The 288,358-nt window shown below is 40.0% G+C and overlaps 3 protein-coding genes across 3 annotated transcripts; 1 reads left to right on the forward strand and 2 right to left on the reverse strand.

The window, feature by feature from the left end:
- The first annotated feature begins 16,766 nt into the window (after positions 1–16,766).
- PPP1R17 (protein phosphatase 1 regulatory subunit 17) lies at positions 16,767–36,330 on the forward strand. The gene is made up of 5 exons (XM_021540508.2): positions 16,767–17,210; positions 24,315–24,427; positions 28,299–28,451; positions 29,814–29,975; positions 34,939–36,330. Exons 2-5 carry the CDS (start codon positions 24,346–24,348, stop codon positions 35,013–35,015), a joined length of 474 nt encoding a protein of 157 aa, XP_021396183.2. The 5' UTR covers positions 16,767–17,210; positions 24,315–24,345; the 3' UTR covers positions 35,016–36,330.
- A 24,729-nt stretch (positions 36,331–61,059) lies between these two features.
- PDE1C (phosphodiesterase 1C) lies at positions 61,060–236,165 on the reverse strand. Its single transcript, XM_021540500.3, has 16 exons — positions 236,065–236,165; positions 215,814–215,840; positions 114,533–114,646; positions 113,494–113,676; positions 112,000–112,066; positions 108,744–108,860; positions 106,327–106,467; positions 102,188–102,288; positions 100,392–100,520; positions 81,103–81,204; positions 79,857–79,977; positions 75,267–75,348; positions 69,240–69,360; positions 67,819–67,994; positions 64,284–64,580; positions 61,060–61,103 (listed from the first exon to the last, which is right to left on the reverse strand). Exons 1-16 carry the CDS (start codon positions 236,163–236,165, stop codon positions 61,060–61,062), a joined length of 1,923 nt encoding a protein of 640 aa, XP_021396175.2.
- A 30,708-nt stretch (positions 236,166–266,873) lies between these two features.
- Positions 266,874–270,081, reverse strand: LRRC14B (leucine rich repeat containing 14B). Its single transcript, XM_021540507.2, has 2 exons — positions 269,112–270,081; positions 266,874–267,617 (listed from the first exon to the last, which is right to left on the reverse strand). The coding sequence occupies exons 1-2, from the start codon at positions 270,014–270,016 to the stop codon at positions 266,972–266,974; spliced, it is 1,551 nt and encodes a 516-aa protein (XP_021396182.2). The 5' UTR covers positions 270,017–270,081; the 3' UTR covers positions 266,874–266,971.
- Between the last annotated feature and the right edge of the window lie 18,277 nt (positions 270,082–288,358).

Here is a 288,358-nt window from a genome sequence, read left to right on the forward strand (position 1 = left end):
GATACCAGTTGTCCTGAGGACAATCTGTCTATATGTTGAAAATTGAGGCAGAGAAGGTGTTCAGTGCCTCTGCCTTTTCCTTACCGTTAGTTACTAAATTCCCTCCCGCATCTAATAGAGAATGGAGGTTGTCCTTGCCCTTCCTTTTGCCATTAATATATTTATAAAATATCTTGTATTGTCCTTTACAGAAGTGGCCAGATGTAGGACTCCTTAAAATCAGAAGGTTTTGGACAAGTTGCAAAAGGCAGGCCTCAGAGACAGCAGAACTGAGATTAGAGCTAAGCAGTAGCCATAAGATTTGTCAGCAGAAAAAAAAAGGAAGGACAGTTAGAACAATGGTCTGTGTATTAACACTTGGCTAGAATAACTCCCTAAATTACAGAAAAGTATATCTAGCAAGATATTAGGAAGTTCTAAGCTTAATAATGGAGCTCTGTGCATTGTAACTTAAGGCTTACAAGCAGGTATTTTATTTGAAATAAGCAAGCATTGTTTTAACAAAAGGTAAATGTGTTTATAGTAGTCAGAACTACTGTCAATATGCTTTTGCTTTGTGTGATTGGTCAAAAAGCTTTTAAAGTAAGTTGTAACATTAGGTTGTATTTTCCTGATTTCTTTCTCTCCCCACTCCTTAAAATACAAAAGTCTATACAGACAGTCACAGAAATAGTGAGAAGCAAAGATCAAAAGTTGGAAGCTAAGTTGTCCGTTCTATCCCCCCACCCCTTATCCTAAGGGAGTGTGAGGGCTTTCTGGTACCTGAAGATTTGCCACAGATTTCTCTTGCATGTCACTGTTAATCTCTTGTCACCTGCAAAAGTCTTCTGCAAATACAGACAGATAAAACATTCCAGTTCCTCTGTATTCTTTGATAACCCAGCTGCCTCCAGGAATGACTGCAGTCTGTATTTATTAAGGGATTTTAGATAATGCAAGAATCTGTCAAGGGCGACAGGCTGCTAGAAATCATGAAAAGAAGCAGAACGATAGTCCCAGGTGGTGAAGAATCTTTGATGCTCATGCCAATGTTAATGGTACACTACCATTTTCATTACTCTGTACACATTTTTGGGAAATTACTTTAGGTCAGTTCCCAGTCTGTGAAGGTACAGTAATGTGTACCTTCCCCAATAAGTACAGTTTCTCTTATAACAGACAAGTCAGGCTATTGTAAACCTATGGTGAAACAAGGGCTGTGGGGGTGTGTGTGTCAGGGGCAGGGCGGGAGGGGACTGGGTCGTTTGAAAGTCTGTAATCAAGTATTGTCTTCCTAGTAAATTAGCTTTTTAAGTGTTACCTGGACTTTACAGAGCTTTTTCTAAGATAGTGGAAGAGAAAGAAATTAGGGAGAGTAGTAAATAGTTATAATCACTTGGGGGAAAAAAATGAAAAACCTAATTACTTGAAAGCTAGAGTCAATTGTATTAGTGACACCTTGGTAATGTCCTGCATAAGGGCTTCACTGTCCTTAATTTTTCATCTATAAGGAATAGCTATAATGATCTTGTTACCTCAGGAGAGCTATTCCAGATCTAGGGTTTCTCTAACCGGAGCAAAGTATGTTGGAAGCACAGTAGCCTCATATCCTTGTCCCATTTAACAAACAGAGAAGTGAAAGCAAGGGCAACTAAGTCATCCCAAAGCAGGCCAGACAAATGAGACAAACACTCTTCTGAGAACTGTGTTTCGGGCTGAGCTAATCCACAGAGGTGTGTGTGTGTGTGTTTCTGTGTCTGTGTCTGTGTCTGTGTGTGTGTGTGTGTCTGTGTCTGTGTCTGTGTGTCTGTGTAGCAGGGGGTGGAGGATAGCTGGAGTGAGACATCTGGGGAAACTTGGAGCAGCTAGTGCCAAAGAAATCTCATTCTGGGAGCTGATAGCCTTTTGATGCCATAAGGTGGTGTCCAGGGAAATCTGTGCCTGGTAAGCCCATCCTGGAACTGGTTACAAATTGCTGCCAAAGCATGCAGCAGCTGGGCTGACTACCATCCAGACATAAGAAAAGGACTTGTGAGCAGCATAGCGGAAATGTTGTAGCTGTGGATGGAACAGAAGAATCTGAAAACAAGGGGTAGACATGGGAATAAAAGCAGAAAGAGAACAACACTTGAGCGGGTGTAATGGACATAAGAGTCCAGAAACTCGACAAAAGTTCATCTTTTATGTATAGATTAATCAGATTGAAGGTAGCCTAAAGATATTCATGCATAGAGTTCCTTCAATGAAATACATACCCTGTGAATGTATGCTTGCTCAGAAATACAGTTAAACAAATTCACTTGTTTATCTTACCAAGGGCATTTATGAGCATGTCAGGATCACAGATGAGCAAAGGGATTGAGGCCACAGGCACATTAAGTGAAAGCTCAAAAGAACAGTCAGTTAAAGGTTATCCTAAACCTTGATATAGCATCCAGTAATTAAAACCGAAATAAAGGGGTTACAGGGCCAGCCCACCTGTGACAGGATAATGAGAAATCAGGAGATATTTGTGTCTGACAAGAGAAACTAGTAAATGTGGTGGGTTTTTTGGTGGGAGAGCCTGATGTCCTAGGCTATAATATTGGGGTGTATTCCATTACCACCTCGAGCTGCAATTCTTTTTTTTTTTTTTCCTTATCTCATGACTCAGAGATAAGTCCCTCCAGGAGGACCTGTTCTTTTAGCCACATGACTGATAAGATCACAGCATTCTATTGTGAGATGCTCCGCCCAGAGGGAGGAGCCAAATGATGCCATCAAAGATATAAGTGGGGTTGTGCAGAAGCAAGTAGATCCCCTCTTCCAAGAGGAACAGCTGAGACCTTCTCTACACTGGACCTCCAGAAGAAAACTACATCAGTCTACAGGACCACTGCTAACACTGCCCTAGCCAGCAAGTGTCAGGTTGTATCTCTAACTCTGTCAGTAGTTCTTCTTTTGTGCTATTGTATGTATTTGGTTCTTTGTTCCCTTTTCCTAATAAATTATATTTCTGACTTAAAGCTTCTCACTCATTTTACTTTTCAAACCAGGACACCTGATTAGTTTTTTGCTGTCCTCATGTTGTTCCCAGCAGATACAATGGTGGAATAAAGAAAATTTGAGTGTATGTTTCTACCTGTCTCATTTAGTATCTCTTATTTTTACAGTATCGCAGGAAGACAAGTTGAGTAGGAAATCTTGAGTCAGTTGGTGAAGTGAGCTTCAGCAGCAGCAGTGGCTACAGTAAACCCTGGGGGCTGAGCACTAAAATGGGCCGAGTAGGGGGCTCCCAGAGTCAGAGAAACATGAACAAAACCTAAGGTACCCACAGGAACCCACAGTACCCAAGAGCAAGGCTTGAGCCTTGGGTGGGGGTTGCCAGGAAAACTGTGACAGATCTAAGCATCCTGGGTGCATGAGTGAGAAGAGTGTGTTGGTGTGGTAGTTTGTGAGGAATGGTTCCTCTCCTTAAGAAGGTCAACATCATTGCAGAACCAGAGAGCAATGTATAAAAGCCACAGCTGATACTGAGGGGAATAAGTACTTTGAGCTCCAAATGTTGTGGTTATGACATGCCCTAGAGCTTGTTCCTCAGTGGCTGTTGATGTTGGAGGCTTACCCCTAAACAGTAGATGTAGTTTTGCAGCTCTCTGGTTGTAAAGTGTCTGGTGCTTGTCTGGGAAGCTGGGACCAACAGTCTTCTGCTCTGCAAAAAGCGGGTTTATGTTGAGGAGCTATATCACCAGATCAAGAAGTTACATGAAGAAGTTGGTACGTTGTGCATCTTTCATGAAGATGAGAGACAGATAGTATATTTTCAGAGACCCTACAGACTCAGGAGCCTAAACCATTCTTTACATTGGAGATATAGGTGGGTTCTGCGCTATGTCTCAAGAAGTGAATAGGAGGGAAGGCTGGCTAGAATGCTGCCATTCTCCAATCTCACTGTGTACAATATCTTCTGGGAGATTTGTGGGAGAGGTGTGCCACAGACCAGAGTAGCTGAAGGCAGATAGTGGCTGGGACCAGAACCCTGGCTTTGCCTGAGTTCTGAATGGTATGTTTGGCACCAACAACAGCTCAAAACACAGAATGGGAGAGGTTGGAAGAGACCACCAGAGAAGTCATCAGGTCCAACCTCCCTCCCATCCTAGAGCACACTGGCAGAATTGCATCCAGACATTTCTTGAGTATCTTCAGAGTGGGAAACTCCACATCCTCTCTTGGCAATCTGTTTCAGTGTATGGTCATCTGCACAGTAAAAAAAGTTCTTCCCATATTCAGGTGGAACTTCTTGTGCATCAGTTTTTGACTGTTGCCTCTGGTCTTTTGTTTGGCACCACTGAGAAGAGCCTGGCTCCCTCCTCCTGACACCCTCCCTTCCAATACTTATATACATTGATGAAGCCCCTTTTCAGCCATCTTCTCATGGTGGAAGAGTCCCAACCCTTTGCTGCCCTCCATTGAACCTGCCCCAGGAGCTCCATGGCACTCTTGTCCTGAGGAACCCAGAACTGGACACAGCACTCAAGATGTGGTCTCATGAGGGCAGAGTAGAGGGTCAGGATCACCTCCCTCCACCTGCTGGCAAAATTTTTCCTAATGCACCTGAGGATACCTTCTTAGCCACTGGTATGGGCTCACTGCTAGCTCATGGACAGCTTGCTGTTCAACAGGACCTACAGGACCTTCTCTGCAGAGCTGCTTTTCAGCAGTTTGGCCTCCACCCTCTACTGGTGCAGGACTCTGCATTTGTCTTTGTTGAACTTCATGTAGATTTTCTCTGCCCTTCTCTCCAACCTGTTAAGATCCTTCTGAATGTCAGCACAACACTCTTGGGTATTGACCATTCCTCCCAGCTTTAAATAATGAGTGAACTTCCTGAGAAGGCATCTGCTCCTCCCCCCAAGTTATTGATGAACAAATTAAACAATACTGGACCCAATACTGACCCTTGGCAGACACCACTAGTGACAAGCCTCCAGCTAGACCTTCTTCTATTGATTTCGTCCCTCTGTTAGTGTTCAGGAACACACATAATCATGGGATATGATGATATGCAGGTGCTTTTATTGAGAGCTCTGGGAGTCAGGGGTACAGACCCAAATCTGACTCTGACATGGCTTTTGAGCTGAACGTATTTTATATTCTATCATTATATAACTTACATATTAATTATTAAACATATATTGTTCTATTGTATACATTGACATGAGTTTCTTGTGATCTTTCTTAGGCCCCTGACCTAAGAATTTAAGAATTTAAGTTTCTCATGATTATTCTTATGATTAAACAGTAATTATATTTAATTACTAAACAATAATTACATCTAACAATTATATTATTTATCATGTACTAGCTACACAGGTGCAGTTCTCGCAGGGTACAAGACCTTCATGTACCTAGGGTATTTATTTTTTCCAGGGCCTACTAAGCTCAATTTTCCTTTTAATCCTAAATCCCCATGATTTTAAAACCCTTTTACTATCACCTTTGTCATGTGTCATTCAGCCAGTTCTCAATCCACCTTGCTGCCCACTTATCCAGTCCACTCTTCCTAAGTTTACTTATAAGGACATTGTGTGAGGCAGTGTCAGAAGTCTTGTTGAAGTTGAGGTAGACAATACACACTGCTCTCCCCTCATCCATATGGGTAGTTGTCTCATCACAGGAGGCCATCAGGTTGGTCAAGCATGATTTACGTTTAGTGAATCCATGCTGACTACTCCTGATCCCCTTCTTGTCCTCCACGTGGATAGAGATGGCCTTCAGAATGAGGCACTCCACCACCTTTCCAACGATTGAGTTAGGCTGACTGGCTGGTATTTCCTTGGGTCCTCCTTGCCCCTTTTGAATATTGAGGTGACATTTACTCTCTTCCAGTGCTTGGGTACTTCTCCTGATCTCCGCAACATTTCAAAGATGACCATTAAAAGCTGTGCTGTGGTGTCCACCAACTCTCTTAGCACTCGTGGGTGCATCCCATCAGGAACCATGGACCTGCAGGCATAAAAGCTGCCTATGTGTTCTCTAAACCAATCCTCCCTGAATGAGGGAAACTCTTCCTTTCAATGTTCCTTTACCCTCGTCCTGTGAATCAAAGATTCCTGAAGGCTGGTCATCTCAGTGAAGATTGATGCAATGAAAGCATTCAGTTATTCTGCCTTCTCTGCATCCTTTTTTTTTACCAGGGTTCCCTCTCCCACATTTTCCCTGGTTTTCCTTTTGTTATTGACAAAACCCTTCTTGTTGTCCATGACATCCTTGGCCATATTTAGTCGCAGGTGGGCCTTGACCTTTCTTGTCTCATTTCTAGTTACTCTGACAACCTCTTTATGTTCATTCCATGTGGCTTGTACATGTTCACACCTCCTGTGTATTTCCTCTTTGATGAATGATGATAGTTCTTTATTCATTCACACAGACTGCTTGTTCCCTTTGCTGGTACATAAGGATGCATCATTCTTGAACCTGGAGGATACAATCCTTGAATATCAACCAACTCTCTTACATCCCTTTTCCCTGCAGAGCCTGTTCCCATGGGATTCTTCTCAGGAGATCCCTGAAGAGTTTGAAGTTAATGTATGAACATGTCTTGAAGTCCATGTTCATAATTTTGCTTGCTGACCTTTCTTCCTTGCCTGTACTGAACTCCATAGTCTCATGGTCACTACAGCCAAGGCTGCCCCCAGCCTTCACATCTGATAGAATCAATTAGGTTGGAAAAGACCTCTGAAATTATTGAGTCCAACCTATGACTGAACACCACCATGTCAACTAGATCATGTCTTTCCTTAAACACCTCTATCATCTTCCTAAGCAATTCATACCAATATTTCATCCCCCTTTCTGTAAAAAAAATTCTTCCTAATATTCAATCTAAACCTCCCCTTGCACAGCATAAAACTATGTTCTCTTGTCCTATTGCTAGTTGCCTGATAGAAGAGGCCGACCCCCAAATGCCTAGAACTTCCAACAGTGCTTTCCCTGTTTGTTAGTATAAGGTCTAGCAGCAAATCATTCCTTCTGTGGTTCTTCATTACTTCTGTCAGGAAGTTGTCATCAGTGGCAACTAATGGAACAGGATTGTCCCAGACTGTTTGTGCTTCTCTGTGTTTCTTCTCCAGCAGATGTCAGGTCAGTTAAAGTTCCCCCAAAGATAATTAAATGGAAAAAAATGTTTATACCTTAGAACACCAATAGATGCATAGCCTTCTTTTGAACAGTATAGGCAGATTTGAACAGGCAGATGCACAGAAACATCTGTGAGGCGGGAGGGAGGAGGTAGAGAATGTATGTCTGGTGGTTTTTTAATTGCCTTATGGTTTTAAGCCTTGTTCAAGATTTTCCCAAGAAGCAGAAAATCTAAGAAATTGCTTAGTAGTGTCACTCGGTATCTTACTAGGAATATAAATGGCATACAGGTCTATATATTCTTGGGCATGAGGTCCATCAATGATGAGCCTCTCTCTTCTTGTGATAGCTTACAAAATACCTGTTTGAGGTCCTCTGAAGTTGTTTTTTCCTGGTACTCATTAAGAGAGCATCAATTTTCAGAGAAAGAAAAGGTTTTCCTGCAATATTCTATGAAATGTTCTAGACATCTTGTTTCTGTGCATCTGCCTGTTCAAATCTGCCTGTACTGTTCAAAAGAAAGTTATGCATCTATTGGAGTTCTAAAGTATAAACTTGATAGCTGATTAATTTTATATGGGCTCTTAATAATACCATTCCAAAGAAACATTTCAAGGATAAATATTAATTACTTTCAATGTTACTTCATACTTGATATGCTGCAGGTAGTGCTTGTTTTAAATAAGTGGAAACAGATGTGCAACAATTGATTTAATTAAATTAAACAAGCAAATAGGGAATGAAATACACATGGCTATTTTCAAGGAGAAGACCATAAACACTAATTATACAACTGGAATTCAATAACTAACAAAGCCATTTCTTCTTCCTAATTTTACAAGATGGAAGCCTGATGTTCTCAATCATGACATTGTTATTTATACCTTGTGAAGGTATAAAGAAGAGGTGCCCATAACCAGGCCAGCCATAACATAAATGCAGCCAGCTGAGTTTTCATATCTGGGCCATTATGAATCCAGTAGATATCCAAGAAAAATGATGCAGCATTGCTTTCACACTGCCTGTTAGGCTCAAAAGAGTCAGTGATTGTCTAAGTGAATGATTTTCAGAACTAATTAGCAAAACTAATCCTCCATTCCCCTTCTGGCTAAAATTAAGTCCTTTTACGTAAATTAAGTGACACCATTGAGGCAGGATGGTATGAAAGAACTCCAATTTAGAAGGCTTGAGAGCAGAACTCTGATTTATTTCAAATACATTGCTCTTTTATAGAGAGCATTGTCCAGACCAATTCTATTGGTCCCAGAGTAAAAACACTTCATCCATTGGTGTGCAGTGAATGATGCTCAGTGGTAGAACTTATCTATAAACAATGTGAACAACAAGAGAGATTGAGAATTATTTACATTCTTTCCCAACTGTTTCCCAGGCTTCTACCTGGTTAGAAACTCTCCGTTTTCTCTCTGACTGAACTGAGAATATCCACAATTAAAGTATGGCTAGTATCTTTATAGTGATGATGCACCACGTAAGACTACTGTAAATTTTGTGTGTAATGAATAAAAAATACTTAGAAAGGAGAGAAATGGATTTGCAAATTTTTACAAATATCTGAGTATTTATTTCTGGTCTTAGAGGGTCCTCATTAGCATTTATCTTAATCAATACATATGCTCCCTGCAAAAGTACAGGCAAACTCAGTTTTACAACTGAAGTAATTTTAATGGCTTTTTCTACTATTGCTGGCAGAAGTCAACCCAGCTAAGTTAGAGCAAGAAGCTACTTTCCAGTCTGTTTTGTGCATTGCTATGTGCAGGTCATAGCAACTACTCATTTGTTATTCCACAAGAGGCAATAAATGACTCAAGTTAGATGCACAGAGTCAAATTCACCGCAGACAACTTACCTCATGGAGTTGATTTCCCGGATCTCCCCATGCTGATTAAGGAAAGGGATTGCCTGTACCAAATGGAGCAATGCCTGTGCTGGCTGAGAAAGGGGAACGTCTTGCTGTTCAGCAAATGCTGGTCAATCCTGCCTACTTAGCATTTCACAAAGCCTGGCACTGAAGTAGATTGTAGACTGTTGGAAATAATAATTAAAAACAAAAAACAAAAAGATGTGTGAAATGGATAGAGACATTCTTCTTTTTTGGCTCTTAGGGGCCCCAGGAAATGAAGTTCTATCTCCATTCTACGCATACCATCTCTAGCAAATCCCAAACCAAGTTGGTATATATTTTACAGACCGGATTGTGGAGTATCACAGGGTCTGGATGAATGCTGTCTAAATGGATGGAGCTGTTTCACTCTAAATAAATAATTGAATATTAAATGGAACACACACTGGCATATGTCCACCCTTCTCCCCTGCATCTTTCTGACACCATCATCTCCTCTTCCTGCTTCTGTAATGGGGAAGCTGTAAAAATGCTATTCCAGAGGAGGGCAACAGAGGGAGTGAGGAAGACAGTAAGCTCTTCTTCTCCCTCCTGGCTTTACAGAAATGCACCTGAGCATTTATTTGGCATTTTTAAGTGCATCCAAATGTTTAACTGAAAGGCTGGATTTACTTTCACTGAAGTACCTTCAGCAGGGACTCACATTGCTGCTTACACAGTATCTTTGGTCCTCCTTCCGCATATATAAGAGCATTTGTGACAGTGGCTGTAGAAAGTGGACACCCTGCTGTTACTCTTCTGCAAGATCCTCATTGAGATTTGCTTGTGGCTGGAAAATCCCAGGGTTTGGTTTTAACAGGCATCATACCTTTGATGAATAAGACTTGTTGTAGTAAAAAGAGGGTTTAGTTTGACTTGTTTCCAGATGATAAATGGCCTACACCTGGTCAGCTAACACAATGCTTGTTCTCCAAAACTACTGGCCCATGGAAACTGTACAATGCCCATTGAAGAAGAACTGGAAGTTCACCAGCCTCAGTGTCCTGCCAACTCAGCCAGGTGATCTGGAACATTGGGGTCTACAACCACCAGGGACCACCACCAGGGAGACCCCCAGAATAGAAGAATGCATGCATAAAGGGGAGGGAAAATATGTTAATGATTTCAGAAAAAAATGATTATCATATGTATATTTAGTCCAGGACAATCAATGAATATGCATGCAAAATACAACATAGAAACAGAAACGTTCCTGTACCCAGTATTGGTGGGCTTTTGGGAGGAGCTATCCTCCTGTGGATCTGGCTGAATAAAGAATGCCTGCTTCTTAATGGTGTTAAGGAGCTATTTATTTTACCAAATTTTCGGTAACAAGCTTGCTTTCAAAGCAACTTGTTGAAAGGTCTGTCTGCCTTTTTTTCATGTTTGATATTAATAGTTTTCTGGCCTTGGCAAAGAAAAATAAGTCCTTTGTGATGTCACTGGACATTAAAAAAGAGAGGCAGCTCTCACCCGTCTCTTCAAAATTTCGTGGTATCAGCAGATATTATTCTGCTGTTTCATCACTGATTAGTTATTCAAATAACCTAACCAAAGAACAAGCATTTAATTAAACAATAAGCAAAAAGGTACTTTATGGTTGGGCACTGCTTGAGTTGAAGTCTTTATTAATGTAACAGAAATAGATACCTACAGCTGCATAGCAGCTTCACAAATGTTCCTCTCTATGACATTACTCTGGCATTGTTCTCTATACATAACCCAAATGGTCACTTTTCACTATGTTACTACTGCAGGAAAGATATTTCCTCCATGTCTTGTGGGTCAGAATAGTACTGCTGAAGTTGAAAATATCTATGACTGCCTTTAGAGAAAGAAAAGCTATCCAGTTTATCCTGGTGATCTCCAAACTCTATGTGCACAACAAAAAAAGGATCACATTAGCTGTTTCATCAAGCACATTTTATGTGTATCATGGCAATATTTTTTATTCTAATGACTGTGTCATTAGGAACATCTTTCTGATAAGGCACAAAATTTGCCTTTCTGAGCCAACTGTGAATGTAATTTCCTGAGGTCCAGACTCCATTGAACAGTGTTCAGGTTTTATGCTGTCTTAGAGAATTAACTTTGTGACATCTTGTCCTTATTAAACCAGAAGTTTTGTCTTAAACTGCAGTAGATTTACTATGTTGTGCACTCTATAATAATTGAAATGGAAACTATAGGAGCATGATTTTCTGTCTACACAAATCCCACATGACACAGAACTTGTACATCTCAAATGAGTGAAATGTATTGTACTCATGCTGGTCTCAACAGCTTGCTCAAGTGGGCTCAATTCTATTGAAACTGTAGAAAAAAACTGTGAAATGCTAAAGACTAACACAGCTTTTAGCTATTACAATTGCAAGCCCTAAATGCAGGCAGTAAAATTAGGGGCATTTGAGACTTGCTTTCGATTTCTACCCAATGGAAGGGTTAATGGAAGGGTTCTTTTCTCCCTTAGAAATACTTTGCATTACCACTTTGTACCGTCTCCTCTAATGGAAGAGATGTTCTCAGACAGAGGACACCATCCTGCTCTGAATAGCAGGCAATAATCTGCTTAGCAATAGGAACAAAGAAAGGGCCACTAGCACACTTCCTTCCTCCTTCCCTCAATTTTGCTGTATGGGCTGGAACATCAGTCTGAAAATCTAGGGATGTAGGATGAAGACAATGGACAAAAGTCCTGCATGACTGCCACCACTGCTGCATCACCAGTGTTGTCCTCTGGACCAGCTAATATTTCTCAGGATCCAGCACAGGTTCCAATGTCCTCTTGTTTCCCCTCAGCTCTTTGGACAGCTTTCAGAAGAACTACGCTCCTCAGAAATCAGGACTACATGATGTCTGTCATGGCTCTGATTGGCCAGCCAGTTGACCAGGTGAGGACTTAGAGTAATCCCTGATGATACCCAGAATGAAGTAACAAGGCCATGACAGGTCCCTTGAAATCTCATCCTCTATATTCTTTAGCCAGCAACAATTAAACTATTACAGTTTTTCATCTACTGATTTTTTCAGACTGTAAGTCTTTTTCTCAATCTGTAAGGAAAAAAACAAATACCTCAGGGAATGGAAAGGTATGCTTTTGTCTCTTCCTACAGAGGGGAAGAGCTAAAAAATGCATAGATGCTTACACCTTACCACTGACTGAGCAATGCTGAACAAGTCAGCCATATAGCCTTCTCAATACCTGAGTCACCTCCAAACTGGAAGTTTGTCAGCACAGCAATGCAGTCTCTCAATGCATGACAGGGCAGTAACTACCAAAATGTTTGTGGTGCTGCTGTAATGTTAAGAACAGAGAGTGAGTAAGGATTTTTCAAGATGCTTGCAGTAAACTGGAAACTCAGGGAGGTTTGAGAGGAGGAAGTATTCACCTTCCCTGAGTTTCTTTGAGGACCCTCTTATGTGGATCACTCTGCTCCTTGCTTCTTTGTTTCATGTCCTGTGTTGATAGAGTTTTGGTGTGGTTTCAATCATGTCTAGTGTATTCCTCTTTCAATAAACTGTTTATTGGATAACACATGCAGAAATATTCTTTGCCAGGGAAGTTCAGAGACAGTGTCAGACATCTAGAACTCTTGCCATCCTGCTGCAAGGAACAAAAAGCCTGAGGGACAGCCCAAGTTCACTAATGAGTTTCTGTCTCTAGTCTGAGAGATAGGCGTATGCTGTAGATGCTGATGTTTCTCACCTTCACATGTGCTATTTCCAGACAGAGAAGTTGTTTTCTTTCCAGGTTCTCAGTCTAATAAAATAACGCAGACCATGTGGAGGGTGTTAAAAAGGAGAGTGAACAGTGGTGTTTTTGAAGCTGTCTAATATTTTAAGCTCTAAGTGCAGGAGGACGGTGATGCTATTTAAAAAGATCCTTGGATGTAGAGTTGGAAATTATGTAATCTTGACAAGCTAACAGTGTTTTAGCAGACAAACCCATTTGTATCCATGCACAGGAAGACACTGTTTCAGCACATAATTAACTGGAGCAAGAACTAAGAGTAAGAAACAGCAACTCCAGGAAAATGAGCAATTCTACAGCTCTAATGCCTTGGAAAGGGAGGGAGAAAGACTTCTCTAGGAGGTAAAGGCCAGCTTTAACCTCATCTCAGCTCTCACCCTGCTCCATGCTGCATAAGACTGATGGGTATATGGAGAAGCACAAATTACATGGGTCAGAGGTCATCTGCTACTGCTTTGTTCTAAGTCTCCCTGGAATACAATTTTTCACTACCATCTGGCATTTGCTGGATTTTACACCTGTATTTCCCTAAAATTAACTCTCCCAAAGCCCTCTGACATAAAGGTTAATGAAAATTGTGCATTGGAATATTTACAAGCACCAAACTTGAAAATATTTTTCCCTTATGAAAAGCCACATCTTTTTCTTTCCATGTTTTCTCCTGGGTTGCTTCTCCTGAAATAAGAAGGAAGACTTTGTTGTAAACTAGATACATCAGAAAGTGTTAATTTTTAGTCCAAATGTGAAGCACAGGTTAAACCATAATAATTTTCTTGTCAGCTTAGTGTGATAGCTTTTTTGCCTTGGCTTTGCACAGGGAATCTGGGCATAACCCTCATACTTGACATAGAAATTTCCTTTGCCTCTCTAAATGGGGCTACAGTCTTCCAGACTTTTAGGTTTCCTTTGTAATGCCCCCAACCTTTCTAGTGACAGCAGGAAAGACATTTCCATGAGAGTCATCTGTCAGGGTAGATACAAACCCGAGACTCCTCTGAGCCTTAGTGTTACAGCCTTGAAGGCTTTACTCAGCAGTAAAATAAACACAAATTATTTCCCTCTTGGACCTGGGACAAAAATGCTGTTTTTCAGGATGTGGCAATAACTTTCATCAAGCCTTCTTTTTTCAAAAATATGACATATCTTTATGCTTGTGTCTGTGATAAATGCAACCTGTGTCCCTGTATGGATATACAATTACATATAGGGGGAAATGTAAAAGTTTATAATAGCAAGTCTGAAAAGTGAGGTGCACTGAGTGCAGGTTTTGATCTTCTGCACTTTTAACCTCCACTTAAAGGGAAACTGCCAAAGATAAGTGTTGACTGTGCAGTAGACAATCTGTTTGATTAAAAATCCAGCACAGCCCACTGACCTATTGATCAAATTGTTGCGGCTGCAAAGTAAATGATGTAATCCACTGTAGTCTGTTATATACATATGGCAACATTTATAAAGGGACTAAATTAATAAATTGTTATTTACAAGGTACAATTCTCTAATTTTCCACATATACATTTACTTTGGGTGTGAACATGCATGCAGCAGCTTATGAGTTAACATAAATCTGGAACAAACTTTATGCACAGTAAACTTTCAACACAGTCAGAGCACAGGCTGAAGGTGGGTTTAAGCACTTCAGGAGAGTGTGAGCCCTGAGTTTTCTTACCTGGAGTAAGTATTATATTGGATGTAACCACATGCTACTGCATAGAGAAGTGCTTGAGGCTGAATCATCAACACTTTTTGGATAAAATAAAATAGCACTTCATTTTCACCTTATCAGCATCTCTTGCTTAATCTGAAAGTAGTGCCAGGGTTGATAGTAAAATCTTACCTTAATGTAAACGTAATGTAACAAACCCCCACAGAGCCACAGTGGTACATGTGTCTTGGATCATACACAAGGTTAGTAGTATACTATTTTGTAAGATTTTCATAGCCATCTGCAGTAGATATGGAACATACAGAGGTGACAACTATATAATCTTTAAGGCAACAGGCCTTCCTGGTACTGATAATAATGCTCACCTTTAACTCTTTAGAGACAAAATTTTTGTATGGGAAGGTACTGTGATGTCACTTACCTGGTGATCTCTAATGTTCTTGGTTCTCTCCTTTCCAGCAAACTCATTCTACCCTCTTTAAGTAGCATCAGATGCTCTGTTCCACATCTATGACCAATAACAAATGCACAGTAAGGTTCTAATTATATATACATACGTGCATGTATATATGTACATATAGGCATATGTGTGCATATATATGTGTGTGTGTATGTGTATTGTATTTACCTGAATTTTTTGTTAGATCTTTTCCTCCTTTCCTTTTGCATTGCTTGTCTTCTAAAGCAGTAGCCTGGAAACTTTCAGACATGTTATTAGCTTTAATTACATGAGTAGTTCTCCAATAACTACCTTTCCCAAGACTGGGAGTGCCTGTGTACATGTGAAGAGGATTAAAATGAAGATTTATTCCAAACTCAGACTATTTTCCAGGTTGTGTTTGTGAAATAACTGAATAGAGAAGATTAGAAATACAGCAGGAGTCCCAACCCTCCTACAAGCAGGACAGCAACTGTAAAGATTTAAAAGACCACATCTGACAGTAAATCCTCCATCACACTGATAAAGCAAGAGATATTCTGTAGAGACTGGGATAAATCTGCTGCTGCAGTTAAATGCTTAGCATTATGGTAGCTAATAAACATAAAAGGTGACCAGGGTTGGATGTGTGATCTTGCTGAGATAGCTGATAGGCTCCTTTCCTTTTGAACAAACCTAAATTGTAACATTCCCAAAGCAACCCTGGGATCTGGTGCCTAGAACAGGAAATTATTTTCTTGTCCTCAGGGGATTCTTTAGTGCTATAAATGACTGGCTGACTTTTTCAATCAGGACAATAAAAAGGCAATCTTCAGCTGAGTTTCAAAAAGTATTTCTGATTTGACCACTTTGTTTCATTCACCTCATTCTGATTTTCTGACTTCATAGAAAATATATGAAATAATTGTGTTTAAGTAAAATATATTTCAGTGAAAATTAGAGAGTTTTTAATTTAAAATTCACTGAAACAGAGAGTTCTGGACAATGGTGGAGCTGGACAACTCATAAAAAGCAAGGTTGGGCTTTGTGTGATTTGAGGAGTTTGGTGGTTTGGGATCTTTAGTTAATTTTTTTTAAATTTAGAGATATTAATCTTCACCAAAAAAATCTTAGGAATCTCTGCTCCATTTCTTCAGGAATAATTTAAGCATTTATGAACTTGCTTTTAAAGGTGCACCACTGAGACATATAAGCACACTTTGCAAGCAAATGAATGTACTTGTCTCTCCCAGGCATTGATGAAGAAAGCTCACAGTTCTTTTAGGTAGCTCCTTTAGAGCATTTAACATGCTTGGCATTTTGTAGAACCACATATGATACCCAAAGGACCCACGGGTTTGCAGGGCTGGCAATTAGCACTTTACCTGTTTGGGTTTTCTGTAGTGTTTATGAAAGAAAGTATGCCGTGCATACTGGCACTTTTGAATTACAGTCACTGAGTGGGGGGAAAAGAAGAGAAGATAAAGACAACTGAGAGCTGTCACAGTTTTTACAGACAAAGGCTTTTTTGTTGCAGCTTAATACTGAGAGAGGGGCAGTTCACAGTCCCACCACAGACTATAGTATTTCTTCCAGAGTTTTTCCAATGTCAGGCATGTTTTTATCTCTTTCCTTCAACTGAAATAACAGTTCCATCCAAAGACATGGGCTAAAATAGGAGAGACTAGTCTCTGCTGGCAAACAACTGGCAGCCATGGATGACTCCCTGCTTGGCCCCATAAACACCATGCTTGTATAACCAGTTGTGGATCTATATATACACACAAAAAAAAATGCAGTCATCACTGAATCTCAGTGCTGGAGACAGTGTCCATCAGTTTCTATGTTTATGGTAATTCTCCAGGTGTGTGCCCTGCCTTCTTGCTCTACTTTTATTCTCAGCTTTCTCCTGGGACCCTGACAGCATCAGCCCTACTCCCTCCCCTTGTGATTTTCTTTGCAGCTCTAGACACCTAGCTCTAGTAGCAGCTGCAGCTCACCTTTTGGCTCTCTGTGCTGAAGATTTCACATCCTCTATTGCTTCTTTGAGAGCACCAGCATCTGTGGATCTTGGTCATCTGGCAGGAATGATGCCTCAGCCTTGAGGCACTGCTGGTCTCCCACGCATCTTGTTGCCTCTCCTTTGGCCCCTGCAACTTCTGGAAGAGAAAGGAAACAGGATTAGAAGCTGCTGGTGGGGCAGAGAGTGGTGGTGCTGTTCCTTAACCTCCAGGAGGATGCCTGAGTGTGGCCTTGCCACAGCGACAGCTTCCACTTATTCTAGATAAGACGGGCAAGAGCATCAGCTGCAGCCCCAGTACAGAAAGATCCTCCAGTAAGCCCTGACAACAAACAGCACCTTCCCTTCAACCACTCAGTAAGTACTTCTGAAATGTGTTTTCCTCCTGAATGGCTGGCTTCTTGATTTCCTTTTTTTTGAGGGCGTGTGTGGATTTGTTTATTTGTTTTGGGTTTTTTTAGCAGCCACCACCAGCAAGTTGCCTTATCACCTCTGGGGATGAGCAGGAAAACACCAGAAATTCCCCACTGCATATGGAATGGGCTGGGGATGGTCCTGTGTGGGGAAAGTTGAGGTATGACCTAGCTGAGTATGGGATTTGTGGATAGGGAAATGGGGATGAGAGCATTTTAGAGCAAAATAAAGCACTAACTGCTAGGACAGTTCAATACCAAATTTGTAAGTCAGCAAAGTGGGAGCTGGTATAAGGACTTCTTATCTCACTACTAAGTCTGCCATGTGCAAGGGGTTAATTTGTACCTCAAGGAAAAAGTTAGGGAGGATGATCTCCAAAGACTTTGTAACCAGAACTTGTGCAAATGTATATTGCATTTTTTTAAAATCAACCAAATAAATGTTTTTATTTTACAAGTTTATTTTACAAGCTAGTAGTGGGAATTTGTCTACCACCAGCCACAATTTTTTGAAATAGCATCCAGAAGCACACTAACTATGAGAAGAAACTGCTCCAAGACAATTCTGTGGTATTTCTGCATCCATGCTATTATTAGTAGCAAAAGTTTTGTGTAGAGGGAGGCAGTCATATCAGGCTTTCAAATATCTAAGTGTTTGCTAAGAAGATTTAAATATGCTTTATAAAAGTGAACATCAGAGTAATCTGACAGTATACCTGTGGAGAGCAGCCTAGTGCCTAAGTAACTGAAGAAGAAAGTTTGTCCATTAACATGAAGCTGTCTCCTGTACCCCAGAATGTTTCACTCCAATAGAATAATGTTAAATATATAGTAAAATTTGTAATTAAATGTTTGGAGTGCAGAGCAGCAACACTGAGAATTTCTTCTTGTAGGACATCTATTTTCTACTCTGACTTGTAATCTTGCTTTATTCAGATGATTTTCCAGGAAGCAGTTGTAATGGGGCTGAGATAGGATGGGGTATGGGTGAAGGTGCCTATTTTCTGATAAAGGTACTAAGGCTGCTTGCTGAGTGCAGATGGAAGAAGCCAAATTCAGCCAGATGTTGTACCATTCCCCTTGACTCCTGACCTGTTTCACATGATTTCTGCATAGGCCAGATTTGTGCAAGATGGCTTCATCCAATCTTATTCCTTCTTTCTGCATTTGTAAATTACTTCAAGCAAATAAGGGGCCTATTCACACTATAGAGCCCTCCACAGGGAGCATGCTACAGAAGGAAGGACAGATCTTGCCCTTTGCCTCCCACATATTCGCAGGGCTAAAGGAGCAGGTGAGGACACTGGGAGCCTTCTGTCCCTCCTTGCTTATGTGCTCATTGTAACCAGACAGAAAGGGGAAAACAAATATAAAATAATTTAATAATCAAACCCCCAGGAAACTGTAAGTGCATGCTTAGTGGGGAGAAGAGGCACCAGTCTTAAAGAGTAAACCTCCATGCCAAAGCAGCTCTTTGGGCAGGGCAGCAAAATGCTACTTTTTGTCCAGACTGGACTGTAACTAATGAAGTCCAGCCTCTGCTTCATGTCTGCATTTGGCAGCAGCCTGTGACATACTCCCTATTTACTTCCATTCCCAGCTATTGAGTACACCACCAGCAGCAAGGTCAGGCTCTACCTATGAGAATGAGGACAAAGAAGTGTGCACACTGTACCACCCTAGGACCTTAGTTGCCTCTGTTTCTGCCTCTTCTTCCCTCTATTCTTCTTGGGAGTTGCTCTGGCTTCAGAAGATAAGTACACAGGGCCAAACAGGCTTCTGTGGCAACATAATTACCAGCTATCAAAATGAAGTTATTAAATTCAGATTGACTGCTGTCACCCAATAAGGATGCTTTCAAAAGTACTTTATCTAGCATCCTTGTCAACATGCCAGTGATTTGTTTAATAATTATGCATGCACTGGGAATAAGCACATTTTTCTTCAGGATTTTGTCAATTGTAGAAACAAAACACTCTCCTGAACAAGAAAAAAAAGTACAAAACCTCATACACCACATGGTCTAATAAAATCTTCAGAGGCACAGGTTGTGGATACTTTATAAAGGGCCAGTTCAGAAATTCTAAGTATTCAATATACAAAGAAATCACAAGCCTTAATGTACAATGATGAGGAGTATTGACACTGATGCCCACAAATAACCCCTGCAAACTTTTATAAGAATTGCACATCAAAACTTCATTTCTCCATCTTGTAGGTAAGAATGATCACCTATGGCTGATTCATTTGAGAACTGTATTGTCCCTTCAGATTACATACAACTACCTGTAGTAGCTAATATTCATGTAGTTGCATAGCCCCTACAACCCTTCAAACCCTAAGAGAAATGGAGTTTTTCTTTCCCCCAAGCCATTTCCATGCCTAATTCAAGATCAAATGAAAAATAAGTCCAGCCCTTTAGTTTTGTTCTCAAAGTTTTTATTTTCTATCTTACACAGTAAGTTTTTTCTCATGAGATTTCATTTTAAGTCAGTTTAAATGTCACATTATCAGATTGCCTTGAAAGATTTGCATAACCTCACACACGTCTACATTAAACTAATTGTGCACTAAAAGAGTAAACTAAAACAGGCTTCTTTATCTGTCTCTAGCAAAGTATTTTTACCTAACTGAAGCCTGGGACTGGTTTCATTAGTGAATTTTGTTACGGAAACCAAAAATTTAAGCAAAGAAAGTAATCATATACTTGCAAGTATTTGTGTGTTTTAGAAGTATGCTAGTGAGTCATAGCTTTAGCTTTATTTGGGCACTTTATTCAAGTGGGTACAACAACTGAGAATTTTGAAAAAAAAATTAATATGTGCTTTAACCTATCTAAAAATCCAAAGCTGATATCCAGAAAGTGAAAAGTTCAGATAGTTTTCATCTGAATCACCATATCTTACAAGGGTGTATGCCCAAAGGAGTCATGCTGTTATATGACAGTGATTCAGCATGAGATTTCATTCACATGAGGCTGAAGCAGCTTTTAGTAATACTTGCACTTTTCAGTCTGCCTTACTGTTTGTTGCCCTCCTCTGTCTGTAAGTAGAGCCAATCCAATTTCATGCCAAAAGTTTTAATAAGGAGCAATGCAAAACTATGTAGGCAAAACTAGAACTTGCCTCAACCTTAAGAAAGCATTTCAGCTGTCTTTATCAGCTCTCTCTTTTCCAAGAAACAAGAGACTTCAGGTGACCCATTTAGGCACATATCTCTGAAGAAGGTGGTACAGCCTAAATGCACTGTACAAAAGTCTCTGGCTAAATGACAATTGAATCCTAAATCATATAGGAAAATCTGTAGCATCTCAGGAAGTATTTTCTATTGTGTGTGGACTAGGCCTCCAATGTAACAATTAGAAATGCATAAAGGATGAATGTGGATCATTACATCAAGAGACATAACAGAGTGCAAGAAGAAACAACTTAATGACATGAATAGCAAGCATTTGCTACCAAGGTGACTGATGCAAGCAGAGAGTGCAAACTGTGCTAATGTGAAGGCTGCTAGGAAAAGTGTTGCTCTTAATGTCTGAAAATCTGAGAACATGCTTCAATTTTTAAAGCCATATTAATGCTTCATACAGTCCCCATAGCAGGCTACCTTCCAGGGGAATGTAGCTAGGGAATCTGTTACCTTAGTGGCAGGAACTGATTTCAGTGGTTTGGGAAAACCACCATTACAATGGTCACATACAGCAACTTTCCTTTGAAGGCGAGCTCTGTGTGTAATCTATGGTGACAGGACGTAACAGCACTCAAAGGTTCACACATCATACACAATGTACATAAACCCAAGATACCAAAATCCATTATATATTTTGGTAAATTTTATCTTTTTATTCTTTTGTCATACAGACTGTCACGAAGTGCAGTGTTTGAGTAAGCAAGGCAATGCTGACTTCAGGGCACACTTGGAAAAGAAATGGAAGGAGAGTGTCAGAAGTTAGCCCGTAAACCAGAATTTTAAAGCACTGAAGGATGCCAATGGCTTAGCATGTGTGACAATGAAAATATGAACACAGACCTAAGAGATGTATTTTAGAATAGTATTTTCCAAAGTACCACAATAAGAAAAAATAATGAAGCAATCCTCTTTACAAAGCTTAATTTTTATTGGGTGAAATAATTCAATGAAACAACTTATTGGACTCTAACCAATTTTAACTATATTTTATAAATTATTTCCAGCAAATATAATTTACTACCAATTTTACATTTAAATTTTTCTATCTATACCCAGCCTTTTTTTGCCTCAAGACATGTTAAAACCAAAAATGTCCAGAGTATCTGAATAATATCCCTGATTTCACTGAAAACCTTGTAAACAGAGTATTCTTCAGAAATGAACATTTTATCTACAGTCATAATATTTAGCCAGCATGTCCTAATCAAATCCAATAAAATCAAATGGCATTGAAAGAATTAAACTCTCTTAAGTCACAAAATGCAGTGCAAGCCTTCATATGGACAGATAATAAATTTTGTATTAAACAAAATTATGTCTGCTTTATTTTAAACCACAGCTATAGCTTACTTATATAGCAAATAAAAAGAGCAACCATGTTAAGGTGCCTTCAAAGATTGCTTTCTGTAGTCTTCCTAAGTGAAGGGTTTTTGTTGTAGTGAAGGCAAATGAGCCTTCAGGCAGTATAACACTTTAGTGCAGATGTGAGGCTGGACTGGGACATTTCTATAGTAAACATTTGGAGGTGAGATTCCTCATCAAGACCTGATTCAGTAAGATCTTAATAATTTGTAGAATATTACATTTTTTTGTAAATTTTAAGTAGTGAAACATAAGGGAATTTAATCCCCTATGTACAATATCAGTCAACATCAACTTTTGATGTTGACATCAGTTGAGTCAAATTTGATTCTGCCAAGCAGTTGTGAAAGGATAGCTATCCCACCCTCCTCTCTACCACTGACAGTTGGTCCATAAAGAGATAACCTAGGGGCTGAAAGGCCCAGCAAGAACTCATCCCTGGTCCAAAAGTGGTCAGACCTCAGCTAAGAATCAGCATCTTAGTCTGGAGAGCAGATGTGGGAAGAGATAAAGGAAATATTCTAGACTGAGAGACACTGTTTTACAAACTATAAAAAATGTATGAGTTATCACAGAGGTAGAAGCCTTCTACACATACACCCTGAAAGTGTGGAAGATTTCTCCCTGGACTTTGGATGTAAATCCATGTTTACTTCCCTGGGGATTAAGGGAAAGGATCTTGATATGTGCCCCACCATCAACTGGACTGTAAGATACATTGAATCCTAAGTTATATTATTTCTTTGCTAGCTGTAACATTAATAGGTACCTTTAACCTCACTCTGTATGTCTGCTAGTAGTCTTTTTTATTTTTGTCTTTATTTCTGCATAGTATTAATTTGTTTAAAATCTTATGTCTCCTAGTTTTATGTCTATTAAATAAATAATTAATTCTATAATAGAACAAATCAGCCTATATTAAAAAACTTGTGAAGGAGAGTGAGCTTCGGGGTTCTGGCTGCCTCAATAAAGCTACTGCCTGCTGCCAGAGGCCTGGGCAAAAGGCAAGGGCTTGTCTAAACCACCACATACAATCATAACAGCAGTGTTACTCCATTTATTTATAAGTCACTGGCATTTAAGACATGTGTTTCCATCCACTGAAGAACTACATCAGTGCAACCTTTCCTACCTTCTTTCGCAAATATTTCTGTGAATGGATTTTGTTCAAGGGTTAATTGTTCTTTACATAGATGCAAGTTTAGTCATGGAAATGAGATTGACTCCCCTACTGTTCTGTTTCTTGACATCAAACAACCATTGTAATTTACAGAGAAATAATAAAGTAATTTCTTTTCCTCCAGCAAGATAAAACCAAATTCCCACAGTTTAGTCTCCTGTTTTCCCATCCTCCTTTCCACTGTTATTCTGCAGCTGCCTCTTTTCTTACTTTTCTCTTTTATTTGCCTTTCCCTCTCTACCTCCCCTTCCTCTTTTTTTTTTATTTTCAATTACTTCTTTCACCTTCTATTCATAATGTCTCCAGTTTTTTCTTTTCCTCATTCCCTTTCATCTCCTTACAAGGAAGTCATAGTATGCTCTTATGTCCTGAAAATGGAGAACAGAGGCTGTGAATAAAAGACTGCCACAGCTGTTGCTGGATCAAAGAAGATACCAAGATCACTTGGACTGCACCCTCAGGTTGAAGGTTGTTTCCCTTTAACATTGCTTTTGTCATTCTGATGAGTTTCTGCTAAGCAACGATATAAATGATCAGCAGTGAAAAATGGTCTAAGTTTCTTCTTTCTGTAGTGGCATCTGTGGCAGCCCTGGGATCAAGTCTCAGCTTGCAAGGTGCTGGGGAAGCTCAGGTAGGAGGATGGGTGAGGATGGACTTCTACACCCACTGCAGCTATAAGTAAAGGGGGACAAAATAGCCCAAACAGCAATCCAGTGAGACTTACGGAGCATGGACACTTAAATAGCTGTGTGAAATGTGTTCTGATGGTCTTACCAAAGTGATGAGTAAGTTCACTTCATGATGGCTTTGGGATCTGTAGGTATTGGCAATCTTTCTGAGGCAACACTTTGCACCTGGATTTTCTGGGGTATGTAAGGTCTCTTAGTGGAGCTGGACTTAAAAGACTAAGTCAACGGAATTCATGATCAAAGTTGGTTCATATAATAAATATCAAATATAATCCTTAGTTTACTGTTGAGAAAAAATGGAGAAGAAAAAGCCAAAACAAAACATCCTATTCCTTAGCATTTACTTTGTGTATGAGATAGTACTTTCTGTATGCTCAAAAAAAAAGCTTTTCTGTAGAGACAATCTATGCTAGTGTGGGTTGCTTAAGCAAGGTAGGTGGAAAAACAGGTTACCGTGTGTGTAACCAAGGCAGTGAATGAATGCATTGCAGCATGTGTGAGTAAACCATCAGGTCAGCAGCCTGCTGGAAGCCAAGAACTCCTCATCAGTTGTTAGGTAACACCAATATGCCTGTTTTATGTCATGCTGCTGAATTTCTTTTAAATTTTTTTTCTTAATATGGTATAGTATCTTCATAGGAGGAGAAAAGCCTGCTTCAATGATGTCAACAGAATGTGTTCAGCCACTTGATATTCCAGATGACAGACTGGACAAGCAAGATTCACAGTGTAACCATTTAGGTAAGTGTTTGATGATGTCATTGCTCTAATGATTGGAGTTGTCTTCATATAATAAAGTCCCGTCCAGTGCCTATTTTTTCCCCTCCAGCGATACAACTGAAAACTGATAGATTACACCTTCTGCTGACACGTCTAGTGCCAGATGGAAAGACAAAGAGCATTCTTCCTTCATATAAATATCATCTTAAGCTCTAGAGTGAGGTTAATTAAAGAGGAGAAAGGAAAAAGAGTCATTTTTTTTTCCTTGGTAGAGCAGTTTCTTCATTTATACTTCATTTATACTTATAAATTGTAAGCTAGGATATAGATGAGCTTTCCCTGAATATATCTTCCATATGCAATTTGAGTAAAAGATTTCAAGCATTCCATTTGCCATCACTGAGACAGCTTCTAAAAATGTTTCCTGTGTTGGGAATTTTTTTTCTTTTCATGAATGGAACAGGACTGCTGGGAGACGTTCCTTGAGCTTTTATTACAGCATCAGCCTCATTACATGGTTGAGACAATAGAAAGATGGCAACAGCTCATGTACTGCCAGCAACAGCCAAAGACCTCTTTGTTATAAAGCATTTAAAATACTTCCTAGGCAACAGTGTATTGCTAAAGCTTACAGACAATTGTTTTAGCCAATTACTAAAACTACACATACACCTCCTTCACGCAATGCTTGCTTGTCTGCTTTTCTATTAACAACACACAGTACTTCATTATTAAGCTTAAAACCTTCTACTATCTTGCCAAGTATATTTTCCTGCAATCTTAAGGTCTAAAACTCCAGCTATTGTTTCATGTCCTTGCTTACTATACTATTGTAGCTTTTCCTACCTTCAGACTTTGCAGCTGTAGCTAGTTCTAAGTTTTTCTGCTCTTTCTAAGGCTTGCTTTTACTGCTTTCTGGAAATCTTCTTACCTTTACTATTTCCCACAGTTTTCTTCTTCATCATCACTTTCCTTTCCTGAAGCTCTTAGCATTCAGGTGCACACATAATCACTGAATATGATTATATGCAGGTGCTTTTATTGAAGAGCTCTGGGAATCATGGGTACAGACCGAAATCTGACTCCGACATGGTTTTGGGCTGAACGTATTTTATATTCTATCATTATATAACTTACATATTAATTATTAAACTTATATTGTTCTATTGTATACACTGACCTTATTCAAGCAAGAGTTTCTTGTGATCTTTCTCAAGCCCCTGACCACAGCTTGATTATCCTTACAATTAAACAATAATTATATTTAATTACTAAACAATTACTGCATCTTACAATTATATAATTTATCATATACTAGCTACACAGGTACAGTTCTAGCAAGTACAAGACCAATACATTCCCAGGGTATTTTCCCAGGGCCTACTAAGCCTAACTTTCCTACTAACTCCCCAAATCCCCATGATTTTAAAACCCTTTTACAATCAAAGCTACTTCACATAGCTTTTACAATGAGCATACCAGGGTTGTCTTTGTTCTGTCATACTCCTGAATACCAGATTTCATGTTTGATAGATAAGCTTTTTGCATATTCATGGTCTTTGCCTCTGCTTCTAGTGCTACGACTTCACTCTTACAAAATTGTCCTGAAGATTTAGCAACCCAGAAAGAAAAATTGGTTTCCTTGTTGTTACCTTTGTGACAACAATAATGAAAGACAAATGCAATTTCACTTCCTTGTAAAAAAAAGTGTTTCACCACAGGTTTTATAAATTTTGTTTATTAGTACTATAAGGAAGTTCTGTCTCTGCTGCATGGCATTTCTGGCCACAGACACTGTTTTTACAACTGCTGGTATACCATAGTTGGTCCATAAAATTGCTGATTTAAATACATATAGAATGAGTTTCATTATACTGTTGGAAAACTGAGGCAGTGGGGTGGTAAATGAGCTCATTAGGACTATGAAGAAAGTTAAGAAGGCCAGAAAAAAATTCCACATCTCCAGGGACTTAACCCAGAGGCCATCCTTCCCACATCTACTTGCAGGCTCACAGACATAACAGCTGCCTTAAATAGTGTGAAAGAGCCTGGACTGAAGTTGTGATTGCATCCAAGTCTGCAGTCAGGGGTTGGGTAACGATGTGGGGAGCCCAGCTGAAGGCAAACAAGCAGCTTTTAAGAATTCAAAATATCGGTTTCTGTGATGATACTAATGAGAGGTTCACAAATGAGTGTTTAAAATGCTTAAAGAATCATTGTCAAGGTTATTGGCAAAAAGCAGGGTTTAATATGAATTCATAAGAATGCAGCTTTAACAGACTTAAGTCACAAGGCTTGTTCTATTACTTACTATGTAGACAATGCATACATAAATAAATTGGATTAGAAGCAACTTGGAATTATTTACATGAAGACTGGAGATGCAAGAGGAGAAGGGTGCAGAGAATATGGATATAAGAAAAGGATGCAAAAGCACTTAATCATTGACTAATTTAATATTTTAAAAAATAATTCAATAGGATTTGCTACAGTATAACAGTGAGTTAATTATATACTCAAAATAACAGCATTCATACCACAATCCATTCACTTGCATGAGCACATCAGAAAAGATGTATACATCTATATCAACTAGTGTAAAGATACCTATCAAAAATTCCTGTCAGGCACAGTGCAGTACTCATATCAAATCCCCTAGCATTTCTCAACCAGCATGGGCTGCACCTCAAGGACTATGTATGTGTGGGGATGGTATCTGCCTAGACCTTGTTGTCAGCAACAGTCTTTCAAGTATTGCAGACTTGAGGGTTTGCAAGCTCCAAGAGGCATCCTACTCAGAGGCCCACTGTTTTCAAGGAGAGCTCAAACAGCTCTCCTTGCTGCTACATTGCTGTTTGCAGCATCACAATTCATCACTTTTTCCCCAAAAGTCTAGTAAAAATAATACTATTACACTCAGGCTACAATTCATTTTTTCAAAAATGAAAATGTCTCATAACAATGGTACCATGTCTCCTAACAATGGTACCATTTCAGTTGGGTAAATGACTTACCAAGGCTAATAAGAATGACTGCTTATCCTTTGTTCCTTACCTTGGTCAGATTGCTGATGTTTCTGGTATGGTCATAATAGCTCCTAGCTTTACCATACAAGAGCACCCTGTATGCTCATGGATGCTTCACTGCCCAACTGGCACAGTTAAGGGGCACTTTATCACTCACCTGATTCAACTAAGGATTATCAGGAACTGCTGAGGTTGTAGATCAGGCCTAAAGAGGAGTTGAGGGAGAGGGATGTACTACCAAAAGTGATCTTCAGTATTTTCAGCTTGCATAAGCACCCAGAAATACAGACCCTTGCAGAAAAAGTCCTGCTGACTCTCTGAGTGATCTGAGTAAAGGATTGTTTTAAAGGAAAACCAAAAATCCAGTGTTATGTTATGTAAAATAAAAAGCAAATACCAATTGCTTATTAGCTCTAGAAATCAAGTTAACTCTTGATGGTAACAATATACTGTCTGGCTCATTTTACAAATAGCTCAGACTGACCCTATATATGTAAAACTTTCCTTCACAAAACTGGCCTTGTAACCCTTAAAGATACAATCCACAGTTACCACTGGATGAATCAGGGGTGGCTATAGAACCTCTGCACACGATGCAGCCTTCCCTCTGACATGTAAAAACACAAGCTGCCCACAACTCTCTCTCTCTGTTTTATGTCTACTGCCAGCAACAAAGCAGGACTACCTAAGTCACATGACTCTCATGCACTATGGCACAGAGCCCTCTTTTGTTGCCTTTCTAAATGTTTAAGAGATTTTTCTTCCTGGACTCTTGGATTAAAGCACTATTATCAAAGTGATTCTTTTCACCATCTGTTTTTTTACCTCCCCTAAATTATAATTTCTATTGTATTTTTTCTCTGCAGAAGATCTTTCAGAGCAGCTGATTAAGAGCTGTGACCTCAAAAATAAATCAAGAAAAGGTAAAACTCTCACAGCCTCCCAGAAGACTGAACAGGAGCAAAAGAAGCCAAAGAGGAAAGATACACCGGCTTTGCACTCTCCACCACCTCTAACAGGTGAGCAGTAAATCTCTCGACTTTGAAATCCCAATTAATCTCTGGGGATTGGAGCAGGGTGAAAGTCCGTGTTCAATCAGTTATGTCCCCTCAAATGCAGACAGGAACACAGCTTTCTGCATGTTCACCTGGGAAGGCAGGTGAACAGAAAGTCTGACTTTCTCAAAGACATTCTATGTTAGTTGATGGGTTTGGTCTCACTTCTGAGAATACCAAAGTGGATAGGTTTATGCTCTGAAAAACATGCTTCTGTGGATCTTGTAGTCTTGCTGATAAATAATGTTACATTTATGTGTGAAATGATGTGTATTTATTGGCAGCTGCTGAGCCATACTAGATGTCACAGTTGGATATGGTCTAAAATTTAAAAGGATCAAGTCTAGCCCCTGCACTTTCTTGTGAAAGTTGTATCCAGTGCACCGCGGGAGGCTGGGGCTGGGATTAGACCAATCAAGCACACAAGCCACCTGCGGGATTGTCCTCCTGGAAATCACAGGGATCATGTGTTTATAGGGACTCTGGAAAAGGGTACGTGTTTCAGGAAAACATCACAGCAATGAAAGGGCTTCTTGTGGAATGCTCCTTACTGTAGCACAAATACAGATGTTTGAGACCCAAAAGCCACCAACCTGGAGAAGGGAAGAATAAGCAGGAGACTGCTACTGAGACCAAATGATCCAAGAACAGCAGTGGGAATAAAGTTTGTCACTGTCAGCTAACAAGAACTCTGTGTTATAAATTCCAGCAAGAGAGCTGTGCTCTTATATTATTTAGTTCTTCCCATGATGCACATACATGGAGGAATTAGCCAGTAACTACTTGTATGCTCCTCTGTATATCTGCAACAATTCACCAAGTCAAAAACAAGTACCTGAGATATTGATATTGAATTTGATTCTGTTCAGTTTTCACATCTACCTTCCATCAGCAATTCTCTCTTAGGAAGAACAGCTCAGAGGCTGGAGAGCTGTGTTTTCTTCCTGCAGTTGTCATATCATAAAGAAAACATTATTTCACTAGCTAAAACAGCCATTTCTATGTGGTCGCATTGCTCCCAACTAACCTCCTGAGTGTCTGTGTGATTAGGTTACTGTGTAGATGTCTAAAGTTCTGGAATAGGAGATTACACTCATCTGTCTCATGATTTTTAATGCGTTATGTACAATCAGAAGTGAGCTGGCCTGATAGCATAATTTTCTAGAGTCTGTGGGAAATAATTAACTTGAAAGAGATGTAGGGTAGGCACATCATGCAGCAGATCGTGCAGTGTACTTCAGAGTAGTCTTTGGGAGAGCTACGCAGGTGGAAGTTTCTTTTATGTAAACAGGCTAAAGTAGCATTTTGTTTATTTCTTGCTTACAGGCATAGTGTCAGACTCGTCTGAAAATCTGCTGAAAAGGTATGGTATCGCAGAGAAATCACAGAGAGAGAGAGTGACTCCAGTCTCTCATATCACTGAACTGGAGCAGAAAAAGCCCAGAAGAAAAGATACACCTGCAATACACATCCCACCTTTGATAATAGGTAAGAAACTTTGGTAACGATTCTCCTAAGTGGGAGCAAAATGTCACTAGTGTCAGAGATATACTTAGAAGGCTGAAAGGAGGTTGCTCTCTTCTCAATATACTTAGCAGTTCTTGAACTGGACCTATTTGGTCATAGTGGGAGTTCATTAAAAGTCTAATCCCATGTTCAAGCTCCAAGGAAAAAGAATGGGGAGAAAGAAAAGTCCACTTGATTATCTCTTGCAAACTGCAATCCTACTTTTCTGAAAAGCCAACTACTGCCCTGCTTTTCAAAACTAAGCACATAGAAATTTTTAGGTCACCAGCACTAAAATGCCTCCAACAACCTGGAGCAAAGCTGTACTGATCAATCCCCTCTTCATTTAGTGGTTCCTGATATGCACTGAGGAAGCCAAGTGGTGATGAACTTCTCATTAGCAGCCCCTTAAAGATAATTCTGTGCTTCTGGCATGACATGCAATAGACACTGCGTAACATGCCAAGGGAAGGGAAGGGAAGGGAAGGGAAGGGAAGGGAAGGGAAGGGAAGGGAAGGGAAGGGAAGGGAAGGGAAGGGAAGGGAAGGGAAGGGAAGGGAAGGGAAGGGAAGGGAAGGGAAGGGAACCTTACTGTCGATCATTCAAATAGAGCTAACCTGCTTTTTGGGTAAAATCAGGAGTAAGAGTTCAGGAATGTATGCTATTTAGCTGCACTGTGCTTTATGAACATATTCCCTCTCTTATTTAAATTAAACAGTGATGAAGGAAAAGTATATTTATGTAATTCTGATTACCTAGTTACAGCACAAAAACCAGCCTTTTTAGAGCAGATACTACAGACAACTGAAATGTCAGATCCAAACAGAGGTCCCCAGCCCTCAGGTGGACCCATATTGGTAATGTGTCAGATGCTTACCACAATCAATAGCAAGATCATTACCAATGAATCACTTTGCTAACTGATGAACTCCAGAGGTTCCCAGTAGTGTTCAGGACTCAAAGCTCAGAGGAATGCAGCCCAGAGATGCATGTTATAAACTTTCCATGGACCACCAGCAATTTCAAGGACAAATCAGCATTTTAATGCAGAACAATGGAAAGGGAATACAGATGTGAAGTCAAAATGGCAGTGATTTGTATAACACTGGGAAAATATGTTTTTTTTTGATATGATACCTCTGATCACTTGTGAGGAAAATGTGCAGTTTGGAAGTTCTGGGTTTCAAGGAGTGAGAAGAGAAGCATGTTTGATTTGGGAAACATTTGTAAATTAGTCTTTCTCTGTTTGCTGTTTTAAAAAGTCACTAAGCTTCCCTACCTCTGTTTTCCTAGCTGTGTGTATTATGAAATGTAACTCATCCTGCAGATCAATTTTAAGGATTGTTAGGTTGTTCTGTTAATATCTGCCGAGGGATCTGGCTAAAGAAAACAGAGGGTAAATATACAATGTAACCATAATTTCCAACAGAACTTGCAAGTACTTGGCTCACAGAAACATGCATGTTTCTGTTACAAAGCTAAAAAATAGGCAGAAAACATTGTCTTAAATCATCGATTTGTCAGGTGCCACCTAGATCTAAGCCATACCTCTTGGGTTACAAATCAGAAAAACAACAAGACAGCACATGCCTACAGACTGCCTAGGGACAACTCGTGCAGCTAAGTTGGGAGAGAGAAGAGGTGAATGGTTAAACTTCCATTCTTCTCACCAAAAGGTTTTCAATAGGGGTGTGGTATTTTTCTAAAGGAGCTGCCTTAAGTGGTTTTCTAGACTATGAGAGAGAATGAGGATTTGAAACTGATTTTGCAAGTTATCTCTCATTTGATTAGGAAACATCAGTCACATTTCAGGAACAGTGTTCCCATATTTATACATGTATTTAAATTCTAGCTCAAACCCACAGGCCTGAAGACCATTAATCTAGTTAATGGACTATATAATGCTAAGTGGGAATGGCAACAGAGTGTTCCAGAGCTGACTACAGGCTTGGATCAGATTCAAGCCATTTACCATCATGTGATATGGAAAAAATGGCCGTTAGAAATCTGATTATATTTTGCTTTCTGGTCTAATCCCTTCAGAAAGACAAGGTGTTGGCTGACTGAAAGAGAGCTTGCTACTTAAGGAGACATCTGCTCATGATGCATTTGTATGGACATGACATAACATTAACTGTGCCACTTCAGTAGAAGTTTGAAGGCTGAATACATTTAGAAGCCTGACCCTTGTAGAGGAGATTTCAGATAACTAACTTAGTAGCCCCCTTTCTTGAACTGCATTTCCCAATTGGATTGGGTGCTCCCAAGGTGTAAAACTGATTCTGCTTCTCACTTGGACCACATGCCATCCAGTAGTTACAATTATTTTCTTCATTTTACATGGTACATTTAACTTGCTTTTATTTGTGACAGAAAATCACTCAGATCACCCAAAAGGGAGAGGGACTGTCCTAGGAGTGCTGGCCAAAACAAAGAGGGATAACACATCTGCCATTTTAGCTGCATTTACAATGAAGTATTTGTGTGGACAACTGTTCAAGAGAATACTCGTATTAAATAAGATCTTTTACTAGAATTAAGTGGAGTTTCTTGAATTGGTATATAGAAGTGGTTTGCAGGGGATCTGAAGGGGAAATATTGGAAATGGTGGCAATCTTCATTAGCAGGTCACAAAAAGATACTGATGCCTTAAGATTTTAGCTTTTATATTTTTCAAATCCTACACTGCATTAGTGCATAGCTCTGAATTCCATAGGAAGTGTAGTTAACTGTTAACATTTTAGTTAGACAAAAGAAACCCTCTGGGCATGTAATCCAAGGACACACCACAGCCTCAGGCCCTGAAAAGTATAAACAAAAGTGAACTGGGGAGGAGCGAGTTGAGGAAATATGGCTTGATTACCTGAAGCTGTAATTGGATAATTAACCCCTGATATGCAAACAGACAAAACTTATACTTGCCTGAAAAACCTGTGACTGCTGTCCATCTTGGGTGTAGCCTCTGTGAGGCTTTTACACTGCTCAAGGTGTAGCTATTGAAGGCCTTTAATAAATACCCACTTTATTCTCTTAACTCAGTCTAGCCTCTGTTCTAGGTAGCCACTCCAGGGCATCAATACCATGTAGCAATGAGTGCTGCTTACTTCAGCAAGACTAATAACAAGGAGACAGGACAGAGAGGTTTGTCTATAATTTACTTAGCTCACATAGTTATGCTGCGTCTTCCCAGGTCTCCAAGTCTGTAATTTGGGTTCTGTTTTGCACAGCAGTTCCACAAAAGCTTAGCTTCTTTGTGTGTGCCACCAGATGGAATAAATCTGAAATTAAATAAGTAGCAAATATTGGGCCAGTCTTCAACCAAAGGCTTTTCATAGCAAATCATGGAGCCATCACTGGTGAATTTCAACCGGCAGAGTGATGTACATTGGGTGTATCTTGACAATTAAATATACATCCTTAGAATAGGAAGGGAATGGAATTCAGGCATGTAAATACATAGGTTATTTTGCCTTATACAGGCACAAGTCTTCCACAGGCAGTTAATCACTGGAAAACAGATTCAGAATACAGGTTCTGAAAAGCTTTATACAGAGAGACAGCATCTTAGCAGGCTGTTTTGATTCCATGCCAAGTATTCAAAGGTGGCTTCAACAGTAGGCAACAAAGTGTCATTGGAGGTATAACTGAAAACAACTGAAAATTGCATTAATTTCTGTCATTCTCTCAATAGCAAATGTACATAGATTGAATTTCATCACACATTTAAAAGTACATTTGAAGCACATACTAGTTATGTTTTCCCTGTCCCTCAAATGGCCCAGGATATAAAAACCAACAAAAAATAACCCCCACTCCCCTTTGGAACACACACAACCCAAACCCCAAAGACATCAGGAAAACAAAAAACTTGTCTATATTTTCCTAGGTTGCCTATAGGGATAGAAGTCTGTGTTGGTAGTATTTGCATCCATCTCCATAAAATGGCATAATTCTTTGCAGTTAACAACAAGAGTTACTTAATTACTGCTTGAACAAATGAAGTCCTTTGTGTTTCAAATTAACTGAAAGGCATAAATTAATGTTATTAATTTATGCCTTTCAGTTTATCTCATGGTGCTTCTGAAACCAGCTAGTTCACAAGAACTGCATATAAATGAAGCAGAAGCTAACTGAGATGAAGGGCAGTATAGGTAAACATTTTGTACCTAATGCATTGTTCTCACATCACTCTTACTTATTTTTTAATGATGAAAGCAATTACAATATTTGTTATACCTTGGTATTATACAAAAGCCTCCAGATCCTCAAAGGACAGACTTACTGGTTTAACAGAGAAAAAGAGAAAGAGAGACACAGAGAAAGGAGAAGTGACAGATTTGTGGGAGGTATAGTCTACAATCCAAGTCTATTCTCACACTGTTCTTAGTTCAGTAGCTTTTGCAATTTATTGATACTATATCATTCCAATGGAGATGGCACTTGTCATGTGGATATTTTAACATGTCTCTTGTGCCACCTGCACTTGAAAAATCTAAGTAATATGACTATATACATGGAGAAAACATACATGTCCATAAAAACTGTTTCTGTTACAAAGATTAATTACAGTGCTTGCTTCATCATGCAAGTTCTTTGTCTTATTTAGCTACCCAAACCTTTCTAACAAACAGGTTCCCAAATGAAACTTCAGTCTCCTTTTACAGGCAGCAAAAATATACTGGATTTAACAATGCTTAATAATTTTAGCTAAAAATGCAGTGATTCAGCTCTAGCTCAGTAAGTATTAAGAGACTGAAATGCCAAGAAGAAATGAGGAGTAACTCATATGAGGTTGGAAAATGACATTAAAATCAAGAAATAGGAGAGAACTGAAAAATTCTCTTTTGCCTGATATTTTCTAGAAAGCAGTATATTAAATAAACTCACCTTTTCACTTTTTTTTTTGTTTGTTGTTTGTTTGTTTTTGTGTTCTTCTCCTTTTAAGGCACTAAGCTGTTTACAGAAGAACAAACAATGATTATGGAAGATGAAGAAAAGGATGGAGATACAATCCACAGTTAGATTACAGTGATATTTCAATAATACAGTGTAAATAATCACGGGTCATTCAAAGTGGCAGCACATTAAAAAAGATCTTTCACCTTTATAAATAATTTTCTCAGTTGTACACTTGAATTTAAACTACCATCAAGTGCTTATCTGCTTATTTGCATCTCATAATTCCAAACAAGCATATTGGACATGAATGGCAGACATTTCAGTTACCCAGGGTTTGAAAAATTCTGTCAGGTTACTACAAATGGCTTCCTAGCATTTTTGTCAATGAGGAATCCACCTCAGATCAAATCTAGTTTTATGCAAGTACTCATACAGTACCTGGCACTAGAAGTAGTAATGCAGAGTAGTAAAACATCAGCTAGTGTTTCAAATTGCTTTTTCCCCCTGACACTTGACCTCATTTGTCCAGCTTTCCTTTCCTGAATAGCAGTGACCACAATGAAAATTCTTGGGTGCAGAGCTGATGGGGTAGATGGAGAAGGTGAGAGGGCCAGGATTCAATTCTAGAGTCACTGAAATGCATAGCAAAAATTTCCTCTGCCTGTATCTGCTCATGCCTTGTGTCTGTAAGGAGGAAAAGATAAATTTACTGTAGAATTAAAATTACACCTAAGGGCTCTCAGCATTGACAGATGCCTCAAATAGGATGGAGGGCAGAGATCTCAGAGAAGTGCAGTGCCTGCCTGTTACACCAGTGTAGGTAATTGTCTCCACTGGCTTGGTGAAAGATAAAATTGTTGGATAGATGATCCTTTTGCTCCAAATAATTTATTTTCACATCCTAGGTAATAAGTTAGAAGAGGTTGTAAAGACTCTAAATCACAGCAGGAAGGTAAAAACTGAGGAATAATGTTACTCAATGGCATATGCTTACTGCAAGGTAGAAGAGCATCATGTCACTTTTAAAATCGTTTACCTCAATGATTCAAACAAGAATTGTTTTCACAGCCAGGTACAACCTTCAGTATTTGTAGAGAGATGGGTATTGGTAGAATATTTTACCCAAAAAAAGACAGAACTGGACACTGTGTGCTTCCTTAATAACTCTAGAATAGATTGAGTAGCACTGCCAGCTGCACCCTTAGGGAACTAAGCAGAGAGGTTGAAGACTATCTAGCTTGGCAGACTGAATTTAGTCATATTTTTAAGTCACTTATACAGACAGCTGAAGACCATACTAGTTTGGATGCCATTTGCCACTGTGACTGACCCAACATATTTCATGAGAATGCAGCCCATTCTCAAATACATGTGAATGTATACTCTCAAGATGTAATCAATGAGCTTAAAATAAATAACTGCATATTAAATTGCACAAGAGGTCCACTATATGATTAACGGCATACCTCTTACTTAGAAGTGTACTTGTTTTTGTCCTATTAATCTATCAGTGAGATAATACTTAAAATATAAACAATCAACAGCTCAAGTAACAACATTAATATAAGATCCACAGTAAAGTACAAGTACATGACAAGAAATATGTATGACTCAGGTCTACCTTTATCAATGAAGTCAGTGAATATTTTCAGTGCATGTGTAGTGAATTGACCATAGCTAGATGCCAGGTGCCCATCAGGCTGCTCTATCACTCCCCTTTACAGCAGGACAGTGGAGAGAAAATAAGATGCAAAACAACTTGTAGGTTGAGATAAGGCAGTTTACAAAAGCAAAGAGAAAAAAAAAAAAAAAAAAAAAAAAAGGCAAAAAGTTTTGCATGCATAAGCAAATGGGAAAACAATATCTACTTCCATCAGCAAGCAATATTCAGCCACTTCCCAGGAAGAACACATTTCTGGAATGGTTGCTCCAGAAGGCAAAAATGTTAACATAACAAATGTCCCCCATTCCTCCTCTCTCCCATGGCTTTTGTATTGGAGCTGATGTCATAAGGTATGGAATATCCCTTTGGTTTATTTGGGTCAGCTATTTTGGCCTAGTTGTGTCCCTTATCAGGATCTTGCCCACTTCCACTCCCTCGATAGGAGCCATGGGAGAGAATGTTAGAGATAGTGCCTGTAGATTTCTCTTGGGGTTCCTAAGGGTCAGGGTGACCCTGAGAGATGGTAAAGAGTCTTTTCTTCCCTAGCCCGACGCAACCAAAGAAGGAGTCTGGAATGCTTCTGATTGCGTTTTCAAGGTTGTTTATTTTTTCTTATCTAAACGTTCTTTCTCTGACCTGCCGAGCTCTGGCTAGCAAGGAGGCTGTAGCATTCTGACCTCGAGCCTTGGGTGGCTTCCACCTTATATACTCAAAACTACGTGTGTATATTTACAATTTCTTTGCCAATTCCCATCACCTATGTTAGACAGTGAATCTCTACCTTAAACCAATAGAAGAGTGCCACCATCACACCAAGACATGGAGGACAAGACAAAGGAGAAGAAGGCCAGGACACGCCCAAATTTCTCCATCTTGTACCCCCTTGAACCCCATTCTAAAAATCCCCAAATTCTACTTTTCTACCCTGTGTTAGTTCAAATATCACACTACTAAAACCCTTGTGGCTTGTAATTCCTCATACAAAATTGACAGCTTTTTCCACAGGCTAAAATTGAAGCCACAGATGTTTTTGACTTCATGCCAGGGTCCCTGAGACCCATGCCAGGGTCTTGAGACAGCCAGAGCAGCCAAAGGAATGCCCTGGACTCTGACAAGTGCCGATGCTGCTGTTTGGCAGTAGTAAAACCACTGGTGTGTTATTAGTACATTCCTGGCTGCCAATGCAAAGCACAGCACTGTGAGGGCTGCTAAGGGAAAATGAACTCTATTTCTGTTAGCCCAAATACAATCTCCACCCCTTATTCCATACTATTTGTGTCCTACTCAGATCCCACATAATTTATATATTTTCCATTATATTTCTCATTACTGGAATCCATTTTACCCACACTTACAACTTAAACTACATCCTTAAACCATCTCTATACCAAATATACACTTTCATTAACTAGTACGTCCATCCTTTCACAGATTCATGTTACTTTCCTTTTTCATGGACTTCCTCCATCTCTCCAGATGCATGACTTGGGCTCCATTCAATCAGGATGGGTAGTCAAGACAGGAGAAGAAGCACACTTGATCATTGGGCACCAACACAGGCCTGGCTTGAGTCATCATTGCATCCTCCTTGCCCTTCACAAAATTAATTCTTCATAAGTTCAAATAATTTCTGCTACTTTACTTCTTGCAACATATAATTTATGCCACAGATCATTTTTCCTCCAAAGTTAAATCTCCTTGAGTCACATAGCAGGTCTCCCAGCTCTTCCACACTACCACCAAATACACCCTGGTCCTTGGGCAAAGACAATCCCACAAATGGGTTTGCCTTTTCCCATGGAAGGAGAAATCCACACCAAATTCCCCAGCCACTACTCCATGTGTAGTGAGGTGACTTTATCTCCTCCCACAGTACGGGAGGGTTTTGTTTGGGCAGGAGCGGGTGGTCAGCAGACCCACTGTCGTTAACCAGCTTAGGCTTCCGCTAATTTGTATCCTAATGTTTCCATGCCCTGTTGCCTTAACACCATTAACATAGTCTTCAGCAGTCCATTATAACTCTCAGTCTTTCCAGAGGCTTGTGGGTGATAAAGGATGTGATATATCCTCTCAATGCCACGTTCTTTGCTCAAGAGTTTACAAGGTTATTTTGAAAATGAGTCCCATTGTCTGATTTTATTGTCTCTGAGGTACCATGTCACCACAAAATGTGTTTCTCAAGGCCTAAGATAGTGTTTTGAGCAGTGACATGATTTATAGTTTATGTTTCCAGCTAGCCAGATGTGGCGTCTACCATGGTGGGTACATATCTCTTGCCTTGGCATGTTTGTGGCAGTGGTCCAGTGTAGTCAATTTGCCAAGCTTCACCATATTGAAAACCCAGCTACCACCCTCAATTCCAAGGAGATTTTACTTGTGTGTGGCTTGCTTGATTGCAGCACATATTTCACATTTGTGAATAACCTATGTGATAGCCTAAGTTATCAGGCTATCACATAGACGTAGTCAGGACCATCCCTCGATCACAAGCTCACCTATATATTGCATCTCTTCCTAGATATCCTGATGTTTTATGGGCCCATTAGGCTATAAATAGCTCAGTCTATCTCTCGCAGTCTAGGTCCAACTGAGCTATTCCAATTTTGGCAGCCTTGCTGAACCTTGGTGGGTTCAGTGCTGGCCAAATGTCCATGTACCCTCTAGAATGATTTACTAATTTCCTGCTGTGAGATAGAATTAGGAAGAAGGCAAAGCAGGCTCAAAACTTCAAAAGGGTATAAAGAAAACTTTATTAAGAGTAGCTAAAAGAAAGAATAATAAGAATCACAATAAAACTTTTAGAACACTTCTCCTCCCTCTACAACCTTTTCTTTGCCACTAACAATATAAAGAAACAATTCAGTCAGTTTATCACCTCTGATCATCAGTTCACTTAGGGAGAGGAGTCTCTCTTGCCATGCTTATGGAGATTTCTCTACAAGAAAACGGTTCACTCATGGCTTTTCATTTTCACAAATAGCAGCCACCCAGGAATCTGCAATTGTGAAGTCCCTCCCATCTCTTGCAGCCTTCCCACAGCTGTGCTCATGGACCATGTCAGCTTACAGGGTCCTATTCTAAGGATGAGCTATTCATGAGCAAAGGTCCTCTTTATCTCTGAGATCATCTTCATCTCTTGGAACAGAGGTCTTCTTTCCTTGGGGCAAAGGGTCCTCATCACTCTTCTCTCTCTCTGTTCAAACTTCTCATGGGATCACAGCTACTTCAACATCTACTTGCTTTAGCACAGACACCTTGCTCATATCTACAATTTGAACATTTCATCCTCTGTACTTTTCAATAAGTTACAGGAAAAAAGAGTCTGATGTATCAATTATATCTACTCCATCGCCCTACAAGAGGATTTCAGCCCAGGACTGAGGCATCTTCTCAATCTCTCCCATCTGAGACCTGACTTCTTCTTACTGACCTTCATGTCTCATGTTGTTCCCTCTGTATCTTTACTCTTTCCTTATCTTTCACTCTAGAGAGAGATTTGATGTTTGTAGGTTTCATCTTGCACTAAAAGAGTTAATATCTCACCTGTGGCTTGCAGATAGCCACATGACTCAGGTCTGGTGGCAGCCGAAGTAGTTGTGATGATGGATCTTCAGGCTGCACTGGGGGGCCTGTGTCAGGATTTCAGGGGGCTGACCAGAATGGCAGCAGCTGCTCTGGCCACAGAGCTAGTCTCCGGCCCCTGCTTTGTTAAATTTCAACTGCAGGCTGATGACTTCCCCTCCCCCTTCCCAGTGGTTGTGGATGAACCTCAATGGTGGCAGAATCTTGGCTGAGCTAGCCTGGCCTTGGGCTGCTCCGAGGGCTCTGTCACAGCAGCAAAGCTGGCCCAACCCAGCAACTGTGGGTGGGGCTCAGCAATGGCCGGTGCCATGGCTTGGCCTGGGCATCCCTTTCCTCACTGCTCATCCCAGTGGTCAGGCTGTGTGGCCCAGCACGGGATGGCCCTACCAGGAAGGGGAAGAAAATGCAAGAAAGCAGAAGTAAAGAGAGCTTCCTCGGGTTTTGTTTCTCTTAAAATGTGAATGTCACAGAGGTATATCTAGCTTTTAATTGGCTTATTAACATGTCTGTTCTCAAAGCTAGCCACAAAATGGTTTTGCTGGGCACAGAGGAAGCTCTTAGCAGCTCCTCTCAGAAAAATTCACTATCATAGGTGGCTCAAATGCAAAAACCAGCACACTTAATTAATTATTTTCATGTTCTTCAGTGGTACAACTTTTGGGCATGTGAGTGTCTACATGACATTCTTTCAGAGTCATGTTTTCTACCCATGCAGCAATGTCCTGCCTCAATGCACCAGCCCAGATGACTTTACTTCTTCATCACCAATTGGTCTTCCACTGCTGCAGCTACCCGTATAGGGCATTAGCCACCATCCAGGAGTCAGTAAAGAGATAGAGTACAGGCCACTTTTCTTGTTCATCAATCTCAAGGGCTAGTAGGATGGCTTTCTCTTCTCCAAATTGGCTCAATTTACTTTCCCCTGCAGCAGCATCAATGACTCCTTGTGTGGGACTCTGGACAAGAGGTTTCCACCTCTGATGATTTCCTATCACACAGCAGGATCTATCAGTAAACAGGGCATAGACTCTTTCATTTTCGCATAGCTTGTTTTATGGTGGTGCTTCTTGGGTACAAGTCACCACTCAGGCAATGCTCAAAAATCTCTGCCTTCTGGCCAGTCCATAATCTCTTCCAGTGTTCCTGGGAAACTGGCTTTTCCCATTCAGGCTTGTTGTACAATGTGATACCCACTGACTCAATTTATCTTGAAGGGGTATTTTCTTTGAACATCCAACATAGCATGGGCAATCACAGTGCCAAAAGGAGACATATTTATGTTCCAAAAACTTCTGAGGTGGTTCAAACCTCCTCAGAGGCTGCTAATATCTCTTTTTCCATTGGAGTATAGTGGGCTTCTGATTGTCTATAACCTTGGCTCTAAAACCCTGACCCTGGGTTTCTCCTGATGCTCTTTGGCAGAGGCTCCAGGTGAGACCATACTTCCTAGCTGCAGTGTAGAGTGCATTTCATATGGCTGTTCCTGTCCAGACAGGCCCAAGAGCTACCACACAAGCTATTTCCTGTCTAATCTGCTCAAAAGCCTGTTGATGCTCAAAGACCCATTTGACTTGGTTCTTCTTCCAGGTCACTTGAGAGAGGGGGCTAACAAATTGACTATAACCAGGAATGTGCATTTTCCATAACCTCACAAGGCCTTGAAAAACTTGTATGTTCTCCTGGCGGAGATATAGTTGCTATATTGTTAACCACATACAAAGGCACATGATGGCATCCATCCTGCCATTTTATTCTCAAGTGCTGGATCTCCTGTGCAGTTCCCTTTACTTTGTTTTATGGCAAGACCAGCTTTCAAAATGATTTTTTCAAAAACTTCTGCTGTATTGCTCCACACAATGATATCATCAAGTCATTGCAGGTGTTCTGGAACTCCACCCTGTTCCAGTGCAATCTGGATCAATCTATGGCAAACAGCTGGGTTTATTTCTACCCCTGAGGCAGTTGATTCCAGGTATACTGGCCACCCCTTCAAGTGAAAGGAAACTGTGGTCTGCATTCTGCTGCCAGAGAGATTGAGGAAAATGCATTAGTGATATCAATTGTGGCATACCATTTGGCTTTCTTTGACTCCAGGTCATATTGAAGTTCCAATATGTCCAGTACGACAGCACTCAGGCAGCATGGCTTCATTCAGGCCATGATAGTCTACTATCAGCCTCCATTCCAAATTAGACTTTTGCACTGGTCATATGTTAAAGGATGAGTGTGTCCTGCTGATCACTCCTTGGTTCTCCAGTAAACAAATTAGTTAATGGATGTGAGTTATAGAATTTCTGTTGGTGCAATATTGCCACTGGTGCATTGTCTTGGTAGCAATCGAAGCTTGCTGGTCTTCAACTTTAAACAATCCAACAATGAAGGGATCTTATATGAGGTCAGGCATTGTGGATAACTGATCTTCTCTGCATTCACAGTAGCTACACCAAAAGGCCATCAATACTCTTTGGGATCCTTGAAGTACCCTCTACTCAGACAGTTGATGCCAAGGATACAAGGGGACTCTGGGCCAGCACAATGGATCGCTTTTCTCACTTGTTGCTTGTTAAACTTACCTCGGCCTCAAATACAGACAGCTCCTGGCATTCCCCTGTCACTCCAAAGATCCATATGGGTTCTGTGCACTCCTACGCCTTGATGGCAGCAGTGTGTACTTCAGTTTTATACTTCTGTGCATCTGATGTGCCAGGCCATTGAATCCACATAGTCTGGCCATCCCTTTCCTCTTCCTGGGCAAAGGCAGGGACCTTCTATTTCTGTTCCTGGTCAGAGTATTTACTGTCTGGCCTTTGCAATGCCAGATAAAAAGATCCCTCTTCAGGGTTAAAGGAAATTATTTTAGTTCTTTTCTGTCTGGGAGATTGCTGATTACCTTATTGTCTCTCTGCAGCAACTGACAGTCTTCTTAGGTGACTTAACAACTCTCTTCCCTCTGAATTCATGGACACAAGCTTCTAGCTTAAAGGTAGATTCACCATCCCTCTTCCTCATGTCCTCCCCCAGTCTTGAAGAAAGAACCAGAGTTAGCCATCTGGCCTCCCCCTGGGGTTTTCCTTCTCTCTGATTGAGGCAGGACAGAAGTGATCTCTTGGGCTGTCCCTAAAAGCTGGGCTGCTGGCTCATAGGTATGTGAAAGTATGCAGAATTTCTGCTGCATTTCAGACCAGGAGGATTCAATTTCTACGGCTGATGTATCCATTTGCAGGTAATACCATGATATGAAGCTGCTGGAATATGATGCAGGGGCTCTTTGAACCACCTTCCTCCATAGGGCCATTGTGCAAGGGACAACCTCTGGATCTTTAGGGACCTTATTCTTTTTTCGATTTCTATAGATGACTTCTAACACTGCTAATTTTCTCAGATACTGGATAACTTCAACTGTGGTGGTCACTTTCCTGGGGAGTTTATTCCCAAGACCTGGATCACCTGGGCAGTTCCTTTCACTTTGTTTTATGGCAAGACCAGCTTTCATAAGGATTTGGACTTTTTATTCTTTCCTTTTTCAAAAACTTATTTTTCTGTATTGCTCCACACAATGATATCATCAAGACATTGCAGGTGTTCTGGAGCTCTAACATGTTCTATAGCAAATAGTGGGGCTTCCATAAATGATCTTAAAAGATCTTCCTTAAATTAACATCTTGCCCTCATGCTTGATAGGAGCTGTCTACAGAGGCTGCAAATTACTCCTTCTTTTCCAATTCAACTTCCCAACCCCTAGCAAAGGGTCCCAACTGCTGGACTTCATTACCTTCTAACCGCTGACTGTTGGCTCCATTATCCCAGTGTCGAAGAAATCCACTCATCTGGATGGTGGCTGTAGTCTTTTCACAAGTCTTAAAGTTCTGATGAAGTCAGAGTAACTTGGATTTCCTGTTTGATTTACCTCACTCCTTTAAATTTGTGTGTTGAAGGACCTCCTGTTGCAGGACCTGATTATTCCATCTAATCCCATTCCTCCTCCTTGTCCTCCTCTTCCTCTTCCTCTTCCTCTTCCTCTTCCTCTTCCTCTTCCTCTTCCTCTTCCTCTTCCTCTTCCTCTTCCTCTTCCTCTTCCTCTTCCTCTTCCTCTCTCTTCCTCTCTCTTCCTCTTCCTCTCTCTTCCTCTTCCTCTTCCTCTTCCTCTTCCTCTTCCTCTTCCTCTTCCTCTTCCTCTTCCTCTTCCTCTTCCTCTTCCTCTTCCTCTTCCTCTTCCTCTTCCTCTTCCTCTTCCTCTTCCTCTTCCTCTTCCTCTTCCTCTTCCTCTTCCTCTTCCCCTTCCCCTTCCCCTTCCCCTTCCTCCCTTACTAATCGATGGTATGGGCCTGTTACTCACTGTGGTTTGAGTCCCTGTCTCAGTTATAATGTCCTCAAATGCAGTTTGGGTTCCTGCCACAACTACAGTCCTCTGAGAGTATGGAACTGTGGTTCAGCAGGCACAGGCCAGGCCCCAGTACAGGGTGAGAAGCTGCTGATGTTCATTGGGGTAGGCAAGACACCTTTCTATCAGCTGATAGGCCACCTTGCCAGGGTTGATCATCTGTTCAGGTGTAAAGCCCCAGGTAATGGGAGCTTTTCCATCAGTACCTGTATGTCCATCAAACCCCAACCCATCCCCCTGTTTCGTCCCAGGTGATGTGTCCATCACCTGGTGACCCTTCCCCTTTGTCCAGATCCTTCTCCCAGGGTCACCAGGTAGCTGGACCCTGGCTGGGACTCCTCCCCGACCCCCTCCTCTGGTCACTCTGAGGCTTTGCCCCCAGAGAGCCACTCCCATGTCCTTCTCCCATTGCCTGCTCGGGTTTCCCGCCCCCCTATATCTGGCTGCTCTGGGCAGCGACTTCTCTCTCTTGCTCTGGAGGTGCTTCAAAGTCAGATGTGGTCTGGGATCTCTCCAGGCCCTCATTAAACTTTGGAACTTATCCTGAGGGAGAGCGCCTCTTTCCTTTGCTTGTGGGACCAGCTCGTCTTTGGACTCACGTGGGAGCTTCTCCAAGCCCCCCGGGATCCAAGGAGAAGTTCCTTCCCTCTGCCTGCCTCGTCCCACTGCCCAGCTGGCCAGGCTCCACAGGGGTTCTATCCCCGTGGATTCGAGGGGGAGACGTAGCAAATCTGGGTTAGGAAACTGAAAGCTGGGGTAACACAGTGACCGCAACAGAGTCCAAGCACTATCTCACCGTGAATCCAAGGTCTGCTAATTCCCTGAACACCAATCCCAGATAAAGAACAAAACCCTGATACTTGCATCCTCTCTGTTTTAGGAGGGGAAAGTGCCTGGATTCTCCCTCTCAAACTATATATCAGTTTCTGGGAAGCAGAAGACATGTGCTTTCTGGGAGCACCAGCAGCCACTGTGCAGAGGTGGAAGAATGTAATTTTTAACACACAACTTCCTAGCTTGTGCTGCCCTCTGCAAAATGCACTCTGGCTCCTTTGTGCCTTCAGATAGGTGCTTCCATATAATTTTTTAAAATTTCAGCATGAGGCAGATGGTATGGACACAATATTTAAAGAATTTTTGACTTATTCATTGCTTGTGCGGTCTTACGGATCCTCTTACGGATGGGAAAGAAAGTCATCTGAAAACATAATTTCTATACACCTGGAAAATTTAGGTAAAGATGAAAAACCAGAAATCCTTTCTCACATTACAAACATAGGCCATTAGCTGATGAACACCTAATCCTTTTTCAGTTTCTGACTGATTCCTTTGTGGAATAAAATAAGAGAATGAAGCTATGTAATTTTTGATCATTATGTTTTATTATTATTTTACACATTTGCGCAGTGTCTGATCTCTAGTTTAACTGGGAGGTGTCCAAACATACCCATACGTTGGCTCATGATGCACAAGGCTGCAGAATGTTTCAGGAAGGTGAGGGGAAAAAGTAAGGAGGCAACCCCACAAGAGATGCTTTCACCTGGCCCAGTCTCTTTGTAGGGTTTTGATTTCTAGATTTCACTTTCACTTTATATTTTTCCCAGCTAATATATTTCACTTATTTCTTAAAATGACAACAAAAATAAACTAAGAAATGTTTATAATTCACTGTAGCTTACACAAATAAGTTAAAAGAAGTAGACTGTTAGGCCTATCTCTGACTGTCTGTGTATTAAAAAACATTTTGCAGTACACCTGTGTGCTGATATCAGTAACTTTCCCTATAGCATTGCTTCTTGAATGGCAAGTCTGATTTGCAGCCCCCAAGAGATATCAAAGCTACAACTTCCTTTACTAGCTCCTGCCAATAGTTAATAACCCTAATAATCAAGGAAAAAAATGTTTCCCATCCTGATTTCACACCTTTGTGATATTGCATGATAAACAAGGACTGACCAGCTATGAGGAGAAAGAGGAAGGGAGGAAGGAAGGAAGGGAGAAAGGGAGGAAGGGAGGAAGGGAGGAAGGGATGAAGGGAGGGAGGGAGGAAGGAAGGAAGGAAGGAAGGAAGGAAGGAAGGAAGGAGAAAGTATATATCAGAAACAGGTGAAGAAAAGTATATAGTTTTTTTAAAAAAAATATTTTTCTAGTGTGCATAATCTAAGGCGTCTTTAGCCCCTGTAAAAAGGGAAGAGTAACACAAAATACTGACTAAATAATTTTGCACCTCTGAACAAACACTGTGTTAGGGTATATTTTCCCTGACTCCACAGAGAAGTCTAACTAGGCACAGACTGTCACTCTGTGGTATTTAGTTCAGCATTATTGTTTTTGATCAGTGTGCCTTCAAAGAACCTGCTCAGGGCTGGAATTAATATTCTACTACTCTCATTGGGGCTGAATGCTGATGGAGGAGGAAAAAGAGGAGTCAAAAAAATGCTAAGAGGTGACAGCCTGCCACAACATGGAATGTGCTCAGTGTGGATGATGGAGCCACTGCCCTCCGAGCCCTTCACTTTCCCCAAAAATTTACACCAGAGCTACTATTGAACCACAAACTCACAAATAGAAACTTCTGTTTCATTTAAATGAGCTGGTTCAGTGAAGCCAATTGAGAGTTCAAAAAATGTCAAGAATTCTTTTTGCACTTCTTTCTGGAAACATGTGATTGAAGTGCAGCCTATTCACAGCATGAACATAATGAAAAATCTCTGGCTTTGAACAAATTTGAACTGGAGTAGAAATAAACCCTTAAAATATCTCTAGACTCAATAATGAAAATCAAAAATACTAAACACTCTTAAGTAAGAATGTTTTCTTCTTAAGAAAGAAGAATGATTCTTCTTACTAATCAATTTTAAAAGTTTGCTTTTAAAATTTATTTAATCTAAGCTTACTGCTCTAATTTTTCCTAGTGTCACAGGACACACCTCCCTATATATACACAGTTTGAGAAGGAACAGAGACCCAGATTTTGATTGCAAAGTTCTGGGCTTTTGAACATGAAAAGGATATACTAAGATTTACCTTCCTAAGTCAACATTTTGCATGTTCTCTACATGGAAAAGTTCCATGACAGGAGTATGATTCCTTAAAAAATACATATATGAGTAATACAGCAAGATCTCATCCTGAACAGCAAGCTGTTCAGCAAAAATAGTTGTATGTATTGTATATGTAAATTGTATGTATGTGTATGTCTTGACTTCCACACAAACAGGCAAAATTTCTTGCAATTAGGTGGATTCCTATTAAGATCCCAAGCCAGAAACACAAATGTGCTTGATGTTCCTCATACATTCTTATTTTAGTTTTTTTTCTGCTCATCCTTATCCAACAATGCTTTTTCTTTTCATTGGACTGTCCATTTAGTCGGTGATGAAAGACCAAACTGAGATGAAAGTAAGAATTGATCCATGTGATTCTCTGATGCTCCTCTCCTCCAAGATCTTCAGGTCAGACAAACAGTGGGTCATGAAAAAATTTGAGAAACAGATAATTTTCTGCAATATCAAGTTATACAAGCACACCACACAGTATATTAATACATGTGTTCAGAGTTTGATAAACAAAATTTGCCCCAAAAGCATATTGCTTTTATTGGTTATTCCTTTCCTAACTTAAAAAATAAAAACCAAAATCAAGGGTTGAAGGAGTCTGACTGCTGTTTAGAAAGAAAAATATTTTTCTATCATTGTATTAAGTGTGAAAGATATAAATTCTCAAGAAATAGTCAAATGGCTCTATGAAATCACTGTTCTTATCAATAAAATCTTCTACAGGGGTAAAACTGATGTCAAATTCTGTCTGCTAGCAATTGGAAAAGGCTTTCAGTGAAAAGAAAGAGAAAAAGTGAATTATTAGCAAGGAATTTTTGATTTTTTTTTTTTTTCTTTTATATTCTTTTGCATCATCCTAGTGTTGGTTTCAGAAGCTGATGCATAGCAAAGGGCAAAACCAGCTTTTGAAGGATGCTTTTTTCTATTTCCTTGGCCTGTCCAGAAAAATGGAACGATTTGCATCATGAAATCAAAATTGGACCTTTTAACAAGAAACCTTCCAGAAAAAACAACAATAAAAACATATATACATGAACAAACAAACAAAATTAACTAAAAAAACAAGGCCCCCATCTTTGAACCAAAATCATTAGCTGTGAAGTAGCTAGTGAGAGGAGGAGTGTTTCCAGTGTTTCTGCCTTTCCCAGAATCTGGTCTTTGCAGGAGTAGGAGAACAGGAATGAAGAATGTCAGATAAAATGATGAAAGAGATTTGCAATCTCTATTTAAATGTATTTTTACTCTTCTGTATCTGGAAAAAGAAGAGAAAAAAAAGAAATAAAAAAGTGTCAAATGCTGCCTTTCTCCACTTTGTCCAAGGGGTAGATAATCTGGGAAAGTAAAACAAGGGTATCAGTTTAGATATCCTCATTTTCTGCAAGCAGTGAAGTTTACTTAACTGTTGAATGGGTACAAGGTGAGGCATGCCAATACCTCTTATAGGCACAACTGGAAATACCATTTGGTCCTAATAAATTGAAATCTATTATAATCAGATTAATCCAACTAGAATTCAAACTTCGTAATCAAAAAGATCACATAACAGAGTCCAGCATGCTTAGATCAAGAGATTTTAATAGGTTTCTTTGCTGTAAACGCTCTGATCATCTTTGATCAACATCTTTTCCAGTACCTTTTTGCTTATGAAGGCAAGAATGTTGTACATGTGGTTTGAAATGAAGAAAAGAAAATGCTGCAAACACAAAAGAACACTACATTTTAAAAGCTGTTTGGTCTCATTGGGCTTTCAGCAAAAAACACACCCTTAAGTATGGAGAGGCGCCAAAGATATAACAAAATATGTACATTTTACAATCTGCTTGACTCCTCTGTCAAATATTTATAATCCCTTGGCCTCATAATTAGGCTATGTTTGACTAATATTATCCTGAATATACAAACATAACTGTTTTCTGTGTAGTTATACTACAAGTGCATCTTTACAATAAACAGATCTCCTTGAGAAAGAAGTACAGACAATAATTTTTTTTGTTATTTCTAGTGAAAATGAACAATTTCTAATTAAACAGGACAGTCTATCCAATTAGTCTCATAACCATCTCTAGAAATCCTCTGAAAAGGCTTCAAACAGGAACATTAATATTTTACTCTATACTGGCTGTTCTAACTGGCTCCCTGACTACACCTGGTACCTGCTGCAATTCTAGCGATGCTTATATTACCGAGTTTGAAAGCGCATTTGAATGAGTCTCTCAACCAAGCACATTCAGCCCAAGGAGAAATGAATTTACCTGTAGGGCTGGGGATGCCTTGGAAGACATTATTGCATCAAAATATATTTTGGTTCCTTTCAGGAAACCAATTTCTTTTGCACTCAAAAATCTACTGTCTTTTTTTTTTTTAATTTTTTTTAATTATATTTGGGCAAAGGAGAAAAGTTACTGTCAAAACCTTTGCTGCTGGACTACATTGTCTGTGTTGAATGTATACAGCGCCTGCACAAATGTACTAGTGAGTTGGTATCTTCTACCACACAGATAGCAGGCAAAGCTTTCCTTTCAGGAGAGTCCCCTGTAAATTGCTACTACAAAATCTTGCTCACTGATGTAATTCTAAGACACCGTTTGAAAGAATTAGGCTTTCCGCATTTTATTTGATTCATTTAGACTGAGTTGTCGCATTTCCAGCATAATGTACAATAGGCAATAGTAACAGCCTAATAATAATTAAATAATATTATTAAATAACAATAATTTCTATTATGTTTCCCAACTAAAACATTCAGCCTGATCTACTGTCATTAACAGGATCATAACAATCCCATGACACTTAAAATTAGCCACATTTTAAAGAAAAAAGACTGACCCAGAAGGAAGGGTAATTATTTGGGGCAGGTGGACTAAATGACATATTTGAGCAGTATGTATTTCTGAACTTCTTAAAGGATTTGCTGAATCACACCAGGAATCTGAAACAGAGCTCGAAATATCACCCAACACATGCTTCTCTTCCTATGTCATCCACACTTACAAGAATTTTAAACCCTCCCATCCCTGTTAATGAAGCAAGGCAAAATGCAGTTTTCTCCATTCTCTGGAAGTTCCCTGCCTGTGGAGTCAATGCAGAAAGGCTGTGGATGTCCCAGCCCTGGCAGTGTTCAAAGCCAGATAGACTAAGGCCTTGAGCAACCTGGTCTAGTGGTAGGTGCCCCTGTCCATGCAAGGAAGGCTAGGACTAGATGACCTTTAAGGTCCATTTCAACCCCTTAACTTCCTATGATTCTGTGATAGCTTTTTATTTCTGTTAGCTGCATCATCAGCTCCAGTAAGAACATAGCAGCACAGATCTTGCTTTGAATTGTTTTTCTGCTTGGTGGGGTGTTCTTTTTTGAAAGCAAAACCAGTGAATGACTCCCAAGTCAGAAATATAGTTTATTAGGAAAAGGGAAAAGAAAGAAAATACATGCAATAATACAAAAGAAAAACCACTGACAGAGTCAGAATACAACCTGACACCCCTTTGGCCAGCATGTTGATAGCAGTCCAAACTGGAGTGGCTACAGTCCTCCTGGAGTGGCAGATGTGGTTATGTTGGAACAGAACCTGTAGAAGGGTATAGTCTCCCTCTGAAGGTCCAGTGGAAAGCCCCAGCTGTTCCTTTTGGAAACCTGTGGGAAGGCTGGCTGCTCTGTCCCAAACCCCAGAATATATCTAGGTAGGGATGCTTAGCTCCTCCCCCCTGGGTGGAGCCTCTTACAATGGGCTGATGTCATTTTGAGTCATGCAGTGGGTCCTTGATTACCCTTAAACAGAAATGGCTCCTAGAGGGAGTTATCTCTGAGTCACATGGCAAAACATTGATGGGCCCATTAACAGGAGATAAGGAAAACTGCCCACTTAACACAGATAGCAATAGAAAACATCTTGCTTCTCAATTTGGGACATTATCTGTATCATGATGAAACCTTACGCACAGTTCTCACTTAAGACCAGGTTTCCCTGTGGTACACAACGGGTTTCCCCATCCTTCTGCATTACCCAACAAGTGTAACCGGGTCCTTGAGCAAAAACAATCCCATGGATGGGTTTGTCTTTGCCTGAGGTGGGATTAATCCAAACAGTCTTTCCTAAAATACCTTTCATATGTACCACAGGGACTTTATCTCCATCCACTGTCTGCAAGGGTTCAGATTGGGCAGGGCCAGCTCGATTGATGGACCCTCAGGTGTTGACCATCAGATGGCTTTTGCTAAGTTTGATTCCCAGTTCCTGAAGGTTCCCCCACCAAGTGCCTTGAGGGTAGTCTTAAGTAGTCCATTGCCTCGTTGAACTTTCCCAGTAGCTGGTGCATGATAGGGGATATGATTTGTCACATAACACCTAAGAAAATTTTGAATTGTGTTGCCTCAGTGCCCAGTACACAAAAGTACCAGGGCTCCAAAGATAATCAGACAATAGAAGATAAATCCATCAAAATTTATCCAAGTCAGAGATTTGACCTCTGCCTTGGGCCTCCAGAACACAGAAAACTGTAGTGGGATACACCCATTGCTCTAATTTTGATTTTTGTTCATTAAGATGTCTGCTATGAAATGTTGTCATGCAGGTGATGGAGAGCTAAAGGGACTTTTGGTCTAACCCAGTAAGGTTGTTCAAGTGTTCATAGCAAACTGACATGGTTCTTGACAGTAGCTTCTATCCCTACTAATTAAAAGCAGAGTTTTTTCAAAATGAGATTATTTATTGCAAGCCCTGCTCCCTCCAGAACCCAGCTCCATCCAAGCACTGAGTGAAATGACAAAAGAAATTGCAATTTCTTGTATGGTCTTGGATATCATAAAACAATTACTACTGATACAGTGCACAATGAGGTAAAATAGTCTGAGTAACTGCATTCACATAATCTATAATCCAATCTTTCCTACCACAAATGACAGAAGTATTTACAGTAGCTGAGACACATCACCAAATCTGCCACTTTTAATTCCTTTTTAATTCCTTTGTGGACTGACTCAGCATCTTACAGGATGTAAAGAATGAATTTTCTTTTTTGTAAGCTTTTCCCCCCAAACCTGGGTATTTCTTGTCTCCCTGAGTTCTATAGTGGGCTTAGTCACTATCTGCAGCTTTTTTACCTGCAAAGAACTGTTGAAGCTATTTCTAAGTGCTCAAAATAAAATGAAGATGTTGAAATCATAAGTACTCGGTTCTCAGCACTGGAGGATCCTGTCTCTCACTAAAGCCATTTGAAAGCCTTTTCAAAGATAATTATGACCATGAAGAAATAAATTCTGTATAGTATGGTGTTTTTTTTCTTCCATTGCATAAGAGATGTATGAGGCCTAAGAAGCAAAGTTCAGAAGATCAATGAAATAAAGAAGAAATATGCATCATAATTAATCTTTGTTATCGGTATGTATAATGAATGAGAAATTTTGGAGTGATTTTTTTTTCAAAGAAAACAAAATGCTATTTGAAAGTACTTGTGTTCCCTTGAAACCAAGGGAAAACAAGAATAAATGCTCTTGGAAAAAGGTTTTGAATATTTGCTTAGTGAATGAATTTAAATAACATCACTCCAATTTAGCACATGACTCAAGTGCATAACATTAATTTTTCTATGATGAGAAATAGCATTAGCATAGAAGGTACCCTGATTTTGGAGCTTTGGCACATAATTGTGCCTAGATCATTCATGAAGTCAAACAATTTCTAGTATTTTTCATACTAATGTTGAGTTTTATGTTTGCTTGACAGTTTGCATTCCACTTGACCTAGGATAACATCAGTGATGAAAGAGATCAGTTTTGTTTTAATATATGTTATTTGACTGCCTGTATATTATGGAAATATATAAAAACAGATAAAAATATTTTGAATACACTGGCAAAGGCTTGGTTACACCAAGTAATTATTGAGTTTCCTGAAATAAATTAGATACTTACTAGTTAAAGTGTCCTGGTTTAGGGCAAATTTGGGAGAAAACTTCCAGAAGGAGCCCTCAGAAAGCAAACTCCCATGCCCCCTCTCCCCACTATTCCCCCCCCCCCCCCCCGCCCCCCTCCACCCCCCTCCCCCAGTTTGGGAAGAATTTTCTTGGAGAGAAGTGGAAAAAAAACATGTTTATTTAATAGGCAAAGCACTCCTCAGCACAAAAAACGAACATCACCAGATGACAGAACTCTTTCACCGCTCTGAAGAGATGACAAATTCATAAAGTCTCTCCTGGCAGTAGTTGCTCTGTTATAGGTCCCTCTGGCACTGGGAATGGCTGCTGCAGGGCACAAAGTGCAAACTCTCGGTGTTTTCCAGGTCAGTCCAGAGCAGGTTCGAATGGTTCCAAGAAAAGGGAAAGAAAGACAGTCCAGGGAAAAATTCAGACTGCCCAGATAAACTAACTAACAAGCAAAAAAAGCAAAAGTAAGCAGAAGCAGGAGCAAGAGCAAAGAGCAAGAGCAAAGGTGAAAGCAAAAAGCAAAAGCAGCACTGTGTACCACCGCCTGTGTCCAGCAGACTGTGGGGGAGTGAGCAGGCTGATAACAAAACAGAACTTGGCTTTTCGGAGCCAGTCTTGAAGGCACAGAACATAATATCCAGCATAAACAGGACAGATGACTGGGGATACAAGCATCACAATGTCACCCTAGGACAGTAAAGCGACCTACAAACTTAGGTGCAAAACCTTACTCTATATTTGATAATCAAATATAATTCAAACCTCTGCTTATGTTTGGGGTAAAAACTTGATAATTGTTTTCATAAAGAGATGTTCCATTATGGCTTGAAACTAGAGCCCCAGTTCTTTTCAAGGGGCAAGGAGAATGAGTTGTGTGGTGGGTTGACCTTGGCTAGACACAAGGTGCTGCTCTATCACTCCTCTCCTAAGCTGGACTTGGGGAGAGAATATATAAGAAAAGGATCATGTTTTGAGATAAGAGCAGGGAAAGATCATTAACCAGTTACTGTCACAGGTAAAACATACTTGACTTGGGAAAATTTATTTAATTTATTAATAAAATCACAGTCGGATAATGTGAAGTAAAACCACATCTTATAACACCTTTCTCCCACCTCTCCCTCCTTCCTGGGCTTAACTTTATTCTTGATTCTCTACCTATTCCTCCACAGGGCACAGGAGGACAGAGAATGGGGGTTACAGTAAGTTCTTCAAAGATTGTCTCTGCTGCTCTTTCCTCCTCATGGGAGGATTTCTCATACACTACTGATAGGCTTATTCATGGTGGGTGGATCCATCTTGGAGCTGGCTAGGAGTGCCTCTGTCAGACATGAGGGAAGCTTCTAGCGGGTTCTCAGAAAAGCCACCCCTCCAGCCCTTCCCACTACCAAAACCCTACCATACAAATCAAATAGAACCTTCCACAGGAAGAAGGACAATCAAAGCCAGCAAAGTTTCCAGCTACATATGTGAATTAGAATTTTGTAATAAGCACTGGGCTTCTCTGTCTGAGTAACTAAAACAAAAAATTAGGATAATGCCTAGCTCTGAGTTGGATACAAGGAATTGCATGGCAAAATGTCTGTTGGAGATTGGAGGTTGGGTAGGGCAGTGGGGTGGATAGATAGAAAATAAAAGATCAAGCTAAGCTTTTCATCTAACTAAAACAAAACATATTTGTTTACAATTTACTTAATGCTGGATAAAAATGTGAAACACCATTTCAAAGCAAAAATTCTCATTTGGATTTTTTCAATATTTGACAATCACAGTTGCGAAGAGTTAATTTTATTGTTGACTGTTCAGCTGTATGTTCTGATTTAATAACATTTTTTTCTGTTACCCCCCCCCCCCCACCATGCTATCACAGTTGGTTTCTCCTCAAATTGGACCCTTCTATCCAGTTGTCCCTCAAGTAATCTCCTCCTTTCCTTCCAGACCCTTCCCTGCCTATCAAGACAACTTGCCCCTTCTGTCCTATCCATCAGTGTAAACCCTACCTTTTGTTCTGGAATGTTCCCTGCTAGTTACACCCAGGGCAGGGAACAGTAACTAATCAGGATGAGGGGAGGAGACAGGGTTCAGACATAGTTTCTGGAAAAACTCTCTCTCCTCCCCTCATTCTGATTAGTTACTGTTCTTAAAACCACACCCTGAGTGTTCCCCCATTGGTTGTCTTGTTGTGCCCACCCCCTGTCTTATGAAAGCTTAAAAACCCGTGCACAGAAGTGCTTGGGGCTCTTTTTTGCCCGTGACCCCTTCAACTCCACTCCTTCCTGTACCTGCCAATAAACGAGTTGGATTCTCACCATGAAAGAACCTCTCCTGACTTATTTGCTTGATCCCTGCTGTACTGCTGTGGAGTTTCTAGTGTAGGGCACTTGGCTCTAAGGTTCTGGCTCTGGCAACATCCCAATCGAGTCAGTTCCCTACACTTGCTATTGCCTCCAGAATATCACTGAGCTAGCCTGGGCTCTGGCAGCCAGTGGCCAATCACTTCTTTTGAATTAAACTCCTAAACACTTTAGCCTGAGTAAAAAAAACCACTTTTAAGCTAATAGGACTTGTTGAATTTCTTCTATATTTGTAATTGCCTGTAAGTATCAGGTTTTGAAGTTAAGAAAAGGAAAAGAGTGGTTTAGAAAGAGAGAAAATAATGAATAGCCTAGTGATCAATTAATGATTATAAGTAATAAAGATTACACTTTTCAGTCATGAGTATCTGGGTACTTGCATGTTGCTTTTTTGGGATGGGACGCCACACCTTTTAAGAGTCCTTCTATCTGGTTCCTGTAGCTGGTATGCTCAAATTGGAAGTTAGCTGTTCTGTGAGTTGTTAAAGATGCAATCTAAACGTCACCAATGTCTTTCGAGGAGCCATTTCATATTCTTCCTCCTCATGAGTAGACATTATTTTTTTTTCTCTTTCAGGACTAAGTGTTGCATCAGGAAAAAGAAGCCTGATTGTCACTGTAGCGAACATAATTCTTGCATCTGGGAGCAAAGGAGGACTTTCCTTTTGCTGAAGTGGAAAATTTATATGCATCATTGCACAGGCAAATTTTCCTAAATGGGATAAGGACTATAATAGAAGCAACATCACAGCTGTATTCCCTGACTAGTGCAATAAATGAATTGATGGTGCAAAATCAAGGAACAGTTTCTGCAATGCACTGTATAAGTTACACATTGGACCATGTCTCTAGGACCATGAATGTTATCCTGAGGAGCAATGCAACCATATGCCATTGCTGTGCAGAAATATATCTAACGGACCAGACGTAACACAGAAAAATGTTCCCCATACAGGTAACTACTCAAAAAACCCTAGTTAAGTTGCCTTCAGTGATGATTTTTTTTTTTTCACCATGAACCTGAGTATTCCAAATATTCACCTAAATTAAGACAAATGGAATTCCCAATTTTTCGGCTTGTCATGTAAAGTAGAATCAAAAAGCAATCCATCATCCTAAAGACTGTGTATCTAGGCTCCTATGAATAATAAAAAGCAGGCTAAACAAGAGACATGTGAAAATCTCAAAGGAAAACCAGATGCTTTCTGTAAGACAAATACACACAAAACTGACATGTTGCAAAACCATCTGACCATCTGCATAATTATAAAAAATACCTTTCTACATATTCCCTATATTCTCACCATGCATGCCATGGTGATGTACTGTTTGCCCTGTCTAGATACTAACAATGTATTTTGCACTTAGCATCAAAAATCATATTTATCTGCTATTAAAACAGCATAAAACCTTCTTCAGAATGCATTCTTATATGCAAATTCCAGCTTGCTTCAGGTGCCACTTGCTAAATTAGAAAAATGGTTTATTTCAAAAAAGCACAAAAAGGATTTTAAAAAGCACAGAAGCTATTCCACCCCCCACCCCCAGCCCCTTGTTATCCTATACTGCAATACTATGGAACAATTGTTCAGCAGAGATAGATTACAGTGAACTATGTCTTTTGGGAAGGCAAAATGCCTTCATGTTTCAAACAAGTTCTTCCAGAAGCTAACAAGTCTTTCTGATTTGTAATTTGAGGCCATAGCTATTAATGTAATTCAAGTAACAGGCCATAAAAAAGTAGACTTAGACTACAGTCATTCAAATTTGCCTGTCCTGCTGGATTATGACACATAACATGCAGAGCATATCAAGCAGCAAGGACAAATACAATGTGTTTGCCTTACAAACTAAAATGGATTTTTTGCTTCTGACAATCATGGAAAGATCAGTTTATCTTTCAAAGCAGAATTAGAAACGGCAGCATTATTTACATGACTTGTAATTTCCCTTGTTACCTCTCTCAAAGAGACATAGACAAATGCTCTTTATTTATTTGTTTGAGTAACCTGTTTTAAAACAACATCATCATAAGCAGGATTTCATCAGAAGTCTACTTATTCATTGCTATGGAGTGGTCTTGGCTAGATTGACAGATACAAAAATTGTATCTTGCAGAAGACTGCAAAGACAGGCAATATTAAATGGTTGAGAAGTTTTGATGAATTAAGCTGGGAAGATTCCTGTTAATTCAACTCTCTCTGAAAAATTGTAGAGCCCTTATCATGGTGTCTTCTCACCACCATGCTCCTATACCAAAGGCATATTCAGATAACATTCTGTTCCAGCTACTTTGCCACTTGATTTTTGGGACAAGTAGAACAGAAAGAAATTAAGATTTTAAATTAATAATCAGGGAAATTTTCACTTCCTGATCAAGAAATCATTATCAAGAAAAATTAAGACTGAAAGGTAGCTCTACGTGTCGGCATGGACAATGTATAGAACTCAAAAGAAAAGCTTTTAACTCCTGATAAGCAACATTTTATCTTAAAAATATCAAAATAAAGCTAAAACCTCCATCTCTGAAATATAGTCCATATATTAAAAAGTCTACACAAAGTATTATATTACATTACATTATAGTGACTATAGTCTATTCTGGTGTGTTGCACTGCATAGAAGAATTCAGTAATGAAGCAGATCTGTCAAAACACATGTTTTGAATTGACCATGAGGTAGCAGTACTGCTCATTAGATAGAGCACATTAGGCTTTCACTGTATGCACTAGCTGTTAAAAACAGAAATATCCTGTATGCTAAAACATGCACATTGCCACTAGAGTAGTAAGGTCCTAGGGCAAACACACAAAAAGGGAACTTTTTATTTATCTACACGTGGTAGCTGAGAGAGTAATATTTGATTGAATCGACTGTGTTTTCACCAAAACAAGAAGTTACACTGAACATTTTGCATTAACATTGCAGGATCTTTTCCCAGTAAGAAAAAAAAACATGAGGATGTGGTAAAAGTAACCTGTGAAAGTATTAGTCATAAGATCATACAATCAGAATAGTTTGGGTTGAAAAGAGACCTTTAAAGGCCATATAGCCCAATGCCAGAATGATAAGCAGGGACATCTACAACTAGATCAGGTTTCTCAGAGCCCTGTTCAACCTGACCTTGAATGTTTCCAGGAAAGAGGATTCTACCACCTCAATGGCCATAATGTTCCAGTGGTTTGCCACCATTACTGCAAAAAATTTCTTCCTTATATCATCTGTAATGGGGAAGAATAATATTTTCATTTGCTGTTAGTTTTATTATAAAAAAATACTATTTAAAAAAAAGAAAGGTTGGAATGTAAAGAAAAATTATGTCCATGGGCTGCTTATAATTTTCAGTTCAAAGACTTGCCAAGCAATGAATTCACATGAGAAAATTCAGTTTTCCAAAATGGTTTAACAATGTTCGATCCCACAGGAAACACTTGTGCTGATGATGTCTTTGACAGGTATCTTTATTTGTGAAATGGCATCGCCATATTTATTTTCTTGAAACTGAGAAAAAGGGCAGTAGTGAGTAACAAGCAGTATCTCCCACAGAAACAAAAAAAGCAAAAACCAAACAACAACAATAATATGAAAATCAGATTAACATGAGAAGAAGACTAGTCTATATTCAAGAGACTTGCACAGGATTTTGAAGCAGTTAAGTCTGAAATCCAAGATATAGCTATCTTCTACAGGCCAATAGACAGCAAATATGAATAACTCCAAAGATAAGCAACTTGCAAAGAATCAAATTCACATCCTCAGTCTTCAATCTTCAAGTTACTATGAACATTCATTTCTTGGTCCTCAAGACCAAATAAATATATGGCCCTAATCTTTCTAAGACCTTGAGAGTGAAGGCCTTCAAATGTTAGAGAGTCATGGGTCTACTCTCTTGGATGAGCTGATGCTCTTGAGTACCTCCTAAAAAAGTCCTAGTGTTTCTGCGTTCACTTGGCCCTGCAAGGAAGCAGCCTTCCAGCACAACTGTTGCTCAGCCACCACCCATCAGAGTTGGGAGAGCAGTCATTCTGCCCCTTCATCTTTCTGGAGTCTTGATAATTGCCTATGGAACTGCACATACTCGTGAAAGTCTGAAGAGTCACAAGTTATTTCAGTGTTTAAGCTTAGTTTCTGCAGTAAGAGCTGTGATTGGTACTTGTTTAAGGCAGTTTTTCCTGACAGATATTTGACTCAAGTATATAGGTAACATGACCTCTTAAAAGAACTGACTTTTTCTAAACAATTATTACTAAGGGGCCTCTAAAGAAAAAGTATGTAAATATGTGTCTGAAATTCATACATGCTCCTAGATGAAATTTTCTAGGTGTTTAGTTGAGGTATTATATTTTCTTCATGCTTACCACTTTGCTAGAGCAGTAGGAATTTAAATAAATTTGATGGTTTTGACCATCAAAACAAACACTGTATTATTTATATTTAGGAATAGTTACATTTCAGCGAATTTCACTGATGCACAAAGAAGATGACAGAAAATATGTTTGCATTTATTTTGCTGCCTAGTAATTCAGCAATTGTCTATGAAGTAATGTGGGTTCAGATACCATCTCATAGGCCTGTGGTACACAGGTGAGGAAGTGCAAAAGTGTAAAACACACTGCAGAACTTAGAGATGTTTTCCAAACTGCTGAGGCTGCTAAAATGTCTGTGGACGTCTACACTAGGCTCAGACTCACTTGAAATTATTCCCAGATGCCCATGAAACCATCCTACGGCTTGGGATTGCTACAGTTTAAAAATGTTTCAGCATCCTTAATAGAACCTCTTGTGCAGCATTCTTTTTCAGTCTGTTTTCTTCATGTCCAATGTGTCCTGTTCTTACAGACCGAAGAATACAGCCAGAAGAAAGTCAGAAGGATAGAATCTCACAAATCTGCATTTCCTAATAAGCAATTCCAATAATCCAGGATTTTTGTTTCAAGCTCAGCACAAAATTTGATGGATAAGGCTTACCAGTGGAACTAAGTGGTACTGGGCATTATATGAAAGGAATGATTTTCCCTCAGAATGCTTCAATGGCTTTTGTCAAATCTAATGACTGTTTCTGTTAAGTTTGTTCCTGGTTACCATACAATTTTTTTTGTTTTAGAATTACCTGGAGATGTTTAGGAAACAATAGATTGCATATAAAAATGTGTGTCAAAAATGCAATAAAATGTTGTCCTTACCATCTGTTTTCTTTGATTCCTCTCCCGCACTACACTTCTTTTCTGTCCAGTTTGTTGTCTTCCTTTAATTCACCTAGAAAGAAGCAATGAGAAACAATAATAAACACTATAAGCATTTTAATGCATGCAGAGTGCATTTTAACACTTGTAACTCAATGAAATTGCAACACCCAAAAGAGATGTTGTTCTTTAGGAGGAAAAGTCTGAGTTAAAAAAGAACTTAATGAACACATTTCCACAGAACAAAGCACCAGAAAAAAAATTCCAACTCCTACAGATAAGCAAGTTTTAAAATCTAGTTATGAATTTATTCTAATTATCAAAATGTTTTAAAGTTATATGCAAACTCACAATACCTCTGATTGTATGTTGACCATTAAAAACTTGATCATAAGATTCATGTCAGAGTCTGAAACATTAATGCTTTCCAAAGAATTAAGATCCTGCAAGGCTTCATCATAAATGTCTGTTTTAAAGAACCGTCCTTGATACCCTAAACATGCCTATGTAATTTTGCCTTGTTTTCTCTTACCAGATTCCTTTAACAGATTTGTTTGTGTTGGTATCAAGGAACAGTCATCCTAGGATTGATCATTGCCTTTAGAGTCTATGTAGCAAACAAAAAAATCCAGGCCTTTGGCAGAGCAATGGTTCATGCAAAATGAAAATAGCAACTTAAGATAGGGTATATTTTATGAACCCAGGAATGTCAACCAAGAGTGTTTTTTCAGTCCTCTATTAGCCATACAGCAAAGCACATCAGACCTTACCAGACCATCCCTTCACTGAATGAGAATGCTGAATGCTAGATCAAATAAAAACTTAAATGGAAAATTGTAGCAGAACAGATCTATTTCAGCTGCAGTATCCAAACAGAAAGAAAGATCCTTTTCCTTTTATGATGTGCACCTCAACACAAAAAGCTGTAAAAGTCTGACTTCAGAATTTTGCAAATGTGAGGCTGTATTCCAGTGATGCTTATTCTCTTTGTATTTCTAATTTTGGTACTATAACTACTTCCCAGCCTTTGGTTCAAGATTAAAGGTATTAAGCTTTAAAAAGGATATGATCTGCCTTCCAAATACTCATGGGGGCAGTGGATATTTATTTTTGGAACAGCTCAAAAAAGAAAAATTGTAGAGAAATAGGGTCTCCCTCTTCCACAATGTGCCTTAGTCATTAGCATATTCATTATTCTTGGACAGTAGTGGATCAATCTCTCTATCTAATTAGGTTTCATCATAATATAAAAGAGGAATGGTTTTCAAACCCTAAAATATTTAACAAGATGGAACCAAAGCATGTTCTGTTCAGTTTTTATTTGAAATTTTTCATGTTTATCTTCCTAAGCTCACTCTGTGGATTAAAAAAAAAAATGAATGCAAGATGATACAGGACAAACAGCACCCTCCTCAGCAGATCACACTGCCACTGACTTGGGGTCTTTGTACAGAGAGGTTATGAGCAGATCCAGCAGGGTTTAGGTGTCTGTTTGATTAAGGTGGTCTTAAAAACAAAGGTAAGTGTGTGCAGGAAAAAATGCTGAACATCTACACATGCACTGTCCCAGAGTTTGATCTCTCAGAGAAAGCACAGGGTAGTGTATGACAGAGAGACTTTAAACTCACCCGATAACACAATTTCTGAACTTTCAGTGAATATTATGAAAAGGGGACTTTTAAGTAATATAATATCTATGTTGTCATACTGCCAGCAGCAGAGCAGAATAATGATTGTAATATTTTTGAAAGGGATTACAGAGGCAGAGAAATAATAAGACAAATATATTAGATGAGATTTCAACATATAGGCATAAAGGAAGCTTTGGTAAATCTAGAGATATGAATGTTAAGATTTCATCAGTCCCCAGAGACACTGCAGTGATTGTTCCTCATAAAGGCCTTATCCCATAAATAAAGGAGCAGAATTTCTTTTCCTGAGGAAGACACTAATTTTCAGGAATCATTATAATTCCTTTCAGAACACTTTTGACACCTGCAGCAGAGACACACTGCCAATAAAAGTACTAGAAAAATCACTAGAGCACACTTAGTTCCCATATTCTTAGAAGCATGCAAAACAAGTGTATGCAGAAGAAAAGTCTGGTGCAGTCTAATTTGCATTTCATATGTCCCTGACCTTTTTGTCTTCCTGAGGGGCCCATTCATGTTCACACATGTAACACTGTCTGAAGAAAAATCCCATACATGAGAGAGAATGACAGCTTTGATTCCCACAACCCTTCCATTCTTAAGAAAAACCTGATTACAAAGGAATTACTGGGGAAGGCCAGCAACCCTAAGAATGATATCAGGAATGTTTTAAACAAAATTTCTGCATCTTCTGCCATGTAAACTCACTGCTTGAACCTGAACTTTCAAAGCCAAAATGCCCATTCAGTATTTTTCTAAGAGCAGGCTTCTAAGTGGTTTTTTCACTACTTTTGGACTGCATGATACTAGCCAAGTTTGTGACAAGACACATGTGGCTGTAGTGCCATTTTTTGATATTGTCTCCAGGGAGCAGGAGCTGTGCAGGAAAGAACAGTGTAATGGCTAAGAGACAAGTGATCTCTTCTGTTTGGTTTAATAAGTTTTTTTAATGTTTAATGGAATTTTCAAACATTTTTTTCCACCTTTTTTTTGGGTGCAGAATGGGATTCTTAATTTAACTCAGTCCCACAGCAAGTTAAAAAAGTGAAATAAAGTTTCTGTAAAAAAAGTCCTCAAAAAATAAAGGCTAGTGATTGTCCTTATAAAAAAAAATAAACTGAACAAAGGAAGGATAAATAAAATAAATCCTTAAAAAAGAGTGGAGAAAATTTCTCTGTTCCAAAACATATTTTGATCTGAGGCTCAAATCAAAGATGCATTTAATTTGCTTTAAAATGAGTTTAGAAGTCAACTTTGTCTTTTCCTGTCAGTTACTCAAGCAATGACAATATTCATTGAAGCAGGTTATTGGTTTCAGCTTTCCATGATCTGTATCATAAGAGGCTATTTCAGTTCCATGAAAAAACTAATTTTTCCTTGTTTCCAAGCAGGAATAGTGAACCCCTTCTACAGAAAAACACTACTTGGAATTTAATTCAGTTTCTGATTCCCATATGTAGGAATAACATATGTCTATGTTATGTTCAGGAAGAGACTCTGGGCCCAGGAATGCCTTTTCAGGACATGAGGCTCCCCCATCACTAAGGTGAGTTACTGGCTTTAGGGGTGGATTTATGTTTCAGTAGAAGACAATAACTCACCATTCTGGACATGCTGTTTCTCTTCTCCCAGAGTATGATGGTGATCCATTTTCTTATTTGTCCTAGTTGCATTTTCCCCTTGATAGGCTTCATGTTTGCTCATACCTCTTTGCCAAGTGCCATTTCCAAGATTCTTACTGGAATCTGTCCTTTTGCTTTCCCCAGGATTTGATTCTTTGCTTTTTTCTGTCTTTCTTTCTGTGACATCTTCACCTGGCTTCCCATCCTGTTCATCTCTTTCCTTTTCATCTGTTCCCTGATAAGCATTTCCCTCTGCTTCTTTCTTGGCCTTTTCTTCTGCATCCTCAGCAAAGAGAGAAGCCAAGCAAGGAAAGATATCACAACTATCAGTCAATTTGACAAGAACAACTCATGTTTTTAAATCTACTTCAGCTTTTCACATGCAAAAAAAAATTTACTTAAACATAGGAACTGACAACGGAAAAAGAACATGAGAGGACATTTAACAAAATATTCTGAAAACAACCAGTGGTTGTACTAAATGTATTTTATGTGTATGTCATTTTCTTACCATTTAAAGTTCACCTTGAAAAGGTAAACTCGAAATTCTTGAATGGCAAAAAGAGATACTAGCTACTGAAGGCTGTAGGGATGTCTCACAGATTTCACAAAATATTCTGGGTTGGAACGGATCCATAGAATGCAATTCTTAAGTGAATGAGCCATACAGAGGTCAAGCCCATGCTCTAAACAACTGAGCTAATTTCAGGGTCTCCATAGCATACAGAATTCCTCTTGTTTGGGCATCTGAAAAAAAAAGCTTTATTCTGCACCTGAACCACAGGAAAGAACTTTGTCTCAGGAGAATTGGGCTTGCTACAACACCATTGGATAAGTATCTCTTGTCAAAAGTAGTGTCAGAAAATACTTTATCTAAATGGTGCTTTGTACATTAGACTGTTTGTTTTATCAGTTCTTTTTGTTTGTTGCTCTTTAATTATGACCATTTAGGCAAAAAAAAAAAAAAAATCCAATCAGTAATGATCTCACTTTTCTCACACAGTATGAGAAATTCTTTATAAATGTCATATTCAGGGTAAAAACAGCTCACTGAGGCTTCTAGGGACAATGCAATTCCCAAAGGGAATACAGTATTTTACGAATAATTTATTATAGTATTAGCAACAAAAATAGCACTAATAGGTTCCTTCCTTTCTGATCCCAAATTTCTATTTGCTGTCAACAAACAGTAAATGTTTCTGTATTCTCTTAATAATAATTGTTTTTATTGGCAATGCATCTTGACTGCAAGACACCAGTTTGTCAAGGGTCAGCAGTTTATGCCCCTGCTGTATAGTAGGCCTTGCTACAAGACAGGCAAGGATGGTGATGCAGAAACTTGCTGCAAGTTGAGAGAAAATAGCAGCTGAGAAAAGATTCTGATGCAAGTAGTCTGGAATCCAAAACCAGTTCCTTAGTCCTTAGCCCATACAAAGGTATGCTGGGCTGTATGTTTGTATAACTATTACAGGATTAAAAAAATATGCATGCTTGTACTTCTATATGTACCTAGAAACACAGAAATTATGTAAAAGTCCTGTATAGGTCTGTCTTGCACTTAGGATTTTTATGCAGTTTATGCTTAGTCAAGAAAATATATATGGTACATGCTGAATTACATTTTTAAAACGGGTTACCTGTATTGTAACTTTATCCACTTAACACTCCTACATCCCAAGACACTCAGCATGTTACATGCTTTGCTTTTTTGGTTAGCTTTAATTTGGTCCATAGGGAACTGATAGATATTAAATATAACAAAAACCCCAAAACAAAACAAACAAAACCAACCAAATGAAAAACCCACAACAAAAGCAAGCAAAAAAAAGCCCCAAAACACACACATGCACACACACATAAAAAATCCCAAACAACAAACAAACAAACAAAAAACCCACCAAAAAAACCCCAACAAACAAACAAACAAACAAACCCACCACAACGAAAAGCACCAAAACCAACCAACCAACCAAAAAAAAAAAAAAAAAAATCCCTGGGAAATAGATTTTGAATTATGCTTTTGTTTTCATCTTCATGGAATGCCTATAAAGTGTTTTTACTTAATGGCAAGTTTTAATGACAAACGAAAACTTGTTTTGAATAATACATTATTTCCTGGATCTTTAGGCAGGTCTTTCAGTTGGTGAGGAAAAATTTGCTCTGGCACTTTGGAGAACTATGCCAAATCCCTAAAGTCACAGTCACACATTATATTAAAATCAAACTCCTTCCACTTATATGAAATAAAACAACTCCATAAGGGATTGACCAACAACCATTCAGATCAGAGAATAAATTGTATCACAGTTTCATGGAGAAAAGAAAAACATTGACATATTCCTCCTTTTTTTCCCTCCAAATCTGGTCTAAATTGCCTAAAGGCTCTAGGATACCTTGCGCAATCATCCATAGGGAAAATTACACCTAATTGAGGTGAGGGAAAATTATACCTAAATAATTCGCAAAAGATGGCTTTCAGTATTTCCAAAAGAACTCCAATAATAGAGATTTGCTAATGTCTAACTTATTAGACATTATATTAATATCTATAATAACCTTTCTCCTCTTAATGGTCCAGGATATTTGAATAAAAAACAGTTTCCTTATTTTTCAGCTGCAGTAGTCTTCAAAAAACTGCTTTCAGCTATACACTTTCTCAGCTATAAACAAATTATCATAATTTTCCTTGCTGTACTCTGCATTTTCTACAACTGGTTCGTATGTTTTATCAACTACAGTGGCCAAAACTAGGCACAGAATAACACTGAGGGCCTTGTTACTGCTGAAAAGATGAGAAGAATGCCAGAGGGGTCTTAGAAGCAAAGTCTTTTAAGGGTTTTTTTAGTGTGTATATGGGGGGAGTGTTGCTTTGCTTTGTTTTGTTTTGCTTTGCTTTGTTGGGTTTTGTCAGTGGTGGTGGGATGTTAGTTGGGATTTTTTTCAGTTTCATGACACTATTGAACCCTGGTCAACCTTCAACCAACACAGCCCTCATATTCTTCTGAAATGTTAGCAGTCCTTCCTGATGACATCACACATATTTTCAGCTTAATTCCTAATTAATTTTCCAAGTTATGATCAGAAATATGAAACCAGCTGTGAATAGAGAATATTCTGTCCTTCTTTTCTGAACTGTCTGCCAACTACTATCCATCTCCAAAAGTACCACCCCCTTTCAACCTGAACAATGAACAATTGATAAATCTATATTGATAAATAGCATTCCAAATATTTTTGTACCCACTGAGTCTGATCTGTGGTTTAGGGGAATCCCCTTTAAATTTCTTCTCTACCCATCATTCACATTCTCTTTGTTATGTACACTTACACAGCATAAGAAGAATATAAGGCTTAGATGAGTCACAATGTTCCTGTCTTTCTGAATTCAGAGTGGGTTGTTGAACTCAATAGGTGGATTCTTTCAAACTAACAGTTTGAGAATGGTTAGACTGAAGATGAGTTTTGAAGAAGGACAACAGAATTTTATTTTTTCACTAAAAAGCCTGGCTGTTACCTTTGGTGGCTTGTGCTTTCCATTTCTCTCTGTTTTGCTGCACCACCTCAGTCCAGGTGGCTTTAAAACATTTGAAGTCCACAGTGAGTATGGAGCAGTTGAGTGAGGCACTTCCTTCAGACCCAGTGCTCTTCACACTTGATCTTTTTACTTCAGAGGGACTAATGCTATTCAAACTAGGACACAATATCACAAAACACAGAAGAAATCAGCATCCAACTCAAATACAGCTAAGAAAAAATAATAGTTGAATGTCAGGTAACAGAGCTTGGAAAAACTAAGTTTCAATCCCTTATCCTTCCCATCTCTCCCACCCCAATCCAACCAATGTTAAAGCAAAGAGTACAACCTGAGCCAGTATTAGAAATTATATATACATATATATATATATATGTGTGTGTGTGTGTGTGTGTGTGTGTGTATGTATAAAATATATAGAAAGTATTAGAAATTAGAAATTGGCTGCTTTTCCCCATCTTATTTTTTGCCATTCATTCTCACTAAGTTCTTTAACTACTTTTTTGTGTATCTCCACTCCCTTAATATTACTGGAGAGTCAGACAATTCTAGAAATCAAAAATGACACAGAAGTCTCCTAAATTTCACCAATGGCAGGTATTAAGCACAGGTCAATCTCTGTCAAGGGCTTGGTGACTTCAGCTGAGGCTCAGGCATTGATTTCTGTTACAAATCCTACAGCTGACTTTTGATACTTGCTTGTGAACATTTTGACAAAGGCAGCAAGATTACTGACATAGAAAGATATTAGTATTTGTTTTTTGTTTGCCCAAGAGCAAAAAAATCACCTAGAAGAGTGAATCCTGACTTGATAGCCCTACTCTAGGGAGCACTAGCCATGTGGCATTTGAATTCCAAGATATGCCTTGTCAATTAAACTAGTAAAAGAGCATTATCTCTAAAACAGCAGTACAGTTTGAATGGTCCAAGACTTCCTACACCTAGACTCCAGGTGAATTGTGGTGATTCTTTGCACATTTGCATGATCCTAAATACTGTCATAAAAGTGTGCTTATTCTTTCCAGCCATCATTTGTGTTTCAATCACATTCATACTTCTAGGCATGGAGAAAAAAGTGACTCCCAATTATTCCCATTACATTCTCTCTGACATTAATGACTAAGAGAGCACTGAGAGTGTATCTGATTGCATGGCTACAACAATTTGTGCTCCTTGCCTTAGAAGGTATGACTCAGGCTGATGCCACCCTCCTCCCTCTTGGACCTCCTCCAGGCTGGACTTTCCCTGCACAAAGTCACCTCAAGAGTTGAGCTACAGTGTTGACAATGCAGATATGGGTCTTTCAGCCACAAGAAAGACATACACTGAAGAGAGGGGAAATCAGAGCAGTTGATTGCAATGGCAACTTATAGAATGAAGGGACAGGGTGCAAGGTTTTTCACCTGGAACGCCTAAATCCAGACATGCCAGAAAGGGAAGCTTCATCAATTAGTGGAGTCACAATTTTCTCTGTCATGTCGGTCAGCACAGTAAAAGTGGGTTCCACAATGAAATCAATGAAACCTGAGCAGAAACACAAGGAGAGTCAAACAGGCATGAGGAGGATTTATGTGGAGTTCCTGCTTCAGTGAATACAGATGACCACACTGTAAATCACAGTAAAAAAATTATACATTGAAAGAAGGATAGGCAAATACTAGAAAGGGAAATCTGTGTTATACATTAATCCCTGACCCAAGATCCTCAATATAGCATGCAATAAAAGGTACCTATTTAAACATTGGAAAGAAACTCTGGCAAATCATAACATAAACTCCTCAAGACTTATTTAATATAAGAGTAGTGTGATATTGAAGTCAAATTCCTAGCAGATTTCAATAAAACTTAAAAATAAAGTTCACCTTCAAAGAAGATTCTCTCAAAGAAGAAAATAATTATAACAGCAATACCAGTAACCTTAAACTTCCCTTACTTACAACATCAGTGTGTTGCTGTGAATTCCCTCTCCTCAGTTCTTGGCCAGCTTTTTCTTGTTGATAATAAAAGAGATCTAGATGCTTTCCCCAAATTTTTTTATATTAAAAAAAAAAAAAGGGAAAAAATAAAGACCCAAATATTTTCTACTTCAGTATACAATTTGACAGAAATTAATATGGGTCTGCTCTGAATGTCAGGAAGTGCAGACTGAAGAGCTCTGTGGACATAAGGTCATGAGATGAAGGAAAATCTAAATTGCATGATATCTTGGTTTGAAAAGACAAGTGTCTTCTGAGAAAGGCAGGAGCCTCCCTTGAAATAAAGAATGTAAACCTTCTCCCTCTGAATTATTATAATTTTGAAATTAAGGGGCTCTTAAGCAATGATATGGGAGCAGGAATAAAAGGTTTTTATTAAGGAAAAAATAAAAGTAAAAAAAAATGCAGTAAAACAAAACAACACTGACAGAGTCAGAATATGATCTGACACCCTGTCGGTCAGGGTGGTGGTAGTAGTCTGATTAAATGGTAGCTGCAGTCCTCCTGGAGTGATAGTTGTGCTTCTGTTGAAAGCAGTGATCCTGTAGAAGGGTGTGGTTTTCCTCTGAAGATCCAGTGGTGGTGTAGATGGGCCTAATCTGCCTCTGAGAATCCAGTGGCAAAGGCTGACTGGTGTTTCAAATCTCAGATTATATCCAAGAATGCTTGGCTCCTCCCCTAGGCAGAGCATTTCACAATGGGATGATGTAATTTTATCAGTCAAGCAATAAGACTCAATGGTCCATTAACAGAAGATATTTTCCAGAGGGAGGATTGGTTTTGGAAGAGATAAAGAAAACTGCCCCACCTGGTTTTAACAGGTGGCCCAGTTAACATAAGATAACTGCTCCACCTTTAACAGATGGCAATAGAATACACACCCTGGCTACATTTTCCATTTTCAACCCAAGATACATGAATAAAATGTAGACGTGGGTAGCTTACATATTTCCCTAATTCTTTTAGCACTGCATTTATTAAATTACTTAGTGCTGCGGGTAGCCAAGAAAACAGTGAAGTCCTTAATCCCTTCTTAGGCACATTGGAATTCAGGTTACAATTACTACTGTTACAAATCCCTACTATTACAAGTTTTAGATATTTTAAAATTATTAACAATTTATTTTTCATTAATAATACTTTAATTTCTCTGACCCAGTCATGATATGTTTCTATGGTACTGGTGACTCTAGGTGATATATGAACAACAAAAGCAGAAATGATCATGTGGTTCAGGCACCTGAATTCATGCTTCAATCCATGTTGAACCCAGGGCACAGGGAATATTTCTCTGCTTGCCCCAAGGGGTCCTGACCCCCAGGGAAGCACTGCTTTTAACTTTCACCCATGGAGAAGGCTTCCAAGACTTTGGGACGGATTGGAGTCTACAAGTGCAGGGATAGTGTGGTTTGTCACAGGGTTAGAAATTTTGGTTTTGGGATTTTAGTATGGAGGTAGATAGGAGTCAGGATGGAGTATCTTGGGCATTGTCTTCTTCTTCTTCTTCTTCTTCTTCTTCTTCTTCTTCTTCTTCTTCTTCTTCTTCTTCTTCATCTACTCCATTTTCTGCAGTGTTGCTGGCACAGGGTGACTGGCTGGGGGAAGCCGCAGTGCAGAGGTCACGTGGACAGACGAGGGATGAGTTATTGGCAGAAAGGTAGAAATAAAGTACGTTTTAAGAGTTAATTGGATAAAACAGCTTTAAAAGACCTTGAAACTGTACATCTTGTGACCATTTTTGCTGTACTTTCTTGCATACTAAGTCCAGTGTAGAGGACATGTGGAACTTTTGATAAAATAAAAATAAATAGCAATCTGAAGACTGAAAAAGTTCCATGAGTCTCTCAATCCTGAGAACTGTTAAAAAGAGTTTTTCCCCTATCAGGGGAGCCTCAGGGGAGCCTCAGGGGCCCTACAAAGGGCAACCACAAATCCACTTCTTGAGTGCAAAGCAGTTGAGCATCCTCCTAGTTCCATTTCCCTCCCTGTATTTTTGCCAAATTTCTAAAAGGATGGATTGTTAGGTGTATTTTCATGCCAATCAAATAGTTCCTTTCAAGTAACATTTCTGTACATCTAGAGACACATGCAGTCTTATCTGAACATGTGACTCATGTGTCACCATAACACTGCATTAGTCTTAGCTAGTAAAATTTAGTAAAAAAAGAATTCCTAGGTAGTTTATCAGAAATGCATGCAGTATAAAACTTGAACAGGAAATTGTATGCTAGATCACAATGTAGATAGTCCCAGCAAACTTCATGTAATTTTTTTAAGCACTGAAAATTTTACCACCTGAGAACAGTGTTAAGTGTGCCACAGGAATTCTAAGGATAATGAGAAGTTGATTAACACATTTGTGTGTCTGGCTGTCTATATGTCTCTTCTATTCTCCTTCACTCAAAAACTTACCTCTTAATGACCAAAGAAACCCAAGTCATAGTACTTTGTCATTCTGCTCAGCAAGTAATACCACTGCCATTTGCTCCTTCACCACGCACAACCCTGAGATATGCAAATCTCTGATACCAGACAGATGTATGTGTCACTAACTTCAGCAGCAAGATGGTGGGATCTGTTCCGTGAGATACTGAACAGTTACACATAAACACATTAAGCAGTTGTGTTTAAGAATCAAGTTTTCCCTGTGAGAAGTCTTGCATCTCATCAACAAAGATGAGCAGATGTGCCAAAAGAGGTCGTTTACCAGAGGCAAACAAACTCAAATACATAGGACAACTTTTCTTTGATAAGCAGCATTTTTTCCTCTATTCCCTATAACATGAATAAGTTATTCAACTATGCTACCTTAAAAAAGGGATTATAATAAAGTTGGAATCATAATCTGCTATTGTAAAAAAAAAATTAGGACTTTATTTTAAAATTGTGTAACTTTTGCCATATTCCCACATGCCTTGCCTCCCTTGTTTGCTTTTCCTCTTTACCTGAGATTTTGAGATTTAAATACAGTAATTTAGTTTGCTGCTTCAAACCCTGAATATCAAATGAGCCTGAGTTTTAAAATCTATTAATGGTAATGACCAGTTTATAATTTTTTTCTCCTTCAGTATAATGAGCATGATAAACATTTCTGCACCCTAGAGACTAAGATTATTTTACCAGTTAATGCTGCATACTAAGAGTGAATTCCAGGCATTTGCCTGGAATTCATTCATTCATTATACTTGGGAACATCAACATAGAAGAAATTGCGTAGAGGACAGTTTCTCTAAAGTTCACCATAAAAAAAAAAAATAGCATCATGCACTCATCAGCCATTATCCAATGTTTTCTGAAAGTGCATTTTTATTTCTTGACAGTAAAAGGACAAAAATAAAATCGTACCGTTGCATTTATCAGCTGCAAAAGAGGACAATGACAATAAAGGCTGATCTTTAACACAAGCTTCCTAGAGTTTGAGCCAGAGAAGTTTTAGCTCCTGATAAGCTTGTTGGAAAATATGAAAGTCTTGGTCTGGTTTTCTTTGCAGTATTTTTTTCTCACCCACTCTGACAAGCAGCTTGACTTCCAAACAAAATTTCTCCCAGTTTTTGTACTTCACTATGGTACAGAAATATTTGCTATACTCATTCTATTGAATAAGAAAAAGGATGATGAATTGGTCATTGTTAACATTAATGGATTTTCAAAATAAAGTTCAATAATTTATATTCACGGGGTTTTAATTTATCAGTTTAAATTGAACAATTTTTTCATAACCTGACACAACAGGAGACATGCGTTCTTTCCTTTGAGGAGTTATTTTCTGTTGAATTGCTTAATTTCATAATCCATACTGCCAAAACCTGCCATCTGTGTTTGTGAGAAGCTTTAATTAATGAAAATGTGTGCCCACTGTTATTGTATCTACAGTGACCTTACAGCAAACCAGCAACTACAAACAAATTGTGCCACCAGAACACAGTTTCTAGGCTGTGTCTTTGATAGAACCAAAAGCACAATTTTATTTCACTAAGAACAAAAGTTTTAATTTATAGAATTGATGGCTTAGTGCTTGGTGCAGATGACAGTCATAGAATCACTGAGGTTGGAAAGGACCTTTAAGATCATCCAGTCCAAACATATAATAGCACAATTTGGAATTCAGTAAGAACTTACCTCTGCAAAGAAATGTAATTACTATTCCAGGAAACAATATTTTGAGGCTATTAATTGGGTAAACAAATATATGAAAGGAGATTATTTGTCTGAGAATCTAGCCTACAACTTTGAAAGTCTTATCTCAGCAGATAGCCAGAAAAAGGTGGTTGCAGTTTAACAAAAGGGACATAAGAAAGACACTGTCAAAATGTGCAGCAGACTGAGAAATTAATAATTTTATAATGGTAGGAGGAAAAAATAAAGAGTAGTCTATTAATGTCAACAGATTACTAAACTGCACAAATGAAATAGTATATGAGTAAATAAACCTGCCTTTGCCTACTGACAAGTGCCTATAAGGTAAATTCTATTTATGATGGTTTAATATAATAATAATTTTGCAGTAGCTTGACACAAGGATTGGAACAGAAGATTCTTTCCTTGTCTGGTCTTTCTGAGCAAAGGAGCCCAAAAGGAAACGACCAGGAAAATGGGTTTCCAAGCATACACAACCCTATGTAGAGGGACCCTGGGGAAGGCACAGCTCCTCTTCCCTGCAAGGAGTAAGGAACATATCTGAAAGCTGATAAAACAGATGTGAAGAAATATATGTACCTGTACCTTCCCCCACAGCAACCAGAGAGGGAGAGTTTATCTTCTCCCATAGCACAGAAATAAGCCTATGTCCAGGAGTCTTCAACATGAGTTTTAGCTGAGACTGTAGCACTTCAAGTTTGTTGCTGCTTTCCTTCACCAAGCTACTGGCAGAACACACAGTTTATGGTATGTTATTGTTCCAGAGGAGTAAATGCTACAAGCCTGGTATCCAGGCCAGACTTATATACAGCTCTTCAAACTCAGATTCTTAAGTGAATTGTCTAAATTTCCAAAGCCAGAAAAATCTGGGATGCTGTCTCTGAGATAATGGCTTACTTACCAGGAACAATGAAATAATTTTAAACAGAAACAGCCCTTAGCCAAAAATATGAATCTCTAGTTTCCTAGATTCAGGGAAATCTCTGTTTCACTCTTTGAGAGAAATTTCTTGCTTTAAATTTTTGTTTGCTTTCTTTAATATGTTTTATATATTTTTTTTTCTCAGTTCTCTCAATTTTAGCATCCATGTTATCTTTCCTTTTTTATTCCATTTGGCTACCTATTCTTGAGCTGAGGCTGGAACATGTTCTTCTATCTACTTCACTTATTTTGAAAGTATAAAATCCACCCACAATCCACCTTTTACATGTTCTCTTCATTGTGCCAAGCCCCCTGAATAATTTTACTTCACTTAGCACCTCTTGTTCTTTCAGTAAATGTAAGGCTTGTTGCCTCATGCACTAAAAAGGGACATACCTATTTGAGACTGAGCAACCATAGTAGATTTCCGATCACACAGAGGAGAGAAGGGCAGCCCTAGTTCTGCTTCTTTGTCACCCTGGAGAAAAACATGGAGAAGAAATTTTTAAAGGACAAGACACATTGCACTTTTCATATATTATGTCACAACTGTAAAAGCCTCTCATTTTACTTTCTTTAATTAAGTTTGGATTTTGTTCAGGTTGGGGTTTTCTTTAACATAAATTGTGGAGAATTTGATCTCGATGGAAAAGTTATAGTCCAAGGAGAAGTTAGTGAATTAAGCATCTTGAGTCCAGTGACTTTTCATTAGAACTTTCCCTGCTTGCTTGGTACTTCTATGTACCAACTAAAAACCACTTGAGCACAAGAATGCTTGTTACTGCAGTTCTCCAAAGCAAATCTTTCATGAGCAAACATCAATGTCAGGACTGATTTTTCAGGGCTTGCAGTTCTTTGTGTGTCTTTTTTAGTCTTTCAGATAAGACTGGCTGCATGCAGATTAGTAATTTTTTCCAAAGAGAACACTAACACTATGAGAAAGTAACCTGCTCAGTTGATGTTGGGACAAGCTGTGGATATTGTCTACCTGGATATCTCCAAGACTTTTTATATGGTTTCCAACAGCTTCCTCCTAAAGACACTGATACATTATAGTATAGATGAGTGGTCCATGCAGCAGGTGGGGAACTGGCTGACAGGCCCCCAGCCTGTCAGCAAGTGGTGGTAAATAGCTTATTTTCAAACTAGCAACCTGTCACAAGCGGGATAGTCCAGCATTTAATACTGGACCCAATGCTGTTTAGTATCTTTACAAGTGATCTAGATGATGGGATCATCTAGAAGTTTGCTGATGATACCAAACCAAGTTGGAAATTGAACACTTCTAAAGGGAGAGTCATCCTGCAGGTAGACTTGGAGAGGCTGGAAGAGTGGGCTTATAAGAATCTTATGAAGTTCAACAAGGACAAATGTAAGGTCATACACCTGGGAAAACATAATACAGGACCACAACACAGGCTGGGAACAACTCAGCTGGGGAGCAGCTCTGTGGAAAAGGACCTGAGGGTCCTGTTGGATGACAAGCTAATATGAGTGAATTCTGTGGTGCTCTGCTGAAGAAAACAACAGAATGATGGGCTGCATGAACAGTATCTCTACACCAGTAGAGATACTGAAATCATTATTCCACTCTACTCAGCAGCTGGCAGGCCACAGCTGGAATAAGGTGTTCAGTATTGGTCTCCCCATGCAAAAAAAGAAGTGGATAGGCTGGAGAGGGTCAAGAGAAGGGCTACAGGGATGATGAAGCAACTGGGAAGCCTGTCATGTAAGAAAGAGCTGAGACAACTGCATTGTTAAACCTTGAGAAAAGAAAACTTAAAAGAGACCTTATTACCATGTTCCAATATTTAAAGGGTGTCTACAAAGAAGATGGAGACCCCCATTTTACAATGAGGCACATGGAAAGATATGGGATAATGGATAGAAATTACTCCTGAAGAGATTCTGATTAGACACAGGAAAAAAATTTTTCACAATGAGATCAGCCATTAAAATTATCTCCCCAGGGGAGATTCTCCAGCATTGGACACTTTTAACATTCAGCTGGATAGGGTGCTGGATCATCTTATCTAGACTGTGCAAGAAAGGTTTGACCACGTGATCCTTCAGCTTCCTTCAAACCTGGTATTCTGTGATGCTGTGAATACAACATTTCACATTACCTTTAGATTACATTTACATCTTAATTATGTAAGTCCAAACATGCCTACCAGCCCTCAGAAGTGGAAGTCCTTTTCTAGAATCACAAGATGGTAGAAGATCAAGTGTTTATAACCCCATATTTCCCAATTTTCCAGTTTTTCAAGTCATATGAGACAAAAAACCCTTTAATTCAGTCACTCTATAACATTGCTTTATGTTGAGAAGATTTGTATAGGATGACACAGATGCAGTACTCCCCACAGAGCATTCAAATTTAAATAGCCTGTTAAATGTACTGTAAAATAATTTACTTAAATTAGCAGGTCATTATAATTGTGCTGAACTTCTTGCCAGTGTTCAGAACAATGTCAAATAGAAGCTAAAATATTCCGTACCATCAGTAAAGCATGTATATCACTTTTCACTTTCTGATAGCTGATTATATATGGTGGGAGCTCCGCAGCACATGTCATCTTTTCCTCCTCCAATGATGATGATGATAATCTAAAATTTTTGCCTTGAGGCCAATTCATGATTTGTGATTTTGCCTTCCGGCCAATATCCCTGGGCAATTAGGGGTTTCTATTTGAGCTTTCTGAGTGATCAGCACAGATCACTTAGCATGCATCTGAATGTGTGAAAAGGACTTTGCTTTTAAACATCCAGCCCAAAACAGACTATCAGGGTGCCAGGAAGAGCTGTACTTCAATGACAGTCACTTCTGAAGCAGCTAGAATTCCTTCTTCATAAACTGCCAGTACCCCTTGTTCAGTTGAGGTGTAACAGGCCTGATATCCTTTGAATTTCAGACTCCAGAACCACAGGGGTTACCTTCAGGTCTCCCAGGGTACCTTTTGCCAGAGACTCCAGGAAGGATCATGCTCCCTGGCTGCAGTGTTTTTTCACATTTTGTCCAGTACTAACTGGACCTATTGCTCCCAAGGAATCTCCTGTTTAATTTGTTACAAAGCTTGTTACTGTTCAGGACCCCACTTAAAATGTTTCTTCTTCTGGGTTATTTGGTAGAGAAGGTTTACAATCTGACTATAATTTGGAATATGCATCCTTCCAGAACTCACAGTACTGAGGAAAGCTTGTCTCTCCTTCTTGCTGGTTGGTGGGGACATAGTTCCTATGTTTTTGAGCACAGCCACTGGCATATGATGAAACCTGATATTCCTGGGCAGGTCCCTTGACTTTGCTTTATGGCAAAAGCATAACCTTGACCTTCAGGAGGATGTGGATTATATTCTTTTTTCCAAAAAACTCTCTCTGTTGTGTTGTGCCACACAATAATGTCATCAACATGTTGCAAGTGTTCTGGAGCACCACCCTCTTCAATTTTAGTCTGAATCAGTCCATGGCAAATAGTGGGGCTGTGCTTCCACTCCTGGGGCTATCACTTTCAAGTGTAGGGGACACTCTTCTAGGTAAAAGCAAACCGTGGCCTGCATTCTCTTGACAAAGAAATTGAGAAAAACACATTAGCAATGTATGTGGTGGCACCATTTTGCTGCCTTGGACTCCAGATCATCCTTAAGTTCCATGATATCCATCACAGCAGCTCTCAGTGGTGGTGTGACTTTGTTCAGGATACAAGAGTCCACTGTCAGTCTCCACTAGACTCATGCATTGGCCATATGGGGTTATTAAAGGGTGAGTGAAACTTGCTGACTACTCCCTGGCTCTCCAGTTCATTAATCATCTCATGGGATGAGGGTCATGGAGTCCTGGCTGATGCAGTATTGTTGATGATGATCTGTTGTGGAGATGAATGGTACCTGTTGTTCTTTGACCCTGGTGTCCCACAGCAGAAGAGTTTTGTGGTCTCACATCTTAATGTGAGGTAATCGTAATTCCCTCATAAGTCTTTGGCAGTCATGTATTTTAACACATCTAGTATAACTTTGAGCTAGAAAAGCATAAATATGCACAGATTTTCCCCTAAAATTCATGTTAAAATCATCCTACTTGTATGAGTCTCCTGTGTGGCAAGACAGAATCAATTGCAGGTATGAGCTATCTGCTTTCACCCAGTAAAACAATTCTTGGTTTGAAAAAACAAACCAAAGGATTAATTCCAGAGCAAATTTTTGCAATATCCTTGTAAAAAAAAAAAAAAAAAAGGGACTACTGAAATGCCTTTAAAAACAGATACAGTTTTTTAAAAATGTCAGAACTTTTAAAGAATTGTCATATTTTTCCCTTTTGCATTAAGATTTACTATAGAACAGGAAGTTATTGGACTTTGCAGGGAAAATAAGCACTTAAGTGCTAGCACTGCTTAGGTTAGCAATTCATACTGGAGAAAAGTATCCTATACACTCCTTAAGTGCTCTGTTTGCTTTTACTTCATTTTAAAAAAATATTTTTATTAATCACTTGAGAACCTTATAACCATCACAAAAAGCTCAATGATTTGTCTAGATTTGTGGGTCTGTCAACAGATGATCCACTATGAACTATAATTTTGATCAGTTAATTTCTTTTAAAGAGCAAAGTAAGCCTTTTTCACATCCATTGCAACAATGTAAGTAGAGTTTTATAAAGTACAGCTACACAAGCATGGTGTTATGGTTCTAGAGCGAGCAGAAATCTTTTCCTAATTTGAAAGACTTTTTAACTTCACAAATTAGATTTTCTACTATGTAGGTAATGTTTAAATCTATAGGGAATGTATTAGACATTAGCTTCCTATGCCTAAGAGGCATAATAGCCAGTGCTAATGGTGCTAGAGGAGAAAGCTGCATACCATTTGGGAGGTTCTTAAAAGCATCAAAGAAAAAGCAACATATCTGTGTTAATATTTTCCTACTTCCTTACCCAACCCTACACACTCTCTCTCAACTGCAGAAAAGAAAAAAACATCCCTAGCTTTACCTGCCTGAAGAACTCCTCTAGCAGAGACATGGTCCAGCGATGATGGAGATCCCAAGCCTTGGCTGGATGACTGATATCTGCTGTATGTAATAACAGTGATAAGGCTTTCGGCTTGTCAATTCTGAAAACCCAAAGGATCAAAAAAATTAATTGTCTGCTCTTGCAGGGAAGAATGACAAAAATCTTACCTACAGGAAAATACGGTAATTATAATCTTTGACCAGGATATATGCAAAGTGGTTTCTCTGATCATAAAATCATACAACTCTGAAAGACTGTCTTATTTCTCCACCACACATGATTCCTGTTTTAAAAGGGATACTAAGAAATGCAAAAATAAATATTGCTCAGCCTTGCTCAGAAACTTTCCAGGTTTCCTTGTCCGCACTAGAAGTCTTGAAGAGCTGCTGTGCTCCCCATTTCATTGGTGCTGTACGACCTAAGATTTCTTACGACCTAAGAGGCTAGCCGAAGAACCCCATAAATGCTTTCTTGGTATGGGTGTTCTCATTTTTTAATTCTGCTTTTTCACTATCCAAAATGGTTGAAGGAGTTGTAGCTTCTGATGGGATCAGATGGCTAGCCACACCCTGCTCTGCTACAGGTATAATACTGATATAGGTATAATTCTGATATAGGTGTAATTCTGTGTCCAGGGTGAAAAACTGACCATCACTCAGAACAATAGAGAAATAATTTTTTTGGGAAGAGCCGTGGACAAAATACTACAGCTCCCAGTGGCATACCGGGAAGAAGAAAAGACTTTCCCCATACTGCTCCATCTGTTATTTTCCAGTCCTTCCCTCAGTGGATCTCAAGTTTTCATCTGTTCTCTGATTATGAAGAAGGCCCCTACTGGGGGTGACAGCTGATACCATCTGCATAAGGGCAAAGTGCAAGTTATGTTCTGCAGGTCTTATAACCTTAAGTCATACTCAGTTATAGAGGTTACTCTAATGAATCATGTCCTTGATGTTATCCACCAGGGAAATGCCCAATGAGGCTGGTCCCAGCAATGGTGACATTTGAAATTTTTGGGCCACCAGCACAGAATATAGATGTGCATTTAGGCATGTGCCTAATCCTTCATAAGTGAATTAATTCAAAATTCACCAGCAGAAAGAAAATTGCTCTAGATATCAAAGAAAAAGAGGGCCTCTGGAGAGGTGCTTTTGAAGTTAAGCACATTGGCAAAGCACCAGCTGAAATGCAGCCCCTCACTGCACTATGTTGTGAAATTACTCACCCTTCTGGTTGCTGCAAAGCATTCTTCATAGCTTTAATTTGCTGGAAGTGACAGGACATATCAGTAGCCAACACCATCTCAATGACTAGAGCTCTAAATTCCCTTTTGGATAGCATCACAATAAGAGCAGCAAGGAAAGAGAAGCACAAAAACCAGCATCAGACACACTCCAGGCTCTTGTTATCTGCAAATTATTGACAGCAATACTTTTGTATGTAACTCTTAATTCCTCTTTCAGGGATAGGATGAAGGATTTTCTGCACAAACACAGAAATGGGAGGGATGCAAATGAAGCCAGGTGGCTAATCCTTGGTAAGAGAAATATTAGATGTTTTCTGAAGAGCACATTGGTATTAGTTGTTCCCCTGGGGAAGATGAATAAATATGATTGCCTGGCAAAAGATTTACAGTAGTACAGCCAGGATGAAAACAATCCCCCCTACTGGTTGGACAATTCCCTTACCTACAGATAAGTCCAAAAGTCAAACGGACTGTTCCATCTCACCCCCCAAAATGTATGGTTCATCCCACACCTGTAACCCTCCCCTGAAACATGAGGTGTCTGTAACCCCATTGGCCCAAGTCTTGTTCCAGCCCACCTTGAAGCCCCCTGATAAGGGGTGCCTGAGGAGTCAGACGCTCTCTTGGAACTTCCACCCTCTCCTGGAGCATCCTCTTATCTCTCTCTACCCCTTGCCTCTCCCTTTCCCCACTTCCTCAGGCCTGCCACCTGCCGCGTCTGGTGGCTCCATGCAGGGCCTTTCACCCTCTATAATAAACCTTATATTCTGAGAGCAGCCTTCAGAGATCTCTTGTCTCCATCCATCCAAACTGTCCTGGAGTCCAGCATCCCTGCAATTAGTACTCCTTTTTCAATTAAGCACAAACTTCTTAAATAGTTTTCTTTTCTATTACATTCTTAGAAAGAAGGGAAAAGACTGTTTAAAGCCTCAGAATCAGGTAACTTGATTCAACTGGCCAATATGCATGTTTAAAGTTGAGTCATATGATGGAAAATCACCACATTAAAAAAATTGCCTAGTATATATGATGCATATATGAAATAAAGACCTTTGAGAAACTGCACTATTGCCCTGCTATAATTAACTCAAAATATTCCTGTATGAGGTTTTGCTGTCCTGTTTTTTTTTTTTCTGGACTAGAATTAGTTTTCTTCTTAGCTGGTCCAATGCTGTGTTTTGGGTTTAATATGAGAATAATGTTGATAACACACTGATGATTTTGTTGTTGATAAATAGTATTTACTCCAAAACACAGACTTTGGAGTTTCCCGTACTCTGACAGTGAGCAGGTGCGCAAGAAGTGGGAGGGAGCATAGCCAGGACAGTTGATCCAAACTGGCCAAAGGCATACTTTGTATCACAGATCATCAAGCCCGATATATAAACTGGAGTCAGTGATCGCTACTTGTGACAGACCAGGCATTAGTCAGCAGGAGGTGAGCAATCACTTGTTTCTCTTGGATGTTATTGCTCTCTCTCTCTCATATTTTCGTTACTCTTATAATTATCATCATCATCATCATCACCATCATTAGTATAAGTATCACAACAGTAGTTTAGACTCCAGTTGAAATGTCTCTGAAAATGATATGGATGCTCCTAAACAGTTTAAAATATCAGAATGTTCTGATCTAGCATAGAATACAAATTTATTTTCCTTTCAGTTCAGTCTCTACAGATTAACAGAGGAAGAACGGCTCAAGTTTAGCATACCAGCTCAGGATTTTGAAGATTCAGAAATGGGTCAGCAATAATTTAAAAATAAATCACTATTCTCCTTTTTATGAATCTCTCATGAAGTCTTTTTTGATGATTCCTCTCTTACCTATAGTAGCTGTGCTCAAATTCCAGCCCCAGGCCACCACTGTGTACAGACCCAAGACTGCTGTGCTTACCTAGTCCCATGGGTGGCACAATGGATGCTTCACCACCAGAGTTCTGCAACAATGGTGGTATCAGTTTGCCTTGGTCTTCACCCCCTATAACCACCTCTTCCTCCCAACCCATAAGTACCATCAGTTGCATAGTTAACAGCTTCCCAAATAATTATATGATGAATGAAAAGTAACTGATGTTTTTATTTAATTTTTTTTATTTGCCAGTACTGGTCAATTCCCAACAGCACAAATATCTCTGTCAATACAACCAAAAGAGAAGAACCTGAATGCATAGAAATATACTTTTACAAGAATATAGTGTGATAATGCTGTGGGAACAATTAATGTTGGGAAACAGAAGAGTTTTCACTACATCGTCTCGGCTACAACTCCATCATACTGCTCTACATGGGCTACTTTGTGTGTAGCTTATTGCAGTAGGAAGAAGGGCTTCGTTCAGGCAAATGACTCACTGATTGCAGTGCAAGAATGTACACATGCTTACAAGGCCAAAGATACTACATTCCCTTTCATAAATGTAAATCTGGAACATGCACATCATTTGACTTCTGCACATATTTCAGATATAATTTTCTCTGAAACAGAGATGAAAGATACTCCTGAAATGGTAAAAAAAAAAAAAAAAAAAAAGGATTTCACAATTGAAAAGTTATTATTTGTCACTTCAAACAACAGGCATGTGACTTTCAAAATCAATAAGTAAAAGTTCTAGGTAATGCATGAGAGATCTCAAAAGATGTAACACTTGAGGATCATAAGTTTGTGCATTTGGCAACAAGTTGATAGAATGGTGAAATTCATTAGAGAGAATCAAAGATAGATATTTATGCATTTCTTGGTTTTGCATCTGAGTCAGAAGAGAGCCTGGGATACACACAACTGTTATTTTTGCCCTTAACATCTTGAGCATTTTGTTTCTGCAATTGTCACCTTGTTATTTTGAGAATTTTAAAGTTCTTCTGAAAGTTTTCTATGCCTTCTGATGTTTACATATTTCTACTGAATTTTCTTACATTGTCATGTAAATAATTATTGTTTTGCATTCTTCTCTGTGGGTGGAGAGAATTGATGGACTGTTGGTTTGACCAGTGTGGACAGGTGGCAATTTCACCCTCCAATCCACTGTCACTTTTGCTATTCTATATATAGTGGAGTCAGAAAATAAAATCCTCCCTTTTGGTTCGTTTTCTTCCGTTTTACATAACATGCGTCTGTGAGTTATTTTGTGTCGTAGTGTGACATCTGGTGGCCGCCGTCTGGTACGACAGCCGTGGGTGAGCTCTTGTTAATTCCTGATTCTCTTTTTGCCTTTCTGTTTGTCTGCAGGCTTGTGGTCACGCCAGCCCCTGTGATTTCTATAGAGGACTTACTGGTCTTGAATGTCTGGGAGGCTCTTCTGGAGCAAAAGAGGGCTTCTTTTCTTTGGGATGGCTTTAAGCATCTGTTTTACTGGGGCAAAGATCATGGGCTCTTTTCAGCCCCTGAGGAGGCGTTCTCCAGGGAGGCGTGGGGTCTCTTTCTCTGTTGATTATAGTGCAGGTGTGGTGGCAATGCTCTTGAATTGGAGACAGATTGATAGGCTAGGGTAGGATTTCAGCCTCCCAACCTCTGAACAGGGTGACGCTGAAGTCTTTTCGAAGGCAGAGGTGAATGTTGAGTCTTTGCGCGGATCGGAGTCAGCCTCGTCCCTTTCCGCACCCGAAGGCGGCGAAGCGGGGTGCGAACTCCTCCTCGCTGTGCCTTTCTGGCGCTCGGGGGCTGCGAGGAGCCCCCGGCCCAGCGTCCGCCTCTGCTTTGTCCAAACTGTGGGGTTTCCACAACGTATCCCTTGGGGGCAGCGGGAGTGGGGTCAGCTGCCGCTCCCACCACTCTCCCGTTTGGAGTCGGCGTGGGCGTCATTGATCGAGTCTGCGCTGCACAGCCTGCCGGGCATGCACAGGCGGAGGAAGCCGGCGGAGGTGGGACATGGTCAGCTTTCTGTCGGACCCCACTCTGGCGGGCAGGTGCCGGCCCGCTCCAGCCCCATGAGGTGGTGTCCGCGGTCGGATTCTGCGTCACGGGAGAGACTCTGGTGTGCGGTGCCTGACGGCCCCATCCCCGCGCCGCCTGTGACGGGTCCCGTGGCCGGGGCACGGAGCGATGGCGCGGCTCCGGGAGCTGCATCTCTGCGCACTGCTCTTCCCCCGTGCCAGGGGAAGCTGGCCCGGGGGGGCTCCGGCGGGAGCTGGCGTGTCGCCGCCGCCTGTTCCTCCTGCGGGTACCGGGGCTGCAGCGAGTGCGGGCACTGCGGTGTTTGCCGCGAAAGGTGACGTGACCGGCAGGGGACCCATGTTTTCCCGGGGCCCTGGGTCTTCTTCTTCGGCCTTGTAGACATTTCCGTCGTGTCAGGTGACTGTAGGTCTGAGGAAGCACAAGCTTGTCGAGAGGTCAAAGCTAAGGTCAAGAATGTGCTTGGTTATGCTTCTCTGTGTTGCCTCGCATGGTACGCAGGTGACTGCTCTGGCCCTGCTGATGCTGCAAGGGACGAGATATCGGGTGCTGTTGAGGCATCTGCTTCTGTCCCTGTGGAGTTCACAGGATGGGACTTAGCAGGTGCTGCCGCCTTACCAGGGGGTCTCCAGAGTTTCCCTGTGTTCAGAGGTATTGCTAACAATGCCCATGAGCCGTTACCATTGAAAGCTTTGATGGAACTCCACGATAAGGTTGGAAAATACGGTTTGGGCTCTGTGGAAGTCATGCAGATGCTTCGAGTGTTTGCTGCTGATTTGCTGACACCTTACAATATTAAAAGCTTAGCTTGTGTTCTTTTTCAGCCTGTAGAATATGACCTTTGAGTCTAAATGGACTCAGCTGGCAGCTAGAGCAGTGGAGAAAATGCTACTTTGGGCCAATGGAATCCCAGACATGATTGGTACTGATGTGCTGCTAGGCACAGGCAATTATGCTGATCCTCATGAGCAGGCTGGCTTTGCTCCCTTGGTGCTGGATCAGTGCCAGACAACAGGCGTGGCAGGGTTGATTCAGACCATAGAAGTGGCTGCTCCAAAGGAGTAATTTGTGACTGTTGCCCAGAGAGCTGATGAGTCTTTCCTACGATTTGTAGACAGGCTGTCTGCCTCTGTGGAGAAGCAGGTGGGAGATCCTGAGGCAAGGAAGCTTTCGCTTAAGCACTTTGCGAGAAGTGACTGCACTGCCGATTGTGGGAGAATCATAGAGGCTCTTCTTGGTGATTCTTCTGTCTCTCAGATGGCAGAGGCCTGTGCAAAGGTAGGCACCTCAGATCATAAGATGGCTGCCTTGGCTACAGCTGTGCAATGGGTCTGGGTGATGCTGCAGGGTGGGCAGCAACAGCAGGGGAATGTTCAGGCCACTAAGAAATGGAGAAAGAAGGTACAGCAGGTCACAACTCCCTTGTTTTTGTGTGGTTGGTGTGGAAGGTCAAACCATTATTGCAAATGTCTGTAAGGTGACTGTGCATGCTAATGGCCAAGCGGTGCCAGGCTTGGGAAATGGGAAGTGGAGCGCGAAGGAGAGACGCACCCAGACACAAGCTTCTCTTCAAGCCCTGGAGCTGATGGAGGTCTGCTTAGCAGCCAGCACCCACGGCTCAGCAGGTGTTGGTTTCTGCACCAAGCAACATTTGTCATAGATTTTGGCAAAATACACAAGGTTTCCCTGGATGTCTTGGTCCCTTGGGTGAGGGCATGAGTGCTTTCCTTATGGGGAGGTCTAGTGCTACGCTTCAGGGCATAATTGTGATCCCAATCTGCACATGGGACTCATTGATGCAGATTTCACGGGACAGATTTGTGCCATGGTCTCCACACCTAACTTCCCCGTCATTATCCTGATAGGGACAGGAATTGCTTAGCTTGTGCCTTTTAAGTCTTCTGTTCACAGGACAGTTGATCGGTCGCAAGGTGACAGCGGCTCTGGATCCACTGGGCCACCTCAAGTTCACTAGTCTGCTTTCCTGACCGAAAAATATCCTGAGATGCTGTGTACCCTGTCCATCCCTGGCACGATGCTGCTGGAGATTTGTCTCCACAGGCTTCTTGACAGCGGTGCAGATGTCATGGTTCTCTCCCTTGCCACCTGGCCCCCGGAGTGGCCCTTGGATCTGGTGGAGGATCCAATCCGCCTGTTGCAGGATTGGGAGGAACAGAGCATTGCTATGTGAGCTAGCAGCCTGTGCCTATTGCGAACCCAGAGGGACAGACAGCCATGATTCACCTCATGTTACTTCATCTAGTGTTAACCTCTGGGGGAGGGATGTTCTGTCTGCATGGGGGGTGTGCATTGGGATGAATTTTTGATGGGGGCCACTGTGTTGAAGGGCGCAAAGTGTCCTATGCCTCCTTTATGGTGGCTGGTGGACAAACCCATCTGTGAGAAACAGTGGCCCCTCCCTCAAGACAAATTAGTCACCCTTCGAAATCTGGTGCAGGAGCAGTTGAACCAGGGTTATCTGTAGCCTTCTACCAGTCCTTGGAACACTCCTGTCTTCGCATGAAGAAAAAGTCTGGGATATGGAGGTTGTTACAAGACCTCCAAAAGGTCAATGCCAAGATGGAAAGCATGGGAACATTGCAGGTGGGCACGCTATCGCTTACCATGCTTCCTGCAGATTGTCTGATATACATTGCGGATTTGAAGGATTGTTTTTTTACAATTCCTTTGCATCCTGATGACAGACCAAAATTTGCCTTCCCAGTGCCAGCAATCAACAATGCTGAGCCTACACAGCGTTATCAATAGAAAGGCTTGCCCCAGTGCATGCGATGTTCTCCTGACATATGCCAATGGTATGTGGCCCATGCCTTGTCCGGAGTTCGCAGCAGTTTCCTGATGCCCATCTTTATCACTATAAGGGCGACATTGGCTGCGTCCACACAGGATGAGCTGCTGAGGATACAGCCTCAGTTGCTCAATGCTTTGCATTCTCATGGGCTGCAGGTGGTTCCAGAAAAGGTTCTACAACAACCTCCTTGGAAGTATTTGGGGGTCAAAACTCTGGAATAGACAATCTGACACCAGGAGGTGCAATTTGTACATTTGGTGAAGACACTGAATGATGTCCAGAAATGGGTAGGTGTCATCACTTAGCTACACCTGTACTTGGGACTGACCAATGCACAACTGTCTCCTCTGTTTGATTTGTTAAAGGGAGACTCTGATTTGAAGTTGCCTCGCACATTGACCCCTTAGGTATGTCAGGTGCTGGAGGAGGTTCAGCCGGCTGTTTCTGCTTGCCAGGTTTATTGCATTGATCCTTCCGTTGATGTCACTGTGTACATTACCACTCCAGATTCACATCCCACAGGTATCATTGGCCAATGGAGTGACAAATGGTCTGATCCCTTGCACATCTTGGAATGGGTTTTCCTGCCCCATCAGCTGCAGAAGACAGCAACCGCATTGTTTGAACTAATTGCTCACTTGATAATCAAATGCCAGCAATGGTGTTTGCAATTGATGGGTACAGATCCTGCAAAGATCATACTCGCGGTACAGCAGAAGGATTTTGACTGGAGCTTTGCACACAATGTGTCCCTGCAATGTGGTCTCAAAAACTTTTCAGGGCAGATCACTTATCATCTGCCCAGCCACAAGCTACTTCAGGTGGCAAAATTCACACAAATGTCTTTGCGGCCCAAAAATAGTCAGGAGCCAGTGCAAGGACCCACTGTCTTCACTAATGGTTTGGGGAAAACAGGAAAGCCCATTGTTACTTGGAGGGATGGATCTGAGTGGCAGGTTCTGGAAGGTCATCAGGATGGGTCAGCCCAATTGGTTGAATTAAGGGCTGCTGTCATGGCATTTGAGAGATTTTCCCAGGAACCTTTCAATTTGGTCATGGATTCTGCCTATGTGGTCAACATCACACAGCGGTTGGGTTATTCAGTTTTCAAGGAGATCAGTAATCCTGCCTTGTTGCATTTACTGAAGACCTTGTGGTGTGCCATTCAGGCCCACGTTTATCCATACTACATTCTGCATGTAAGGAGTCACACTAATATGCCAGGGTTTGTAGCAGAAGGTAACGCAAGGGCTGACAAATTGGCTAACCCAGCGTGGGTAGCGCCTCAGCCTGATACACTTGTGCAGGCCAAGGCATCGCATGGGTTTTTCCATCAGAACACACATACCTTGCAGGAGCAGTTTCAGTTGACACCAACTGAGGCTTGTGACATTGTTGGTTGTGTGGCGACTGCCATGCACTTGCTCCGCCTCTACCAGCAGGGGTAAACCCCAGAGGCCTTAGGGCCCTGGAGCTTTGGCAGACCGATGTCACCCAGATTGCCGAGTTTGGCCGGCTCAAGTATGTGCATGTCACGGTGGACACGTTCTCATCTGCAATGTGGACTTCCGCTCACACTGGAGAAAAGGCCCGGGATGTCATTGCCCACTGGAGGCAGGCCTTTGCCGTTCTGGGCATACCTTCTGCTGTGAAAACTGACAATGGTCCTGCTTACGCATCGCAGCAGGTGCGGCAGTTCCTGCAGTTGTGGGGGGTGTCACACAAGTTTGGTATCGCCCATTCTCCAACTGGCCAAGCTATTGTAGAACGCGCTCATGGTACTCTGAAGCGGGTTTTTCAAAAACAAAAATGGGAATGCAGGGCAAAGCTTTGTATACCATCAATCATCTTACTGTGTCGTGGAATTCAAATAACCCTGTCATTTTGAATCATCACCTTTCATTGCAGGCTTCAGATGAGACACATCAGCCTTGAGTGAAAGTTCAGGTGCAGAATTTAGTCATCAAACAGTGGGAAAGTCCTTATGACCTTATCACTTCAGGGTGCAGGTATGCATGCATATCCACAGATACTGGGGTACACTGGGTACCTTTGAAGTGTGTTCATCCTGACCTGTGACTGCAGAGACAGAATCTGGCCGACGTGTAAAATGGAAACCATGACCAAACTGAAAGTCATCAAGTGGAGGAATCATTGAGTGATGACTCAGATTGCAGATGATGTGAGTGATCACTCTGATGATTCCTCCATGAGTGGACACAGAATGTTGTTCAAAATTTTCCCTTTTAACATTGTTCATTTTTTTCCTTTTTTTTATTTTTGTAATGGAAAAAGGTTGAGATGTCGCCCTGTTCTTCTGAGAGTTTTAAAGTTCTTCTAAAAGTTACCTATGCCTTCTGATGTTTACATATTTCTACTGAATTTTCTTACATTGTCATGTAAATAATTATTGTTTTGCATTCTTCTCTGTGGGTGGAGAGAATTGATGGACTGTTGGTTTGACCAGCATGGTTGGAGAGGTGGAAATTTCACCCTCCAATCCACTGTCACTTTTGCTATTCTGTATATAGTGGAGTCAGAAAATAAAATTCTCTCTTTTGGTTTGTTTTCTTCTCTCTTTTACATAACATGTGTCTATGAGTTATTTTGTGTCATAGTGTGACATGCAATCATCTTCAAATCTACACTACACATTATGGTGCTGTGCTGTGCATGCTGCCTAGCAGTTTTGGTTAAATAGTCCCCGGAAATATTTTACAAGATGTGTTTCCACTGCAATGTCTCTTCACTGTATTTAATTATTCCAGTAATGCACAAAAGCCTGTTAATAGTTTACATGACACACTTTCAGATTGATCTGTTTTTTGTCTGTGCTCACATCTTTCTATGGTAGAAGCACAGTATATAAAATCAGAGGAAAAGCAAGTCAACTGAATCAGTTTCCAAATTTTTTTTAGATAATATATTTGACAAACTCAAAGACAAAATGAGGTAAGAGAAGAGGCTGCACTACTTTTAAATATCAATACATCACTACAAAACTGTCCAAACCATAGGCACTGAATACTTACGCTTTATAAATACTATTACTGACATATGGTGAACAGGCAGGAAAGTTAGCTCTCTCTCCATGTTACCAATGAGACAGTTAACTCAGATATCCCCCAGGTATTTGTGCATCTTGTGTGTATCATGTTCTCCTTTATTCTGTAGTATTCAAACACAGTTTTGTATTCAGGAAGAAGTTAATGAAGAATAAATGTTAATTCATTCAAATACTAACTGTTATGAATAATTTCTTCCATAATTTGACTTCAGAAAAAATTGTCCATAGGTAAATAAAACATAAGTAAATTAAAACTGTATCCAAGAAAAGAAGAAATAGTGCAAGCTGATGAAAAAGGAAAGATAATTATGCCCCTATAATCTGCCTACTTTATCAAACTGATAACTTTAGACACGTCCTTGTGTTAATCTATTTGAGAAAGTCACAGACGCATCATGTTAAGTATTCAAAAATGTGATCATATCAGAACATTTAGATGTTTGCCTATCAACTCAGGCCCAGGAAATGCCCTGAAGACAATGGAAGCTTCCATTGGCACTTTAAGAGCTAAATCAATGTACTGTTTTACTCCTGATCATATGACATCATAGTATCAAGTATGGTAGGAATATGGAAGAGATGTCCTGAGATCTCCATAATCCACAATGGTTTTTATTAAAGGAAAATAACAGTGCTCTTCAGTACCTTCTCCCCAGCTGCATCCTCTCTCTCCCTCTACTAAAAGACAGTAAAAATCTAATTCAAAGAAAAGACAATCCTCTAAAGATTCAGTCTGCACTGTAGCCTTGACAAAAGAAGCATGAGCCAAAGGGAGAAAGAAAACTAGGAAACAGTAGAGCGGTAACACTTTATGTCACCAGTGGACACTTCCCAAGCCTGTATTGCCTTCTGTCTCCCCTGTTCCCTGAAAACAAGGGACTGGGACACTGCAGGTGATGCTACAATTTTGGATGGCACTGAAGCAGGGCACTTGGGATTTCTGCTGTGTGATGTAGTTACCAAGCAGGGGATTGCAATGAGGCCCAAACTCTGAACCTTTGGATGCCACTCTTAGCAGTTGTTGAGGAGAGATACCTTTGCCAAGAACACCTCTAGCAACATCAAGGCCCTTGGAAAGCCACCAAGCAAGGAATCCAAAGCTTGAAAGAACTGGCTATGATCTAGATAATTTTCTCAAATAATGATGAACACAAAAGAATTCCAGACCCTGTATAATATTAATGTGGTTGAAGCTTGCACAGTTTGGGACATAAGCGTACTCCCACTTCCTAATGATACTGCAATGGAATGAGGAAAACAAGACAGTGAGTACTATGACAAGAAGGCTACAGACCTATGAAGACACTGTCCACATCTCAACCTGAGCCAAAGTTTCAGCCTTTGAAAAAGACCTGACTGAGTGTAAGTGGAAATTGGAAGAGAGGATTGAAGAGAGCTGTCAGAGAGCCATCATGTCCCAGATTGAAAAGCAAGATGTAGTCTATTTGCCATCCTGTATGGCAGTTGTCTTGTGTTAAGTAGGCAGTTTTTACTTATCTCTTCCACAATCAATCCTCCCTCCAGGGAGACATCTGCTGATAATGAGTGTTACTGCATGACTGATAAGAACTTTAACATCCCATTGTGAGATGTTCCACCCAGAAAGAGGAGCCAAGCATTCCTACCTACGTATAATCTTGCGATTCTGGCCCAACACCACAGCTTTTTCTGTGCTGGATTTTCCAGAAGAACAGCTGTCTCTTCAGAAGAAGACTACACCCTTTTTCTACAGGTTCACTACTCCAACAGAACCACACCTGATACTCCAGAAAGACAGCAGCCGTAATTCTGATTGGACTGCTACCAACACCCTGTCCAACAGGGTGTCAGGTTGTATTCTGACTCTGTCAGTGTTGTTTTGGTTAACTGCATTGTTTACTTTATCTTTTTATTTTCTTCCCTAATAAAGAACTGCTCCCATATTTTTGCCTGAGAGCCCCCCTTAATATCAAATTTATAACAATTCGAAGGGAAGGGGTCTACATTTTTCCATTTCAGGGGAGGGTCCTGCCTTCCTTAGCAGACACCTGTCTTTCCAAACCAAGACACATCAGAAACTCAGAAAGAAGCTTAGGGAGGGCCTTTTTCATATTTCACCAGTACAGACCAGAATACCTGCTATCTGAAGTAGGCATCCCACAGCTAGGGAGAGGAAATACGCTACTCCACAAGGCAAGCTATGGCTCTTCCTCTGTGAATATGGACAAGGCATGAGAAGATGGGATGGAAAATCCACTTCCATCTTAGCAGCACAGGTACATAAATGAAAAGAAGAAACTACTAACAAAGGAAACTTGGTAAGAATTAATTTATGTCCAGTTTCCTGTGGGTGTGTTCCTGGGCAGAACAGAAGTTAAGATGACATGTCTGATCCCTTTGAAGGGACCTCTAGAATGTATGCCCAGGGAGTGAATGATATCCAGAACTAGAGGGGCTCTGCCTCTAGCCTGATACAGACACGGGAAAATTGTATGTATTGGATTGTGTGGATCAAATATCCTGGTGTATCAGAACCACAAAACTTTGACTGACACTGGCATACAATATACTCTGATGCCATCATGACATTGGGGGCAGAACCTGTTTCCGTTGCTGGGGTGACAGGGGGTCTCAGCAATTGACTCTGTTAGAAGCTGAGGTGACCTTGACTGGGAAAAGGAATGGAAAAAACAACCTATTTCGACTGGTCCAGAGGCTCCGTGTATTCTTGGTATAGATTACGTTAGGAGTAACTATTTCTAAGACCCAAAAGGGCTTTGTTGGGCTTTTGGGATAGCTGCTGTGGAGACAGAAGACGTTAAATTATTAAACACCTTGCTTAGTCTTTCAGAGAACCCTTCTTCAGTAGGACACCTGAGGATTGGAAAACAGCTGGTGTCAATTGCTGCCAAAACAGTGCACCATTGACAATACCGCACTGACCGAGACTCTGTAAGTCCTATCTGTAAGATGATCCATTAACTGGAGATTCAGGGAGCGGTCAGCAACTAATCATGGCCTGAATGAAGTCACACTCCCACTGAGTGTTGCTGTGACAGACATGCTGGAACTTCAGTATAAACTAGGGTCCAAGGCAAAAAAGTGGTGCCACCGTTGACATTGCTAATGTGTTTTTCTCCATTTCGTTAGCAGCAGAGTGCAGGCCATAGTTTGCTTTGACTTGGAGGGGCATTCCCTACACCTGGAACCAATGACCCCAGGGGTGAAAGCACAGTCCCACCATTTGCCATGGAAAAAAGTGAAGCTCCAGAACATCTACAGTACATTGATGACACTATCCTTTGGGGTAAAATGGCACAGGAAGTTTTTGAGAAAGGGGGAAAAATAATCCACATTGTCCTCAAAGTGGGTTTTGCCATGAAACAAAGAAAAGTTGAGGGACCTGCACAAGAAATTCAGTTGCTAGGAGTGAAGTGGCAAGACAGACATCAACACATTCCAGAAGAGGTGATTAACAACATAGCTACTATGTCCCCTCTGCCCAGCAAGAAGAAAACACAAGTTTTCCTAGGCAACATGGATTTTGTGGGGATGCAAATCCCAGAGTACAGCCAGATTGTAAGCCCTCTCTGCCTTGTGACACAGAAGAAAATTATTTCATGTGGAGTCCTGAACAACAACAGTATTTTGAACAGATTGCCCATGCAGTAGACCTTGGGTCAGTCAGGATGGGACAGAATGAGAAGAATGTGCTCTACACTGCAGCCAGGAAGAATGGTCTTTCCTGGAGCATCTGGCAGAAGGTGCCTGGAGAAACTTGAGGGTGACCTTTGGGTTCAGGGATACAAAGGATATGAGGTCAACTACACCCCAATGGGAAAAGGGATCTTAGCAGCTTATGAAGAGGTTTAAACCACTTTAGAAGTGATTACCATTGAATCACTGATCATTCTCACACACTGACTACCAGGGCAGGGCTGGATATTAAAATGGAAAGTCTCTTCCACATATCATGCCACTGATGCTACATGGAGTAATTGGATGGCTCTCATCACACAGCGAGCTTGGATAGGAAATCCTAATCACCCAGGGTTCTTGGAAATCATCCTGAATGGCCTGAAGGTGAGAATTTGGGACTATCATTTAAAGAGGAAGATAAGTAGGTGACATATACTGAGGAGACCCTGCCCTATAAGCAGCTATCAGAGAGTGAGAGGCAATACACTTTCTCCACTGATGCTTCTTTCTGTACCACAGGGTCTAATAAGGAATGGAAAGCAGCTATATGGAGCCCTATACAGTAAGTTGTGGAAGCTACCAATGGACAAGGTGAATTAAGTCAGGTTGCAGAGTGGAAAGCTGTCTAACTGGCTAAGGTGGCCAACACTCTACCTCTATACTGACTCATAGATGGTAGCAAATGCTCTATAAGGGTGGCTGGAAAGTTGGATTAAAAACAATTGGCAGCAAAGAGGAAAACCCATCTTGGCTGCTCAAGTATGGCAGGACATTGCTGACCAGGTAGAGAAAAAGATCAAGAAAATTCGTCATGTGGATACACATGGCCCTAGAGTCAAGCTGATAATGAGATTCACAGCAATTAACAGGCAAACTGCCAAAATTAAAGTGTCTCAGGAAAATATAGACTGGCAACACAAGTGTGAGTTATTTCTAGCTTGGTGGGCCCATAATTCCTCAAGTCATTAGGGAAGAAGAGATGTAACACACCAATGGGCTTGTGACCAAGGAGTGGATTTGACCATGGATACTATATCCCAGGTAATCCATGATTGTGAGACGTGGGGTGTAATCAAGCAGGCCAAGCAGGTAAAATCTCTGTGGTATGGGGGGCATTGGTATGAATGCAAGTATGAGGAGGCCTGGCAGATTGATTACATCACACTGCCACAAACCCACTAAGGCAAATGCTATATTCCTACAATGGTAGAAACTACCACTGTTAAAAACCACACTGAAGGCAATGATTTATGGGACCTTTAAGCTGTGGCATCTGCATTTAGCAAAGGCTGTCTGGTTAGTTAACACCAGAGGTTTGATTAACTGAAGTGAATCATTACCTCTGTGCACAGTAGATGGAAACAATGTCACCATGACGAGTATGAGAGCTGTGTCAGGAAAGACAGTTTGGGTTAATCCCATTTCAAGCAAAGGCAAACACAGCCATAGGATTGTTTTTGCTTGAGGACCTGGTTACACTTGGTGGGTAATACAGAAGGACAGGGAACCAGTTCATGTACCTCAAGGGGATTTCACTTTGGGTGAGAATAGTCTGTAATGTTGAATTGCATATGTAACACTTGTTGCTGATGGCAATGCCAGTCCATGTTGGAAATAACATGAACAATGAGAATGAACTGCTCCCATTATATGAGTCATGGACCAAATGAACTCAATGCATATCTTGGGGGAATAATCAGTGACTACTGAAATAATACCTGTATTTGTATATAGTTGTTTATAAGTGTATATGTAAATAGTTAAAAGATATTAATTGGGACATGATATAGATGATATGGAATAAGGAGTGAATAAAGTCTTCAATGGGTGACCCAAAAAATGTGAATTGTATTCCACTATTCCTCTATGTTAGTCCATGCAGTTTGTGTTACTGTCCCATTAAGACCCAGGGATCAGAAAACTGCATTTGTCAATCCTAGACTGTTTCAGAGGAAATGTCCTAACAACTTTTTTGGTCACAGTTGCCATGGGCAATCCCTGTCCCTGCAGCTGGAAGAGGACTTTTTTTTTGGGACCTATGTTTTTGCTTCTGCCACTCAGGACAGTCATGCTGTGAAAACTGATCCTCTCCTCTTCCTCCATGAGTTACAGCTGCTGCCCCAGATCCAGCTGCCACATTGACAGAGCTGCCACCACTAGGAGAGACCCTGTCAAGTGGTATGGAGCAAATGATTCAGCAACATTTGACTGGTTTTGAACAGGAATAGTTCTTCAAGTTCTCCAGGTTTCCTTTGTTTTATCCTTGTTCCCCCTTTGCTGTTGTTTGGGGCAAGAGAGAGTTTTGTAATCACGGAGGTTCAGTTGTACTGTTCGGGGTTTTTTTATCTTTGCTCTCTCTCTATCACGTGGCTGGGAGAATGTATCTTCTTTTGCCATCCTGTCTTTGTTGCCTGGCTAATGTGGTCTTCTTCAAAAGTCTCCATATTGGGGGAGGGGCTTCTCTGCCATCTTGTTTACTTTGTTCTTGGGGAGTCCATAGGATTCAGAACCTTTGTATCTAGTGGTTATTACTGTTATCTTGATTGTGGCTGGGTTTATTTTAGCAAACTTGCTTTTCAACTTATATCTTCTTGCATTTGTCTCTCTTTGTTGGTGACAGGGGAGTGGTTGAACTGAAAAAGAAGGTAGCTTGTTTCCCAAGCTCCACCCCATGAATTCACTTCTCAGGAAAAAGCATTCAGTTCTGGCCTCAGAGTTGAAAGCAACATCTATGTGGCAATCAAGGAACTGTAGAAACGCAGATCATAGCCACAAAATGCTGTTCCTAACTGTGAGCAAATCTACAGTTGTTAAAACTGTCCTAAAAGATATAGCAATAGCTGCACTATGCCTTGTTAGCTTGCACTTCTCTCTTCTATACTCTGTCACACAGTACAAAGTGGTGGCATAATTTTTTCAGGTTTCTCACCAAGCTGAGATAATTCAAAGGATAATTCCACTTCTCTAAGAAAACAAAAGCCATGATATAAAGATGCTGGTCTCCATCAATCTTTACAGCAAACCAGCTAAGCTGGCTTACATAGAAACGCAGACAATGAAGTCTGCTAACAGTGACAAGAATTTATAGAAGTCTAAAACAGGAAAACTTACTGCACAGTTACAATAGGTACATCTCCTGAACTGATCTATGTGGCTAATTTTGTTCATTCAAAGTCTCAGAACTTTATTATTACAGAAATTAATAGGAAAACACTACATTAAAAGAAAATCATCATTGGCTAATTCTTGCTAAAGGAATATGCATGTGCCCATCCTGAGTACATAGGAACAAAATTTTACAAGAAAATTTTATATGATCCTGCAACCATGCACACAATATTACTTATGAAAAAAAAAAAGCATATGACCAAAGTCAGTAGAAAAAAAAATCATACTTTCTCATGACAGTCTTGAAACAAATAAAAGTGATTGACAAGGAGGGTTCATAATTATTTGAGGGACAAAACACCAGGCAGCTTTACTCAGAAAGTCAGTACTGAATTTAAAGTTACTTCCTGAAGCTGTACTCCTATACAAAGCTAAACAACTAAACATTTTGCAGATATCTTTTTATTCAGCCTTTATTCAACCTCTTTATTTTAATTATTAGTTTTATTTTATACTTGGCAGTAAAGATTTCAATAAACTGCATGGAGCTTACTAGTGATTAAATACAGTGTTAAAAAAGACATCTATAACATTATATTGGAAAATATATGTTCAATTTGCACTTTATTTTCCTAGTTCACTGTGATCTGGCTTTGTTAGAGTTTTTTCATTTTATAACTTGCATAAATGGGATTCACAAAATGCAGCAACTCAATTAATTTTCAAATATTTAATAAGCAACAGAGAAATATACATATTTCTCTGTCGAAGAAAAAAAAGTTCTTTAAGCACTAGCATTCAACTCTTTTCTTCTTGACTGTAGCCCAAAACTTCTCTACCATTCTCATCTGCTTTTCTTACAAAACTCATTTATTTTTCAACTGTGAAATGTGTCTACAATTTTCTATGTATCTTTCCTGAAAATACATTCCCGAATTAGATGACAGAATACCAAAAAGTTATAAAATCCACATAGATATCTAGGACTGCAGATCATCAGATCTTCATTTCTCAGTAATGTGAAAAAAAGAGTAAGAGCTCAGCTCAGAAAGGTACTTAAGAATTCCAAAAACATCACTTAGGCCTCTTGCAGAGGGAGATTTATCAGTCTACAAAAGTGAAGTTTAATTTGAGCATATCTTATTAGTTGCCCAAATCATCCTTCAATACTGAAGATCCTCCTTCTGAGTCTTAGAATGGGAAAACTCTGGGCTTCTTGAGTTTTACTTTTCAACATCTCAGATTTTGCTGAAGTCAGCTGATGTTTACAGTGCTTCCCAAATGTTTGCCTATGGGATTTTGTAGTGGCAGTCAAAAGAAAAAACATGTAGAAATCACAATGTTTTGGAATTACAGCACTTCCAGACAATGCCTTTTATTCTGCAGCACTGTTGTTTGATCACCAGCTTTGAGAGAGAACAAATAAGCAATCCGAAGCACTGAATATTTTTGCTCAAGCAGTTAAAATATTTTTTAAAGGATGGGTTAATCTTTGAAACTTTAGTTCTAAGCACATTGTATCAGCAGAACACACATATTGGCACTACAGAATCAATGAGAAGCATACTTATTTTGCTGCTCCATTAAAAAACATGTCTGTTCCTTGTAGACAGTGGCTCTAAGACTAATGTTTCTCATCACTTAGTTTCTTATGTTTTCTCACTAACATTAAACAAAGCAGTAATTCTCTGCCAGTATTTGATAAGGCATTTCCATCTGTACATAAAATAGATTTTTGACATTTCAGTGGAGATATTTTCTTTGTGTTCCTTATTTCTGCCCACCATGACACTATTATATATATTGGTGGGTAGAATTTTCAGGACAATCCTCCACAACATTGACTGAAATCAGCACTGTAAGTTCCTGTTGTTTGACTATAGGATCACATCACTGTCAACAAGTTGAAATAAATAGGAAACTCAGGCTAAACACATTAGCAAGCAGAGCCTTCACTGACCATTTTGGTAGAAGTCAGCCCCAGAGACAGGCTTATTTCCCCACATTTATATTAAAATTAAACAACTACTCAGCACTGTGTTACATTTAAGAATATGTAGATGGCACTGTGTGTCACACAAGATTTCACAAGCTGCTTCCTCTCCCATGAAAAAGACTATGGGGCTGGATCCTTCCTGTCTAGCACACTAGGCTATTTTTAAATTATCACCCCTTGAAAAACAGAAAACTCACATTTAACTGTCTGCTATTAGAAAGTTAATAATGGGCTCATTTTAGCACATAAATCATATATTTCATAAGGCTTATTTTAAATTACAGCTTCTTAAATCTCCTAAGTATATGTAGTAGACCTATGCTCCCTGGACTGGATTACGTTTTTCACTAAGTCCCATTTATAATTTCCAGACAGGAAGTGTTAAATTAGATAAAGGCTATATTTATCCTTTAGGACAAAGAAACAGCAGGCTAGCTTTACACTCAATTACTATACAAAGAGTGTCTCTGTGATACCTAATAATTATATGGGAGTCAACCCATGTATACTATAACTCATCACAAAGTCTAGTCTCACTATCAGAAGTGAAAATTGAAAGCAGGAATAAACAATACAAACACATTTTAAAGTTCTTTATCATGTAGTATAGAAAGACTAATATGTAATATACAATAATGCACATTGCTATTCAAACAAGGTCATACCAATCTGTGATAGTGCTGCAATATTCCTAGGCAGCCACCATGCTCATTTTTACCTCCAATCATCCTTTGAGAGATTAGATAAAATATTCATCTCTTCATCATCTTGCAAAAGACGATATGCCGCACTAACATGGTGATTTTCAAGTACAGACCGGTCATTATATAGAATGGCTGAGTCTGACCTAGCATTTAAAAGAAAACATAGGAAAGGTTGGTTTTGTCCTGTCTAAAGAGACTCAGAAGTTTTTTTCCCTTTAATCAGCTACAGCAATTAAGTCTATAGAATAGATATGAGCAATCTAAAGAACATTGCAAAATTTATTTCACCAGATGAGACTCACCTAACTGCCTTGTTACATACCTGAAAACAAGTGCTGAAAGCTGTGTGAGATATGTAAACTTAGACTAGAACCATGAGTCTTTTTCCTAGCTCTCATAGATGTCTCAATGACATCAAAATCTGACTGTACCCAAGTAAGGAATTGCAAGATGTGACTCAACATTGTTTCCAGAACAGCAAACTGGCTGTAGGTGAGAAATAATTAATCTGATTTTTGACATCTATGTGCTAGACTATGCTATCTGGAAAGGCAATTGCCAGTGGGACAGAGTAGGACCAAAGGTACTGCATGCCTGATTTTAAGCCCCAGAACAGAAATCTGTGATTGATGAATGGGTAAACTGGTCTGAAGACAAAGAAGTTAACAGCACCAGAGGGTGAATATGTTTAGTTACAGTTCTCACTCATATCTGCTTCACAGAAAGCAGTGTATGTTTTTATCCTCTGACACTTCACAACATCTGATGTTCAATGTTAGGAAAATTAAATTACGACAATCCTTCCTTGAATATTTTTACAAGTATTTGCCTGTATGTATAAAGTTGTAAGAAGAGTAGTGTGGCTTCACCCAGAATAGAGACAGAGACTTCTTTCTACATTCCCAGTCTTTACTGTATTTATGTGTGCTTTATCCTGGAAACCATTATTGATGCACAGCACGATTCAGCTAAAAAAAACTACAGACATCTATTTTAATTACAGACATGTCATCTAATTTAATTACAATGCATCTTAAAAATGCCCCAAGTGTGCATTGTAAGCCGAGGACAGTTAGAAATTTTGGCATTTCTACCAGTGTACTTCTGTTCTCAAATGATACACAGACATTGGATGTTCAATAATCACTGAAACTAGAAACTTCATAATCTTTGTACACTTCTGAATTTTGCTGCCATCTTCATCTTATTTTCCTCTCTTCCACCAACCCAAAAGCTTTATAAAATACACAGGTCCAGTCTAGTTTGTGATCAGTTAATTATGCACTAGCAATTTATGATGCTTTTAAAAAGTATTTCCCTGATTAGGCAGTGGTAAGCATATCCCCTTGCTGCAGGTGGGGTTTTCCACTAAAGTGAAAATAGTATGTGTAGTGTTCATGTTCACTGATGAATGCAACAAACATGGTTGAATGCTGATATTGTTTGAATCCTCAAATTCAACAGGAAGAAAACCTGAAAAATTACAATATCTCCTTCAAGACTTTATCTTTGTAAAAACACATCACTCTATACAGCCTTTTGTCTGTGAAAACTTTACATGGAAATATTTTTGGAACTTTCTTTTTCCTGGTTATTAATATGAAACAATGCTCTGGAATTTAGAATACACACATTCCATTGTGAATGTCTGAACAATAGAAAATTAAATGCAACCTGAGAAAGTTAACTTTCCTCCTGTAACACTTGAAAGCAGAAGTTCCTGCACTTTTCTAAAGTGGCTGTGCTGTTATTCTCCAGAGATTTTTCCCTTTATTTCCTGACCCTTCATCATGATTTACAGTTGCCTCACCTTGTCTGGATGTGAAAATTGTTGGTGGTTCCAGTGTGTTCATAGTCATGTATGGCAGCTGCAAAAATCATAGCGAAGATCTCCAGCTCTGTCAGCCAGTGCTGAAAAGAGATTACAGTACAATCAGGTAAGTTGTCCTTTTCTCAGGCTTTTGTCTTCTAAGGAAAGTTATTTATCCTCTGTTGACAGTCAGTGTTGCATGTCATTACCTTTCCCCTGAAGTCTGCCAGCTGTTTTAAAGCAAATTTCTCTGGCTGATACATAAAAGCCAAAACAGTGTTCATCCTGAACCTTCATCTAAATAAATTGAACTTCAGCAAAATTGTTTCAGGGGCTAATAAGGTTTAAGGCAGAGTAAGGGGAACTGTGCCCTTCTGAAAGAGCAATGTTTCAAGAAGAGAAACGAGGAAAACTCAAGAAAATCAAGGTTCATCAAGGGGAAATTAATATATATGCAGGTAAACACATACCACAAGTGTATGTATTTTCAGTTCAGTTTATTTGCATAGCAGAAACTCAGATATAGAAGAATATCACTATTTTCCAGAAAATTAAAAATATTTGTCAATCACTGAATCATGAAGAGAACAAGAAAGATAACCTCAAAAGATGTACATCTTGTTACTTATTTATAATTTTTAAAAACACTTTAAAAAGCCTGGAAATTTGTGGAATTTTTCCTAATTCCCTAGTCAAAGGCTTATGTTACAATGCTTAAGTCACTTTTGCCTTAGATTTATAAGTTATTCAGGTGGTTTTAATAATTTTTATCTGAGTCAAATTATTTTATTGTCTTGTTATCCATTGAAAAGGGGGAAAAGGAGTCAGAGGTTTTAGATACCATAGATGTTGTAAATATTTGTATGAAATGCTGAAACGTATTGCATTTAGAAGAAGACTTTACCACAGTGACTGCCAAATACTTCTGTAACACCTCACTGTCAACCTGCAAATGTTTTGACAGGCATTTATATACAAACTGCCTTTTAATTCAAGGCCCAGCAAAGGCACTAAGACATCCAGAATCTATTCTAGACATCTAGAGCTCAGAGGCCGCCACTAGTATGAAAAGCATGTGCAAAAAAGCAGAGCTAACACTGGGACTCTGCACACAGCAACCTGTCTAGCTCTTTATCTGTGTTTCACAGTCATCTCTGCATAATCAGTGAAGAATGGAGCAAGTCCCAGTATTAAAGATCCCCTTACATTAAATACATAGTTTGGTTTTGGGGGGTTCTTTCGGGTTTGGTTTTTTATTTCTTTTTAGTCTTCTACATTCTCTCTCTCAGAGGAAAAAAGTCCAAATTTCTCCATCGCTTACTCATGTATTTTCATGTCCTTCTATTTTTCTCTCTTTAAACACTTTCCTTGCTTTATTGCACTCAGAGACACCATAGGAAATCCCATTCAGCACTGTGCATCACAGGCTAGAACGAAATAGGAGTCGTTCACTCACATCTGAATTGTTGTTAAATGACTAACAGATCAAGAAGTAGCAAGATGGAAAAATAGGAAGTTCTGAACTACTAGGCTGGTCAGCTATATTTGGGCAGTGTTGTAATCCAGTAATCTTTTGGAGCATGAAAACTGCCCTTCTTCCATGGTTTGAGGGGAAAAAGGGAATCCATTTCCACCCCACCAGAATACAATTCACATTACTCAACATTGCACCTGTTCCTACTGACCACAGCTTGCAGTGCACTTTCAGTAGCTAATAGTCCTAAAAGCAACAGTGACCAATTTACTATCTCACAGGTGGTTTTGAGTAGGTAACTGTATTACCTGCAATTCTGACCTAAGTCCTTTTTACTTCAGTGTTGTGTGTTTTGCTTTGAATGCATCTTTGCTCCCTGTTCTCCCTAATCCCTATCCTTCCCCAGTTGCTAAATTTCCCAAGCCCTTCCCTAACCTCCTCCCTTCCAAGTTGCCAATCCTCCCTATCCCTACGCGTTTCTCCAGAGAGTTCTGTGTCTGTCCTGTTGCCCTTGACAGCCCATTCATTACTTTGTATTATTTCCCTCCTGTTTTCCCTGATAGGCTCATAAGCTATTTGCCCCACCTTACATTCCTCCCTTACCACATCCTCGTTGGTTCACTTTCCTACACCGCTACTCCTGAGCTGCTGTATAAAAACTTCTGTTCACTCCCACTCCCCCCACCTCCCCCAGTCTCGTTTGGGAGCCCATTTTGTTCTACTCCAAGACCCGTGTCATCGCTGTCTGTCCCTGCACTGGACTGGCCGATAACTGGGAATTGCAGAGCTCGCAGGAGGACGGTCGCGCTCCTGCCGCAGCCGCCCAGCACGCCTCGCCCGGTGCGCTGCAACACTTCTGGCACAATCAGAAGCAAGTGATACAAGTTCCATAAGGATCAGCCGATCTGAATCAGCTCTTGAGACAGATAGCACCCAACTCCTTCCAGATCCGCTTCTGATAAACAGTAGCATTTATTGCTCCAATTGCAGTGTGACTGCAATTCACAAATGCATTCTACATTCAACACAGGAAACTTGAGATGTTAACAGGAGGCTGTGGAGTGTGTGACTCCTCAAGGAAGATCATCCAGTTCTGGTTTCAGAATTGAAAGCAACACCTGTGTGGCAATCAAGGAACTGTAGAAATGCAGATCATGTGTACAAAACATTGTTCCCAAGTGTGAGCAACTCTACAGTTGTTGAAACTAGCCTAAAATACTTAGCAAGTGCTGCACTATGCCTTATTAGCTTGTACCTCTTTGTCCTATACTCCATCACCCAGTAGACACTAGTGGAAGCATTTTTTTGGGTTTGTTATTGAGCTGCACAGAAAAAGGTATCACCAGCATACAAGTATCAGCACAAGTGTCACAGACAGACAATTTTTATAGTGATTTTTTATAGCTGATCAAAGGTGCTCATTCCTGAGAGACAGTGTTAGAATTTGGTTGGGCTGAGGCACGTGGTTTTTCCTTATTTTTTTTTTTCAATAGTTCCAGATACAGAGTTTGTAATAATTGGGGAGTGTTCAAGAAGGCCTGAGCTGCAGTAAGAGCCTCAACATCTGCTGACCTGGGTTTGTGTGTCTGTTTTGCAATACAAAGACTCCATGACCGTGCAACTGCACACTGGTAAGTGAAAGGACCTCTGAGAAATGAAGTGCAATAGAACAGAATTACATGTATTCAAGTACCAGCCCCAAACAGAGCAATCACTGAATGGCCATGGTATAACAGGACATAATTGCTAAGCATTTAACAGATTAACCTCCTTTTCACTGTCACCTTTGCCTCTACACTTCTGCCAATGCAAGAGCAAGGGCAAATTAGATACATGGAAAAAAGTGAGGCAAATAATGTGTGGAAAAGATTGGCTCCCAGAATCAGACTAAAGATAATTCCTTTTTCTGGCTGCAGCAGTAACCAGGAGAAAGAAGAATAGATCCTTTGAACTTTCCTTGCTATTTATTCTCCCCAACCATGTAGACCTGCAACTTAATGAGCCTCCAGCTAAATCCAAACTGCAAGGGAATCACTTCACTCTGGAATCTGTCTTCCTTCAATTTCTCTAGTCCATCCTCAAATGTATTTCTGCTGTTTGTCTTGAGAGCCACTGTGGGAACTAAGTTTTTTTAAGCCCTCTGTCTATTCCTGGCATTGTTATCAGACTTCAGCTGTCTGTAGGTTTTGGTGCAAGCTAATCCAGATATTTTTGCTGTAGAGAAATGGATGGAGATCAGCATTTCCAGTTCCCAGCACTTGTTATGCTCAGATAAGTGGAATGAATTATCATTTGGATGTACTGTCTCCCTACCTTAAATTAAGAAGAAAGCTCAGACAATGCAATTCGTCAAATTAGGTTAAATGAATTCCAGTAAATGTGTGTTGGCAGATTCACACAGAAGATCTGTGGCAGAGTGAAAAACCAAGCTTGGCTTTCTCATTCATCCTCTCATACATCCTAACATAACTTTTAAAAGAATTATCAACAATGTCACGCTCTGTTCATAAATAATCCAAAGTATCTACCTTTATTAGTCCAGCTATATCAAATTAAGTGTGTCTAGAGTGTAAACAGGTTGTACTGTGGATAACCATTAACTCATTAATAAGCAGAAACTCTTGTAAACTCACTATATATTCAGGATGCCAAGTCTTTTACTTACCACAGTGCCTGTCTTGAAAAGGAGGTAATGGACTGTCTGTGAGACATCTGCAGCATGCATTAGGTTGTGATAAGGATTTTTGTGTTTACTGTAGCCAACCTCCAGAGCTTCAACAAAAGACACCAAGGCAGATATGGGAATCTAAATAAAGCAGCACAGATTTAAAGAAAGGAAAAAAAACCCACCCAAAAAAACCCCCCATCACCAAACAAACAAACAAAAAAACCCCAACCCCCCCCCAGTTTTAATGGCTAGCATTCAGACCAGGAGTATTTTGATAACAGGTTATGGCAGCATCTCTCTGGCCACAGAAAGCAATGCACAACTTTCCCAGGCATTGCCCTGGGGAAGGCTGTGAGAAGATCAAAGGAAAGAATGATAAACAATTCTGATCTTCACTTGCTGTACCTGTTGTTGTGAACATATGGAATATGTTATGGAGATTTGTTTACCAAAGGGTGGTTTCTTAATTGGCCAATGGTGATGGTGCTTAGATTGAAGGACCAATTGGGTTCATCTGTATCGTGACTGTCTGTAAGGTTTCTTAATAAGTATAGTATAATAAAAGTGATTGGCCAGCCTTCTGAGAAGCATGGAGTCAATGCTAATTATCACTCCTTTGCAGATGCCATGTTATGACAATAGGTTCTCAAAGAGTCATCTGTACTTTACAGACAAACAAAATGCTAGAACTTTTGAAATAGTCACTCGAGAGAGAAAATTAATTCAGGTTACTACTTCAAATTGTTTTTTCCATCCATAATTACATTACATGTGAATCCTTCTCACAAATAAATACACAGAAATAAGTATATTATGAAATTTTGTCTGGAGCCCACATAGAGTATCAAAAGTAACAGCAACCACTGGATTGATTGCCAGGGAGAAATATTTCCAAATAGATTGCAAGCAACTACCTGTTATCTTCACAATCCACTGGAATCTATCTCTGCTTTACTACTCACAGTTAGGACTTTCTAATGAAACACATGATCTAGCAAATCTTAGATAGTCTCAGAGGACTATAGTTTATCAGACCTCTGGGTTTTTCATAGCAAAATCCAACCTGCCCATCCTATGGGATTGCCATGTTTTTCTGACTTCAAGAGTAACTGCAATTACCTGACAAAATGCAATTCAGGGGATTTGTAGAAAGGAGACTATGCAGGTGGTAATGTATATAACTGACAACATGGGTTGTCCAGTTCCATCTGCTCAGACAGCAAACACATTAAATGATAAGATTTCCATATAAAAGATCATTGCTCCTCTTAGGTACATACAAACAGAGGATGCAGATTTAAGCAGACATCTTGATGTCTCATCAGGCATACGTAGTTCCTGAAAAATTATGGTATCTAGGCATCTGTAAACTCTTTCCAGCTGAAGTGAGTGGGAAACCCTGGGAAATGGAAATGTCAACAGTGGAAGAGATGGCAGAGTATCTGTGTGGCGTGAGTGGTCAAGAAACAGATGGCAATGTTTCCTCTTCAAAGTTGGAGGAAACCTCTGTAACAATTACAAAATTATAGAATAGTTTGGGATGGAAGGGACTTTTAAAAGTCGCCTAGTCAACCTGCTCTGCAATGAACAGGGACATGTTCAACTAGACCAGTTTTCTCAGTGTCCAGTCTGATCTTGGGTGGTAGGGATGGGGCACCTACCACCTCTCTGGGCAACATTTTCCAGTTTTTCACCACTCTCACTATAAGAAAATCTTCCTTATATCTAGTTCAAATCTATCCTATTTTAGTTTAAAATCATTAGCCCTTGTCCTACTGCTAAAAAGTTTCCCCCCATTTTTCTTGTAGGTCCCCATCAAGTACCAGAAGGCTGCAATGAACAATCCACAGAATCTTCTCTTCTTCAGGCTTAAAAGCATTATCTCTGTTGGCCTTTCCTCAGAGGAAAGGTGCTTCAGCCCTCTGATAATTTCTGTGTCCCTCCTCTACAATGGCTCCAATAGTCCATGTCTTTCCTGTGCTGAGACCTCCAGACCTGGATGATCTGGATGCAGTACTACAAATGGGGTCTTATGAGAACAGAGTTGGAGTAGAATCACTCCTTTGACCTGCTGTCCAATATAATTGGGATGAATTTGAATTTGTTTTCATATTCTCCTGTTCTCTTTTGTGCCTGCATGCTTGAGGGTCCTATGAAGCTCAGGAAAATTACACCATCATTCTCAGAGGAGCAAATGCAGTATTTCTAATGGATTTCATTTGGAACCCCACTTAGTTCATGGCAATTGACAGTACTACTTAAATCACATCTGGTTTTGCTTATTAGGGAAGGTGCAATGTTCACAAATTCTTCAAAGATCACTAAAATTGCATTTTTAATTGAAAATAGCAGGATGAGAGGGAAGTTGAAAAAAATTCAAGATGAATGAAGATAGGCATCTTCTAACTACTGACCTTGAAATGGTTGATCAGATCATAGCGTGTGAGAAGTTCATAGAAAATGAATTTCAGTGCATGATCTCCACTGGCATCATTTAGTGCAAATACATCAAAGGACCACTTGTCTACATTCTGCAAGAGGAGGTAGAAAAAACAGTTAATATGGTCATAATTTTTACCGTGATCATTTAATTTCTTCACTTTCTCTACAATTTGAGAATTCCAGTAGTGATAGAAAGGTATTATTTATTTTTCAATAAATTCTTCATAATCAATTTAACCAATGAATAAGTATCAGTACACTTATTAGTACTGTGTGACTTCTGTTTAAGAAGCTTCCATTAAGAACATGTATGCTGTTTGTTTATTCTAAACATGGCAATTCTCTACACTGGAATTTAATCACCAAAAGATGAATCCTAAAAGATAAAAACCCTGATTTGCTTTAGTACCTGAGATATTGAGATGGTCCTCTTTGGGCTGATGTGATATATTAAGTGCTAACAATTATACAAAATTCCTACCTTTATAACAGAAGAATAAATATCTAATTCCATTTGAGACAGTTACAGTCAACTGTAAATTATATACTAGTGTTTCAGGTTGGCCACTCAAGAGATCAAGGAGGGGAAATTCACTTCTCAGCTCCTACATCTAAAGTTTAAGGTCTAACCTTCTTGCAGAAGTTTGAGTTTGAATCTCAAATGTTAGGGAAGGCTGTGGGAGATGACAGCATTCATTATCTAGCAAGAGATTAAGAGAAACACTGATTTTTTTCTAAATGCTCAGTGTCATAGCTTCCTGTATCTTCTTAACCTTAGGGACTTGGTATATAAGTCAACAAGCAAATTCAGGAATAGATGTTATTCTGCTCAACATTACTGGAAGGCATGACATTTTTGTAGCCACAGATAAGCAGAAATCTATACTACAGACATTGTGACTACAGGTTCTGTGTTCATTAACTGTATATTTGCTAGCCTAGAAAATATTCCTGTCATGGCATGGGCATCAGAAAAGGGTGAAAAATTCAATTGAAAACCATGTAACTCCTTCAGCAGTAATTAATGTGAAGTTCTGTCTGTAGCACTAGACTGATGAACAGAAGATCATTACAGCATACTCTGTAAACATGTCTATATGAATGGTTTGTATAGCCACTATTCAAATGAAAGACAAGGCTGATTGTCCTTTTATGGCAACCAGTCATATCTTCACCCCATGTCATACAGAAAGGCAACAGATTACTGTAGTAGAAAAATTAGTATAAAATATATAGAGAGAAAGATGTATATAAATTCATATAAAATATATAGTGAGAAAGCCCTCAAAAAAAAAAAAAAGCCAAACTTCTCATCCACTGAAAATGTGAGACAGATTATACATCTAGAACTTGCACTGCTACAACCTTCATTTTTTTGCAGAAGCTGCAGTATTTCATTATTTTTAAAACCAACGTCTGTCACAAAGCTGTGATTCCACAGCTTTGGGTTATTAAGTGCAGATGTCCTCTTGACCACAGCAGCAAAAATGAGAATTTGTAGTTAAAAAATAAGCTTATTTTGACTTCATTTCATCTCAATCCTTGTCCTTATTAGCATGACTCTGAGGAGAATGTTAATTATGGCAATCCAGAACAGCTGAAGATGTGTGTGTATTGTACACTCCTACACCCTTTTGTGTGCTTAAGTCATCAGGTCATTTTATGGAGCACACTAAGCAGTCAGGTTGCTGTGAAGGTTTTTTAATTGACCTTACTGTGCTGAAGCAAGCAACAAAATACATCATTTTCAATGGAGGAGATGGAACTGAGAAATTTCAGATGAAATATGGTTTTTAAGACAGAAGACTTCACAGAATCATAGAATATGCTGAGTGGAAAGGACCCACAAGGTTCATAAAACCCACATCCCCAAGAATCACACCATGTGCCTGAGAGCATTGTCCAAAAGCTTCTTGAACTCCATTAGGCTTGGTGCTGTGACCACTTTGCTAGGGAGACTGTTTTGATTTCTTCAAAGTAACTCCCATTTCAACCAAATCCATTACCAAACCCAAAAACATCCAGGCAAAGAAATGTTCTCAAAACAGTTTTGGAAAAAAAAAATTCTAGAGTGCACAATGACCAGGTAGATGTTTTTTCTCTCTGAGCAAAATTAGTCAATGACTTTGCTGTTATTGGTTTGTTTTAATTTATTCTAACACAATCACTTCTTTTTACAACCTAATCATTTGAAAACATAGAAAAAAGGGAGGAATTCCATAAGGCTTAAGTCAATTGAGAGTAGGTGATGGGTCTTCAACTGTCTTGTTGCTGCTGAGGAACTCATTATAGTGCCATTATAGATATCTTCGCTCATACACTACTATGGAGTGTAGTTGCAAAAGAACAACGAATTTACATTCCATTTCAGGAGTGAAGCTAGCACTAGTCAACATGCAGTTGTAAAAAGGTGTGGGTGGATACTTTGATTCTGTATATGGAGGGCATGTTTGATCATTCTTCTTGCAATTCCTCCACATCTTTTGATGAGTTCTACTATTAAAAATGAAAAGGACAGCCTAACTGCAAATATTTCCAGTGTGGAGAAATGCTGCAAGATGTCTTAATGAGTTTTATACTTAATACCCCTGTGTATTGCTCCATTCTATCACCTTTTTCCACCATTGCATGGCATGGTTGAACCACATGTAACATGTAATCTGCAAGGCTGCTGTGTAGGCAGTTAGTTGTCAACTTCTGTTTGTAGTCTTGACAATTTCTTCCTAAGTCAAGAATCTTGCAATTCCCCATGGATTGAACCATTGTTTATTTTTCAGACTACTTCTGACTAACTGTTTTCACTCTGAAACCTCAAAACTCACAGAAGGGTCCATTTTCATAAAGTGATTGTCACTTTTAATACCTGAAGCTGAACAATGCAAGAAATTTCCTTCTCTCACAGCAACAGATCCTTTCCCTTCTCCATCTCTCTCCATCTGTGTTTTCTTTCTTCCTTGTGAAATGTTGTGAGTGATTCCTAAATCTTCATTTTAATAACTATATTGCAACCTTCACAACCTGAAAATGACCACAGTCTTGAACTTCACTCTTTCTTTTATTGAAAGGGTAATCCCTTAGGCCAGTTAAAAGATTAATGTATGTGAACTAACTGAATGTCAGAGAGAAAAAAAGACCAACTATTAAGACCCCCCCTTATCATGTCAAATATCACAGTTTTATTTTGATGCTTTGTACAGACCCCCCTTCACCACATTTTATTTGGATTACCTTTAGCACTCCAATTACAGCTGGTGGGTAGCTCAAGCCGACCATATTTGAAGTACGCCTGTACATTCTACCAAGATGAGATAGATAAAGCAACACATAAATAGAATTAAATGAAACAAAACAAAAAATCAACAATACTCATAAAACAACAGACCATTACAGGATACTTCATTTAGCCCAGAAAACCCTAACTGGAATATGGACCTTTTTTCCTTCCATTTTGTTCCTAACTTGCCGAATATTCTTGATACTATTCTTATTGTATAGCTTACTTTGAGATTGTACACTCCCCAGTATCTCATAGCTTGGTTACTGAGCTGAACATGACAAAGAATTTGCCAGTACCAAGTCTTCATCAAATGGAAAGGCTACACTCGACTAAACAAAATATTCCCCATTTTCCATTGCACATAACTATAACTGACCTTTCAATTCCCTTAGTCCTTGCTGGTCCACATGCAAGCTAATTCTGAGTGTACTTCAGAAACCATTTGTATGAAATTAATCAATGCCAGTGTGATACAGCTGCTACTTTTGTCTGCATGTTTTCAAGATTAGTATAAAACCTTTTAGGTGTTTGCCATGTGCGTGTGTTTCAGGGAGTGAGAGAAAAAGAACAAGGCAATAATCAACATCTTTAACCATATTAAACAAAGTATGCACTGTACCAAATTTTAAACTTGATTATAAAGTATACTTTAAACAAATTATAAAGTATGTACAAGTTTTTGAAATTGTTATAAAATTACACCAGAGATCTGAGAGCTGCTGTCCTTCAGGCCGTCCAAAGAATGCTGACAGCTTCACATGTTCCAGCCCTCCTTCTGGCTTAAACAAAGAAGGTCAGTGAAGAGTGGAAGTGAGTCCAAATTGAAATGAATGAATGTTTTAAAGGGTTAAAAAAGTAAAATCAGTTTTAGCAACATGTTGTGATGTAAATCACAAGAGGGAAGTCTGAGAGGACTCAATGGCTTTTTGAAATCCTCTCTGAGCTCCAAAATTTTCACATGAATTTTGATCTATAGTTAGCTCCAGTAATAATATGGTAAAGGACTTTGTTTTTTATCTTAGAACTTTGTAAGAAATACTAGACCACGGAAGTAAATGGAAGCAAGGGAGAGTTTAATCTGTCCAAATTTTAAATGCTGTCACTCCTGACCTAGGACTATACAGAAGTGTATATTGTCCATCAGAATTATACTGATTGTGCTATTACATCTGTACTATAGTAAGAACAGAGGAGTAGGTGCTGTTTCAGTTTGCAATCTTTTACTAAATCCCAGGTTTTTAGGTGTTATCCATATCCGTGTAGAAACATTAACAGAAGCACATTAAAATGTTCTTCATTCAGCAGTCTTCTACTAGTCCTCTGAAGTCTTCTGGTCTAAGGTACTCTTCTCCACCTCCTGTCACTGTGTCATCACATACTATAGGTGAAATCTGCAGCACCTGGGTAGATAGTAGGTAGAATAAAGTAATTTAATGACACTTAACCTTTCCACAAATATCCCAGCTTGCACTGCATGGACAATACTCCTGAAGCGGGGTTTTTCCTCAGTCCTTTTGAGCATCATCCCCATTTGCCGTGTGAAGGTAGAAGCCAACCAGTCACGGACCTCTGAGGGCAGAGAGTCAGACTGGATATCACTGAGGTCATCTTCTGTGTCCAGTAAACGCCTAGAAGGATGAGGAAACAGAAGGGCAAACAGAGTTCCTTAGAGAGCACTACAAGATTATTAAAAAAGAAACTCACATATATTCTAATTAAAGCAGCTGTTAAAAGTCTTTGATACATCAGCCCTAATAAAACACACTAGTACAAGTCTTCAATGGTTTGTTTATTCTCTTACGTACTTACATTTCAGATTGTGGAACTCACTACGAAGCTGAGAAACAAGAAGTATCAGCCTTCTGAAGCACAACTACATGATCATCTACTGACTTTACATCTTCAGCTCATCAATATTTCTGAACTTTCTGCCTTTCAGAGGTAATTTATGGTCATTTCTAGGAATTTCTAGCCTCTGAGCTAGAAACATACAGTCCTCTCCTCTCCCATTCTGGTCATCTGTGTTGATTCCAAAAGTGCATTAAGCACTGGGAAAATGGCATGTAACCAAGATGGGGGAACTCCTCTGCAATGTCTTACCAGTCTACCTCTGTCATGAGTAATTTTTTTTTTTTTTTAATTTCAAAGACATCATACAAGTGAAAAATTTAACATAATTCAGAAGAAATAGTTGAGTAGAAATTTAGAAAGTGTCAGGAAAAGTAGGATGCAATGACTATGAAAATGTTTCTCTGAAAAAAAAGTGAATTACATTTATAATTGGTTTTGATTTCCTTCCCTTTTTCAGGAAATTTAACCTTTTAAATGAAGGACTGAAGATCTGTTCTACACAGAATATGATATTCTAATGATTAAAACCATATTGTCTATGAGTAATAAATCTTGGCTCAACTAACTTTCACAACTGACATGTAAATTACAACTGGTGTTAGATATGAGTGCTGATCTCTGTAGTTAGCTCACCTAGTTTCATCAATGTATACTGACTCAAGAACAGTTGCCGCATATTCCAAATTCTTCTTTAGATCTACAACCGAAGCTTCTCCTCTCTCTAATTGCTTTAACAAAGACCATAATCTAAAGAAAAGGAAAACAAAAATCTGATTAGTATAAAGCAAAATAGGTTGAGAGTGAGTGTCGGTTCCAAGGATGAGACCTTGCATATGCCTTGACAGGTGAGAACTTTTGGAAGTCTACAAGTTTTTTGAAGCTTTTTTCATGTTGATACATGAAATCAACAAAAATTACTTTTCAAAGATCAGTTACAATGATGCTAGGCAAATATATGTAATTCCGTGGGTTATCACAGAATCATACAATCATAGAATGATAGGATATGCTGAGTTGGAAGGGACCCATCATGTCACTGAGTCCAACCTCTAACCCTTTACAGGACACACAAAGAATCACAACATATGCCTGAGACCAGTGCCCAAAGGCTTCTGAACTCGGACTCCTTAAGTCCTGTCACTAGTTGTGAGAGGGAAGAGATCAGTATCCACCCCTCCACTTCCCCTCAAGAGAATGTTGAAGACTGCAATGAGGTGTCCCCTTGGTCTCCTCTTTTCCAGTCTGAACAGATCATGTGGTCTCAGTCACTCCTTATAAGGCTTCCCCTCCAGATCTTTCATCATACTAGTGAACCTTCTATGGACATTTTCTAATAGTTTAATATCTTGCACATAGTATTCAAGGTGAGGCCATACCAGTGCAGAGCAGGGCAGGACAACTTCTTCCATGAATCAGCTGTCTGTTCCCTACTCAAAACTGAAATAAGTGAAAATAGAAATTACTTAAAATTTAACACAGGAGCTAAGAAAGGAAAATTTCAATTCAGCCATAAGAGGGAACTTCTTGAATAGTATCTGTTAACAAATGACTGTTATTCCTAATGATGATGTACACATCCAAAACTCTATTAGAGTATACTTAGAAACACTATTGTGAAAATACCATACAAGGTTAGGAAATGCTATATTTTTTATTAAATCAAGCAGCCACCATACATCTCATGTATATTAAACAGAACTCTCTACTTTCACATCTGAACAGTAAGCATTGCTTCATATGCCTCCTCGTTTCTTCATATCTGCAGCTATGACCACTTAACTAGCTAGCAGAAACATTGTACACAAGCCACAGCAGTCAGTTTTACAGAAAGAACATGACCTTTGGGTCTTTCTGACTTTTACTTAATTTATATAATTAGCTGGCAGCTTTATGCTGCAACTCATTCAAAACTCATGTTCAATAATAGCACAGTGAGTAATGATTGCTTCATGGAATAACATTCTTCATTGAAGATTATGCAAAGTACTATGTGGATCAATAATTTAGAAAAATAGAAGTAGTATGTTTCTCACACCATCATGTAAGAAAATTACAGTGTTTTTGACTTACCATACATTATCTCTAACTATTTATTTATTGATTTATTGAGTCACAGCAGATACTCCCAATTAATTGTACCAAATGAGAGCCTGGTGATAGTTTGCCTTTAATGTATTCCATGTAACTGTTTTTTTTTTTAATAATCCTAAATGGACTGAACGGAATCCAGGAAATTTTATTAGCTGAAAAATTCTGCTTCAAGGTGGCTGAAATAATTTTGAAATTCAATCAAATTCACCTGTGGCCCTTAGGAACATGGTTGGGCGAGAGCTTGGCAGTGCTGGGTTAACAGTTGACTCAATGATCTTAGCAGTCAACTCTAAGATCAACTCATTTGTGGTAACATTCATTTGAGAGCCAGCTCAAACAGCTTAAAAAAAAAAAAAAAAAAAAAGTAAAACCAACAACAAACTTTATAAATCAACAAAATAGTAACCAGAAGTAGACCTGACTGCATAAAACCTGGCTTCAGTATACACACACAAAAAGTTTGGAAAATAAGCATGTGCTGAACTGAAAGACAAACCCTGCCTTCTGATCTTAAGTACATTCCTTGCTCTTCTCTGGAAAATCACCATAATTACTGGTAAGAGTCTTACTAAGTTTAAGAAGCAGTGAACCATATCAAAGAATTCCTACACAGAAATAGGCATGCGTTTGCCATCTCACTATAATGTACAAACTTGATAAATCTGATACTCTGAGAATCATATCAGAGTTAGAGAGCATGTGCTGACTATCTAAGCACATGGAGGGTCTGACAGATGCCCTACAACAGTATCTGTCTGCCTGTTGAGGTGTAAAAAACCTGTAAATCAGGATATTTAACACAGGATATTTAACACTGTCCAAAAGTATTCATGTGCAGTAGTTTCAGTCAGCTGGGTGGACACAGGTCTCCGCAGTTTTCATAGCAAATCCCTGAAACACATTCCAAGAGAGGATTGGTGGGAGAGGTACAGCATACACAGGCAGTAACCTATAAGATCACTACCTCTTTTTACAACAGTCAGCAGGTATTATTCATTCCACAGTCTGTTGCATCTTAATGTAAGGCTCTGCATACATATATCATGTTTTCACTGAAGAAAAGATACAGCCTAGAAAGCCAGCTCATGTAGTAATACTCAAAATGAAACTAAAAATAGAGTAACTGGTAGCCTGTGATACAATGAATTTTTATTAGGCTGGATAGCTATCTTCTGTCACTACTTTTGTATACAAAAAAAATGCAAGTCACAACATTCAGAGGAAATAAAAACATGTGCAAAGAGCAAACACACAGTACTGCTACACTGGCATATTTAATCCAAAAAATTAATATGCAATTTCCCAAGTAATTGCTTTGCCTTCTTCATATTTCCTGAAATATCCTTCTTCCTTTGAATAAAAATACAAACATTAAACATTTTAAATAATCTGTTATTTTTATTATTATTAGAAGCATGAAAACACAACAATGATAAGTTCAGTGGCCTTAGCAGTATGATAAAAAGCTTGTTTCAACTCATCTTGAATGGAACTTGAAAGAACGTTGAGATAAACTTTTGACAACATTATTCAACTTTAAGTGAAATTAAATAGTTTAGGTTTTCACTTCCTATTTCTAAATTCCTTTATGCCTATCAAAGGAAGTCCTGCACTGGAAACTTTAGCAAACTTTGGCTTACTGAATGATTTTCAATAAAACATCAGCCTAGGAACTTCCTCAGTGCCAGGTCCTGTGAATGATCATTGTCTCCCTGTCCTGCTATTAAGAACTCTAAAGGATGTGCACTCCTCCAATGTGCAAACACCTCCTCATTCTCACTTTCTGAACTTTGGTAACTGAGAAAATATAAGCAGTTAAAAGGATTGGCCATGCTTTGGGTTTTTTTAATTCAAGACAACTGCTTCACCTAGCACAAACTTTTTATAGAAATCAGGTACACAGATGCTTATGGAAGTCACTGGGGATGGATATCAATCATAAACCACCTGTCTGTCAGTCATATACTTCCTCAGGGAAGTGTGTATTGCCTCTTTGATGTGCCTTCTCCCACTAGTGAGAGAAATGAGCCAGGAGATTATCTTAGGTGGTCATTGTGGCTTCAGAAGGCTAAGATGAGGTGAGATGACTCATTCCACTGAATAAATGTGAGAGCTGAACAAGGATAAATTTCAGATGTGGGAGAGAAAGGAAGGCTGCTATATTTTTTTTTCACAACCAACAATCTTCTAATCAGTATTTCCCAAAACAAGCCTTCCTGTTGGCAGAGTAGTTCTTTTTGAGTTCTTTTAGTGTGAATTACTTTTTTGAGGAAAGTGTTCAAGTACAATAAAGTTATTGAATTTGTTGACAATGACATCCAAAGATGACAAATGTTATCTTCGAGAATTAAGCACTTTCAAACCACTGTTGACTTTTATAGAAAAAAAACCTCCATTATAACACATCAGACACAAAGCTAACAATTTTTAATTTGCATCTTTAAAAATAGGTACTGGAAAGAAACTGTCAATAAATATATTTAATATAAAATAAATTGATAATATATGATACATATAATAAAATCACATAAAATAAGATCACTTTCCCTGGACTTAGGAGAGCAGACTGGCATCTTTGGGGACCTATGTCATAGAGTCCCCTGTGGTAGAGCCCTTGTGAGCAGAGGGGCACTGGCTAATATTCAAGGATCTCTTCCTCCAAGCTCAGAAATTATGTGTCTCAACGAAACAACATAAGGCAAAATGCCAAAAGGTATCCATATATGGATAAAGAGCTACTGAGCACCTCAAAGATAAAAAAAAGAGGTTTACAGAAAGTAGAAACAAAGACAAGCTAAAGCCCAGTTAGAATTGAGTCTAGACAGAGATGTCAAAGACAATAGAAATAACTTCTATAAGTATCTTGATAACAAAAAAATGACTAGGGATAATGTGGGCCCTTTCTATAAAGAAGTGAGTACTATCCTGGCTACCTGGATAAGCCTGGAATATGGAGAAGACTGAGATTCTAAATTAATTTTATGCCTCAGTCTTCCATAGCAAGTGCTCCAGACACCCTGCCCAAGTCATGAAAGGAAAATACAAGGAATGTGAGAATGAGGACCCCAATCCCACTGTAGGAGGGTGTCCTGGTTTGTAACATAAGCTTGTATTCTATTTGCCATCTGTTGGAGGTTGGGAAGGTTTGTTATCTCTTCCAAGAACAATGGTTTGCTCTGAAGAGGTAATCGTCTGTTAATGGGCCATTGACTGACTCACTGCAGGCCTGGTAATGTAACACCATCCCATTGTGAGATGCTCCACCCAGAGGGGGAAGCCAAGCACTCTTTTATTGTATAAAGGGGTACCTTTTGGGAGACAGAGCAGCTTGCTCTCTCTTTGCAGGATTCCCAGAGAAGCAGCTCCTTCGGCGGGACTCCCAAGAGAAGCGGCCGGAGCGCGGTGAGGCGGCGGCGGTGGAGCTCGGAGGCGGCCCCGGTGCAGAAGAAGATCGGCCCAACTGCCACCAGATCTTCAGAGAAAACTATACCCTTCTAAAGATCACCACTTCAGCTACAATTCATCAGCCACTGCAAGAAGAGCAGCTATCATTTCAGCCGGACTGCTACCAACACCCCGAATCCTCAGGTTGTGGACTTTATCACTAGTTTTGTTTGTACCAATTGCATTTGCCTTTTTAAATTGTTATCTACTTTTCTCCTAGTAAAGAATTGTTACTCCCATTCCCATATCTTTGCCTGAAAGCCTTTTAATTTAAAAATCCTAGTAATTCGGAGGGAGGGGGCTTACCTTCTCCATTGCACAGGAGGCTTTTGCCCTCCTTCACAGACTCCTGTCTTGTCAAACCAAGACAGATTTTGGCGCATCAATGTGAGGCACGAGGGCATTGAGAGGGAAAAAGGATTAACAGTTCTTAAGTAATTTGTTTTTTGTTGTGTGTAGAAACATCTTAAGCATCACCATGTGGTCTAGTTTACCTTGGTTTGGGTGGCATGTGATCGTAGCTATACTTTTCCCATTTGCAAACCCTTATCTAAAAATGGGTCCTATAACTAAGGCTACGGTGTCTGTTATCAAGTTTGGCTTCTAGGTTAATTGGGTGAGGAATTAATGGATTTTTAATTTCCTCTGGAATGCAGGTACATGGATTCATAGTTATCACACACTAACTGTATGTTTTTGGGGTTACTTTAATAACGGTACCTACTGCGAGGAAATAGCACCTGGGGAAACTTTCTCCCAACCTTTTAACCATCTTTTTGGGTCTGCTCCACCAGTTCTCAAAGTGTTAAGATACTCTCTAAGTGCTAATAATATCATACAATGGGTGGTGTTGCTGATAGGCCTGTTATATTTAGCACTCAGAGATAAGGGAAGATTAACCTGGATAACTACCCTCACACCTACACCAGAGGCTAGGTATGCTTCTGCAGAACCTGACACTGCCCCAGAGACTCGAGATGCTGCTGTTCCAGAGCCTGACCCTGCCCCACAGCCCACCTCAGAAATGAACCACCCAGATTGGGTGAGGGTTCTGGTTAAGGAGATACGAGAGATGCTGAAGGAGTGCATTTCCCCAGCTGGTGAGAAACAGGCCCTTTGCCTTGAGGAGGGACAGTCTAATAGTACAGCTGTGGAACCCACAGATGTTACAACTGTCTGGGTTCCAGCTGAACCACAAAGGCAGTCACGGTCAGCAGCAGTTGCCCTGGTAGAAACAAGGAAGTCTAAGGTGAAAGCAGAGCACCCTGCAGATAGGGACAGGAATGGAGGAACCTCACAACCCACAGGGGACCCAGAGATTGCTATCATCACCGAGTCCCTGACGTACGAAAGTCTTCGTAATCTGCATAAAGAGGGTGTGAGGCTTATACTACTTGGTTACTCCGGGTTTAGGATCTTATGGGTACAGACGTGCAACTGGACAGTGGGGAGGCAAGGAACTTGAGACCCTTGACCCGATTTTGATCATATTTTTGTAAGGGAACCAGGGTCCCTTTCTCTCTGGGAGTGGCTCTTAATGAGTGTCAGGGAGAGGTTTGTCCACAGAGAGAGAATGCAGGAGCACCATCATAGAATGCGCTGGAAGACCCTCGAGGAAGGGATCCAACAGCTGAGGGAAGTGGCAGTATTGGAGGTACTCTTTGGGAGGGATGGATGACACAATAATGACCCCGACAAGGTCAGGTGTACAAGACAAATGCTGTGGAGTCTAGCAAATCTTGGGCCATCTCAATACACCACCTTCATTGCAACAATCAATGCTGACGCTCACCGGGAGACAGTGGGCTCTGTTGCCAACAAACTTAGGAATTATGAGAGTATGATTAATGGCCCAATGCAGGCTCATATCTCAGCTGTGATTAAGGAGTTTAAAGAGGAGATGAGGGAGGAGATAAAGAAGGTTAATACAGCACCCGTGAGAGTCACAGGCCCCAGAATCAGCGCCCAACAATCCCCAGCTAGAGAGAGAGGGTACACCCCAAGGGCTAATCTGTGGTTCTTCCTGCGTGACCATGGGGAAGACATGGGGAGGTGGGATGGGAAACCCACTTCTGTCCTGGCAGCACGGGTCCGTCAGCTCAAGGAGGGAAACTCTAACCGGGGGAGTTCCACCAAAGTGAAGGTAGCCTCAACCTCCCGTGACCAAGCTTGTGGGTATGATCTGTCAGACCCCCTTGAAGGGACCTCTAGTATGTATGCCCAGGAAAGGAATAATAACCAGTGTTAGAGGGGCCCTGTCTCTAGCCAGGGAGAGGCACGGGAAAACCGGATCTTCTGGACAGTGTGGATCCGATGGCCTGGCACATCAGAGCCACAAAAATATGATGCTTTAGTTGATACTGGTGCACAGTGTACTCTGATACCATTGGGACATGTGGGGGCAGAGCCTGTTTCCATTGCTGGTGTGACAGGGGGATCACAACAATTGACTCTGGTGGAAGCCGAGGTGAGCCTGACTGGGAAGGAGTGGAAGAAACATCCTATAGTGACTGGCCCAGATGCTCCGTGTATCCTAGGCATAGAATTCCTCTGGAAGGGATATTACAAAGACCCAAAGGGACTCAGGTGGGCTTTTGGAATAGCCGCTGTAGAGGCAGAAGACATTAAGCAATTGAACACCTTGCCTGGACTGTCAGAAAACCCCTCTGCAGTAGGACTCCTAAGGGTGGAAGAACAACGCGTGCCAATTGCGACCTCGACAGTGCACCGCCGTCAGTATCAGACGGATCAAGATGCCGTGATCCCCATCCACAAAATGATTCGGGAGCTGGAGAGCCAAGGGGTGGTCAGCAAAACCCACTCACCCTTCAACAGCCCCATCTGGCCTGTGCGCAAATCTGACAAAGAATGGAGATTGACTGTGGACTATCGTGGCTTAAATGAAGTGACTCCACCGCTGAGCGCTGCTGTACCGGACATTCTGGAACTCCAGTACGAGCTGGAGTCCAAGGCAGCAAAGTGGTATGCCACCATTGATATTGCTAATGCGTTTTTCTCCATTCCTCTGGCAGCAGAATGCAGGCCTCAGTTTGCTTTCACCTGGAGGGGCGTGCAGTACACCAGGAACCGACTGCCCCAGGGGTGGAAACACAGCCCCACCATCTGCCATGGACTGATCCAGACTGCACTAGAAAAGGGTGAGGCTCCAGAACACCTGCAATACATTGATGACATCATTGTGTGGGGGAGCACAGTGGCAGAAGTGTTTGAGAAAGGTGAGAGGATCATCCAGATACTACTAGAAGCTGGCTTTGCCATCAAGAAGAGCAAAGTCAAGGGACCTGCCCGAGAGATCCAGTTCCTGGGAGTGAAATGGCAAGATGGACGGCGCAGATTCCCACTGAGGTCATCAACAAGATCACAGCTATGTCCCCACCAACCAGCAAAAAGGAAACACAAGCTTTCCTGGGTGCCATAGGTTTCTGGAGAATGCACATTCCTGAGTATAGCCAGATTGTGAGCCCTCTTTATCTGGTTACCCGAAAGAAGAATGATTTCCACTGGGGCCCTGAGCAGCAACAAGCCTTCACCCAGATCAAGCAGGAGATCGCTCATGCTGTAGCCCTTGGCCCAGTCAGAACGGGACCAGAGGTCAAGAATGTGCTCTACTCTGCAGCCGGGAACCATGGGTTGTCCTGGAGCCTTTGGCAGAAAGTGCCTGGGGAGACTCGAGGCCGACCACTGGGATTCTGGAGCCGAAGTTACAGAGGGTCTGAAGCCAACTACACTCCCACAGAGAAGGAAATCTTGGCTGCCTTTAAAGGAGTCCAAGCTGCCTCGGAGGTAATTGGCACAGAAGCACAACTCCTCCTGGCACCCCGACTACCGATGCTGGGGTGGATGTTTAAAGGAAAGGTTCCTACTACCCACCATGCCACTGACGCCACATGGAGCAAATAGATTGCCCTCATTACTCAGCGTGCCCGTATTAGAAACCTGAATTGCCCTGAGATTTTGGAGATAATTACGAACTGGCCAGAAAGTGAAAACTTTAGTCTTACTGATGATGAGGAGCAGGTACAAGTGACAAGGGCTGAAGAAGCTCCACCATACAACCAACTACCAGCAGAGGAGACCTGCTACGCTCTTTTCACTGACGGTTCCTGTCGCATCGTAGGGATGAACCGGAAGTGGAAAGCAGCCGTATGGAGCCCCACACGCCAAGTTGCACAAGCTACCGAAGGAGAAGGTGGATCAAGCCAACTCGCTGAGCTCAAGACCGTTCAGCTGGCTCTGGACATTGCTGAAAGGGAGAAGTGGCCAAAGCTCTACCTTTATACTGATTCGTGGATGGTAGCCAATGCTCTGTGGGGCTGGCTGGGAAGGTGGAGGAAGGCCAACTGGCAACGTAGAGGAAAGCCAATCTGGGCTGCTGATATATGGAAAGACATTGCCTCTCGGGTGGAAAAGCTAACGGTGAGAGTCCGTCATGTAGATGCCCATGTCCCCAAAAGTCAGGCTAATGAGGAGCATTGAAACAACGAGCAGGTAGATCAGGCAGCAAACATAGAGGTGTCAAAGATAGACTTAGATTGGCAGCATTAAGAAGAGTTGTTCCTGGCTCGATGGGCTCATGATGCCTCAGGTCATCAGGGCAGAGATGTCACCTACAAGTGGGCACGAGACTGAGGGGTGGATCTAACTATGGACAGTGTTTCCCAGGTTATCCATGACTGTGAGACATGTGCTGCCATCAAACAGGCCAAGAGAGTGAAGCCCCTATGGCATGGTGGGCGGTGGTCCAAGTACCAGTCTGGGGAGGCCTGGCAGATTGACTATATCACACTGCCCCAGACACGCCAAGGCAAGCGCTACGTGCTGACCATGGTAGAAGCCACCACTGGATGGCTGGAGACTTTCCCTGTACCTCATGCCACTGCCCGGAACACCATCTTAGGCTTGGAAAAGCAAGTCCTGTGGAGACATGGCACACCTGAGAGAATTGAGTCTGACAACGGCATCCATTTCAAGAATAGCCTTATCAACACCTGGGCCAGAGAACATGGTATCGAATGGATATATCATATTCCCTATTATGCTCCAGCTGCCGGCACAGTTGAACGGTGCAACGGACTCCTTAAGACTACCCAAAAGGCACTTAGTGGAGGAACATTTAAAAACTAGGAAATTAACCTGGCAAAGGCAACCTAGATGGTCAACACCCGAGGGTCTGTCAATTGAGCTGGCCCTGCTCAGTCAGAACCCTTACACACAGTAGATGGAGATAAGGTCCCTGTAGTACATATGAAAGGTATTTTAGGAAAAACTGTTTGGATTAATCCCACCTCAGGCAAAGACCAACCCATTTGTGAGATTGTCTTTGCTCAAGGACCTGGTTACACTTGGTGGGTAATGCAGAAAAATGGGGAGACCCACTGTGTACCACAGGGAAACTTGGTCTTAAGAGAGAACTGGGTGTAAGATTTCATTGTGTGCAGATGGAAATAGAATAAGGGGTGGATAATGTCCTGGGTTGTAAGATAAGCTTGTATTCTATTTGCCATCTGTTGGAGGTTGGGCAGGTTTGTTATTTCTTCCAAGAACAATGGTTTGCTCCAAAGAAGTAATGGTTTGTTAATGGGCCATTGATTGACTCACTGCAGGCCTGGTAATGTAACACCATCCCATTGTGAGATGCTCCACCCAGAGGGGGAAGCCAAGCACCTTTTTTTTTTTTTTGTATAAAGGGGTACCTTTTGGGAGACAGAGCAGCTCTCTCTCTTTGCGGGATTTCCCAGAGAAGCAGCTCCTTCGGCGGGACTCCCAAGAGAAGCGGCCGGAGCGCGGTGAGGCGGCGGCGGCGGAGCTCGGAGGCAGCCCCGGTGCAGAAGAAGACCGGCCCAACTGCCACCAGATCTTCAGAGAAAACTATACCCTTCTAAAGATCACCACTTCAGCTGCAACTCATCAGCCACTGCAAGAAGAGCAGCTATCATTTCAGCCGGACTGCTACCAACACCCCGAATCCTCAGGTTGTGGACTTTATCACTAGTTTTGTTTGTACCAATTGCATTTGCCTTTTTAAATTGTTATCTACTTTTCTCCTAGTAAAGAATTGTTACTCCCATTCCCATATCTTTGCCTGAAAGCCTTTTAATTTAAAAATCCTAGTAATTCGGAGGGAGGGGGCTTACCTTCTCCATTGCACAGGAGGCTTTTGCCCTCCTTCACAGACTCCTGTCTTGTCAAACCAAGACAGAGGGTATCAAGTTCAAGACCATCTAAGGAACCAGAATGTGCACAAGTCTATGGGATCTGATGAGATTAATCTGTGGGTCCTGTGCGTCTGGTGGACGAAGTTGCTAAGCTATTATCCACCATATTTGAGAAATGCAGTCAGGTGAAATTTTTGATGACTGTGTGTTGATTTGGCACAGCCTGGTTTTTGGTAGTGGGGAGGGTGCCCTGTAGCATTTTCTGTGTATTTTCTGTGAGAAGCTGCTGGAAGCTTCCACCATGTCTGATAGAACCAATCTCTGTCAGCTCTGAAGATGGAAATGCTGCTGGCCCAGTTAGAGAGGTTGTTAACACCCCTGTGAAGGTGTTTAAGAATAAAATAAAACTAGCACATGTGCATTTTTTGTTTCCAAGGGTGGCGAGTTGCTGCCACCAGAAGCCATCCTGGGACAGCCAGCGGTGATGCACTGCTGCAGCCACCACCATCTTGACATGACCCACTGCAAGCCTTGCCTGCCTGGCTGCCCCTAGCCAGCCATGCTATGGGCAGAAGGGCAGTGGCAGCACTGGCGGCTTCTCCTTCCCAGTGCCCCACATGAAGAGAGGTGCTAAATAGCACCAGTGCCACGGCAGCCACCACAATGGTGGCAGGGCCGCTTAGCCAGCAGGAGAAAGATGACAAGCAACTCCTTGACACAGAGCCTAGATGAGACTGACCTCTTGGCACTGCAGGATCTTGCAAGAATCTTTGCATTAGTGGAACATGCTGCCAATGGTACCTACAAGCAGCAGTTTTTTCTTCTAGTTAGAAAAGAGGAGGAAGTGAGGATATGTTAGAGAAAACAACATGGTGACACCAAGTTCAGTGGAAGACAACGGAGGGGGATAAGGTGCTTCAAGCATCGGAGCTGAAATTCCTCTGCAGGCCATGGTGAGGGCTATGGTGAAACAAACTGCCCCTTTGTAGTACATGAAATCCATAGGAGATGCAAAGATCAATTTGCAGCCCATGGGAAAAGTGCTTATGCTGGAGCAAGTGAATGCCAGAGGAAGTTGTCATCCAGTGGGAGGCCAGAAAAGAGAGAGAAGGCCCCTGAGTCCAGGGATGGAGAAAGAAGGCCTATTCTTAGAAGACTGCACCCTGTGGATGAATGACCCACACCACAACAGTTTCAGGAAGAATATTTTCCCGTAGGAGGGACCCCATGGCATAGCAGAGGAAAGACTCCTCTCTCTGAGCAAACAGAAGATCTCAAGTGATGAACTGACCCAAGCCCCATACCCTGTCTCCCTGCACTGTTAGTGGGAAAGAGGGAGGGGCTGGGGAGAAATGATGTCTTATATTCTCCTCTGACTGTGTTAATAATAAATTTACCTTATACCTTTAAATTTGAGCCTGTTTTGCTCTTAGAGTGTTTTTCTTCCAATCCTTATCTCAACTCATGAGCCCTTTGTTAATTTTTTTCCCCTCTCCTCTGCTGAACTATAGCAGAAGAGAGTGAGCAAACAACTTTTGTAGGTGCCTGGTATCTGGCCAGTACCAAACCATGACAGATGGAAAAAAGGGAAATATTACCTCCATTTTTAAAAAAGGTAAAGTGGAAGACCCAAGGAACTACAGACAATTCAGTCTCACATCTGTGCTAGGCAAGATCAAGGATCATATTCTCTTGGAAACCATGTTGGTGAACAAAGAGATGACTGGTGATAACCAACATGGCTTCACTAAGGGGAGATCATGCCTAACAATTTTGATAGCTTTCTATGGCAGGGCTACAGAGTTGGTGGATAGGGGCAAAGCAGCCAACATTGTCTACCTGGACTTGTGCAAAGTACTCAACACTGTCCTGCATGACTTCCTTGTCTCTAAAGTGGAGAGACATGGATTTGATAGATAGACCACTCCATAGATAAAGATGTAGCTGGATGGCTGCACCCAAATAGTGGTGCAGTAATGGTTCATTGTCTGCATGGAAACCAGTGACAAGTGGTGTCCCTCAGGAATTGGTGTTGGGGCTGACACTGTTCAGCATCTTTGTTGGCAACATGGATAGTGAGATTGGTGCATCAGTCTCAACAAGTTCACTGAGGATACGAAGCTCTGTTGCAGTGCAGTCAGTATGATGGAGGGAAGGAATAATGCCATCCAGAAGGACCTCAATGGGCTTAAGAGGTGGGCCAATGCAAACCTCATGAAGTTCAATAAAGTAAAGCATAAGGTTCTACATTTGTGTTGGGGCAATCAGAGGAGCACCTACAGGCTGTGTGCTCACAGCCTAGAAAGCCAATCGAATCCTGGACTGCCTCAAAAGGAGAATAGCCAGCCGGTCAAGGGAAGTGATTCTCCCTATACCCTGCTATATTGCATACAGTTCCAGTGCTCCCAACATAAGAAGGGCATGGAACTGTTGGAACAAGTCCAGAGGAAGGCCACAAAGTTGATTAGGGGATCAGGGTCCTTTCCATATGAATGCAGGCTGAGAAAGTCAAGGCTGTTCAGCCTGAAGAAGACTTCATGGAGACCTCATAGCAACCTTCCATTATCTGAAGGGGACCTACAGAAAAGCTGGAAAGGGACTCTCCATCAGGAACTCTAGAGATAGAGCAAGGAGTAATGTATTCAAAGGGAGAAATTTGGGTTAGATATACAGATGAAATTCTTTATTTTGAGGGTGGTGAGGCACTGGAACAGGTTGTCCAGAGAAGTTGTGGATGCTCCATACTTGAAAACATTAAGAGTGCAGTTGGATGGGGCTCTGAGCAACCTGATCTAGAGTAAGAAGTCCATGTTTATGGAAGGAGATTTGAAACTTGTTCTGGTTCCAGCAAGGACAGGGATGATTTTTGCAGTAAGCAAGAGGGAACATGGCTAAAACATGGAGGGTATTCTGTATGATCTCACATAATTGCCAGCAGAAAAGGGAGTGTCCTACAAGCTTAAGAGGTCTTTTCTGGTCTGGGTATGTGGCTGCAGTTGGGTCTGGCTCTGCGTTGAGCATTTTGCATGTGAATCTCTCTCTTTTGCACACTTCTGTTTTTAGTATTGTTGCTGTTACGGTTTGTGTTCTTATCTAACTACTGTTTCCAGTAAATTGTTCTTATCTTAACTCATAACCTTTACTTTTTGTACCTCCAATTCTCCTATCCAGCCTGCCACAGAGGGCAGAGGGAGGGCAAGGTGGGGAAGCAAAAGGAGCAGCAGCATGGTTTGCAGGGTCTCAGTAGACATCTGGGGACTACCATTCCAGTTGCTCTCAAGAGACAGTACACACCACAAGGTAACCTGTGCTTTTACCTGCGTGACCACAGAGAGGACATGAGGAATTGGGATGGAAAACCCACTCTGTCCGAGCAGCACATGTGTGTGAGTTGAGAGAAAGGCCAACCACCACAGAAAATTCTTCAAGGATAAATGCTGCTCCAGTTTCCAGACACAATGGAAGGGCTGAATGTTATTTCTGATCCTCTTGAAGGGGCCTAAAGTTCATATTTGCCATACATGAACAATGACTACTATGACTAGAACTAGAGGGGCTCTGCCTCCAGCAGGAGGAAAGGGACAACCATATCTATTGGACTATGGGATCTGATTACTTTGTGCATTGGACCTGCAAGAGTATAAGAGTTCAGTTGACACTGGCACACAATGTACCTTGATGCCATCAAAATCTATAGAGGCAGAATCTATCTCTATTTCTGGGGTGACAGCTGACAGGATAGAAGCTGAAGCAAGCCGGACTGGGAAACAATGGCAAAGCCACTACAATTATGATTGGCCCTGAGTGTCCTTTATTGTAAAATGCAGGTGAACCCAATGGGAAGAAATGATGATGTCTGACTCTAGTTCAGAAGGCTAAATGATTTCTTTATTATACCTATACTATAATACATTAATATGCTATATGAAGGAAGATACTAAAACTACAAACCTATTTGTTCTAACTACCATACCTAACTAACAATTCATGACCCTCTTCTCAAGAGTCCAGACACAGGTGGATCTGCTTGGCCATCAGGCTTAAACAGTCCTCACCAGAATCCAATCAAGCAATCACCCCAGGTAAACAATTCTCCAAGCACGTTCCACATGAGAAAACAAGGAGCAGAAATAGAAATTGTTTTCTCTTTCTTTCCTCTGTGCTGCTCTATGAAAAATCCTGAAAGAAAGAAGGATGTCCCTGTGATAGTCCTTGGCATAGATTAACTCAGGAGAGGGTATTTCAAGGACCCAAAATGACATTGTTGGGCTTTTGGGATAACTGCTGTGGAGACAGAGGAAATTAGCTGAACACTTTGCCTGGTTTCTCAGAGGACCCTTCTGCTCTTGGATGGATGATGATCAAAGAACAACATGTACTGATCACTACCACAACAGTGCACCATCGACAGTACCACACAAACCAGGACTCTATCACTTCCACCCATGAGATGATTCATAAACTGGAGAGCAACCCTTTCATATCCCTATATGGACAGTGCATAAGTCCAATGGAGAGAGGAGGCTGACAGTAGACTAATCATGGCCTGAGCAAAGTCACACCACCTCTGAGTGCTGCTGTGGACATGCTGGAACTTCAGTACAAACTGAAGTCCAAGGCAGCAAAGTGGTGCCAGGATTGATATTTTGCTAATGCATTTTTCTCTATTCCTTTAGCAAAAGACTGCAGGCAACAGTTTGCTTTCACCTGAAGAGATGTCGAGTACACCTGGATTCATCTGTCCCAAGGGAGGAAATACAGCTCCACTATTTGCCATGGACTGATCCAGACTGCCCTGGAAAAGGGTGAGGCTCCAGAATAGAGCAGTACATTGAGCCTACTACACCCCTGCCAAAAAAAGAGATACTGGCTGCTTATGAAGGAGTTCAAGCTGCTTCAGAAGTGATTGGCACCAGCTCCTCTTGACATCCTGACAGCCACTGCTGTGCTGGATGTTTATCATGTCTCTTTTGCTACATGGAGTAAGTAGATCACATTGATCACACAGCAAGCTTGAATAGGAAATCCTAGTCACCCAGGGATCTTGGGTATCATCACAAATTGGCCTGAGGGCAAAAATTTTGAACTATCTGCAGAGGACAAGAAGGAAAAGATGTCATCTGCTAAGGGGGCTGTACCATATAATCAACCACCTGAAAAAGAAAAGTGATACATCCTCTTAACTTACAGTTCCTGCTGTATTGTAGGGATACATCAAAATTAAATGCTATATGGAGTCCTACACAGTGAGTCACAGAAGCTATTAAGGAACAAGGTGGATCAAGTTAGGTTGAAGAGCTGAAAGCCATCCAGCAGCGTTTTACTGATATGGCTGAAAGAGAAAAATGGCCAGCGCTCTACCCCTACACTGACTTGTTGACAAATGCTCTGTGTGGATAGTTAGACCTATGGAAAGAAAGATGCATTGGCAGCACAGAGGCAAACTAATCTGGGCTGCTGAAATGTGGCAGCAAATCACTGCAGAGGTAGAGAATTTGGCTGTAAAAGTACGTCATGGAGATGCACACATGACGCACATAGTTGAGCTACTGGAGAACACCACAACAATGGATAGGTGGATGATCAAGCTGCCAAGATTAAAGTGTCTCAGGTGGATTTGGATTGACAGTATAAGTGTGAATTACTTCTGTCTAAGTGGGCCCATGACACCTTAGGCCATTAAGGAAGAGATGCAACATATAGGTGGCGGGGCTCATGGTTGAGGGGTGGACATAAACAGATGCCATCTTCTAGGATAAGATTATCCTCAGCTGCAAAACATACACTGCAATCAAGCAGGCTATGAGAGACTGGAAAGACTGATGTTTCAGGACATTTTGGGATGCATGTGGAGTGGGAATGGGCAGGTTGGGCCTTGTCTTGGCAAAGCAGTGCACTGCCCTGCATACACCACCCACTTAGAGCCAGAATCCCAGCCTAGCAGAGCCTGCCAATCCCTAGAACAATGGAGGCAACACTCCACACCCACCCCTGGAGCCCCTAACCCATTTTCGGAGTGACCAAATGACCAGAAGTCCCAGGAGGACCAAGGGGTATTTACAGCTGAACAAGAGGCCATCTAATTGTCTAGACCCTACTTTATTCTTAGCTCTGTCTGAACACCATTGGAACCCTGGAGTTGGTAGCTGTATGTGTGGTTTTCTATGTCTTCTCTGTCTTTTTCTCTTTTTTTTTTCCATCTTCTAATTCTCTCTTATTGGAATATTGTAACTTAACATCAAATAAGTGTAAGGTTTCCTGAACTGAATGGGCCAAGTTAATGCTTTGAGAAATGTTTTATGTTGACTGGATGACAAAGTTCCCTGATTTTCTTAAGTTTGCTAGTAAAGTATTTTGTGTTGTTTTGATCTCTTGAGAATATCTTGTCAGTATTCCTCCTGTGCATCTAGAGTACATGAAGCCCCTTCAAAAGTCTCGTCTACCAAGTTGATTGAGGTCCTACACAGGCCAAATGGATAAAGACTCTGTGGTATGGGGGGCAGTGGTTGAAATATAAATATGGGGAGACCTGGCAGATGGATTGCATCACACTCCTGCAAACCCAACAAGGTGGGCACTATAAGGCCATTGTTCTTACAATGGTGGAAGCAACCACTGGATCCAGATGGCTGGAGATGTGGCCTGTGCTTTACGTTGCTGCCGAGACCAAAATTTTATAATCAAAATTTTGTACATCTTCCTATCTCTTCAGAGCAAAGTTTAAAATTACTATACCAAGGGAAGCATGTTTAGTAACAGTAAGAGATGTGTAAAGCTTAATTTTGCAGAAGAAAGGGATGCTGAACAGTTGGTGGCCTCTGTAAGGAGGGAGAAAAGGGGCTGACAGATGAGCTGAAGTGGCAGTTGTAAAGTTCCAACTGTAGGTGAAGAAGATATAAGTGTTTAAGAGAAGAAGAAAAACTTTGGGGTTGAGAACCATTGAAGAGTTTCAACTTACTTGGTCTGATCCCAGGACCCTGACTGATGATAGGCTGAAGAGTCTGGAATTAATACAAACTATTATATAGTAGAATATTTGTGGAATGTGATTTTCTCATAGTACCCACTGGCCTTTTCCTCTTTCCCTGATACGAGTTCTGAGATCCCCTGAAATGGGATTGATGGGAGGAGCAAGAGTGGCAATCTGGCACATGTATATTTGTTTGTGTGGTGGTGATACCTTGACCTGTAAGATCACAAACACCAAAAGGCAAGGTAGCCTAACTATCGGTTCTTAGAGTTTGTACAGGGAGTGTAATGCACTATGAATAAGCAAGAGAGAATCTTAAACTGAATGTGCCATGCTATTTTGGAGCCAAATTTACTAGTTCAATGAGTGTCAAAAATAGTTTTATAAAATTGTCTACCATTAAGAACACTAAACCTCACTGAAGAGTGCTCTTTCAAGAAACACAAAGGAAGTCACAGACCATGTGATTTCAACCATGATGTGGCCAGATACTGGACTCTTTGGTCACTGCAGATGAAAAATTGGTGTATGAACTCTCTCCCCAGATCCTGGTTTGCATTGCACCTTGCCTGCAATGTTAGAGACTCACTGAGTGGGGGGCAATGACTGGTAGAGAGGAAAATATTTTCATAAATATTTTGACTGTTGGAATAGCAATTGGCCTTTACATAAGTTCCTGTATACCTTCATCTTCTTTTATTTTTGCTCTGCTAGATATGGCCATGAGAGGAAAGGTATCCTTACTGTGGTCCCTGTCAATGTCTTGAGCCACAGGGTGGTTGTCAGAGACTAGAGGAGATTGTTGGCTCAAACAAATGTCATGGTTGTGTGGGGGAAGGAGTAGCTTGTGCCTTGCCTTGGCAAGGCACTGCCCTGTACACCCCACTAGCCTGTATCCCAGCCTGTCAGTGGCTGCCAGTCCCTGGCGCACTGGAGGCAGTGCCTCACACTCTACCTCTGGAGCCCCTAATGCAGCTCCTGGGTGGGCAGATGACCAGAAGTTCCACTTGGGGGAAAAGCCCGGAAAGGCCAAGGGGAATTTAAGGCCAAACATGAGGCAATAACTGTAGCAGGGCATCTTCCCCATCACAAGATCTTGCTGATTCATGAATTAACTCACTAAAGACAGATTGCTTTGTGGAAGTGACACTTCTAGCTATAAACAAGTGACAATTCTAGCAATAAACATCTTGCTGTGGAAGCAGCATTGTGGAAATAAGCTGGAATTTCTGACTGGCAGACAATCCACTTCACAAACTATAAAAGCTACACCAAACTTTTACAAAACAGAACATTCCCTGGAAATTTGTAGGGTTTTCCCCCCAAAGTCAGCATGGTTACTCCTTCGAGTGTTGAGTGAGAGGACTCAATGTACACGATCATCAGTTGGTGGTAAATTACAGGAACTCCTAATCGATACTATTTCTTTGGTAGCTTTAATATTGGTACCTTAATGTCATGTGTTTTATAATGTGTAGTAACTCTGTTCAAGACCTTTTGTCTGCTATTTTCTGTCTGTTTAATAAGTACTTCATTTTATAAAATACCTAATCTGCCTTTCTTAGAACTTGTGAGCCAGAGCAGTTTAGGTGTGTCAGAGACTGAAATAGTTCATGCCTCAAACATTGATATAAAGTTTTGCTCATTATAACAAAAACTGTATAAAGAAAGTGCAACCAAAAAAGCCTCCCTGAAGATGCCTACCTGGAACTTTGGACTGTAAGTCAAACTACTTAGATTAGATAAAGAGAAAATCCGTTATTCAATCATCCAAAACAAACAAATAAACAAGGAAAAGAATGTGAGCCAAACCCAGCAGCTGTGCTAAGAATCATCTTTGGCTTTCTTCAGGGTGGGAGAGTGTCCTAGGGTGATTTTATGATGTTTGTATCCCCAGCCTTCGGTTTGGTTTATGCTGGATAATGTCCTGTGCCTTCAAGACTGGCCCTGAAAAGCAAAATTTTTGTTTTGTTATCAGCCTGCTCACTCCCCCACAGTCTGCTGGACACAGCACAGTACACAGTGCTGCTTTTGCTCTTGCTCCTGCTTTTGCTCTTGCTTTTGCTTCTGCTTTTGCTCCTGCTTTTGCTCTTGCTTTTGCTTTTGCCTGTTAGATAGTTTAGCTAGGCAGTCCGAATTTTCCCTGGGCTGTTTTTCTTTCCATTTTCTTGGAGCCATTCAAACCTGCTCTGAACTGGGACCTGGAAAACACCGAGAGTTCACACTTTGTGCCCTGCAGCAGCCATTCCCAGTGCCAGAGGGACCTATAACAGAGCAACCACTCCCAGGAGAGACTTTTCTGAATTTGTCATCTCTTCAGAGCATTGAAAGAGTTTTGTCATCTGGTGCTGTTAATTTTTTATTTTTTTTTCCTTTTTTTTTTTTTTTTTTTGTGCTGGGGAGTGCTTTGCCTGTTAAATAAACAGATTTTTTTCCACTTGTCTCTGAGGAAGTTCTTCCTGAACCAGGTTGGGGGAGGGGCCGTGGGGGTTTGCTTTCTGGAGGTTTTCTCCAAATTTGCTCTAAATCTGGACAGAGAGGCTGTAACCCACAGACCCATTGGCTGGGAGCAGGTTTGCACAGATTTCCCCCCATAGCAGACGCGGGGGGAGGAGGAAGTTTTGGTGGGGCAGTGAACCCATCCTCCCTTACACAAACTAGCTATGGAATCCCCAACCCCAGGAAGGCCTCATGCACGGGACATTCAGCTGAGAGGCAGCTGCGGGGGTGCCTTAATCCATCAAAGGCTCCCGGAAGTGCCCCCCCAGAGTAATTCCTGAAGCCTTGCACCACAGGATTGCACATGATGCAAGAAACCCAAAATCTGTTGTAAGAGACAATGGCAAACTCCCCTGCCCCAGCGAGGTGCCTGGATTTTCCTACCTGGCCTGAACATATATTAACCCATCAGATTCTATGCTTTTCTTGATGGTGAAGGGGGACCTTCACCACCAAGAAGACCAGCTAGAGTGGATCAACAGAACATCGCTGGGATCCACAGAGTGGTGATATTTTCCTTATTCTGTCCCTGTTGGTCTCCTTTGTCCCCCCCACCTATTTCCTATTTCTTTCTCTCTCAGTCTCTCCCATATTTACTATCAAATAAAACCCATGCTGTTGTCACTGGCATATGGTCTCATTTGCAACTTAATTCAGGCAGAGGCTTTCTAAGAACCTTAGCAAATGAATCCTGACAAGGTGCAGGCCAAAAGCTGCTATATTTTCTCTCTTTCTCTCCTAATCCCCTCTTCTTGGAATTCTTGAATAACTTGAAATTGAGCTGACTTAAATTTGCTAAGTTGAATGAGCCAAGTTAATGCTTTGAAAAGTGTTTATGTTCATTGAATATTGCACTCAACCTTTTGCCAAAGTTTCTCTAATTTTATAAAGTTGCCAATAAATTATTTTTTGTTATTTTGACCTTTTCAGAATATCTAGTTGATATTTCTCCTGTGCACCTAACTCAGAAAACATGCACAATCCTAAGGCCCATTAAAAACTCATGCGACTTATCTGGGGCCTTACACACACATAAATGAAGGAGGCATGAGGTGATACAGTGGAGTAGATCGGCTTTACAGAAAATAATCATCAACCAAAACAGTTCAGTAGATTGAAAAAGGTACTGAAAAGATAATGTCTTCTACAATGTCTCTCATTTTTGCCTCGCTATACACATATTATTTTCTTAACTAGAGGAGAGTGAAGGTTGAAAAGAATAAGTCTGCTCACAAAAAACCCGTAAGGCTTAAATTATTACAGCTGCAGAAAAGGCTTGAGAAGATGTATCAATAATCAACCAATGGAAGTATTTTCAATGATTCAATAGCACATAATTATCTCCAAAACACGTTAGCCATTTCTGAGTTTTAAATATGTGTGGTTCTAAGAGTCTTTGTATTTATTAATCTGAATCAAAAATTTAAGCTGAAACTTTACACAATCTTCATACAATGCTTGGCATAACTAAATTAAAAACTACAAGAAAACACTGGGAATAATTTAAGAGGTCTTGAAGACAAATATGCTCTTAAAGTTAAGATTTACTCAATCAAAAATCTCACAAAAGCTTAGATTTAAATGAAGTTGTCTTCCCTACATTTAATCCTTCCTGTCATGGTTTGACATGGAAAAAGAATTTTTTCCAGAAGGAAGAGGTCAATTTGGATATTGACCAATTGAAGGTGGACACGCCTCTGAGAACACAGAAGGGTTAAAAGCAGAATTCCCAGGGGAACTCACTCTCTTTGGTTCCAGTCAGTGTGCAGTGCAGCCTTCCCTGCCCAGCAACAAGCTGGGTGGGGGAGGAGAAGGCCCATGGCCTGACGAAGGTAGATCCAAGGTTGGAGGCACTGGAACCGGGCTGGCCCCCTGCAGATGGAAGGGTGGAAGAAATCTGGGATGTCTCCATTCCATCCCCCCCAGAGTTTCTCTCCCGAGAGGGAGAGAGAAAGAGACATCGGCAGTTCTGTCAGCAATTCCACCGCGAGGAAGGAGGAGCGGGGGGAGATGCAAGGTGCCCAGTGCGTGAGAGTTGCTGGATGTCCGGGCATCGAGCCATTCCTGGGAGTTCGGACTTTTAACCCTTCCTTGAGAAATGAAAACTTTGTGAATTTTCCTTTCCCCTCTTCGGTTTGAAAGAGAGGAAGAGGGACACCTTGGACCTTGAGATGTTAGAAGGAGGAATTCTAGATGGGAGGGGGACAAGGAGTGGTTTCTGGCTGGACTTTTCCATGTTAGCCACAACCTGAACCAATCTTCTCCTCCAAGAGAGACTGTGTTTTGGGAGGATGCCAGTGAGTCAAGAGACCTGCTTCAGCTGGGAAAAAGACAAAAGTGAAGTGAACGGAGAAAAGGTTAGGGGGTTTGTGGTGGTGCCCCCTGTCCTGGAAAGGAAAGAGAAGAGAAGAAGATCTCTGTTCTTGAGCCCTCGGCCCCAGGGGAAAATGGGGGGTTACTGTGGTCCCAAACAATGAAAAACTGAACTGTTGTTTTCTCCCCTCTTGGCAGGGCATCCTTGAAAGGAAAAATCCTAAAAACAGTCTGTCCATCCATGCATTGGTGGTGAGAGCACTGTGCATGGAAAGGAGAGGGGTCACCATGGCAAACTTTTCTCCGGGCGGTGCCATGGGCATAAGAGTTTGACTTGAAAACTATTATAGTTGATATGCCTCTTCCCTTTCCCTCTCCTTTCTTGTAACCTTACTTTAAGATGAATAGGAGTTGGAAAAAACACAGGGTTTGATGCTGATCTCCCAGATCAAGACAGCTTTTAATACACATTAGTTTAAGGGCAATAGCAATATTTTGCAGCATCAGGTACCATTGGACGACTCACACATTAAATTCAAGTTCTTATTAACACTAATTCCCTTTGATCTCATGTCTCCAAAACTGGAAGCTTAATATTTCCTGAGGGCCTGAACAGTGACGAAAGGTTTAAACTCTGTTCCCTGCCAGCAGGTGGCTTAACTGGAATGCCACAGTCAAGATTTAGCTACTTGCATTCCTCCTGCTTCTAAGACAATGAAACAAGATACTTCATCTTTGGTGGACTACTTCATGCTGTAAGAAGATCTAATTCCCACTTAGATCCTCAGATTCTTGCCTTTAGATGTCTCTGAAACTAGACATGGTATTTTGACTCGTAACTTTAGAATACAGATTAAAGAAATGAAGAGCAGAACAATCTTTTGAATTGACAAACCTGCAAAAGTACAGTTTATAAATGTGGACCCATCTGTATTCATTGTTTCACTGCAGGATACTGTCTTCTTTCTCTGCTTTGTGGTTTAAATTACCATACATAAATCAATTTCTATGAAGTTACTTTTTAAATCTTTTACATACTTGAAACATAAGGACTTTGATTCCAAACTGTTGAGTTAGAACTGCATGAAATAGTGAATGGCACAATTTACCACACTGACAATAGTTGGCTGTGCAACTTCTATGGCTTTTAAGCTCTCCAGTTACAATTTTCTGCAATATAAGTGATTAAACATGTCTGCAGCCTGATAAACCACTTTTGTATAGGTCAAAGATACAACAGTACTGAAAAAGCCTCCTGTCCCATTTCATACTCAAAAGTGTACAATTTAACAAAATTATTTTAAGGAAATAGTTTTTTTTAACAGAAATGTTGTATTTGTTGGCAGAGGATCTTAAAGAAGTGGGTGAATACTATGTAGATATATCGTTTTGAAAAAAAAATCTCTTTTAAAAATTAAATTGTTCAGGTAATACTGGAGTCAATAGAATAAAGAGAAACAGCTATACAGCTGTTTAACACCGTAACAGCTATAAAACAACAGCTATATTTATACACAGTTGGAAATGTTAGGCTTGGTCTGTATATACAAAAATCTTTCTGGCTGCTTCTCATGGACAAGTAATACAGTCTAATAGCCACCAACAAAACCAATAAAGCTTAGGTTTAAATGTGCTTCATTAGGCTAAAATGATTAACATTACATAAACACGGTTTATAGATCCTTCAGATAAGAGAGACTGTTTTCCCAAATCACATGGGTCACCATAGACAATGAGAAACTTTATCACAAATAAACAGTGTAGTTAAACTTTCACTGTTTCAGATTCCATTCTAAGAATTAACAACCCCTAGTAACATTAATTTTGTTTGCATTTCCTTCAACTTCTTTTATCTTTGAGTTAGTAACTAGTAACATCACCAATATTTTATGCTCCTTCTCAATATAATCTCTGAGATGACAAGAAATTATTTTCTGAAATATCTATGCTTGTTACCACAGCATTCAGTCTTCCTCAGGGATGAAAAAGAGGAAATGAAGGAACTGTAACTATTTTGTCAGTAAGAGTTAATTAGCATAGAATGGGATACTGAAAGCTTCTGGAAACAGATTGAGAGCACAGGAGAACTAATGAACACAGTTAAGGAATGATAAAGCAAATGTAATTAGAGGAAGCACTAGATGGTTAAGGCCCAGGACTCCTCTAAAGTAGTATTTGATAAGTAACAAAAAGTAGATTTGAACTGGTCTTAAAGTTGAGGGAAAGGATAATAATAAAGATTCCTACAGGACTGTTTTAAAAGTTTCTTTGATTCATTAGTTTTCACTGATCTCAGTATGCAATAGGCTCTTTCACTATGTCCCAGGATCAGTGTGTTTTCTTAAAAACATACATAAATATGGACTTATTACCTTGACAATTAAAACACATGTCTGATAGTTAGAATCAAGGGATTTGGCCATTTATCCTGGATCAGTAGAATTATTCTGGAGCATGTACTATCCTGTCTAAACCTAATACACACCTGGAGGGGCCTCTCTGCATTAAAATATGCTGCATGCACATCCTGAAGGAACCTTCACTATTTTGATTTGACAGCCTCAGCACATCAGTCTATCAGCAAACGAAAAAAAAAACTTTCATGTGTCTGCAGCAAATCCCAAACTTTGCTTTGTTCATTAACATTTTTCAACCATACTAACAACATTCTGTAAGTAGGGCAATATAGAATATTTATGTGAAAAACTGATCAATCATACAGTTACATTAGATAGTGCTATAGTTCACTAAAACATTTGACATTTCAGCTAAATGGCTAATTACCTTATATAGTAAAAAGTATTATTCATTTCAGGAAGGAGAATGAAAATTTTTATTTGGCTAAAAATGCAAAAGCACTCTGCCCTCTGGCTCTTGGTCAGCAAACCTAAGTGGCAGCAACTGTGACAGCCTGAGTTTTGGTTCTGACTTATCCAAAAAGGGAAAAAGTTTTTTACCATGCTCAGAGCTAGTCTAATTCTTCCACCAGGAAAGACAAAGAATTTTTCTTAATATATAAAATTGTAATATATTAAAGACCATCCCAATCAGCTTAATGTAAAAACCATAATGTGCCTGACCTCTACTCTCTGACTTCAGCTACTAGTGTTGACACAGGTAGAAACATAGAATCATAAAACATCCTGATCTGGAAGGGCCCCATCAAGATCATCAAAGTCTAGCTCCTGGCTCTGCACTGGACAGTCCCAAGTATCACACCATGTGCCTGAGAACATTGTCCAAATATTTCTTGAATTCTGGCAGACTTTGTGCTGTGACCACTTCCCTGGGGAGCCTGCTCCAGTGCCCAACTACCCTCTGGGTAAAAAACCTTTTCCTGATATCTAAACTAAACCTCACCTGACATAGTTTCATACCAATCCCTTAGGTCCTGTCACTGATCACCACAGAGAATAGATCACTGCCTGACCCTCTGCTTCTTCTTCTGAGGAAGCTGTGAACAGCTATGAGATCTCCCCTCTGTTTTCTCTTCTCCAAGCCCAATTACCTCAGCCACTCTTTGTATGCCTTCCCCTTCTAGACCCTTCACCATCTCCATAGCCCTCCTTTGGACACTCTCTAATAGCTTTATATTGTTCTTATATTTTGGCACTCAAAACTGCACAAAATACTCGAGGCAAAGCCTCCCCAGTGCAGAGCAGAGTGGGACAATCCCCTCCCTTGACCAGGGATGATGCTGTGCCTGATGCACCCAAAGACATGGCTGGCCTTTCTGGCTGCCATGGCACTGCTGACTCATATTCAAAGTGCCATTGACCAGGACCCCCAGGTCCCTTTCCATGGGACTGTTCTCCAGCACCTCATACCTGTCTGTCTGTACAACCAGGGTTGCCCAGTCCAAGGTGCAGAATCCAGCACTTGTCTTTGTTAAATATAATTAATAATCATGGTGATTTTCCAGCCTTCTAATTTGTGGGGCTTCTCTGCCTTTGAGGGAGTCAACAGCTTCTCCCAATTTAGTATTATCTGCAAACTTAGGTTTATCAAAAAATAATACATTGGCATTATTGTCCTGGCTAGACAGTTTAGACTGCCATGATGATATCAGCATTATTTGTTTGCCCCTTAATCCTTACTAAGAAGCTCTCAATCATGCCATCACCAATTGTAAGTCAGTCCCTCAATTATATACAAGATCATTCACACTGCCTCACCTGCCCTATTTCTTCTGAAGAGCCTGTAACCATCCAACATGGCATTCCAGTCACAGGACTCATCCCACCAGGTTTTGCTTATATTATTCATGTCAAATGGGACTGGATCAAAGCTTTGAGCTCATCTTGTTTATTACTCATGCTATATGCATTGGTATAGAAACATTTCAGATGTGTTCCATTGTAGCTGACACCTCATGGAGCAGACTGAGGGAGACTACTAAAGCTCACTTCCTCAAGTTTTGGCATACATCCTATTGCTCATCACTGGCAAGCTTGGTTTTGTCCCTTAGCTCCTTCCAAATTAGTTTGAAGCTCTGTCAATGAGCCCTCTGGGAAAGGTGCATCCCACCAAGTGTCAGTAGACCAAGATTTGTAGAGATCATTCAACAGCCAAAAAACCCAAATTTTTTCCAATTGTACCAGCCTTGAAACCATGTGTTGATCTGATGGATCTGCCTACTCCTTTTGATATTATTCCTTGACAGTGGAATGATCAATGAAAACATGAGCTATGCTCCTGAACCTTCAAGCAATTGTCACAAGGCCCTGAAATGCCTTTTGATTTCCTTTGGTCTTCTCTTGGTTATCTTGTTACTGCCAGTTTAAAGAACCAATACAGATAATATGCAGAGGGCCCTACTAAAATGTAGAGTTATCTACCAATGTCTCTTACCCAAACCCCTCGGAGGCAGCAGAATTCCCCATAGTTTGGATCTGGTCTCCATATGCATACCGTCTGTTCCCCTTAGAAGAGAGTCATCTATGACAATTACTCTTCATTTCTTCTTAACAGAGGGGATTGTGATGTGAGGGGGTATGGGAATCCTTAAAATCAGGGGTTTGGGTAAGTTGTAAAAGGTAGGATTTGGAGACAGCAGAACTGTGATTAGAGCCAGGTGGTAGCCATAAGATTTGTAAGTAGAAAAATTATACAAGAAGTAGAAAGTAAGGACAAATAGAGTAATGGTCAGTGTATTAACGCTTAGTTAGAATAACTTTTCACTTACAGAAAAGTATACCTAGTGAGATATTAAGTTCTAAGGTTAATAATGGAGCTCTGTGCATTGTAGCTTAAGGCTTACAAGCAAGTATTGTATTCAAAATAAGTAAGCATTGTTTAAACAAAAGGTACATGTGCTTATAGTAGTTAGAACTACTGTCAATATGCTTTCGCTTTGTGTGATTGGTCAAAAAGCTTTTAAAGTAAGTTGTAACATTAAGTTGTCTACTGCCTAGGATATGAGCTGCTAGCATCTTCCCATTGTCATAACCATATAATGAAACTGATACTAGAAAATAAATAGCTTGAGACATGTTCCTCAGGAGTCCCATCCCATTCATGATTTGTACATAGTCCTTCAACCAGCAATAGGGGGGTAGATTTTGTTTGCCTATGTGGCCCCTCTATCCCAGAAGGACCTTTGTCCATCTCATCAGTTGTCTGTCCTTCTAGTTCCAGGGCCTTATACTTTTTTTAAAAGTTCCAATCCTAGTTGTCATCTTCTAATTTTCAGGAAAAGGAGACATCCTCCTAGTATGGGCAGGGACCAGATTCCAGCCTTCAAGTTGAATATGTCCTTGACTTTTGACTAACTACTTGACCCAAGTTGGACTTTGTAAAAGAAATCAAAAAGTGTCAGGTTCAAACTGAGACAGAAATTCGGGTTGGATTGATTCTTGTTTGCCAATACTTCCATTTCTTTCAAATTGTCTGTGAGTACACAAGATGATTGGAGAAGCAGAAAGCCTTTGAGCAGAGTAAGTGCTTTAGAAACAAAATTATCATGTTTGTCAAGGACATTTAGCAACAGTTCAATTTGTCATTAAGATACTCCATTTAAACAGGCAAAGCTTTTGAGCCATACTAGTTAAGCCTACAGCCACAAGATTATACTAAAAGGTGAGCTTTTAAAAGGAGTGAATCTATCCAAACCGTGTAAAATGCATATACACAAATTAATATTTCAAATAATAATGGAAGAGGGAAATAATAAGCATATACTGCATACACTCACAAATTGCCCATTTCTCTCCTTGAGGAATTAATATATACTCTAGATTACAAATGCAAGTGAAAAGACATCTGACACCACTCTAGTTTTCTGAGCTTCAGTATAGAACAAATGCTAAAGAGAGTCTGTATGATTGCGAGCTCAGTCTTTCAACTGTAAGTTTTGGGGGAAAACATCCCTTTGATCCAATTGGCTCTCCATTCCAGCACCATGCACCCAAGCATCTTTCACTATCAATATGGGTTATCACATGGTCTAAGAACATAACAACATTAACATCAGTGAGCAGAAATTACTCTGCAAATGAAACCCAACACAAGCAAAAGGTAGGATACTTCTGTGAAGGATAGTGGTAGCAAGACTCTCTGGTTCCCTCTCAAGTTTGACATTTTCCACTAAGTGGTGTCAATTTCTAAGGGAAGTCAACACTGAATTTCCTATTAGAAGAGTAAGGATCTTTACTAAATACTGTTGATACTTTAGGGTACTATATACTGAAAAAGTTATTATAAAAGAAATCTTAAAAAATCTTTAGAAGTCAGTATGGACAAAACATTAAGTTACTGCTAGAGTAAATAAAGAGGAATGAATGCAAGAGACAAAAAATAATCAGCTACATGTGTAAAGAGGGTATGTCTAACTTTAAACATGTTCCTAACTTTCTAATATACAGTCAAGGAATCTGAAGGTCAAAGTTGACTGTCATTATAGAGAGCTATGAGCTTTAATCATCAAAAATTTTACAAATTTTGTGTAGAAGAACGTGCATTAGAAAGATCAAGGGAGAAGGGAAGCAAGCATAATAGCTTGGAATGGCAGACCAGAGAAATGTACCTATTGTGGGGGTATATTTTTTAGCCACAGAGAGTATGCTTTACATACAAGTTAGCCAAGCAATTATGTGACAATAAGGCCTCTGTAAGCAAAAGAAAGGACACAGATTATTAACAATTTTACTCCTTTTTGTCCTGGAAAATAATATTGTCATAATTATTCATTTTCCTACACCAATCTGAGTCTAATCATCCTGGCTGCAGAAATGAGGTGTTAAGGCTGCAAAACACAAAGCTTATTGTGAAAAGAAGCATATTTTATTGGATCACCTAAAAGAGCTGAAGGAGAAAAAGTATGCTATTAACTTAAAAAAACCTCAGGTCTCGAATATTTTGCTTTTTCTCCAAATGGTCTATTAAATATACTATCCTTTTCCTTTTAAAACATGGGTGCTTATACACAGGTGACATGTGATCACCCTCTTGAATAAATGGTTGGAGAATTTCAAAGTTTTGAGTAGCTACTGTATCTAGAAACATGCTGAGAGAGGTATCAGTATAGCACAACCTTTACTAAACCTCAGGGCTTCCAAGTCCCAGTGATACTGTGAATGCTTTAAAGACATAAGAAAGCCTGCAATGTTTTTGGATGCTATATCTGTCTAATGAGAGGCCCCAGAGCCACATGAAACCAGTCTTTCTTGGGTATAATGTTTATCACCATACCTGTTTACTACTGGAAAGTCAAGAGTGGTAACCTGCTGCAATAAATTTCACTAGCAAAAAGGGATAAAATCTTCCCAATCTGGCTGTGTTGTGTATTCTTTGCACAAACACCTTCTATTGATATTTTTACTCATTTTCCTTCACAGGTTTTAAAAAATTATGTTCACTTTTTGTACTGTGCTGCTAAGACTAGGTATTTGGTGGTTGTACTCCCAAACATGAGGTCTTTATCATTGCATCTTCACAGTGTTGTTCCTAACACTACACTTGTTCTTTTATCCCATGAACAGATTCCTTTCTTTCAGTTATTTTAACACCCTGTTTTATGATTTGAGAAAGTCATAAAAAGAAAGGAATAGTAGAGTTGGTCAGAACAAGTATAAACTCATGAAAAGATAAAATAAAAAATCTGAATGGCAGATAAAAATCCAAATGTCAAACACTTGTATTAAAATGAGCCTAAAAACTATGGACATTCTCTTTAAGACCCTGTTTATTCTTAAATGTTTGGGGCTAAATGTATAGAATGGATGCTGGAACCAACAAAGACAAGACCATTAGTTACCATCCTTTTTATGCTTTCCTGTTGAGACCCTGAGGGGCATTCCCTGGGTTAGGGAAACACAAGAAGCTTCTCTCAAAAGATACCCTGTTCTGTTAGACCCCTGTTGGCTCCTTCCCCTTGTTTCTATGTCCCTTAGCCTCCCTATTCCCCCATTAGCCCTCATCTTTGTACTGTCCCCATGCCACTGATCAGCCCCTACCTCTCGATATACAAAAAACCTGGACTCTTCCCAGGAGTCGAGTCTTTGGACCCTGAACATCTCACCATGTGGCTGAATTAAATATCTGTGGATCTGTGCAAAGGCCCTTTCTTCTTTATTACCCTGGACTTTACTAGCAGCTAGTTTGCCTGCTACACCTTCCTATAATCTGAAACCCAAGCTTAATTGTCATTAACCTGTCATTAAAGAGAAGCAGAGTTAATTACTCATTCAATACTCCTTAATTTGAGAGATTTACACTTGCAATCTGTCTCCAGCCTCCCCTCCTGATGGCAAAGCCTGCAACTTAAAACAATAATATATCCACGGTTAATAATTAACCTTCTCTGTACTAAAATTTGTCTTTTACCATGGGATATAAATTTTCTTTTATATTACATATCAAAAATCTGATAGATATCGGTTTCTACATATAGAAAACCTGGAAAAGATCCATTTTTTATAGATTGAAGAAAACCCTATTTCAATATGTATTTCATTATAACTAACTGAGAAAAAAAAATTTTGTTTCCTCAAACAGAAAAGACAAGCAAAATAAAAGAGAATTTAAAAAGCATTTTTCACTGCAAAATGAACAAGTAATCTTTCCTTTATTTTCTCTATCATATTTCTAGCCTGAAATATTCAGAAAAAAGCAATGTATTTTCCTTGCCTGCCATATCAGACTTGTCATTAAACTCTCCTGGTGAACAACTTGGTTGAACACACTTCTGCAAGTTAGTAAGTGCTTTAAATTCCATTAAAAACCCCACATTGTTCCTGCCCCAAATTTAATCACTGCTGACTATGTTGGTGCATTGTTGTCTTTCCATTATGTAAAATAGAACAGAGGTCATAATTAAGAGCAAAAGGATTCTTGGCTGTGAGTTGGCAGGGCTAATTGAGAGGGTTTTCAACTAGGTTTGAGTGGGGAAGGGGATTAAACCAGAGTCTCCAGAGAGGAGCCTAAGGGAGGTAAGGCAGAGTCAGGTGAAATCAGCACCCAGCTGAAGTGCATGTGCAGTAATGCATGTAATATGGGTAATAAGAGGAGCTGGAATATATTGTAGAGCAGGAAAGCTATAATGTATTTGCCATCACAGAAAAATGATGGGATGACTTACATGACTGAAGTGCTACTATGGATGGCTACATGCTGTTCAGAAGAGACTTCGACCTATTCAGGATGCTGATTCAGAGAGTATCTTGGGAAACAATCCTTAAAACAAGGGGATCCAGGAAGAATGGACATACTTCCAGAAAGAAATCTTCAAAGCCCAAGAGCAGGCTCTTCCTATGTGCTGAAGGATGAGCTGACAGAAAAAATGACCAGCCTGGATGGGAAGGGAGCTTTTGAAGGAAGTCAGGGTTAAAAAGAGGACATGTCATATCTGGAAAAAGGAGCAGACAAACCAGGAAGTGTTTAAGTATGTCATTAGTTATGCAGAAAGAAAATTAGAGGCAACAGCTCAATTAGAACTTAACATGACCACTTCTGTAAAGGATAATAAAAACCAGTTATATTAACACATAAATACAAAAGGAGGGGCAAGGAGAACCTCAATTCTCTATTGGACGTGGTGGGGAATATAGTTATCAAAGATGAGGAAAAAGCTGAGGTACTTAAAACCTTTTTGTCCATTTTCAACAATAAGACAGGTGTTCCTCAAGACAACTGGCCTTCTGAGCTAGTAATCTACAAGGAAGCTGTTAATGACCAACTGAGCTATTTTGATGCTCCCAAGTCTTGGCTAACCAGGGAGGTCCCAGATGAGTGGAAGCTAACCAGTGTCATGCCCATCCATAAGAAGGACCAAAAGGAAGATCCAGGGAACTACAGGTCTGTCAGCCTGACCTCAGTGCCCAATAATGTTGTGCAACTGTTCATCTTGAATGTTACCACATAGCACTTACAGGACATCTTGGGATTCAGACCCAGTCAGCATGGATTTAGGAGGCACCAGCCATGACTAATCAACCTGATCTCCTTTTATGACCAGGTGAACTGCCTGGTAGATGGAGGAAAGTCTGTGGGTGTTGTCTACCTGGACTTCAGCAAAGTCTTTGACACCATCACCCATGGAATAAACCTGGAAAAAATGACAGCCCATGGCTTGGACAGATGCACTCTTTGCTGGGTTAATAACTGGCTGAATGGCCAGGCCCAGAGAATGGTGATGAATGGTGTTGCATCCACTTGGTGGTCAGTCACTAGTGGTGTCCCCCAGGGATCTGTGTATGGGCCAGTCCTGTTTAATATCTTTACTGATGATCTGGATGTATTGAGTCTACCATTAGCAAATTTGCAGATGACACCAAACTGGGTGTGAATATCAATCTGCTGGAGAGTAGGAGAGCTCTGTAGATCAGCCTGCACAGTCTGGACTGATGGGCTGAATCCAACAATATAAAGTTTAACAAGACCAAATGTCAGGTCCTGCACTTTGGTCACAACTATCCCCTGCAGAACTACAGGCTGAGGACAGTGGCCAGGCAGAAAGGGACCTTAGGGGTACTGACTGGCGGCAGCCTGAACATGAGCCAACAGTGTGCCCACCATGGCCAAGAATGCCAGTGGCATTGGGCTCTGCAGGAATAGTGTGGCCAGCAGGACCAAGGAACTGATTCTTTCTCTGTACTCAGCACTGGTGAGGCCGTAACTTGAGTACTGTGTCTAGTTCTAGACCTCTCAATTTAGGAAGGATGTTGAGATGCTGAAGCATGTCCAGAGAAGGGCAACAAGGCTCATGAAGGGTCTGGAACACACATCCTCTGAGGGGCAGCTGGGCAAGCTGGGGTTTTTTAATCTGGAGAAAAGGAGGCTCAAGGGAGACCTTTTGACTTTCTTACACCTCCCTGAAAGGAGGTAGTAGGTAGGTGGGGGTCAGTCTCTTCTTCCAAGCAGCAAGTGACAGGACAAGTGGACACAGCCTTAAGATGCACCTGGGAAAGTTCAGCTTGAGCATTAGGAAGAAGTTCTACAAAGAGTGATTGGGCATTAGAATGGGCTGCCAAGGGAGGTGGTGGAGTCACCATCCCTGGAGGTTTTTAAGACTGGATATGGCACCTAGTGCCGTGGTGGTGTTAGGTCATAGGTTGGACTTGATATCAAAGGTCTTTTCCAATATGGTTGATTCTGTGACTCTGTGAATCATTTTGATATAACTATTCCTGCAACTTTTAAAAATATCAAAGTTTATCTTCTAATTTTTAAGACATTTAATCTTTCTTGCTTCCCAACTTCCTACACAACCAAACAAAACAGCTTTTTTGGTAAATATATTCTCAAATACTCTACTCTGTAGCACAGATGGAGTAAAAGCATATTTACTGCATATCACACAATTCTAAACCTAATTTTTAAGTAATATTTTATAGCAGAATATCTTACTATAAACTATCATTTGAAAGGAAGCAAACAGAAAGCTTGAGTGGAGGCTATAACAGTGCAATCAATTTAAGAAAGATATCAAAAAACAGGATGTGCAATTTTGTTAGCTATCTTGATTAATAAAATAGTGAAAAGATTAATTTTTAGAACAAATATGGGCTCATCTTAGCAATATGAATAGGAAATTAAAAATAGTATTTTATATTGTGTTCACCTATGTGTCTGACTTCTGACGTGATCAATGTCTGTATGTCTGACTGGATAGTTTGAGAATTATATACAGCTGTTTAATAAAACCAGTGAAAGGGATCTCGCTTTTTAGCTTTTTGCTAGAGTAAAAATAAAATATATCATATTCACCAACTAAGGGGTTTGAATCCACAGATTACTAATATATTGAGGAGAAGATCAAAGTCCATTTCATTAACCAGGAAAATAATATAAATGCAGGGAAAAATCTTTATTGCAGATGTGCATAGATTCTTGCATTTTTTTATTTATGTACTCTTAAAAATAATGCCTATTTATTATTTTACTCATTGTCATTCTCTGTTTCTAAATATATATTAGTTATACATATGTTTAATGAAGAACATGATAGATAATGCTATAAACATTTTCATCCAGCACTTGGTAGACAATTCTAACAACCTGAATAGAACTCCAGACTCGCAGACTAGCAGGAGTTCACGTCTTTAAAGCACTACATAAAGAAAAAGATCCTCTTCTAGTCTCTGAGCAGCTCACAGGATTAGATGTACTTTATGTTTTTAACAACTTGCTTTCCAGATGTTAAATGGCTCTAAGGATTAGATGCATTTTATTAAATACATATCCCAGCTTTGAGCTGGAGTTATCTACAACATGAAAAATACTGTGTATTCCACAAATCATCAGAGAACAGAAGGACACCACTGAAATCACCAGATTAAGGCAAGCGTAAGCACAGATTTAACCTGACATTTTTCTTTCTCTAAATTCCATAGAAATACCTCCTTTAGAGATACCTGTTTTTGTATTTCCATTCAGCTTTGCAGTGTTGGACAAAAATTAACAACTTTTAGGAAATAAACATAAAATAAGTACAGGTGGAAAAAAACTTCTCTATATACACTACTCTTAGTTGTGTTTTATATCAAGCCAATCATTTAGTACTTCTGATCATTCTGATCACGCTGTCTGGCTCCCAACTGCTTCCTGTTGCAATTCCCTCAGCAGATGAACAAATCCTTCCACCTTCCGGGATTATGTGGTCCCAACTGACCCTGAACCAGGCGCATCATCATGGAAACTTGAGGCAGGACTGATCTCAATGAGACAGCCCTGGTGAGTAAATCCTCCACAGAGAGGAGAGGAAGCAAATTACTTTCCTGGGTCAAGGAGCAGGTCCCAGGATTAAAAACAAATCTCCAAATAAATCTTTAGGCCTAAGAAGTTCCTGTATTTTAAAAGAAACCTCTCCATCTCCCTAAGCATGGAAGACTACAGAAAAATGCAGTGCAAAAATTATTTTTAATTATCTTAGAAAAACAGAATTGGGATCCAGGTCCTCATCCCTCAGCTGCAGAGAGACCAGAATTTATGAGTATTACTAAGGAATTAGTAGTTTCATAGTGACGTTATTCATTCCTTGGCATGTTCAAGGTTTGTGTTCAGTTTTTGTGGCTACATTTTTTAATTAAAAGGCACATGAGCAGAAGTTGAGTCATAATCTAACCTGTGGCAGTAGCAGAAACTTTTGTGAACTGTTATACAACTAATAATACCTAACACTTACTATGCACTCTAGTAACCTATGCTTTCTTGAGAATTATTAGATTAAATTTCATGTCAAGTTAACAGAAGGATGTGTGTGTGTCAAACTGTATACCTCAGTGACAAGATAGTTGCAACACAAAAGCTATTATCACTGATTACAAGTGAGCACTGACTGCATTTGTTACTCTAGTTTGAAGAATATGTGTTACACAAAGATGACTGTAACAACATATAAAATACTGGTATTAGTAAACTGAGGGTTCCTTGGCCTAAACTTTTTGAGCTGTACAGAGTAAAGCTGGTCAGTTACTGAGAGGTGAAACTACTCCAATACCTGTAGCTTCAGTCAACCAATGGTCTAGTCCATGGACAAGTTGGCATGTATGCTGTTGACAGACACCTTAGAGGATGATACCTAATTTATCAACCTGACTGTGCAGAGAGGAACAGACCTGTCTGAAATCTTTGAAAAAGCAGCCAAAATGGGCTTTGAGCTCTCCTGGACCACAGCAGGCTGAGACCAGCAATTTCCCTCTGAGTGGGACACTTCTCAGAGCTAGTGAACTCTCTAGATTTTGTGCTTGGAGGATCAACGAACAATGATGAATCCTGGGCCAATATCTTCACTGCTCAATACTCAACCCTTCACCTGTTGGGGAGATGCAAAGGTATCCAAGGCAAATATTTCACTTACCTTTATGGATAATTTTTTCATAGGTACCTTGCCTGCACTCATCTGTTGTGTCTGTGTGCATGCACATGTGCATATGCTATAGCAAAGCTGGGAGAAATACGGCTTTCTTAGATTTTTCAGTACCTTAGGTATCTACGTAAATTAGACCTATAAGTATAAATTATAAGCTAGGTAGAATGCTGCTATGCATTGTTTCTTTCTAAGTTACTAAGTTTAATCTACAAGTTAGGTTAAATGCTGTTAAATGTTATTCTTCTGTTAAATTGTTACAGTCAAGTTATAAATTAAGTTTAAACTAAGTGTTGTTCCTTTGTTAACTTGTTAAGGTTAAGGTATAAGTAAAGGTTAAGTACTGTTAAGTTTGAGTACTGTTACACTTTTAGGCCATACTCCTTTTTATCCTTGCCCTCAGTGTCCTTTTGTCACACACACAGACTGGATTTTGTTCGTTGGGTTTTTCCCTTGGCATGCCACTGTCTAGTAAGTAGTAGATTGAATCCTGACAACAAAATTCTCTTATGGTGTACATTTTTGAAGTGTAATAGCACTTTACTTTTTCTGTACTTTTCATTATATTTGTCCAGTTTTATGGAAAACCTAACTCTGTCTTTCATAAGTAGATGTGCTGAGTTCAACAACAGACATGCTGGTACTTGCATAAGATACCATTTCTGAGACTTCTACAGTAGGTCAGCCTTGAATTTTACTGAAAGCTACAATGAAACCACTCAAAAAATGCAAGCCTGATTCAAGTTTCCTTGTTTTAAATGGAGGAAATATCTCTGAATATGTAATCTCTCAAAAGCTAGAGTAAATGTAATTGCATTGACTGTAAATGAAATTATACAAGGTTAATTACAGTAATAAAATAGGAAAATACAATAGAAGCACAACAGATTTTTACAAGCAGACCCGTCCTCCTCTTGCCCCAGAAGCTGACTCAAGTCAAGAACACAAGGAACAAGCAGATATTCTGTGGGAATAAGATCGAGACCAGATAAAATATCACTGACACAAAGGAAAGATTGGGTAAATTATATTAGCTATTTAAATTTTTATGTATTTTCTGTGTCACTGTAGGCTAAAATTTTAATGTAATTTAAATATTTTTTGCAGCTTCTGCCACCTAAATTGCTTTATTCTCAACAACTATATATCAAATAAGAATGAAAACACCTACCACCTAGCAATAGCACCTACTTCTCTGGAATGTCTTTCAGAATCACAGAATATTCTAAGCTTGGAAGGGATATCACATACAACTCTTACATGAATGATCGTACATGAATGGGATCAAAATATGCTGCAGACTGCATGGGTATCACAGCTGTGGAAATCAAGTAAGTAGAAAGAGAGACATGCAATCCTTTGTCAGGTCCCACATCAACTACATACATTTTTTTCTGACCTTGATGAAAGAGTAAACATTCAAACACATTGTCTGAGGCATCAAAGTTTTTTTTAAGAAGCACAGGTGTCTCCAGGAATTTCTTGACTCTTTTTTTTCATTCTGCTAAAAAAGTTTTTTATTTTCTGGTACTCCTGAGTCTTACCAGTTTGTATCTCAAATTATGTCCCAGTCACAGTGTCAAGTGAAAGGAAGAAAGCATCAGCTGAAGAAAAGCAAAGAAATTTCCCTAGCCATTTAGTGATCCAGACATGTATCTTAACAAGACTCTAGGTTATAAATCTGCATAGAAATTGACACATTGTAAGCATCTGTAGAAAATCATTGCTAAGAAGAAACAAGCAAAGCAAGTTATTGTACTGTTACAATACAATTTTGAGACTAAGTGGTGGGCAGAATGGTAAAAAGAAAAAAGCTGATTGTACAGTAAAGTTGAATGGAAAATATCAAAAGTCTTATGAGAAATATAGTGAAAGTAAACCAGAACAAGTTGTCCTGGTTTGAAAAGCAAAACCAGTGAGAGGCTCTAAGTCAGAAGTACAATTTATTAGGAAAAAGGGAACAAAGAACCAAATACATACAGTAGTACAAAAGAAGAACTACTGACAGAGTTAGAGATACAACCTGACACTTCTGGCAAGGGCAGTGTTAGCAGATATGGTTCTGTCCAAGCAGTGGTCCTGTAGACTGATGTAGTTCTCTTCTGGAGGTCCAGTGTAGAGAAGGTCTCAGCTGTTTCTCTTGGAAGAGGGGATCTACTTGCCGTCCGCACAACCCCACTTATATCTTTGATGGCATCATTTGGCTCCTCCCTCTGGGCGGAGCATCTCACAATAGAATGCTGTGATCTTAGCAGTCATGTGGCTAAAAGAACAGGTCCTCCTGGAGGGACTTATCTCTGAGTCATGAGATAAGGAAAGAAAGAGATTGCAGCTTGAGGTGGTAATGGAATGCACCCCAATATTATAACCTAGGACACAAGTGAAGTGAATTTTCCCAAGAGGAATGTCTGTATTTCTGCTCTCCCTACTCCGCTGTCCCTGATAGTCTGCAATGGTATTAAAGCATGGAAGAGAAGCAGTGGCAGTTACAATTCAAGGAAATAAACACCCCAACAGATTCAGTGGGAAAAAAAAATTAAATAAGTGGCAAAACATGAAGGGAGTAGAAAGAGTAGAACAGAAATTCTTTATTTCTCAAATTCCCTTCTTTACAATTTAATTATAACATACTTCTGGAAATCAGCAGTCCTCTTCATGGTACCCAAATGAAGTGGCCTTACACACAAGGTTTCCATTGTGTACAGCAGGAGGTCAAAACATTGAGTGCCTCCTAAAGCCTCATGTCTTTTGCTGTATTTCCAACAGGGATTGCATGGCACAATTCCTATGAAAATCTGAAATAGAAACAGTTTGCATTCATTATCTCTTTCATCCCTGTAGGAAAGAGATAAATTCAAAAAGAATGTAAGCATTCAGATCTGAAAGGATCTGGTTCAAGGAGAGATTTTTCTAAACAGGTACATATGGGGCAAGCCAAGACTTGAGGTATTTGACACATAAATAGGCTACATGGATAAAATAAATATTCACTTCATTTAATTCCAGTACATAAGTGCTCTTTTCTTAGAACTGCAGTAAATTGTAGTCTCCATTGTATAGTCACATCATGGATATTAGGCCCTGAAAGCGTCAAATTCTTTTGTTCTTATGAATAAAGTTGAGCAGAACCTTGAAATCTTAAGTAATCAATATAACTGTACTAAAAAATATGATAAAGGATCTGTGTTATTAAATATCATAAAATTGATGAGCATTTTTTGGCTTACTCATTTTCATTTAATTTGGTGATGCCTTTTCATTAAACTTGATCAATGCTAAAGCTTTTTTCTCAGTGACATTGAAATCTCCAGAGAAACAGAAGCTGATATGAGAAATACTGTTTTCTATTTAACATTTCACTAATGAAAATAAATAAGGCAGCATAACAATGCAGATAAATATAAAATATTGTCTTCAGATATTTTAAAGTTCAAGATAATAGTAACTACAGCAAAGAGTTAGGATCTTATAATATAATGCTCTTGTACAGAAACATTAATGTTAAACAGAAATGGCACTTCTTCCAGAAGGTGAGAACACAAGCTGGAAGCAATAGGATCCATTTCAGAGGGTAAAAGCTTCTATGATACATAAATGGATAAGATAGACATGATTTCAAAACCATCTCTGCGCACACAGATTCCAGAAGATGTAATGATTAATTTATCTCCAATGACTGAAAATTTTGTGACCATAATGAAGTGTGGGAATAACACGCTCCAGCACAGTGTGGGTGAATGGAGGCAGAGGTCTCTGAAGTTTGGTCTTGGGGAAAGAGGTTTATTGGGGGTGCAGGAAGGTCCTGCCTCGTGCTCCCAGGCGCAGCACGTGGCTGGGCCTGAGAGTGTGGGGGAGAGGAGAGACAAAAGGAGGGTTTAGGAGAGGGGAAGCCCCAGGAGGGGAGGAAGTTCCAGGAGGGGGGAAGAGGTTCCAAGAGGGCGTGTGGCCCCTCGGAGCCTCCTTATCAGGGGCTCCTAGGTGGGTTGGGATAAGGCATGGACCAATGGGGTTACAGACACTGATGTTTTAGGGGAAGGTACAGAGGTGTGGGATGAGCCATACATCTTTTGGTGGATGGGATGGAACAGCCCATTTCACCCCAGGACTCATCCGAGGGCAGGGGTGTCATCCGGCTGGCTGGGAGAACTGTTCTCAGCTGTATTATTTATGAACAATCATATCTATCTATCATCTGCAACAATGATGAAGACTATAAAATATTTTATTTTTCACTGGTAATTACTATTGTATTCCCAGTAAGGTGAGATTAGAGTACACAAAACCACTCTGTCTACTTCATCTTTCCACTGGGGAATTACGAATAATTAGATTGAAAAAATATTTTTGCAGCAGTGAAGTAGCATCAGTATATATGACAATGCTCTTCCAGTTCTTAAATGCTTTCTAAATCAAATAGATCAGGGCAATCATAGAATAGAAAAAAACCACTGAACTGAAAACAGTCATGCACTGGCATAAGCAACCATAGTATTTCTCAAATACCTTATCAGATATGAGATTGTCTCTTTCAAACATGTCAAGTCCATCTGACAACTACTATGTCTGTCCCTCCATTACCTTCTGATAAATCATTTCCTGAACCTCCTTGCTGTGATGGTTAACACCATCATTTTTCTAGTCAGATATTATTATTGGCCAGTAACATCATTCATCAGCTCAAATGGCTCCTCTCCCTCTCTTGCATTTGCTTCTCTGATGTAGTTATCACATTTATGCTAAGCTTTTATCGTAGAGCTTGGATCTATTAGTCCCCAGTCAACCTACCTGTTCCTCTTTGTGTTTGCTCAAAATTTCTTGAATATGAATGGTGCAGAAATCTACATGGGGACTTGAGCAATGGCTTCTTCAAATTCTTGCCTTTAAAATAACTTACCTGATGCTTCCTAGGATGGCAATTGCACTTATACACTACTAATACTGTGTTAATGAACAAATAGACCTGAGACTTTTTTTTTTTCTTTCACTACCACATTATAAAATTATGAAATATTTTCATGTTATTAAATATAAAGATGTCCAACCTTACACTTCCAATGCTAAATTTCATCCCTGTGTAGTTACTCCATCTCTCTGTCATTAAGGTTTTTTTCTATTTTATCTTGTGTCCCTCTTCAGTGATGGAGCTTTCTGAATGTTTGTATTTCTCTGTTCTTCGTAATTTGTCGTCCTTTTTTTCTAAGTCTTATCAGCCACAAGGTCGTGAGGAATTTCTGTTGATACCCCTTGTAACTCACCCTCTCTCATAACCTGTTGTTGCTTCCACAGTCTATGCCACCTCCTTTTCTAATTTTGATCCCAATTTCCTTCAGGTTAAAAAAAACATAGCACCATAATTTCACAAAATCTAACTGGACTGAAACTTTAATTCCCCATTTTTCTAGAATATATATTATGTAACAAAGAAAGTCATACCATAGACTGTTCTAGACCACAACTGACATATTGAGTGGCAATATTGAATTCCATCTGTTTCTGCCATTTAGTTCTGTGCCTTCAATTATTCATTCTTTCAAAAGTCATTCTAAAAATATAAATATAAATCACCCAATCAAAAAATTCTGCCCTAACGCAGGAGCCTAATTATAAATTTTTCACTGAATTTGGAATTTCAGATTTCTGAAAACAGAGTCATAATTTTAGTTCTCTTATTATTTCGGTACAGAAAATATTCAATGTCTTGTAAATCAAGTATATTAAGTTCAAACTGAGTAAATTAAATTAATTTTGTTAACTTTCTGGTGGTGTAAATTTCCCACTTCCTACTTTATTTTCTTACAGCAGTTCCACTCTTATCTTATTCAAACAGATACAGACCAGTTTAGTATTTGTTTTAAATTCCTTAGTAGAACTCTGCTGGACCGTAGGTTGTGCTGCTGTTTAGATGGAAACACTAAAATTCCATTGGGTGAGCAGTAATGTCTTGTTCTTCTGCCACAACTAAACAAAGGAGTTAAATTTGGTAGCTCAGACAGTTGAAGAGCAAAAGTCAATAAAACAAAGTTACTTGTCATCTTTGTGTGTAAGATGCAGGCTATCTCTACAGCCTGTAGATGGTATAATATTGTACAAATATCCTTACTCTGACATAATGATAATTTTGCATTACATATCAACAGAGCTCACCTCACTGAATGAGGTGCTTTGAATTAACAGAATCAGGTTAAACTTTTGGAAATAAACTATGGCAAGCTAGACCGGGAAAAACAAGTATAACTGAAAAACTATTTTCTCTGGCTTTAGCTTTTGCCAAAAGAGTAAAAAATTTAGAAAAAAGGGGGGCATAGACACTAGAGCTGGCATACATGAATGCACAGCAGCAGTATGGAGGGAACAGAAGAGAAAGGCAATGCTCCTACTTCTGCAAAGAGCACTAAAATGGAATTCCTAATGGGCAGACACTGGGTGTTGCAGGTAAGCAAAACTATGGTCACATTTATGTGTTTGTAGCACTGACACTCATCAGGGTTAGTGATTCCATAAATAGTCTTGAATGTTAAGGTTCAGCTTTATGTAAAACATTTCTAAGTAACATATTTTATTAATTTGATTTTCTTTGCATGTTCCCAGGACTGGGGTAAAAAAACAGTGTCAATCAAAAATGCTTTGAGTATTTAGAGACTCCTCAAGACTTAGCTTTCTTTATAAACAGTACCAAAAAATGTTGGTTTTAATTGCAGCACAAACAAAGGTTCTTCCCTCCTTCATCTGATCAGTCATCATTTTAACCCTGCCTCATGCTGTAGATGCAGTTCAAAAATGCTTTCACAAGCACCTACTCTGGTAGGAGTGACAAGTCAACATACAAAATTATGCCATTGTCAAGTAATGACAGAATACCGTGTGATTGATATTGGTGCCTGGGACTTAAGGGTGACTGTAATGTGTATTCTAATATCAGACATTTCACATAATAAGTCCTTTCAAGACTATTAATGACTACAGGATTTTTTAAATGATGACTGCTTAGCAACATATGGCAAAAGGGGCTGAATAAGATTTTCTGCTACAAACAACAAATTCATTGATGGCTTTACTGACATTGTTCTAGAAATGCAGAAAGAAAACAAAGTTATTTTAAAAATCATTCCATTAATTATATTAATTTATACTTTCACAAAATAATCTTGTAGATTTAACAGCACAACCAACTGCCAGGATACTTTTCAGAATAGTATGTTTTTATTTTATGTTTTTTATATCTAAAAAACAGAATGACATTCCTAAAGAAAATGCATGCTCCTTTTAGGGAAGTGTGTGTACCCTGAAGAACTCTCAATATTCAGAAAGGGTTGACAGAGTCCTCCTCAGTAACAGGAGCTGAAACATGCAAACTCTGGGGCAAGAACCCCAAGGAACAACACACACCAAGAACCAGAAGACATCATTCCACAGATTGTAACAGGCTGACAGAATTATACCTGACTTGAGCACAATGTATAGAGAAACTATGAACACAACAGCCCTACTAGTTTGGAATTATACAGGTGTTTAGCAGGCAGCCAAGCCAGAAATAATGGTATAGTCTACCATCAACATGCCCTCTTAGGTAACTGCCCATAGGCTCAGGACTATTTTAAGTTATGAAGTTTCTATTTCAAAATTGATTCATGTCATGTTGATAATAAACAGCAAGCATGAAGTTGTGGACATGCTCTGCAGTGTTGCTGTGGAGGAGAGGAGTCTGGATTTTCTTCTCCATGTTGGGTCCTGCAAGCACAAAGACATTGACTCTCTTCAGCTGCTCAGAGATCCTACCCTATTAGGCAAACACAAGGCTAAACCATCGATATGATCAAAATAATGATTTTAGACTTTTATTACTGTTTTTTACTTTTTGGTGCATACTTTAATTGCAGAAACACTTTAACAAAGACAGAGAATTTAACAAAATGAGGTAACTCCCATCTCCAGCAATACTCCTAATAAAATTCTAGAATCACAGAAAGTCGCAGTATCACTTTTTTTCTAGGTAGTGTATTGAGCCTGGCTGGATTCCAGGCATCCAGCTAAGTCAATCTCTCACTCCCCTCCACAGCTGGACAGAGGAGAGAAAATATAACAAAGGCTTAATGAGTTAAGGACCAGGAGTCACTGTTTACCAAATACTCACTCACCAAATGCTGCCATGGGAATAACAGGCTTGAATTAGAGATATGAATTAGATTTACTATTAACAAAATCAGAGCAGGATAATGAGAAGTAAAAATCAAGCCTTAAAAACAGTCCCCCAACCCCTCCCTCCTTCCTATCTTTACCTCTTCTCCTAGAAGCGCAAAGAGACAAGGAATGGGGGTTATGGTCACTTCATCCCCTGTGGTTTCACCTGCTGCTCAGGGAGAGGAGTAGTTCCCCTGCTCCACTGTGGAGTTCATCCATAGAAGACAATTCTCCAAGAACTTCTGCAATGTGAGTCCATCTCACAGGCAATAATTGTCCCCAGACTGCTGCAGTATGGGTCACTCTTCCACAGAGTGCAAGTCCTTCAAGGACACAGGCTACTCCAGTGGGGGATCTCCATGGGCCCCCCATGAGGTCACAGCCTCCTCTCAGGCATTCACTTGCTCCTCCCACACCAGGTCTGCATCTCTGTGGTCCTCCATGGGTTGCAGAGGACAGCCACTTCACCATGGTCTTCACCACTGCCTGCAGAGGAATCTCAGCTCCAATGCCTGATCACCTCCTCACCTTCCTTCTCCACTGACCTTGGTGTCTGCATAGTTATTCCTCTCACATATTCTCACCCTCCTCTTCTCTGGCCACAATTACAACTGCTCAACAACTTTTCTTTTTCTTTCTTCTTAAATACGTTATCACAGAACCATTGCCAGCATTTCTAATTGGCCCAGTTTTGACCAGCAGCCCATCCATCTTTGGTGCTTCCAGGGACTGGCTCTGCAGGACATGAAGGAAGCCACAGAAGCCACCTGTACAGGCCCCCAAAACCAAAACTCAGGCCATGCAAACAGAATACAATATCCCCACAATAAGTTGTTCTGGACAGAAATCACAGGCAGAAAGCACATCTGTACTCGAGACTAGACATCTCTTTTTAATCTTGATGGGTGCTAAATACAGAAAGGGGGAATAGAGCACTGTTGAGCTTGGAAAAACAGTAATTCAACACTGATAAAGAAGTGAAACCCAAAAAAAACCCCAGTCTTGGGAAGCTGAAGAAGTACAGACTTTGCCAGCCATTTCCCTGAAGGAAATACACTTAGTGATATAAATGCCCAAAGTTCTTGGAAAAATGGACAATTATCAATAAACAACACCAAGTTAGGTGTCAGTGTTGATCTGCTTGAGAGTAAGAAGTCTCTATAGGCCTGGACAGGCTGGATCCATCTACTGTGGCCAATTGTAGGAGATTCAACAAGGTGAAGTGTCAGGTACCTGCACCTGGGTCACAACAACCCCATGCAGTACTACAGATGTGGACATCAGTAGCTGGAAAGATGCCTGGCAGAAAAAGCACATGAGGGTGCCTGTTGAAAGATGTCTGAACTTGAGCCAGCAGTGCACCCACATAGCCAAGAAGGCCAATGGCATCCTGGCCTTTATCAGGAATAGTGCAGCCAGTAGGACATAGGAAGTGATCATCCCCCTGCATTTGAAATTGCTGAGGAGGAATACTATGTTCACTTTTGGACCCCTCACTACAAGACATTGAGGTGCTCAAGCACACCCAGAGAAAGGCCACAAAACTGGGTGAAGGGACCGGAGCACAACTCTTAGGAAGAGTGGCTAATGGGACTGGGGTTATTTAGATTGGAGACATGGAGCCTTTTGTGGGACCTTATCACTTCCTGAAAGGAGGCTGTAACCATATGAGGGTCAGACTCTTCTCACAAGTAACAAGTGACAGGATGAGATGAAATGGTCTCAAGTTGAGCCAGGGGAGGTTTGAATTATTGAATTATATTATATTATATTGAATATATTAGGAAAATCTTCTTTACTGAAATCATGGTCAGGTATCAGAACAAAGCTGCCCAGGAAGGTGATGGAACGACCACCACAGAAGTGTTCAAAAAATATGTGGCACTTGGGTATGGGGTTTAGTGGTGAACTTGGCGATGCTGGATTAACAGTTGATCTTGTTCTAAGAGGTCTTTTTCAACCTAAACTATTCTGCAATCTGAAAAAAGGACAGTAAGTATTTAAGTTAACTCTGAATGCTGCTGTCGTGGTTTGACACAGAAGATAATTTTTTCAGGAAGTTGGGGTCAAACCAATCAGTGGTCACATTTGGCTATTGGCACCTGGAGTGACCACTGAAAGCTGGACACACCTCTGAGAACACAGGGGGTTAAAAGCAGAGAACTCCCAGGGGAATTTTCTCTTTGGTTCCAGTCAGAGTGCCTTGCAGACCTCCCATGCCCAGCCACAAGCTGGGTGAGGGAGGGAAAGCCATGCGGCCTGGGAGAGGTAGGCCAGGGTGTGAAGGGACTGGAACTGAGCCAGCTCCTACAGACGGAAGGGTGGAGAGAAATTGAGATGCCTTTGTTTACCCCCTGCACACCCCCAGAGGGAAAGAGACAGAGAGCCTGACAGCATCTGGAATTTGCTGACAGAGGAGAAGGAGAAGGGGGGGAAGGTGCCCAGCTGCAGGAGTTGGAGTTCTGGGCAGAGATTTCAACTGTGCAGGGAGTCTGGGACTTTTAACTGTTTCCTGGGAAATGAAAGCTTTGTAAAATATTACTCCTCCTCAATTTGAAGAAGTAGAAGAGAGACAGTCTGGGACCTGAGATGTTAGAAGAAGAAATTTTTATGTGGGAGGAGATAATGGAGTGGCTTTTGGCTGGACTTTTCTTGTATAGCCATAGACTGAACCAGTTTCTCCTGTAACAGAGACTGCATTTTAGGGGGATGCAATGGTGAGCCAAGAGACCTGCTTTAGCAACTACCAGCACAGGAATGGAGTGAACAGAGAAGAGTTGATGAGAGTGTGGTGGTGCCCTCTGTCTTCAGAAATAAGATGATCTGTTCTTGAGACCCTCGGCCCCAGGGGAGGGAAAAAATGGGAAGCACTGTGGTCCCAAAATGAGAAACTGAACTGTTGTTTCTTTTGGTCCTTGGCAAAGCATCCTTAAAGGCATCCTTAAGGGCATCCTTAAAGGAGCTCTATGAGCAGTCTGTCCATGCACAGTGGTGAGAGCACTGTGACATGGAGAGGAGAGTGTCATACGGGCAGATTTTTTCCAGGTGGTGCCATGTGTGACATGAAAACACAAGAGGTGGCAATTGTGCTTCCTGGGGGTCTGTGGTGCAAGGGAGACTCCTCTTTCCATTGATGGACTGGGTATTGATTATTTTGAAGGGTGATGACTTGATTAACAGTCTGAGTTGTGTCTCAGTGTGGTTTGTTGAAGTTTGCGTGGGGGGAGCAGGAATGTTTTAGAAGGTTTTCATTCTGGATTTAATGTGTGTGTGTGTCTCTTATGGTAGTAGTAGTTTAATAAAGTTTTTTTCCCTTTTTTATTAAGCTTGGGCCTGCTCTGCTCTGTTCTGGATTGTATCTCACAGCATTCATTTGGGAAGGTGCATTTTCATGGGGGCGCTGGCATTGCCCCAGCATCAAACCATGACAGCTGCATGCAGACCTTGTCCTCTTCCTTATGTTTCTCTTCTTTCTGGTGTTATTCTCTCTGTTATTTATCTCTGACCTTTTATTCTTTCCTTCACTGAACAGAGGGGAAAAAAGACCAGTACCTTACCTGATTTTAATAAAACAGTTCTGTTATTCTGCAAACAATTGCTCAAGACACTAACTTTTATGTTGTAAAAAATTCTGAAAATTTAAATCCAGTCAAAGGATAAAACAAGTTAATGACAAGTTATAAACATTAGTTGTATAATAAAAAATATATGTATAGACTCAATAGATTCTTAAAATGAACAAGAATACAAAGATAACCAGAAGAAATGCAAAAACATTTTTATATTTTTAGAATTATGAAACTCATTCAAAAGTAATGTGTTTGTCACTTTATATCTAATGGATAAGCTGAAATACATAACCTTAAACCTACCTCAGCCTTATTGGTGCCATAAAGAGAAAAAGTAGGGGGGTAACACATGAGTAGAGATACACTTTCTGACAACGATCAAGCAGAGATTCTGCCATCCCCTGGGATCATTCTTCAGTTGCCCATCTGGCCCCAGCTCCCACAGAGGTTTCAGAAATCCTGCGAGAACATATAACTTCAAATCTGCAGTTTCCATTTACAGTTCTAGAGCAGAGGGTTTATTATACCAGTAAAATAAAGAAACCGGAGAGCTTGTGATGAAACAAATTAATGTGAACAGCAAGTCAGTACTGTCATTTCTTGTAGGCAGTTTAGCAGCAAAAACACACTCCTAAATAAACTGAGAAGAGTCTGAGGAGCCAGATGTGGTTTTGTGGATTTACACATTTCTCTAAAGGACATGGGAGGACTACAGAGCATGGCAAGCCTTTAGCAGGCACCTTGAACTGGTCCCCATTCCATCACATGCATAAAGTGTCTCTCAGTGGTCCTACATTCTTCACCTTCCTAAAGAATATCTTCCTTTTTACAGCATGATATTTAAGGAAACACACTTCAACAGAATTGTCATGATTCTACTTCTAATCTTTCCTGAAGAAGAGATTCCATAAATACTTCATTAGACATAAAACAGTGTAATATTACAAATGATAATCACAAAGGGAGTAGCAGAAATGAGATAACTTTCTTGTCTCCATAAGGAGGCAACAAGTTTTTTGTGTCAGGAATTCAGTACACCCTGCCAGAAATACAGACATTAGTGTTTTTTCTTTTATATTTACCATATATATTTATATTTTATATATTTATATTTTTATATATTTACCAAATTAAATATATTGAGGTTAACCCATTTTGTCTTCCACTCCTAGCCTTCAGATACCTTTTACTTGAACATTTCCCAATAAATACTTGAAGAGGTACAACCACTTCATTTCTTCCCTTACTCTCTCCACACATCCATCAGAACATACAAATATTTGAGAATTTTCCAGCATCAGTGTTGCAGATGATAGATAAATATAATTGTTCATAAATAATACATCAGGATGAGAACAGTTCTCCCAGCTAGCCGGACAATGCCCCTGCCTTTGGATGGGTCCTGGGGTGAAATGGACTGTTCCATCCCACCCACCAAAAGATGTATGATTCACCCCACACCTCTATCCCTCCCTTAAAACATTAGTGCATGCAACCCCATTGGCCATGCCTTATTCCAACCCACCTAGGAGCCCCTGATAAGGGGGCTCCAAGGGGCCACGCGCCCTCTTGGAACCTCTTCCCCCCTCTTGGAACTTCCTCCCCTCCTGGAGCTTCCCCTCTCCTAGACCCTCCTTTTGTCTCTCCCCTCCCCCATGCTCTCAGGGCCAGCTACGTGCTATACCTGGGAGCACAAGGCAGGACCTTCCTGCACCCCAATAAACCTCTTTCCCCAAGAGCAAACTTCAGAGACCTCTGCCTCCATTCATCCACACCATGCAAGGAGCCTGCTATTTTCCTCACATCAGGTATGTGCCATTTTTGCTATTTAAATTTAGAAGTGTTAGGTAAAACAAATTTGAAGCAATTTCTACCATCTTTTCCTACCAGAGCTTTGAATGGAAAAAGAACAGTTATGTAAAAAGGACCTGAAATGTTCCAAACTCATTTTCAAGGCTCCCAAATGTCCCTATGTTTGGCATCACCTACATCTTGCTGTGACCCTCCGCTTCAATAGAGGATTCAGGTTGTGGACCCTTCCCATGCAAAAAGAGATAGGTATGCCCAGGGTACATGTTTCCAAGAACTGGCTATAAAACACTGTAATGAGCAATGGAAGCAAAAGTACAACGGGAAATTAAGATGTTCTTTAAGATGAACATGGAAATTAATGGGGCTTTGCACAATAATAATGATACAGCTGCTCTTTTTTACACATCAGCTTTCTATTATTAAACATTAAAGTAGAGGCAAACAGCTCAGAGAAAAGCAAAAATCAACATGGCTCGACAAAGAGGGGATCCACTGAAGAAACAAGGAGCCCATGCCTTCTCGTGCTGCAACCCAGACAGTCCAATAACAGAACTGTGGTAACTGTAGATCATGAGGGCTGAGGGTAGATTCACAAAAGCTACCTTTGGCATAATGAGCATAATTATTCATAATCAAGAAGGAAGGAGAAGGTTCTTCCTATGGACAAACAGGAGCAAGAAGGAGAAATTTAATGTAGCTCTTGGTGGACAAAAAACTGTCAAGGAACTAGCAGTGTGCCCTTGTGGACAAGAAGGCCAATGGCGTCCTGAGATACATTAGGAAGAGCATTGCCCACAGGTTGAGGGAGGTGATCCTGCCCCTCGACTCAGCCCTGGTGAGGCCATAATTGAAGTGCTGCGTCCAGTTCTGGGCTCCTCAGAGCAAGAAACGTAAGGATCCTGAAGTGGGTCTAGTGGCAGGCAACAAAGATGATTAAAGGACTGGAACATCTCTCTTAAAACAATAAGGTGAGAGAGCTGGGCCTTTTCAGAGTTGAGATGACTGGGAGGGGACCTCATTAATATATATAAGTATCTGAAGGGAGGGTGTCAAGAGAATGGAACTGATGCTTTAAGTTTTAGCTTTCATATTTTTCAGATTCTGTACTGCATTAATGTGTAACTCTAAACTTCATATGAAGTTCTCTTCACAGCTTAATTAGACAAAACAATCCTTTTCCAGCTTGAGAACCAAGGACACCCTTGCAGTTTCAGGCCCAAAAAGTATAAACAATGGTGAGTTGAAGAGAACAAACCAGGAGGATGTGACTTCCTAACCTGAAGCTGTAATTGGACAGTTGATTCCAATATGTTAATTGACTAAAAAGTGTGAAAACTAGTGACCGGTTGTCCATATTGTGTCCATCTTGTGTCCATCTTGGGTAGAGCCATGGTCAGGCTCTTGTACTGCCCAAGGTGTATCCTTTGAATGCCTCTTAATAAATACCTGCTTTATTCCTTTAACACTGTCTAGCCTCTGTTCGAGATCAGCCTCCCAAGGCATAAGAACAAAGGTCTTATTGGTGATGCCAAGTAATAGGAGAAAAAGCAACAGGCAGAAACTAATGCACAGGAAGTTCCCCTTGTGTTGCAGATGATAGATAAATATAATTGTTCATAAATAATACAGCTAGGATGAGAACAGTTCTCCCAGCCCTGACAATCCTGCCCTCAGATGAGTCCTGGGGTGAAATGGGCTGTTCCATCCCACCCCCCAAAAGATGTATGGCTCATCCCACACCTCTGTACCTTCCCCTAAAACATTAGTGTCTGTAACCCCATTGGATATGCCTCATCCCAACCCACCTAGGAGCCCCTGATAAGGGGGCTCCGAGGGGCCACGTGCCCTCTTGGAACCTCTTCCCCCCTCCTGGAACTTCCTCCCCTCCTGGGGCTTCCCCTCTCCTAAACCCTCCTTTTGTCTCTCCTCTCCCCCACGCTCTCAGGCCCGGCCACGTGCTGCGTCTGGGAGCACGAGTCAGGACCTTCCTGCACCCCCAATAAACCTCTTTCCCCAAGAGCAACCTTCAGAGATCTCTGCCTCCTTCATCCACACCGTGCTGGGGCGTGGTATTCCCACACCCTTGAATATGAGGAGTGCTGGTAACCATGCACTGGAATAGATTGCCCAGAAAGGTTGGGGAGTCTTCCTCACTGGAAATATTCAAGAACTGTCTGGATGTAATTCTGTCCAATGTGCTTTAGGATAACCATGCTTAAGCAGGGAGGGTGGACAGATGACCTACTGTTGCCCTTTTCCAGCTTTACCCATTCTGTGATTCTGTAGCTCTTTAAAGCATTCTCTGTAGGAACTCCTGTCTCTCCTCCTGCTGATTTTAGTTGGAGACCTGGAAGGATTGCCTTTCCTTCATAGTTTACCAAATACTTATTACTGGTTTCAGACTTTTATTTCATCTAAGACTAAATTTTGCTGCAACTTTTAAGTGAATTTTCTACAACCACACTAGCAACATGGAGGCAAACAAAGGTCAAAACATGTTCAGTGGCTTTTTCTGCCAGAAATCCCTTTAAGCATAAAACTCCACAAATATGAGGCTGAGTGTAGAACACTCCCTCAGGCAAGACTTAGGATCCACTGACAGAGATTGTATTTAAGAGATTGCATCCCACATTTCTGTTTCCATTTTCCTCTTTCTGCACCTCAGAGTCATTCAGCTACAACTTCCACAAATTGCAATCCTCTCCTTTAATACTGACAGCAGTATTAAAAGAGGATCCCTTAGATCCTCTCCCTTCATCATTTAGCTAAGTGGTATTCAAAGGGAGATGAAGAAAAAAGCAGTTCAGAAGGAGAAAAAATGTGAGTATTGCTCATAAAAATTCCAGCCTTTCTCAGGAAAATACTGTTTTTCTAGTTCCTGTGCATCAAACTCCTACTCTCTCTGTGTTTTCATGCTACAGCATGAACTATCTTTAAATTTACAAAATAGGCAAGTTCATCTGCAATGATACACTTCTCCCAAAACAGTCTCTAAATTCATTCAAGAGGTAAATTAAATTAGTCCATTCTGAATGCAGCTTAGGCATGGCTAAACCCAAGACACCAAGAGTGTGGTGTTGGTGGTAATGCTATTCAAGATCATTATCAGTGATTTGGATTATCAGATGCAACAAGCTTTTCTGAATTTGTGGATGATATCACATTTGGGTAGTAGGAGATATGGCCATGAGTTTGGAATGCATGGCTTACAAATATCCCTTTTTACCAAAATTATTCTGTGAGTCTGAGACACATAGACCAACACAGTGAGAGGAGCTTCCGCTTCTATTTGTGGCAGCTACCATCAGCATAGCTGCTACTTCCTGTCAAAATGAAAGTTGGCTGGACAAGCTACACCTAGCCGCTCACTCTTGTTTGCTATGTTGCAATTCCATTTCACATAAGCAAGCTAATTGCATGATCTGAACATGTGGGAAACACTAGTTCTGTGCCTAATGAGACTGGAATAATTTGCAGGCATATGTCACCATAAAGGCTGACCCCAGCAGCATCAGAGTGCTATTTGGTACCTCTCAGAATTGGGTGCTGGCAAAAAGAAGTGATTGCTTTCAGAATACCATTTGTCTAAATAGCAAGCTTTAGGACTCTTCTGGGCATGACATGTTCACAGCTGCACAACATGTTTTCATATGTGAAAAATGCATATTTTATGATTGTTTTTTTGCAAATATTAAAATTAATATTATTATGTGTTATGTTAGAAAGTTATGCTGTATTAATGCTCTTTAAGTAGTGTGTTAAATATAGTTTTAGGTTATTGTCCTAGGGTGGTGACGTTATGGTGTTTGTATCTCCAATCGTGTTCTGCTTATGTTTGATATTATGTTCTGTGCTTTCAGAACTGACTCTGAAAGTGAAGGTTTGTTTTGCCTTGTTATCAGCTGGTTCACCTCCCCCCATGGTCTGCTGTCTAGAAGAGGCTAGTGCTGGCTGGCTTGCTTTGGCTTGCTTGCTTGGCTTGCTTCTGCTTTTGCCTTTGCTTCCTAGTTAGTTTAGATAAGCAGTCCAATTCTTTCCCTGGACTGTTTCTTTTCCTTTCCTCTTCCTGAATACCATCCAACCTGCTCCAGACTGGGACCTGGGAAACACCAAGGAACACTGAGAGTCTGCACTTTGTGATCTGCAGCAGCCATCCCCAGTGCCCAGAGCAATCCCCAGTGCCCAGAGCAATCCCCAGCGTCCAGACCCGGGCAACCACTCCCAGGAAAGACTTGCTGGATTTGTTCATCTCTGCAGAGTGGTGAAAGAGTTTTGTTGTCATCTGGTGTTGTTAATTTATTTTTTTTTTTGTGCTGGGGAGTGCTTTGTTTGTTAAATAAACAGGTCCTTTTCCACTTCTCTCAGAGAAAATTTTTTCCTGAACCGGCTGGGTGGGGAGGGGCCATGGGGATTTGTTTTCTGGGGGCTCCTTCCAGAGGGTTTTCTCCAAATTTGCCCTAAACTAGGACAGTTATAATATAATGTTAAAATAGAAGTGATGCTATGTAAGATACTTTTTAACTAACTCAAGAAAGAGATGAGATAATCAAGAAATTCTTTGCACAGTGGTAATAGCAACAAGACACCAAAATGCCCAAGAGCCCTCCTTATCAGAAAACACAAATTTTATTTATACCTCCTTCTCTCTTTGAGGTGTCAACAAGATTAAGGAGGAAAGTTGACAATAACCAGAGAAATCTCTAGTTTGAAAGGAATGTATGCATTATGTATGTGATATATGAATATGGAACAGGCTATTTCTTTTAAGGGTTAATCCTTCGTTAGTGAGCCATACTTTCAAGAGGAAAGCATCTGAGCATTCTAGTTCTTTGTTTTTTATTGTCTTTTATTGTCCTAACTCTGATTGTCAAATTATTATTGCTCTAATTTGTCTTACTATTTTTATAACCATTTTATTACTATTAAACTTTTAAAATTTTAAAACAAGTGATTGGCATATTTCGCACATTCTTTAATCTTTCACATCCTCTGTGAATTTTTTGATATGGACAATTAAAAAGCAGTCAGCAACAGCAAAGGTAGAGAAACAGATCTGTAATCATAACACTATTTATGTGAGAGAGGAGGATTCATGAAATGTAACAAATTTATTATAAATGAAAATTTGTCCAGCCAAATTAAAATGAAAAAAAAAATATTTATTTTGCAATCAAATTCTATCTAGCCAGCCACAAGGAAAGAACAGTGCTGAGCCCGGGGTCAGCCCTGGGTGTGCAACAAAGAGGTCAGCCTCAGCAGAGGTTTTCCTCTATGCCCACACACCTCCATCCTGGCACAAGCAGTTTTTATAGGAAAAATTCTGCCTGAGGCCAGGATTTTGGCAGTCAGTCTTTTCTTCCATTCAGAGTCCATAGGCTAATAAGATTTTTGGTGATGAAGAAGAACAATTCAGTGGCTGGAATCCTTTGATGAAGTTTACGGGAACACTGCATTCACATGTATCTGCCTGAGGATTTCCATGATATCCATCTCGGGTTGTTCACGCGATGATCAGCACCTGGGCATCCCCATATTGAAATAAGAGGTTTTCCAGAGATCACTTGAGCTAACAAAATGAATGTATCAAAAATGAATGTATCAAAAATGAATGTATCAAAATGAATGTATCATGTTTGTAGAATCATGTGTTGAATTTTAAGAAACCTCTGCCATGGCGCAAAAGACATAGAAAAAAGAAATTCTTTAAAGCTTTCTGCAAAAAGACAAATACCAGAGAAGACAGGAATGCAAAGAACTCAGATAAGGAGGCTCCTCTGTCAAGGATGATGGACTTATCCAGATAACAGAGCAGAAGGCCAAAAGCGCATGTGCAGAGGAGAAGAGTTCAAAAGTTCAATGCAGAAGAAGGCTATGGTTTCAACCTCAGAAGACCACCAGAGAAAACCACGCATGCCCAGAAGAGCGTGGACCTATTTAGCATGAGAGGCGAAGACAGGCGGGGCCAGGGGTTGAATATGCACGGCAAAGTTGTGTAATGTATTGCATATGGAACACCTTTGTGAATAAAATTGTGGGACAAACTTCAGCTCGGGGCACAAGATTTTGGAGAGCTATCTCACTTGTGCCGGGCGCTGTCATACATACCCACTTCATAACTACATCGAGTTGTGGAGTCTATTTATTTATTCCGCGTATCGCTTCAATATCTCCTGGCTTAGCCACACTCTTTTACGTGTAAATCGGGTTTTAATATACACCAGGTTTCGCCTGCGAGGGTGGGGGGGACTTCTAATAGAAACGTGTATATTCCAACAAATATTCAATATCACATATATCATACTAGAAATGGCATGAATTATATCTACTACACATAACAAATACAAAAAGTATTTTTGATCTTTTGATGTTATAACCTATAGTGAATAGTCCAAGAGCATATTTGTTGCTCAGAAGATAATAAGAAATAATATGAGAAACCTTCACTGTAACAAAATATGCCAAGAGACAATTGTAAAATCATCTAGTCTGAATAAAGCATGGAAGGATATGTCATAATGTTGACAAAACATAATATAAATATCCCATCAAAGGAAATGCAAGTTAATTTGCAGGATATACTGTAATGTGTAATTTACAAATAATTTGTTTGAATAAATCTGTCTCTTTTGCTACATCACATCCCAGAAGTTGAGAAAAGAAGGAAAAGCATGTACTAAATCCTGCTGCAATAGACATTTAAATGTGTAATGCATAATATATGCTACGATTATTCAGAGGCTTTTCAATATTATTTTTTTCCTCAATACAGCATAGAAAAACGAGTTTATAACAGCATCTATTGTTTTGCATGATGATTCAGCATACAGAAGGACTAAGCCCATGTTCAGAACTATTATTTTTTTTTCCCAGGGGGCAAAGTTTTCACAATTCCAGAAAGCACTATCTATTAAGCTGTTTGCTTATCAGTGTTTTTTACTCACTGCATGGCTAACAAACATGCATTCTTATCTGAAAGAAAAACCGAGAAAGATAGAGAATCAAATTAAGGAGGGAATATTGTGCACCTAAGGTGACATGAGCCTGCTACTACTCTGAACCTAGGTAGGCCTTTTCCCTCTTGGGTGTCTAGGCAGAATCCGCACTAGAAAACATATATTTGCAGTGATACTGTTTATTATAAGCACAGCTATTGTTATTTCCTCAACTGTAACTGCTTCTAATACTTGTGGTAAAGACAACCCAAACAACAGCCAGCTACCACATGTACCTTGTAGAATACTGGAGACAGGCTGAAGACACACAGACATGGTAACCTTTTAGGTAAACAGCAGGCAACAAAAAGACCATCACAACAGCACAAGTTTTCACCAACCTGTTCAGCAGGTCTACTCTTCAGCAAGCATGACTGATGCCCAGCTAGCTTTCCAAGCTGCATGTGTTTATAACTATGTCTCAGAAGGATGAGCTGTGATGGGAATGTTCTGCGCACAAAAGACTAATTCCAAGAAGAGAAAGGTGGGCTGTGGTCCTAACCTTCCTAAAGACATCTGCCCAGCACAACACTCCTGCTCTGTGCCTCTCTGCAATGCCATATGTTGGGGGTTAGGTTTCTTTCCTTTTGATCCTTTTTATTTAAGAGAATTTTCCCCCATAAGTTTCTAGGAAACACTAAGGACCGGTACTTAAGAAAAACAAAAGAAGTGGCCAAGCTCAGGGAGAAGGGCATGTGGTTGCACTTCTCTTATCTGGGAGTTTCTCTCTGAAAGACAGAGATACCACTGGGGTGATAGAAGATGGGGCTGGGGCAGCTGCTGGCTCTGTCGCTCTCATCTTTGGAGGAGGACAGTCAGAGCTGCTGCTTGGGAAAGGGAATTCGCTGCTGTCACCTGCTTCTTCTGCCATGGGTGAGCCTCTGCTTGTGAGAGCAGCCACTGTACTGGGACCTTATTAACACCTACCCCACCAGAAAAAGGGACCTATCACCATCTGCTTGGGTGCCCAGGATCCTGAGCTCATCTCTCCCTGCCCTGCTGGGAGCTGGGCTGCCGCTGCCCTGCCCCCACTGCTTCTTCAGCACCGTTCCAAGTTTTTCACTGCACTGTAGGCCACACCCCCTGCCTACTGAAATGTCCTGCCATCCCAGCTTGCTGCTTATGACAGTCCTGTTGGGCCACTAAGACCAAGTGCCCCAGGGGTTTGTGAAGCAAAGCTTCTCTTGCATCCCGTGCTGTCTCAGCTGAACTGCCATTACCACCTGCTCCCCTAGCTCGCACCACAGCGCCCCCTGCACTCGCGGGGGGCATTGCACCTGCCCTGCCCGCGGGGAGCCGCCGGCGCCCCTGCCGGCTGCGACTAACTGCGCCAAGGGAGAAAGTGCCCGCAGCTGCGGTTCTGTTTGTTATTAATGCCGTATTGTTGTTGTTTGCTTTGTTATACATACTAGTAAAGAATTGTTATTCCTACTCTCATATCTTTGCCCAAAAGCTCCTTAATTTCAAAATTATAATAATTTGGATGGAAGGGGTTTACATTTTCCATTCCAAGGGAGGCTTCTGCCTTCCTTAGCAGACACTTGTCTTTCAAACCAAAACACCATCTTTATTCATAGTTTACACCATCCACCTATTGGCATATGCATAGCCAATAATTTTGACATCCATGACTAAAGACATTTTTTTTTAGAAGAAACCACAGAGAAAGTTTTTTAATTGATACTTTTCTTTATTTGTAGATATTATTTTATGGCTCTCATGAGATTTTTTGGTCATTGAACTTAAGTGATTGCATGTTTTATGGGGGAAACTTAAAGGCAATACTTCTGTCAGCCAGCATGCTTGACTTTTACCTTAGCTGAAAGCATATACTGATATGATTTTGATAAATATTTATTATATCTGATGATGATTGCAGTAACATCTTTTTTATATCCATTAAATGAATCAGAAACATCTCCCCATGACTCAGTATTTGCCAGCTGAAATGGATGACTAGAATAAAAGCACAACAGTAAAATAAGAAATTAATGGCACATGGTAGAAAAGCTACACAGGCAACTATTAATTCAAAGGTTTACCACCTTTACTGTAAATCAGTCAAATTACAACCACTTGACTAGATTAATAGCAATTTTTCAATTTACTTGATTAAAACTAATAAATGTGAATCATTATTTATTGGGTGGAAAAAAAGGCAGTGCTCAGGCCTGAATCCTCTCTTGGTTCATGGGTTAGAGATGTGGCCAGGAGGGCTCATCTTGTGTGTTGCCAGAACATACTAGTTCAGCCATGTCCTGGTTTGTAAGATAAGCTTGTATTCTACTTGCCATCTGTTGGAGGTTGGGCAGGTTTGTTATCTCTTCCATGAACAATGGTTTGCTCCAAAGAAGTAATGGTTTGTTAATGGGCCATTGACTGACTCACTGCAGGGCTGGTAACGTAACACCATCCCATTGTGAGATGCTCCACCCAGAGGGGGAAGCCAAGCACTCTTTTATTGTATAAAGGGGTACCTTTTGGGAGACAGAGCAGCTCGCTCTCTCTTTGCGGGATTCCCAGAGAAGCAGCTCCTTCGGCAGGACTCCCAAGAGAAGCGGCCGGAGCGCGGTGAGGCGGCGGCGGCGGAGCTCGGAGGCGGCCCCGGCGCAGAGGAAGACCAGCCCAACAGCTACCAGATCCTCAGAGAAAACTATACCCTTCTAAAGATCACCACTTCAGCTGCAATTCATCAACCACTGCAAGAAGAGCAGCTGTCATTTCAGCCGGACTGCTACCAACACCCCGAATCCTCAGGTTGTGGACTTTATCACTAGTTTTGTTTGTACCAATTGCATTTTTCTTTTTAAATTGTTATCTAGTTTTCTCCTAGTAAAGAATTGTTACTCCCATTCCCATATCTTTGCCTGAGAGCCTTTTAATTTAAAAATCCTGGTAATTTGGAGGGAGGGGGTTTACCTTCTCCATTGCACAGGAGGCTTTTGCCCTCCTTCACAGACTCCTGTCTTGTCAAACCAAGACAAGCCACTAAAGAAAAATGCCTCTGGGAGAGACAACTCCCTCCACTAATTTCAAGTCTCCTGGTAGTATGCTATTCCTGATAGCATCTGATTCCCTTTCCCTAGCAATCTGCAATGTTTTTCACTCTCAAAACAGAAAGTCTAAAACCTGTTTCTATCAAAAAGCTGGAATAAGGCAGTGCCTAATGCATGATTAGTATAATGCGAAACATCTGCAACTGAATTCTCAGCCAACATAAAATAGCTAAACTTCACAGAAGTTTACTTAGATATATTGTTGATTTATAAAACCAAAGGATCTGGAACAATACACCAATTTCTTCTTGACTGACTGAAGCTAGTCATTCTCAGCTTTGTCAGCTACCTTCAACTATTTTAATTAATATTTTCCTAAGTGCAGATGGGTGAGGAAGCTGTAAATGATGGGTTGTCAGTTGGTTTCTGCCAACTTAAATCTGGTTGAGTTCACATGGAACACTTGCTTTGATGTTTTCTAACAGCCCTTCATAAACCTTAGACAATAACCATTCATTTTTTTCATTCCTGATTCTTCTTCAAGATATGATCTGTGCTGAATGCTGTATCTCAGGACTAAACACCTAAAATCATGACTGCATAGGAATGCCAAGTGACATACTATTTTTCTCTTTCTGTTGCCCAGGTAAACCATATCTGCCAAATGGACGTAAGAAAAATTATTTCATATTTAGCTTCTAGCCACTCTGGAATCAAGATCTGCTGATGTGAAAATGTGCCATGGTTGCATATATAAACCATGAATCATGTATTCATATTCACTTCTGCTTATTGTTGTTACACAAGTGAACTCTTCACTAATCCTTCAGGACAAAAATAAAGAGAATCCAGGTGTACCTCTATGCTCACCTGTCACAGTCCTAGCAATGCATATTCAGCTTATGTGCAGTTCAACTACTAAATGCAGAACAGATTCCCCAATTTAAATGCCACCACTAATATTTGGTATAATTAACAGTTTTAAGCTCCTCTGTGTTTAGGGTATACTGAGTGGTCCTAGCAGGGAAAATTCTCAACTCTTCTTCTTCTACTAGGGAAGGAGGAACTAAAAGACACATTTCCAAACACATTACTGAATAAAAGAAAAACCTACACACCAGCTTGCAAGTGAGTGCAAATTTTCTTCACTAATTAAAGCAGCAACATCAGCACTGCTGAGTAAGAGCACCAGATTAATTGTAGCAATGCTTTGTGTAACTGTCTGCAGCAACAAGGAAGATCACAGCCAAAGTTACTACAACACTCCTTCTGGACAGGGCTCTTAAAAATCCATAACAACCATTTGTAGCTGTTCTTATCTATACTTTCCTTTCTGTTCACCTGTAAACCTGCTGCCCAGAGTGTGTGGGACATGGAAATTTCAATTTGTCATCCACCTGTATCAAGCCCAAAAGTTAGATGTAGTTTTTATACCTGGTCTCTTCACTCCAGTAAGCTTGCAGTGGAACAAGCAGACACTAAGCTTACAATACATCCTTAAGGAATTGCTCTGCATATGCTGCAAAGCTGATGAAGGGTAGAAACTCTGTTTTTTTCCAGAGAGGATGTAATTCTCTGTACAGGTGCAGAGAAGAGCAAGAACACCAGCCAGATAGCTTGAGAGATACAGGAGAGACATAGGTGAAGAAAGCTGGCCCTCTAGCACACCTCTAAAACAGTCACATCAATTAACAAGTCAGACAGCCTACCATGGAAATGTGACATTCAAGGCAGCAGAGGCCTCTCCTTTGTCCCATTCTGACACACAGACGTTTTAAAACCTGTAGTTAGGGACCTTCATGTTAACTATGCCTAAAGCCCTTTCCCTCCAAAATCACCCTTTTGTGGGCAGTATTCAAATAAGACCAGCTGTCTGGTAGGTTTTCTACTTCTAACAACCAGCACTTTTTAGCATTAGAACTCTAAATTATATTTCAATATTTCGCTTTAGCTTTTAAAATCTCCCCCCTCCCCAGTAGGCACTAAAATCTTTGTCTTTCTCAGAGATTCCTCTCATAGCCACACCACTGTAGGTTCTGGGGCTTTCAGACAAACCAAATCAAGTATTTTGCAAGTTCCAGCAGATGTGTGAATTTATAATCAATAATGGTATCAAAGCTACGTATCAGTCTGTCTATGAACATTTATTTCCAAAGAGTTATGCATATACTCATCAGGAATGATTTCACAGAACCCATGTCTCAGAAAAAATCATAAACTCCTCATTGGCAGTTATTAATAAGAAGTGCTCTGAGCCGCAGCTATACATTACACTACAAATCTGTGGGATTTACCAATATCAGAAAGGAGAATTTTGCCTTCATATATATATATATATGTTATGAAACGCTATTCATAAATGCAGTTAAAGTAGGTGACTGAAAAGTTACAGAAATGATTCTATGGCTGAAGACATGCTTTTCTTGTGATAGATGTGACAGGTAATATTTGAAGAAGCACATGAAAGGTGATGCTACTACCAATCTGTTCCAGTATCTTTGTGCTGGTCTTGGTTTTGCTAATGATCACAACAGTCCCCACTCCAAAAGTAAAGAGCAGAACGTAGAGAAATAAAACAGACTATGTGGGTCTAGTGAGAAGGAGAAAGTCAGACTAGAAGAGCAACAAATTCTTACATGCTACCAGACCGATGCATACCATAGAAAATACCATCAGAATGACACCAGAATGTCTTTTGCATGGAAGTCCAGGATCAACTGCTTTCAAAGTTGCAATGTAAATTCACAGAGTGGATAGTATGAGCCTTTCAGTTAATAAAAATACGTTATCTGTTTTTATGGTGGTTCCTATAAATTCTACAAAGTTGGTTTGACAGAACGTGCTTAATAATTAGACTATAACTGACTACCACTATCAACCATGACTGGTCCATCGTTGAGTCTCTTATCTCATAATATGAATGAGATAAAGTCATGTGTCTCTTCCATACAGCAGTCTTCCTGACTTCACAATGACACTGTACTATCAGTTTCTGATAAAAAAAATACTGGGGGTATAGTGGTTTTGGTTTGCCAATGTGAGATTTCCTGGCCAACACACCAATGAGTATGGTGGGTTCAGTACTGGCTAATCACTAGTGCACTCACTAGAATATACTTACCTATTTCCTGTTGTGATATAGGATTAGGAGAAAGGCAAAGCAGGCTCAAAACTTTAAAATGGTATAAAGAAAAATTTACTAACAGTAAGTAAAAGAAAGAGTAATAAGAATCAGAACAAAACCTTCAGGACACTTCTCCTCCCCCTACAACCTTTTCTTTCCCACTGAAAATGTCAAGAAACAAAACCTAAAAGTTCAGTTAGTTTACCACCTCTAGAATAGTCTTTCTTCAGTGACACTTAGGGAGAGAAGTCCCTCTTGTTAATGTTATGGAAACTTCTCCACAAGAAGACAGTTCTCTTGTGGATTTCAATTTCCACAAATAGCAGCTGCCTGGGGAAATCTGCAATAGTTAAATCCCTCCCATTTTCCACAAGTTTTTCCCACAGCAGTGTTTATAAGCCAAGTCAGCTTATGGAGTACTGTTTTAAAGATGAATTGTTCAAAGGCAAAAGTTCTCATTATCTATCTCTGACATAATCTTCTTCCTGGGGGCACAGGATCTTCATAACTCTTCTCTCTTTCTCTGTTCAAACTTCTCACAGGATCAAAGCTACTTTAACATCTGCTTATTTTAGCATGGAGACTGTTATAAGTAAAAATGATCAAGCAGAATTATAAAATAGATTTTTATTCAGCGACCAAGATTAGGTCTAAAACAGGCACAATCAAAAGGACAGTGCTGAGACCAGGATCAGCGCTGGTGAGACACAGGTCCGACCTCTACAGCATATATTCACCTTGACCATCCTGTCCAAGTAGTTCTTATACAGTTTATTCTGCTTGAGGCAGGGTTTCTTTTTTTCCTTTCAGAGTTCCACATATTCATGTAGTTTCTTTTCTGCACTTCAAGCTGCACAAAACCATGGGGATGTATACCCATCATCAAGTTACTGGAACTGGGCATTGAGATGTGTCTTCCTGATGGCTCTGGCTATCTCAGTCTTAGATATTTATCTAGTATTCCTCGATTGGGAGTTCCTCGGATCACCTTGGAGAAGGACCCATCTCCTGGCAAGCTACTTTCATTCGTTTGCAAATGAGGTCCTCCTCCCTCCTATCATCCCTGGTTTTGAAATAGGTGAAACAATCTCCTGACTCTGGCTTGCATGCTTAAAAACCTTATAAGAATATTTCTCACCAACATAACATATTTTATATATCTCTTTCTTATAAGCACAAATTATCTAAAATACACGTAACAGAGACCTTTGCTCAATAGCTATAATTTGAACATTTTCATCACCCCATACTTGCATGCATTTTAAGGAAAAAAGAGTCCTCCATATCTTTACAAGAGGATTTCAGCTTAAAACTAAAAGCATCTCCTCATCCCTCCCATTTGAGACTTGACTTCTTCATTAACCTGGGTGTCTTCATGTTGCTCCTCTATATTGCCTACATTTTGTTCCTTTCTCTCACTTGTGAGAAGATTAAAGCACTGGGAGAGTTAATATCTTGCCTGGGGCCTGCAGATGGTCACCTGCACTGGCTGGGCTCAGTAGCTTTGGTCAGAACGCAGGGGATAGTGGGGCTGATAGCTTCTCCTCTCCCCTGTTGGGTGGATGTGGGTGAATCTCCATGGTGATAAAATCTTGCCCGAGCCAGCCCCAGTCTGAGGCTGCTCTTGGGGCACAGGGTAGGGGAAGGGGGGCAGGGCTTAGCAAGCAGCAAGATGTTAGAAATTGCAGCAATGGCCCAGCCTGGCATCGGCTCTGCCGTCTCCTGTCCCCTGCCCAAAGGCGGGGGCCTGTGGGCACCCCTGGAAAAGGGGCCTGGGCCTATGGCAGGTGTTGCCTAGCCCAGCCCCTGTTACCTCTTTGCTGGCCAGAAGGGAAAAAGGCAGTTCTTGGGTTTCTGTTGTTTTTAATATGTGTTTTTCACAGGGGCATGTATAGCTTTCCAGTGGCTGGAAGTTTTGCATCACTGCTGTGAATGCCTCCCATGCAAAACCACCACAGGGGGGGGTCAGCCACATGGGGTTTGTGGTGTTCTTTAAAGCTTCTAGGTGAAATGTACTACCATCAATGTTTTTCAGCTGTAGCACCTTAATACAAACTGCATACATCAGTATGTACTCTATTGCTAAAAGCACTAAAAGCTAATGATTAAAGGAAGTTCATTTATACGCACAAATATTTAGCTTACAAGTATTAGAGTTCTGTTAATATTATCTTTAAGGTCTTGCCATGAATCAAGAAGAGATTTTAGGATAGACCAGTGAAACCCAGATGATGTGGCTGTTAGCTCTATATCTTATTCAACTGACTCTACATACACACACACCCCAAAATTGTGTATTTTATTTATCTGTAAAGAAAACTTTGAAAATAAACTATTTTATGATGCATCTTACAACTATACTTTCTCTGTACATGACCCTTAAAGAGAGTGAGTAGAGACAAGAAGTTATTTTGCAGTAATATCAAAAATTAAGACACTTATTTAACACCATTTCATGTGAGCTGCATTTTAGAATCTCAAAGTTTGGTATTTTCAAGAATAAGCTTTGAAGAGCCGATGATCTTTTTGTCCTCTGAATCTGATACTAGCAAAGATTTATAGCAAGGATAAGAAAATGCTATGCAAAGCAAAGGCAATTATTTTTAGCCTCTCAGAGTTTTTTTTCATTAAAGAGTTCTGCACTTTAAGCAAAAATTAAATTACAATACTTCTAGCACTGTCTATTTGATTTTTAAGTGCAATTGCCATTCATCACAGAATTAGTTGCTTCCTAACTATGCCTGCAGCAACTTTCAATGCAAGTGCAATTGACCTTTGGATAATGCAATGAATTGATGGCAGTACAACTTTATCTAAGCGGGATTGATTATCAAGTAAGACTTGTAGTCTCTACCTTCACACAAAGTAAAGGGAACTTCCAGACATTGTTTTCTGCATAAGACTTTTTAAAGTTTGCTCATTTTCAGGTTTTTTTAAGCTCTGCTTAGGACAAATATGTTCAATATTTATGGCATACAGGCTTTTAAAAGACTGAATTTCTAATGGTGTAAAAGGAAAGAGGACAAAAGCTGGAAAGCTGGTTTTGTGGGAAGAGACTGCATTGTACAATCATCAGGAAATGAACAGTACTCATTGGTAGATACTGTCACAGTTTTGGCACTGCACATCCCTGATTTTAATTGGGACCCCCAGGCACTGTTAAGTTGGAAACAACAAACAACGACCCTAGTAATACTAAAAGTTGATTCCAACCTGGAATATCTTGGCTATCAACTCAAAAGAACATTTGAATTAATTTTTTTCTTTTGAGGTTTTATGCTTATTTGGTTTGAATGGTTTATTTCCTAATTTCAATAGCAAACAGACATATTTTGTGAACATACATTTAGCCCAAAATTAATTTTTTAATTGAAAAATCAATAAACCCACAAAACTTATCTAGCTGTACCCTTACCCTGTTATTAATAACTAAGGATGCTAAATGTAGAAGATTAAAATCTCAAGAGAAGTTGTAGGATTAAAAGACAAACTTATTCATGACCTTCAAGATAATTTAGAAGTAATTCTTAAATGGTGCAAACGCCACATGAGATATATAAAATATGGATATGATGTCATCAATAGCTTTGATCTGTCCTTGGACTTTTGTATTCCAGCTATAGGCAATAGCTTAAACATTGCCTGTTGATGGGAAGAGAATGATTTTAAAATGTAATATCTGCCTTTTTATCACTCTGTTCCGAAATAAATTTTTCATGAACAGCAAACAAAGCTTTTTTTAGAGTAGTCAACCTCTGCAGTATAGAAGGTTTATTCCCAATGTAAATTGCTGTTTCCATGCTCAGTTGCTGCTTCAGAAAATATCTAAAAAGACAAATATGCAAGATAGCAGCACTAAGAGATTTGCGATAAATATGAAAAAAAAATGTCATGGATCTGTGTGATATTAGTTCACAGGGATTCTAATTACCAAAGCAATATTGGCTCTTTTGATATATATTCTAAGTATCACCTTTTATCTCCTAAGCATATAAGAACTATTTTGTTGCATAAGATGTGAAATTTCCCTTTACAACTCATTATAAACTATACTTGTTGGTATAAAAGATGCCCTCACTCACAGAGTTTGTTTTTGCATTGCACTAGAATTGACTTTCTCTAGTTGTCAAAAATGAAAACAAACACTTCTGTCCTATGTCTAGGTTCGACAAGACAGGAATCTGCAAAGGAGGGCTAAAGCCTCCTGTGCAATGGAGAAGGTAAACCCCCTCCCTCCGAATTACTAGGAGTTTTAAATCAAAAGTCTCTCAGGCAAAGATATGGGAATGGGAGTAACAATTCTTTACTAGGAGAAAACTAGACAACAATTTAAAAAGGCAAATGCAATCGGTACAAACAAAACTAGTGAAAAAGTCCAGAACCTGAGGATTCGGGGTGCCAGTAGCAGTCCTGCTGGGACAATTGCTCCCCTTGCAATGATTGATGAATTGCAGCTGAAGTGGTGATCTTTTGAAGGGTATAGTTTTCCTCTTAAGATCTGGTGGCAGTGGGGCCGGTCTTCCTCTGCGCCGGGGTTGCCTCCGAGCTCCGCCGCCGCCGCCTCAGCGCGCTCCGGCTGCTTCGCTGCGAGTGCCGCTGAAGAGAGCTGCTTCTCTGGCAATGCCCCAAAGTAAAGAGCTGCTCTGTTCCCAAAAAGGTACCCCCTTATATCCAATAAAAGAGTGCTTGGCTTCCCCCTCTGGGTGGAACATCTCACAATAGGATGGTGTTACGTTACCGGCCCTGCATTGAATCAGTCAATGGCCCACTAACAAACCATTACCTCTTAGGAGCAAAACCGGTTCTTGGAAAAGATAACAAACCTGCCCAACAGGTTTGCCTTCAACAGATGGCAAATAGAATACAAGCTTATCTTACAACCCAGGACACCTATTATAGGTCAATGTCTGAACCTATTAAAAATCTCTCTTCAAAGGTAGTCAGTGGCATATATCCACACATATAAAAGTCTCATAATGGATATCCGTGCCATAAACCATTCTTATTATGCCTACAGATTTCACCTACAGTTAAGTTGTGGTAGGTAACAGCTGGCCTGGAGGCCTCACTGTCATAGATAACCCTGATTAGAACTTGACCAGTATAGACTGTTAGAGAAAAGACGTAAGCAGCCCTAATAGAAAGGCATTGGAAAGCCAGGAGACTTAAATTCGAATAATACCAGCCAATCCGTGGCAGGCATGGACACAAGCAGCTATTCACCAGTGAGCTGGGTGGTAACCAAATTCAGCCAATTGGGACCAACCATGCAGGTTTTCGAAAACCGTATAAAAAGAAACTGTACTCAATAAAAAATTGCTGTTCCTGCATGAACTACAGAGTGTCATGTCACGTCCATCTCAACTGAGACTTTATGCTTCAAAACTCTGAAGAAGAATGTGAGGTATGGTGTGTCTCCAAATTTCACCTCACTGAACATTAACATGAAACTGCAACATGTATATAGAGGACAGGCTTACTGAGTGGCATGAAAACGGTATACATGCAGCCACTTCTATTACCCTTTTTCCATCCTTGCGCTTTTCCTGAGCCAGCCATGTCAATGCCTTGTCCAGCTGTGACAGTGCTAGACAAGCTGGACAGGCTTTAAAAGGTCATTTTTAAACACTCTAGCCCAACAGAACACAAATTGGATGTTGAGCAAAGATACTACAGCCAATACTAAAATTAGTCACATGCATATATTGTAAAACTGACTTGAGCAGAAAGGTTATTTGTTTTTCCCTTTCTCTCCTCAACATGCTCATAATTTCTGCCCACAAAATGCATGAAAGTTTAAAAAAACTTCATCTTGTCTAGGACATCATGAAAACTTGTATTTTAAACTATTTTTTCTTTTGAAATATTTAAAAGTTTTAAAATTTCAGGATTTGAGAAAAAAGCCCCAAACTTAGCTGAAAGTTCTATAGAGTGGATGTGTGAAAATTGCACATACACATCTATGCACTACATGGCTCCCAATAGATCATTCTCTACAAGCAAACACTGAGATTACCCACCAACAACTCTTCTCCAATTTTGAGAAGACAAGAAGATTGGATGAAGTTCATTTCATAGGTGACAGATGAGCTTTTTCTGGATCCTAGACCTCTATCCAATCCTTTCGAACATGCACATATTTCCCCCAAACAGCTTAATTTGGAGGGGTTCCTTACAATATGTGACCAGTCATGTAAAAAAAAGTGTTTTGAGATAAAGAATCCATGTCCCTCAGAGAGGGCTGAAATGTTTTCAAAGACCACTCCTTCAGCTGTACATCTGTTACCAGACGCTGTATGTCTAACTTGATGTCAGAACCATGAGCAGAAAAGGACATGGAAGACTCAAGTAGGTCACAAAGAGTGACATTCCCAACATTAAGAATGTGAGATGAAAAAAATAATCAGCAGCTCCAAACCCTGCTGCTCTACCTAGTAACTACTTCCATGCCCAAAAAGAAGTCATCTTTTTATCCCTCTACTACCTGATTATTCTGGATGGTGGAAGCAATGTTTTTGCAGCTGTAATAGATGGATGAAGAGGTAAGACGAGAGTAATGTACCTGACAGTAGACTTGATTTTCCAAAGGATTCTTAATTTTCAGTCACCTTTTTGTCCATTAAAATTCCCACATCTTTGCCTGAGAGCCTTTTAATTTAAAGATCCTGGTAATTCAGAGGGAGGGGGGTCTGCCGTTCTCCATTGCACAGGAGGCTTTGCCCTCTTTCACAGACTCCTGTCTTGTCGAACCAAGACAGATTTTGGCGCATCAACGTGAGGCCCGAGGGCGTTGAGAGGGAAAAAGGATTAACAGTTCTTAAGTAATTTGGTTTTTTGTTGTGTGTAAAAACATCTTCAGCATCACAATGTGGTCTAGTTTACCTTGGTTTGGGTGGCATGTGATCGTAGCTATACTTTTCCCATTTGCAGACCCTTATCTAAAAATGGGTCCTATAACTAAGGCTACGGTGTCTGTTATCAAGTTTGGCTTCTGGGTTAATTGGGTGAGGAATTCATGGATCTTTAATTTCCTCTGGAAGGCAGGTACATGGATTCATAGCTATCACACGTTAACTGTATGTTTTTGGGGTTACTTTAATAACGGTACCTACTGCGAGGAAATAGCACCTGGGCAAACTTTCTCCCAACCTTTTAACCATCTTTTTGGGTCTGCTCCACCAGTTCTCAAAGGGTTAAGATCCTTTCTAAGTGCTAATGATACCATACAATGGGTGGTGTTGCTGATAGTCCTGTTATATTTAGCATTCAGAGATAAGGGAAGATTAACCTGGATAACTACCCTCACACCTACACCACAGACTCGAGATGCTGCTGCTCCAGAGCCTGACCCTGCCCCACAGCCCACCTCAGAAATGAACCGCCCAGATTGGGTGAGGGTTCTGGTTAAGGAGATACGAGAGATGCTGAAGGAGTGCATTTCCCCAGCTGGTGAGAAACCGGCCCTTTGCCTTGAGGAGGGACAGTCTAATAGTACAGCTGTGGAACCCACAGATGTTACAACTGTCCAGGTTCCAGCTGAACCACAAAGGCAGTCACAGTCAGCAGCAGTGGCCCCGGTAGAAACAAGGAAGTCTAAGGTGAAAGCAGAGCACCCTGCAGATAGGGACAGGAATGGAGGAACCTCACAACCCACAGGGGACCCAGAGATTGCTATCATCAACGAGTCCCTGACGTACGAAAGTCTTCGTAATCTGCATAAAGACATTGTACGACGAGGGCATGAGGCTTATGCTACCTGGCTACTCCGGGTTTGGGATCTTATGGGTACAGGCGTGCAGCTGGACGGTGGTGAGGCAAGGAACTTGGGACCCTTGACCCAGGACTCAGGTATAAATCAGGTTTTTGTAAAGGAACCAGGATCCCTTTCTCTCTGGGAGCGGCTCTTAATGAGTGTCAGGGAGAGGTTTGTCCACAGAGAGAGAATGCAAGAGCACCATCATAGAATGCGCTGGAAGACCCTCGAGGAAGGGATCCAACAGCTGAGGGAAGTGGCAGTATTGGAGGTACTCTTTGGGAGGGATGGACAACACAATAATGACCCCGACAAGGTCAGGTGTACGGGACAAATGCTGTGGAGTCTGGCAAATCTTGGGCCATCTCAATACACCACCTTCATTGCAACAATCAATGCTGACGCCCACCGGGAGACAATAGGTTCTGTTGCCAACAAACTTAGGAATTATGAGAGTATGATTAATGGCCCAATGCAGGCTCATATCTCAGCTGTGATTAAGGAGTTTAAAGAGGAGATGAGGGAGGAGATAAGGAAGGTTAATACAGCACCCGTGAGAGTCACAGGCCCCAGAATCAGCGCCCAACAATCCCCAGCTAGAGAGAGAGGGTACACCCCAAGGGCTAATCTGTGGTTCTTCCTGCATGACCATGGGGAAGACATGGGGAGGTGGGATGGGAAACCCACTTCTGTCCTGGCAGCACGGGTCCGTCAACTCAAGGAGGGAAACTCTAACCGGGGGAGTTCCACCGAAGTGAAGGTAGCCTCAACCTCCCGTGACCAAGCTTGTGGGTATGATCTGTCAGACCCCCTTGAAGGGACCTCTAGTATGTATGCCCAGGAAAGGAATGATAACCAGTGTTAGAGGGGCCCTGTCTCTAGCCAGGGAGAGGCACGGGAAAATCGGATCTTCTGGACAGTGTGGATCCGATGGCCTGGCACATCAGAGCCACAAAAATATGATGCTTTAGTTGATACTGGTGCACAGTGTAGTCTGATACCATCGGGACATGTGGGGGCAGAGCCTGTTTCCATTGCTGGTGTGACAGGGGGATCACAACAATTGACTCTGGTGGAAGCCGAGGTGAGCCTGACTGGGAAGGAGTGGAAGAAACATCCTATAGTGACTGGCCCAGATGCTCCGTGTATCCTAGGCATAGACTTCCTCCGGAACAGCTATTACAAAGACCCAAAAGGACTCAGGTGGGCTTTTGGAATAGCCGCTGTAGAGGCAGAAGACATTAAGCAATTGAACACCTTGCCTGGACTGTCAGAAAACCCCTCTGCAGTAGGACTCCTAAGGGTGGAAGAACAACGCGTGCCAATTGCGACCTCAACAGTGCACCGCCGGCAGTATCGGACAGATCGAGATGCCGTGATCCCCATCCACAAAATGATTCGGGAACTGGAGAGCCAAGGGGTGGTCAGCAAAACCCACTCACCCTTCAACAGCCCCATCTGGCCTGTGCGCAAATCTGACAAAGAATGGAGATTGACTGTGGACTATCGTGGCTTAAATGAAGTGACTCCACCGCTGAGCGCTGCTGTGCCGGACATGCTGGAACTCCAGTATGAGCTGGAGTCCAAGGCAGCAAAGTGGTATGCCACCATTGATATTGCTAATGTGTTTTTCTCCATTCCTCTGGCAGCAGAATGCAGGCCTCAGTTTGCTTTCACCTGGAGGGGCGTGCAGTACACCTGGAACCGACTGCCCCAGGGGTGGAAACACAGCCCCACCATCTGCCATGGACTGATCCAGACTGCACTAGAAAAGGGTGAGGCTCCAGAACACCTGCAATACATTGATGACATCATTGTGTGGGGGAGCACAGCGGCAGAAGTGTTTGAGAAAGGTGAGAGGATCATCCAGATACTACTAGAAGCTGGCTTTGCCATCAAGAAGAGCAAAGTCAAGGGACCTGCCCGAGAGATCCAGTTCCTGGGAGTGAAATGGCAAGACGGACGGCGCCAGATTCCCACTGAGGTCATCAACAAGATCACAGCTATGCCCCCACCAACCAGCAAAAAGGAAACACAAGCTTTCCTGGGTGCCATAGGTTTCTGGAGAATGCACATTCCTGAGTATAGCCAGATTGTGAGCCCTCTTTATCTGGTTACCCGAAAGAAGAATGATTTCCACTGGGGCCCTGAGCAGCAACAAGCCTTCACCCAGATCAAGCAGGAGATCGCTCATGCTGTAGCCCTTGGACCGGTCAGGACGGGACCAGAGGTCAAAAATGTGCTCTACTCTGCAGCCGGGAACTATGGGTTGTCCTGGAGCCTTTGGCAGAAAGTGCCTGGGGAGACTCGAGGCCGACCACTGGGATTCTGGAGCCGAAGTTACAGAGGGTCTGAAGCCAACTACACTCCCACAGAGAAGGAAATCTTGGCTGCCTTTGAAGGAGTTCAAGCCGCCTCGGAGGTAATTGGCACAGAAACACAACTCCTCCTGGCACCCCGACTACCAGTGCTGGGGTGGATGTTTAAAGGAACGGTTCCCTCTACCCACCATGCCAGTGACGCCACATGGAGCAAATGGATTGCCCTCATCACTCAACGCGCCCTTATTGGAAACCTGAATCGCCCTGGGATTTTGGAGATAATTACGAACTGGCCAGAAGGTGAAAACTTTGGTCTCACTGATGAAGAGGAGCAGGTACAAGTGACAAGGGCTGAAGAGGCTCCACCATACAACCAACTACCAGCAGAGGAGACCTGCTACGCTCTTTTCACTGACGGTTCCTGTCGCATCGTAGGGATGAACCGGAAGTGGAAAGCAGCCGTATGGAGCCCCACGCGCCAAGTTGCACAAGCTACCGAAGGAGAAGGTGGATCAAGCCAACTCGCTGAGCTCAAGGCCGGTCAGCTGGCTCTGGACATTGCTGAAAGTGAGAAGTGGCCAAAGCTCTACCTTTATACTGATTCATGGATGGTAGCCAATGCTCTGTGGGGCTGGCTGGGAAGGTGGAGGAAGGCCAACTGGCAACGTAGAGGAAAGCCAATCTGGGCTGCTGATATATGGAAAGACATTGCCTCTCGGGTGGAAAAGCTGACGGTGAAAGTCCGTCATGTAGATGCCCATGTCCCCAAAAGTCGGGCTAATGAGGAGCACCGAAACAACGAGCAGGTAGATCAGGCAGCAAAAATAGAGGTGTCAAAGATAGACTTAGATTGGCACCATAAGGGGGAGTTGTTCCTGGCTCGATGGGCTCATGATGCCTCAGGTCATCAGGGCAGAGATGCCACCTACAAGTGGGCACGAGACCGAGGGGTGGATCTAACCATGGACAGTGTTTCCCAGGTTATCCATGACTGTGAGACGTGTGCTGCCACCAAACAGGCCAAGAGAGTGAAGCCCCTATGGTATGGTGGGCGGTGGTCCAAGTACAAGTATGGGGAGGCCTGGCAGATTGACTACATCACACTGCCCCAGACACGCCAAGGCAAGCGCTACGTGCTGACCATGGTAGAAGCCACCACTGGATGGCTGGAGACTTTCCCTGTACCTCATGCCACTGCCCGGAACACCATCTTAGGCTTGGAAAAGCAAGTCCTGTGGAGACACGGCACCCCTGAGAGAATTGAGTCTGACAGCGGTACCCATTTCAAGAACAGCCTTATCAACACCTGGGCCAGAGAACATGGTATCGAATGGATATATCATATTCCCTATCATGCTCCAGCTGCTGGCAAAGTTGAACGGTGCAACGGACTCCTTAAGACTACCCTAAAGGCACTTGGTGGGGGAACATTTAGAAACTGGGAAATTAACCTGGCAAAAGCAACTTGGATGGTCAACACCCGAGGGTCTGTCAATCGAGCTGGCCCTGCCCAGTCAGAACCCTTACACACAGTAGATGGAGATAAGGTCCCTGTAGTACATATGAAAGGTATTTTAGGGAAAACTGTTTGGATTAATCCCACCTCAGGCAAAGACCAACCCATTCGTGGGATTGTCTTTGCTCAAAGACCTGGTTACACTTGGTGGGTAATGCAGAAAGATGGGGAGACCCGCTGTGTACCACAGGGAAACTTGGTCTTAAGAGAGAACTGGGTGTAAGATTTCATGGTGTGCAGATGGAAATAGAATAAGGGGTGGATAATGTCCTGGGTTGTAAGATAAGCTTGTATTCCATTTGCCATCTGTTGAAGGCAAACCGGTTGGACAGGTTTTTGTTATCTCTCTCAGAGACAATGGTTTGCCCCGTAGAGGCAATGGTTTGTTTATACACTATTGACTGACTCACTGCCGGGCTGGTAAATGTAACACTATCCCATTGTGAGAGGTCCCACCCAGAGGGGGAAGCCAAGCACTCTATTATTGTTTAAAAGGGGTAGCTTTTGGGGAGAGAGGCAGCTCGCTCTCTCTTTGCGGGATTGCCAGAGAAGCAGTTTTCTTCGGCGGCACTCGCAGCAAAGCAGCCGGAGCGCGCTGAGGCGACGGCAGCGGAGCTCAGAGGCAACCCCGGCGCAGAGGAAGACCGGCCCCACTGCCACCAGATCTTCAGAGGAAAACTATATCCTTCTAAAGATCACCACTTCAGCTGCAACTCATCAACCATTGCAAGGGGAGCAATTGTCCCAGCAGAACTGCTACGGGCACCCCGAATCCTCAGGTTCTGGACTTTTTCACTAGTTTTGTTTGTACCGATTGCATTTGCCTTTTTAAATTGTTGTCTAGTTTTCTCCTAGTAAAGAATTGTTACTCCCATTCCCACATCTTTGCCTGAGAGCCTTTTAATTTAAAGATCCTGGTAATTCAGAGGGAGGGGGGTCTGCCGTTCTCCATTGCACAGGAGGCTTTGCCCTCTTTCACAGACTCCTGTCTTGTCGAACCAAGACACTTACAGCACTTTTAGGCACAGAAATAACTACCCTGATTTCTCTCATCTTGAAATAAAATTTTCTCTGTTTTTTGAAAGGAGGAGGGATTGGTGTTTTTTTGTTCAGATTTCTTTTGCGGGGGATGTCCTGGGATGACTTTATGATGCTTGTATCCCCATTCGTCTGTTTATCGCAGAAATAAGTTTTGCACTTTTAAGACTGGTTCCAAGGGCAATGAGAGGGAAAGAAGAAGCACAGAGCTTGTTATCAGAAACTGCACTTGCTTCCCTGCATCTTGCTGTTGAACTGTGTTGTCTGCAGCACTGACAGCGAGAGACAGCTCTCCTTTGCTTTATAGTTAGTTTTTAGCTAGCTGAGGCAGAGAAGTTCCCTGGACTGTGGTTCTTCTTTTTCTTGGAACTGTTTAAACCTGCTGTGAACTGAAAAACCAGAAGAGCACCAACAGGGCCTGGCCTGGGCATTTCCTAGTGCTGGAGGAACTGATAACAGACTGAGTGAGCTGAGCTACAGCCCACAAAGGGAATTTTCTGAGTTTGTCATCTCTTCAGAGCAGCAAGACCTTTTTTTTTTTTAATATTGTTTATTTTTTGTGCTGGTGAATGTTTGTCTGTTAGATAAACAGGTTTTTTCTACTTTTCTCCAAGGAAATCTTTTCCTGAACCAGTTTGGGGATGGGCCATTTGAATTTGCTTTCTAGAGGAAACCCCTTTGGAGGTTTTATCCAAGATTTGCCCTAAATCAGGACAAATACAGGGTTTTTGGGGGGGTTTGGTTGTTTTTGTTGGGTTTTAAAATTTTGTTTTGTTTTTTTGTTTCACTTTTTTTTGTTGGTTGCTTTTGGGGCTGCTTTACCACCAGGGAGTAGAATTCTCTTCCAGCTGCTTTACTCTTTATATTTACAGAGTTACTAAAAAATGCTATATTCACAGGGCAAGAGGCCCACTATTTCAATCTTTTTAATATTGTGTCTCATCATCCACTTGCTTGTTGACTGTCTTTGTATACTAAGAAAAGCTTGTCCTTCCACAAATTCTGTTTGCAATGAACATTCCCGTGCAAAAAGGGACAAAAGGCAAGGCACAAATTAAGAGTTCTTTAACCTATTAATTACTTGCAAGACATATACTCTTGAAAGATATATACAGCTCTAATGTCAACCAAAGCAGACTGTTTTTTTCCTATTTATTGATATCACTATGTGGCAAAAGCCTGGCCAGGCACTCTTCAGTGTATCCTTGATAGTGATAGGACAAAGAAGAATGGTTTTAAACTAAAAGAGGATGATTACAGGTAAGGAGGAAACTCTCCATGGTGAGAGTGGTGAGATATCGGAACAGGTTGCCCAAAGAAGCTATGGATTCTCCTCCATGGCCAGGTTTAATGAAGCTTTGAGCAACCTGCTCTAGCAGAAGGTGTCCCCAGCCATGGCAGAGGGGTAGATGACCTTTAAGGTCCCTTCACATGCAGGCCATTCTATGATTCTATTATGTGATTCTGTGTGTGACTAGGTGTCTGGGAAAGCTTAGAGCCAACAACAAAAAGAATTTTCTAGCTAATGATTTGAAAAAGTCCTCACAAAATCAAGTCCATTATTTCTGCCAGCACAAATAGGTATCTAGGTAGGTTTTATGCTTATTGCTTCTACTATCTGCCAGTTATTTGCACTGCATTCCAGAAGAAATTAAACTTTGTACACCTGAAGAATATTCATAGTCTGTATTTCAGACTGATACACACTTGATGTAACAATTTTTGTACCAGAACTAGAAAAGCTCACTGGGAAAATGTCAACCTAGCGAAGATATTTGAACTTGATTTTCTTGTATGTCAACTGAGTAACTTAAGCACCCAGCCAGTATCCTCAAACTTATCTTTCCTCTTTCCTTTCACAGGGCTGTCCCACAAATGATTTTTTTCCCCCCTGACAGAAGGTCCTTTAAAACCAATATGATTATATTAAGAGAATTATTAATGTACTCCAATGTAGTCAGAAGTAATAAACTAGAAACAGACTGCAGTTGAAGTGGGAGAAAAAGTTTAAAAAAAACATTGTGCCTTGTTTCAGCTGCTGTGAGACTGTTCTGAATCATAGCAGAGTAAAGTTACAAATATGCATGCACCCATGCCACAGACCTATTGCAAAGGCAGTATTAAGAACATATTAATAATATTTGCAAGAATCCAGAAGCTGGTAAGGCTGTGTGCTATACCTAAGTGGTATGCACTTGAAGCTTAAAAAATGCTACAAATCTCCTGCACTATAAATATTTAGAAACAATACAGGGATAGCAATTATAAAGAGCATGGCCAGTCCATCTTCTCTCCTTGATTTGTTAACTTTTGGAGGAAGATCTATTACAGTGCAATACATTAGATCACTCTATCCTGCTAAAAGCAGACATTGAAAAGTGCTGCACACTGCTATATCTATTCACTTTTATAACAGCACAGGAGCAATCACAGTTAAATAACATCAAGGTAGATAAACAGCAGAAAAAATTATAATGGACCAGAGCTGAAAGTCCCAATTCATCAAGCCAAAGGCTATAAGAGACTTGATTGCTCGATGCAGTGTGAGAATCAGTGTCTAATATATGGAATATGGAGCTACCCTGCAATGCACTCTTCCTTTGTATTCATTATCTTGAAATACAGTACTCACAAAACTAGATCATCTCTTCAGTACTTGCCAGTGTCTAGAAGGCAACTTTCTGTCGCAGCTAAGTGAGCCTACTGGAGGTGGGACCCTACTAGACCTTCTGTTTACAAACAGACAAGGTCTGGTGGGAGATTTGTTTGAAGGTTGTCTTGGGCAGAGAGACCATGAATTTATAGTTTTCAATACTTGGTGATGTAAGGAGTGGCATCAACAAAACCTGGACTTCCAGAGGTGGACTTTGACCTGTTCAGGACACTGATTTGGAAAGGCCCCTGGGAAGCAGCCATTAAAAACAAGAAGGCTCAGGAAGACTGGACATGCTTTAATAAATAAATCTTCAGAAGCAAGAGCAGGCCTTCCCTAATGCCAGAAGGTGAGTCAGGTGGGAATAAGACTGGCCTGCTTGAGCAGGGAGCTTTCACAGAAACTCAGGGTAAGAAAGAGCATGTATCATTTTTGGAAAAAAGAGCAGGCAGTTCAGGAAGTGTTTAAGAATGTCTTTATGTCATGCAAAAAGAAAATTACTCAATTAGATCTTAATCTGGCCACTTCTGTAAATGATAATAAAAAGTGTTTTTATAAATACATTAATGGCAAAAGGAGAGGGGCAAGGAAAACCTCTGTTCTTTGTTGTATGCAGAGAGGAATGTAGTCACCAAAGATGAGGAAGGATGCGGTACTTAACACCTTCTTTGACTCAGTCTTCAACAGTAAGACTAGCTACCCTCAGGACAACTGGCCTCCTAATCTGGTAGACCCAGATAGGGAACAGTATAAATCCCAGGTATTCCAGGAGGAAGCAGTTAATGACCTGATGAACTACTTCAGTGCTCACAAGTCTGTGGGACCATATGGGATCCATCCTAGGGTGATGAGGGAGCTGGCAGAAGAGCTCACTAAGCTGCTCTTCATCATCATTATCATCAGTCCTGGCTACCCAGGGAGGTCACAGATGACTGGAATTTTATCAAGTGAGATACCCATCTACAAGAAGGGCCAAAAGGAGGACCCAGGAATCTACAGGCCTGTTAGCCTGACCTTGGTGCCTGGCATAGTTATGGAACAGATAATCTTGAGAATGATCACACAGTACCTACAGGACAGCCTGGGGATCAGACCCAGCCAGCATGGATTTAGGAGAAGTAGGCCTTGCCTGACCAATTTTATCCCCTTTTATGACCAGGTGTCCTGCATGGTAGATGAGGGGAAGGCTGTGGATGTTGTCTACCTGAACTTCAGCAAAGCCTTCAACACAATCTCCCATGGAATAATCCTGGAAAAGCTGGCAGCCCATAGCTTGGATGGGTGCACCCTTCATGGAGATAGGAACTGGCTAAACTGCTGGGCCCAGAGAGTGGCGGTGGATGGTGCTGCATCCAGTTGGCATCTGGTCACTAGTGGTGTCCCCAGGAATAAAAGTTTGGCCCACTCCTGTTTAATAATTCATGTTCTGGATGAGGGAATTGAGGCTACAATTAGCAAATTCACAGATTACACCAATCTGGGTTAAAATGTCAATCTGCTGGAAGGTAGAAAGGCTTTGCAGAGGGACCTGAACAGGCTGGATAAATGGGCTGAGATCAACAGCATAAAAGTTCAATAAGACCAAGTGCCATCTCCTACATTTTGGTCACAATAACCCCACAATAAACGCATCTGGTGGCACAGTGGCTGAAAAGCAGCCCAGTGGGAAAGGACCTGGGGTTACTGGCCAACAGCAGGCTGAACATGAGCCAGCAGGAAGTCCAGATGACCAAGTAGGCCAATGGCAATCTATCCTGTATCAGGAATAGTGTGGTTAGCACAACTGGTGAGGCTGTACCTTGAATCCTGTGTCCAGTTCTAGGCCCCTCAACTTAGGAAGAAAATTCAGGTGCTGGAGAGGGTCCAGAGAAAGGTAGTGAAGCTCGTAAAGGATCTGGAACATGAGTCCTATGAAGAGCAGCTGAGGGAGCTGTGGTTGTTTAGTTTGGAGAAGATGCTCAGGAGTGATCTTAGCATTCTCTACAAGTACCTTCAAAGGAAGTATCCACATGGGATTCAGTGTCTTCTACCAAGCAACCAGCAACTGGATAAGAGGACACAGTCTTAAGCTGCACCAGGGGAGGTTTAGGTTGGAAATTAGGAAGAATTTCTTCACAGAAAGGATGTATTGGAATGTGTTGCCCAGGGAGTGGTGGAGTCATCATCGAGTCTAACCTATGACTGAATATCACCATGTCAACTACACTAAATCTCAGATTTATTTTCCAACTTAATTGTTTCTGTGATTCTGTAATCACCTAACACAAGTCACCTAAATATGTTTTTACTCTCTTCTCCAAAATTTTCTCCTTAAGCTCAGTCTACAGCCACTTGTAGAAGAGTCACTTTCCACTAAATCTCCCTTGGCAGACAAATTAAGCAAGATTAACTCCACCCTTAACAAGACCTGTTGGCAAAATCAACTAAGCACTTCAAGCCAAACACTACAGTGAAAACAACTCTCCCAAATAATACTAAACAGGCTGTGACTGAACTCATAGCAAGTATGTGAAAAGAAATACTTATTGTAATTCCTCTCATTTATTTCTCAGTGTTTTCAGCTCTAACTTGCTGATTTAAATCTGTTTTGCTTAGTCTCCCAATCTTCGTGAGGGCTGGAAAATGTTCATATTACTCATACAGCCTAGAACAGTTTAATGTTGTGCTGGTTTAAAAGTAAACCTGGGGGAGAAATGAACCACACTCAACTATCTCAAGAGAGTTTACAGGTCAGAGTTAAAATTTACTAAAGAGACTACAACAGATACAGTGATACAGAGAAAGCTGGTTTTAATGCACAAAGGCAGAGTATAACCTGGCACCCTATTTGGTAGAGTGATGGTTGTAGTACTATGAAGTGCTGCTGAAGCGATATGTGGAATAAATAAATAGACTCCACAACCTGGGGTAGTTATGAAGTGGGTATGTATTGCCAGTGCTGGACACAAGTGAGATTGCTCTTCAAAAACTTGTGCCCCAAGCTTCTTTCTGACCCACACTTTTATTTAGAAAGGTGTTCCATATGCAGTACATTGCACAACTTTGCCATGCATATTCAACCCCTGGCCCCGCCTGTCCTTGCCTCTCATGCTAAATAGGTCCACGCCCTCCTGGGCACGCGGGGTTTGCTGTGGTGGTCCTGAAGGGGTATGTGGTGGTCTCTTGAGGATGAAGATCGTGGTCTTCCTCATGGTTGAACTTTTGAACTCTTCCTCTCTGCGCGTGCGCTTTCGGTACTTTGGTGCTTATTTGTGTGCGTCTGTCAGTCTTGATAGGCTTGAAGACAGGAAAGCTTCTTTACTGGGTTCTTTGCATTCTGAGACATTGTTCTTTGCGCAATAAGCTTCAGAAATTTGCATTTTCTTATGCCCTTTTGTACTTATGGCAAAGGTTTCTTAAGTAAAAGGTTAAAATTCAACACATAACTCTACAAGCTAGAATATGAATGCTAAACTCATTTTGTTAATTTAAATGAACTCCAAAAACCTCTGTTTCAATGCTTACAGTCCTGAAGCAATGGTCACTTCATTCATGAGGTCTTGTTGAAATGGTGGTCACAGTCCTGTTGAAGTTCTGGTCCTCCACTGGATACATAAAGTGGTGCCAGAAGTCCCTGAGCCCAAAGATTATATATGCTTGGGTTCAGGTGGAAATGCTCAGTACCGTCCCCAAGGGTGAAGAGTTTCACAATGGATGATGTAACACTGTGAGTCATGAGACATTTTGTGAGTCTTTGACAGTCTAAGTTATTGCAGATGCCTAGCTATGCTTGAATCCCTTATGGCCCATTGCTGGAGACTGAAATGTTATAGTTTATGGCTTAAACATCTTTATGAAGGACTTTTGCTTGTTAGAGCAAATCTGTATAACAAAAGCTGCATGGAAGACCACAACACATTTCATGGGCTGGACTGCAAGTTGGCAGAGATGAGATAAAGTGACTCAGGTCTGGGCTAGGAGAGAAGACTACATTCACGAGAGGATTAAGCCTAGCACCTTCAGGATGGCCCCAGGTTTATCTACTCTTAAGCTCACACAGAGCCCCACATCAAAGCAGGGAGGAGGAGAGGTTTTGGGCATGTGGCACAGCCTCTGGACAAAAGCAGTTAACACTCATCCTGTACTGTGCAGACCAGCTGGGGTCCCCACCCCAGGAAAGCTGCAACTAAGGGATATCCAAATGAGGGACAGCAGAGGGTATGTCATGGTCCATTAAAGGGGCCATTGACCCCACCAAAGGGTCCCCTGACTCTGAACCAGAGCACTATACGTGATGCAATATGATTCAAAAGATCCACAGTGTTGTAAGGGACTATGTCAAACTTGCCCTCCCCAGGGGAAGCACCTGGCCATTCCAAATATATTTTAATCCTTTGGATTCAACACTTTTTGGTGGGGGTCCCTCACCAAGAAGATCAGATGGAGAAAATCAACGAGACATTGTTGGAATCTACAGAAGGAGGATATTTTCTACCTAATCCCTGTCACTCTCCCTTTCCCTGTGCCCACACCACTTTTTCAATTTATTTATTTACTTATTTGTTTTCTCTTTCTTTCTCTTTGCCATTTTTACTATCAAATAAACTAATTTATTTTTTTTTTTATTTTTTTTTTTTGGTATTTGGTATCAGCATCTAACTTCATTTGGTTTTAACCAAGTTTTGGGGTATATTTTAAACTTTTCTGGGTTTGATCTGTTTTATTCACAGGGACTTAGTTTTCTTTGTTCTTCTGTGCCTAGACTGGATAGGAACAGCCATGAGCAGAGATGACCCCTCAGGCTGGGTGTGAATGTGCTAGTGCTTCTCCAGAAGGGAGTCATCACAGCTAAGTCATTTGTGTGAAGAAAGAGAAACATTTCTCTGCCTCAAAGGATTTGCCTCTTTTTCCTTATCTCAATTGACATCCAGCTTGTAGCCTGAGGTTTTGGGTGTGCACTAGGCAGCTACTGCAAATGCTCCATCATTAAACAGTTAATCAGAAATTGCATAAACAGGGTACAATGCTCCTGTAACTGGGACAATGGCAAACGCTTGTATTACTTGCGAAGGACTCCACCTTGAAAGCTACTTTTCCTTCACTGTCATTTCTCTGAGTTAATTAACTCAGGATCTATACTGGATTAACTGAAAACTGAGAGATAAAACATCTAATATGTGAGACACGAAATGTGCAGAAAAGATGAGAACAATCAAAGACATTCCTAAGGCAGGCTTTCATAGTAGCATCCCAGCCCAGTCTCAATTTCAGCTTTGGCTCCATCCCCATACCTCAGCACCCCAGCCTTCATTTGCAAATCTGTTTCATGATTCAGATGAAAAATATCCTTTATCTGAAGTTGTTGCATTACAAGCTGATCTGTAGTTGGCATTAATCCAGTTATAAATAAGAAGTCCAGCTCAGCTCCATGAACTAGCCTCTGGGCTGACTGATAGAAGCTCACGACCAATGGGAGCTCTCTAGGATGCAGGCATTTTATTGGTTCAGAGTCTGGGAGCATACAGATAGAGCAATGAGCTGTCTTGACCTGGGAGTTTGGAGCTGGCTGTAAAAGACAGCTCTGGACAATAAAACCTGGCTGTTTGAGGAAACATGAGTGGTTTGTCATATGTTAAGTCTCAGACATAGGAACAACACCAACATAGCATGAAGGTGTAATAAATAAAAAGGTCTTTGTTCATCAAAATGAGCATTGAAGGATATAAGAATTTGAGCTGAGTAGGGAATTTCAAGATGTGGGAGGAGAAGGAGAAAGGCGGGGGGCGGGGGGAAGAAAAGCAGCAAGTATTCTGTTTAAGAATTGTGCAGATGCAACTAGCATAGAAGACTGTGTAACTAATTATATACAAGTTAACTTTTAGGCCAAGGACAATCTGCAAGGAAGATGAGGAACCTTCATTCCTATGACCACCAAGGGCAGAAAAAAAGACCCCCTAGCAACCAATTGCACCAGCGCAGAGTGCATTGAGAGAAAATATGTCAACCAGGAAAAGAAAAAAGTACTATAAAAACAAAAAGTTCAAAGGGGGAAGGTGCACCGTGGTAGAGTGGAGATTCCCCGTCCGCCCAGCATTGTTCTTTTGCTTAATACCATTTGCTTAATAAATTCTTGTTAATTGATTTATCTATAATTAGCCTCCCCAATTAAATTTGTCCATAACAAAGGTTTATTTTGCAACTGAGATCCAGCATGAGGCCAGAGTGAGAGCCTAAGATACAAGTTTTCTGTTGGATATTTGAATTGCCATGTACATGGTATGGGAGCTCATATGCTTGTAGACTTCCTCTCCAGTATGAATAGGAGGGAGGGATGGGCAGGGCGGGACAGAAAGAAAGAGGTGAGATGTTAAGAAAACTTTCATGTCTGATCATTTGGGAGCCACTCTGGGAGGTGCACTCAAACCACACAGAGACTTTCACTGCTGTGACAGAACCCTTTTCAAAACAGGTGGCTCCAGTGAGCTGACAAGTGCACCGCTTGACTCCCAACACACACAACTCTCAAGCAGTCAGACAGATTTCCCTGAAGAGCTTTGCTTGAGGTTTCCTGTAGCAGTCTCATTTGTCTGGTTTCTTTAAGTAATTTAACTGTGGAGCAGAAATAAAGTAACGCCTCAATCTGGGTGCCTTCAGGGACAGACCACAAACAAAAGAATCCCAAGGATTTGAACCCTTACAGTCTGTGGACCCATTACTTATACTCTCTTTTCACCCTGTACATGTATCTTGGTGAAATGGTGTTACTTGGTCTGGGCTCTTCTCTGTTCATTGGGTTCTACAGAGCCTCTACGTAAGCTGGCCACCTAGTGCAACAGGTCCCCATGCCTTTTGTTAGGCAAAAGGCCAGCACTAGTTCATAGCTCATTGCTGGGGGCTCCTGCCATTTCCCACTACCCAGGGGACAACCTGCCACTTGCACACTGAGCTAATTGCACTAGGTGTGTTTCTCAACAGTGATCTACATTCTCAAAAATGCTAGTCTAACAGCTGGCTTCACACATTAACTGAACTAGGCATTTAATAATCAGCTCAAAAGCCTAAATGGGAAATGTACAAATTGATAGGAGAAACCCCAGGGAAGACATTAAGGTGCTAATGTCTTCACAAATTATTAGATCTGAAAGGACCAATCAGGTTCTGGAAGAATAGGTGTGGGGGTCTTTATGAACACTAAGCCCCCCCAAGAACTGAGCACACTCTGAACTTCTGAACTTTGGGGGAAAATACACAGGATTAATAGATTTATGAATATTAACTTCTCTGCCCAGGGTGGGATTAAAGCTAATTTTAATGGTCATAAAGTGCATGATGAGGAAGTGATACATGTTCAAGGGGGAACACGTAGTAGGCAGTTCAGGAAGTCTGTACCTTCCTAGTACCTCAGCCAATGGGCGAAGGAAGAGGGTAATATGCAGCTGGGAATTTAGGACAAGAGGAGGCTTCATCCTCCAAAAATTCTAGAAAGACCCCATGGGGCTATTGCCTAGTGGACTCTCTCCTTTACTCAATAAAGTTGCAGGACTCCTGTGTCCTGTTTGTGGACACTGGCTTTTTACAGCATGATTTTGTGCACACAGAAATCTGCAAGCCTGGTGTTGATTATACGCAAACTATCAAATAGGAGAACTGCAATGTTAAACATATCAAACAAAGCAAAGGAGAAATATGACTTTAAGTCAGGTTCATGCCACCAAAATGGTAATATATTTTTACAAATATATTTTTCCAGAAAAGGCAAATGTAATTTCCTTTAGTAGGGTCTGTAGCTTATTATTGTCTGCAATGATTCATATATAATGTTTCTGTTTGAAAAACAGAACTGTTGCAAATATAAGCAAGCATGTATTTCCATTCAGGGCACTAAGTTAAAACTGAGGAGCTGTTTGATCCTTTGAAGACCTATACAGACAGTGTATTTTATAATCTACTCAGTTGTCTGGGTTGTTTTTCCCTTTTTATTATACCTGTATCATTTGGACGGGATTCTGGCACAATATGACCAAATTCTTCCAAGACTCTTTATGTGTTCTGTGACACAAGTTGAACCAGTATTGTTAAAAATAGGTTAGAAATTATTGTAAAATTGTTGATAATTGTTAAGCATGTACTGTTAGTTTGGTTATGGTAAAAGGGGTATAAAGGGGTACTCTATGTACCATATTATGCCTAAGTAAAGTGCACCACCCCCAAGCAAAATGAGCCAGCCTGGGCAGAACTGTAATGGGCCAATCATGCACCTTAAACCTTCATGCATATGAAGGATCCAAAAAGAAACCAATCCAAATGGATAAAAAACAGGATAAAAAGGGGGATTCTGACCCACTGAACCTGTGCTGCTTCACCTGGAACACTGGGGACATTGCTGCTCAGAAGACCCACCACTGGCACTGCAGCATCCTTGATGGGAACACTCCTGCTCAGCCTGTGGGACCCCATGCTTTAGGACTTTCTTTTTTATTACAATAAATGCTGAAATCATTTTTAGTACTGGGAGTGTGGTCCTGTTTTTAACAGTGTCACTGAGGATCATTTTAATCAATTAGAGATTCTGAGTAGCCACCAAGCTGTATTCATACACTACAAAACTGGCTGTGTGCTGTCTACAAAGCATGCTCTAGCATGGCTTGGAAACAATCAGTATGAAGGAGCACTATTTAATGGACAAGAAGTAAATCAGCTTCATGGATTCTTCATTCACAACCATAAGTTTCACTGATGACTGTAAATGTATAATGAAAACATTTCTGAAAAGATGATTCCCTGGAAGCTTTCTCACCATGCATACATGTTGTGAGAGAAAACCACCATGTGGTCTCTGATACAGTCATAGAACTGCATTTGGACCTGAACAAGTATCTATAGCACACTTCTTCTAAAAGCTCCACTTTGAGAATACCAGTTTTTAAAAAATAATAACTCCTAGCCTTAATAGTTTTTAATCAACATTCATTTATTTACTTTGTCATTCTTTCACTTTGTGAAAAGGTGGTGGTCATTACATTTCTACAAAAGGTATTCTTGGAAATAGAAGTTTCTGGCCTTTCCCAGAAACAACTGTGCCAGTGTCTCCCTAACATCCTGTGTTGAAATCCATGTGCAACACAGACTGAAAAGATCTGGTAATGCTACAGATATAATTTGTAACAAAATCATTTTCAAATAACATGATGAAAATATATAGATATTAGCTAACAAGTTGTAAACAATTGGAGCAGACAGAGCACATTAAGTCTTTACGGATTAACCAGCCAAGAGTTCTTTGTTTTTCTTTGCATCAGAGAGTACTCTTAAAGACTTTTAAAAACACAGTACAAAAATATATAAGATGTACTGAACCCATCATCATTTCCTCATCTAGGAAAACCATCATAGCTTGGTACTCCTCATGTGATATAGATATAAAGTGGGCAACTGCTTAAGTCATCAAGGTGATTTTCTATAAACAACTCAGCAGTCTTAATTGCAACCTGGACTGTTTTTCATATCATGAAAAAAAGCTGAACAGCCCTTTAATCCCTTTTTTTTTCCCAGTACTGCCCACTCATTTCTTCTTTCACTTCTTTGACTACAAACCTGTATTCAAACACAGATTTTTTGTGTTAATCAAGTTTTCCTCCATTACAGGAAAACATTCAAATAGTACCTTTGTCCTGATACTCTATGTTGTCCCTATAGTATCTATAAAAAGTTTGCTTGTTCAGGAAAACCTAATTTGCAAATATACTTCAGCTACACAGGGTGACAAGTGATTCAATTTTAAGCACTACAATGTAAAAAAATATAAAGCGATTAGAAGGGGTCTGAAGGAGGATTACCAAGATGGTGAAAAGCCAAGAGGGCCTGTTCATTAGACATCTTTTTTGCAAAAGATTAATGCCTAGAAGTATAGTTAAATAAATGTCATTTGGTGTCTTTTTATTGACCCTTGATACAAATTTAGCAGCATTTGGAAGACATCTCTTTGTACTTCTGACCAAAATATGGGTTCCATTTCTTAATCCACTGAAAATGCTTGTCATTTATAAACATTAATAATATTAATTCTAATCAAATTTTAGTTCAAAGCAGAAATAATAGGTATTTTTTTGTTTCCTGTTGAGTTCATGCTTTCCTCAGTGTTCCTACATCCATTCCTGAAGTTTAAATCCTTCCAAGGAGACAAACTTGCTCATGAAACCCGATGCCTGGCTGGCCTATGCCTGATTCAATTTGTAAGCTTCTGATGAATAAGTGTGCATATGATAGTTTGAAGAAACATGCTCTTATATCCTTTCAACAAACAGCTGGAAGAAGAGATGGGTGAAGGTCTATAAGGTTTACTCTTATTATAACAAAATAATTTTCCAAATTAAGAATGGGCAGTTACATATATACATCACAAAATCTGCATCTGAAAAAGGTAGCCATGACTTTGTTTACATAATTTGACTCATTTATTTAGCAAATAGAATTTTACCATTTGTATTACCAAGAAAGGCCCTCATTCACTCTCAAACTATGTCAGTCCAGATGATAATCACAGGCCTATTGAAGCGCTATGCTGTTGCAGTCAAGTAGAAAAATTATTAAAGAAAGGCCTCATAAAATCAGGCCTGCTCTGTTAGATCAGTAGCTAGCCTGACACTTCTAAGTACAGCAAGCACTTTGCAAGTTCCCAAGTGAAAACAATCTTGGTATGAATATTTCGTTAAGAAAACAATCTATTCCTGAGTAAAAAACAACTATCACCTTCATAAACATTAGATCTATCCCATGAGAATCAGTGAAGAAAATGAGTAAAAATTTAGGAATAAAGAGATTTGATGGACAAGTAAAAAACCTTTTACTAACCAATAGAGTAATTGGCAAGAAAGCTACTAACCAATTGGAGTTACACATGAGGTGTGTAAAACTGTATAAAAATGAGTTATGTGAATAAAGAATGGGCCTTTTCCTACATGAAGAAAATGGAGTCTTACTCAGTTTATTCCGGTATCTGGTGACCCTGATGTGATCGTGGGAGGCGATGGCCAAGCCTGCTGCAAAAAATGACATGGGCCAAGCCAAGCCGTGACTTGAGAACAGAATATGCAAAGTTGCCAAGTGAACAGCTTGCAGCGAAAGAAGATCTGATCATCCTGAAGATGAACACCCTGCTGCAAGCCACAGACTGCAGTGACACAAAACTCAGAAACTGAATACACGAAGTAGTGAAAGACTATAGCTGCAACTAGCTGTGAGACAGCACGAAACAAGAAAATACAAGAACTGGCCGTCAGACCAGGACCTGAGCGGCGAGTGCACGGGCCGCAGATGTCAGGGAGTGCATAGAAGCAAACACAGCTCCTGCGAGAGTACCTGGTCACAGAATCACAGAATACAGCACGGTCTGAAGAACTGGGGTACAGGGGACACATAAGCAGCGAGCTGCGGAGGCATAGCCAGGATCAACAGATGTAAGGTTTGGGAAGGGAAGAACTAGAACAAACATGCTAGTAGCAAAAGGAAGTTTAAAAATTACTATCTTAATCAAGCACAAGCAGCCAAAGACATAACCAATATTTGGCACAGGGACTATGGGCCATCCTTTTGCACACCGACTGTGATATTGACACAATCAAATACTTTCATATAGTGTCTGTACACCAACACGTGCAGTATGGGGAACAAACAGGAGGAGCTAGAGATCTGTGTGCAGTTACAGAGCTTTGATATCAGTTTGATAATGGAGGTGTGGTAGGATAGCTCACATAATTGGAATGTTGAAATGAAGGCCTACACACTGTTTAGGAGAGAGTGACCAGGGAGGCACAATGGTGAAATTGCCCTCTATGTGCAATACTTGCACTGTATCAAGCTCTGTCTCGGGGCAGATGATGAGAAAGTCGAGAGCTCATGGAATAGAATAAAACACAAGACTAGTACTGAGGCACACAGGACAGAGAGTGCTCTGGACCTGATTAGCGTAAAAGATTTTATTATTAGGATGCCTTGGCAAGAACAAACAGAACTTTGAAGATTATATCAGACTGACTGATGGGAAAAGAAAATTGGATAAGATTGGGAAGAAGATTGAGTCATCTCTACAAGCAAGAGATGTTGCAAAATGTATGTTTGTTTATGTGATGATTAACCCAATCATTGTAGTAAAAAATTACTAGACTTTCTAGACTAGTGTATAAGCATATGTAATCCACAATAAATTTGGATTCTGATGACTACCACTCAGTCTCCCGGCCCTTCTCCATTGCCAATAGGTTAGTAATAGAGGCATTGTTGCGGGTGTTTGCTACTGGTCATTTGAGCAGAAGGATGAAGTTGATAAGGCCTTCTACAGACAGCTAGAAGCAGCTTTAAAGAAATAGGTGTTGCTTCTTGTGGAAGAACAAGCAACACAGCAAAACACAGTCTAAGTGGTTACTGGCAAGCACTGATGACAACTTTATGACACAGGTAGTAGAGAATCCAAGAAGGAACGATGTGCTGCTTGACTTTATACAAGCAAACAGGGAAGGAGTTGTTGGAGATGTGAAAGTTGGCAGAAGCCTTGGCTGTAGTGACCATGAGACTGTGGAGCTCAGTAATGGGCAAAAAGGAAGTAGGGCAGCAGGTAATTGTCACTTTTGAGTTCAGGACAACAAACTTTAGTCTCTTCAGGGATCTCCCAGGAAGAATTACATGGGAACAGACTCTGCAGGAAAGAGGGGTTTAAGAGAGCTTGTTGATATTCCAGGACCACTTCCTCTGGGCTCAAGAACAATGCATCCCAATGAGCAAGAAATCAGGCAAAGGGAGCAAGAGAGCTACATAAATAAATAATGAATTCCTATCATTACTCAAGTATAAATAGGAGACACACAGGAGGTGGAAGTATGGTCAGACCACTTAGAAGGGATATAGAGGGATTTTCACAATAAGTAGAAGTAAGACAAGAATAACCAAGGCCCATCTGGAATTAAATCTGTCCAAGGATGCCAAGGGCAACAAGGAATTCTTCTTCAAATACATCAATAACGAAAGGAAAAGAAAGGATAACATGGGCGTCTTTCTAAATGGAGGGGAGAACCCTGGTAACAGGGAATAGCAGATTAACCTCACTGAAAAGACCAGCCCTCAGGGACCTCTGAGACCCAGGAGACCCAGGAGAATCAGGGTAACAAATGTTGGAAGGAAGACCTTCCCTTGCTCAAGGGGGATTGGGTTACAGTGGATTGGGTTGCCTTGAACACTAAGGCAAACTTTATAACCACAAGTCCAAGCCAACAAAGATCATTAAGAGGCTGGAGCATCTTAAGAGATGGATAGTATGAGGGAGATGAGCCTCATAAGCCTCAAGATGAGACAACTGAGAGGGGACTTTATCAATGTCTATAAGTATCTGAAGGGAAGGGATGAAGAGAGTAGAACCAGATTCTTCTTGGTGGTGACAAGCAGCAAGACTAGAGGTAATGGGCAGAAACTGATGCACAGGAAGTTGCACCAGCATATGAGGAAGAACTTCTTTGTGTGGGTGACCACACACTGCAATAGACTGACCAGAGAGGGTGTGAAGTCTCCCTTGCAGAAGATACTGAAGAACCATCTGGACACAATCCTTTGCTATGTACTCTACAATGACCCTGTTTGAGCAGGGAGGTTGGGCCAGATGACCCACTGTGGTCCCTTTCAACTTCATTGTGCGTTTCTGTGATGCTGTGACTGTTTATTAGTGCAGAAACTTACAGAAGGAGACTTTGTCACTACAATCTGAAAACATCCACAGTATTGCCAGGTGAAAGAAACAAAGAATTGCAACTGCAATTTGAAAGGTGAAGTACAACCATTTGTGTGGCTTAGCCAGACTAACAAGAAAAGCAGCTACAAGTTAATTGCTTTTCAGAACATGTACAGCTTCTACCAAAAGGTGTTGGACTGGCTTCCCAGGAAATCAATCTCATTTCTTCATCTATACATAACACAGCATTTGTAGTCCAAAATTTTTTTCCATCACTCTGCTTAGTCATGACCTACAATGAATTTGTAAAATAGCTTAGTCTCTGCACCTAAACGTTCCTTGAGTACTCCCATGAAAATCAACATGCCATTGCACTTTGCAGGGCTTAACCAGATGCTCCAATGCCAATGACTTCTTTCACAAAACCACAAGATGTAAATTGCAGGACCATCTCTGTTCTGGGGTGTGGATCTCAGAATTCTTGCAGTCAGTAGCAGATAAGCATTTCTTTCTTCATTAAAAGACAGAAGTGGAGAAGAAATCCTAAGTCAGTATCACTGGAATTTGAATAAATGTTATTAGAAAGCTGAAAAACCTCCAGGGGAATTACCAGTTTATGTGAAACTCAGTTATAATAGTATCTGTTTTGATAGTGCAAGGGGAAAAAAAGCCTAGAAATTTAAACCAGCCTTTGGCAGAAAAAGAAATCAGAATAGATAGATTCCATGTATGGATTTGTTGAAATGTCAGCATCTTTCACTTATTAAAATTTTACTCTCTTTTTCATTAAAAATCAAAGTAACTGCTATCTGCAGTGAATTTTCCCAGAAAGAACAAGTAACAATCCAGGAAAGAACAACTTTCATCCTATCCACGCTACTACTAACATGTCAGACTCTGAAAAACAGCCTGATAAGAAAATGGTATAACAGCCTAGAATGTATTAAGAAAATGGTATAACAGCCTAGAATGTATTACTGCTCAACAAGTCCAAAGAGTACTGTCTGTACTGCATGAAGCATTGTTTCTGACAACAAACTTAAGAGAACAGAAATATTTTTTCCTCTTTTAAAAATAGCTTATTAAACAAGACAGGAATTAAAATAAGCTGAAAACTTGGTTTATGTAAATATTAGTCATGTCAGGTTCCAAAGTTTGAACCTTAATTACATTCACACTAAATCTGTATGTGTTGCACAGCAGCTCAGAAATAAGTAACCTGTATATGTTAAGAGCAATAATAACCTCAGCGATAACACAATGATTTTAACTACAGCACTTCTATTATGTTCAGACAATTGTTATATATCCTCTCTGAAGATATGATTGTAGCTAGGTGAGGGGGAATGTGGATTTAAGTATTCTATGAATCAGAATTATTAGCAATAAGTAGTAATAATTGTTAAAAACACTAGCAATAGAAAAGTTTTCTGATCAGGCATTGGAGGCCCAGATGCTCAAAACCCTGCCCTCATGAGAAAACAAAGCACTTCTGTACCATATTCACAAATCCTGACTGAAAGGGGAAAAAAAAAACCTACAACACAGAAAAATCCACACCACATTTTGGAAAAGAATGTATCAATTATTACTCCTGAAATCTTAGGATCAGTTTTAATAATCTAGATGCATCTATAATGTACCTGTTGTGCATGCACCCACTTTTACATCCACACAGTTAGGCACATCTTTGAGTATGGTCAAACATATCATCCACAATTAATTTATATGCACCTGAGACATTTGATGAAGCCCTTGTCAAGCATAACATGTGCAGGTAAGTATATAAAAAATGGAAGTTTCTACTTGAGAACCTTCTTCTCTTCAGAAGAACAATTAATCTTCTGCATGATGAAAATCTATCATCATCATCCATTGGAGCATAATAGGAATTCAAACCCTGGAAATGTACACATGAAATTCTGTAATAGGGTCTGCATCTCTTCTAATAAATCAGTAGATGGATGGGATTGAGGAAAGGAGATATACCAGATAAAAACTGCAGTAAATTGCTTCTTACTCTCTTCTGTGGTGGTGCTTACTGAAACATGTATTAAGTATTTTAATGTGTGATTCCTTTTTACACTAATGCACACATAAAGGAAGCCCAAATACTTGTTTCTAGTTAAGGCTTATTTTCCATTCTTTTGGAAGCCAATCTATCAAAATACATTATTAGCCATGCCACCCTGTGGTTATGGAGATGGCATGGCACTCAGCATGGGTCTGACAATGTTTTCAGAAGAGACTCTCATAGATATTTTCACCTTAATATGAAAACGGTGATAAATCCTTTAGCTTAGAGTGCAGTATCTATGTAGAAATCACACAAAAAACTTATTTACCTGTCATCTAATTAAAGTAAATTCCATCCTCAAGTTATCATCTCAAAATAGGCAAGACAACAGGGCAAGCAAAATGCATTTGTTGGGAGGAAGAAAATACTTGAATAGTCTATTGTCAATGTTTCAAAGAAAACACAGAGTTAAATCAGTAGAAATCGAACCAATAGATTTTATGATGTGGAAATGAGGGCAGAGAGTTTACAGTTTTCCCTAATTTGATAAGGTTTATTAGTGGCTGGTTATGGTTTAACCCCAGCTGACAACTTAAGTACTACACAGATGCTCACCCACTCTCTTTACTCTTGACCCTTTCAGTGGGATGAGGAGCAGAATTATAATAAAGGTAAAAGCTGTAGATTGAGATAAGAGCACTTTACTAATTGAAACAAGATGAAATAATAATAAAATTAAAATAAGAGCAAGAAATAAAGAAATAACACCCAAGAGAAATAAGGAATGTTATTGTTCATCAGCAATGGACTGATGTCAAGCCCACAACCAAGCAGTGATCAGCAGCTCCTGGCTAACTCCTTCACATTTGTATATAAACCATCATGTTCTGTGGTATGGAATATCAATTTGGCCCGTTTGTATCAGCTATCCTGGCTCTGCTCCTTCACAGGCTTTGGTGGACCTCCTCATTGCCAGAGCATGGGAAACTGAAAAGTCCTTGTTTAAAGGTAGCCCTACTTAGGAATAATTAAAACATCAGCGTGTTATCAACGTTGTTCTCATACTAAATCCAAAACACAGGACTGTACCATCTACTAAGAAGAAAATTAATTATATCCCAGCCAAAACCAGTATACGGTTCAAATGTAATTCATACTACAAGGGAGAAATTTCACTTGAGAAAATGTCCTATTGCCAGTAGATAGGGCAAATGTCTCAGCAAAGATGTCTTATCCCTTGCATTTGATATATTTTTTAATAAAATGCTTTAGGATTCACCCTTCATAATTTGTAAGAGAGACACACATGTAAGAAGTGAGAGGTTTTGAAGGCTGGAAACTTATGCAGCACTTCGGTTTACATCACCCACCCTCTGAGGATGTCCCCAGCTAAAAGCTTGTTCACATATTAATTGTCAAGACAATGTCGGTTACTAACAATTTTGTTCTTTCTACCTCTTTCCTCCTTACCTCCCGCTCCTCCCCAATGTCTGCCTGCTAAATCAAAGTGGAGGATTAAAACAACTCCTTATCAATCCGAAGCAATTTTGAGACACAGCTAAGATATAGGAGGTCTGAATTAGTTGTGGAAATGTTTAATTTTAGGGTAATTTAAATGACCAGATTTCTATAATAACCCAGTACTGAAAATTGCCAAGAAGTTGCTATAGTTCATACCCTATAAATGCTTGATGGAAAAAAAAAAAATCAATGAACTACCTATCCGCTTGTGTATGAGGAAAAACTTCACTGTGTGGGTGACCACACACTGCAATAGATTGACCAGAGAGGGGGTGGAGTCTCCCTTGTAGAAGATATTGAAGAACCATCTGGATACACTCCTCTAACATATAGTCTAAGATGACCCTGCTTGAGCAGGTAAGTTGGGCCAGATGACACACTGTGGTCCCTTGAAACTTTACTCATTCTTTGATAATGTCCTTACTCAGACAATCTGCTTTGAGAGAACACAACAAAGCACTAAAAGATGAGATTAATCCCAGCACAGAATTTTCCTCACAGGAAGTAAATGCCAAAACTTAAAGATTACTTAGAATGAGACATGCAAGACAATATTTCAAAAGTGACAGTGGATTGTTTTAACCTACAGAGGTATCAGCATAATCAGTCCTGATAATTACTAACTAAATTTGGGGGGGAAATATACTTTTCCACTTATTTTGTAAGTAACACCGTTACATTTATGGTTTCATCTCTTGTGCCCTACACTGGCATAAACACATTTCTCCATAAACATATTAACTAAATGCTGAAGCAAACTGGAACTAAGAACCACATACTTAGATGAGAAAGAATAAGAAAAGGGGAAATGGATGGAAAAGATAGCTTATGAGTTTCCTTGCATTATTGTCTGAAGTAGATAAAACAAAATCCTGCTGAAGATTAGGGAGGTCTTAATATTCTGGCCATGTGGTTTGTATCAGGTGTCAACCTCTCTTAATCAGAGTACAATCTTTTTTTGAAGAAACCACTTTAGTAATTTGCAGGACCCTAGGGTGCTAGTATGCTTTTTTTCAGGGACTTTTTTCAAAGTCATATTTCAAAGACCCTTTGTTCACATTTCCTGCTGAGACATACCACTTCTTTAGCATAAGTACATTTGAAGTAGAATTAATTACACACAATTATAATACAGTGTGGATTTAGCCTTCTTAGCCTGAGTAGCTGGATTTAGGCTACAAGCTGTGAAGTTACATCTAGATACACTTTCAGCTGAAATAGTTAATATTCTATGTTATTTTTCTAGTAGGTGCTATTGTGCTGTGTCTTTGCTTTAGTATGAGAAGAATATAAATAATACGATGTTTCAGTAATTGCTAAGTACTCTTTACCCTATGTCTAGGGCTTTTTCATTTCCTAGGCTCTACCAGTGACCAGGTGTGCAAGAATCACAAATTGGAAGATAAGGAAACTAGAGCCACCAGGAGAAGATGCAGGACACTTGAGAAATAACTCAGTAAGATGTTAGAAAAACCCAAAACAAAACCCACTATTGGACTGAGAAATGCATTCAAGACATGCTAAGTCATAAGGGTATAATTTTCCATGGATTTCTATGTTCTGCACCCCTCTCTGGAGGCACCCAGCTTGAGCTGACTTGCTGCAGGAAACCTACTGGTGAGCCTGAAGAAGGAGGAAGCACACCTGAAAGTGTGTGTGTGTGTGTGAGCAAGGAATCAAAAGAAGCACACACAGCTCTATAGAGCTGCCTGCTGCAAAGGGACTCTGGGCCTTGCCATTTAAGTTTGGGGTGGTATGTGTATGTAACTCCCTGAAGGGTGTGAGAATGTTTGAGCAGTGGCTTCTCCTTTAACATTTTCTTTTCTACTATGATGGGTGGGTCAAATATCAGGACTGCTCTTTCTTGGCTTTTGTCTAAAGTAAGGTCACCGTAAAATAGGCATTTGCATCTTAATAGAAAATTCAACTGTGCAGTTAATCAACATAAAGCTAAATGAAAAGAACAACACATGCAATTCTGTGTTACTGATGGAATAAAAATGCATGATGGTGGACTATAATGGAGGAAAATTTATGCCACGTAAATTAACACAGATTATTTATCTGACAAATTTTTTCACAATAAATTGGACTTTAGTGAGTCTTTAGAAGTGCCAAATTGCCTGCACTAGCTGAATTCACGCAAGAGGATGAACCTAGGTTAGGAGGAGATTGCCAACTTGAAATTTTCCTTTTCCCTTCTAATGTTCCAGGAATCTGTAGGTGCTGAGTAGCTCCTATAAATATAAGACAGCCCACAGCTGTCAGTCTTCAGGACAACTGGGAGTCTCAACAATCAAATCAAACATGACTGAGGTGCTCAGGTGCTGGAAATTCAGAGCTTTGGCTTCCTGTCTCATTCTTCCTCTTTCTGACTACCTCTCCCCTCACTGCATAGTGAGCTACTGTTCACTTACCAAAGGGAGCTAGACAGTAGAATGATAAAATGACTTGAGTTTAGATTGAATATACCACTTCTCTGGTATTGCTGTGATTACTCTACATCATATTCAGTAGTTCAGATGCAATTCAGGTTGCGACTAGTGAAGTTAGGGTTGTCTAGATAGTTTATAAATTTATAAGTCTAGATATTTTGAAGTTTATAACAAAAATCATACCAATATATTATTGTTACAAAAACATTCAAGTCAACTCAATGATAAACAGATCAATGATTAACAGAATAATCAATGTAAAAGTCACAGTCTGGCATTTCTAATTACACCTTTAGGATGGCTCAAATTTTACCTCAGCTCTTTCTCATTACATTTTCTTATGTACCTCATTTATTTTATTACATGTATTTGATTTTCCTACCCAACAGGTCTTCATTCAGAGGCAACTGTTTCTTTACACTAACTGCAATGTACAAAGGACAGCACCGTTTCTCCTATATAGCTGCTGCTACTATATGTAGGCATTCTTATGTGATAACACTCTCCAAATAGAAACAAAAGGAAGATGTAAAAGCAAGCAATAGATAATTTCAGTTCAGCTATCAGAGACCCTCAGAGATCAGTGATGTAGGAAGCACAATGATTGTTTTGAAAAACATATCAAAGGCAAAAAGAAAACCTGAATGTGAGAAATGAAGTTGGAAACATGACTTAAGTCTTTAGTTTATGCACATTGCTGGAATTACTAGCTCAACAGGTGTTAGTTAAAACCAGACTTTAAGTGAGCTGCTCTCCTACCACTTCTTTTTGCTGGATGTTACACTTTTGCACCAGGTGGCAGTATGTACAATTTTCCATTTAGTATCATATTTAATCACTCAGCAGGTGGAAAATTCAAGGCAGAATCTTACCAGCCATCTAGGTTTCCCTAGGTGATGCCAATGTGTGGTTCCTAGACATAAATAACAGTTAGCTTGTGGTGCTACAGAGCCCTCTGGGCCAGCAGTCAGCACTCACTGGGCAAGGTTATCAGGAGCAGCTGCTCAGCAGTTGCCATATGCCAGTCCCTGCAGAGCTCACATCATTTTAGACATCAGAAGGTCATGCAAGTCCATTTGCAAAATTGCTGCAAGGATGCACACCATCAGGCAGGCAGCTGGCATGTGTAACAGTACGAGAAAAACCAGAAAGTTCAGAATCCCACTGGGCACAAAACTTATCCCTGTAATGCTATGTTTAAACAAACTGACATATTGTAGTCTATGTAGATCATCAATACAAGAGGGTATTGGACTCAAAGAACATACTTACATCTCTCTTCTGAGGCTTACAGAAAGTCTCCCATAGAAAAGAGATGCTGAATACAAACCTTGCTATTGTCACAGTTATGCACACAGAAAAGATACCGAAATAAGGCACAGTACTCAATGCAATATTTTGACAATGCAAGCAGTCCAAGGCATTCACAAATACACACAAACACAGTGTGTTTGTGTATTCACTCTGGAATGTGTATTCATTCACATTGTATTCATTCTGGAAACAATCTTGTTGCAGAAGCTGAAGACCTGAGGCCAGATAAATGTTCATAATTAATTAATAATCATTGCAGCAGCAAGGGAAATAGGGAGAAAAGTAGACCTGCAAACAAAACTACAGTGGCAGCCCCATATTTAGAAAAAAACCTAGGAGCATATTTACCTTCTCCTGTTCTTGTGTCTCATATTATCCAATGCCCTCTTACACAGATCACTACAGAAATATCCAAATCAGTATATTTTACTAAACTCTCATAGCTTAAACTCATCTTGTCCAAGACTCAAGCCACCACACTTCAGTTTCTTGTGGCTGTGACACACAAGCATGCATATAGCCTGTCCTGTCATTGCTGCGTTAGAGAATAATCTTCAGCAAAGGGTTACAGGAAACAGAAGTGGTGCCTATGACACCTTAGCCAATCAAGACATAACATTGGCTTAATTGCCAGCATGCTCAAGGGTTCCAAAGCAAGCAAATTTATCTGTCAAAGACCTCCATTGAGCCTGCCACCTACAAGGAAGCAGTAAGATAAGTACATCTGAAGGCTATAAGATGGACTCTTAATCAAGAGGATTCACATTTTCCTTCAATCTACTGCAATGGCACAGATTATTAGTAACTCTACAAGTCTGCAATTCGTTTTGTTATTATAGAATAAACAAACAATACAAGTTAGAGCCAGTAGATCTTGCAGAAGAAATGGTGTGATGTTAGGATTTCACCTTCAGTGACAAATATTTCTGTCCTTGCTCATAGAGAATTACCACTAACATCAGAGGGGAAGACTACCATTAGCAGCAAAGGAGATTTGGAGCAGCAGCAGCACAAGATTGTCCTTCAAAGTGGGAAAAAATCAGTAGACTGGCATTTCCCCAGGGGAAAAAAAAAAAAAGAGAACCACCAACCTGGTAATAGGAAAATCCTTTTTCAAACCCCCTAAAAAAAAAATAGAGAAATTACTCACAAATGCCTTCCACTCCTCTGTGTTTTACTCTTACCTCTGTGATGTTTTCTTATATTTTCTCCTGCAGGAAAAGAACAAAATACAACTGAGATGAGAAGTCTTCACAGGCAAGAAGGAAAAAGGAGAAAGTTAGAAATCAGGAGCAATTCAGTGAAGTCACTTCTCCCATAAGATTGTCCCAAACCTGATGTAGCCATTCCCTTCTACTAACCTCATTGGTGGTTGCTACTAAATTCAGAAGAAAAACTTGTGTTTGCTTGTATGCACATACTACCCTTTCTTGTGAGAAAGTGTTGTTGCAACTACAAAAGAAAAAATTCTTATTCTAAATGACTTAACAGGAAGTCCAAGTGTCAGAAATGTACTTGTATTTACTAGTTGTAACATTTATGTCTCTCATACGCCATATAAGTAAGATAAGATCTGTGAAGATCCCATTAACATGGAGTAATGAAATGTATCCAACCAGATTCTCTGTGGTCACTCAGTGGAAAACCCCAGTGTTTTTAGAGCAGTCTCTCTCTAAAAAGGAAGTCTAGATCCTAGCAAGTTCTCTACTCCAACAAATTCCAGATACCACATCACAGAGCTTCACTTTGTTGCACCTATTTTGAGACCTTAACCCAGGACTAGGAATGGCAAGAGCAGATAAGCATATAGGACTTCTCTGCCCCCGTTCTTACACCGCTTCAGTTACAGGAAAGGCTGTAAACCTCTTACTTGTCTTATCATGGTGGATTTTGTCTTCAACAGCAGGTAATGACACAGGCTGTCAACGCACATAGTAAGGCAATACACAAAACGGCAATATACGCCTTTCTGCATAGCTGTCTGTGTGGCTGTACAGTTACCTGCAGGGGTGTATCAGCATTGTATGTTGTCTGTGAGCTGCTGTTTCTGCAGCTGTCTCCAAAGGCTTTGCACAGAGGCTGGCAAAACATGGCATTAATTTACTTGAACTCAGCTCTGCTTTTATGTTCTAAAGTAAAATTAATGATATTTAAACTTCACAAGTAGTGACCAAAACAATTTTCAATGTGGACTGTGATGAGGTGTGCCCTGTTATTTAGCAATATATTAACAGACATTCCCATCACTTTCAATGTGTAGGTAATATTGTTAAAATAGATGTATGGCTATTAGCATCGAGTTTACTTCTTTCATTTCTGTTAGCACTGTACATGGAAAATTGTAGCTAGGGTGGGCCTAAAAAAAGCCAAACAAGGAGTAACTTTCTTTACAAATAAGAAACATGGCAAAATGGAATGTAGTGCTATTTTCTACTTAACAAGAGCCATGGATAATGTCTCCTCACTGTAAAATGTTTCATCCAACAAATATCTTTACAAATTGTACTTGTGGTTGTACCCACTTCTATATTCTGACCATGTTGGAATCACAAACATACTAAATAACTACTTGAAAAAATATTTCATTTACAATTTACTGTGTGAAGAATTACTTATTTAAACTTGAAATTATGCAGAGGAGTAAAAGAGAAAATATTCATAGCAGTATCAAGTTTGTAGCTTACTGATGTTAAGAATGTTGACACATAAAAGCAGAAATGCAACTGGACAAATCTTATTCTATGAGATTTTTTCATTTTCATTACAGGAAGATGAAAAGTAGAGCTTTTGTTTGGATTACTGTACATTAGGAACTTTATACTCTGACAAATAAAGACCTTCATTATGTTTTCTGACAAAAAAAATCTGCTGAAAAATAGCCCATCTGATTGGCCAGTCTAATGCACACTAATTAGAAGATTTTATTTCCAAGAAATATAAATTTGTTGAAGTTTTAAAATGAAATTATTTGCAAGTTTATTCTTTACCCTGAGATGCTGTTATGGTTCATTCCAACACTGTCAAAACTAATTTTACTTTTACTTTTTTTACTTTACTAATTTTACTAATTTCACTATTGGTTAGTGACTTTCATATAATGTTAAAAGTGTTTCTCTTTCAGACATTTGAGCAAAGATAAAATTCATTAACTCCAGTCTTAGGGTGTTGTTTACTTTTGATTAATAGCATGATTTTTCTGATAATTTACACCTTTAGTGTTCCTTTCATTTAAGAATACTTTTAATAGATTAGAAAGCTGTCCTATCACAGATGACAGTATTAGGAAAAAAAGAATTTTCCTAAGTCATAGAAATTTTTAAAAACTTATACACAGTTTTTTATTGTTGTTATTGTTACCACACCTGCAGTCCAATCACAAATAAATTTTACATGCACCAAATTAGTGACTGCTTTTCCAAGCAGTGACTGAATTTGCAATTTACACTTGATGAGAATATAACTAGAGGAACATTTGTTTAAATATTCAGTATCATTACTGCATGCACATGCTTTAAAAGAAACACCATCAGCAAATTCTGATATCCAGAAAAAAAAATTCTGTATGCTTGAACTTCCAACATCTCAAAAAACAAGGTCTAACAATGCTACTCGCCACATTATTAAAAAATGGTGTTGATAGCACATAACTTTTCGTGGATAGAATATTCAACTTGTTTTTGGAAACACAGTGTCAACATCTATCTTCTTCATGGTTACAAACCACCACTTAGACATGCCTTCCATTAAAAGAGACCACTGGAAACAAAGGAATTAGAAATTACTTCTTTAATACCACGGGCACCATCAGAGACTGGCTTGAATCAGCAACCATGTGTGCATTAACACGAGGAAACTGGAGGGGGCTAGATTTAGGTTTGGTTTGGTTTCCGGGCTTTTTTGTTTGTTTGTTTTTTGAGGTTGTTTTATTATAAGGAGTTTGTTTGTTTGTTAAAAAATATATATGTTGGACAAGATATCTTGATTTATGTCCCCAGGAGAGTCTATGAAATTGCTTTTAGCAGATGCTCTAGAATAAACCTAGGAACAGGCACACTTCCAGTCAAACCCAAGGGAATTTTCATTTTTTTTTTAACCAACCCAAGCTATATCTCTTTCCCAGGATATAAAAAATGAGACAGATTTAAAGGAGGTAATGTTACAGATTTCCACATCTGTGAGCCATCCTGTGCTCATGCCTGAAAAGAGGCATATTGATATTACCAAATCTGTGTACGTTCAGTTTCTTTTCTCAATGCACATGTCATGCTCAGACTGCCACATCCATTCAATTCCTGTTACTCGCTGTGGAATGTATTATTCAGAAGTTTATATTTAGCTTACACTAAAAAAAAAAAAATTAGAACAAAGTAGGGGTATTTTTCATGCTTAAGAGATTATCAAGTGACTCACATTAGGTAGGTCCTCTACAACCAGTGTAAACTAAAAAATAACTTCGCTGAACTTAATGCAGTTACACTTGCATGAGTATAGTATGAAGTGAGTCAGTCCTAGTCCAAGAAAGCTGCTAGAGCCTAATGGAAAAAAAAAAAAAAAGCAGTAAGACACTTAAAGATAGGTATTTTGTAATTGAAGTGGTAGGTAAAATTAAATTTTTAAACTCAGAAACCATAAAGTTAATAAAAATGTTGAGTTGACTATTTCAGTATCTCCTCTTCTGAGGAGGAATTCTTCTTGTAGCCAGAGAAATAAAGACAGCATACTGGCCCAATATAAAATTAGGACATATTTTTGAAGGTATTTAATCTTCAATAAGATGTAGATTGCTATGCTGTATGGCCACAAAATTCCCATTGGAATAAACTGATATAAAAAAATTATCTTTGTGCTTTGATGCCCATCAACTTCTTCAAGGTTGTCTATTCACAGGGTTATGTTTCTAATTTTGCTATTTAATTCCATTGCACCCTCAGCCAAATTGCTTTTCCCTGTATTTCCCCTTCTGGCACTTTCCCATTAATTTATTATCCTTTCAGGGTTTTACACAACAATTCATCACTTGAGCCCAAGTAAAACTGCATTTGAGTTCTGCAAAAATTCTCCTGCCCTTCCTCTGCATCTAGGAACCTGGAAATGAAGAGAATATAATATAAATACGCAAAATCCATGCATGCATTTGGTAGTGATGTTCTCAGACCTTAGTCTTCTGAGAGTTGTGTGAGTCAACTGAGTAGGTACAGAGAGAAGTGAGAACAGAGAGGTTGGGGGAATTAAGTAATTCTGTCAGCTGACTTGGTTTTGCCCCATTATCATACAATTCATAATATCAACTAGCTATATGAATTGCTATTTCACTCCTACACAACCTCTGAAAAATTACCTAAACACTTAATTATTTTTACTCATAATAGTGGTTTGGTTAATATGGTGTTATTCCACATTCATTCCACAGGGTTTGGTATTAATAGCATCTTTTCAGGGTATGGATAAACCTGTGGGTGCTGCAGAAGTAATAGAGAAATCTTTGCCAAGTTTCATCCTTGAAAATATATACTAGAATTTGAAAGTAAATCTCATACTCTGCTAGAGATTAGGGGCTATATCTACCCTTGGAAAAAGGCTCTGCAGGCTTCTACCTACCTTCACTGTAGTGATCAGACTTAGGATACCAGCTGGTGGATGTGTGACTGATGGCCTAGAGATACAACATTTGAATGCGGATGACACTTTTGAATAGATTGATATTCCCAGTTCAGGAATGAGAAGCGTGAGAAACTCTCCTTAGGCTGCTGAGACAGTGGAATGGCTCAATTTTAAGGCTGAAGCTCACAATAAGCACTCACAGTGGCTTCATCTAATGTGTTTTGTTTTGCTTGGCTGTTGCAATAAGTTCAGAGGGTACACATAGTTGGTCAAAGCAACTGGATCTTTTGAAGTCCCTAAAACTCAGTGACCTGTGCTCTCTTTGTACCTCCAGCTGAGAGTGCAGAAGCCTAGATCTAGCATAGCATGTGTTTTTCGGCTGGATCTGTGTTTCTTACTGAAAAAAGAGGGCAACAACTTTTTAGGGCACCAATAGACTAGCAAAAAATGAATCTGCTGCAGTGGTTTAAAAAGTTATTGCCAGCAGCTGCCTTGTATGCTGTGCCCTGCCACAGGTCCTCACCCCCACAGCCTGGCTGGCAGACATGAGCACACCTCCAAACATCAGTTGCCTCCATGCAAGGTTCAACCTTTTGGCTTAAACTGCCAACAATGGTGACTTTTAGCAAAGATGTCAGATTTTGTCTGTCATATCTGAAATACATTCTTTAGTGGCCACTCTGCAGAGAAGAAAAACTACCAGTACATGAACTCCTTCAGCTGATGCAGCAAGCCTCATCAGAGCTTGCATGCCATACCCTTAGTGTTGTCACTGACATTCTAAAGCATGCCTGAAGAGGATCATTTTGCAAAAGCTACTTCTTCAGAGGAACTACAATTGTTTAGGAAAATAGTTGCCACAAGCTAAAATTGGTTGTTCATAGGCTCAAGGAGAAAGAGATATTTTTCTTCCTATATTTAAAAAGCTTTATAATTAGCATCTGTAAGATATGAGGAGAAAGCTTAGTCATCTGTTAACAAAAGCACACAATAATGTCCTTTAATAGTGGAATCCCACTACATCCATAGCTCACACAAGCTAGAGTTAATAATCTCTGCTTCCCTGCAGGGCTCCTATGATCAACTCATTTGGGAAAAAAAAGCCACCTTACTGGAGTGAAATATCCATATCATAACACACACATTCTCTCAGGTCCTTTTTCTTTCTTTCCTGCCGGTGATGGGTTTCTTGATATTAAAATTAGTATTAAGATAGCACTACTAAAATCCTGTTTTGTAGTTTAGCAAACCAACAGTGAAACAATGAAATTTGGCAAAAGAGAAAAATGTCTGTCTACAAGAGACATCTGGAAGATTTTTTTCTGCTCCTTTTTTACCCACTGGTGAATCTATGTTTTTCTGAATGACCTCCCTCCACTACATTTTTCTGTAATGTTTACTGCTTTTGCCCCCAGTCCCTTCCAACTAATGGGTCCAGAATTTCCAAGATTTTCCCTTGGCGACCATGTCTAGACAGAAGGATTTAAGAGCATTTCCCAGCTCGCAAGCTCAGGTGCCATCTTGCGTATCACAGTGGCATAGTAGTTTGGGATAGGCATTGTCCCTTTGTGCATCACTCCAAAGGAGAGGCGGCTGGAGGCTGAGATCAAACTGACTGGCAGGATCACTTAAATAAATTGAAAATCTTCTCTCTCAGCAGCTCAATATTCTCAATCACGCAGTGCATTACCAAATAATCATCACCACAGGATTAGAGATGCATTTATGTTACATTACCAAAGTCTATATTAATAACTAAGTATAAATAAACTCCCAAAACCCCAATCTCACAGTACACACTACAGCATCTGGCAAAGCACAGGATCCCATGGGAGCCTTGACCAGAATTCATGGAAATATGTTGAGATGAACAGACTTTACTGATAGTATAATGCCATCAATTCCTGACAGGTTTTTAAATCTTTAATTTAAACAGAATTATGCCCTTTCTTTCTTTACTCACACTTCAGTCAATAATAGCAAAAAAATTTTATTTTTTTCTGCCACATAGGCTGTTTTTCAGAATACTGTGTTAAGTTAAAAACAATACAATCTCAGAGGAGCAGAGGAGAGGAAACAGTAAGAAATGGGTGAGGAAAGAAGGTAAAATTTCAGCTGATACTTGAAATTTGATGGAGGGTTTATGTGGATTTTTTTAAAAACAAGGAAATAATTTTAAATTGGGCCCTGAACTACATGGGGACATCCTGAAATCATGAGAGGCAGAGGTAGTCACTTATCTCATTTGAAGTAGATTAGAAAAGCCTATGTGCTTCAAAGTATGGGTATGAGTGGTGAAGGTACACAAAGAAAATAAGTGCTCACAACCTCAAACTGATAGAATTATTTCAACAGAAATGGAAACAAGACAGGTGAGAAACACAACAGGTCACAGTTAATAAATAACATACGTAAGTAATTCAAAGCTAGAAAATATAGTCTGATTTTGTCCAAGGAAAATACTATTTTAATAAACTTTAGTTAATCTGGCTGACCATTGAATTTCACCTGTCTAACTATCAAGTTTTCTAAAGAACAACAAAAAAGAAACTTACAGTTTCATCTCTAAAAATTATTGCAATCATTAGTGCATATGATCAATTGATGTCACTTGTTCTGCTTCTGCTTAGCTGTGATCTTTTGTCACTGCAGGGCTCTTACCTGTGGCTTAGAAACCAGTTTCCTACTTGATCATTTCATGTCTAATATGTGTACTGAGTAGATGTTAATCATAGCTGGAAAGGCAACGAGTTTAAATTCTTCTTACAAAATAGCCTCTGTGATCACAGTCAGCCAGGAATTTCTTCTGCAGTACATGCTCAGGAGAGCTGAAATCCCTTCTCTACACATTTAGTAAAGAGTGAACAGGGCCTAGAGGTATTACAAATGGGTGTCATGGATATGATCTGAGTAGACTGAGTTTAACGATGTTATTATACTATATGCTGTCTTGAGAGCTGATGATCTTTAATTGCACTTAAGTACAAATTCCTTAATTTTTCACAATGAGTGCTGGGCACCAGCTCCCTAGCAAAGCAGGATTCAAGAATGGAGAGGGGGAAAGAAGAAGGGGGAAAGGAGACCTGTAAGAAGGGAGTTGCTTTTGAGATCTGTTCCTGCTGATAATAAAGATATAACTGACTTGAACTATTTGGCACTACAAACTTGACCCATGCCTTGATCTTATCTCCCAAGGCTAGTGTAAAATCAACTCTACTGACCTTGGACAGAACTATATACAATTATAATACTTTTATTCAAGTAGTACTGTGAGAGTTGTATTAGTTAAAGGTACCTTCTTTTCCACTGACATAAAAATGATTTATGACCAGTTGACATAATTTTGTTTAGCTTCATTTCAACAAAGTGTGAAAAAAATGCATATTATATGATTGGCTCTTTGCAAATATTAAAATGAATACTATATATGTCATGTTTGAATGTAATGTTGCATTAAACCTTTTTTAGTAATGATGTGTTAGTCTTTTTTAAGTAGTGTGGTAAAGACAGTTTTAGGATATAGCATCATATTAAAATAGAAGCTATGTGATGTAAGATACCTTTTTGTGACCAGCACATGGAATGGATAAGATAACTAAGAAATTCTTCACATAGAGATAACAGCAACAGGACACCCAAAAATTCCAAGATGCTGTTTTATGGCCTCTTTATCGGACCATGCCTGACTTCTTCTAGACACCCTGGAGCTGAAAGGATTGATTTACAGGATGAGGGAAGGGTTGACAGAAAACAGAAAAATTCCTAATTTGAAAGGAATATTTGCGTCATGTATGAGACATATGAATATGCAATGGGCAATGGCTTTTAAGGATTATTCCTTTGTTAGCAGACATGCTTTCTTGAGCAAAGCATCCAGGCATCCATAATTCTTTGTTTTTCATTGTTCTTTATTGTCCTAATACTCATTGTCCAAATTATTATTGCTCTATTTTTTATTACTGTGTTTTTAAAAACTATTTTATTACTATTAAACTTTTAAAATTTTAAAACAAGTGATTGGCATGTTTCATAAAAGGACAATCAAGGCTTGCTCAAACTTTGATAAGTAACACCAGCTATCAGAAGAAGAAAGTTAACTTCAGTGTATTTTTCCATGGCACATTATGTATACTGAAAGAGGCGAAAAAGCAACATAGGAAAGGTTTACTTAATTGATCAGTATTGAATACTGTATGCTTAGGATGGTTTTGAGCAAGACAGTCTGAAGTACAAGGATCTGCAAGGAGCAGAGGAAACACTGCAGGGACAACTTAGTGCTTCAGCTGTATCACCAAAGTTTTCAGTACCACCAAATCAGAAGGGTAAATTCAAATTCACTAGTGAAATGGCTTTGTATTGGAAAATAGACCTGACTGGGCTTTTGATTTCTCAACTACAAAAGAAGTCAGCAAATTTTGTTTTAAAAACTTCTAAAAATATTATTTTACTCATGTAGATTTTGTACATAGCCAGAACAACTACTGACATTTTGAGGTTCTTCCTCAGTTTTCCATCATTTCTCATGCAAAAGATGAAACCAAAACCATAAACAAAGAAAAAGAACCACAACAGCTAAAAGCTCCTTCTATAGTATTTGGTGTGAATTCAGCTGAAGAAAAATATGAAGTAAAAAGGAAAATTAGTCTGTTTCTGAAAATCTAACCCTTTGAAAGAATGTGATCTACTGCTCATTCTGCTTTTTCACAGCACACGACAAGCAAATTCTCTTGTAGAGAGTGCAGACTCATAAAAATCCAGTTACAGGAAAAATCCAGTTACATTTCAGGGAAATAAAGTCCTATGGTCTAAAAAGAATACAGAGCAGTTCTCAGTATTCATCCTTCAGAAGTAAAAAAAAAAGTCAAACCATTATAGTATATGGCCTTCACATATTTATTATTGGAAATATATATATATATTTAGCCTGTCTGAATTCTACTATCTAGCTGGCTGTTACATTGTGCTCATGGGCATTCTGTTCCCCATTCTCCGAGACCCTGTGACTCTGATCAGATAACCCTGGACCCCTCCTTCCTGTCCTGACAGGGTTGGCGGAGAGCCAAAGAAGCCCTCCCCATGAACATCACAGAATAAAGAGAGCTGAACCAACATATATCAGGGTAAGAGCCTCTTTTGGAAATCTTTGCCATCTCCTGATATTCCTCCCCTCAAAGCCTCAGATCTTGGGGCTAGCCTGATAATTTAGGGGCTGAGAGGGGGGGAAACATCAGCTGGCCACTATAAATTACTTAAGGAACTTTTAGCTTTGAAGTTAGTAAAGGTGGTGACCTGCCAAGTACAAGATGGTTGGTACTTCAACATGCTTATTCTGTAGTCTCTCCCACTGAAAGACAATGTGGCACTTAGTGCACAATAGGACCAGAAGAGCCAAGAGGGAAGAATACCCTTCAGCCACTGTTTGGAGCATAAATGTGCTTCACAGTGTGTTTACTTGGAACAACTGATGTCAATGTGTGGGATGCCTTTTCCTTGCTAGTAAAATGTCTCAGAAAAAGGAGATACACAGTCTTTACTGGGCTTCCTTTAGCTATATTTAGCTGTTCATTTCACTAAGAAGAAAGTAATGAAAATGAATCAACAAGGAGTGTACTGGGAATAAGACACAGCAGAACTTTGCAGAGCACACATATATATGCAATATTGATGTGTCATGAAGTTAATACTGTTTAGCAGGAACCCCACTGTCCCAGTGGCAAAAAGGTGTTAGACCTTTCTGAAAAGAAACTAGCATGTAGAGGTTAAAAACTTACTTTAATCATTGCTACCATGTAAAACTAACATATTCAGAGTCTGTAGGAGCCAGCTGTCAGCTGCCCAGCTTTTCTTGTGCAGGATGGCTCTGTGAAGTTATAGCATGTATGAAAATGTGGAGGGGGGAATCATTCTTCATATTCTGGGCAAAATATGAAGACAGGAAACATAGACTGGAATTACATCAGGCCACACAAGCTGTGTGCATAAAGTCACTAAACAAATTTGCATCTAGCCCTAAGCTTGAGTAAATCTATTTGTTGCTACTTTTAGATCTAAATGTTGTTTGTTACTGTTTCCCCCTCCAATCTTCCTCCCCCCAAACACAACCTACCCTTCTGTTTGTTAACATCTGTTAACAGCTGGTATGACGCAGAATTTTAAATCTCATGTGTTTGTGCCAGATCCTTTCCCGACTCTGGGTTACAATCTAAAGCATTTGGATTACTGTTGAAGCCTAAACACTGGGAGAAAAAGTTTCTACACAAAGAGGAAGTGTTCCCTTTCCAAAAGAAGGTTCACTTCCCCATCCCCACATCCAAACTTTCCCCTCCTTCAGCACCATGGTAGACTTTGAAAATTTTTCAAGCCTTTTAGCAACACTAATTTGTGACTGCTAATTTGTGACAACATTAATTTGTAACACTCATGACTGCTGCTGTCCTGATGATGCTTCTTCACTATCAGGCCATATATTAAATGTCACTTTTAGGAAAATGCAACTTTTAAACTTCTCATGGAGAGCCAATGCTCTTTTTCTAGGCTTCCTAGAACTCAGCACATCTTCAGGAGCAGAGACATTACAGAGGAAAGTAATGTGAATGATTATGGGTTTCTGGGATAGCTAGCAAACACTTCTCTGTGTTTGTAGAGAAGTGGTTTCACAGAGGCTCCTATCTCCAAAATTAATGCTTGCAGCAGGTTTCATCATCTTTTTCAGGATGCCTGCTGCTCTGTTCACACCATTTCTGTATCACTACAACATTATTTTCTGCAGAGTAAAGAAAATTGCCCATCTTTTGTTCCTCCCCTCCCTAGGCATAAATGCCAGATGTGATGACACACAGCTGGCTCCATTGAATTAGACATGAGGGTAAAGAGAAGAAAGTGAGGAAGGTGACGCTTCCATCTGCAAGGTTAAAAATACTGTCCTGTGATCTCAACATAGGAATATTTTGCCACACAGGAGGAAATTTTGGGAGAGAGAACTGGGATGGGCAGATGAGTAGATGGGAACAGGTTCTGAGCATGTTCACAGAGAATGAAGGAGGTTGTGCAAGATTTTATTTCTTAAGACCCTACTCCATCCTGCTACCAGCTGTCTCACAAGTATCTAGATGGTACAGAAACCATAGGGGAAGGAGTGGGATATGTCTCCAGAAGCCCCAGATAGAAAGATATATTTAAATAAGTAAGTCCTGTCCTTTCTATATACTGGGTGCTATGGTTGAGACAGCAAATCTAGCTTTTAAAAGTTTGCTTGCTGTAAGGGAGGAGTCAAGTTCCATGCCTCTGGCTCAGAAGAGGAGAAGATATGCCTTCATAAGGTAAATATGTCAGGTTATTCAAACTGAAATTTGACATTTCACAGAATGTGAGGCTAGGTGGGACCATATTATAATTTTCTTCAAGTTATTCAGCATATTTACATAACTCAGGAATTTCATTCTTCTTCATTTGTAAGGTATTCACTGCAGTACAGCTAATTAGAAACAAGTATTTTAGAGATCGTTGAGCATTTATGCAAAAGCCTTTCTCAGAAAAACATTTTGAGGACACTCCCTGTACATTTAGAATTGCCTCTACTCATCCAGTCAAACTGCATCCAAATCAGTGGGCTCTCTGCACATATAAAACTAGTGGAATGAGAGAAAGCGTTAATGGGAACACATGGGAGGAAGAATTATGACAGATAGTACAACAAAAATGTGGCTGAGGTACCAAATAATTTTCCCCTTCCATTAATGAAACAAAGCAATGGCATCCTGAAGAAGAAGACATCCTCATTCTTCTGAACAAGGACATGCTTAGAAGGTAACACAGAAGCAGTATTTTGGGCAGCAATTCCAACCAGTGGGGTTCCTGCAGAAAACAGACTTTCCTACAAGGCCTTCACTAGAATCTGAGAGACACAAAAAATATTACAGATGGGTCACATTTTCAAATTACCTTAAAGGTAGTCCTTGTCCCTGTGATTTTCACCAGAACTCAAACTCCTAAATGTCTTGCATATATGTTGTGCTGCAAACTATTTCAATCTGCAAGTAAATAAATCTAACAAGTGTTTACATGTGGGAATCTGAAGAACTCACAGGATTATCTCTTTTCTCACCATCACTTTTTTCCTTAGTTTCTATTTTTAAAATGCTCTTTCTGGTTGTCCTCACCAACCTTTTTATGCATCAGTATGCTTTTTTGTAGATGATCTCCAAATTCTCCCTTCCCAGTCTCAATTTGCACAGCTTCCTCACCTTTTACTTTTCAAGCACATCTGAAAAAGGAGAATTCTTCCATCTGGCTATAGGTGTTCCTGCTGCATCAATATGTGTAGAGAAGCATATCTGAAATGTTTATTCAGACTCATTGCTTAACAGACACTAGTAGCTGCCTATTACTACTGAATCCCTGAAAACCAGCTGCTCCACAAGAGGCATGGGAGGAAATGTGATTTGAGCATCATTTACAGCAACCATCTGAACTGCTCAGCCTCGAAAGGGTGCTCTTCTTCTGTTCCTTGGCCTTTCCTGCCACAGATGAAGCTCAAGGGCACTGTATAGCCTTAGCTATTAAAAATTGCATAGATCTTACATCCAACTTGTGCTAATCTTGGTGTTGAAATGAGCTTTGTACCAAGCCAGGATTCATGCTACGGATAGATGTTGTGAAACTTTCTGTCTTGGCTAGGAGTTTTGTGCATGAAGAGTATCTATTTCTATTAGAGTAAGAAATCACTCCTAAAGTGATGACATAGCTATTGCCATAGGACCCAAACAACACAAATAGCCATTCAGGATGTTTGTACATACATTGATGTAATACATTTCTATATGCATCTTAATAACTAAACTGTCTCCTACATCTCTCTTGACAAGAAAGACCCTGGCAATCTTTTCCTGCTGCCTACCTAAGCTCATGTGATCTCCTGCATCCCACATAACTGAGTGACAGGCATAGAAGTCCTCCCAAAGAAGGCAAGTGAGACTACTGTGACATGAATTGGAATGCTTGGCAGAGACAAAGCATTTCAAACATCTCCGTGACAACCATACAGATCCATTTCTTACCAAGAACTCTGCACCCACCTTCTTGGCCAGGAAAATTCAAAAGTCCCCAATATCCACCTTATCAATTGTTTTGAGGAATCCTGACTTCACTGAAGTCAATTTGTTGAGTTAATTACAATGAGTTTTATCAGAGTTTTAGTTGCATTCTTGATCTATTGCAAAATTTTAGTTCCGGTTTCTTTCTATTTATAATCAACTTCAAATTTAATCTGCTTTTCAAATATCCAAGGCAGTTCCAAACAAATTTTCACAAAGGTTTGGGTCTGCAGGAGAAAAGACTATTGCTTGTCTACAATTCAGATTTAAGCACAATTATGGGTGGAAAACTGTCAGGAAGTTTTTGTGCCATCATGGGGTTAAATTTTTCTTAAGCTATGAATTATTTTAAAAACCTAGCTTTGTCAAAGAAAACAAAGAAAAAAACAAAACAAAACAAAAAAAAACCTAAAGAAGCAAAAAAACCCCCAAAAACCCACCAGGAACTGCATTCTAATTTCACCCCTGAAAACACATTAGTATTAATGCTTTCTAGTATAGCACAGTTCAGGAAATCAGAAACAGAAGCTTTATGAATCCTTATGGAAAAAGCCCTTCTAGACAAGCCCTGTGTTATCCAGATTCTCAGTATTTTGAGAGCAATTTGCAGTTGTAGAGGTTTCACTGTTTCTGTAGTATTTACTGGGTCAGCCCTAATATGTGAACATTAAGCTTTCCTCACCTACCAGTCAGGATCAGAATCACACCTTTTCTAGGATTTTGAAGAGGCTGAAGTGATTTTTGAGGAAATAAGACAAAAGGACTGGAACTGGAAAATTCTGTGTGAGTTTCAGGAAGAAACAGAAACACAATAAATAAAAATCCTTTCAAGGTCTGAGTTGGATTTAATACAGTGTGTGAATCCACCAAAAGCTGTCAGATTGGGAGAGTACCTCTCACAGCTTTTAAAACCCACACAGAGGATTTTTCAGTGATATATTCCATCTGGTTTTGCTTCTTTCTGTATGGACTCCTGTCCCACCAAGACAGCCTTTTAAAAGAATTCCAGATAAAGACTTTCAGTTTCACTTTGACTTAAGGTTTAAATTAATCTTTGTAAACATAACTTTTTTCATTTCTTGCAGGACTGCAAGCTTTATAACAGTGATACTTAAAAAGCACTGAAATTAATATTATAAAGGGGGACCCCCTTATTCTCTTGACAGATTGTGGTGTTTGTATTACCTTTTGGGCTTGAAATGAATGTATTTCATTTGTACTATCCTCAGAAGAATAAAAGCTCTTTTATAATTATGAAAAAAACCAAAGTTTGTATTATTGTTTGGTCAACGTTTTACTATTAAACACAAACTCATATATCTTTCGTTACCTACAGGACTCATATATTGACTTAAGATTCAAAAGAAAATCTGTCGTGGAACAAAGTAGCAGAAGGACTGTAGCAAAATGTATCAGTTTACTAAATAAATACAACTACAAACACCATCAGTTTTTATTGCCTTTTTCTGAAGGTTCTGTTCTTCTACTTATTTGAATATATTCTCTCCTCTGTCCATTTGTCAGGCATGAGACTAGAAGGTGGCAACACTTCTCTTGTTCCCATTGTTCCTCCATGGACTATACCACTGGCAGTATAAAACACTACTAACTTACATGTTAGTCTACTGGTAAAATTGAGCCCTTCTTCACTCTACATGAAGAACAATATTTTGGATCAACCAGACCCTGGCAAACTCTAAAACTAATCAAGACATCCATACCCACAGCTCACCCAAACCAGGAATTTCTAAGCTGCACTGTACAGCTTAGTACATACCAAATATCCACTTGCTGACAAATGAGACTTCCCTAATCCTTCTGTGAACTGACAACCGTAATGAAAGTGAAACATGGACCTAAGATGTCTACAGAGAGGTTTTCTAACATGGTTCTTTGACATATATTTCCCCTCTATGTCCATCAAGAAAGCCAAATGAGGAAAAAGGGTGGCAGCAGCTGCATTTAAATGTGATTGAAAGTAACTCTGTTCTGCTCTCAAGGCAAATAGGGCTTCAGTTTAAACTTAGAAACTCAGAACCTTCAGGAGGACTGAAACCAAGGCCAAAGGAAGCCTTTGGGACTCTCTCACCCCCAGAAAATAATTAGCATATGCTTATTTTCCACTTGAAAGCCAATTTATTTGCACACTTCCTAACAAAGTGGTCTTTTCTGATGGACTTTTTTAAACCTTAATGTTTTCTATGAGCTAAAATATTAAGGGACGAAGTCCATAATGTAGAGTGGGCTTCTGGAATTAAAGAGTTCTCTGTTTTCCTGTTTATGATGGCCACATAAATAAAATTTAATCAGATCAATATACTGTCACAAGTAGAACCAGCTGTTCCCTATGTGACATTTTTCAACCAAGAAATTCTAAAAATATTGTAAAGCACATACAGATAAGACAGGGAAACAGGTAACTCAGCAGTGGCATTCTAACACTTGCCAGATCATTTTCAGTTGCCAAAGCTCATCTTTTTCCAATGAAATCAGTTGCTTCTTCATCATTTACTTCAAGAAAATGTTGGTCTTATGCAAGATTCATCACTGGGACCTCTTCACTGTTGACAGGATGCAAGAGTGCTTTGCAGAGGAAGCTATGGATATGCCATAAATGCTGAATATTGTTCCAGATTTTCAGCAAAAGCTGAAGTTTTCAAAGGCACTGCTTTATGTGTCTCTATACCTTATCTGCCCATCAAATTTCTTAGTGAGTTCAATTTCAAGCATCCCATTCATGTCACAATTCAGAGATTGCTGTTTGTAATCACAGAATGGTTTGGGTCGAAAGACTTTAAAGATCATCTGGTCCAACCTCCCTGCCATGGGCAGGGAGATGTTTCACTAGACCAAGTATTCAAAGTACTGTCCATCCTGACCTTGAACACTTGCAGGGATAGTGTATCCACAACTTGTCTATTCCACTGCTTCACCATTCTCATGGAGAAAAATTTCTTCCTTGTAACTAAACATTCTCTCTAAAAGTTTAAAGCCATTACTCCTTGTCCCATCGTTACGTGCCCTTGTAAAAAGTCCCTCTCCAGCTTTCCTGTAGATGTACTGGAAGGCTGCTATAAGGTTCCCCTGAAGCCTTCTCTTCTTCAGGCTGAATAACCCCAACTCTCTCAGCCTGCCTTCAAAGGAGACATGCTCCATCCCTCTGGCTTCCTCTGGTGCTCCAGCAGTGTATGTCCTTCTGATATTAGGGGCCCTAGAACTGGATGCTGTATACCAGGTGAGGTCTCATGAGACCTGGATATAGATTGACAGAGATTTATGAGTCCTGAAGGGCAAAGGAGTCCAGGAATGCGGTATGTGCTTTAAAATGGATTGTTAAATATTCAGGAGGAGATTGTTCCCATGTGTATAAAGATACGTTGTCAGGGAAAAAGACCACCCTGGTTAAACAGAGAACATATGTCATATCACCTCTGGAAGGAGGGTGAGGTATTTTGGGAGGACTACAGGGATGTTGCAGGTCATGTTGGAAGGAGACTAGATGGGCCAAAGGCCAATTAGGCCTTGATTTGGCCACTACAGTTAAAAACAACAAATACATTGGCAGCAAACAGAAGTTCAAAGAGTGCCTCCATTTGCTGAATGTGACAGGGGAAAGGCAGACACACTTAATGCCTTTTTTTACCTCAGTCTTCAGTATCAAAGCGGTTGCTCTCAGGGTACCCAGCTCCCTGAGCTGGAAGTTGGTGGTTGGGAGATGAGTGAAGCCCCTATAACCCAGGAGGAGGTGGTTAGTGATCTGCTATGTAAATTACACACCCTACTGTATGGGCTGAGAACAGCAGCATGAGGTTCAGTAAGGTGAAGTTCTGGGTTCTGCACTGGGGTCACAGCCATACAGCCTTACAAGCCTGAGAAGAAGTAGCTCAAGCGCTGTTCAGCAAAAAGGAGTGTTGTTGATAGCTGGCTCAATACAAGCCAGGAGTGTGCCCAGATGGCCAAGGAGGTATATGGCATGTAAATGATAGGTGGCCTGAATCAAGAATAGAGTAGCCAGCAGGACTAGGGAAATGATCATCCCCCAGTACTCAGCACTGGTTCTTGAGGACTGCATTCAGTTCTGGGTGCCATCTGCCTGCTGCCAGAGAGCCCAGCTACATCCCCTTCCCCCTTCAGACCTAGTTTAAAGCCCTCTCAAAACATTTGGCCAGTTCACAAGATAAAAACCTTTTACCCTTAACAGAGAGATGAAGCTCATCTGGTTCCAGGAGGCCAGGTGCCGTAAAAGTTGCCCCATGATTAAAGAATCCAATATTCTGCCAATTGCACCACACCTTGAGCCACTTATTGATATTATTCCTTTCACCATTTTTCTCAGCCACCAGAGGGACTGAGGAAAAGACTACCTGTACACCTGCCTTATCAATGACTTGTCCCAGTGCCCTAAAGTCCCTTTTAACTGCCCTGACACTCCTCTTTTCAATCTCATCACTGCCAACCTGGAGTATCAGCAGTGGGTAGTAATCAGAGGGCTAAATGAGCCCAGAAATATCCCATACCCAGGCCCCAGGGAGGCATCAGACTTTTCTATGGGGTAGGTCCAGTCAACATATGGGATCTTCTGTTCCCATCAGAAGGGAATCACCCACCACAATTACTCTTCTTTCCTTTTTGATGTTAGAGGTGGTAATCCTTCTCACAGATGAGTCATAATTTGGAGGCTCACTGTGCAGATAATTTTCTTCTAAATAATCTGGCTGACTCTCTAAATCCAGGGGTTCATACCTATTCTGAAGTGGCACCTGGCTTGGGAGTGGGGGTAGGCAGGAATTTTTATTATTACCTCCTCAAGTAGGTACTCACTTCCACTCCTCTTCACCTACCAGGTATCCTATTGTCTGCGAGTGAGAGGCATTGAAGTCTTCTAACTCTTGGTGGGCTTCCCTCAAGGATGGAAGGGCTGAACTCCAACAATCTATTTCCCTTTCACTTTCCCTGATACTCCTTAGTCTTTCAACTTCCTCTCTAAGTTCAGCACCAGTGAAAGGAGATCATTCACCTGTTCACACTGCAGGCAGGTTTCCTCTTCAATGCCTCCTGAAACCACTGATAAACAAGTCTGCACAGGAATGGGTCTGGACAGATGCATCCTTTTTGGATTATGTAATCCATCTGATTACATACACTCATACTAACTACAGTTTTTGATCGTGTACAAACCATTACTATCAGAAATGCTAAGACCTACCAACAGAAACACCGCACACAACACACAGTAAACCTTACTAGCAAGAAATCCTACAACTGTGCCTGCTCGAACTGCCTCAGGTCGCCATGCCCTGGGTTGCTGTGCCCCCTACAGCCCTCTTTTAATCAGCTCCACTACCCAGAAATGGAGGAAGCCCTGCCCCAAACCTTGTGACCCTCAAGCACAAGGAACACACGTGCTCAGCATTCTCAGAAACAGCCACTCAGTGACAAGAGGAAGCACCACTCCAGTCCTGCATGGTCCTCAAGCACAAGGAACACATCTGCTCAGCGTTTCCACAAATAACCACTCAGTCAGGTAGAATCCAAATCAGCATGCTCCTAAACTCTATATTAAACAGAAATTCAATAAGTCCTAATAGAGGGTTTGTTTTGCGTGAGTCTTCTATTAGAAGGGCTCACAAGACAGCTGTCATCTACTTTGATTAGGTTCCTTCACAAAACAGGCTTCCTGGATTGATGCTTTGAAAGAAACACATGTTAATGCATATCTCTTATATAGCTTGAAGTCCTACAAAAGTCTTGGCTATGCTTTGCAAAGCATACCATAATTGCTCACACAAAGTAACACCCAAAAAGCAACTAAAGTTTAACTTGAAGCCATTTGTTTTCAACTACTGGCCTACTCTTTCTTCATTTCTTTTGCTTCTGCTGTTTCCAAGCCTCCTTGGTCCCTTCTCCCCTGTCTTTCTCTTGCAGGCCAAAATTTTAATAACTCTAACATGTGAGGCTGAAGAAAAAAAAAAGCCAAACACAAACAGTTCTGAACACAGAAGGGTTGTAGTTTAATATGGTAACACTCCTCTTTGCCATCGCCAAGAAATTATGGGCAAATGGGTGACAGTATTTTACATACTGAGAATATGAAAAACACCAGACATTGTTTCTAAATAAGCTAGGCAGACACTATAGCTTTTTCTTTTCTGCAGTGTCAAGTTCTTGAAGTACAGATATGTTTTTCTGCTCAGGAGGCAGTATACAGTTATCTCATAGCAAGTCAGGCTTAACACATAAATTAATAAGTACAATCAAATCAGTGGAAGATGAATTTACTGCTGTTACAAATGCTATTGGAAATGTTTTCCAGTTGTGCCTTCTCTGCCTATTTTATCCGTATCATTGTGCCAGTGCTAGAAATGGTGTACATTACAGTATACATTACACTGCAGCTAAGGGTAAGATTATTGAAAAGGGAGGATTCAATTAAGTATCATTCAGACTATAACAAAACTTTTCTAGTATAACACCTGAAGTAATTAGCATTCAAGTAACTGCTTAGATCTTAAAATGCTTCATTAATGGAATGTCTACATTTCCACATGAAAGTGTTCAATGTAAGAAGCAGTTCAATTTAAAGAAGTAAATTGATCTTTTGCTAAGATAAAGTAACTTTATTTATGGAGGAAAGGTGTGGAAACTTATGGAGATTTTGAAGATACAGCAAGAAAGAAAAGTGCTACAATAATTTTGACAGTGGGAGGAAATTGGAGGAGATTAAAAGAAAAGTACTACTTACAAGCCTCGGAGACGAAGCCAGATTTTCTCTATTTGCTCTGGCTGTAGGTATTTCAGAGAGTTGTTCTCAAATTCTTCAATTTCTTTAGTTGGTGACTCCATAGCTGCAGTCTACTACTTTGTTTAAAGCTCTGCAAGGACAACTGCTGCCTCCACACACGCACACTCTCCACCTTTAACGCTGGTGGGGAGCAGTTAATTCTTCTGGCACACACTTCTCCCCCATCCCTGCAAATGGAACGGTGTGGGCAGCCCTGGAGAGCTCAGGTGTACAATGGGGGCAGTTGTGCCAGCATGCCACCATCCTCAGGCTGAGTGAGAGGATCAAAGGCTCATCTCCAGATTGCAAAACCACGCAGATTTTTTCCTTTGTTTTTTTGTTTTGTTTTTCTTTTACAATAAGCCAAGGATACAACCCATAATAGCAGCTGAGAGATCTTTATCAGGGGAGGAGGGGAGGAAAATCCCTTGCTGACAAGTGAGCTGCGTGTGCAGGGGCTGCTCTGGGGAGTCTGACAGCTGCAGGCATCCCCAAGGCTGCAGCTCTGCCCTGCCATGCTGCCTGTCGCTGTGCAAGAGGCAGTACACACCTTTCAGTCTAGCCCCCACCGGGTCAGCCTCACCCTCCCTCCCTAGCCATATTTGTTCCCACTTACCAGCAGCGCTGCCGACAGGCTTGAAACCTGACAGCTGAGGAAGAATTAATCTGTCAACACAGCCCAAGAACAGTTTCCCTCTCTGCCTCCCTCTTTGCTTTCCTCTCTCTCATGTGCATGCACATCCACAGACACATGAGAGAGAACAGGTTATTGGAGAAAGACTAAGTTTGATTAAAAGCCCAAACAAGAAAAATCATTGACTAAAACAATAGAAAAGGGGAAATAACAGAAAGTGAGCCACTCACTTCTGGCAAACAGTTATCTACTTCATTGCAGTCAGTATGCTCTCCTAAGAGACACACACAAAGCAGGGGCTGTAAGGCTTCAACAGGGGCAAAATCCACTTTTAAAATAAACAAATCAGTAAAGTGCCAGTGCTTGAAAATGCTCAGAAGATAAATCAGTACACTGAAGAGAAATCAAGTCCAACACATTAGTCACAGATGTTCCAGTGTCTTAAATAAGAGGTTTGCACAGTGGAGGTTAAATTCAGTTTTGCAGTAGGATTCCTGCCTCTGGCTCCCCTGAAGCATCCCCATACTGGCCCCCAGGGACATGCCTCTCTACACCTGCAGGGTTCTGAGAACCCTGAGAACAAGGAAGAACAGGGATTTATTTCATTGCACCAGCCCAAACAGTCATCTCTCAAACTCTGCCAAAATATCTGCATGCTTCTCTTTAATTAATTTTATTGATGTGGTGCTTTCAGCCAAAGCCATCAGAGCATAGGGAAAATAACTGTCAAAAATATTGTCTCAGCCTTAAAACACATTTTTCTGCATATTGCAAAACCTGTCTTTTGAGAATTAGAGCCTGCAGCAAAAGAATTAGCATCTCAGACAGTCAGGTATCCTGTGACTTGGAGAAGTCACCTCTTCTTTGCAATAATATTCAACAATATGTCTGTGGTGCTAGGTCCAAGGCAGGTCTCTGAAATACTTGATGTTGCTTTTCAGAAAGCTCTCCGTATAATGAATGTTATCCTTCCCATTGCCAAATTGTATCAGCCATCACTCTAAGCAGTTTCAATCCTTTCCTAGGAGTAGTGCTTAAGGAATTACCCAGTTAGAGTGCTGCTGCAATTGTTAACCATTTCTAGATCTCTGCAGATGAATAACATTCTCAAATATAACCAGAAAGCAGCTGAGTAAAGTTGGTACACATTAAAGAAAAGAGACTTATGGGAGGTAAAAACATGAATAATTCTCTAGGTCATCCTTTTTCCCCTTGTGGAATACAAAGGACAAGTCAGTATGTTTGCTCTAAGAACCTCTTTTGAATGATACAAAGAACTGCACAAGCAGTCATAGCAAGCCATTTTCTGACAAAAGATTGGGGCATATTATCTTCTTACATTCCTGCTGTAGTGATAACAGAACACAGTGCTATTCTTCACTGCTTCTGCTACTTTCCATTACAACGATGCCCACCACTGGACTGTTAGCATGTTGCACACATCACTGGCTTTTGATGGTGAGTAGTTACAAAATATATTGTCTTTTTTTCCCCACATTTGATTTTAAGGTACAGATGAAGTAACAGGGAGAAATGGGAATGCAGAATATTAGTAGCACTAGGTTTGGGCTCAAGTTTGGGATTTCCTTTCTTGTGTCAGTCCTGGTGGTGTGATTTTGTGATAGATGTCATCAAGATAGCAAACTCCAAGATAGTGACTGTAAAACAATATGAATTTGTGCCATACATATCTGACATGAATACATATCATATTGCTTCCTTTGTCCTTAAACTTACGGCTCACCTCATGGTGAGAGAGTAACTTCCAAGAAGACAAAGTTTACAGGCCAAGTAATTCAGTTCTCACATTCATTGCTGCATTGAGGCAACAAGTTGTAGGCAACAAAATGGCACCATTTGGTTTCACTCCATTTATAGAGCTTGACAATCATGACTGCCATTTGATGGATACAAGCAGTAAGCCACCTCCTGGTGGATTAGCCATGTCTTTAAAGCAGAGGGGATCTCAGATGAGCAAAATCCACATGCCTGTCAGAAACATCTGTTGTTCAGACTTACACAGGTGATGAGCAAGTTGGTAGTTTGGTAGGGCAGATAGCACTACGTACATACCCTTGCAACCACCTATGGCTGAAGCAACACTACACAGACTTTATCTCTGGAATCACAACATAACAGAATATTCTGAATTGGAAGGACCCACAAGGATCATTGAGTCAAACTCTGAAGTGAATGGCCCATATGATGATCAAACCCCCAACCTTAGCATTAGAAGTCCCATGATCTAACCAACTGAACTAATTCTAGTAATTTTTTTGTATCCAAGCACTTCCCCAACCTATCCCTTAGGAGTTTCAAGAGGGATAAACAACATGTCAATACACTTCCAGTATCTCATGCTACCTCTTCAGCATAGGGTAGCTTCTCCATTTTTGTTGCAGTCCACAACTTGCTTTAGATAACTTGCTGTCTGAAATTATTGCTTCAGTTTGCTCATGCTCACTGAAATGCTGTTTCTGATTTGGAAGAATTCTTGGATGTATTTCAATGGGCCTTTTGAATGTTACTGCTATACCTACTTTGCTCTGATGAAAGTAAGGGCATCTCTGAAATCTCTCACTGTTTGTCTAGTCTTTGTTTTAAAAATGTAAAAAAAAGTAACTGTAGGTTCCTTTCCTTCCTTAACTGTAGGTTAGGGAAGTTTGCTGGATAACTAAGAAGGCAAAGGGTATGTTAGTTAGAAGGGGGTTTTATGGCTTAGAGCAATGGATAAAGCCACCTCAAACAAGAAGATATTTTTACCAAGGAGAAAGATACCACAGGCAAACAAGACTGCTGATGCTGCAAGTAGAAAAAAAGGTCTCAGAATTTTCCACTGCAAGAAAGCTGAAAAACAGCCTCTAGCTTGAACTGTAACATGCTAACTTAGTGACTGGAGGATTGTAGCATGAATATGGTAATTATAGTAGTTATGACAGGCTATAGGTAAAAGTTAAGATATAGACTGGTTCTTCTGTATTAAGATGCTCAGCAAAGAAAAGTGTATAATGCAATGTAACGAAAACTAAGGGGTCTTCAGTCTTGTCTACGGCTGGAGCTGGCATCTGTAGGTGCAGTCTCTGTCACCCATAACCCTGGACTGCTGTAACATCTTGGATACAATAAACTGCATTTTGAAGAGTCACCTGAAGTCCCACATCTCTCATTCAGGCTCTTATGGCAATTAACCTGGTCTCTTTCTTCCTCAATCCACTTCATGTGATCACACAAATGTGGCGGATCTTGCACATTTGGAGTTCATGAAGGCCTGGATTTCAATTATTGTTTTTTAACAAGCAGTGGAACAGAGAGCTGCAATGCAAGTAGGGACATGGTTAAAAGTATGATGATGTAGGGAAAATTAGTTTTCACAGTATTCTTCACTGCCACATCTGACCTGTCTTCCCTACTTGTGATTGCTCATGAAAACCCTAAGGAATCAGTACCACAGCACTGAGTTTCTGGAAACGTTTTCTAATCTGTACAGCACAAAAGAAAATTCCCACCTCACTTACTTGAAAATGAAGCTTGAACCACCCAAGCTTCACACCACAGGAGTTATATAGACCACAGGCTAGACTCAGCAACCTGTGCCAAGACTCGTGCCCTGAAGATGTTAATGCCTCTGCAGAGGTCTTGGATGGATACCCATAGGGGAGGAGAATCAGTTTAGAGCAACACACTCTTCAGAGAGGGGGAAAAAAAAAGGTAACAGGAGTTTCTCCTCTGGGAGGTGAGGAAATAAGTTAGTAAATAGTTTTTCAGTACAAATGACTCTTTACTTCACATAAGGTGCTGTTTTAAAGTCTTAAAAGGTGTTCCTCAGAGACCACTCTTTTCTCAGCCTCTATGGCTGAGCTGCCTTGAACAGCTTTAACACTTTTGAACTTCCTCCCCTCTTATAAGTTGTCTTCTGATAGAAAAAGGAAAGGCCTGCCCTCAAAACCTGAATTAACTTTTCCCTTTGATGAAAAAATGACTTTTGGGAGCCTGCAGGTACTTTAAACACTTTACTGTAAAGGCATGTTCCCCATCCTCTTTTGCTGCAACTACTCTGCAGTTATTGATTCTTACATTGCTTAAAGCCAGTAACATTTATAATAAATATAAAAATTACAGAATGAATCTTTATCCTTAGAAGGTCTCTACAATCTGAGGAAAGACCTTACCCAATGAACAAGTGAGTCAATATTGAGCTCGTTGATCTGACTCTGAGACACTGCAGGGGATGTTATGGTTTTGGATGGTACTGAAGCAAGGTGTTTGGGATCTGTGTCACCTGATGTGGGTGTAAACCAGGGGATCGTGAGGAGGCCCACACCTCTCAATTTCTGGACATGACTTTTAACAAGCCTGAAGGAGTGATATCTTTGCCAAGAAGACCTCCAGCTGCAGAAATTCCTTGCTTCATTGGAACACCATGAAGCAAGGAATTCAATGCCTACAAGAACTGGCTGTGAAAGAGATCCTTTTCTCAAATCATGACCAAACCATCAAGAGTCCAGTCCTGGTAAAATGTACAACACTTATTGTCGCTATAGGACACGAGAAAGCACAACACAAGCCACTGTGATGGCAAGGTAAAAAAGAAGGTTTATTTTCTGATTCTGACTTTTATACTTTTCTAAAGGTGACAGTGGATTGGAGAGTGAATGGGCCACCTCTCCAAAGACATTGGACAAACCACCAGTACATCAACTTCCTCCACCCCCATGAAGGAATGCAAAACAATATGTTGTTTATAGAAAATGTGTGGGAAAGTTTTCTAACAGAATGTAAACTCAGAAGGCTTTAGAAAATCTTAAGAATGAGGGCGACAACTTATATTTCTCAAACTCACTCCATGCAGGCCAAGCATACTCCCACTTCCTAGACATGCTGCAATGGAATGAGGGAAATGCGACAGTGGGCATTTATGACTAGAATGATACAAACATATAGAGATACTGTCCACATCACAGCAGAAGCCTAAATCTCAGCAGTGGGAACAGATTTGACTGAGCATATTCGGAGATCAGAAGAAAGTACTGAAGAGAGTCAGAACCTTAAGTTTCATCAGTGCACACCAGAGTCCCTGCTATCAGAAGCCCGAGTTCCCCAGCTAGGGAGAGGGGGTACACCTCACAAGCCAACCTGAGGTTCTTCCTGCATGAGTTTGGGGAAGACGTGAGAAGATGTGATGGAAAACCCATTTTTGTCCTAGCAGCATGGGTCTATAAGTTAAAAGAAGAAACTAGTAATGAGGAATTCTTCAAGACTGAATGTAGCTCCAGTTTCTCATGACCAAGCTGCTAGGCCTAACAGAAGGTAGAATCACATGTCTGATCCCCTTGAAGAGACCACCAGAATGCACGCCCAGAGAGGGAACAATAGCCAAAACTAGGGGGGCCCTGCCTCTAGCCGTATAGAGGCCAGGGGAATTTGAGTCTATTAGACTATGAATCAAATGTCCTGGCACATCAGAAGCACAAGGCTTTGGCTGGCACTGGCACACAATGTACTCTGATACCATCAGGACATGCAGGGGCAGAACCTGTTTCCTTTGCTGAGGTGACAGGGGTCTCAGCAGTCTCAGGTAGTACTACACTACCACTTTAGGGATTAATTTTTCTGTGTAAATAAAAACAACACAAGAGGAACACAAAGTATTAAAACAATACAGTGAGACAACAACATTATTATTATTATTTCAAAATTCCATTGTTTTGGCTGTGCAGCATAAGAAAATATTCCTTCTGCTGATATCTGTTCAACACCTTTAAGATCTAAGGAGACCCAGTGGCCACTGAAACTCTGGAATAATCAAGCTAAAGTAAATGCCATCACTGTATACTGAGCATATTTTTTTTAAAATTCGTAATAAAAATGGCAGTGTTATTGTGAAAAAAAACAGTCCTCTCTGTCATAAGGCCCTTATAGTACAAATTTTGGACAGACATGAAAAACATAAATCTAACCCTAGTATGACACAGTAGGTGAATGCTGACTTTCTGTGATGACTGGTACAGGTAGTTTTCATTGCAGTGTTACAGATGTCTAATTTCTATTCCAGTACAGTAATGGTCCTGGAATTAAATGCCCTCTGCCTCTCTTCTGCCACTCTTCAGCTCCCTTAGTTGATTCATAGTTGCTCAAAAACAGTCTTGAGCATTTCAGTGTACTTGAGGTAGAAGATTTAGATGTTTGGAGTAATATGCTAATTTAGTACCACATATCAACATAACCCCAAACCATTCTGCTTAGGAAACAGTGCTAAAATCATCTTGACATGTGCACAGTAATCATAGCGGATGGTAACAGCTCCCAATACTTCCCATAGCTCAGATGTCTTTGATTATATTGCTCTTTATTTTCATTCCATTTCAGTGCTTTATATTAATCAAAAGTGACAGATGGAAGCTGTAATACATCTACAGCTCCAGATTGTTAAATATGGTGACCTGTATTTCCTGAAGTAATCAGATATTGCTGCAAATTACCTCTGCCTCACAAAAACCAAGGCTGGCAAAAGAACCTCTATGATCATGAAGGAAATTTTTCTTGTTTCTTTGCAAGTTTCAGTTCATATCAGGAATATTTATATTTATATGCTGTGTCAAGATATTAAAATCTGGGGGGGAATGAGCAGCATATATCCTCTAACTGTATTAATATTTAGAAGGGGGAAAGAGTAGGTGATAGCTGTATTTTTAAGAGTATATGGAACACTCTGCATCTACTAAGTAATCCAGCTAATTGATCAAGGGAATTTGGATTTCAATAAGGCTTTTGATGCAGTCTCTCATAGGATGCTTCTGGACAAAATGCCCAGCACACAGCTGGATAAAAATGTCATATTTAAGCAACTGGTTTGTGGGTCAGGCACAAAGCATGAATGAAGCTACACTAGGCTGGTGACCAGTCATAGTGGGGTTCCACAGGGCTCTATCTTAGGCCCAGTTCTTTCAAAGGTCTTCATAAATTACTTGGATGCAGGACTTGAAGGGATACTAAGTTTGATGATGATAGTGAATTGAGAGAATCTGTTTACTCCCTCCAAGGCAGAGAAGTCCTGAAGAGAAACCTCAACAAATTAGAGGGCTGAGCAATCATCAACTGTATGAAGTTTAAAAAAGACAAGTGCCAGATTCTGCACTTGGGATAGGACAACCCGGGATTGGAGGGATGGAGACCAGCAGTGCTGAAAAGGGTCCTGGTTGACATCAAGTTTAATATGATCCAGCAGTGTCCTGGCAGCTAGGAGGGACAATTGTGTCCTAGGGTCTATCAGACACATCATCACCAGCCAGTTGAGTTGAAATGCAGTGGTGAGCACTGATCTCTTCTCTCTGGTTACCAGTGATAAGTCCCAAGAGAATGGCATGAAGCTGTGTTGGGGAGGTTTCGGTGATATAGTAGGAAAATGATTTTTGCCCAGAGGGTGGTTGGACACTAGAATAAGCTTCCCAGGGAAGCAGTCACAGCACCATGCCTGCTAGAGTTCAAGAAGTTTTTAGGTAATGCTCTCAAGCACATGGTGTGATTTTTGGGCTGTCCTGTCCAGGTCAAGAATTGGACTTTGATTGTGAGTCCCTTCCAACTCAGGACATTCTATGACTGTATAATACCATCTGGACAAAGTTAGCACAAAGACTTAAAGAAAGAAGATGGCTTTCAAGATGAAAGCATTATTAGCTGATAGTTTTGACAGATCACTGATTTGCTTTTATCTCCTGTGGTGGGTTCAGTGCTGACCAATCACAAGTGCACTCACTAGAATATACTTAGACATTTCCTGCTGTGAGATAGGATTAGGAGCCTCAAAGCAGGATCAAAACTTTAAAAGGGTATAAAGAAAAATTTAAAAACAGTAATTAAAAGAAAAAGTAATAAGAATCAGGACTTTCAGGTCACTTCTCCTCCCCCTACAACCTTTTCTTTCCCACTGAAAATGTAGAGACAAATCCTGAAATTTCAGTCAGTTAACCACCTCTAGGATAGTCTTTCTTCAGTTCATTTAGGGAGAGAAGTCCCTCTTGTTAATGATATGGAAACTTCTCCAAAAGAAAAGCATTCTCTTGTGGCTTTCAATTTCCATGAATAGCAGCTGCCCAGGAAAATCTGCAATAGTTAAATCCCTTCCATTTCCACAGCTTCTCCCATAGCTGTATTTATGGGCCATGTCAACTTTTGGGGTAGTATTTTAAAGATGAGCTGCTCAAAAGCAAAGGTTCTCATTATCAATCTTTGAAATAATCTCTAGGAACAGAGATTTTCTTTTCCTGGGATCTTCATCACTCTTCTCTCCTTCTCTGTTTGAACTTCTCATAAGATCACAGCTACTTTAACATCTGCTTACTTTACCATGGAGGCCTTTTCACACTTATCTACAATTTGAACACTTTCATCTCCCCATACCTTCATGGGTTATAGGGAAAAAAGAGTGTTTCTCCATATCTTTACAGGAGGATTTCAGCCTAAAACTAAAGGCTCATCCCTCCTATCTAGGACTTGACTTCTTCACTGACCTCAGTGTTTTTATGTTGTTTCTTTACGTGTCTGCACTTCTGACATGTTCTCTCACTCAAGGGAGGATTGAAGCACTGAAAGAGTTAATATATTGCCTGGGGCCTGTAGATGGTCGTGTGACCCCGGCTGGACTGTGGCTGGGGGTGTAGGAGCTAGGATCCCAGCAGGCAGCACACCAGGGCGGATGACTTCTCCTCTCCCGCTGCGGGTCCGGCTGGCATCCTGCGGCAGTGGCTGCCTGGCCCGGCCTGGCCGAGACAGGGGCAGGACTGCCTGTGTTACCTCTTTGCAGGCTGGAAAGGAAAAGAAAAGAGTTCCTGGGTTTCTTTTGTCTTTAACATGTGTTTTTCATAGAAGCGTGTAGAGCTTTTCAATGGTCTAACAGATTATCAATTCCCAAAACCAAATACTGATTGGTTTCCTATCAGACATGGAGGAAACTGTCAGCAGCCTCTCCCAAAAAATCACTTCTGTGATGCAAACCCAGCATATTTCCACAGAAGATCAAGATGACTTGTCTAAAGTAATAAAAGTTTTTCTTAGTTGTAAAAAAAGTGGAGGAATTTGTAATTGAAATGAGTGTGCAGATTGCAAAACAAAGAAGAAAAGGGTGCAATTACCTCTGTTCTCTCCTTACCCTTCACACTTGCTGCTGTGGGGAATGGGGTGGGCAGCTTATTTTGTTCAATGTGAAAGGCCTCTTTTCCAATTGTACTTCCTCACTCCATGGAAGAACTTGAAGTCTAGCACCTTGAAAGATTGTTCATGCCTGCCTTGAACGTATCTTTTCCTCAGTCTCTCCCACTGCAGTTTGTGGAATCCTAGGGGCCTATCATCAGTCTCAATTCCTCAGCCATGCAGGACTGGTCCCAAATAAGAGGAATAGGCTTTCAGGTTAGGGTGAGAAGCTTACTTCTCCCATAGATCTTTGCAGGCACATGCTAACCTATGTAAAGTTATGTTACCTCATTCGCCCATTGGCCCAATTGCCCTGGTTCAACACCTATTGCCCATGTTTAGTTTTTCATATTGAACTACAAATAATGCCAGGACAAAAATTTAGAGCTAGAAACATCAGCTCATCTTTCAAATGTCCTCTTAGCTTCAGTAAACTCTAGAGGAACCTCAAGCAAACATGTTGTGCTTCCAATCATGTGTTTATTGTTTACTTGAGCATGTTAGCTTGGGAAGATACCACTGAGATAAAACAGATTTGTGTTGCATTATATCATCATGAACTCACAGAAAGGCAAAAAAAAAAAGCAGTATATGTGACTATGGTATAGTTTCATGTGAAATTACAAATGAACAAATTTAAGACAAGTTCTCTTGTTACAAATAATGAAATACCATTAAAATGTGTCTAAGAGAGTAAAATTTAACTTTTTAATCCCTATTACATTTATCAGATGGCATCACATCTGATAGGTATTTTTTAAAGTATTTTTTTAAAACTCAGACTTGTCAGGTTTAAAAGGATAAATTTAGGAAAATGCTTTTTGTACAGTGATCCCAGGAATGGATTCAGAAGTCTTAGGATTCCTCCAGCCATTCTTCCAACACTGATATCCCAAAGGCAGAAAATACCTATTGTTACTATTGCATTGGCATAGTAAGTGATGCAGAAGTAATAAGAAAGATACTAACCCAGTTATGCAGGAATATTTCTAATTTTACCAAATTCAGTATGCCTACCTGAAAATCAACCCTATGGTTTCATTTGGGCTTAGTGTTCTTTATCTACTTCTGTTCATTATTGCTAACATGAAAATATTATATTTTAGAGAAGTGCTATTAACTTAGACAAAACTTTAGGTTGAAAACTTACTTAACTCTATTTAGGAAAAAATTAAGTCATCTGCAACCGCACTGTTTTTTAAGAAGGTACATCTGTTTTTCCTGGGTAAAAACAAGTATATATTAAGATATTCTATGTAAATTTTATTTAATGGATATATAATGTCAGCATTTATCTTAAATATAATAATACTGTTATGGCTAGAAATTGATCCGGATGAATTAAAAATAAAATAAAATTTTATTATAGCGATTGAATTCTCTCTAAGCCGGCCACAAGGAGAAGGACAGTGCCGAGTCCTGGATCGGTGCTGGGTGTGTCACAGAGTAGACAGCCTCAGCAGAGGGTCCCATTATGCACACACACCACCCTCCTGGTACAAGCGGTTTTTATAGGGAGTATTTTGCTCAAGGCCAGGATTTCAGGGCGATCAGCCTTTCCTTTCCATTCAAAGTCCCCCATATTCATAACGTCTCTTTTCTCTGTGTTGAGTTTGAACAATTCGGTGTCCGGGTGGTGATGAATCTCTCTGATGTAGTTACTGGAACACAGCATTCAGATGGATCAGCCAGGAGGGTTCCAGTGATCCCAATCTCAGGTCGTTGTGGGGATGATCATTGCTGGGCGTTCCTGTATCACCTCGAGAAATGACCCATCTCCAGATTAGCCACATGTATTAGCTTGCAAATGAGGTTTTGCCAGAGACCAGTTTTCAAATATATGGGGCAACTCCCAGTGCCGACTCGTGCATCCTCCCAATAATATCAAATATTACATACATCATATTATACTGGTGCAAATTATATTCATTATACATAACAATACAATTTCTTCAGAAAGAGAAAACAACTAATTATAATACTAAGAGAAATGGATTCTCAAGGATGATGGGAAGATAAATATTTTCCATGTTAATCTGTTTTCCAGAAAGCATCCCTTGTTTCATGTTTAATAAATAAATTCCACAAAGAAAATAGCAAATGGGAATGAAAGTGCTTCTTTACAAATGAAGCAATAGCTCAAGGAGCCTCAGAAGAGATCATTCTCTGAGCATCCTATGTGAACAGTACTGCTAGTTTCACAAATAGGCCCTCTGAAATAAGGTGTTCAGTGTAAGGGTGAAGAAATCTGGTCCAGTTTACTGCCAGGCAAGTTCCTGGCTTTGCAGATCCCACAATAGTCAAAAGCAAAATGGATTCCTGCACTGTAAAGGAAACTTGATTTTCAAACAAACCTTTTGCTCCTGTCAAACCCTGGAGCCTGGTGTGTGGTTACACATTTTCAAATCTTTACACATGAATGTTAATGCAAAAGCTGCAGCAAAATCCTTTTGGTCTCTTGTGTTGGTTTTGGATAGAGTAAAATTAATTGTTTTCATAGTGGTGCTGAACAAAATGTTGACAATATAGAGATGGCAGTGAAGTTGTGGGTGCATGGCAGTTTGGGAGAAGACACAGCCAAGACAGGTGACCCAAACTGACCAAATACCAGATATTGAATACCATATGACATCATGCTCAGTATATAAAGCTGGAGGGAAGGAGGAATGTTTAGAATGATGGCTTTTGTCTTTCCAAGTAACTGCTATACACCATTATGCCTGCTTTCCTGGAATGGCTGAATGTCTGCCTGCCCATGGGAAGCAGTGAACTAATCCTTTTGTTTTTTCTTTACTTATGTGCATGGCTTTTGCTTTCCCTATTAATTTATCTTTGTCTCAACCCACATTTTCTAGTTTTTACCTTTACAATTATCTCCATGATCCAGCAGGTGAGGGCGTGAGTGAGCAGCTGAGTATTGCTTGATAGTTGACTGGAGTTAAACCACATCTCTGTTTAAAAAGATCAACCTCCAGGAGAAAAACAGCCCTTGTTTAAACCTAGACTGCACTGTCTTTATACAGACAATATGAAAGAAAAAACAAGAAATCAAGATGTGAAAAGTAAGCCAAAGTACTAGGTTTCCTAGTCCTCTAAAAGCATGAGGACTGGAAACAAAACAGTAAGTGACCCTGTGTTAAACACAATGCCACAGAGGTCTCTGTACACAGATACACCATACAACAGATACTCCTTTGCTAATCTTTTCCCTTGGCCCCCTCCAAATGCTGTCAAGGTAGGCTTCAGTTGTCTCCTACTTCTGAAACACCTCTTCCATAGCATCAATATTCCTCTTCAGAGTCTGACACATCTATCGTCACAATCTTTTTCAAATGAAAAAGCAAGGGCCTGAAAAATTCTACAGTGGTCCATTTTCTCTTCCTGGTTCTCTCTTTTAAGCTACTGGGGTCTTCTCTGAATTAATTTTTTAATAAGTACAGATGCTAGATAAGTATTGGAAATAGGTGCCAGAAGCTGGAGCTGCAAGCAGACAAGATTTTTGAGCTGAGAATTGTGAGACCCTGGAAGGAGGGAAGTAGGGGATGCCAGATGCAGAGTTGCAAAGGCATGTGAGATGATGACTCCCAGGGCAAGTCTACACTTAGTGACTATCATCAATATAATCACTCCCCTTCTGCCTTCTGGGAAGAGAAGGTGGGGAAGATTTCCCCTCTGTGAAGAAGTCTGGAAGATGATGCATGAGAGACATGAAGTTTACAGAGATGTGAGAGAGCAGCAAAGGATGTCGACATAGCAGTACATCAGAAGCTCAAGGGAACAGGAATTGCAGCCTCCATGCTGCATTCCTACACTTGCATCTGGAGACCTGTGAACAGGGCCACACTTTGGGGTGAAGCATGCAGGCAGAAGGCCCATTGCCGTATCACCCCCTGCTTACACACCTACCCTCTGCATAGCACTATACCCTGGACTACCACCTGCTTCTCTTTATAAAGGAAGGAAAAGCTATAACATACTTCTCCAGTATATGCAAGCACAGCACTACACTTTGAAATGTGTTTCCTCTAAAAATGTCTCAAATGAAACAGGTACAAAGATAAACATCCCAATTCTCTGTCAAAGAAGTCAGGGTGCTGCCAATGCTGTCCACTGCATACAGATGTACCAACACACTCCCACCAAGTATTGCTTGTAAATTAAGTATTTACATTAGCAGACCTATGCCATAAGTTTCAAAATGCTGGACTATTATGTAACTAGGATTCCTGTCATTACAAGGCAACAGCAACTTTTTAAAGAAAAAAAGCCAAAAAAGCTGCACTGCTAAATGGATACAACTATCTCTTATATTACTAAAGTTACCACAAAACATATATATTGTAATTTCACTCATTCTGATTCATGTACTCTGTGGCTGATTTTAAACCCTCACATCTTATAGTGGATAAATATATTAAGTATTTTGTTTTCAACTAATGTTATATAATGCCAGACAGATGTTGTTTGATCCAAGCTTTGCTCCCAAAATTAGATCAAAATTTTTAATACACTTGTGAGAAATGACTGCTCACTTTTAAAATTTTAAGGGTTTATTAAACCTTAACAAAACTACAACAAAAGGACTAAGTAAGGAAAAATTACAATGCTGGGAACACAGATTATACCTTTTATACTTCTAGCCCATCTTAAAGTCTTGTCAGTTGATGCCTTCCTTGCTGTCTAGTGGTGGACATCACTTTCTTACATCTTGACTGGAGGTCAGGTGTTTCTATAGTAACAAGCCTACCCTCCCCAAATGCCCCAGCTACCAAGGCTATCCCATGATAAAATGCAAGAGGGAAGGCATATTACAGTAATATAACCATACATCTGCAAAACTTCTCTTAATATACACATAATGTTCACCCCTTAATTGTGAGAGCCAACCATCTCATTACTCATCTGTAACAGACTCAAGATTGAAGCATACTAAAAAAAATTTTAACTATACTTCTATGTATATGGATGTGTGTATATATATACATATATATATATAAAATACCTCTAAACAGGACTAAGGGAAAAGTGAAAAGACTTAATTCAAATTACTCTAGAGCTGTCTTGTGGCTCAAGGGATTCATTCATAGGTCAAAAAAACTTGCAATGAAATAGCAGCAAAGCTATTTTCATTCTGCATTTTCCAAGGAAAAATATTGCACTTATGGTTTACCACTAACTGCATTATGTATTCACCATTTAGGCAAACTAAATAAACTTCTCTATCATTTACATGAGGTGAGATTGCTTTTAACACATATTTAAAAATTTACTATATCCACTCTGTTGAATTAATGTGGCAAAGCTGTCGTACTGAGGGATCTATAGGCGTAGCTTCTCTGAGAAGCTGCTCGAAACTTTCCCCATGTGCAGTAGGGTGGAGGAGGACTTTGAAAATTGGAAAAAAAGTTAAGACCAGGAAGGAGTGAGGACTGGGGGAAAGCTGGTTTTAAGATTTGTTTTTCTCCACATTCTCATGCTCTGATTTTGAATGATAATAAATAAAATTAATTTGTTCAGGTTGGGTCTGTTTTGTTCATGACAGCTATCAATGAGTTATCTCTCCCTATCCTTATCTCAACTCATGAATTTTTTGTCATATTGAAAATATAAGAAAAAAAAATATATCTCCTGCTCTATTGAGGAGGGGAATGTTAAAGTGGCTTTGATGGGCACCTGGCCTTCAGCCAGCGTGAACCCACCACACCCACAGACACTACTTGAGGTTGCTTAGAGAGTACAGAACAATTTCACCTTTGTACACTTAGAAATATCTTTATGAATGATATTTCACAACATGGTCTTGTATGTTTCCTTCGGTTAGCAAAAAAACATTGACATGTTCTAAGTATCGTCATCAATATTCCTAAGCTGGTCCTGTTTTTGTAACACTGTCTTTAAGGTGAGATGTTATGCAGCCTCAATCACAGATATTTCATAATTAAATTGAGTATCATGACATGTGGTGTAGATAGTATTACTAGGTTGTTGAAGGTAAATATTTGTAGATTAATTTTGCTCTCTTTAGCTTGAAAACCTAGGCAATTTAGAGACTCTAAATTCTAAAAGTAATCAAAAACTTGATGAATTAACAAAACCAAGTTTTTGTGTTTTAAAAAAATTATAAAAAGAGACTGCTTTAGTTCATGCTCTGCTGAGATTTCCTGATGTGTAGCTGTTAACAGGCATATGTGCAACAAGTCTATACATACAGGAGCTTCTGTTATATACTGTCCTAATTACTTCTATTGCTTATCAATACTCACTTGTTCAGAAATGCATCTCCACGTGAAGTAATTTTTTATTAGAGAAGTTTTCATTACAGCTTTCTTTGAATACTGTCTCACTGTCAACATCAACAGTCAAACCCTAGCTATCCATATGATTCCCATGGTACCTGCACATACAGAGTATGGAATTTGTGAGATAATACCAGTGCTAACGAGGTATGACACGTGAGCCTCATTTTGTGCATCCAAGATGAATGCTGCATTGTCTATCCAAAGCACAGACAAACATAAGAGTAAGACTTACATGATACAGTGAATTTACTGTGTCAGAAAGAAGAAAAGAGGACTTTCGTTCTGAAATTGGAACAGTCTCTTCAAAAACAAGAACTGCCACTTATATTAACTGTTTAAAAATATCTGCAGCTTAGAGGACTCTTCTATTGAGACGGGTATTTAACAGTCCTTTCTTCTTATACACACTTGACAAAGTACTTATACACACTTGACAAAGATAAGTCTATTTGTCTATTATAGGATCTTCTTAGAAGATGTTTTGGCTTAACTGTTTTTTGTTTGTTTTTCCAGAATAAATTATCAGGAAAGTAGTAAATGCCAACAGAACTCTTGAAGTACACTTGCATGTTTTTGTAGCCCTGCCAACAAAGGAAAAACATTTGCACATTATTTTACATTAAAAATACTTCACTTTGCACTGACAGCTTATTCTTTCCCTTCTGAATCCAAGATTGTAATTGGTGAAAGGAAGTTTGCTAGTCATAAAGTTAGCAGAACTACTATTGGAAATATATGCTGTATTTTGTCAGTATACTGCTACCCAGCAGTAGGGAACTTCCTGTCCTGTAACTACACATCTCAAATTATAAAACACATATGCATGTCTTCCTTTTAAATGATCAGTTATTTATTTCATAGCTGAGGAAACATATCTGAACATAAGAAAACAAGTATAACACCTACTCAAAATCCGTACTATTGACTTTGGCATATGGTCTCATTTAAACCTTTATTAGAAATGTGTCTCAGATTGAGAAGCAAGATTTATTCTATTACCATCTGTGTAGCAGCTTTCTTCTGTTGAGTAGTTTTCCTTATCTCTTCCACAACCAATCCTCTCTCTGGGGAGACACCTGCTGATAATGGGCTATTGAATGTCACTGCATGACTGATAAGAACTGTAACATCCCACAGTGAGATGCTCCGCCCAGAAGGAGGAGTCAAGCATTTCTACCTACATATAATCTTGAGTTTCTCGAACACCAGCACAGCTTTTGCTGCACTGGATTTTCCCAGAGGAACTACTGCCTCTTCCTCTGCAGGAAGGCTACACCCCTTTTTTGCAGGATCACTGCTCCAACAGAACCACACCTGACACTCCAGGAGGACTTCAGCCATAATTCCCAATTGGACTGCAAACACCCTGACTAGCAGGGTGTCAGGTTGTACTCTGACTCTGTCAGTGTTGTTTTGGTTCACTGCACTGTTTATTTTATCTTTTTATTTTCTTCCCTAATAAAGAACTGTTATTCCTGCTCCCATATTTTTTTCTGAGAGCCTCCCTTAATTTATAACAATTCAGAGGGAAGGGGTTTACATTTTTTACATTTCAGGGGAGGGTCCTGTCTTCCTTAGCAGACACCTGTCTTTCCAAACCAAGACAAAATGCCTCTGCCCAAATTATCTTTAAAACCTGACTCCAACACTCTGTTACTGGTAAGCCAGTTGGGCAAGATCCTTCATTTTTATAATTCCAATTGTTTTACACTGTACTCATTACTTTCATTTTTAAACATGCGCTCTAAATTTTAGAGCAGTCCAGTCTTATATTCAACTCCAGAATATCCCTCATCTGTGAATCTGCCAGTCTGATGCTCATTTACATCACAGGTCTTTCACTCTTGCACCAAGCACTATGTCCCAAGGTGTGCAATATGTGCCCAGGTAAATGCCTTTACATTCCCCGAGAAGTTAAAAAGATCCTTTAGCATGACTAAAATTACAGGTTGGATGGAAAACCTCACAAATAGAAAACCTTAAAAATACTAAGATGCATCCTTTCATTGCCATAAGGAAAACCCACTGAGCATGTATGGTTATGAAGATTTGTTATTTTGCCCCATTATTGCCTGAAAGTGCAATTGATGGAGGACACATGACTGATACTGAGAATAGTTTCAAGCATTAGCACTTCAGAATCCCCCAGTACAACCTTTTATACCCTGCTTCTCACGTGCATAACACCTGTATGCCCTTTTACTCTTTTGTGATTGGTCAATGCACCTCAGCATTCCATGCTTCTTTTCCTGCAATGCTGTTCACCTGTCTTACACAGTTGCACCCCATTAGGGATGAGGCTCAGCCACAGCCTCATTCCTAATGTCCTGTAATCTACTCTCCTACAAACTGTGAGCAGAATACTGCTTGAGACAGATTTGCTACCTGCAAAAATCTATTATTTGGTATTATGTTTCTGAAATTACAACATTCAGCCTCTGCATCATGCTGCAGGAAAGAAATGCTGCTGCTACCTTGCAACCCTACTGCTCCACAAATCCCAGGACACCTCAGGGCTCTGCACATCCACACTGGATCTCCTTGGGTGGACATTCCCCAAGGAATTATGCTGCTTTGAGCATGCAAAGCCATGTAATCTAAGACACATGAAAACATAATTTAAGAAATTCATGCACTTTATCCTTAATAAACAGTCCCTCAGGACACAGAAGTCACAGTCTACCCTGCTCTGCAGAATATTGGGATAACCATGCATTAGTCACATCCTCCATTTTCTCTGTGTTGTTTTTTCTTTTGCAGCACTTACCGATATCCATTTGCAAATGTGATAATTCCAAAACACTGCTGCCTCTACACTACAGGATTTCACAGTTCATCAATTTGAGTAGTGTTGGTGCATTATAAAGTACTGGTTTATTTGTACAGAAAGTAACAACAAATTAGGAAGTTTGCTGTATGAGGATTTTATCTGCCCTGGCTTTGACATACCATCCTGTCCTGTTCAAAAACTATGGTATTGAAATAAACTATACAAAGTTTACACCTACTCATTGCCTCCAGTCCTCTTTCTTTCCTCACATTCAAATCCCTTTTCAAAAATATGAGAAGATGACAAGAGATTTAGAAAGCACCTTTGTAGTGATTTTGGTTTGCTAATTTGAGATTTCCCTGAACACTGAACACACCAATTAATGTGGTGGGTTCAGTGTTGGCCAATCAAAGTCTATCTCTGACATCTCTGTCTTTGCAGCCTGATCTACCTGCTTATTATTATCAAGGCCGGAAGGAAAAGAGGGCTTCCTGGGACTTTTTTGGTCTTTAACATGTATTCATAGAGACGTGTCCAGCTTTTTCAGTGGTTTAACAGATTGTCAATTCTCAAAGCTGATTACTGATTGGTTTTTTGTCAGATATGGAGGAAACTGCCAGCAGCTTATCCTAGAATTTTACTTCTGTGAATGGCTGCAATGCAAAACCAGCACAACCTTTAAGGTTATCTTTTTGCTTACCTAGAAAATTATGTGGCTGTCTGCCTCTGGACAAGACTTGAGGAGCTGCATCAACATGCAAAGAACTCAAAAGGAGAGGATCTATGACTGCTTTAATTGTCACACTGTCCTGAAACCAAGACCTGAAGCACAACAAAGATCTCTAAGACCAAACAAAATCAGCAATGAACAACAATTAAGATGGTTTCCTAAACAAACTTCACTCTTGCTTATGGCAAACTAGAGACAACTTTCTTAGAGGATAAATTTTTTCAAGCTGTCAATTCAGCAATAAAATTGCCATCAAGTTAAAAATAATGTAACAGCATCTTGATGCAGATGAGAAAAAGGCTATATTGTCCCAAGAACCAAAGTGTATCCTAAGTTCATTTTACCATTCAGTAAAATCAGGTAACACAATCTGACTTCTTTTTTAGCAGTCTCATATACATTTTCTTATTCCTAATTTAGAGTGGACAGAGCAAAATGCAGTTTTAAGAACTATATGTTCTCACATTTCACTTATATTCTTAAAAGTAGAGGATTTTAAGCCTGAATCTGCCACGGCATACCTATTTACTATCTATATTAAATTTAAAACCAGCCTCTCTTGAAATGATCACAAATTACACACTTAAATAGGAACCTACCATATCTTTACCACATCTCTTTATGGCCATCTCTCTATTTCTGTTGTTAAATATTGCAGCACATGTGGCAAAACAGCTGGATCATTTACTGTTTGTTAAATGTAGAAATGACCTAGCAGGTGAATGTCAGGGATGCTCCATTATTTTGCACTTAATTGGTCTGCTATTTAATCCACTTAATATGCATTTTGGTAAGTTGAATGAGAACTATTTCACTAAATCAGAATGATTCATCTAAGGATTATTTTTCCCTACTGTATATATTTTTTTCCAAGACTCAAATAAAAATAAATTCTCATGAATTACCTTGTTGGTACATTTCTATTAATAACAGGCTCCAAAAACACCTCACTCCTCTATCAGTATTGCTCAGATGAGCATACCATGCTTGGAAGGTTTCAGGATGACAATGAAAACTTTCTGCTTCAAAGACTGAAAACCTTGAAAAATACCTTAATGAAGCCAAGAAGGTTTCCTGGAAAAGAAAGAAGGAAAGAAAAAGAAAGAAAAGAAAGAAAAGAAAGAAAGAGAGAAAGAAAGAGAGAAAGAAAGAAAGAAAGAAAGAAAGAAAGAAAGAAAGAAAGAAAGAAAGAAAGAAAGAAAGAAAGAAAGAAAGAAAGAAAGAAAGAAAGAAAAAGAAAGAAAGAAAGAAAGAAAGAAAGTATAAATTGTGCTAACTGGTCCAAATGCTTGCATGAATTTGGGCCAGTTTGTGTCAAATTTCCCCTTGTTATTATTTGCCTAGGACTGATTCACAGACTTCAACTGAGTTATGGTTGCACACAGTCTTTTGTTCAGTAATGTAAACTGTCATTAAAACAAATAAAATCTTGAAAGCCAAAATTATTTCCATTTTCATTCAGACTTGAATACTTGTAGAAAAGGCTCCACTGTCCAGAAGGCTATTGACCATAGCCTTCATGTGCAGCTTGAATTAGACCCAAGTCCAGACCACTGCAGAATGAGCAAAGAGTCTGATTTTGACTCATAATGTCAATAAAAAGTCAGTGCAATAAGTCAACAACATGCCAAATAATAAACTGTTTTACATACCTATGAATCAGCTCTGCAGCAATCTTGTGTCTATGGCAAAATGTAATAGAATAATACATAGCAGTCAGTGCCTTGCAAATGCCACAAAAACATAAGCAGAAAGTTGCCTATATTTGTGTTTCACAACTAATCATGGATTCTAGTGTCTGAATAACAGGATGGTGATCTGGAGGCTGGATGTGTTCCATTACCCACACAATGCCTGAGAACAATATGTTATTTGGGCTGCAGCTAAACTGTTTTTAAGAACTGAAATGAGAAAAGGTTTGGTATTTAACATTGATTTTTAAAAAAGGTTTTCCATTAAATATAATTTAACAGGATAATTGTTTCTTTCTGATTTGTTCATTGACCATTTCTTTGCTTTCTTGAACAACATCCATGTCAAAATTTGGGAAGGATTCAGAGGGGATCACTTAAAAGTATAGGAAAAGTTTAAAAGTAAAGTGTCCTGTGCCAAAACCTTTTTAATAACAGCTGCAAATCTGTAAGTACATAAATTATCTACAAATTCTTGTTGATAGCCTAATGTGGTAAATATAGTAACAGTTAATAGCCTAATATGATGTGTAAGTCTGCTTCTGCATTATCAAGGGGCAAGTAATTAAACAGCTGTTACTCAGACATCATGAGAATGCCATTATTTCTGTATTTATACTTTGAATTATAGTACTATGGAAACAGTCTTAGGAAATTAAAATACAGAGAATGACAGTATAGAAAGATGCCACTCTACCTTACTTCAGATGCTTGTCTATAGCAACTGAAGAAGGAAAGCAACTGACATTACATTTATAATTTTCTGCTGCTTCATTTATGCCTGAACTGTGATAACATCTTCCTCCATGCAGGTGTGCTAGAAAGGAAACATTGCACCCATCAGTTTTTGAATTCAATTAACTAATTGCAAGTACTAAGTACTTGCAAGTACTACATCTACAGACTTGGACTACATTTGACACTCAAAATTATTTCTGATTTCACTCTTGAACTGAACTACAGTTCAAAAACTGACATCCTAGATTCTTATCCCCATGGCTTGTAACTAGTGACAAAAAGATGACCATCTTTTTATCCTAACAGTGCATGGTTTTAGGGTTTAGCTGGCATTTGGCAATACTTTCAGTTACACACTGATTAGATAATTACTAAAATTAGACACTGCGTAGTAGTCTGGCTTACCAGAGCTATCACTTCTCTGTCATTTAATCCTCTTGTCCACAGGTTTTATAGACCTACAGCAAAGTTATTACAGACCAGTACATGGTAAGAGAAGGTGGGTGTGATCTTCAGCCTCAAAATCACCCATCTCCATGCTCAGAGTATTGCATTCCCCCTTCCTTGGTATTGACTGAGGCTCTGCAAGCCAACAGAGATATGGGAATGCAGTACCTCCTGCAATGGAAATTACACTGACAGCGTCAACCGTGTTAATTGCAAGCATGAACTACTTGTATCAAAATGGTAATGACAAAAACAAAACACTTGAAAATACTTCCTGTATTTTACATGGGAGGGGAAAAGTATGTACTTTCCTCTAAATTGTGTTTCTTTTTCTTTCTTCTTCCCCCTTGCCCCATTCCCCTGTCTTTTTAGCTTAATATTCGGTTGTGGGTTTTGCATTTTCTTGGAGTTGTGCCCAACATACCTGGTTTGTCATTGGACCCGTTCATGACAAAAATCACTGCCAGTTTCTAATGCTTCTTGCAGAAGTTAAATTTTGTCCCTCAGTATACTTCCAGTCTTTTCATCTGGCTGAGTTTGTGCAGTGTATTCAGAGGTTTCAACTTACAACACTGTACTGCAAGGAGCAAAATTTCCACTTGATGACATTAGAGAGAAAAGCAGGCTTAAGTATGTGACAGCCCACAGTTTCTCATCAGAGAAAAACAGTGAGTACTTGATCCACACTCCCTCCTTTCCAAGATATGCAATTTTTTTCACTTCAAAATATTCCTGAATTCTTATTTGCAGTTTTTGTGGTCTCAAAATCAAACTAAATCTGTTCCTGGTTGGATTGGATCTAGAGGATGTTTTACCATATGTTTAAGGAAAACATCACAGTAAAACATACTAGTTAATTTTGTTGCCATCAGATAGTCCTTTAAAAGTGGATTAAACTGTACAGGCATTGCCTTTGGGTGCCTTTTTAATGTTTCTTGCTTACACAATTTAAAGAATTGAAAACAAAGTTTCAGCAAAAGACCTTTAGCCCCACTCATCACACTCTCTGACTGCCAAGAGTAAGGAAGCTGCTCTCCTATTTTCTCACTGGGAATAAAATACATAATGTGATACTCTTGACTTAATAACAGGGTGAGGAACTTCAGATGCACAGGATATGCACAGGCATCAGGACAATTTATCTGTTCCAGAACCACATTTCTTTGTCCAAAGTGCATTTCAAGTGCAGATCACAGGCTGGTAGAATAGGCCAGCTGGCCTCCAAACCATTTTCAGTGTTGTTTTCCTGAAAACTCAGCTGGTCCTTCCCATTACAAGACATTCACTAGAGTCACTTCACATCAGAAAAGCCTGGAACTCTGCATGTGCACAAAAAGACCATGCTGGGTTATAACCACATGACAGGAGGGGAGGAGGTTGTGGCATATGACCTTTGAGATGCCTACCATTCTGTTAAGCTACTTATCAAGTTCAGCTATGTCTAAAAAGTTAATGGGATATGCATACAGAAATTGCCCTAGGAAAAAGATAGTCTGTTTTCCTTAGGATACTAGGCTTAAAATTATAGCAACAGGAATTGTAAGGCATAGCAGTTTGGCATTAGTATGTAGAGGCTATTAATCTCTCATAGTGGAGGTTACTAAGTTAAACTTTATTAAACACTTCCTTATCAGGATAAAGACTATACTTAAATTAATGTATTTTCCTATATGCAACTTCCCACCCATATGTAGTTTCTTCTATAAATCTGAAGGGAAGACTGGGCTGGAAAATTCAGTAAGTCAGGCAACAAACAGTTCCTGGAACAGCCTTGTATACATGAATGTCACACAAACATTTAAGACTCACATGCTTGTACAGGAATACAACATTTGGCTTTAAAAATATATCTACCCTCTCTGTGCATTAGGTCCCAACATAGTCTATCCATGTCAAGAACTGCAGTTGTTCTGATGATGCCAAAACCAGAACTGGAAATCTTTCACAGCTACAAAACAAGTGCTCGGGGTTCGTTATAGCACAGTTGATATAAATCAGACAGAGAAGTGCGGTCAAGGACAGGCATTGGTCAGTCCTCCAACTAGGACCTTCTGGCCTTTGTTTATCCATGGAGCTTCAGCTCAAACTGCTGTTTCCAATTTAGAAGTGGATTTGTTCCCTGCTGTTCAGAGGCACAGTTCTGTTAGAACACCCACAAGTCAATGCCTTGCCTTATCATCAGTAATACTATCCTATGAAGTAATACTATCCTATGAAGTACAAGAAGAAAAGTGATATTAAAAAAAAAAAAAGAGAGAGAGGGGGGGGGGGGGGGGGAGAGAGAGAGAGAGAGAGAGAGAGAAAGAGAGAGAGAGAGAGAGAGAGAGAGAGAGAGAGAGAGAGAGAGAGAGAGATGCATTTCTCTTTGAACTGCCTAAAAATATTCTTGGACCTCATGTGGGTACACACAAAGGTAAGGAGAAAATGCATGAATAATCTTTGAATAAACTTTTTCTTCTTATTCCCTTTCTGACTTGTAAATCTCAATCTACAAGGTGTCATTTCACAGGGACAAAAATGTTCAACCTAATGGCATAGACAAAATCATTGAAACAGCATGGCAACCAAGTCAGATGCACTTTAAGATGAAAAGGAGAAACTTCATTTTCTCCTTCACTATGTCTGAAATGAAGTAACAGTTGATAGCATATTAGTTCATGACTCATACAGAACATTCTAAATATCAAGAAGGCATGCATCTAATTTCAATAAAAATTTCAAAAGAAACAAGTTTTGTGGTCCAGGGTAGATACTGCTCTGTACCTGGCAGTACAGTTTGTCCTACAGATGGAGTGAAATGTTTGACCCTCTGAAATGCAAAGAAATTAATTTCTGTGCGCTCTAAGAACTGTGGAAGTAAGATAACTCTATAGACAGACACATTGATTCATGGTTAAAGATACAGCAGTTTTAAAGAAATAAATTTTCTTCCCATGCTCCTGTGCACAGCACCGGCAGCTGCACCCTCCTTGGACATGATGAACCCAGTTGCAAAGCACTGCAACAAATTTTGATGCAGTTACATGTTATTTTCTGCAGTGGACACTTCTTTGATCTCAGGCTTAGGTGGCAAAGCCTTATTTTGTACTCTTGCTTAAACTCTCTCATCACCATACAGGGTTTGTTCTTCTAAACTGCCTGGGGGTATGTGCTGTCCAAGCCTAGATGCTTCCTGGGGAAGAGCGGGCATACAGAAAGCAATGTTGTAGGTGGTGCTGGCAATTCAGCATGAATAGTGGCAAACCTTCTTCCTGTCCCTATGCTACTTATGCACACAGAAATAGCCTCAGTGTCTTGCAGATGTTTACTAACATCATTGGTGTCAGCATTATCCTTGACTTCAATATGAGGGACACTTTCAAGACTTTTGTTTTGAAAGTTAAGGTGCATGGCAAATATGTTCGTGTGGGTCTCAGATTCAGTCAAAGACAGAAACTGAGAGTTTCTAGTCAGGCAAAAGCCTGGGAAAGAGCTGGGAAAGAATGTAAATAATTCTTTATCTCTCTTGTTTTTCACATTGTTTATAGTTAAGTTCTATCACTGTGCGTCAAGCACTCTACACCAATGGTGTGCGTTGTTTTTACTTTAGAACAATAGATTTGATCCTTGCAGAGCTCTGTATAAAAGAGTGGTGTATTTTGAATAAATCGGAGTTTTATACTCAGCAGCCTTCTGAGTCAGAGTCTTCTCATTCCCGTCCTGCCTCAACAGCAACATATTTGTTATATATGAAATTAAATTCTCTTACTTTATAGCCTATACCTGGAAGAAAATAGATTGCATAAAATGAAAATGTGCACTTGGGAACAAAGACTCCTGTACTCTCTTCTCCAAGCAGGTATTACCTATTTAGCAAGTCACTGAGCTGTTTATGCTTCATAAATCCCATCTACAAAAAAGGCATATTCTAGTCATTAAATCTAGAAGAATACTAACAACCTATAGTTAAAAAAACACCAAACAATCGGGGGGAAGGTTAGATAATAGGGATTTTTATGTCTATTTAAATATCAGTGAACTTTATCTTTGAAGAAATCACACGTTTTGATTAAAAAAAAGAAAATATAAAGATATGTGTGGGTGAAGAGTCAAAGGAGTCTATCAAAAAAGGAAAAGACTAGTTCTGTCCAATAGATAATCTGATAGGACACAGATGGTAACATTATTCCATCTAACTGAAAATCATAATTACATTTTAAGATTAATGGGAAGTATTAATATTTAGCAATGCATACTCCCATCTTATACTCACTAGAGATTAATGAACATTCAAAGAATGAGCAAAATCTGCAATTAGAAATCATTTGTCATTTGGACAGTGTCATTGATCAACATCAGCTTTCAGTAGTATATTTGATTTCTATTAAAAATTATTTATTTTCTGGTCTTAGGAAGTATCCACAGAAAGATCCTTCAGCTCCCATTCATGTGTACACCCTGTGTGTCTGGTCTGTAGACCAGACAGGGGTTGTCCATTTCTGAAAATCCTTTCTTGACAAAATTCACATGAGCATGCTTAATAATGGTGAGAAAACAGTGTATGCTTGGTGTCCTAAAAACCAGTGCAACTGCCCAATCCTTCTATAGCCAACAGAGAATTCCTCTTTTGTTAATCTGAAATGCTAGTTTGTCTCCTTTGATTCTTCTAGGGAACATGGTTTGAACATGTTCCCAGATATGCCAGGTGCCTAAAGTGAGATTGAAGGTTTCTACATCAGGAAATGCTGCAGCTACAATAAATAGAAAGATGTTAATGTCACTAATAATTTTTCACTCTTTTTGGAAGAAGTAAGAAGAAGTAAAAAGTAAGTTTTTAGAAGTAATAATAATAATGGGAAAAAATTCTGTCCGGTCCTCAAGGAATTTAGTTAGAATTTTTGTGCAGATTTTTCATCATCTTCACATAACTTACAAAGTGATGGAAAATTATGCATTGCCTCACTGCATTATCACAAAGGATATTTATTGAGGTTAATTTGAATGACAAATTTGACATTTCTTTCTCCATTATTACAATTTAGAAAACTGCAAAACTTAAACCAGTATCAAAATAAATGACGTGAAACAAGCAAAGTAGTGTACTTAGATGTACTGTTTAAGTAGACGGTATATTCACTGAAGCAATGGAATTATGTTGCTTGAAGAGAATAGAAATATTTTGTCATTAACCTGCCATTTCTTTAGCTGTTATTAACATTCAAAAGGATTTAGCCAAAGAAGCATAGGAGCTGTTTTGAAATCTTCAGTGTCATGGAGGAGTCTTCACAGCTGTACACCAGTAGGGGATGCCAAAAGAAAATATAAAAATTGTCTTGTCCCATGAGCATATACCTCAAGGTATTTCATACCTTGATTTTGGAATTCTGAAGTCAGAAGGCTGAAAAAAATAGTATCAGTAGGAAAAAAAATCACAGAATAATCACTACAATGTAGTAATTACTAATCAAGATCCAGTAGAACTTTGTAATGGAAGAAGCAGACTACTTTATTGGTATGCAAGTAGTGCTCTGAAAAAATTTGAAAATAATGGGACTATTGCACATAATAAATAGTAGGGTTGTAAGAATCAGCCAATATGTATCACGACAGGAAAAATACCCTTTTATTTTTTTATTTAAGGAAGTATCCTGGTTTGTATTTATGAGTTTCAGCCATCACAAGAATTTCTTAATTCATGGACATTTCTCTCTGAGTTTGGCAATTGGTTTATAGGTTCCCCTATGATTTATCATTTATCATTTCTAGCATATCACTTTTAATACATTTTTCTAATTTAAGTTCTATTTATATACTCTGTGGTAATTAAAACTATTACATTTATTAAATGATGTATTGGGTTGAAATGTCGTTTCACTTTATGAATTCATGCTGACTTGTTTGTTGTTTTTAACATACTTTTTCTTTTCAGCATTAGCATTCTGTGGTGCAGTTGCATTAAACTAACAGAGGTAGGCAGGCATTCAACCAAAAGGCTTCAGTTAGATGATGCTCAGAATTGTGAAATGTAACTGCTCAGTTCCAGCAGTAGAATTTACAATGCAGATTATTAAGTTTGCATAAACTGTGATTTCCATAAACCTCTTTGGATACTGGAGTACTCCACATGAAAAACATCACCATAAGAAAATAAGAAAGGAACAGACTCAAGTGGGTTGCCTAAACTGAATTATCATGGTCTGGGAATCCCAAGACATGAAAGATTTGAACCCATTGGAACAAATCCAGAGGAGGCCATGAGGGTGATCAGAGGTCTGGAACACCTCTCCTATGTAGGTAGGCTTAGAGGGTTGGGTTCATTCAGCCTGGAGAAGAGAAGGCACTGAGGAGAACCTACAGCACTCTTCAAATATCTAAAGGGGGTCTACAAGAAATCTAGAAAGGAACTTTTTCCAAATGCATGTAATGACAGAACAGCGGGGGACATCTAGCAAATTACAGATCCATCTACTTTCTATTGATCTTGTAAGACTAATCATCTCAGCTAGCATTTACACCTCTCAAAGTTATGGGAGTTTGAGAGAAGATGAAGCCACAAAGATAAAACAGCTTTGGGAAAGAATGGGACCCAATTCTGTGATTTAGTATTCTCAACTCCCTAGCTTAGCAACTTGGATTACCTTTGTATTTTTCAAGTGGTCTGTAAACATAAACAGGTCATGACCATTCACTATCAATTTTACCATCATGTAAGGTGACATCAAAAAAATAATTTAAATGCATGCTGTGGAACATGTAAATTCTGCTTAGTACCCAGTCCATTAATTTTTGTTTTGTTTTGGTGTTTTTAAAAATAAATTAGTTTAAGAGTTTCTTGCATATTCCTACTGTAGATAAACAGAAAGCTTGACAAATCAGCACTGCCTAAATGAAGAAAGTTTTTCCTCACTCTCAGATGATGAGTCCCAGTATTATTTCAAATAAACTGTCCTGGTTATCATAATGATGATCCTCAATACTGCAATAACACCTTCAGCTCATGCTACAAGTATTCATTTTCAGTCCTGTTTGATCAAATTTTCATTAACTGTTAAAGTGTATTTATTATATATTTTTAAAATACTATTATATTTATTTATTAAATTACCTAGAAGCTAACCAAGTCTCTAGTTTTACAGGTGGGAAGCTGAGTAGCACTTGTTTACCACTCAGGCCCCAATTACAGTACTCTCCCCAGATGTGTGTCTTGTGGTCTTACTGTCCTGACATCCAGTTGGCTCCTTTACCTATGCTCCAATGCTGCGTGTGTGGACTCTGGGACACTGTTTACTCTGTCATTCTAATACTTGCACTAAAGCTAGACAAATAAATGTGTTTTTTTTCCTGATACTGGTGGCAAGTCTGTAGAGAACACACAGTCCTGACAGAAAGCCACCAGTGTTTCACACAGATGAACTTCTAGTTAGTCAGCAATCAGCCATGCCCCTTTTCCACATTTTTTAAATTGGCATTGGATTTTTTTTTTGCATGTCTTTTCAAATGAATATTTTTTTCAGTACTACCACAGTCCTCGACTTTCTTTGAAACAACTGAAAGGAGCAGAGTACATTCTGCCAGCCAAGAAGCTGATTCCAGGAAGGGAGTATCTTGAGGCTCTGACCAGCTGACACGGCTGTGCAGCACCTTCTAAAATACACACTGGCCCACCTTCCTAAAATACATATTGAAAGAACATCAGCAGACTCCCCACAGATTGCTTAATATTGCTGGATAAGTGAGATGAGATTCCCTGCTGTCAGCCAACCATTTGATTTGCTACCTCCTCAGTATGGAATTTTACTCCTCACCAAGGGCAGTATATAAGACAAATTCTGTTTATTGCACTTGCCTCTGCAGAAGAAAGAGGCACAGGGATATGGAGGCTGTTATACTTCTTCCATTATTTGGAATATACTACATAAAACACAGATTGGTAAATTCAGGTCATGAGCAAAAAAAAACCAAAATCAGTTTAGGGAGCCATATGTGAGGATATGTGCACAATCTTTTGACCATCCTGCTGGACTTAGGAAAGGACTTCTGTGTTTTTTCTGTGGGACTACAAGACCAGCTGACAAATCTAAGGGAACCTGTATAAGAAATCAGCCAAGCTTACACACCTATTTGATTTACTGAGAAAAAGTGCATTTATATAAAATAATGCACTATTAAGTGTCCTCTCATCTTTTGTGAGCAAGTAGTGCTTGTGTAAAGTGTATGCAATAGATATAGCATAAGTTACAGTAACTCAGGTGATTAGAGGCTATTCAAATACTAGTAAATTCAGCTGAAAAATTAAAGAAAATTCACAACTGGTGATTGAAGGTGCAGATCTAGAAAAGACTAATTTAAGTTCTGATTTAGAAGATTATCTCACTACTTTACAATTTTATAAATTTAACTAATTTTGTTAAATGAAGAAGTGAACTTCTCTAAAGTCTCTTTGAAGGACTTGATCAAGTAAGCTCCCAGTTCATTGTTTGTCTCCTGAACAGCTGCATCGTAACTCCCAAAGAGTGGTGTTGAAGCCTTCACATCCTCTCTATTTGCTTGGACTAAAATGAGGTTAAGCTCCTCTGCTACCCTTTCATATTTTTGGTGATCAAATCTGCAAACACTGGCATCATCAATGGGGTAGGTGATGCCAGTAGGGTAGCAATCCCTTGGAACTGGGAACTCCACGTTTTTCAGCATTGGCAATTCACAGAGAAATGTGAAAAGGTCTTTAAGTGCTTGGGATGATAGTGGATTTCCAATAAACTTAAACTCCTGCAGTTTCTGACATGGGCTTAAACCTAAAATCAACATGTTGACATGAGTGTCTTGGATATTACACTCCTCCAGGGTAAGACTCCTGAGCACTGAAGAACAGTGGCTGAGGAGCTTAAAGAATGTTGATGGGTAAAGCTCAGTTATATTGTGGCCACTCAGGTCCAGAGCTTCCAAGTGATTGGCATGGAAGCTACTGGCTAAAAAGGCCATATCAGCATGGTTCAAGGAGCAGTTAGAAACATCCAGCATCTTCAGTGGAGTTTTTAGTGGGCTGCAGAATTAAAGAGAAAAAAAAAATTATGATGCAAAATGTTGAAAACTACATTTACAAAATTTCATGTGTCTAGCCACATTATGAATGCTGCTATTTACCACATTATTTTTTCAAACCTCTCTTGAAAACAGAAGCATGTGCCAAAAATAGCAAGTATATTTTCCTCATGAAATTTGTTCCATTATCTCCTTCTTTGCATGACTCCACTGTGCTATTTTAATGGGGATTAATTTATTAACATTCTATGTATCTGGTTTTTACCCAATTATATATTGTAAAGTGTCTGTCACTTGCTGACTTTAACAGCAGATCACTACTACCATAAGAGCATTGGTAACTGTTTCTTGTAGAAAGCTGCAATTATTCCAGAGATTTAGATAATTTCCATTAAGGAAGGATTAATTCCAATATGAAATCAACATTCTAACAGGATATCTGCTTTTGTTTCTAGCTGTTTTTTTTTCTGTACATTTTTTTATGCCCAAGACATTTACACATTGTAGTGCTCTGGAGTTACAAAGAGACATTCTGATGAAGAAGGTTGGAAGAAGTGTAACTGAGATTATACTCAGATATTCACGTTAAATATAAAATAGTTCTGACAAATGAAAATAAAGAGATTGCTTTCATACTTATTACATCTTAGTGAGACTTCTGCCACAGGGCTCAGGTGGATCAAGCTTAGAAACTTGCAATTAATTTCAATTGTATAAATCAATATATGCAGTATGTTACTCACAAATTTTAAATAAAATGACTTCTTGTATGGGAAGAATTTTAGACCAAGGTCATTTTTATGGTTGAAACTTTTATATGCCTATTTTTTTTAGATGCTCTGAAAATTTTACAATTAACTTATTTCCCATTCTAATATGAGTACTGCTCACTGATAGTTTGCTAGCTTTTTGCAAATTGTCAATTTTCCACTAGAACTCATAATGAATATGCACATATCAGCTTAATTTGTAATACAAAAAACCATCAAATCTCTCTTGTCTTGACACCAAGAGACACAACAAATAACTGAAATCAAAATCTCAAATGAAAATCAACTATTCCCCTGCCCTCCTTAAAATACAGTATCAGTGGAAAAGTGTATATACTGACTGTTATTTAGAGGACAAAAATTCACTAGATACTATAAATATACTTCAAATGCAATTCAGGACTTGCACCAAAGGCCAATGCAAGCTGATTAACACATAAGTTCAAATAAAAAATGTCTGGGTATACCAGGCTCTTCTGTGGTAGCTGAAAGTATATTCTTACCATATGGACTCTGAAAAACTAATCAAAATTGTCAGTTTTTCAAAGTGTATTAGGTATACATTGGCTGCCAATTCTCCCCAACACATAATCTTTCCTGGCTTCCTGCTGCCCCTTCCCATGCACACCCTTAGCTTACTTTACTCACTTCCCTTACTCTCAGCTTGCTGGTGGCACAAAGTGCTCTTTCTTATAGTGTGACTGAAAGCAGGATGACCACATTACCTGAGAAGTTTCTGTATTCTTCCAGTGAGTATAGAAAATGATATATTCAGCTCAGTGAGCTGTGTCATCTCACCCATCTTTTCTCCAATGTTAGTAAACATCTGTTCATCCGTAGCTGTGAACCTCTGCACATTAAATGTTCGTGCTGGCAACGTCAAGGACATCAACAGAGGGAAGTGGATACTGTTGAAGAGCATTTCTAAGTGTTCCATTTCCAAGTGAACATTATGAACTATTTCCAGTTTGCGCAACCAGGAGGGATCAGTGAGCTTTATGATATAGAAGAATTTCTGCAAGGTCAGGTTGTCAGATCTGAATGCCACACAGCAGATTTTCAGCGGACAACTGCATTTCTTCAACAGGGCCTGCACGACCAGCTCATAGTTCCTCTCTGTAACAAACAAGTCGATTAGTACATTGATACTGACGTCAAAGGTATGTGGATTGCACTGTGCTTGTTGCAGGTAAACCGGGAGGGCTGAACAAAGCTCAGAGAGCAGCTGTGTCCTGGCCCATCTACCCATTGTCTTCTTGCACTTACAAAACTGAATTTCAACATCTTTTATACCCGTCAGGTCGACTACTTTCAACTTTTTCATGTAGGGAGAAGACTGATTCAGCACATAGTCTCTCAGCCCTGTCAGACAGCTTTCCAAGCACACGGAGCATGTTCTATAGCTCAGGTCTTCCTCGTAGTCCAGAGTAGCTCCCAATAGTTTTCCCATGTTAAAATCAAAAAGTGGCCAGTTCTCTACCAAGTCGTGAATCACTTCCCCTTGCTCCAGTAAATAGCTGGCTTTAAAAAGAAGCGGAAAAAGATCATGGGCAACAACACCGAGATTCTTCCTGGCAAACTCTGCATTTGACACTAATGCTTCGGCGCTAATGAATCGGAGAGACTTCATTGTTGTCCTGCACTCCTTACTGTCACGGAGAGTGACTTCTATGTTTAACTAAAGATCCTGGTTGCTTACAACCTTCTATTTTTATCTGCAACTGCTGTTTGCTGCTAGCGGGAGCCTGGGAAGCCAGAGTGAAGAGTCACATGCTGCTTTCCATTTTAGAGCTACACTGTGAGTCTGCAGTAATCATCTGTGAGATCTTTAGTCAGAGAGCTTTTAATCCTTCATATTTATATCTAAGATAACTCAAGTAAATATAGACTGCTACCCAGCATGAACAGTAAGATCAGTGCAGCACATGAACATACAGATATTGCTGTATTTTTTTTACGTCATACAAAAAAGCACTAGGAGTTCCACTTAAACAAATAACATGATCTGTATTCCACTTTTTTTCCATGAAAAATTCTGTGCTGGGGATTCACATGCTGACTTCAATGGGGATGATTTCCCAGAGTTACCATTGAGCTTCTAAAAACTACAGCCATAAGGAAAGACTGAGGCACTACAGTCATTGAACTACAACAATACCTCTCCCTTTTGCCCTTCATGTAAAGCAAGCTGATACAGTTGCTGCAGTCAAAAAGACAAAAGACCCTGGAAGAGCTCAGAGCCTTGTGACCAGGACACTTGCTTGAGGTAGGAGACTGAAGGTTGATGACAAGACAAGCTGAACCAAACAGAGCACTGTTAAAATTCTCTCATAACTTCCCAGGCAAGTATCCTTAGTGCTCTTGCTTTGAGAAACAGGTGGTCTTTTCTTTCCTGTTATTTAAGAAATGATAGCTCCATTGTGATACTGAATGGGAAAACATTCAAAATCTATCCAGGATAGGAGAAAAATCTCTGTCACCCATTATCACAAGAGTAGAGATGATGCTTCTTTCAATCTGGCACTTCCTCCCAGGGGAAGTGATGATGGACACCTCCTTTACCTCTCATGTTTTGCTAGGCAGCCAGTGGGATGGAGACTTCCTTCAAGCTGCACTGATCCTGCTTTTCCAGATAATTCCACATCTGTTTTGCTGTGAAAAAATCACAGCACACTTCAAAGATTCCTTTTCAAGTAAACTCCTTATGGAATATTTAAATATTTTATTGAAAGCAGAAGAAAAATCCTAAATTTGCTTTAAATTACAGGGAAAGGACATCTTCATTAGATTGTGTCATTCTGAGGAAGTTTTTTTATTTTTGCAGGCTTTTGGTTTGTATTGTTTTAATTTTGCCTTTAAATAGATGAGTGGTAGAAAACATGCAAGGTGAAATAGATAGAACTTGACAAGATATTAAGTATTTTCCTTTGTTTTTCAACTCCATGTGTATCAGATGATAATGATATAGGTATTACAGTATTTTGTGCAAATTAATAAATGCTGAAAATGGCCACATATAACTGATCCCTGTATGACAAGAAAAATGTACAAATTGATTGAAACTTTTGTCGGTTTAGTTTTATTGCCTTTCAAAATGGAATAAGCTAGTCATTATGTTTTTATCTATTTACCTAGTACATCTGGGCCTCTTTATTTCCCAGTCCAGGACATTTGGACCTCTTTATCTGCTTACCTGGTATATTTGGACCTAGTGGTACAAAAGTTCCAAGATAAAGCATTCTACTATTGTCCCAGATTTTTATTAAAATACAGCAATAGGAATGTTGCCTGGTTGCGTAGGGATGGGGTCAGAAAGACCAAGGCTTGGCTGAATATGAACCTGGCAAGGGAAAGAACAGTAATAAAAGCTTCTATAGGTATTTCAGCCAAAAAAAGAGAGGTCAAAGAAAGTGTACTCCTCTGATAAACACAACTGGGAAACTGATAATAACAAACTAGGAGAAGGCTGAGGTCCAATTGTTTTACCTCGGTCCCCACTGACAAATCTCTCTCCCCACACCTCTCAAGGCAGGGACTGGGGGAGCAAAATTCCTCCCACTGTAAAAGATTGGGCTTGTGACCACCTAAGGATCCTGAATGTCCAAAAATCCATAGAACCTGATGAGATGAATGCCAGACTCCTGAGGGAATTGGCTGATGCAGTTGACAAGCTACTCGTCATGATACTTGAAAATTCAAGTCAGTCAGGTGAAGTCCCAGGTGACTAGAAAAGGGGAAACATTGTACTCATCTTTAAGAAGGGTAGCGAAAACAACCATGGGAGCTACTGGCTGTCAGCCTCACTTCTATGCCTGGGAAGATCCTGGAACAGATCCTCCTAGGAGCTGTGCTAAGGCATGTGGAAAACAGGGAGCTGATTTGGGACAACTAGCACAGCTTCTCCAAGGACAAGTCCTGCCTGACCAACCTAGTGGACTTCAGTCATGATGCAGTGACTCCATCAATGGAAAAGGGAAGGGCTGTAGCTGTCATTTGTCAGGACTTCTGTAAGGCCTTTGACATGGTCCCTGACAAAACCCTTCTCTTTTAATTGTAGAGAGATGGATTTGATGTGTGGATGTTTGGTGCATAAGGAATTGTCTGAACAGCTGTATCCAGAAAGTATTGGTCAAGAGGTGAATGGAGATCAGCGAGAAGTGGTGTCCCTCAGGGGTCCATATTGAGACAAGGACTGTCTCAATCAATGACATTATGGCAACAAGTGCACCCTCAGCAAATACACGGCAAATATTCAGGGAAATATTCTCTTTCTCCTCTGGAGAGACCTGACCTGGAGTCTAGGCTTTCAGTATTTACCTGTTTAGAAGACCTTACATCTTTATCCAGGCATTTCTACATGAAAAACTATCCAGCTTCAGCAGTCTGTCTAAACTTGTGTCGTGGTTTAAATCCAGATGGCAACTAACTCCCATGTGGCTGCTCACTCACTCCCTACTCCCCAGAGGATGGAAAAGAAAATTGCAAAACCCATGAGTTGAGATAAGAACAGTTTATTAATTGAAATAAAGTAAAAAGAAAAAAAATACAGTAAAAATCAAGACAAAACAAAAGATAAAATGAAAACCCCACCTCTAAACAAGACCTGAATCACTTTCACACCTCCTAGCAATTGGACCATGCTGGTTTCAACATCCCAAGAGTATTCAAATTTTTTAAAGTTTCCAAATGCCACTGTAATTATCCAAAAGAAGCAACGTGGGATAATATAGGTGTGATTGTTAATAGTTCCCACCAGATGGCTTCCGAGGTCCAGAGGTGTTGCAGTGCCAAGAAGGCAGTCAGGATTAGGCTCATGACCAGTGGTTCTATCGCCTCACAAGCTATCAATACAAAGAACAACAAAATTATGACCTCAGCCCAGCACCAAAGGTGATAAACACGACATCAGGGAACATATACTGCAATAAGCCATGACATAACACACAACTCTGAGAACAAGGGCAATAGCCCTGAGACCAAATTAGGCCTATATATACAAGTAAATAAGTAATATTGTTTATCTCTTTCCTAAGAGTGTTTATTGTGAAGCTCAGAACTCTGCTACTTTCTACAGAAAATTTCTGACTTGCCAAGCTATCATGAAAAGTTTGAAAAGTCCATGACATTTGCGGTCTTAGAATCAGATCTGTGTGGATGAGATTTTACATCAGCTACATCTACAAAGATCTAATGAAGTTATTTTATTATGAAAGGCATAATTGGACAGGTAAAGTAATGCTAATGATTGGAAAAAAATAATAGATTTTACAGAGCATAACATGAACATCATAGCAAATATTTTACATGAGAATTAAGTAAAGTAATGCTTTTCACTACAAAAAATGCAATTAATTATTACAAAAAAAAAAAAAAAAAAAAAAAAAGAGCAATTAAGTACCACACAGTCACTCCTACAAATTGACAGGTTTTTTCAGCTCAGCCTTCCTCCTCTCTGTCAGAATGATTATGTTACTCAGGTATTAATCAAGTATTTGCTAAAGATTTGATCTTTTTCTTCCATATTTAATGAACAACCATCTGGCACTGGTTGCACTCCTTTATTGTAATTTTGATGTTAGGGGAGAAAGAGAAAAAAAAACCCAAACTATATTTTTGTGCATCTATTTTTTTAAATAGTGTTCTGTTGTACTGAGTTTTTTAGTCTGGATTTGGGTGGGTGTAGAAGGAAAGAGAACATCACCTTTGCCTTGTCAATCAAAATCTGGAAATCTTCTTGAAGCTTTCTCACTTCCTCCAATCAAAGTCCTCCTTCAACGAAAGAGCCAAGATATTTCTCTTGCTCATTTACAAACTACAGTTTTATCTGCATAAAAATGCAAAAAAATTGTCTCCCCATTCAGCAAATCAAACATACACTATTCACAGACATAGTGCATAGAAATTAGATGGTTTGTTGAAGTAAGTTAATATACTTAATATATTACCTCATATATTTCTCTCTTAAGAAATTCTACCTCCTTATATTACAACTAAATTGGGCCAGCTTGACACAATGACCTGATGACAATAATTTGTTTTGCAAGCTCATAAATTGCTCATATTAATAGTGCTGCACACATAATTGTCTCTGAGCACCACTATGTGATAAACAGCGCAATGTAATGTCAGATAAATCCAGCTATTTAAACAGAGAAAAAGATTTTTAAGACTGTAGTTTGTTTAATAAATTCCTTAAAAGTAATGATGACCTGGTCACAATTTCCTCCGATTTTCATGCTTCTCCAAGACTCCCCAGCTGCCAAAGGCATTTATTGGACAACAGCAACAATCCATGGACTTCCTCATCTACTTTATTATGCAATTTGGTTACAAACTCCATGGTATCTCATGGGGAGGAAAGAGCAACAGAATTTATCTGATGTGGACTTTGTCAGAGAGTAAACAGCATCCTTCAGGAGGCATCCATCCCTATTTTTTTAATGAATGTCACTGCAAACAAGCCATTACATACAAAATATATTACTTTATTCAACATGCCAAATTAAAAAGTACCTCCTCAGAACCACTTTCATTACTATGTGCAGTACATTCATTACTATGGATATCACACTCTCATTTGTTAAGATGTAACAGAAAAAAGTTCGCCTATTTAATTGTCACTCAGAATAAAATCAATAAAGCAACTTAGGTGACCCAAACATCTTGGTCTGTTCAGGACACCACCTCAGCGCATAAATTTCAGGTAAATTCCATGATGCTAAAATAATTCCTACTAGAATGAATGCGTGTTTATAGAAGTAAATTTAAGTTTTATATAAATAAATTAATTCTAAAACATAATTAATGTTTATTATTTCAGAGTAGAATATCTCCTCTTACAAATTAAAAAATAAGAATTACAATCTCTTCATGCAACTTTAGCTGAATTTAAATACTAGCTAACATAATGAAAAAATGTAATATTAAGAACTAGAGATGTCTCTTAAGATGCATCTTATTTATTACTATTGGTACTATTTTTATACTAGTTTTCTGTAAACACAACTGTTATTAACGCCTTAATAAGTACTTTACTTTTCTTGAAATAACAGATACTAATAACCAACACTTCTACCCAGTCTTACATGCACTTAATAACACAGGGATGCCATATAATGTAAAGTATGCTAAAAATTCTTCAACAAAACATGCAGCAGTTCTTCTCTGAGTATATAATGTTTGGGTTTTTTCAATGCCATACACTCCCATACTGTGATATAAAAAGCTATACTGAATATTTGCAGCACCCAGTGTTCACAAGCCTCTTTACAAAACCACTCTTGGATTTCAAAAATAAGTATTTTAATAAAATGCAAAAAATTCCATTTAAAATAAAGATTGTAAACTAGTAATTTCATGGATATCTCCAAGATCTTACTTCTCTTTTCACCTACCAATTATATAACCATCTGGACATAGTCCTGAGAAATGTGCTCTAGGGGAACCTGCTTGAGCAGGGAGGTTGAACTAGATGACTTCCAGAGCTCCCTTTTAACCTTACCCAGTCAGTCATTCTGGGATTCTGGGATTCTGTAATATAGTTACAAATTCACCTATTCCTACTAGTTGCTTTAGAGATAATTTATGCATTAGACTATGACCTATATTTATGGAATGGCACAAGAACAGACAAATTCCATTTCAGATCAGGAGAAAATGCTCTTTCTTTCTTAAAAAAGGAAAAAAAGGTGTAAATGCAGGAATTTCACTTTGTATATTAACAATAAGATTACAATTAATTCATGCTATTCCTCTCAACAACAATTACTAGTGTATTTCAAACATTTCTGATTCTGTAACCATTCTAAGCTTAAATAAGTCTCCTCACATAGTGGTTGTATAAATTAGTGAGGAGTCTCTGAAAGTCTGTTGCTCTGACATTGATCCAGCCACACATTAACTAGTGGGAAGTCGGGGACATTAAGTTTACTGATTCAGAGACTTAAGCTGCTGACCTGAGGCTTTGATTTTTTTTGTTTCCGTGTACTGCCTCTTCATTTGGTCTGACCATCTACTGGGAATTTTACTGGTTGTTTTCACTCATTACTGATGCAACAGCCTTCCAGAAGAAACATGCAAAAGCCTTTGTGCCCTATAAAATCTATCCTTAAAGTGCACCAGCGTCCTCCTTTCTTACTAGGCTAATTCAATAGTTTCTAAATCCTGTATCAATCTTGATGGCCCTGTTGAAATAGATACCAACACTAGAGGGTGACAGCTACATGTAGCATAATCGAAACATAATACATGTAGCATAATGCCGGCCACTCCAAGCAGCCTGTGATGACGCTAAGGCATTTGTAAATCAAAATAAGCTGAATAAGAATGAGGAGAATATTCTGTAAAAAAAAAAAGTTATATTCCATTATCAAGAGAAGCCTCTTTTTGATTTCTGAATGCAGGGAGACAACCCAGTTTTCACAGAAAAGGAAGAGACTGAAATCTGCTTGCAGCTCTGCAGTTCTAAAACCAGTATCTCAGAGTAAGGCAATAAATACCTCAGATTGCAAGACAACACACAACTCCCACCATAGCTGAGGAATCCTGCTATGTTTCTGCAGCCAAGAGAAAGATTATCTAAAAAACATTATATAACCAGCACCTGTAGAAAACCAGGCCAAAAAATGTCTGTATCCTTGGTAGAAATCTTGGCAAAGACAACAATATACAAGGGAAACACTTTCCCACTAAGCTGAAATACCAAGGAAGAAATAATGGCACTTCATACTGTGTCCATCCATAGAAAGAAACAATGAAAACTGAATAGCTAGGCAGAACATTAACTCCTAATGAGCCCTTGCTCCTACTGTTTATGCTGGAGTAGACAGCAGCTCTGAAAAACCTAGAAGCTGGGCAAAAATAAGATATCTTGTCAGGTCTCACAAAGATGCCACATATCTGAACATTTTCATTCCAACAATAGTCTATTTATGCACTAACTAGAGCAAAAAACTAGATTTGAAGTACTTTACTTCATCTCTTTTTCTTTTTTTTCAATAACCACTCATCCTTCAGTTACATCTCTGTATGAGTTAACTAATCTTTTCCTCTAACATTTATTTAAGTTTGTTGATTTGGCTTACCTGCACAACAGGATGTGGTTCCCTTACATTAAGAGTGCTGACAGAGAGAGAGCTCATCTTTCCTGATCTACAGCTGTGTATTTTAGCTCTCACAGGAATACTTGAGTGGGTGTGGTTTTCAAACTTGGGAAAAAATGCTTTTTCATATTTAATGGTCATAGTAACTTCTCCAAGCCATGTACAGGGCTCCATTTCCAAATTACTAGATAGTCTGGGGTGCTGCTTCAGTCCCAGGCAGCAGAGCAGATATATTTACTGGTGCTCCACAGTCTTATCCTCATATTCATGGTACATTTCAGAGATCAGTCTTCTGCAACAAAGGGAAGCTCAGCATAGCAGTGTGTAACTCATCAAAGAGTTCAGGGCAAGAGTCTCAATAATGTATTACTTTGATCACTATCTTGTCTCCTGCTTTGAGCTTACATGACAATGTACATTTCCACATCCTGCTTCTTTTTGGATCATGCATGAATTAGAGGCAAAAGAACACTAAACCAGTGACACTGAGCAGCACAGGACAGGTGAAGGACTGAAAGTTTTTCCTAGAAATGTTAATAGGGCAAAGTAAAGAACACGAAGAATCACAGCTCTTCCCTGATTGCAATATTTTGCTGTCTCTGGGTTTTTTTTGGGTACCTGTAGAATGAACTGTCTTCTCATCTAGGCAGTGGGACAGACATTGAATCATCTGATACATTGGCTGATTACCTTGAACTAATTTGGCCAGAGAAACTTTCTCCATTTAATGTTCCAAGGATCAAAGAGAGAATGAACAGATAGGCTGTGCAGGCTCACAAGATTCCCAGGCTCAGAGCTGGTGGCAAGCCCAAGAACAAATGCTGAAAATATTTGCAAGGGGAAAAACACTGAAATTTTAAAGTAGTTCATCATCCATGTATTTTATTTTGTTTGAAAGCATATGATCTAGGCTTAGGCTGTTAATAAATGTTTATAGCCAGAAAGTCTCACCATCAACTTACTAAAAAAGCTATATTCCCACTTACACTGTCAGCAAAAGACATCCAATGACATGTCAAGTTTAAAAAATTCTCTTCAGACAGATTCTGCTTTTAAAGGTAACACCTATATATGGCTTTGTTCTGCATGACAAAAAATGCACACTTCTAGTTCCACACAACTTTCCTAAGATAATTTACATATTAACATACTCATTATTTTTCCTCTCATTTGACATACACATGGTTTTTAGCACCTTTTTTATTTCTAATTACTTTACTGCTTCATCATACTGGGAAATTAATCTTATGTAAATCCAAATAACATAATACTTTATCCAGAGAGTTTAAAGTTTGTTTGTAATGTTGCACATTTATGGCATCTCCTAATGCTCTTTGTATTCAAGTGAGAGTAATGAGTCACAGAATTGCAGAATCATTTGGAGTGGAAAGGACCATAGGACTAAGTGCCATGATCCAGTTGTTTCTTGAACACTTTCAGGGATGGTGACTCCACCACCTCCCTGGGCAGTCCATTCCAATATTTAACAATTCTTTCAAGGAATAACTTCCTCCTGATGTTCCACCTGAACATCCAATGATGCAGCTTGAAGCCTCTTGTCCTGTTGCTGGCTGCCTGGGAGGAAAGAATGACCCCCACTCAGATACAACCTCCTTTCAGGCAGTTGTAGAGAGCAATAAGGTACCCCTGAGCTTCCTTTTCTCCAGACTAAACAACCCAAACTCCATCAGATGCTCCTTATATGACTTATCCTGATACCCTTCACCAGCTCCACTGCTCTTCTCTGGACATGCTCCAGCACCTCAATGGCTTTCATGGAGTGAGTGGCCCAAAATTGCACATAGGACTTGAGGTGCAGCCTCACCAGTGCTGAGTACAGGAGGATTATCCCTGTCCTGGTCCTGCTGACCACACTGTTTCTGATACAAGTTTGACCCTCTTGACCTTCTTGTCCACCTGGGCACACACTGGCTCATATTTAGCCTGCTGCTAACCAGCACCCCCAAGTCCTTTTCCACTGGGCAGCTTTCCAATCACTCTTCACCCAGCCCATGGAGCTGCATGGGGTTGTTGTGATCAAGCATTTGGTCTTGTAGAACCTCATAAAAGTGGCCTCAGTCCATCAATCTAGCCCATCCAAATCCCTCTGTAGACTCTTCCTACCCTCCAGCAGATCAACATTCCCACTTGTAATTTGTGAACTTACTGAGAGTGCATTTGATCCCCTCATACAGGTCATTAATAAAGATATTAAAAAGGACCGGCCCAACACTGAGGCTCAGGGAATCCCTCTAGTAACCATGCACCAACTGGATGTCACACCATTCACCACATCCATCTTGGCTCAGCCATCCAGCCAGTTCTTAACCCAGTAAAGAGTGCACCTGTCTAAACCATGGGCTGAAAGTTTTTCCATGAGTATGCTATGGGAGACAGTGTTAAAGGCTTTGCTGAAGTTCAGGCAGACAACATCCACATCCTTTCCCCCACCCACCAAGTGGGTCACCTGGTCATAAAAGGAGATCAGGTTGGTTAGGAAGGACCTGCTCCTCCTAAACCCATGCTGACTAGGCCTGAGCCCTTGGTTGTCCTGTATGTGCTGTGTGATCATACTCAGGATGATCAATTCCATAGCCCTCCTGGTCACTAGGGCCAGGCTGACAGGCCTGTAGTTCTCTGGATCCTCCTTCTGGCCCTTTTTGTGGGTGGGCATCATGTTGGCCAAACTCCAGTTGTCTGGGACCTCCTGGTTAACCAGGACTGATTATAAATGATGGACAGAGGCTTAGTGAATCTTCCAGCAGCTCTTCAGTCTTCTTGGATGAAGTCTGTCTGGTCCAATAGACTTATGAGTATCTAAGTGGCTCAGCAGGTCACCTTAGCAGCAAAGAAGTTCTTCTTCACATTCAGGTGGAATTCCTTGTGCATTCATTTCTGCCCATTGCATCTTGTCCTAACAGCATCTTGTCTTATGGCACCACTGTCAAGAGCCTGACTCCATCTTCTCGCACTCCTCACTTAGACACTGATAGACATGGATGAGGTCTCTTATTCACTTCTTTTTAAGGCTGAACAGGCCCAGTCCCCTCAGCCTTGCCTTGTAAGAGAGATTCTCCAGGCCCTTGATCAACTTTGTAGCTCTTCCCTGGTGCTGCTCCAGGAGCTCCATGTCTTGTCCTGAAGAGCACAGAACTGGACACAGCACTCCATGAGGCCTCACCAGGACTGAGTAGAGTGTCAGGATCACCTCCTTGACCTGTTGGCAATGTTCTTCCTAATGCACCCTAGGATCCCATTGGCCTTCTTGGCCACAAGGTCTCACTGCTGGCTCATGGACAGCTTGTTGCCCAACAGGACCCCAGGTCTTTCTCCATAACGTTGCTTTCCAGCAGTTTGGCCCCAGCCTGTACTAGTGGTCATGGTTATTCCTCCCCAGGTGCAGGACCCCCTGCATTTGCCCTTGTTGAATTTCTGTAGGTTCTTCTCTGCCTGTCCCTCCAGCCTCTCTGAAGGGCTCTCTGGGGTGTTAGACACTCCTCACAGCTTTGGATCATAAGTGAACTTGCTGAGGAGGCATATGCGCCTTCATCCAAACCACTGATGAACAAGTTAAACAATACTGGGCACAATATAGAACCCTAGGGGTTACCACTAATGACAGGTCTTCAACTAGTTCCTGTGCCACTAACCATGACCCTCCAGAATCTGCTGTTCAGCCAGTAATGAATTCATCACTTCCAGGTGAGGCTGGAAGTAGTAAGTTCTCCTGCCCAGCCTTTCAGATGTTTCACAGAAGAGTGAGCTTGGTCTGGCACTGTAATGATCTGATGAGTTTTACAAGTCCCATTTTAAAGTCAGAAAACTGGACCACAGGAAGCAGAGTGGCCCAAGTTTGTGTCCCCCTAGAATATTTAACAACACATAATTTGTTTCTTTATTCATAATTTCTGGTTTAAAATATAAAGGGACAGATGGTGTTATTCATGTAGAAACACAGGCCATAAAGAGCACCTGTTCAGGAAGCAATCATCTCTAAGCAGTTGCTAAGATTCAGGATCTCTCTTCCTTAAAGAGGAGCAAACAGTGATCCTGAGAGTGGTGCCTGCCTCACAAAGAGTCACAGGAAAAGACAAGAATTTCTTTAGCTCACTTTCCCACCAGCTCTCTCATCTGGAAGCAGGAGGAAAAAGAAGACAATCACAGACCTCCCAATTCTTTTTAGAACATTGTACTTATTTTCATTGGCATGCATGCCAAAGAATTCCACACACAATTGGAGTGCACTGATTGGAGATAATCATACAAGATTATGCCAGCCTCATATTTCAGTGGAAACCTTTATAGACATGTACCAAGTATTAGTCAGAGAAACAGTTGCTAGTGTTGCTACTTAGCCTTTCTCTAAGCACAGTGTTTCAGGTACTTCCAACCCCTTGGATCCATCTCCTCATCAGCTTCATCTTAGAGCCTACAATTATCTTAGAGTTAATTGTAATGCTGTGTGTTTGCTAGCAACAGAGTAATTTTTGAACATTAAAACGAGGCTCGATCTTGAGATAATATTTTCCTTTGAGGCAAAATAAATAGTTTGATTTGTTTTCTAGAGTTAAATCTTACATCTTTTTTTACAGCTATTTCAGCACATACTTTGAATCTGAAAATGCACAAATAGAAATAGTATTTGAGAGAATAAATTAGATTTTGATTGCCTGATTTTTCAATCCACTTAGCCTCTATTCTACAAAGATGTCCAGTTGTTTCTACATGCTAGCATCAAAAAGCAGAAAAAACACTCTCTCGAATACAATTCACTTGAATAAGATTCACTCACTGCCCCAAGAAGTCTCCATGTGTCAAAGCAGTCCGAATGAAACGTGGTTCTCCTGATTATTAAAGCTCAATGGCAAATAGGACAAATAAGGTGGTAAGTTCAGTCTTCATAGCAAGACATTTGTTGAACTCAAAAAAAAGTTCAAAACATTCCAATTCTCTCTTGGACAATCTACTGAACTTAAACTTGTCCCCCATGCTGAACTGATGTTGAACAGAGGGCTCGCAGAGTATAACCATTGAACCGAGTACTGCTGTACCTACACTGTTTCTCAACAGGCATGACAGACAGATTTTTTTAAACTTGCTACATGTTGTCTTTCCCATTGTGTACTAGAGGAAGGTGAAAGCTACCGAGCTTCCCTGTGGCCTCACAGAAGATCACTACAGGTAGTCTTTGCATTTTTATTTAATAGCAAACTCATTTCATTTTTATTTAATAGCAATTCGCTTAAGCATAAAAGAAGAGCCTGAATTTTCCTCATGGCAGATATTGTATAGCAAAAATATACACTGAATCAGGCTTGAAAATTTCCATTTTCTTTTTTGAAAGTGAGAAGCAGCCTGTTGAATGTACTCAGTTCTAAAGCTGAGGAAAAAAAGCAGAAGGAAGGATGGTGTGTTGCCCCTTCCCTCAGAACTTACCCGCAGGGACGAAGTTATTCTTGAAGAATGTGAATGTTTACTCATATTTATTTTGGTTTTCTCTCATAGGAGAATAGAAACCTGAATACAAAATGCAGGGTTTATCAAATGCTACCTGAATCCCTTGATTCCTTATCACAACAATAAAATTATTGCCTACATCAATCAAAACACTTTTTGTTGTCTCGTAGTCTTTTTTAAGGGCACATACATCTGCAATCACTTCCCTGACTGCATTTACATTCAACATACCTTTATGCTTTGACAGCTATCAACACTTGTCTTTGGAGCTTGGGTTTGATGATGCATATTGAGACTTCCACGATCCTGATTTCAATGCAAAAAGCAATTGCATCAATGGCACTTTGTCAAGACAATGCAAAGCACTGATATGCATGTCACTCAAAATTTCACTTGATATGTCTTTCAGTTTATACCACCCTTCTTTATGTAGTTTTATAAACACTAAGTGCTCCCAGGAAACATTCCTCATTGCCAATCACACAAACCTCTGCTAGATTAGAGTAAATGCTTCCAAATACTGCAGAATGCTCTTCTACTGCTTCATGATGCATACTGAGATAACGTTCTCAGTTACAAAAAAACCCAAACCAAACAACCAAAAAAATACATACAGACAAACAAAAACAAGATAGCAACAATAGCAAACAGCTGCTCCACTGCCTGGTCAGGAGATAAAAGATCCACTGTGGGATGGATAGTAGCGCGTAGGCTAAAGGCAAAGGGATAGAGAAAGGGGAGTGTGAAAGAGAAAGGGCAGGGAAAACTTGAGGGGGACAGGAAGGACAAAAGAATCAATTTGGCCTCAAAATGCAAATGCATTTGAAATGCATCTGCATGTGCAGACCTCTGATACCCATGTACATTAAACATGGCCTCAGGTGGGAATGACACAAAAATCTTTCCATGATCCAAGAGCAATGTAGCAATCAGAAAATGGAAGATAACCGTTTTCACTATCACTAAACCTGTGATTTTGTCCACTTTATAATGATGACTAATATTAAGGCACACAGTGGCGAGTTGGATTTTATACTATCAAATGATGACAAACTTGCATCTGAAAAATTTGGCCAGTCTTATAAAGCAGTTGTCCAGTCTACAATATGAGCAATTTGAGTGTACATCAGTAACAGTTTTTCTTTTATATGAAGGCACCAAAGTTAATCAAATTTATTTTACATTTTTTTAAGCTAGAAGCTTGATGTTAGAACACAGAAACAAAGCAAATCCACATCACATCCGTAATCCACCACTGAAAATTTAGTTATTCTACAATTCTGTTAGTATTCCTCTACAGTCTCAACAAACACTATTTGTACATAAGACTGGTTTCCTTCCCTTGCACATCTAAGTAACAAACATAATTGCACTTTAAAACTCTTTAAAATATGTAACACATTACATTGACATTTATTACCTTTTCATTTGGTCAGGGGCAGCTAAACTTCACCCTTCATCAAAATTTTTACTCTTTTATGACATAAAAAGTATCAGACACATAACATCCTCTTTAAGTGTCAATGGTATGGAACAGAAACAGATTTGCATCACAATATAGACTCATTCTAAAAATATACATGAAATTAGTCTATGAAGCTTTACTTTTTAGAAGAGGAAATTAAAATTTTGTTTATGACTATTCATCCTTTTTACAGTATTTTTTTAAGAATTCAGCAACAAAGTCAAATCTGTTGGCAAAACCAGGATGCAAGGTTACCATTCAGGAACCAAAGGTATGTTATCATGTAAGAAATAAATGTCTGGGGATTTTAAAAAAGCCTATTGTAAACCAACACATAGAATTATCTTATATTATATTAAAATTAAGATAACATCTCTCCACAGCAAATGTGTGAATGAATAAGTAATATATAATTACCTCTTACAGTTCCTAGCCTAATATCTTATTCCATTAATCTGATTTTTCACAATATAGATACCTCTGTTTAGGTTTTCATGCTTTTACCACTCACTACTTACCACTTAAGATTACTTCAAGGCACAAAATGTTTCAGTTTTTTCAGATCATACCCATTTGTTTGTCAGTCACTGTTTAGAATGTGCTGTGGAATGCAAAAGCTTCAGGCAGAGCAGAAATTCTTGCAGTGCAGAAAAGTCTTGTGTGTCAAAAGAAGCTGTGGTGCTTTATTGACTGCTTAAGAAATGATTAACACTCTGGTCTGCTGTTTGAAAATATATTATCTGCTTTTACTAGTTGAAGGTGTGTGATCTGCAGCTTCAAAAAGAGGTAGCTCTGACTTGACTGAAACCTGTGGGCATGAGATGTAAAGAACAGGTAATCTGCCAAAGGGGAAGAGAAATTAAAATGAAAATAGCCAGGTTATAGAATATTTTAAAAAACCAAGACATGGCATGCTCTGATTTCTTGATTTTCACAGTTTAAACGTAAGAACTAATAGCCTTGAATCTGTATGTTAAACTTGAGGAAGGGTGCATGAAGAAGAGCAATGAAATTCTTTAAAGGTCTTGAGTTCAAGTCTGATGAGTGGGTGAGGGAGCTGGGGTTGTTCAGCCTGGAGAAAAGGAGGCAGAGGGAAGATCTTAATCACTCTCTAACTATTGAGCAAGGCATGTATAGGGCTCTTTTTCCACATAAGAAATTATAGGATGACAGGAAACAGCATCAAGTTACACCAGGGTGGAAGAGAGATTTTTGGAGTTCGCTTAAGTTAACAAAATGAATTAAGCATTTATAGTCTAACTTGTAGAGTTATGTGTTGAATTTTAACCTTTTACTTAAGAAACCTCTGCCAAGGTACAAAAGGGCATAAAAAATGCAAATTTCTGAAGCTTCTTGCATACAGAGCAATACCAGAAAGGACCAAAGATGCAAAGAACCCAGATAAAGAGGCTCCTCTGTCCTAAGCCTACCGAGACTGACAGACGGTACTCAGATAAGCACCAAAGGACCAAAAGTGCACGCGACAGAGAGAAAGAGTTCAAATGTTTGACCATGAAGAAGACCACGACTGTCAGCCTCCAGAGACCATCAGAGACTCCCTCAGGACCACCACGGCAAACCACGTGTGCCCAGAAAGGCATGGACCTATTTAGCATGAGAGGCAAGGACAGGTGGGGCCAGGGGTTGAATATGCATAGAAAAGTTGTGTAATGTACTGCATGTGGAACACCTTCATGAATAAAGGTTTGGGTCAGACTAAAGCTCAGTGCACAAGTCTTGGAGAACGATCTCACTTGTGTCAAGTGCTGGCAATACATACCCACTTCATAACTACCCCAAGTCTATTTATTTATTCCGCATATCACTTCAAGGGGAGGTTTGGATTGGATATTAGGAAAAATTTCCTCACTGAAAGGATTGTCAAACTCTGCAACAGGCTTCCCAGGGAAGTCAGTGGTGGAGTTGCTGTCTCTGGAGGTATTTCCAAGACCCACAGATGTGGTGATTTGGGACATGTTTTAGTGGAGTGGCAGTATTAGGTTTATGGCTGGACTCACTCTTAAAGATCTTTTCCACTCGAAATGATTCTATCTTTCTAATGGGAGAAAAAGTTAATGTTATTAACTAACAGTTGGTGAGCAATGTTTTTTTTAGAACACAGGAAGATAATTCCCCAAAGCACACCTTTTAGGGACCTATGTTTGTTTTCTATAGTGATGGCAGCATAAAGATAGGAGGCCATGTTGTTTGTACATGCAAGTAGTACCATAATCATGGCATGTAGCTCTACTTGAATATTATAATTGGAGTCCATTTCTCCATCAGGCATTTGAAGCATGGGAGAAAGGTGTGCCCTTATTTTTTTTCTCTCAAACAAAAGGCCATCATACCATAGTGCAAACAGCTTCCTAAATATTTCACATGAAAATGTAGTTGTCAATGAGGTTATGTTCATCCCAGTGAAAAGATCTCAAGGAAGCCTAACAATTCCATGTGAACACAATCATGTTCAGGACTATAGGGAGTGCAGTTTAAACAGTCAGTGATACTTGAGAAAGCGCCTGGAAAACACTGTTTAGGGAAATTGCTAAACCAGAACACAGAGGGGTTTGATCCCTGCCATCCCTTTTTCTATCAGAGCTTTGTAGGTCTGAAACCCTTCCAGCTAGCACAAGATTCTTTCCTGAAACTTGTTAATCCCGACCCTTCCAGTGCCTTTCTCATGGAAACTGGTGAGGAGCAGACGGAGGAGCCCGAGCGGGCGGTGGTCAGAAGCCCCCAGTGCGCAGCGGGACTTACCGGGCTGGGCGCTGTGGGGCCGAAGAGCCGTGGGGCGCATGGCAGGAGGCAGCCAGAGCCCCGACCCAAAGGATGCCCTCCCCCTCGCCCCCGGGCACAGCCCAAGCAGCGCAGAGTGCTGGGAGAGGAGCAGACTCCCAAACAGCCCAGTCCTGCCTGCACTCCCGGGGCCCAAGCCCAGTCCGTCTGGGACAGAATCCTGCCTCTCTGGCCCAGATGCCGGTTCCAGGATACAGCCCAAGCTACCTAGAAAGCTTCACCTCTTTTAAAGAGATCATCTCAGTGAGCAGCAGGTCCAGTAATGCTTCTAATCTAACTTAATCTAAGATAACGTAATCTAATTTCATCCCACAGTTTGGACAGGAGCACTCTTTGCTGGGTTAAGAACTGGCTGGATGGCTGGGCCCAGAGGGTGGTGTCCCTCTGGGCTCTCTGCTGGGGCCTGTTCTGTTCAATACTTTTATTGATGACTTGGATGAGTGGATTGAGTCTTCCATTGGTAAATTTGCAGATGACACTAAGGTGGGAGTGTGTGTCAATCTGTTGGAAGGCAGGAGGGCTCTGCAGAGAGATCTGGAATGGTTGGATGGATGGGCAGAGTCCAACAGGATGCAGTTTAATAAATCCAAGTGCTGAATTCTGCACTTTGGCCACAATAACCCCCTGCAGCATTATAGTCTGGGGACAGTGTGGCTGGACAGTGCCCAGGCAGAAAGGGACCTTGGGGTACTGGTCAACAGCCGGCTGAACATGAGCCAGCAATGTGCCCTGGTGGCCAAGGCCAACAGCATCCTGGCCTGTATCAGTGTGGCCAGCAAGACCAGGGAGGTCATCCTTCCCCTGTACTCGGCATTGGTGAGGCTTCACTTTGAGTACTGTGTCCAGTTCCCAATGCAATATAAAAATTGGATTAAGATCAGTAAGAAGACTTGCAGAACTGGAAAAAAGTATTATCTTCTGTCCTAATTAGGTCCATTTTTGTATCCATATGGTAATCATTATGTATAATTTCAATATTTTGCTTACTCTTGTATGATAAAGCTGTTTCACTTCAGCTGTTTCTTCAGCACGCTTATATCTATTGATAGACCATTCACATGCCAATGGGGCCAAAAAATGTATTTTACAATGCTCCAGAAAGGTTTTCTATCCCATGTGGTTCAGCAATCACTCCAATGATGAATCTAAC

This window comes from Lonchura striata, chromosome 1 (assembly GCF_046129695.1).
Source record: "Lonchura striata isolate bLonStr1 chromosome 1, bLonStr1.mat, whole genome shotgun sequence".
Lineage (NCBI taxonomy): Eukaryota > Metazoa > Chordata > Aves > Passeriformes > Estrildidae > Lonchura > Lonchura striata.

Excerpts from the sequence above, each read along its gene's own strand:
- PPP1R17 (XM_021540508.2), top strand. The coding sequence starts at position 24,346 with ATGATGTCAACAGAATGTGTTCAGCCACTTGATATTCCAGATGACAGA. Across the intron at positions 24,428-28,298 it reads TTCACAGTGTAACCATTTAG|AAGATCTTTCAGAGCAGCTG; the intron begins GTAAGTGTTTGA and ends TTTTCTCTGCAG. Across the intron at positions 28,452-29,813 it reads CTCTCCACCACCTCTAACAG|GCATAGTGTCAGACTCGTCT; the intron begins GTGAGCAGTAAA and ends TCTTGCTTACAG.
- PDE1C (XM_021540500.3), bottom strand. The coding sequence starts at position 236,165 with ATGGAGTCACCAACTAAAGAAATTGAAGAATTTGAGAACAACTCTCTG. Across the intron at positions 100,521-102,187 it reads AATTTTCACATCCAGACAAG|GTCAGACTCAGCCATTCTAT; the intron begins GTGAGGCAACTG and ends TTTAAATGCTAG. Across the intron at positions 69,361-75,266 it reads GGTTGCTCAGTCTCAAATAG|GTTTCATTGATTTCATTGTG; the intron begins GTATGTCCCTTT and ends GTTTCTGCTCAG.
- LRRC14B (XM_021540507.2), bottom strand. The coding sequence starts at position 270,016 with ATGAAGTCTCTCCGATTCATTAGCGCCGAAGCATTAGTGTCAAATGCA. Across the intron at positions 267,618-269,111 it reads AGAATACAGAAACTTCTCAG|CCCACTAAAAACTCCACTGA; the intron begins GTAATGTGGTCA and ends TTAATTCTGCAG.